The sequence below is a fragment of the Anoplopoma fimbria genome, chromosome 3, assembly GCF_027596085.1.
Source record: "Anoplopoma fimbria isolate UVic2021 breed Golden Eagle Sablefish chromosome 3, Afim_UVic_2022, whole genome shotgun sequence".
In the NCBI taxonomy this organism is placed as follows: domain Eukaryota; kingdom Metazoa; phylum Chordata; class Actinopteri; order Perciformes; family Anoplopomatidae; genus Anoplopoma; species Anoplopoma fimbria.
Window position 1 is genome coordinate 25,322,421 of NC_072451.1, and position 288,358 is coordinate 25,610,778.

The 288,358-nt window shown below is 40.4% G+C and overlaps 13 protein-coding genes and 1 long non-coding RNA gene across 20 annotated transcripts; 9 read left to right on the top strand and 5 right to left on the bottom strand.

The window, feature by feature from the left end:
- The first annotated feature begins 20,744 nt into the window (after nt 1-20,744).
- On the top strand, nt 20,745-142,709 carry LOC129089019 (receptor-type tyrosine-protein phosphatase F-like). The gene is made up of 34 exons (XM_054596334.1): nt 20,745-21,004; nt 37,307-37,481; nt 48,403-48,548; nt 49,502-49,643; nt 68,883-69,071; nt 73,430-73,540; nt 80,486-80,755; nt 81,653-82,234; nt 83,747-83,880; nt 84,296-84,440; nt 87,861-88,170; nt 88,930-89,113; nt 94,345-94,371; nt 97,561-97,678; nt 98,221-98,793; nt 99,561-99,661; nt 100,309-100,556; nt 102,236-102,314; nt 103,472-103,696; nt 110,238-110,392; nt 114,440-114,552; nt 116,922-116,954; nt 118,373-118,470; nt 121,982-122,105; nt 122,432-122,607; nt 127,404-127,523; nt 128,652-128,806; nt 130,269-130,554; nt 131,781-131,959; nt 135,502-135,628; nt 137,272-137,397; nt 138,541-138,695; nt 139,513-139,648; nt 140,766-142,709. Exons 2-34 carry the CDS (start codon nt 37,382-37,384, stop codon nt 140,832-140,834), a joined length of 5,736 nt encoding a protein of 1,911 aa, XP_054452309.1. The 5' UTR covers nt 20,745-21,004; nt 37,307-37,381; the 3' UTR covers nt 140,835-142,709.
- Nucleotides 142,710-144,347: 1,638 nt separating this feature from the next.
- Nucleotides 144,348-145,711, top strand: larp6b (La ribonucleoprotein 6, translational regulator b). The gene is made up of 3 exons (XM_054596867.1): nt 144,348-144,364; nt 144,443-144,629; nt 144,773-145,711. Exons 1-3 carry the CDS (start codon nt 144,348-144,350, stop codon nt 145,709-145,711), a joined length of 1,143 nt encoding a protein of 380 aa, XP_054452842.1.
- An 8,998-nt stretch (nt 145,712-154,709) lies between these two features.
- Nucleotides 154,710-155,904, top strand: LOC129089367 (neurturin). Its single transcript, XM_054596782.1, has 2 exons — nt 154,710-154,992; nt 155,474-155,904. Exons 1-2 carry the CDS (start codon nt 154,710-154,712, stop codon nt 155,902-155,904), a joined length of 714 nt encoding a protein of 237 aa, XP_054452757.1.
- An 8,959-nt stretch (nt 155,905-164,863) lies between these two features.
- Nucleotides 164,864-165,539, top strand: LOC129110703 (uncharacterized). The gene is made up of 3 exons (XR_008532285.1): nt 164,864-164,931; nt 165,192-165,246; nt 165,460-165,539. It is a non-coding gene; the product is annotated as an uncharacterized LOC129110703 (long non-coding RNA).
- A 4,324-nt stretch (nt 165,540-169,863) lies between these two features.
- Nucleotides 169,864-182,433, bottom strand: ranbp3b (RAN binding protein 3b). 4 transcript variants are annotated; one of them, XM_054596352.1, is made up of 17 exons: nt 182,333-182,433; nt 180,346-180,401; nt 180,151-180,187; nt 179,961-180,038; nt 179,781-179,852; nt 176,568-176,633; nt 176,259-176,351; nt 175,933-176,042; nt 175,463-175,576; nt 174,559-174,659; nt 174,374-174,449; nt 174,174-174,270; nt 172,880-173,004; nt 172,673-172,793; nt 171,689-171,831; nt 170,840-171,035; nt 169,864-170,644 (listed from the first exon to the last, which is right to left on the bottom strand). In XM_054596352.1, the coding sequence occupies exons 1-17, from the start codon at nt 182,352-182,354 to the stop codon at nt 170,601-170,603; spliced, it is 1,551 nt and encodes a 516-aa protein (XP_054452327.1). In that variant the 5' UTR covers nt 182,355-182,433; the 3' UTR covers nt 169,864-170,600. The 4 variants fall into 4 exon arrangements, with proteins under 4 accessions (XP_054452327.1, XP_054452328.1, XP_054452329.1 ...); XM_054596353.1 differs by lacking the exon at nt 179,781-179,852; XM_054596354.1 differs by lacking the exon at nt 176,259-176,351.
- A 9,198-nt stretch (nt 182,434-191,631) lies between these two features.
- Nucleotides 191,632-194,077, top strand: ccl25a (chemokine (C-C motif) ligand 25a). The gene is made up of 5 exons (XM_054596351.1): nt 191,632-191,664; nt 192,336-192,421; nt 192,709-192,826; nt 193,168-193,285; nt 193,464-194,077. The coding sequence occupies exons 2-5, from the start codon at nt 192,358-192,360 to the stop codon at nt 193,485-193,487; spliced, it is 324 nt and encodes a 107-aa protein (XP_054452326.1). The 5' UTR covers nt 191,632-191,664; nt 192,336-192,357; the 3' UTR covers nt 193,488-194,077.
- A 2,576-nt stretch (nt 194,078-196,653) lies between these two features.
- Nucleotides 196,654-198,856, bottom strand: LOC129089354 (serine/threonine-protein kinase NIM1-like). Its single transcript, XM_054596767.1, has 3 exons — nt 198,691-198,856; nt 197,706-197,974; nt 196,654-197,409 (listed from the first exon to the last, which is right to left on the bottom strand). The coding sequence occupies exons 1-3, from the start codon at nt 198,854-198,856 to the stop codon at nt 196,654-196,656; spliced, it is 1,191 nt and encodes a 396-aa protein (XP_054452742.1).
- Nucleotides 198,857-202,151: 3,295 nt separating this feature from the next.
- pnhd (pinhead) lies at nt 202,152-206,948 on the top strand. The gene is made up of 7 exons (XM_054596768.1): nt 202,152-202,203; nt 202,738-202,833; nt 203,040-203,179; nt 203,507-203,783; nt 204,590-204,771; nt 205,568-205,626; nt 206,798-206,948. The coding sequence occupies exons 1-7, from the start codon at nt 202,152-202,154 to the stop codon at nt 206,946-206,948; spliced, it is 957 nt and encodes a 318-aa protein (XP_054452743.1).
- Nucleotides 206,949-208,679: 1,731 nt separating this feature from the next.
- admp (anti-dorsalizing morphogenic protein) lies at nt 208,680-210,525 on the top strand. Its single transcript, XM_054596704.1, has 5 exons — nt 208,680-208,956; nt 209,060-209,196; nt 209,312-209,434; nt 209,548-209,737; nt 210,101-210,525. The coding sequence occupies exons 1-5, from the start codon at nt 208,680-208,682 to the stop codon at nt 210,523-210,525; spliced, it is 1,152 nt and encodes a 383-aa protein (XP_054452679.1).
- Nucleotides 210,526-211,750: 1,225 nt separating this feature from the next.
- On the bottom strand, nt 211,751-214,960 carry LOC129089356 (excitatory amino acid transporter 4-like). Its single transcript, XM_054596769.1, is given in 10 exon segments — nt 211,751-211,828; nt 211,830-211,890; nt 212,049-212,243; nt 212,435-212,668; nt 212,827-213,001; nt 213,118-213,178; nt 213,266-213,308; nt 213,392-213,599; nt 213,908-214,045; nt 214,855-214,960. Coding segments are annotated over 10 exon segments (1,299 nt in total).
- Nucleotides 214,961-216,303: 1,343 nt separating this feature from the next.
- cib3 (calcium and integrin binding family member 3) lies at nt 216,304-220,600 on the top strand. The gene is made up of 6 exons (XM_054596619.1): nt 216,304-216,354; nt 217,221-217,255; nt 217,639-217,750; nt 218,238-218,385; nt 220,185-220,380; nt 220,579-220,600. The coding sequence occupies exons 1-6, from the start codon at nt 216,304-216,306 to the stop codon at nt 220,598-220,600; spliced, it is 564 nt and encodes a 187-aa protein (XP_054452594.1).
- A 617-nt stretch (nt 220,601-221,217) lies between these two features.
- LOC129113101 (ras-related protein Rab-8A) lies at nt 221,218-226,616 on the bottom strand. The gene is made up of 8 exons (XM_054625247.1): nt 226,427-226,616; nt 225,683-225,743; nt 225,138-225,198; nt 224,947-225,024; nt 224,755-224,844; nt 224,535-224,600; nt 224,395-224,445; nt 221,218-224,140 (listed from the first exon to the last, which is right to left on the bottom strand). Exons 1-8 carry the CDS (start codon nt 226,548-226,550, stop codon nt 224,051-224,053), a joined length of 621 nt encoding a protein of 206 aa, XP_054481222.1. The 5' UTR covers nt 226,551-226,616; the 3' UTR covers nt 221,218-224,050.
- A 3,668-nt stretch (nt 226,617-230,284) lies between these two features.
- Nucleotides 230,285-239,626, bottom strand: LOC129089258 (tropomyosin alpha-1 chain-like). Of its 3 annotated transcripts, none has more exons than XM_054596655.1 (9): nt 239,297-239,622; nt 236,910-237,035; nt 233,015-233,148; nt 232,285-232,402; nt 232,121-232,191; nt 231,927-232,002; nt 231,472-231,534; nt 231,322-231,391; nt 230,285-230,632 (listed from the first exon to the last, which is right to left on the bottom strand). In XM_054596655.1, the coding sequence occupies exons 1-9, from the start codon at nt 239,408-239,410 to the stop codon at nt 230,550-230,552; spliced, it is 855 nt and encodes a 284-aa protein (XP_054452630.1). In that variant the 5' UTR covers nt 239,411-239,622; the 3' UTR covers nt 230,285-230,549. The 3 variants fall into 3 exon arrangements, with proteins under 3 accessions (XP_054452630.1, XP_054452631.1, XP_054452632.1); XM_054596657.1 differs by lacking the exon at nt 230,285-230,632 and adding an exon at nt 230,679-231,118 and having other exon boundaries at nt 239,297-239,626; XM_054596656.1 differs by lacking the exons at nt 236,910-237,035; nt 239,297-239,622 and adding an exon at nt 234,345-234,760.
- A 5,485-nt stretch (nt 239,627-245,111) lies between these two features.
- On the top strand, nt 245,112-256,804 carry ap1m1 (adaptor related protein complex 1 subunit mu 1). 2 transcript variants are annotated; one of them, XM_054625527.1, is made up of 12 exons: nt 245,112-245,328; nt 246,631-246,787; nt 246,914-246,981; nt 247,107-247,237; nt 247,761-247,908; nt 248,112-248,238; nt 248,539-248,681; nt 250,510-250,581; nt 250,833-250,991; nt 251,232-251,357; nt 255,485-255,560; nt 255,970-256,804. In XM_054625527.1, exons 1-12 carry the CDS (start codon nt 245,287-245,289, stop codon nt 255,990-255,992), a joined length of 1,272 nt encoding a protein of 423 aa, XP_054481502.1. In that variant the 5' UTR covers nt 245,112-245,286; the 3' UTR covers nt 255,993-256,804. The 2 variants fall into 2 exon arrangements, with proteins under 2 accessions (XP_054481502.1, XP_054481510.1); XM_054625535.1 differs by having other exon boundaries at nt 248,542-248,681.
- The last annotated feature ends 31,554 nt before the right edge of the window (nt 256,805-288,358 follow it).

Below are 288,358 nucleotides of genomic sequence, written 5' to 3' on the forward strand. Positions count from 1 at the left end.
TTTTGAAAAATATATATTTAAAAAGTGCTATACTTTGCTGTGGATGCAGATGTCAGTTTGACCCTACGCCTTTCTCACATATATGAAGTGATGCTAGCTGAGAATGATCCCATCTTTCTCTGGTCACTCACTGAAATAATGTTGTATTCACTTTGGTTTCAATATGCATATTAATTATTAACTACATCTTTTTAATTAAACTTCTGTAATCAAAGCTTTTTCCACACCGACCTACTTTTTAAGAAAAATTAAAAAATTAAAAATCTATTGAAACTGAATTATTCCTTAAGTTTAATAAATAATTACTCTTATGAATGGTAGGATATGCAATTCCATATGAAGCGCAATGCTGATTGCATAATCAAAAAGGTTTGCAGGCTTACTGGCTTATTTATCAATTAAATGATAATATAACAAGGCACAGACTGTCTTGATGTAATGAAATTAAAGATGTTTTTCATTTTGTGGATGAACTCATGCAAGCTGCTTTGTACTGTGTGCCCCTTAACTAGTGGTGCATGAAAGCAAGACACAATGAAACATGCTACAAACAGGGTGGGATTTCGTGCACTCTGCCTTTCAGTCTTCATTTTCTTGAAAGTTTTGAGTTGATATTCTGAAAGACTTTTGCCTTTCTAATAGGGGGCCGGAAAATATCTTATTACATGTAGGAACAGGCTGTGAGATTGAGAAAGAATAAGGGGCAGAGTGCAAATGAAACAGAAAACTAGAGTTCTAATGTATTTTGTAAGGTGGTTCAATTTGTTCTTAGATTTCTTTTCATATTAGGCTCAAATATGAATATTAGAATTTGTTGTGACAGGCATTCTGGAGGCCACCTCATAGTGAGTCAGAGCAGCACTTGGAACAAATATGTCTTTATGCCATTAAGCAACTTTGACAAACAAAGAAATACAGCTTGTTGTTTGTTTCATTGTGTAACCACCAGCAAGGTTGAAAATGATGAACACCATACCATGTGTAGGCGATGACTGTGTGTGGCAGATGCATCTAGCTGACTTTTGAGGGAAAATTGCTGCAAACACAGACTTAATGGCCGCCCTGTAAATGAAAGCCAGCAGCATCCAGTCTGTATGTTGGCATTGCATCGATCTCACACTCCCACATCAGGTCCCGTTAATGTAGTGGCGAAACGGATGCAGAGACTAAGTCGCCTCATGAATAACCATCCTCTGTGAATTTTCATGTTTGTGCTGATTACATTTATAGAAAAGCTTCTATCTGTTAGGTAAGAGGCCTAAGTCATGAATACTAAATGTGCAGCAAAGGCCAATTAATATTATGGAGTTGTTAAAAATAATATATTTTAAATTATTCAGAGTCAGTTAAAGGGACACAAAGGGATTTTCCCAAATCTGACTTGATATGTAAAACAGTAAGTATAACACAGCATAATAATTCATGAAAAGATTAATCCTGTTAGTCAAAAATGATTAACTCAGTTGGTTGCCTGTCCAACAAGAGACAAAAAAAACTCAAGCTTCAATTTAAAGTCCTTTGTGCATTTTTAGAGCCGTCCATCTTGAAAATACCACCAATAACTTTTAGTTTTTTTGCTGGTTTCAAGGTTGCTTTCTTTTGCCTTTTGTTCTCCTTTTAGTTCTTACTTAATCAGACTCACCTCTTCGGTCAACTCAGGGCCTGCCGTTAAGATTTTTCAAGCTCGCAAGTAGCTGAGATCATTAATTTGCCGATAGCAAAACTTATTTGTCCGAAATGTCACATGTTGGCCTACTAAAAAAATAAATCAAATCAACAGATGTATGGACAACTGGACCAAACAATACAGTCAAAAATTCTAAATGTTATCCTTTTACATTGATATAGTCACAACACACAGTTAAAGTGATCAGGAAATAAATGATTTCATTTTGGCATTAGTTTTTTTTAATTATGTTATTATGTATTGTAAGCTGCTAAGAGCTAGCGTCAGGAAGTTAAACATGTCATAATTCCTTCTCTAATATCTATTTTATATAGCTTTGAAAACATTACCTTCACAAAACGTATTTATTCACGTTTCTCGCAAATACTCTTTGCAGAATACTCATTTTTACTGAATAGAGCTTGAACACATCATAATGTTACTCAATGCAACCTCTGTACGTTACCCGTTTGCTCTGTTTTTTAGCCCAGAAGGACTGTACTGCCCACCGGCTGCTAACGGCTAACGTTAACCAGCTCCCATCAAGCCAAATTCAACAGATTTCTTGTTCACGATGCAGCTTTGTCAGTCATCGGCGACTAGAATGCATTAATGCACATCTCCTGATGCCATATTTTGACTGAATACAGATAACAGTTGGCAGCATCCCTAATAAAGATCACATTTAGTTTTCACTTTCCCAATCAGAGAACTGCAAGAGGCATTCCTCTTGCAGTGGAAAAATAGAAGAACGATCTTTAATAACTGCTAAAAACACTGAAAACACAACATTTAATCCCCCACTTGACGATAAAAACGTTCCCCTTTTTCTTTGGGAGCTTCAAGTCTTCCTAAAGCTTCTTTTTCTTGTCTGTTGCTCTTTTTTTGCACTCATCTCAAACCGTTTCTGTGTTGCTATTAGAGAATGAGAATGTTTTGCAGCATTAAACACAAGAAAATGAGTGTTATCCGCTGGGGACAAATAAAACTGAAACTCATGACACATCCCTAATGGGCTTCTTATGGTTGAATGGCAAAAAAAACCTTCTTAGCAAATCATGTATTTTTTGGCAACAAAATAGCGGAGCAACAAATACGCTCTGTACACAGAGTACCGTCGAAGGCATGTTTTCAAGTGCTGTATGACATCATAGATTTTTTTATACGGTATGTTCGTCCCGATATGGGATGCCTCGTGAACCGCCACAAGATTTGTCTCATCAATTTACTATGAGAGATCGGTCTGATTCACGGGCTGTCTGCCATTCTTTCATTCTGGCCCTGTTGGGAATGGTGATTGGATCCCAGTCAACCAGCTATTGATGGATTGGCCCTCGACCAGAATGATTGAGTGGCGCCGCCGTCTATGCACGGCATATAGCTTTGTGTGTAGTGGTGTGCGGTTGCGCTTGCTTTATCCCTGTATGCATGCTGCTTTCTCCGAACAACAGCACATCTGTGTCCCTCCATCTCCGCTCTCTCATTTGAATTTTGAGTTCTCTTAATCATCTTCAGCGCCGCCGTGCTCTGTCCCCGGCTTGTGGGCCAGTGAGTGGGACGGTATTCCTGTGAACAAGTATTCTTGACTTAGCCATCAAATTATTCTATCAAGGCACAGCTGATTGTAATCCCAGGGGAAATTAGCATTCAGTATGACACTAAGAGAGCACCTGCAGTGTAAGATGAGGAAGCATACGAGATGTGAAATAGCATGCAAACTTTGTTTCATATTCATGAAACTAAGAGCAATTTCATTGCAAATATTTGTGTGTAGAAATAATCATATTATATCTAATCTTAACCCATGACATATTATTCAACATGTTAAAGAGTTTCACACAGTCTGTACACATAATATAATATTTTCATTTTTATAAGATCCAAACAGGCTGATGTAAAGGCATGTCACTCATAATCGTGTGCACCAGGTTGTATTAGTCTATTCCTTTTTCTAATGACTTGGTAATTGCTTTGTTCCAGGTTATTGAGACGACTGCCATGCACTATTACACCAGTTTAATGGCGCGTAACTATTCCTCTTAACAAAGCCATCAATCACAGGTGCTACTATGGTTAAAGCATTCGCCATTATGCCGACGTTGCAATCAAATGTATGTCACACCCAGCGAGGTAACACAAGAACCACATTCAACTTCCAGTACATGAAGAAGTCAGGCTTTATGAGTTTTCTGAAGAAAAAAAAAAGAGAACTATAGAAATTATATGAATCCTCTCCTTTCTATAGAGGCTATTTATAGTTTAATTGAAATGAGGCCTCAAACTTGTCGTCTGTTTTTTTCCATGCTTGAGCTGAGCTTTATGAAAATGTGCACGACCTGCGGAACAATAGGCAGAAATTCAATCATCTGTTTTTGTGTAGAAGGGCCAAGTAATTATAATCAGAGCTGCTTAAACCCTCTGCTCCTTCCTTCTGATCCACTCAAGTTGTTTGATAGTTCCATACTTTTTTACATTTTCACATTCTAACCTTTGTTGCATATTTTGACCTTGAAGCTGCAACACATAAAATGTAACATGGCAATACAGGTGACAAAGTTTATCTTTCTTCTGGGCAGTTCTGATGGGTGTCGAGATGATTTGGATCTTTAGCTAGCAGAGCAAAGAAAACTATTATTTTTTCAGGATTTCAAAACCAAATTGTGTTAAATATGTAGCAATTTTTTTAATCATTAAAATTTGGCTGGGTGGTTTATAACACATTATGTGACAAACTTGGATCACATATTTATTATTGCTCAACCCAGACTTAAAGTACTGTGTGGTATTGACCCTCTATTGATAACGAAGAAGACAAACGTGTGTTTGAGTGTTTCTGCTCCAAAAGAGCTTGTTCAAGGTGTTTTCATTAAGAGTTTGAGGAGGTAAGAGTGCCAGTCCAACATGCTGTTTACAGCTACTACCCTGGCTCTACACCTTGTTAGCAGAGAGCCTGTGTGACATGTTGTTGTCAAGCAACCATCCTAGCTTAAGAATATGGTTATGATGGATATACGAGTTCAGAGGGCCATCAGGTCTGAAACTGGATGCCAACTTTCTAATGAGGTTGGGAACTTGAACAATCTAAATTCCTTCACATTTTATTATTGTGCCTGCCCTGTGTTAAATGATTAATCTGGCTCTCGGCTCTCCCTGTCAAATTGATGAACCTTCAGGGCTACTAAACCACGTAAAACATGAAAATAAAGTGAGTCTTTACTGAGTATGAGCATGAACAGTTGAACTGAATGTGAAAATCTTAAATTGTTCTGCTGGCTTGAGTTTACATTAACTATAAACACACTACAAAACAGCATCAAATCATTTTATCCACTCATTTATTACAGCATGTAATGCCATGAGCGATCTGGCACCTTTGGAACGAGTTCTTTGGGTGTGGCATTGTGACAGTCTTGCCTATGCCCTACTTGCATATCTGCCCCCACGCCTCTTCATAAGAAAAATAGGGCAACCAATTCTCTGGCCTTCACTTGTGATGCACAGCATCTGGCTGTTTCCGATACCCACCGTGAGAAACGAGGGGACAAAAGCCTCCCTCTCCTTCCCTTTTTCACAGTTTCCTCTTTTTTTCTTTCCCCCCCTTGTTTACGTATCCCAAAAAACTGAGCATTGCAGGATATCATGTGTCCGTGAATGGTCAGTAGATATACCAGGGGTTGGGACATAACAGATGCTGATTTTCCCCCACTCGCCGTGATGTTTTTCAGGAGGAGTTGAAATTGATCGGTCACACTTTGCACAAGGACTGTGGTAATACGTCCCTCTATGGCAACAATGCAGTACTGGATGCCATTTTCCTCACACACATCTTCATGCATTCCTGTTAGGATTTAGATTAGATTAGATCAATTATTTGGTGTGTCAAGTTAATGCACCAATATCAGCTCCTCAGCTGACATTCTCACCGCATCCTGTAAACGTCTATGCTGCATGCTCTCTTTTTTAATTTTGTTTCAAGTATTACTGAAAGTGCAACTGCTTACTGTCAGGATGACTAATTCTTAGACTGGGAAAGAAAAAAAAGGAACAAGTTGTAGGCAGCATCATCCACCATGTTGGGAAGCTAAGTTGTTTATATTTTTTCCGAATGGCTGCACTTAAAGGTGGAGTTAGAAGCTGTCTGTAACAGTCAGTCGGGTGGACATAAGTGATGGCTTCTCACGAATCATCAAAGTCATTGTTTATTGATTTTCTGCTTGCCAATAATTTCAGCAGTAATCCATTATGGTTTTTACTCTTGAAACTCTTTCACAAAATCTTCCTGATACATAACTGGGATGACCTTTAAGGCACCACTGGTGACAGTTTCACTATTAACCCTTGCACTACATTCCGCCTTGTGTCTTTTCACACATGGCATGCTAATACAATAATAGATGTGGCAAGGGACAGTCCAGCAGATCCAGAATAAAACACTTCTGGATGCTAACCGGCAGAAAGATCCACAGAAAAATATGCAACAAGGCCAGATGTAGGCGTACACGGTGGCAGACGTGTCGTATTATTTCTAGGAACATGGCGGGCGAAAGAGCTGATATGTGCGGTGCTAATGTACTTGTACTGTATTTTATATTTAACGTGTTTGCGAGACAAGCCAAATCTACCATGAAAGCATTGCCGTAAATCCTGAATTGTAAACAAGTCGCAGATTCACATATGCCATCGTCCTGTGGTTGGTTGTTCCGCTCCACATGAAAGCGTCTCTTGTCAGACCGATGTAATTCCTTACGTGCTCGTGAGGTGGCAAATTGGCGGTACATATTTCCTTGAACATCAATCCGTGCTCCCATTTACACATGACCCCGTGCTGTAAATGTTCTTGTACATTTCAGGGATGGGCTGTTTGTGCAAGAGGGACTTTAGAGAGCACTTTAGTAGAAAAGAGCTTTCCACAGCTTTCAGACTGTCAGGCCGAAGCTTCATTTTCAGAATATTCCTGCCTTTAACAGACAGGAAGAAGAAATAAACCACAACCGGACCTAATTCATTTCGAAAGTTCACAGAAGAAATTCAAAATTGATACTGTTGAGTTGCTGAAATGTCATGGAAACCGATAACCTAGGCCTGTCGGTTATGATGTGCCTGAAAGCTAAGCAAAAAAACATTTAATCAGCACTTCTGTCTCCTTACGGTTGGCGCACTAGTTCAGGCAGACAGGCAATCCATCAGCAAGCAAATATAGTATGTGTCACTGAGGAAAAGCACTTCAACAGCAGAGTCGGAGCCACACACATCCATACTTTTAAAGTCCATATGTGATGTCTGGTCTGCTTGGCTTGAAATTCAAAACCCTTGGTCTTCTCCCAAGCATAACATGTCATTTGGTGAAAGCTTTTTACGCTACAAAGCATTTTGCTGTTACTGCATGCATTTTTTATTTATTTTTAAATGTTTTATGGAAACAAAACCAAAGCATACCTATTATGATACACGAGGCCATAATTGCTAATTGCTTCCTGGATTCTATTTTCTCCCGAATGTGTCACATATTTCACAGGAGGATGAGAATTTACTGGGGGTGGCATCTAAAAAAAAAAAAAAAAAAAAAAAAAAAAAACATGAATTGATTTTTGCCGTATTCAACCGGCTTCACTAAAATGGCACATTACCAAATGAGCCTTATGCGTATTGTTAGATTAGAAGTGCTTTCAGAAAGAATGTCTCTGCCCTCCTCCTTTGCAGCTCATTTGGTGCAGGGCAGGCTGACAGTTCTGAAAGAACAGGCCTCGGGAATGCAGTGCACACGTCTGATGTCGTCGTATCTCCTTGGTCCAGCACTTGTTCTTTTGGAGCTCTGCTGAACCAATCCGGCGCCTCGTACTTACCAGACCCTCAGGCCCCACTTTGATCTCCCTTAACAACCAGGACAGCAGTTCAAGCATCTTGTTATATTTGACTGTTTAATCCATCAAATGTGTTTGTCTCAGCAATAGGCTAATGAACATCTCTATCTAGGCCCTGCCGCTGTTGAATAACTCGTGTGATAACAAGTTTGTGGAGGATAGACTCGTGTGAAATTTCAAAAAGGGTAATTGCTTGTTTCTGCAGATTGCTAGTGTCCTTGTATTGTTAAGTGCGATGCTTATTTTCCACACCTTCACGAAATTACCATGACTTTGCATGAACAATAGATAATTACACCCATCACGTTAAGCATGGGATTCTTATACTGTGGTCTCTGCTTCTGGTTGTTTGGCAATGTTTTACACAGTTCTAGTAGAGCCCAGGATCTAGACTCCTGAATCAGCCTTTTACATTGTGTCCTTCTACCGGCATGTCCAATACAATCTACTGTATCAGCCCCCCTGTGGCTAGAATGCCAAGCCACTAAGCAAAATGTCTCAACTAATTAGGAGCTTTAGAGCAAAGCTGTAGGAATGCATCATATGACTAACTTCTTCTTTTCCTTATCTTTTGTTCAGACCTACTGCATTGGTCTGATATTTTGGCTCTTCATTGATTTCTACATGTTTTTTTTTCTGTCCACATAAAAACCTAGCTAATTAACAGTCAGACTGACTGACAGATGATCCAAGTTAAGCCTTTAATTCCTGAATTCTTGCATCCTAATTGAACTTCATCCCTAAAGCCTTCCATAGGACTTTTATGCTATATAGGAAACTACCTTAATTGGATGATCCATGTTGATCCATACTGTGTGTGGATCAAACATAATTTCCAAATGAGTGTTGCTGTTTGCGCCTTTGTTGAGTGATTGACAGCAATTTAGAACAAGGCTTACATCTGAAATGCTGCTGGGTTTAGTGAGGAGAAATGTTTGAATATCTGCAGGAGACGACACATCTTGAATTAATGTGTGTGAACTCAGGGGAGCCCATGTTCCACGTGTTTGCCCAGATTTTTGCCATTATTTAATTTGATATACCTTCGAGTGATCTGATATTTTAACTGAACAAATGTATACTTTAAAATATTTCACCTTGGTTTTTCTCAACACGAACCTGGTATTAATAACAAAACATCTTAGATTATTAAAGAAAATGTAAACACACATAATATAGATGCCTTGCTCAGCTAACTTAATAAGCTGTTGGGTGTAAAAACATCATCAGTGTCTTCATGTATTTCAGATTTATTCATGGTATTTTTCAACACTTTTAAACTTTGTTGTAAAAAATGTGATCATTGGTACAGTTAGATGCATTCGTAGCACATCCTCGTTCTTTCCCACACTTCTGTTATAATATCCCAACGGGATCCATGTTGTCGCTGGAAACTAATACAATTTCTATGCTCTTTTAGCTCTGTTTCAACTCCTGACAGACATTTTACTGGTTCACGTTCTCAGTGCTGCTGCTCCCAGATGCTCAGTACATCTGATTTGTATTTCATAGCCGTTTACACCGCACACTCACTGTCACTTGATGTTCTTTTTTTTTTTTCACGTTTTGCAAAGAACCTTCAATTAACTCCAAACTATTTTTATATCTTCGGGGGTGATGCTCCTTTCGTCTCGGTAATGTCTTCTGCAGTGGAAAACAAAGCCACATGGATTCTGTGTAAAATCCATAGGGGGGTGGACAGAGTTGACGAGGCTGGATCCTCTTCATGAGGATGTATGGACTATCACAGGGATTGTCAGTTCTCATTTGTTTATTTCACAGCGAGCACTCCGGCGACGTGAACTGACTGGCTCTCCTTGGGAGTATCTTGTGCATGTCAGTCTGTATTATTGATATGGAGAACCATGTAGAAAGGATAGGCCTCAAGGAAGTCTCTTTTTGACCCTGTTTTCTAACCTTTCTGAACCCATCAAAGATTCCCCGGGCGTGTGTACACTTGTTCAGTAGTAAAGTCCCGTTTGTATTAAGTGTTACACACATTACATCACCCAGTTTATAACTGGCTGGTAACAACTCATTATCAGTGAAGACTATTGTACACCAAAATAGTTTTTAGGCCTGTGCAAATTCCAGGGCAACAACGTACGATTATTTTCACGTCTGATTTATCCGTCTTTCTTATTTGTCCAAAACCCGAAGTGATCCAATCCAGGCATGATATTAAAGAGAGAAGGGTCACAGTGTTTGCCTTTAAAAAAGCTTGAACCAGCAATAATTGGTATTTTTCCTTGTTAAATAATTGAAATGCTTACTTCAACATTGTTGATAAAGTTTACATTTTATAACCATACTGACGAGAAAAAAGTATTTAAACGTGATTGGCCTCGTATTACTGCTGCCAGATTCCCTACTTAGGTTGTCTCAACCTATGTAGGGGGACCTCAGGATCAGGACCTGGAATCAAATGTTTTCACTGCCGACCTGTGATCAGTTCAGCCTATACGAAACCATTGGAGGCTGAAGGTCTTTTTCCTTTTACCGCAGACTTTCCCAGCCGGGGTTCAAGCCAGGCTTGGCTAATGCTGCCCTCCTAATATTCAGCATACATTACCTCCGTTAGCAGCTTTCGCTGTGTGTCAAGTGCCTATTAAATTTAGGGGCTGACATTAAGCTTGCTGAGGCTGGTCTGCATGCATATAATGCTGCTACTTATAATTTTAATGTGGAGGCTTGTCTCCTACGCTTCACACTGTCCTAAAGTTATGTTAACATAAGGAAACAAGATGAGAGCTAGGTGAGCCTGCATACTTTGATGCACCGGATTTCCCACACCTTAAGTGAAGACATCTCTATCCTCCGTAGGCTCCTTGAAAGACTCTGATCATTTCCACCACTGCGGTTTTTGCATAGAAGTTTGATAAACCTGACACCAGGAGATGGATTTCCCAGCCAACCTAGCTCTAAAGTAATGGGAATCCAGGGCGTAACAAATGGTGGTGCCAGTACAGAGCTGGCTCTCTGGGTGTGCAGGTGGTCCCCCAATCCCCTTGTCAAACCCCCCACTGCTCCCCCAAAGTGGCCATGGAGACTTGGGCAAGATTATTTTTGGAGTTCAGGTTACAGACCCGCTCTTTCACTACCCATTAGTCACACTCCAATTTCCGTGATGGGAATTTTTTTTTCTACTGTCCCCTCACATTTTGTAAACTTATACACAGCCTTTCCCCCCTCCGACTTGAAAGGTCACAGCATGTTTCTGTAGTTTCTTGTCTGCTCTGATTATTTTCATCTTAACTGCGGTGCTGTGCCTGCTGAAAGCCGATGTCATTTAGGCTTTGTATTTGGAAAATGATGGTGTGGTCTCCTTTTTTTTTGCCATAAATGATGAAGAAAAGGTTTTTGCAGCTGAGTTAACAGGAAATGTTCGTTCAGATTTCAAGTTAAGGAGTTCAAAGGATTTCCCTTTAGACTGGATCTCTGTTTTCTTGCAAATCCTTGCCCTTGCTGAGCCAATAATGTGTATTGATTGGATTTTACTGGTTTGTTTGCCTTTGCAAATGGAAGTCTTTTTTTATCTAGAAAAGCTGGGATTTTTTTGTCTGTCAGCATATTAAGAAAGGAGACTGTGGGTTTTTAAAGTCACTAAGCTATATTAGAGTAAAACATATATGTACAAGAAGGAAAATTGACAAGTCTAAGCTTAATTAATGAACAATTAATAATATACTATAGTACTGTACGCTATCAAATGGTAGACTGAATGGGATGAAATAAGCTTACTCTTTAAATAAGTGTATTTAGCTAATGTGACTCCCCAGGCACTTTTAATTGTTAAGAGTTGATGTGGCTGACCGACTTGCTACTTAAAATTTTAGTCATATTTATCCCCAGAGACTTTTCTCATTCCCCCACTTGTATTATTTAGCTACTGTTTAGCAACTTGATTTAAATTGCCAATTTAGTTTAGGGCATGTGACATGTAGACTAATTTGCATAGTCACTTAAGGGACACAGGGTTACTTTAATTCAGCAGTGAACATATTTTGCTGCCATGGTGGCTTGTCCGCCCACAAGTATTGGCCATCTGGTGATAACAATTTCTAAACCTCTCCTCAGGAAAATTGGGCATGTGGTTTCCAGAAGAGTTATTTTCCCCAGGAATACATTGTCATCGCCAAATGAATGTACAGTACAGTGTAATGGAATCTAATACTGCAGCCTTACAATAAATACTATCGATGTGAATATTTTAATGTTATATTTTACTTGTGGTTAGCAAGGATGAATGTCTGTGGTGGTTTTTTTTTTGTTTGTTTGTTTTTTACTATATACTGAAGGATATTTATGTCATTTTATCCTTATGTGTATTTATGGGGGTAGGACAAAGCAGCGCTTTTAGTGCAGGGATATTGTTTTTGATTGAGTTACGCTTATATACTTTGGAAGGACATTTAGAAACATTTCAAATGTTCAGCGCCCCCTTTATCATAATATGTTTTTAACTATTGAGCCCTCAAGCATAAAGCTAGCCTAGATGTACATATTATTAAATTATTTAAAGCATAAATCATGCCATTTGACAGATGAGAGCAAAATAAAAATACTTGTTTATTTATAGTCTTCCTGTTGTTGTAACCTTGTTAGCCAATTGCCCTTTTGTACTAAAATCTTCATAGCTGGGTCTTTCAATAGGGTTTGTTAAAAAAAATAACAAATACAAATACAAATCATTTTATATCAATGTGCAAAGGAAATCATTTTTCTACATGAGTCTACATTTAAGTGTCAAATATGGAGGAATCGGTGTGTTCAGACATTTTTTCACCTTTGCCACATTCAACCACAAAGGTCACATCGAAAAGACAAGCCCAACCCTGGACGGACAGTGACGGGGAGGTGGCATTTGTCCACTCCGGTGCTATTGTTAATAATGTCAGAGATACAACCGGAGTGGCAAAACTCATTACAGAGATCAGAAGTGATCTGAACATTTTCCTAGCGGGAAGCCTCTTCATAGGCGAACACCAGGCGAAACGCATTAGGAGATGCTGGAGGAAATGACATCACGGTTCACCTCCCATTTCAGTTTGGGGCAGTCCGATGGGATCAGCTGCATGGTGAGCAGAGAGATCGACTTGTGGAACGAGTATGGGGGCCGTACCTTTTTTTTGGTCTAACTTTAAACCACGCAGCACCTCTCAAAGTCCAATCTGTGATCATGACGGCACACTGTGTTTACTGGGTAGCGATACCCACAGTGTGACCTTCAGTATGGCTTTGACCTCAGCCTGAAATATTTGATTACTGCAGAAACTTGGAGATTGTTCCAGAGTGCTCCAGTGTTACCCACATGGTGGCCCTGTTAACGCCATGCTGGCGTGTCAGACAGTAGGGAGCCTAATGGAATTTGGTAACTCTAGGAATGCTTATCCCATTGCCGCACCCAGTGCAAACACACACCCATGACAAAAGCAAATCTATCGAATTTCATTTTAGAATAAGTGTTTTAACTTGAGCCGAATAAAATGTGGTCTTTTGTGTTGAACTTGAATGGCATTTTAGTCCTCAGGAGTCCATTCTTTGTGATTGATTAATTCAAATGGCTTTTTTTTCTTCTATTATACAAACTACATTAAACTCAGAGTTAAAAGGTGCCTGTGTAACTAACGGCTTGGTTTTTACCTCACACAAGAGAGCGACCTGACAGTTGGCCTGACTTGACTGTCAAAGTGCCAGAGGTTTTAAGATCAGACTTTGTGTTCTAGGCAAGAGAAGGCAAAAAGGAAGGTATTCTGGGCATTTTTTTCAGCTCTTTGATAACTATACAATTTCCAACACAATTATATGAAAGCAATGACATATTAGTGAATGGAAACCCCCATGATGGATGGTTAGAATTTGTATTGGTGTCTTAAGTAAGGCTGAGATGTGTAGATATTTTCCCCAGACTAGGTTTTAAAAGCCAAATCTTTTCGTGAGGGTTTTCTTTTTTTGTTAACGTCTCAAAGAGCACTGCACTTTGGTGCAAAAACCTTCCCATCAAGAGGAAAGAACAGCACAGAGGACAGTGAAGTGTTTAAAAAATGGTACTTTCCCCCCTGGCGCACTTAAACTTAGACCTTTGTCATTATTAGCTTGCTCCCTTAGCCTCAGATTCCTCTTTTATTACAATGGAGACCAATGCCCTGGACCGTGTTTGGCTCATCTGCCATGCACCAGAAATCCCAGAGATAAGTAATAGAAAGTGTAAATCTTAAAAGACTAAATGAAGTTGAATGGGAGGGAAGGGAAAGGACTGTCTTTCTTCCCCATTAGCACTCCAATTAATCCACTCGTTTTCTTCTCTAAAAATTTATGAGGCACGGATGCTATAATAAGAAGTTTTATGTTAAATTTTTAATTTCCTTCATTATTTTTGGGCTAGCTTTCTCGCTTGAAGTCCATTTGTTACTCCCCACTATAAATGGTTAATGAGGAGAACATCACCGTGATTTCCTGTAAAACGGTAGTAAATTCAGATTACTGTTGAGCTTTGGTCAGTCATTTAGTTATCTATTATGTGTATTCATAAACACGGTGTGTTCTATTGCAGCACATTTATCACGTAACACCTGATCTGATTACACCAGTAAGTGTAGTCTACGTTTTGATTTGGGATTCAAGAATATAAGACAGCAATTAGAAGCACTTTTAAAATCACAAATCTTTGTTTGAATCAGTCATTTTTGTAATTCTTATAACCTTGAATACTAAATGCTTATTTCCACAAAAAAAACAACAATACCGTTTCAGTTTCTTTTTGCTTTTGTGTGTTCACTGTTTTGGTCAACAGAGGGCCCTTATCTTTCCCTGTCAGTCAAGCCATTGTTGAAGAGAGAGGGACCCTGAGAATGCAAAATGGCACAAGTGATGGATTACTCTTTTATTTGGCAGGCTTTTCATCTGTTGAAAAGTGTGTGTGTGTGTGTGTGTGTGTGTGTGTGTGTGTGTGTGTGTGTGTGTGTGTGTGTGTGTGTGTGTGTGTGTGTGTGTGTGTGTGTGTGTGTGTGTGTGTGTGTGTGTGTGTGTGTGCGCACATGGCCCCTTCTATGTTTGGGACACATTTTGATTTGCAGTGTGTTTTTAGTCTTGTTCTACATAATTGGAAGAACATAACTTAAGCTGATTCTGCAAAAATTATCCCAATTTTTGAATATAAAGCGTTAAAAAACAACTGGACTGCAATTCAACTCAGATATTCAAAAATGTTTGTCTATTGGTGTGATTTAAACTTTTAAACATGTAGTTATATGGGGGAAGCAAAAGATGTGATATGGCCTACACTTTAAAGTTAGCCGCATGTGGTTATGAAAAAGATGAGTTTTATATTGGATTTATAGTTTTGAATTCCAACTTGTTAGTATAATCATGTAGCTATGTTTTTAGATATGTTTACAAGCTATTAAACTATGTCTTCACAAAGTACTTGGACCATTATCAGTTCCTCATGCAAGAAGATGACTCCTAATTTGTGGTTTATTTCCTTTTAGCAGTGGAAGCAGCCTCTTGCAACAGAGGGAATAATTTCATAACCCCTTCTTTATGATTCCAGCAAAGTGATGCACTCTGATGCAAGCTCGGGGAGATTTCCTAATGAGAGCTATTAACAATACTGAAGTTGATTTGTGTTTTTGAATGCACCCTTCGTGTTCGAGTTGTTTTTTCCTGCATGCCAATGGGAAATTATTAGACAAATAAAATGCATATTAGGACACCACCGGTTTGTTTTCTGGAAAGTGATTCCAGAGAAACATGATAGGCACTATGTACAATCATACGTGGTTGTTTTTGTGTGGTTGAACACATTGACTTTGAACATTTTTGCACCACAGAGTGTATGTGAAAGCAGCTGACACTTATTTTTGAACTGTAGCCAGCCCGGCTACTTGTCTTCTTGAGCGCTAGCACCTTATCCTCTGTGAGGCAGACATTTATTGTGGGAAAGCATCTGGAAGGCTGACTTGTCAGAGACAGAGTGTAGCCTCCTCAGGTTCAGAGCGACTGCTCTGTGGGGCTTTTATGAGGAACCTCTCGCTGAAAGTTCCTCAGATTCATCAAAGTCTCCTTACACAGCACGCTTACTCCATCCCAGGTACTGCAGAATGGGGCCCCTGTTTGGACCGTATCCTCGCCTTATTCTTTCATACACTGCAGGCTTGTGTGCAAGTTTTGTTCCTCCCTTTTGTTCCTCCCCTTGATTCTTTAAAAGGGAATATCTGGTAAAAACACAATTTTCATATTGTGATATTGTGTGATTCGCTGTTTGGTAGTGGTTAACCTCATTATCTTAAGATGACTCAAGAGAATGAACATGATAGACTTCATTTTGCCGGGAAACAATGACAGTTATTTGTTGCAGCCAATTTTAATAATGAGATCAAGATGAGGTTTTGGAAACATTCAGGGAAAAAAAAAAAGCACCACAAAAAGAAGCAGAGATATCAGTTCCTCACAAAACAGGAGGCATTGTGGAAACAGCTTGCAACTTTGCTGGTCTGTTGACGGTAGCTTGTGAAATGTAACACTGCTGAACAGCTGGCCACAGCACACCACAGCGTTTCTCTTCCTCCACGCTGACTTCTCCTTGATTGGGGAACTAACTAGGCTGCTTCTGCTGTCCCTGCTCTCCACCTACATTAAAAGGTGAGACATCCTATGATATCCTAGCCTGGTAACCTTTTAATAAACTTGAAGGAAACCGCAGTGCTGATGTGGCTATGTGTTCCAAAAAATGCGCCTGTAATCTCAGCGGAATGATCATTGATCAAAAAGACAAATTAGACCGGGGGGGGGAGACATATTCAGGTGAGAAAAGAAGTGAATTGAACCATGCAGGCTTTAGAGTCGGCAGTGGAGGACATTGAAGGTCAGCCGCTCAGATACGTTTGGACGAATGGAGCCAACATCCATATCATTGATTGGCCAACTTACCCTTTGAAGTCGCACAGAGTTGTCTTGCACACTGTTCTTGACCCCTCTATATGCCCTGCTGCTCATTGGGTATCTGAACGACAATAAAAAAACAAAAAAAACAATGCTACGTCAATTGGGCTTGTCCTCGCCTCCCAAAAACGCACCACACCACCTCCCGCGGTGCAGTTTTCACCTCAAAGCGACTTTTCTTTCTGAGCCACCAGCTTCTTTGCTGTCATTGCCACCCCTGTACCCCTCACTGAGAGCACTGTGGAAGAAGTCGGTCTCTGGAGAGGTTCGGGGAGCGCGGGGGGTGGGGGGTGGGGCAGAGGGCGGAGATGGGCCACAGCGCCGTAAAGTGCCTCAATGCCGCTTCATTTCCACATTTTAATTGGGCTATCTAAATGCACCCCCAGTTTGTCAATACCCGCCAGGGTCCCAGATAAAGATGATTTGTCTCACGCATTCGCCGGCATGCTCTGCTGTTCCCCTCAGAGAGCGGGGCCTCGCCAGTTGTCGGTAGCAGAGTGTAACGGGAGAAGGCTGGTTATTTTTTTTGAATTTTCCAAGAGCCTTCCTTCTTAGTTCAACCCCTCTTGTCTTTGTCTCATTTCTTTTGTTTCCGTGTTCTTATTCTGTCGGTAGCGAACAAGTCAATACAGGCATGCAGCCACATGCACCCGCCTCTATGGACACATATACAGACACAGAGACACATGCACATTTTCACATGCTCTACACACACAGTACACATCTGCAGTAGCACGCACACACTCACACAGGGGCTCACTGAAGGTCAACGGTGAGAAGCCAATCTTATCTTTGTTTTTATGCGCTCTGTTTCCCACTGTCCTTGTCTTTTTCACACCTCCCGTCGCCATGTGCCACCACCTTCCCCTCTCAGCGCTGGAGCCAGTGTTATCTGCAGACAGTCCTGAGAAAAACTCGGGGTTGTTTGGACTGTTGAGCAGAAGTACGATGCTCACACGAGGTTTGACTTTCCATGCCTTTCTGTGGGGCTCAGAGATAGATTACTTTTGTATCGTAAAGATAACCACTTTGTGCTTAACTATCTGCTCTGTGCAAACGCTGCTCTTTTATTCTCTTAACTGATGGGAGATAAACATAATGTGGTGGCTCGCATAAAGAAAATGACGTGTAGTTTGATTAGATGAATAGCTTTCACATGCTTCCCGTGTCCCTGTGACTTGACTTGACTAGATTAAAGGTTGAGGAAATCTTACAGTGATAATTTGCAAGTACCCTTCACCAATCTTTGTAAATTAAGATATGATCCATGTATGTGACAGAGATACACAATCATGAGGTAAATTAGCAAACAAACCGACAACGCCAGGAGCCAAGCCTGGGTAAATTGTGAATTGGGCTGGGAATTCTGAGCTAACAGGTGTTGCCCAGCTGTGCGTTTGGACATAATAACACAGTGCTAGTCTTAAGAGCCCATCAGCAGCAGCACACTGACTTTCACAGCTCAGTGTTTACAACACAGGTCAGCATTTCTTCACTGGCATGCGGCCAGAATTGTTTTCATCAGTGACCCTGCTAAATGGGGACATAAAGAACATTTATTTGGAGGCAATTAAAAGGATGGTTTTTTTGGAAAGTTATTTATTTAGATAATAAATAATAATATGTTGAGATGAGGTGTTGCAGTGTTTCAAAATGCAGTCGGTGAAGTATAAACTTGTAAAGATTCTTATCATTTATTCAGTCAATGACCAGACCAGGAAACTTATTTCCTTACCTTGAAGCTGAACCTTGTTAAAATGTTTTGGCAGACTTGTTAGATGGTGCAGACAGCTATATTGATAGAGCCCAGGGCCAATGTGATTCATTCTATGCTACAGCAGCCAGCACTACAGCAGAGGAGCTGAGGTGTCTGGCTTGATCCAGGTGCTCTTCACCTGCAGATAACCCTGGAGCTGCAACACAGATTTTGTACATACAATAACTCACAAAATAAAGCCTGAACAGCCCAAAATATTGATCTTAAAAAAAGCAATTTTTCACTGAAATCCATTGAAAAGGCTACTTTTAGCAGACTGGCTTAAATCAGTGACAGACTGGCGCCTTCAGATCGGAGAGGTTGTCAACCCTTTTTTTTCTCGGTCTAATAAATGAGTGGGGGATGGGTGGTTGTCACAATGTTATAAATTCTCTGACTTGGTAGGGGGTGTTTCCAATTCTATTCAAGCTCTGGGGGGGGGGGGGGGGGGGGGGGGGGCAAAAAGATAAGTCCTAAAACTGCCTGAGCTACAGAGACTCACTCGAGACAACAGTTCTCATCATGCATAGACGGCTACAGCTGGAGTCCACCTGTGTTTTGAGTTTTTCCCTGCGCTACAATGTAATAAGCCTACACTGGAGATGAAATGGCTCATGTTGTGCAACTGACACGCCACACTACATTAGCTCACAATTCATTCTCTTCCCCCACTCTGCTCTTAAGACCACCAACCAATAATCTTTACATCTACCTTCTACCACTGTGTGATTTGTTCAGAGATTTGATCTCGGGTGAATGTGACATTTGAGTTGGCGCAGACTCTTTACACCCACAAAAATACTTTTCTCTTCTCTCCTCAGGGGGTGTGTGGGTGTAGTAATTATTCTCCAGAAGGAATAAGAGGCCTCCAACATATCCAGATTGGTCGTTCTCATTTTTGCAGATAGTTGTAAATTTAAGTTTCAGGAAGATTTTGTAAATGGTGCATGCCTGAGATCCCATTTATTTTTAATTTGTGAGATGGAATATATCTTTAGTGTATGATTGAATTGAATTACTTTCAAATCACACGGCCCATATCCCATTTGTCTTCAAGTAGAAGAAAGTTAAAGATAAAACAGTTCTTTCTCTTGCTGAAGTCAGTTGTATGCACAGATCTGCAGCCTCCAGTAAAATAAGACTGTCTCCCATTGTTAACAACAAAGAGAAATGTAGAGCACATTGCTATCCGCCATTTCCTTCATCAGAGTTTAAGAATAAAAAACATTCAACATTGCTGCTTTTTGTGGAAACCCTCACAAATGCCTTTTAGAATCCCACTTTGGATATCTGTTGTTATATTTCTTTGAGGTTCTGTACTGTAGCAGAACTGCCCTGTTTATATGAATAGGAATTATCCTAGCTAGCAGTATTCATTTCTTCAAGTTCATTTAGCCTCTTAGAAAGTATTGACATATTATGATAGAGCTGTTATGTATAATTGAATCATTAATGCAACACGATATTGTATATGACTTCATCCGACAACATTCGTCTCAGACTAGGTCACGGAATGCAGCGTCAGCAATGCCACTGATGTATAGAAAGACCTATCATTACGTCGAGGGCGAAACGTTGTTGAAGCATTGCTGGATGAGTCGAGTTACAGTCCACGCAGTATTATTGGGATAAATGAGCAAACCTCTCCCCAAGGTCCCACGGCCCTGTGATCTATTAAGGCGCTGTCGTCTCGGATGGTGAATCTCAGAGAGCGAGGGGAATTATTTTTTTTGGGGGGGAGAGAATGGTTGTGCTGACATCCTCTCTCAGCGCAATCCCCCTTGTCCTTGTAGGACGGAGGAGAAAAACAGCACCAGAGGCTGACTTGGCTGTTCCTCTGAGCTGTCATAAATCCAACTGAACATTTCTGAACATCTGTTGTGGATGATTAGCTCCACGGCTAGCAGAGTTTGACCGAAGGGAGTGAGAACCAGCGTGTTTGGGGGTTGTGTGTAGTTCTGTGTGTGTGTATCATCAACGCCTTGCTGATTTAAGAATGGGGATTTTACATATTTATTGCATTCCAAAAGACCGAGAGAGTGAGGGGGACAAATTATCATTTTTCAAACAAGTTCATTATCCATAAATCATGTTTCTGGACAGATTGGCACAGTCCTGTGGGAATGCTTGTATGTTTCAAGGTCACATTTGTTAACCCCTTAGTTTCAGGGTTAATGACATGGCAAATTGATTTTGAAATGTATGCAGGAGCTCCATTCAAACGTAGAATTAGGGATGTTGGATGTCCTGGAGAACTACATAGAGTCTCTAAGCTGCAGGAATACATAACATCACGTGTACTAGTACATCAAACCCTTTTTTTTTCTAAATGCAGGTGAGCTACAAAACAGTTTCTCATTGGTCAAGGTTCAGAAAGGTAAGGCCCTGCAGCCTCCTCCTCTTCACTGAAATCTGACACCAATGACATCACATGGTGGGTTTGGCTTCTCCCGGGCAGTCCCTTCACACCAGCGCTCAGTGTGTGAACAAGCTCTGCCTCAGAAGGATCTCTCCCCCCGCTAGCCACACTGCTCTATAGCCACAGCTGGAAACGTATTGCTGGAGAGCCAAAAGACTGGTTTACTGAAAACGCTGTGAAAGGAATAACTGAGCAGGAAACCGGAGACTACTTTTTTTCTCACACACACTTTTTTTCACAAAACATCGTTGAGGGATAATCTCTCGTGGATACTGCTGGATTTTCTTTTCTAGGATTTGGATACTCATTGGATAAGGAATAACATTTATTTATACGTGGACCTTTATTGAGATGCATTGGTAAGTGTGGATTTTGTACCAAAGAATTGTTTTAACTTGTCAGTGAAGGAACAAAAAAGGAAAAACAGATGAGGCACAGGTGCATTTTTTGAAACTAGCTGGGCTGTCCAAGACTCCGAACTTTGTTTGTCTATTAATCCCCGTTCCAGTGTGTGCTTTTTCTTCCTCTCAGGCTATACCTTTTACAAGTTGCCTCTTACAATAAAGTAACAAAATAAGTTGATGTGTTACACTTCAATGGTAAGGTATTTCCTTACTATTCTTTTGTCCCCTTTTCTTTTGTCCTTGCTCACTCTTGCTTGTTAAGCCAAAACAATAGTTTAACCTCGTCTTGGCTTAGCTCTATTGGCCGGCTCTCTGGCAAATTGCCCTGTCTGGTGCGAGCCCTCCCCTACGTATTCAGTAGACTTTGAATAGAAGGGCCATAGAATGTCCCCTAGCTACCGCTGCTAAGGTGAGGCACCCTGACGTTCTACCGCATTAGGGCCTACGCTGAGGCCAAACAACCTGTTTTTCCAGTTGTCTTTATCTCCCTTGGCAATCTGGAGGGTAAAGTTTCAGAGACAAGAACTCTAGTTAGAAGGAGACACCGAAACGCTTCAAAATCCAAGATAATTGTAGAGGAGAACTTTTGGAAGTTACACATTGCAATATTTGGAAAGTATTTGGCCTCGTTTTCAACAAAGTCGAGCCTGTAACACATAATAATAATGAGTGTTTTAAAGGTTTAAAGTTTGTTCTTCTCTAAGATAAACAGCTGTACTTCTTCTTTCATACAAATGCTTTGTTGAAAGCTAGTCTGGAAAACACTCAAATGAAGACAGAAATCTTTTTGTACCTTCATTTCAACAAAGAAAATACAGTTCTGCCTCCTTTGTCTCTACTTATGTCTTACATATTTAGTTTATTTTTTTTTAGGTACAACATAAAACTTTTATACACTTGGAAAAAAACATTTGGACTGAGTTCATCTAATTCTTGGTCACAATAAATGCAGTAAAGGCAATTGTTGCACAATAAATGTGTTGCTCAATAAGGAGCCTGGTGTCAGTGGGAAATATTTCCTTTTTGCAACTTGCTCTTTTCAGTCAACACTGTCCTGAGCTTTTGATGAAATAATTCCCTGTGGATCAGTCTCACTGCAATGGGAACTTGTCAATGTGTTTTCTTTCTTACTTGTACCAAAGCTGAGCTTGATTTCATTATTTCATTATTTGTTTCTTTATATTTCTCCTTTTTAGTTAATGACTCGGGACTTCAACCCAAACTCAGCCCTGTTAGTCTCTAATCACACAGACTTAAAAAAATTACCTTGAGGCGAAACCCAAGACGGACACTTAGTTGAAAAGTCTGTTCAGCTGCTCGGTAACATAAACAGACAAGACAAAAAACTGTCAGCCATGGTGATTTGTTCAAACAAAGCCAATCCCTGTCCACACCGGATGACCTGTAGGTCGTCCTCCTTCACCTCCTCCATGCAGGCCACTGACCCTTCATTCCACTTTTACGACTTTGCTTCAGTCACTTTGTCACCAGTAATGTTCCGGAGAAACATTATGGGATGTCTCGCAAGTGACCTTAGGAAACAACTGAGGCCATTTGTATACCTCTGCTCCTGATTCCCTGACTAAACACCCAAAATATCCTTCATCTAAATGCCTACCTCAGCTGAAGTCTTTCCTTGTGAATAAATTACTCGATGTGTAACAGTCAATCATTCAACCTTTCTCCCCATCGCATTTCCTCAAAAGTAATTATGGGCTGAGCATATGGATTTTTCCATAGAACTTGATTTCTAATCATTGTTGAATTGGGAAATGTGTAATGGCCTGTTGACGCATGATGGATCTGCTTAATCACCCCAGTCCCAGTTGGGGCATAAAAGAGGTTGCTTACAATCACAGATCAATGCCTCTGAAGACGATTGTGTCAGTGGAGCCAGACATTTGTCCATGACGCATCCTGTAGATGGACAGAAAAACAACAAGCTTTTGTTGGGTAATTGAAGTGCATAGCTTTGATGTTGTACCTGAAGTGTAGACTTGTTTATTATAAGATTTCAGACTTTTAAATGACAGAAGAGGGGAGTTTTTTTCATTTCTTTTTGGGTCAAAAATTGTTGACTGATGTTGACAAGGTGGTGAGTAGTTGTTCTAAGATGACAAGGCCTAATTGCCAATCTTCTGTTCTGTGCTAAATAACATGTATATGTAGCTAAGGGTGAGTCTTCCAGATATGTGGCGGTGGACTCTAATGTGCAATGTCAATTAGAGGCCTAACCCATCACGCAGGCGATGTTCTGATAGCCACTTTTTTTTTTAGCCGTCTCAGTTGTGACACTTTGTTTTTTGAAGACAGTCGCTCATTCATTGTGACAGGTGCTGAGGAGAAGGTTTAGAAAGAAGGGCTTCTTTACCACTAAAATCTGCAGTGTTTTGACTAGAAAGCCTTTCCTCAGTTGCCCCAAGCTGAGAACTCATTTGATTGAAGTTAGGTTTGTGTCTACGCTTTGACATCTACGCAAGCGCACTAAACACATGTTAAGGTTTTGACATGAGATCATACCCTCAATAGGCAGACAGGTTTATTTTGGAGAAGCTGATGTTATTTTCGTTGCCAATTAGTGACAAATAGAAATAGTCCTGTTTAAAAACCCAGTGCATCTGTGGCAGTGTAGCTTTAGCTCATTGTCTCTTGAAGGTAGATTTAAAGGGGATCATAATGCTCAGCTGAGATGATTCTGCTCTTTTCCTACCTTCTGTGCTTTTCTGTGCTCCACTTTACATCATATATTTTATTCAGCAATGTTAATGTATCTCTGCCCACTTATAGCACGCTACCAGAGGTCTGTTTTGTGCTAATAGCCTTGAACCTTTCATTTAAACCATAGCTCTATACATTGCAGCCACGGGTTTCTCAATGGGAAACATACATTTGGGGCGGCTGTGGCGTAGTGGAGAGCAAGGTAGTTCTCCAATCAGAGGGTCGGTGGTTCGATACCCGGCTTCGGCAGTCGATGTGTCCTTGGGCAAGACACTTAACCCCAAGTTGCTCCTGAAGGCTTGCCATCGGTGTGGACTGGATGATGAATGTTAGTTAGAGTCTGTCAGTGTGTGAATGGGTGAATGATATGTAATATACTACTGATTGTAAGTCGCTTTGGATAAAAGCGTCTGCTAAATGACTGTAATGTAATGTAATGTAATAAATTGGCTTTGTCATAGAGGACATTTCACTCCCTGCACAAAACTCTTTTCAATTCCACGTCATCGCATTATGAATCCATATTGATTGAAGTGGCCTCCATTTTTGGAGTCAGCTACAGTTTTTGTACTCGATACGTATGACAAGGCCAAAGCTTATGCTTTTGTATGTTAAATTATAATGTATGTAATTGTATGTTGGAGACATTTCTTGACTGTACAGCGTTAAGAGTTAATGCCTTGTATTAAACTATTTCTAAAAAATAGGAGAAGACTAGGGATCAGTTTTGTTGCTCTGTTTCATGATACCTTGATGTTATATCATGGAATCACTGCATGCTATGTAGCAAATATCTTATTAGTTGTTGTTGTTTTTACAGAGATCAGATCGATTGCTTTTGGACTTCAGTTAAAGGGAATTTAAGGTCGCAGCTTACCCTTGCTCCTGAGTACGTGGGGATAACTGATGCTAAACTGCAGTAAAGCTAATAAAACTGAATTTAGGTTTGATTTATTTGGTGCTTGCTTCTGGGACTGTAGTCATGTGGCTGATTTATCCCTCTGCCTCCACCACCGCTTGTGTCTGCTCAGCTTCCCAATTTCTACAAAAGCCTGGCCTGGACTAGACATTCTACTTGATTACTTTATCAGCCCCCCTGTCGCTTCCCCAAAAGATATGACCTCCCTTTCAACAATCCTCGGCTGCTGATCTCAAATAGCCGCAACTAGGACTGGCCTCTCACTATCAATCCGATATCATATAATGGAATAATACGTCTTCTCAGTCTTGGCTACCCATACTCATCCTACTAGCAACTGATAATATGGCACATGTGTTGCATGTTTTACAGCGGGATGTACTCAGCATCAGTGTAACGTTTGGCTTTTGTTCATCTTGTGACTCATCCTAAAACACAGGCAATGACTTCTTCTTCCTATAGAACTCTGAGGTCCCTGGCTTGTTTTGGGAAGATGGATGGAGATTCATTTGGTTTCATTATAATGCCCGACTTATTTATAGCCTGCCTGTGCAGCGCCTGTTGGCCCACTGTGGCCCTGTAAGGATGATGGGGGCTGAGGCGTTGATGAAACATTCCTGTGTCCAGGGGGTATTCTCTGAGGAGAGCACTGCTTGTTTAAGGGAGGGCAGAGGGGGTGACAATGCAAGAACCATGGGCAAGGCCACTGAAATCTAATTCCACAAGCCCTGCCTAGCTACAGCATTCCTCTTCCGAGAGCTTTTCACCTATCAAAAGTCTTGCACTGTGAGGGTGTTGGGCTATGACACCACATAGCCCAACACCCTGGAAGAAATACACTTTATAATACTATATCATGGGGTCTGGCCCTATAAAAGTGCTTACCACAAGAAAAGGAAAAGGGGGGGACTTTCTTAGGAAGAAAAACTCACCTGAAACACACTTTAATATTTCACTCAAGCACAGTTTGTAGTTAGGAGTTCCACAGCACCAAGCCCAAAACTTTTATCTGGATCTCCCCCCTTCAGCCTCAGAGATTACCGCTTCACAACCCTGGAGCAGGGACGCTGTCTGCCTGGTAATTTGATGGCTAATCCCCTGCCTCTTCCCTACAAATCTCTTTCCTGATAAAGGGGTTGCTTCTACATTAGTAAACATGGGAGACTTGGCTTCCTAGGCTGACATGCAGACCAGAGGACTGGTTGAGGAAAGGGGAAGTAGAGGTAAACCAGTTTCCATTACAGTTCATTGGAAAGCCCCTTTTGCATTTCATGGCTGGAAAGTCACCTTAATATTAACAGTTAAAGCATGGAAATCCCTTGAAATTCACTGGTTCAGGGAATTAAATAATACAACGTACATTTTTGCACATGTTGGTCAATGCTTGAAAAGAAACCCCCCTTGGCTAGTATCTTATAAGGATAATGGATGTAATGGCTTGATGGTGAGATGCAAATGTATTGCACTATATATAGCTACCATACAGTCCATTGTTAATGCACATTCATTACCCTTTTCACCCGAATATGTTATCCTAATGATCACTGCGCTGCTGCCGCGGCTAGACACGATGGCTCACTTAAAAGGAATTCCCTTCCTCAGATCTTTCTTCACAGGCTCGGACTGGGCTGCGTGGACTGACTACGTGACCGAGCATTGCTAGATGGCAGGCTGTGATCCTCATAAGAGTTTGTATTAGGACATGTTAGCCTATGCCCCCGACAGGATTTCAGTTCTTCTCCGCGCATCAACAAAGCACTAAGCCCGGGAATCGAAACTGACGCCTCGAGCGCAAACATGCTCAACAAAGTTAAACAGGACCTGGCAACATAGCATTTAGCCGGTCCATGGGGTGACTTCAGCTTGATGACGGCAACATTGGCTGGATGGCTTTTCATTTGCTGACCTGACAGAGGCACTTTAGGTGTCAGGGTGGATGTGGCGGGGTGAGTGACAGGTCCTGTCCCTGCATGTCTTTATGTACGTGTAACGGCCCGGTGTTCACTCCAATCCTTCTCTGAGAGTGAGGTGATATGTCAGGAAGAGTTTGGTGAGATTTCTGTTTTCAGCACATCGCGGACCAGTCAAACATCACAGCTACACAGAGTTTTGTGTGTTTTTTCTTTTTTTTGACTTTGTAATCATTTGCAAAGGCAAGCACAACGCTTTGACCCTGACATCTTTGAACAGCACACAGTATATGTAGTTCATATTATAAAGGTGTAAGAAAATATTGAAAGTATCACCACATTATGTTTTGTGATACTGTATTGATTCCCAACAACACTGTTTCCGTTTAAATTAAACCTTCCTTTAAATGCAAATATTTGTGACAGTGGTTTAGATTGCCCAAGTAGTGCTGTGATGTCGGATGTTACAAAGACTTCCATAAAATGCGAACCCAGATCCCACTGTTCTGATTGCATAAAAAAGTTTATTCAGATTTTATGCCCATGGCATATACTTCAACCGTACTCCTTAAATTTGATTTAATATACTTCAATTGTTTAATCCTAACCCCTGTGTCATGATGCAAATCTTATCGCCTAATTCTAACTAATACACAGCCCTAATATATTATTTAGTCCTAGCACTAGCTCGGCTGTTATTTAGGGCTCTAAATTCCCTTTTTAAAGATGTGATAGTAATTCGTTAAGTGACCTAATTCTTAAGTTTTACAGATATTTTCATAAATGGGGAAGTAAATTATCTAAGGATAGCATCTCTGGCATCTTAAAATATTATTTCTTCTTTTCTTTCATAGAACACTTGATCTAAATACCAGTTGGCTTGTTGTATCTTTTGTCTAGAATGTTTTATTAAGTGGATTTTCACCAAACTATTTGATTATTCACTAAAATCCTGTGACTGCCAGTCAATTTATGATTTCTCTAACTGGATTTCTCACATCTGTGTGTGTGTGTGTGTGTGTGTGCGCACACTGTGTGCATGTGTTGTGTGTGTGTTTGCCTTGTTAGCCAAGCTGCAGAAGAGTGAGTCTACACTGGTGGTAATTGATAGGCTGGAGGCTGCCTCAGCTGCAGGTAAATCCTATCTGCAGCTATACTGTGAGGACGAGGGTTGGGGTGAGGGAGAAGCGTATACATAAGTCTCGCAGGGACTAAGGATTTCAGAATAACTAGAGGGAATGTTGGTGTGAAAGACGAGGCTGAAAGACAGGGTGATAGTGGGAGAAATGTTTAATATGGCAGAGGTTCACCCTCGGAGACAGTGGAAAATTTCTTCAAGATTGCACAGGCTTAAATGTACATTTAGGCAGCATTTTTCTCGAGAACATTGCTCTGAAGAACAGTGTATTACCCCATGTCATCTTTGTTCTGTATCCACTGCTTGCCTAGTACACCAAGCTAAGTGCAGTGGCTTAAGTGTGGCTTTTGCCTCTTTTAAAAGGTTCCCATTAGATTGACAGGGTGAAATTCCGGCCTATGCTTTGCTCAGGGAGACGTTCTGTAGAAAGTAAGCGAGGCAGAGCAAGAAGGGATAGAGGGCAAGAGAGGGAGATTGGTCCCAGTGAGAGATTCATAGGTAGTAATGAGGGCGTTGGTGGACTGCGAGTCGTCGTGTTGTGGCTCTGACCTGTCAGTATAATGGACCTTGCTAGTCAGCTGGCAATCGATTGTACTACTCGCGCCCTCTTCTGCCTGTTGTTCTTCACTCTTCCTGTCTGTCAACCTGACGCCCAGAGATGGAGGACGGAGCAGAATCTTCTTCCAGACGACAGATACAGTGTCCAGATACTTCCTCATTACCTGAAAAGGTAGCATGGGGTGAGGAGAGGGAAGTCAGGTCTGACTACACGTTTTCGGCCAATGTAACTGAAAGAGAAAGCCTCAGGAGGAACTTCAAAATGAATTCCCGTTTGCTTTCCGCTGATAATCAGCCATCAGTTGGTTTATTAAACTGTGATCTTGACTTGTTTTTTTTAGAGCTGCAACTATTTATTCATTTTTATTATTGAGGAATCCATATCAGTATTAGTCTGAAAAACTAGAAAAAAATGCCCATAAACATTTACTAAAGCAAATTGGGTCGCTTTTAATGTTCTTGTTCTGTTTGATCAAAAGTCCAAAAACCCAAATATATTCAACTTGTGTTTTTTATAGAACAAAGTAAAGCAATTTCACAGATTTGGAGGCTGAAAACAGAGACTGTATGACACACTTTATTTATAATTTACTGAACTCATAGTTGATTATCAAAATCTTTGAAGATACATTTTCTGTCCACTAATATATCAATTGAATAATTCTTTCAGCTCTATTTGTTTGTTTTGTTTGTCGGTAGATGACTTGCAGACACATTTTCTATCGAAACAAGAACATTTTGGGGAAGTCTATCCCGATACCAATTGAATATCCCCTTCTCTGCTCACATCATGTTGGATTAAACACTCAGTAGGGACAGACATGACAGATTTATGGTGAGTTTGGAGTATTTTACTGTACAGTTTTTGGTGTAGAGCAATAAACTACAAAGATGTAGCCTCTGACGAGAAAGGGATACGCTGAAAGTCCCTACTTCTCTTGCCCTTTATCGACCCGGCCCCTGCATATTCCGCACTCATCTCTTTTACATTTTAAATCCCCATGCCTCCAGAGAGCAATGGGGATATATGGTTCCATCTGCTCCAACAGACTGGCTCGTGGCTCAGACAGTGAGAAAGAGACATGGCCAGAGAGAGAGAGAGAGAGAGAGAGAGGGGGGGGGGAGTAGTAAACAGGGATGGAGAGAAACACAGTTGGACAGAAAGACAGAATGGCTTATTAGAATGTGCCTCTTTTCACTAGTTAGACGGGCTAAGACTTTAGCTGTCTGGAATGAAAAGCAGGAAAGAAGTTGGATTAGGACTTGGGGATTGGGGATACTCTTTTTTTTTTTTTTTTTTTTTTTTTTTTTTCCTCATTTGCAATGGCAACTAACCCATGTTAAATCAGTTGGGTCTTAACAGTTTCAGGTAGACCAGGAGTCTTGAGTTTCCTCTTTTTGTTTTCTTTCCTAGAATAGCATATGTTATGTCTGCCTTTTAGATTCCTCCAAACCCATTTCTCATTTCTTCTACTCATTCCTTTTTTTAAATACAACCTTGTGCTTCGCCCCTGACACCATCGGGTCCAATGTTTCTCTTCCCGGTGAAAAATGTTTAGTTATATAGGAAGTGCTTTACCCAGCCTTCCCTGAGTTAGTTCAAGCCTTCCCTGTGTAAACACTGGGTTTGTTACTCTGTACCTTGGACCACAGAGGCTTGTTTTCTCCTGTGTCTTTTTACATGCTCTGTTGTAGGTTGAAATAATAAAACCATTGTGTCAATATAAACTTTCATCTGAGCGTTTTAGCTCTGAAGCCAAACAAGCCCCAAACCATCCTGTATAGTATAAAAAGACATTATGTGGCTACGATTGCGTGTCCTCACCTCTTAGATTTGCATAAAAGCATGTATAGAGATAAGTGACTGCTCACACGCACATTTGGACAAGAATAGACAAACCACCCAGGACCTGGGAGCCAGTGAATGGAGACTACCAGCCAATGCATTGCCTAATTTGAATGTTCCTGAGTAGGCAAATCTGCATCAGTGTGAAACTGTAAACGTGTGTACAAAGTTGGGACGTGCAATATGGGTAAACTCCCGAGATAAAACAACCACTACGAATCTTTGTTTTTGCTAATCTGGTGAATGAAATATCTGACAAATCAACCTTTTATTTAAAAAGAAAAAAACAGAAAATCCAATATTGCCTTAAAGCTTTTTCAACCTATTGGTTTGCATCATTTTCTCTATTTACCAGACATTATGATACAGATGGAAAGGGTACAGCCGATCCTCTGCCAGTCTCACAGTATACATCTTCCCGTAGCCCAACCTGAGTACAAAGTATCGTTGCAAACAATCACCAGAGTTGCTGCTCTGTCACTGAGCAGTGAGGTCACGGCTTGGTTCTCATGAAGGCCTCTGGAGGTTCCCTGTTGGCCAAAGGGCTTCGCTCCCAGCCCGTTACAGTCACTAATCTGGCCTGACACCAAGCTGATTTACAATACCCCCCTACCCTAAGCACTGACTCACTAGAGGTAATTGATTTAGAACAGTGTAGACACCTGCTGAATAGTATGAAGCCCTCAAAAGCCCCCTTCTACCCTCTTATACAAGTTGGGCCCAATATCCTCACCTTAGTGCGACCTGTTGAAAAAGAATACACTTGTACACAAAGAGAAAGTGACGGTTTGTTGAACCATAGTGAGAAACCCTGCTTATACTGTGTGTTTTCAGTTTGTTTTGTATTCCCTATCAACCCGTGTACTGCTGTAGTTCTGCAATGCTTAGTTTTCTAATACGCCTGCTCTTCCCAGCCATGATGGATCCCTGGTTGGAGCCGAGCTGTAACAACTGCATCCGTTTTGGTCATCTATTGATCTATGGAGCTCCGCGTTTGCTTGTCTTTTCAGCTCACAAGCCTTCACCCTGCTTTTTACTGGTGGAGACGAGGCTTTCTGCCCAGGGGGTGGTGGGGGTGGAGGAGTTGAAGTTGTGGTGTTAGGAGGGGGGGGAGTGCGTGCGCTCCGTGCCTTCTGTGCTGCCTGCCTAGTCATTTTATGGCACCATCTGTCTGCAAGCAAACCGTCAAGTGGTGACGTCTTTCCCATCTTTCTTGCCTGACAGTGTGAATTTCCGTTTGATATATTTGCACATCTGCCATTGCGAATGTGTCTCAGTTTCTATTGCTAATTTAATGTTTGGCCATAGCACAAAAATCATTCTTAATTATGCAGTAATTCATTTGTAGAACTCTCTACATTGTAAACACTAACATGTTTTAATTTTGTTCAGTCTTTGATTACGGCAAGGCTATTGGCTGTGAACATTTTTAGAGAACCTGAATTAAATACAAAGCTTTGTCATTTTATCATTGTCCATCAGTTGTATTTAGGTCCTACAATAGAGCTTTTCTTTCTTTTTTCTTTATATACCACTTTTTAATAAAGCAATGCCCCACAATCCACAGAGATAAAAACACAAAGGATAGTTCATTAACAGAAAGGTAAGCAGTAGTGCTTTATAAGCAATATTATAATGTTAGTCTCAATGATATAAAATAAAAATGTCAAATATTAAGATACACACATTGAAAATGCCAACAAAGGGGATAAAATGAATAAACAATGAAGACAAGTTTTCCATAAATAGGTCCTAAGCATAAAAGCATGGTTTAGGAAATGATGCTCCTCAGACTGGTACTACTTTACAGAGAGCTGTTTCATCCACTCTATTGCTCCAGGTATGCAGAGCATTGCTGTTATTTGATGAATGTCTGTTTTACATTGAGCATGCTTTTTTTGATTTATTGCAGGCCCTTTGCCCAGCACTTTGTAGTGCAAGCCATTTTCCCCTTGCTCTGCAACGCCAATAATCACTCTCCAATAAATTCAAATGGAAGTGGCACTCTGGTATGTCTCTTCTACTCCGTGTAATACAGATCAGTGTAATACATATCACCTTTCATTCCAAGATTGATTTGCAGCTGAAAAGATTGGTAGCCCCCCAGAGGTGATTGTAAATTCCCGCTTCATTGGCAATTTATGGGGGTGCTTGAGTTTTGTTAAATGTTCAGTCAACCAGACTAAATGCCAATCGACATTGTATCATATGGGTGAAGCCAACGTGCTTTTGTCTTTGCCTTCTGTGCAGGAGCCAGTCAGTGCATCGGGTGCCTGGCGCATTAAGTTCAACACTCATGCGTCACAGATTACGTCACAATACGTCATGGAGACTCTGTGTCGTGTGTTGCAAATGTCTGCATACATTTATCATGGATGTGGATGTTGTATTATTCTAGGTAATTATTGAAATGTCTGGAATTAACTACCTGATGGATTTCTTTGAGTCATCCACACAAGCAGACACTTAACTGTGCGATTTATTACATGAGTGCTTTTCATTGCAGGTCAGCATAATCAGCAATCCTTACTTTCTACTGCTCAACTTAAGGAAGTGCATTTATCCGTTCTGCCAGTTTTTCAATCGTCTTCTCGGCAGTAAGGCTTTAACAATTAACTCTGTGGAATCAGCTTGTAAACAAAAGTGCTGTAAAACTTGATGGGTCACAGGACATTACTCTTTGTTAGGTGAATTTCAATGCAGGGCCTTGTCGCAGCCCTGTAAAAAAAAATAAAAAATAAAAAAGACATGCACCATCAAGTCTGTGTATACAGAAAGGCTTTCAGAGTTGGAGGGAGAAACCTCATTTGGTAACTTTACACTTTCATTTTACATTACTGGGCTCGTAGGCTTGCAGTAACTCTCCTGGGGTCTTGCGGTGCGTGTTCACTGCTGAGGTAAAAAAAATAAAAAAGGAGCACAGAATAGTGCGGGTTAGCCTTCTAGGGCATGGAAAACTAATCAGGGGGCCAAAACACTGCTGTCCAAATTCACCTTGTAACTGTGTTTATGGAGCCGTTGCAAGCTGGGCCAACACAAACCCCTCTGGTCTGGGTTTATCACCTCCAGAGACGGCCGTGATTAGCTCCCCACACTGCTAGCCATATATCATCCCCCCCCCCCCACCCCAACCCCACCCCACCCCCAGCCCCCCACAGAACAGAGAGAACATGAGTAGCAGGGATGGAAAAGGATGGAGTGCAGAGATGCTACCTGTAGTTACTTTAATAGTAGTGTTTACTCAGCCTCTGCGCTCTCTCTGCGCAGCTGTGTCTCGTTTCATCTCGTCATTGTCTGCTTGTAGACTACCAATTCTGTATGGGTGGCCACTCCCTTGCCACACACACACACACACTCGGGGGTAATGACTTGAATGACAGCCAGCTTGATGTGGGTGGCAAGCAAGCAAACAGGATAGGTGATTCTTTTTTTCGACACGTTCCCCTCACTCAAAAGCGCCTTTTGTGCTACAAAATGTCCAGTTTAAGATGTTCAGAACCCATTGTTCTTATGTTAATTACTTCACTAAACCTCTTAGTCATCTGCCTTCAGTACGGCGTACATATATACAGTATATGTTATGCAGTGCATTCATGAGAACTCCCCAGATACTTGAGACTCCAAAGCTTTTTAACCTAATTCGGCAATAGTTATTTCAACTTTAATGTCAATGTAATAACCTTCTGTTCTCCTTCATGGTTTCTGTGTTAAGATACAATGGTGCCACTGTAAAATTCTCTTTCTGTATATAGAATACATGATCCTAATGCTAATGCTGCGTCATCAATTTTATTGAGCCGGAATCACCATCTACATCTTAAATTGTCTTAAGTGTTTCAAAACAGCTGTTCCTAAACATTAGCTTATAATGAGAGTAGGAAGCTTTAAGCTTCATTTTTTTTTTTTTATGTTTCTTCAATAAGTAAAGAGTGATAATGAGCTGGAGGGAACTAAACCATTTTGACTTTGTCTTGTCTATTATTTTCTTCATCTGAGGAAACCAAATTCTGTTCCTCATAAATCCGCCTAATTGTGCTAACTGATTGGTCAGGACAATATCAAATCCCATAAAATTGCAACAAAAGACCCTCCTCAGTGCACCTTGAAAGAAGGTGACGTTGTGCCAGAAACCTCTAATTTGCTAGTGATAAATAAATTCAGTAAATTTTCTTAGCTAGAATGTCATACTTTTCCCATTTGCAATCTAAGAAATATGTAGAACTTCAGTACATTGTGGCATACTAGTTTATGAAACATTAATTGAGTATGTGCACTGAAGTTTCCAACTGTATTCATTTTGAAACCCTCTCTCGCTGCAAAACAATTAAGCTCCTGAATTCATCGTGACTAATTATTGTGATTATTAATTAGGTTCTCAATTTCTGTTGAAATAATCTGGATGATCATTTTATCCTCAATTATGCAGGGCTAACTATTTCTCTGTCATAGACACTTTGCTCTCTTCCTCATACACTAGCCAGACTTCAGAACTAAATCATTAACAAGACAGAAGGATTCACAAACAATCTCACAAGGGCAGCCATCCAACCCTACATGGTCTTATTGTTTTTTCCTCTCGCTCTCCCACATAGTTGCAAACAGCGTTTCCTGTGTACCATTCCCATGTTGGTGCCCTGTCCCTCCCTCAGTAGCACTATCGCCACAGCACAAATGCACATAGTGGTTTAAGTGTTTTTCCCATAGTATTTGTGTGCAGCTGGGAGGCACCAAGCTGCACCGGGATAAATAAGCGGCTATATAAATAAAGAATAAACCTCGCTCTAGGAATTTGTCTCATTGAAGATGAAAAGCATCTGCCTCTCTCTGGCATCTGCTGTAAAAGATATCCCTCCACCGCCAAGGGTTTGGAGCACGGCGAGTAGCCAACTCCATCAGCCTCGCTCGCTCTCTCTACCCGCCGTCATGAACCAACGCAACGCTGGCGTTCATAAAAAATGAGCGTCAAAACAAATTTGTCAGCCAACAAACTTGATGTGAGTTACATTCGTTTTGCGAAGCTAACTTTGGGTATTAAGTCGAAATAAAAAATTAGGCCTAACTGTCTTAAATCCTGGATTCAGAGTGGGTGGGGGGGGATCCAGCTCTTTGGCACCCTGAGCAGTTGTATTTGTGTATCTCTTTTCTTCTCCAGACTGTCACAGCTTAACACACCAACAACGAGCTGCTTTCTCATTAGCAGTGAAGGTGAAGACGCAAGGGAATCTGTTTTTTCCAGAGGTGTTAAATCATTTTTTTATTACTTGTTGGTATTTTCAAAAATCCACATGCAGGGAGGAGTATAATACAGCTCGATACGATCACAGCTTGAACTACCACTGACAATATGTGCACACATCGTTGGTAAATTCCTCAGATGCAAGGTGTGTTGCATCGGAAATAAGTTAAACAGACGTGAATGCCCCGAGGCTCATTCCTCTAAGTGACAAACAGAGATGAAGAGCTGGCTGTCAATGATACCTGTCTGCAGCCGTGCCCAGGTGAGGCACCGGCACCGTGACTCACAAATTCCGCCACATCGTTTTACTCAACCATGCCTGTCTTTTTTCTTTTCGCCAAGTGACATCTGAAGAGGTTAAAGCAGAGCTCCGGTGAATAAAAAGGAACCACTTGAAATTTAGCTTTCCTAAGATCTCTGCCTGGCAGTGTTTTTCTTGGTTTTGTTTCACAAAGAGGGTGGTCAAAGAGTTGCCCGATGTGTGCGTTTTTTCCTGTGTTTCCTCCCGCATTGAAATAGCCACATGAGTAATGGGCTGCTCAACACCTCCACAGGCTTAAGGAGGGAAAGGTTTTTCTACCACAAGATACTGGAGGCATTGTGTACCTGACACTAACTTATTTAGCTGAACTGAATAGAACTAAAGCTGACTGGCCACCCAGCAAGCCTCAAGATATTCCGCATTGTGAGCGCCTCTCTTTCTCTTATCACAAATATCAGTAATCAGTATTGTTTGGTTGCCACCATAAACTCGACAGTGAGACTGAACAGACGAGCTGAGAACTTTTTCAATTCAATTCCGATAGGCCTCTTGTAAAAGCTTTATACAGAATCCTTGAAGCTTACTATAAAACTTTTAAAACTTTCCTAATTTTTAGTTCATTTTTCTGAAGTCCTCTGGAGATACTGCTTTAATTCCATCAAAAGAGAGATATTTATCCTTACCATATTGTGCTCTGCTTTACAGCATTATGATTACTCATCACAGATGGCCACGGGCAAGAGTGTAGGGAAATGAAATTTAGTTAGCTCAATTTATGGGGGTACACAGTCACTATGTTTATAATAGCATTAGACATCTAAACTGCAGGCTATAACAAACTTAAGGTCATGCATCTAATTCTTATCAGCTGGCTTAGTCATTTCCTACTCTGAATCTAATCCTAAAAAGGACAAAGAATCAATGCTGTGGCAGTTTAATTTGAGCAACAGCCCTTGTTTTTGTGTCTCCACCCACTACTTAAGGCAATGGAGCAATGCTTTCTGTTTTATTGCTCTGTTAATTATGGTTCATTTGTGGTACACCTGCTGCTGCTTTATTGACCAACCATGCCCCCCATGGGGTGTGTTGTATGTAAATGTTTATGCATGCATACATGTTGTCACATTGTGAGATCATGGCACTTAGTGTGATTTGAACCCATCTGGAAGACACAGTTTTCAATTTCTTGATGGGGCACATTAAGTGGGCGGCAGCCCTCAGGGAGTACTGTTCAGTGGGTCCTCTGGGGTTTTAACTGATCCCCATTGTGAGAGGAGAGCTGAGGAGCTTAATACTGAGCTCTGTCCTCCCCTTTGTTCTTGCTATTCCTTCCCATGATTTCTCTCTGTTGCACTGTTCTGCATTTGTTTCCTAACGCGATCTGGTTGTTACATTTCCTTCACTTGTTATTTTCATCTGCCCAGAGCAGGATTTTGTTGTAGGCATTGCGTGACTTGTTGATCGCGACCAAATATCTTGTTGTCTCACGAGAGTACGGCTTTTCTTACAAATACGCAATATTTCCAACTCCTTTGGTTCTGCTCTGTGACTTACTTTTGATATATCCGCTTTACTGTGTTATTATGCTCATTCAAATATATGCAAATACATAGTGGGTTTGAATACTAATGTTTCTGCACTCCTGTTCTGCATGTGTTTTTCTCTCCCAGGTGTTAGTCTTTGATCCTGTCAGAGTGGGATTCGTCTAGCAGGGGACTGAGGAGGGAGCAGTGCCATCTTGGAACATGGGGCCTAATAGTCACCTGGCAGTGCCCCTCCTGCCCAGAGAGGCGTTGCCGTTCCTGCTTCTGCTCAGCTGCATGGTGTTCTCCTCGCAGGCAGACAGTAAGTAACCTCACTCACCTGTGAATACCTGCCTCGCCTCCTGCACAATCTGATTATAGTTTAAGCTTGACAAGTATTTTGACAGTAAGAGCATTTTAGCCCCTCATTTGCTGAAAGAAATCGAACACAATGGGAGGGTAAAAAGCACTTTCTTTTAGACTACTTTCAGGTTTATTAAATTGCCTAGTGATCAGTTGAAAGAGTGCAGCCCTTTTGTAGATGTTCTCCTCGTTTAAAGAGAGACTCACAGTATTATGTTAAGTTGAATTTAACCCACATTAATTGAATGTAGGGCCAATCACAGAGAACACGATTTCATGCTGTGCAGTGCATTTAAAATAGAATACAGATTGAATTTACGTTTGGTGCCTTTAGTGGATTCCGACAAACAAAAATAGCAGTGCGTCTCATGCACGTCTTAATGTATAGAGAGCTTCAGAGAGCGTACAGTGCTCGAAGTGATGCTCCATCGGCCTCTCTGTCCGTCTGTCAATCTGAGTGACGTTGCTGGCTGAAGAAAAGGCGCTCAGAAAGATGTGTCACTGTTGCTGTGCCTTTGGGTCCTGGGAGCAGCCAAGAAGCGCTGCCCTTCCAAAGACGGGGTCAGGGACGGATTTAATTCAGCACATGACTTCACCTATAGGGCTGTCGCGGGGTCACTGTAATTCAATTATACCCCTACCCTTCCAATTCCCCCACCTGAACACGCCAACTGCCCTGTGCTCTGAAACATGGGTCCAGTAGGATTTGTTATTCTTTACCCTTTGTCTTGTCTCACTCAGCCCTGTGTTGTCATCTTTGTCTCTTGCGGTGTGGCCCGAGTTTTCCACTGTATCAGTGTGAACTTGACCTTGCAGAAAAGTTTTTTTACTCCTGTTTTATTTTTTTTCTTGTGTTCTTACAAGACTGTCTTTGTTCAGCTTGTAATGTGATCCGACCAAATCAAGTAAGACTTAATAGAGGGGCCCCACTGCACTGAATCCATTCCCGGACTTAAACACAATGAGATGTATATGATCCAAGTCTATTTGTGGTACATTTCCTATGCTATCCAAAACAATTGCAATATGTCTGGTGCCTCCATTGTATCCTGATGTAAAATAACAAATAGCAGTTGCTTAAGAATTCAAATAAAGTAGGAATTGCTGATAGTTAATTGTCTGGAGGAAATACATTAGACAACTCTAAGACCATATTTGGTCAGTGAATAATTGCCATGGCACTCTTCTTGACAAAGCAAGATTTGCAATGTCAGTATTTTATTTATTGCTTGTTCATCGTCATGTTATGTTGTGTACCAACATATTTTGTATTTTTCCACAATATTCTATGCCTATATTTATATTTACCATCTTCGGTAGCCAAACAATACAGAGGTATTTAAAGAATCGGACACAGCTAGAAACAGCTTTTATTTTACTGTGTTCAATTTTGTGAATGATGGGGTAATTTGGACAATGTTCTACAGTATCTTTACTTTGGAAATTACATAGTCTTTTTCACTCTCTGTCTCCCATGAGAACAAGATTGCCCTGGTATCAAATTCAGGCAATCATATCATTTGCGGATAAAAAGCCGGAGCCAAGCATTTTAATTAAGAGACAAAGATACTCTCCTGTGACAAGCAGGCACAAGCGTTTTCATTGACAATACACAGAAACGTGCATAGACAAATGAGGAACTTGAGAAAAGATGCCATTTCAGCGAAAAGGAAAGATAAACCAAACTTAAAGACTTATAGAGAAGTCTGGCTCTTGTCCGAGGTTAAGCTGTGGTTGTAGTTTAATCTGCGCACACATGGGAAAATGCCTAGACCTGCTATTACCCAGACTGTAAAGCAAACAGACATAGAATTAAAATAAGACAGTTGGGGGGCAAAAATAACACCTACCACTAATGGCAGGGTTGTGTGCATTTGATCCAGCCTGTAATTTGTATGCAACTTAGTTATGTGAACGTGATAGTTCTGGTTTGGATTTCCTGTATTACAGGGCAGACACCAGACAGATATTATGGCCGGGGTGCCTGGCAAGTTTCTGATTACATGGGTTCAGTCTGGTGTCCTTGTCTCCTCCTTGAAAAAGTTCAGCAGGCAATACAACCAAAAGCAGCAAACGTGTGAGCAGTGTTAAAAAACAAAAAGAAAAGTGAATCCATTCCAAGTGAAAAAAAAAAGTGAATCCAATCCAAGTGAATCCATTCACAGTGCATAGTTTGTTGGTTTAGGGTGACTACATTTCAAAGGTCATTGTTTGTTTATAATACTCAAGATGGTACAATTCATCATGATTTAGAAGCACAAATAAATGCAAGAAATCCTTCACCAGCATTATCAATGTAATAGCCCTGTTAGATCATTCATCTTATATCGTCATTGCGAAGGTATGCAATACAGTGATTAGTCTGAGTGCTGATCGCAGACGTCTCATCGATCCCCCGGGGAGCTCAGCCTAATCAACCAGCTCTCTATACCGCCTCCCGGTACACACTAGGCCACTGGCCCACAAGGTCAGCCTCAAAGTCATACATAGGCAGCACATAAATGTAATGGTTATCTTTTTGTAGTGCTGTCATTGTGAGTTATTTCACTGGCTTTAATAAGCTTTTGATGTATGTGTCTCTTGACGTGCCTCTCGTGTCATAATCTTGGGGCCGCTTTTAATGTGAGGTGCAGCAAGACCACCGAGGCCTTTGTGTCCGAGCCTGCTCTTTCCACTCCCAGTGGCAGAAGGGTAACAACGGGACCATAATTAACTTAATAAGTTTAAAGGACCTTTTTACATCAAACCAGATGCCACAGCCTTTTAGTGTCTGATTTATGTCCCCCCACGTACCACTAATCAATTAACTGCAGTTTGTTAGTTTTATTGACAGTTTTTTTTTGTTATTGTGTTTCCTTATTTTCCAATAGATAAACCGCTAAGAAGTTTAAACAGGGATTCTGGTTTTGACAGAAATATCCCAAAATTGAGGGACATATAACCAACAAGAAAAGCTCCATGAATTGATATGACAATTTCTAAACTTCCTACAATGGACTAATGTGATTGAAGTGCCAAAGTGGTTTGGAGAAGGGTGGACAGACGGGAGGAGGGGTGGGGGGTGCTGGTCGGCTGGAAATTGGATTGTATTTTTTAGTGTCCATATGGCCACCCAGTTCAAAAACTGACAGGGATAGAAATTGATTCTTTTTTAATTAAAAGTAACCATATCCACCTTGGAGAGCCACTTGGTGAGTAATGCAGTTAGCACACAGCTGCGGTCCACACACATCATACAGACAGGCACATTGGGAGCGGATAAGATGGAGGGAAACCTAAACAACAGAAAATGCTCTCCGAGAAAGCACCGCATGTGAGAAAAAAACACCTGCAAGATAGAGAACGCAATTTAGAGGTTGGGGAGATTTGATGGAAAGTTGTTTTCATAAGCCAGTGCAGCAATGTCAAAATGGACGGAGGAGAGGGTCATCGGGGGTTAATGATGTGAGATTAATAGTTTAATTAGGGAGCTCAATAGCAGAGCCAGATGCAGTCACCCAAACCCTCTGCCGTGTCCCGGACCCGGCAATGCCACAGGACAACAAGAACCGCCCGTGTCCTTCCGGAAAAGGACAGATGGGGAAATGCATTTAAAGTCTATGTTCATAACGATGGCTTTATTAACAAAAGACGTACAGTCCTCATTGTTTCCTATTACATTCTTACTTAATATTTTACTACTTTGAATTGAAAAGTCCAATATCACCAGAGATTGTGAAGGGTTGATGAGGATCTGATTTGTGCCCATACAGCTGTTTTATTCAAATCTTGATTGGACTGTGTTGAGATTGTGGAAATTCAAGATAGTTGGCATTAGATAGGACGTAATATAGTAATGTATAGGCACATTGCCATTCACAAGTATTGTTCACTGTTGGAGCGTCCTCCAAGATGTACGAAAAGGCAACTCAACCCAAACCGCCCATGTACATGTAGCAGCATAAAGCATGGTCGGATCTCAAGTGACAACCTTTCCATGGGTAAATGGCCATATTAGTTTACAAAGATGCTAAATCATAAGGGAAGCAACAAAGGGGCCTGCTGGAGTAAAGCCCACATTTTTTTTGTTGTTCTATGTCCCCACAGTAACATAATTTGATTTCTCCCTCAATTTTGCCTCTTGGAGAGTTGAATTACTTAAGACCTCTGGGCCGTGTTGGTGAGACGATGAGAACAATGGTAGGGGCTCTTTGTGGTCTCTGAGGGAGGGCTAATCTAGGGGAGGCAAATTAATGAGGTTAGTGGGGTCGCACCGGGGTGCATGGTGATGGATGATGAGCTAACCCCAAAATGGGAGAAGCCGGGCTCCATCTCAGCAGCCAATCCCCCCAACCCACCTCCTCCCGGGATCACTTAACACACTTAACATTTTCTCCACACTGGTCTATTAATTTCAGGGTCCGAGCCAAGGTGACCATTGGACTTTACCCAGCTACATTAACAAAGCCCCCCCCCATCATTTGCCTTGAATCTCCTTTTCCTATTCCCACAGCAACTTCACAGAGGAGTTTGGATTTCCATTACAAAGATGTCATGCTATATACTTTATTACATATTCATACTGCATTCAAAATGTGCTTTTTCTTCTCTGTATTTTGTTACCCACCCACACAAGCCTCCAAATGCAGCAGTCAGTCAGTCCGTCTCAGAATGGAAAAAGGCTTAGTTTCATGACAGGTGGAATGAGAATATTTCATCAGGTGAATAGAATGAACATTGCAGGTGATGTAGCCCCAGGGTTATGCAGATGAGCTGTGCAGTTCAGCCAAGACGTTAGCTGGCTTGTCTTGTAGGTTAAGGCCACATACTTCATTAAGATCCTGGTCACTGGAGACAAGGAGTGGTTTAGCATTTTTGCATTTGCATTGTCGACATTGTGTGGAAGACCATCCACTCAGATAATGATATGGTAGGTCTCCAACTAGCAAGAAATTATAGGTGTTAGCATTGAGAAAAGATACTGTAGAACAAAAAGTATAGTTTGCTCTCATTGTACAACTATCATTTTCATTAAAATAGAATATTTCTCCTTATGCAACTTACTGCCGCAAAATGAGTGTAATCTTAAGTAAGTATAACAAAGACTTTAGTGTCTGGCTTTATCGAATATCTGTTTAAACCCTTTTTTACTGAAAAAAATAAAAAATCTTAAGATGAACATAAATCATGAAGTCCCCCCGCATAAATACAGGATGCATAAAAAATAGCAACATTGTGAGTCTTACCCCAGAAAATATAAAACCTCAGATTCTCAATTGTGTGATAACAAATAACACCCATCTCGTCACCATCACCATCAAAAAGTGCACACTGAAGCATTTATCCTCTCATGTCCTTTAAACGGCTGTTTTTTTTCAATGCACACTCTAGGCATTGGTCACCAAGGCACATTGTGATTTTTTTTCTTTTGTTCTTAAAATGCCATATATTGACTGACAGATAAGAAGAGAGAGAGAGCAGACTTGAGAGTTGCCTCCCTCGTTCATAATCGGCTTGAGAAGATGAAAGCCATTACATTAATGTTGCTCACACTGGGAAGAGGGGAGTGAAGGGTAATTGCACTTAGAGTTCTTGTTCTTCTCCGCTGTCTTGAATAATTCACTGAAGGCTGGAAGGCCTGATAGAAAGCCTGTCTTCATGGTCCACGAGGGTATTGAAAGTTTCATGTTGTTCTTTTGCCCTTTCTCTTCTATAGGTTTAGATATTTTGTCTTGAGTACAGTATCTCAGCGATGATGAATGGCGTCGCTCCAGCGATTTCGCTGAAGTTCTGATAAAACTTTTAAAGCTCCATCAAACTTCCGCCACTATGCTATCATTCTTCTTCTTCTTCTAGTTGTTCTTCTTCTTCTTCAAAAAAAAAGGTTATTTGGTTTCTGTGTTATGATGAGTGCGTGCAGTGTGAACTGACTGGCAATGAGTGGGAGTGGATAGTGCAACAAAACCGGACTATCCAGCAAAGAACCTGTTCAAAATAACAAAGCTCCACCCATACAGGTCCTAGTTTGGATACTAACCAGGATGTTCTGGGTGTGAGGTGAAAACCTTGAACCTTGTTTCTCTAAAGATTTAGGCCTTATTACCCAAGCTAAAAAAATGTAAACATTGTTTCAGTCACGTTTCTCTGTATGTGTATCTAGTTCACAGTGAGGGAAACAATATGGTGTGATTCACACAGCTACAACAAGTGGAGGAGCTGGTGGACTGCTGAACTGTACATTGCACAATATCAGCTGCTTTCCTATCTCCTAATGCGAACTCAATTTGACAGATTTCAGATAACATTTATAAATGAGATAATAAAAAAGAAATCGAGTTGACCTTAGATACTTGGACCAAGGGGGAGGGTAAACCTGCTTCATATAATTCAGTCTGATGGGCCGTCAACGTAAATTCTTACACGTGGCATGTACATGTGTCATTTAGGGGGAAAAAATAACACAATGCTTGTTTTTCAGCTGTAAAACAGAAGTGCAGATAGCAAACATGATGTTTATTGGTTTAAACAAACAGCCTGGAGTGCAGTTGACTTTATTGGAGTAAATAACTTGCAGGGGAGGCAGCTTTATATGGAATTAATTGCAAACAAGTTGCCTGCTAATGGCCCGAAAAGGCCTTAACGGAAGTGTTCCATTAATACAACCAGCGCTGATGCCATCAGACAAATTTCCGCTAAGTGTTGCCTCATGAAAATGATAACTTGCTAATCCATTATTAATAAGAATTAATGGTTTTCCCTCTGCCGCGTGTGTATCGATCCCTGATACTCTACACCACAGAGTAGCTCTCATTGGGCACTCTGGCAGGCTTGGGAATACACTAATTGTTAGCCACACAAGTGCCATTTACGCGACTCTCCCTGCTGTCTCTACATTTATTACAAGACAAGAATAAAAGAGAAAGCCAAAAAAGCTGCTCAGGAAATGTACCATACAGCCACGCTGCTTTGAGTGGGTCAGAACAGCAAAACAATAAATATGAATAAATATTTTAGTAAACCACTTTCTATTTTATCCAGTCTCTTAAACGCTCACCTCTGTTCTTGCGCTGAAATATGACCCATATTAGTTTATTCATCCGACCCAATTTCTTGTGCTGTCCTTGAGAAAGTTGTCTGCTGCACATTTGCAGGTGTTCATTATTACCCTTCCCCAAAACCTTCAGATCTATCTAATGAAATTAAAACACCTGTAGCAATACTTGAGTTCGGGAACCCCCATACCTTTTCATCTCTCTAACGACCTCAGACCTCACAAATACTGCTGCAGGCAGTGGGTTTACTGAGGGAAGCTGTTTAATCCTCCCCTACACAGAGCCATCAGCAGCCTCAGTATTGTCTAAAGCAGATACCTATGCAGATAATGTCAATAGCTGCCCCTCACATTTACATTTAAAGTCAATCTGGCACCGATGTGCATGGGTGTTGTTATAAGTGAGAATACACCTGGTTTGTGTACACACTACAGCATGATTGCTTAATGTTACAATTTATTACTAATGACAAGTGCTAAATTAAGCTAGCAATGTGTATGAAGTTTTTGAACATTAGGCGTTGAAAGGTTTTGCATTCATTTCCCTAATAACCCTATGATTTGTTTGATAATCATGTCTGTATGTGTGAATGTGTGGTAGCACACAAGACACACATTGTTAGTCCCACAAAATAAGGTTTTCGCTTTTGTGTGCTTTTTTTTTCCTTTTCTCTGATTAACTTATTACGTTCATTAGTTGTAACATGAAAGCCTTTTTTTCTTTTTGCTGCCGCTGTGTACAGCTACACTGTTTTGCATGTGGATCACTTTCTGAATTTTACCCAGTTTAGGTGTTTACATGATAGCCTCAGTAATTAGAGCAGCCCATTAATCGTGTTAGCGCGAGAAGACTAAATGTGGTAAATATGAAGTATTTATGATTCCATAACCCCAACCCTGAAATTCTGGCACCTTGCAACCAACAATGACAGTTGTGACAGCACTTCCTACACATGGCAGCGTGAAGAGAGCATGCGTTAAAGCCTTGAATGTCGAGATAAGAGTTTTTCTTGAATGTGATGTATCAAAGCTTAGAAAAAGTGCAGCTCAAAGCTCGCAGTCACTGGCTGAGAGAAGGATTTGCATAGGTAGGTTTGTGTGTTTTCCACCTCGTCCCCGCCATTGTTCTCGTGTGACAACTGCCTGACAGCCAGGAAAATGGGACACAGGCAGAGGAAAAAAAGGGTCGAGTTTGGATTTTGCCTCTCTAAGAAAAGAACTGACAAAGCCAGCAGTTTGATATCCTCACCGTCCAGTAATGGCAGAGTGATGGAGGAAACTGTGCTCAGTCAAAAAATTAAAATGCTTCTGCCCCTTTGAAGGTATTGGGACCACTATTAACCGTGTCTGTAAGGCAGGGGGAAAGGGTCATCATAGACCTTTTTGAGATTTTGTGATTGAATGCTTTGGTGAGATCTGGATTAACGATGGACAGCTTCGAATGTACCATAGTTTCACCTTTGAGTAATAGGTCAGGGGAAGCGTTTTTAAGAAGCTTAATACAGGAAAAGCTCAGCCAGGGCCAGTTTACCCTTTTCTTCCACTTATCCCTAAAAATCCTTATGATTTCTAAGATCCAGTGGTCCCTCACTTAAATGTTTGTGGCAATACATGAGCTTAGGTCCTTTTTTAATTTTGAGGCATTTCCCTAGAACTGTTTAATGCGGCCTGATCCTCCCATCTCTTAACTTAAATGGAACAGCTATGGACAGATGTTAGCGGGAAGTCTTGGAAGTCAGAATGGTGATAATCAGGTCTTGAGGATTCCAACTCGCCACCCGAGCACACACAGATGCATGCTCAGGCATACACTCTTAAAGGCTTATCTGGTTTGAATCATTAGCACAAACTCTCCTGCTGCTGCCTGCTGCCTGCGTGTGTCACAGTCACATTCTGACGCTAGTGAAAACGATTTAGTACTGCGCCGTTGCAGTCCAAGTCTCGTCCCTGGGAGAACGAAAATACCATTCAAATGTCAGGTGGGTTTGGGTACTATGAAGGGGTCACAGGTCACAGATGGATGTATGCTTGTGATGGATTACGGTGGATCGCCTACTCACACACTACTCACACTTCACTACAGCACACTTCAGCCTATCAGTGTTATATAAAATGCTGAGGATTTGATTGTGTTTTTGTCTTAGTTGGCTTATCGTGATTGTTTTTTTTTTAAAGCAAAGGACCATGTTATCTTTAATCTCTTGTGTTATTGTGACAGTTATTTGACAGTGACTTGATCCCCCCCACACACACACACAAAAAACATGTCATAAATTGCATTATTTCAAGAGTAAATAACACAATAATATAGATTCCAGCAATATACTTTTTAAAGCGATTCGGTACCTCTCAGTGCGCTCCCATATGAAGTGTATAGAGCGGTTTTAAGGTATTGATTTCTGTTTGACTGATGTATGAATTTAATATATACATTTACTAAGGCCACCTTAAATCCTTTGTGACACCCAACCTTGTCAGATAGTACAAGTATTGAGACAGCTGCAAGTACCTCCAACCATTTGCATTTGAATTTGTAGAATCATCTCACATCAACGTGTTATATATGCATGCACACTTCTCTGCCTGCATGCTTTCGGTATATATTTGATTGTATACTGCTGTATAGCTTGAAGAGGGCTCTTCTGCAGAAATGTCCTTGAACAATGACAGACCCCACCACCTCTCTCTCTCTCTCTCTCTCTCTCTCTCTCTCTCTCTCTCTCTCTCTCTCTATCAAAGTGAGGTCAGAGGTTGCATTGCATCTGATAGACCTGGAGAATATGCTCCCCGAAGGCTCTATCCATATCAGAAAGATTGTAGATACAACGTTATGTCCCCCCCCATCTCTCCCTTCTCCCAACCAAAGTTATATTAGAACACATAAAACAGAAAGGAATTGTGGCAGCCACTGCTGGATGGTCCCCAGCGTGTGCTCAGAGGGAGAGGGCTGGCGTCTCCTCTGTGTATTCAGCGTAATGATTCACCCCATTGTGGGTGTCTCCGCGGGGCGGTCTGCTCGTCACCACTGCGGTTTAGGTGTTCCCCACCTCCCTATTTAATGACTCCTGAGATGAAACACGAGCTGACGGAGCTGATGATGAGGACATTGTGTCAGGCTCTGTGTTATGCACGTCTGAGGCCGTAAATAAAGCATGGCAGCAATAGCGCGGCGCTAAGGTGCGCTCATTGTAGCATCATGTCAACTTCGACAGGCTGCCGCTGATACACACACACTCCATTGTCCTGCGCACAATGATGTCGGGTGTGGTGCTTGGTAAAAAAACACCCTGAAGGCAAACAGGGGAAGTCAATAGGTGTTCACCAAGGTAGTGCACTGTGTTGTTGTAAACACAAATTATCCAGGAGGTCACAACGAGGTTTCACAATCACAACATAGTAGCATCCTTGTTTGGATTTTAGGACGTGCAAACCAGTTTTAGTGTCTAATTTACCCGCATCTTGCTCTTCTTCCTCTGTAATTTGTTGTGTGTGTGTGTGGAAGAGTAGGAGTTTCTCTGCTGATCTTGTTTATCCATTGGGTTTAATGCAATCCCTCATGTTTTAAGAGTTAGAACTGCAACTTCATTGTTCTTGCTTGACAAACTTTGCCTTTTCAAATGGCGTGTCAAAGCACAGGTGAGAAAATTGAACATGATACAGTGACAGGCAGGCACACAAAGACTGGAGGTTCCTCCCGTCACTGAGCTGCAGGTGTGCGCGGCAACAGTGTGGGTTCTGTCGTCTTAGCCTTTGTGTGGAGAAAATGATACCCATAGAGTTTCACATGGAAATGTGATTGGCAGTAAGCACTGACACCACCTTCATCTCTCCCTCTTCCCTCTTTGCTCAGGCATGCCAAGTTTCGTCAAATCCCCGGACGACCAGACGGGCATCTCGGGAGGAGTTGCGTCGTTTGTGTGCCAGGCCGCCGGCGAGCCAAAACCCAGAATCACCTGGATGAAGAAAGGAAAGAAAGTCAGCTCCCAGCGCTTTGAGGTGAGCACACATGCGTGACACTCAGATCTTTGGAACACTCACGTACACACACACCCACAATATCCGCACATAAAAAAATAAAGAAATAAAACACATCAGGCACGAACACAACACACGTGAGCTTTGGACTGCCTTTACAACCGTCTCTCATTAACACAGACACGCCCACACATGCGTGCACACTCGCAGCGTTTACACAAAGCACACACTCACTCAGCACACACAATTAATTGCCCCTGTTATTGAGCATCACACCAACTCTTCTCTTCCCCAAGTGAGAGCAGACAGGCCTTCCTTCTCTTTAATCTCCTTCCATCTTGATTTATATAGTCTTCTTCATCTCTTTCAGTCCTTTCACACCCTCATCCTTCCTCTCCTGTTCCTCAGCTTCACCGTGCTAGCCACACACCGCCTTGATGTATTACTTGATGTATTACTTGATGTATTACTTGATGTATTTCCCCTCCCTCTTTTGAACCCATGTGAACAGAGGGATAGGTGGGAACTAACACTGTGTTTCTGACCAGTCCGTCCTCTGTAGCATAATGTAGTTTTTGGTGCTGGGGGTGCTGTTATACTTCTGGTTGGTGTTCTTTGATATGGAACCTGTTGTGGTTCAGTGTTTTGGGAGGTCTATTAATAATATCATACTCTTTAAACATCATAGCAGATTCTCATTTGGATTAAAGAGGACATTTTGGCTTTTTTTAGTGAGAACAGACTTATATTCTTCTTCTGAAAAGTCAAAAATGTTTGCACCAAGACATGAAAATAGGCTTTTAAAAAACTAATAATGCTACAAAACTGGTAAATGCTAAATCTTTTACTCCTCTCACATCAGAAAAACAAAACCCGTCCAAAGAAATATCATTTATATGTTGCAATAAAGAGATATCCTTGGCCCCTAAAAAAAATAAAATTCCTGCCCTTTTGCTTTGCTCCGGCACTCCTAGGTGATTGAGTTTGATGACGGCTCGGGCTCCGTTCTGCGGATCCAGCCACTGCGCACACACAGAGACGAAGCCATTTACGAGTGCACAGCCACCAACAGTGCTGGAGAGATCAACACCAGTGCCAAGCTTACAGTGCTTGAAGGTAAGATAAGTTTTTTGCTCGGTTTCTTTCTCCATCTTACTTTTTCTCTCACCCCTCCTCCCTTTCTTGCTGCTTCTGCTGGGCTTTTAAAGCTTTTATTCCAATATATCCCAAAGCAAATATGAGTGTTTACCTTTATAATTCATACATAGAGGTTTGGAAATGCTGAGGATTCCTGATATTGGTGTCATGGAGGAGCAGCTCCATCTTAATGTAAACGCCACAAGGTCAGACAAAAAAATGCAAGGAATGCGTTTTTAAATTAGATGGCATACAGTTCTGCAATTCAGCAAATGTGTGACTTAGAATCTCGTTATAATGTAAGAAAAATTTGCCATTTATTGGCAAAAATACTATATTTAATTTGTCTCCTCATCTCAATAAGTCAATCAGTCTTGTCCTAAACAGCAAAGTAATCCCATAATCAATTAAAAAATAGTAAATTGCCTCACTAAAAGCCTTATAGTGAAATATTAAGCCTTATACGTGTATATTGTGATGTGTATTATCCAAAGGACTTTTAAAAAAAAAATGCTTCACATGAATATATCAAATTGTGTTGCTTGTTTACACATAAATAGCTACCCTCCATGCCTACAGGATACTATGACCTCTGTGGACCTCTTTCCTCTCCTCGCCCATACAGTTGTGTGTGTGATTTATGTGAACAGAGGTTTTTTTACCTCTCCCTGCTCAGCCTTCCATATCACTGAGCTGTGAGCAGGAATGTCCTCCTTAATTGATTGTAATTTTGTCATGTGGGTTCTAGTCGCAGCAGGAGTTGATTTCATTAGAAACTTTAAAAAAAAAAGAAGCTCCAGAGCTCGCCAGCAGGAAGATTAAGGCCGTCCATAGCCATTACACTGACTAAAGCAGACCCCCTCTCATTCAAATACATCCTTCCCATACCCCATTTAAATCCCATCTTCCTTACACCCACCCCTCCTTTTTCCCTCCGTCCTCGCTGATTTGATGATATCATTGGCTGTGCTTGCGTAATCTATCCGAAGGGACTTTTCTCCTGCGCAAAGAAAGCTTCTTTTTTTTTTCACCTCTCCTTTGCACTGTATCATGAGGGATGCTGCACAAACAAACTGCACCAACATGACATGTATTAGATGAGAATAAGTACAGTGTTAGTGTTTGGGGGGGCTAGAAAATACAGTCTTACTCAACATAGAGCAACTGTTCTCACCAGCAGACGTGCTTTGCATCAAGTCATCTTCTCTCTGTGATCCCGTCCTGAGTATTGTAGCTGCTCACCCCAGAGCCAAGTATGATACATACACATAGCTTATGATGGATGCTTTTATCTATCAGGCTTTACCAGTACACATTCACTGCATACATTAATAGCAGGGAAAACAGACCTTTAACCATGAAAGCATGACTAACAGTGTGTGTTTTAGCTTGAACCACATACAAAAGTCCAATTGTCCAAAATGATTTGACACGTTTTATTTTTATAATGCTTACTTTTTCTTTTTATATACACCTAATTAAAGCCGGGTTAATCATTATTCTTTCTGTTAATATTAAATCGAGTGACGACTTAAGAAAGGGTTGCCAGTGTTGACGAATCCACTAATTTGCAACTCTAAGCAGAGGGGAGCCACTGTGAGCTTATTGTTTTGCTCCAACAAAACGGAACAATGTAGGTTTCATAAAAACCTGTGGACAGCTGCTCTCAGCCTACAAGCACAAGCAAGCCGGTTTTACGCTACGTGTTCAGAGTGAAATGGCAGACAGCCAAAGTAAACGAATGGCTGATGAAATTACAGTCCTCGTTGAACATTTAGCAAGGTGACGACAGACAGATATTAATTTCCAAACTAAGACTTTATTTGAACTATCCCAAAACTGTTAATGATAAACATATGAGTTTTTCTTTTATTATAAAGGCTTGTTGCTGTGATATTGTTGTTGTGTTTCCACCTGTTCAAAAATATCTGCATACAGATGTTTCACTGTAAATAATTTGAATATAAACAGAGGAAAATGTTTGAATGTAATGAAGCAATATCCCCTTAAATAAGTGGTTCTGCTTTTGTAAAAAGTATCAAGTATCAGTCAAGGCTAGTAGAGAACAAACCACACATCATGTTTAATCAATATACAGTAACTCCTCTGCCCATCCAGAGCCCTGAGGATGTACTGGACAACTCGGAGCCTGCTCATACATGCACGTGAGCACAGAATCGTACATTCGTACACACAGAATCACGCATAGTCACTTACACTCTCAGTACGAAGACACACACTTACGTAGCAATGTTGTCAGCGCGACTCTATTTTTAGACTATTGTTTGTAGCCTAGCGATACATCAAGTTCATATCAGCAGCAGCTCACAAGAAAACACTCGGGCAGCACCAAACAGACGGAGACTAATGATCCTCCTCCTTAATGGGGCGGTGGTAGCCTGGAGGTTTTAGAAGTTGGTGTCACATAAGAATGTTGCTGTTTGGAATCAAATGATAGAAATCTGGAGAAAGCGACAAAGAAACCAGCTGAGCTTTTGTAAAACCTTTCATTGATTTCATTAAAGTCATTGTGGTGCCTTTGAGCAAGGCAGAGATGCAGTAAAGCTGCTCACTGACCAATAAGAGAGGAGTGTTGCTGTCCTGGATAGCTCTCAGAGAAAGGTTAAGTTAAGCGTTGCTTAAAAACAAGTCAACCTTCCCTAAATTAAGGTTGAAAAATATGACTTCATAAGCACAAACTTCCTGTTTTTTACATTCCAAAAGAAAAGCCTCACACTCCCCGCATGACTTAAAGTACATGTGACTTTGCATCCACATGAAGTTGTCATAATAAATTGAGCACCCTCATCCAGAGAGCCAGTGAGAATTGTGAAGTCATTAATGCACTAAGTCGATCTGGATTATAGGTTTTAGCAGAGCGAAGGGAAGGTCGAGCATTAATTATGATTCTCTCATATCCTGGCTCTTTATTTTGTTATGCCAATCCTGCAAAATATGGATTACGACAGTCATATCGGTGCAGCTTTACACGTGCTTTCACTTTGCTCAAAGGTAGGCTGTATTATTAAAATTCTGCAGTTCACAAGTGCATTATAGTGTCTGGATCACTTTCTTGGGATTTTTTTTAGCCTAATACAATATTGTGTCAGTGCTGCCAACCTCTTATTGAAGGTAACACCAGCAGTCTTCAAGAATTCCCTTTCGAGGGATTTCGTTTTTTTACTCAACATTTTAAGTTGACTTCACTCATTCACTTTCTGAGTTAGAGACTTGGTCAAAGGCTGTCAAATAATGACGAAGATGAATGTTACCAGTTATATGGAAATGAATATGCATGTCCAACTAGATCTGTTTTTGTAGTTCTGTACACAGAGCATCTCATGTCTGGAGTCTAACCAACGGTCCCTGTCTTTTATCTAACCTAAGCTGACGACTTGAGTCGGGGTTGTGGCTGTATATTTATATACACATAGTTGTAGCGTGCCACTCACCTGTAGGGAGTTGAAAAAGCATGTTTTCACACCAGAGTTCGAGTAAGGCTTTAGCACTTTTGCAGTCATGGGTCCCGAGTCACTTAGTAATTCTGTCACGCTGTAACAGCCCTGCTCTTTGTTCGTGGAGGTTCTCACGCCCCCGCCCAAGAGGTCACACCACTGAGACTTACATATGGGCCCAAAGTCGAGAGAGAGAGAGAGAGAGAGAGAGAGAGAGAGAGAGAGAGAGAGAGAGGAGAGAGAGAGAGAGAGAGAGAGAGAGAGAGAGAGAGAGAGAGAGAGAGAGAGAGATACACATACACATACAGCTGGAAGAAACTGAGTTGTTTTCTTTTGTTTGTCATAAGTCAGAGTCTGAGGATCCTGGGTTGTAATCATCTTTTTCTCACTGTGAAGTTTTGAATAATAGCCTAATAAATTACTTTACAAAAGTACAATCCTGCCTGCACTGTGTGCATAAAATAAATCGAGTCAGTCAGTTATGTGCCAGTCTTGTATGGATAAATAATAATGATGCAGACAATGCTGAGACAAGAGGGGGAGGTGCTTTGAGAAATGTTATCCCTGTCAGTCTCTCATTCCCAAATCTCATCCCCTCTTTCATTTCGGTTTCTGCCTCAATGTCTCTATAACTTTCATATTTTTTCTATCTACTCCTTTCCCTCTCTCTCTGTTAAATCTAGTAGACAGTGTGGCTTTGACGTTGTGGGCTAGCATAAAGAGATGACCAGAGGGAACAATGACTCATTACTTGGGTAATGATGCTGAATGTTTCTGACCTTGAGTGCCCATTTTGAATTGAACTGCCTCAGTAAATGTTCAGGTAAATGGTGCTTGTCTCTGTGATGTAAGGTGAACAAAAAAAAAAAAAAAACTACTGCCGGCCAGAAAAGACATCTCAGCTCCCAACATCAGTCTCAAATGCAGTGTGCTGCCACTTCTCCCTGTCAAGGCAATATTTCATATTTTCATCGCTGTTAACATTTGATGAGCATGTAAAATGTAAAATGCAATGACTCAGATCAAGAAATGACAAAGGTGGTGTCAAAGCCACGTCATGACAGTGATGGTGATGATAAAACTGATGAGGCTCTGTGGGGCAATGGATAGATTGACTGTTTTCACAAGTGGGAGCTGACAGATTTTTTCCAAAACCAGAGCCAAATTCTTGAGCAAGAGCCTTAACTGTTCATGTTTTTAATTGACTTTTATTAGCAACCAGGGAATTGCAACATTGACAAGTCCTGGGAAAGGCCTAGAGCGACCGACTTGTAACTTATAAATGATAATGCATATTTTACAAATGAAAACAAATCAGCAAGATACTTGGTAAGGCCGTTCAACACAAACACCCAACAGCAGGTCACATATCATAGAGAAAAAAACCTGTAAAAACATAAATAGTGCTCTTATTTCCGTCTATGGTGTGAGAATGAAATGGCTCGCAATGCTGTTTGCTCTGCATTAGTTCTGTGTTTCCAAAAACAAGCTTAAAGCTGGAAATCTTATCTCAAACCAAAGTGGTTGTATTCATTTGTATTAATCAAATGTCCTGTCAAGCCCTGGGAAAGTGGAAGTCTTAACCCTTATCTGCTCACCCTCCTCAAAAAATTCCTCTAAAATGAAAAAATAAAAATGTCAAGCGGGTATCTGCAGAGCTGCTGGCGAGACGAGAACATTCCTTAAGTGTGAGCAGAAGCTCCGGTATATTCTGTGACTTTTCTGCAGTGCTGGAGAACATTCTCTTGTCTATGGAAAAAAGGAACGTTATCTAACGGTACCAGATCAAAAGTCCCATCATTACCGGAAAACTCCGCTGTCAGAGCGAGAATTAGAAAGGTTCTCCTTCAGTCCAGCTTCGCACCTTTTTTTTTTTTTTTTTTGAAGTTCCCTGGCAGTTCGTTTCTGAACGCAAAATGTCGATGTTTTGGAAAGGTCAAATGAGAAATATGCAAGGATTCGAAGCTTCTCCAGTGGAGAAAAAAAACTAGCTGCTTGCTTGGTGAAAACATGTTGAACATCTTACCCTGGAGTGATACCGCTCCTTGTTATATTAGTAGAGCTCTGCCTGTGAGTCCATGTTATGCCACTTTAATTTTAAGATTGGGAAAGAGGCCATAATTACACAGCAGTGTTAAAAATCCATCAGTTTCTGCACACAGTTCAAAACGTTAGAGAAATGGGATTCAGTACAGTGTCCCAGCTTTACTGTGCTGAATGAATGTGTTTAGTGGCCCTGTGTTTGGTGACAGTAAACAAATTACTGCCTCACTGGTTAGAAAAGGCCTTTATTTGCTTGGCATGCATTATAGTCCCCGGTGCGGAGGCAAAAAAAAAAATGACTGCGACACAATGCCAGTAATAAATATCTCAGGAGCCAAGCAAGTGCGGACAACAAACCTGACTGGATGAACGGCATAGAAATCGCATTGCGCCTCTTCCCAGGAAAGATAAATACAGAAGCTATATCGGAATGATTTAATACCGAGCCCCGCTCCTCCGACAACTTAATCCTTTCCTTCGCGCTATTCAAATCATCCACAATGACCAAAATAAGGTCTGTTGTGTAACCGCTATTCCCATTACTTTTTCACTCTCACTGATTCTCTTTTTGAATGCTCGATGGTTTCTGTAATGTTCAAGCTGCAATTGTATAGCTGCTTCCTCATGCTGTTGAAGAAAGTAAGTGGTCAGCTCATGTTTACCGTTTCATACTGTAGGTTGGTAAAGAAAAACGATGCAGGGTGTAAAAGAGTTTACTTTCTAGCGGAACAGGTTTGACTTCTGTCTTAGAGGCAGGGCTGTTATTTGTCACAACATGCTGCATGAATACTGAAGCACAAACTTGCACGCACAAAAAACCAGTCAGGGACACACACATCCACACACAAGAACACACACATACTCACCGAACTACAGGTGTACCCCCCCTACTGTATTTCTGAGCTCCATTGTGTCGGTCTGTGTCACAGATTTAATTTCTCCCACCATCTGCTGGCTGGAGGCCCGGCGTCGTAGATCATATCCAGGCTGACAGATACAAACTGCATCTGTCTACGCATGCTTCACCCAAGGACTCACACAATATGGCCGAGTGGAATCACCCTCCTGGCCACCCAATCTGCATCCTCACTTCCTTACTTTCAAGGACTTGGGCAAATGAAAGGTGGACAGCTTCTAAAGTTAGTCAGCGCTGTGGCATCAGTCCCAATTAACCACAACAGAATGCACAGAGAACTAAAAAGACTACATACATAATCTGGATTTCAGCCGTAAAAACCCTAATGAATAATAATAATAATAATTTTAAAAAGTAATTCCGGTTTTGCTGCTTGGCTTTTTCGTATTATTTAGTAGCTGGCTATTGGCAATACTATTCACTTTTTAACCAACCAATCAAGCATTTGTTCTATGCAGAGGAATGCAGCAGATAAGCAGCTTGTTGAGATTTTGGGGTCGGTATAGGAGGCTTTAATTAGCAGCCGCCACCTTACTGGAGTGTCCTTGAACAGGACACTAACTCTCTAATCCCTGCTAGCTTTTTGTTTATCTGACCTTCTGAAAAAATTAAAAAAACAACCGGGAAGCAGATTTCCAAAAAGATGTATACCTTTATACTGGTTTATAATCATTATTAGACATAATCCTGTCTTTTAAGTCAAATTATTTAATGTGAATGGGTTATGATCAATGCATAACCTCAATATTGTTTTTACCAGCCAAACTCACGCCGGCGAATTGATCTGTCCCTTGAGATTTGTTTGACACCGGACTCAAATTTTCATTTTTTTTGTCGCCTCGACACCTAGATGGAGTCATTCTTGCTTTGAGGCATTTTTATCATCTGTACTTGTCCATCAATTGCTCCATGCTGTTGGCGAGCTGTATCTGTAAAGACTGCAGCGTCTGGTTTGTCTGCGCCGTCATTGCTGATCATGTCTATTGCCTAAGAGAGAGAGAGAGAGAGAGAGAGAGAGAGAGAGAGAGAGAGAGAGAGAGAGAGAGAGAGAGAGAGAGAGAGAGAGAGAGAGAGAGAGAGAGAGAGAGAGAGAGAGAGAGAGAGAGAGAGAGAGAGAGAGAGAGAGAGAGAGAGAGAGAGAGAGAGGTTAAAATAACATTTGAAAGGGGGTTAATACAACCAAGAGAAACAGACATTTAATTGTATACCAATAACCTAAAAATGTCTTATATATTTATAAAACATATATTCTGCACTGGTGGTGAATTAGACCGGCTCTTTAAAACTCACTTGATCATAACAGCTTTTTCTGCCTCCCACCACTTTCTGAATTGTTGAAAGCATGTAATTTGGTATTAAAACCTCAACACGCATCTGCAGCCTGTCCTAATTACTCGCCGAGCGGATTTACATTTCTCTAATTTATCCCGTAACTTCAGCCACTTTGGGCGAAACTCAACATCCTGAAAGGTGTTAAGGAAATGCTCATTCATCCTATTCTAAGTGGGCCAGTGGTGTTCAAAGAATGTTTTGAAGTGTTAGAGCTTTCCACTTTACTGCAAAGAGCACATATGCTTAAAATCTAAGAAAAGAAAATTACAAAAATGAATGAATATTAAATTATTCCCTTTTAATAACTTCTGTTGCATTGGTGATGATGTCAACTCCAGTCTTTTGGGGGTAGACATCAAAAAACATTCAATGATGAACTAGTTATGTGTAGTAAAAGTAATCTTTGTTGTCTCTTGTGTAAAGTCACATACACAGGTTGGATGGATAATATAATAGTAACACCTGTAAGGTAACAGTCCTGAAATAGATACCGTCTTTTTTACAAAGAATACAGTGGAAAAAAACAGGAAGAGCTCACATAGTATTGCATGGATGTTCCGGTTGATGTGTCCATTGTTGCTTCTGCTGTCATACATTTATTGAGAGCAGAGCTGCAACCTGTCACTGTTCAAAATGAGAAGTAATGGTCCCTGTTGATTGTCAGGACGTATTGAACTCCTTATCTGGATTTTGTCTCTGGGCTTCAGAAGATATTGGAGATGTGACAGGACATGCACATCCTTTGATATCTGCGCATCGTCTGGAACCGACAGGGATATCCGTGAATTGACATCTGCTATTAAATATGTGCCACAAACAGCTGCAACAGGCTTTCATTATTCAATTACAGATTTCACTGAAGACTTGTTTGTGAGAGCATGACCGATGTGATTATCAATAGTGTTTCACCATGCGTGTATTGTACACAGAGCGACACAATGCTTCGTCCATTAGACAGTTTCTTTTTGCCCGGGCTTGATTTATTTTGTGTTGGTCCCACCATTTGCATACACTGGCTCACGATTATCTGAGCCAAGTTGATTTCATTGGTTTCACTCTGAACCAGACAAGAAGCCAGCAGGGAGAGAGATAGTCATGCATTTAAATGTCAAGATCCAATATTGTTTTTCCAGAAATATACACAGCCTCACCGAAGGAACACATAGGGTGATGAAAACTGTCACTAACAAATGTGCTCCTGAATCAAATTAATATTTGATGGGTCCAATGCAAGTCAAACACTTACTTACACCTGAGCACTCTGAGCCCCGCGGACAGTTACAGTGTCATTTTGTATCCAATCAATTTCTGGATTAATCTAGCCGTTCTTCTTACTTTAGCTAAAAGTGTTTTATGCTCAGCCGTGGTCTAAACTCCTCCCACCCTGTAACTGCATTTTTTTTCTAATCCAACAGTTCTTAATAGGTCTATCACATTTAATTCCCTTGGTATTGCCAAAATGACCATGTTGACACATCACTGATACAATCTCAGCAAAAATGTGATATATAACTATTTTTTGTTAGACCTTTTTATTATATTTCATTTTTCTGCACCGTATTGTGCACATGTTTCTATTTCTGTAAGGTAAGTAAAAACAACACACAGGGCTCACAAGAAGAAAAAAACCCCGCCTGACATTCCTTTATTTGTTAACAATGAGGGTCTGGGCCTAAACCCCAGCAGGTAAAGAGCAAGGTCCACCTTAAAGCTCTGCAGGCCAGTGAGTCAACGGCTCCCCAGGCCCCGACCGGCTATGGATGGATGGGCCCACTGCATGTCAGGGGGGTTCTAATACCTACACTCAATGAGCTGGCTAATGGGAGTCCTTTCACCCTGACCCCTTTTCCTCACACATTTACACACCAGGCCCTCTTGGCTTACCCACTGGGCCATAGAAGGCTGTGGAGAACAGCTTGTCTCACTATCAGCCTTATAGCTTGGCCTTAAGCTTGACATTTTCCTCGTGTTTAAGAGGCATAGTCCCATTTTTCTCTAAGCGGCTAAGCTGTGTTTTTTTTTTTCTTTCAAGGTTGTAGTTGATCGGTCTGCTTACAGCTGTCAAAGGCACTTTTGATTTTGCATGCATTACATCAGCATCAATATTTTTTACTTTCTATTGCAAGGGGAGGTTGACTGAGCAGGCATTCTCAGATTCAGAATTGCCCTGTTTAACACTCACAGTGTAAGGGCGTGTTCACCAGGTAGTTGATGCATTTACTTGTTCCTTTCATATTTGTTGACAAAGATTTTACCTCTAGAAAAAAATATATTTGACTTAGATATTTGGTTTAACTGTGAACATGATAAAATGTAGATCTCCTTAAACATTCATAGCTGCAAGCTTATTCACTATAACCACAGAATAGTACCAGCCATCACAGTCCTGTTTCTCCTGCCTCTTTGCCACTGTTGGGCAGCACAGATGAAATTATTACATTTGCCTCTTTTGAGTCCAGCAGTTAATAGGTCATGCCACAGTGTGATATTTTTGATCACCCATCACTTCTGCAAACCACAACAAAGTTGAAGCTGTAGACATTGACTCCCAGACTCTGTGTATTATTCATTGCCTCAGACCGAGGGAATAAGTAAAGGCTGTCACAGGAGGCCAGTGAGTGAGGATTTAATTAACAGAACCTGCCACATTCCACTACATCCACTGCCTTTCTGAGAACTCATAAAAGCCATCCCTATCTGCTGTAATTACATTAAACATGTCACAATAAAGCTCTGCCGATGATTCATTTGAGTTGTGGAGAGGATCAATTAATTCATTTATTTGCAAACCGCCGCTCTGCTTCCTTTTGTAGACCGATTTCATTAACCGTCACACTTCCTGATTTTTGGTCCTGTCCTTGTTCTTTTTTTCCCCCGAGAAACCTGGAGGAATAACCTGTCTTATTAGCCACATCGTATTAGCAAAGAAATTTACCATGAATTCCTGTTTTTTTTCCATCTCGGAGGCAGTGTCATTAAAATGCGTACTAAACCACAAACCGTGTACTCCGCAATACTACAATCTCAGGGGTCTTCAATCAAACTCCTGTTGGTATGACCACAAGGCAAGAAGTAGAGCTGTAATCTCGAAAGGAAAGCCTACGGCCGCGCTGCTCATGTAGCGTAGTTAATGGAGGATGTGATTCTGTGCAGCAGCGCTTGTCCCACAAGGTGACTCGGTCAGCATAACCATGTGAATTCAGAAGACCACCCTTGGGTTGCAGTAATAGTCGGAGGCCACGGTTATGTACTAACTGGTGCGCCGCAGCATAAATAACAGGCGTAGGGCTTCTGGCAGGGCTGTAGATCATACTGACAACAGTGGAAGTATGATATCAGATAGGCGAAAAAAGGGAGAGGTGGAGATGAATAGGAAAGTGGAGAGAGGTAGATGATAAAAAGAGAGAGAGCGAGGGAAGGAAGGAAAGGAAGCAGTCGGGGGGAATTAGATGACTGTTATTGATTATCTGCCTGTAGGCGAGGAAGTAAGGCCAAATGTTCTGCTCTGCCAGACAAAAAAGAGTATTATTTCAAAGGTCATGTCATGCATTAGAGTCTTTTTACTCCAAGTAGACTCGGATAAACAGCAGAATAACAGCGTTGTGATGCAACCACCAGCATGCAGCGCCGAGAGTGCTAACAACGGCATTAACACTGCTTTTGTTATGACTGTGTTTCTTTCACGGTCCGTTGCGTGCAGGTGTGTCTGTGCATGCAGTCCATCTATCCTGAACACTGTTTGTTTGACTCGCTTCTATCTCCATAGCAACTGCCATAACACCTGGTCAAAGAGATAGCGTGCCAGAGACAACAGGCTTGACGTGATGTAAAGACGTTCTTCAATGCTCATTTCGGTGCACATTGTACATTTGCCTCCAGTTCCATGGAGATTTTCTTTTTTTTGTACCATTTTCATGTCATTACAACAGTATTACATCAATGGCCTCCTTGCCGGGTCTTTGATGTGAGGGGTGTGCCGTGTCATCCCTTCTGAGAAGACCTCTGCAGTGGGAGCTCTGCCAACTAGTATTTCTCTGAAGAGCACGAGGGTCCTGCTCACATGCCCGTCATGGCAGAACATGTGAGAAACTCCTTGCCCTCCGATGTTTTGCAAGTCAAAAGCGCAGAGGCAGTTACACGAATACCAGTCGAGTCTGTCTGCCTTCCTTTTGGGCCTTATTAGTCGCTGCCTGAATGTCACAGGATTTCAGAGAGAAACAAGTGCTACTATACCTATCAGACGTATACAAGGCGGGAGTTGACTGAACCACAGGAAACGTTAATTAGAAATAGCTCTAACGATGTATTATTGCTGTAAATGGAATTGCTGTTATATTATATATTTTTTTTTTCCCCCCATTATCACTGTCCAACAGAGTGTGATACCTCCACCACTAACACCTTGGTGTTCCTCATAAATCCATCCATCACCTTTTTCTCCAGGGTCGCTGGAAGCCTGGGCCGGTCTCAGCTGACACTGGGGCTAGAGGTGGGGTTCACTCTGGACAGGTTGCCAGTCAATCACAGGGCTGACACATAGAGTCAAACACACCTACAGCAACTTACAACCCATAGGCGCGTCATGTATTTTTTGGGGGAAAACCAGGAGAAGCCCACACAGGCACTTGCAGACATGCAGACTCCTCACAGAAAGCATGTAGGAAGGTCTGAACCCAGAAACTTGCTGTGAGGCGACAGCGCACCGCTGTGCAGCCGGTCATAAATCCTTTGCACTTTTCACATTTTCCAAGTGAACTCACTGAATGTTTTGAGCACCACCAGCAATCCAACTATTCATAGACCTCCTTCAGTTGAACACTTGGCGCTCTGTTTTTTCACCTCCTGCTGCCACCGACACGCCTCACACACTTCTGTGTCTCCGGCAGATGCAAATGTCTGTCTCGACGATGTTCCTGGCTAGAAACAGCCGCAGGCCATGTGCTTTGTTTCAGCAACCGGCACCGTCTGCTTTTCCCTGCCATGTTGACTCAAGACCAGCTGAGACATAGACGACACTTATTGTACTATATTTAGTTTTCCTCACAGGTTGAGCTAGCAGAAAGGTGGATAATAAATGCTTTATTGAGTAAACACAGGAAACACTGAGACTTTAATCTTTGTATTTTTCTAACAAGTATAACCTCATTCAAACATTTACAGTAGCCATCAGTTAAGAGCTTAACGCTTCACATTTCCGCACAGAGGCATTTGAAATACCCAAACGGCCTACATAGAGGTGCATAAGCCCCTCTTTTTTCTCCCTATAAAGACAGTGCACTGATGTATGTTTAAAAGGGTAGGTTTTAGAGCACTAATATTTCATGAGGCAAGTGGCTGTGCTGCTGTCACTGTGGTCCTTTGGTTCGCACTATCAAAGGAGACATCACCTTTAATTGTTGTCATCCATCACTTGGCAAAAGGCGCACGAGGAGATCATAAGGCCTTTTATTTCTTACTTGAATTGATATCAGCTCAGATGTATAAGATAAGGAATTTGAGAAAGGCTCACCGTATCGCATTCATTTTTGATGGCGCACGTTGATGCTGAATTAGATTAACTATTGATACAGAATGAAGCAAGATGGTATGGGCAGCTTGCAAGTATGCATACAACTCATGTTCATGTTGTAGCAATGTTTGGGCATAAATATTCCTCTCCATATGTTTTACATTGCATGTGAGTCTCTGAAGGGACTTTTGCCTGGTGTAACTCTCCCTTAATACATTCACAGCAGCACATGAGAGCATAAGTATGAAGGAGACACTAGGACATACTGAAAAGGAAATGAGGCAGGCATTTTTTTTTTATGCAGAACTGTGGTATCCTGTGCCACAGTGTCAGGGCTCCCCTGTTAAGAAGGAACTGGAGTGTTTTCCCCCATTGAGACGAGTATGTTTGGGTTGAAGGTAAAAACGCTAGCTGATGTTAGTGTGGGTTTGAGCTCCAGCAGCCTCCCAGTGGGACAGGAGGACAGGGACGGGTCTCTTTCAGCAGGGCTCTGATTAGACCCATCGCCCTAGCTGCCACGCTCCACTCACACTGGTAATTGGAGCTGGCAGGAGGTTGGCATGCACCCCCCCCCCCCCCTCGTTCTTCCCCTCTCCTCTTTTACTTATTTTCCTCCCTCCTCTCTCATCTGAATCTTTCCTCACCTGCCTGTGGCTGTTAAAGCAGCAGAGGCACACCTCCTTGACACAGTATTTCATGATTACTGTAACACGTTTTCTTAATTTCACTAATTAGCATATTTGTAATTTTTCTCTTTACTAATGATATTGCTAATGTTTCCCAATGCTTTTACTGCTATCCTAATTTAGTATACAACAGAAAACCACATAAAACCTTCCCCTCCTGCCCTCTTTTCCGCCATGCTGCTATAACCACTGTAGACAAGTTCATCTGCTAAACTGCTCGTTTTGCAGTATGACTCTGTGCGTGATAAACAGCTGTTGAGGAAACAATGTTCCTTTGTTTTTCACACCACGAATGAACCAGTTCATGCGTACCTGGATTTACATCTGACGCATATCAGCCTCTGGCCTTACTCATTTGCAAATCCAGGGCGTTTCTACTACTTTTTGTTCCAAAAACTGTGTCACAGAAGCACTTTACAAATAAGTCCCATTAAATAGTACTGCTGTAAAACAGATTGGATGGAGACTACAGTATATTATATCAGCAGCAGTACAACGGTTTGGATAACGGTGGGGGCTGGATGTTTTTTTTGTTTTTTGTATGGGAAAACACTGCATAATCTCCAACTGTTAAGTTTCTATGCCTCCATGAAGGCGTTATGTTTTGGTAGTCCGCCGTCTGTATGTACGTACAAACGTCCATCCGTACCCTTCTGGTTAACGCGATGTTTCACATGGAAGGAAATTTCTCCAAATTTGGCACAAACGTCCACTTGAGGTCAATGATGAACTGTTTTGACTTTGGTGGTCAAAGGTCACTGTGACCTCACAAAAAAAACACATTTTTGGCCATAACTTAAGAATCCATACGCTAATTAAGACGATTTCCCACAAATGTTTAACAGGAATAAATGATGACAGACATTGATGTTAACTGCAACATGACTGGTTGGCTGAGTAATTGTCTAGTGACGCAGATACAGCAGTACAAGGGTAAATGCGCATACGACTATAAATCAGACTTAGTGGATCGCCTGCGGGACATTATCTCAACATTTTTTCCTAACTTGTTTTTGACAAACATCAACCTGCATTGCCTGCACTAATTTATTGGATTCTCTCCACATTTCCCCTCCTTTCAAATGAAAAAGGACTGAACAAAGGTATGTCTTTGTCTTCCCTGGATGACAAGTTGGCAGACAAGGTCAGCCGCAGGAGTTGCAGTAAAAGGAAAAGACAGTCGGAGCTCAAATCTTCTCATCGGCTTGACAAAATCTTTTTTAAGCATATGTATTGATAAAACTTAAATTTATTCTTTTTTTTTTATTTTTTACCTAAAGTCAAAGACATAGACAACACTAGAAAGCTAAATTAGATGCGCGCTGCATGGTTTTACAACTATTAAAGAAATTAGACTACGGAGCACTACGGTAACATTCCAACCCAATTTAAACAATTTTACTGTTAAACCTCTTAAAAGAGATTTTAAAACCTTACAAAGTGATTTATGGGTATTTTTAAGGTTAATCAGCTTAACTAAGTCTTCTATGATATTTAAAAATAAAATCATATATTGTGACATTGTATAGTATGTCAAACAATGTGCTTCTTTAGAGTATAATCAAAGGCTCCTGAGGCAGGGTGTTAAAAATCTGAGGTGACTGCATGTCAAAGAGTCAATCAGCTTCATTCATTGCAGCCTGGCCCTTGAGAGCACAACAGCATAATGGCACACGTAGCTAGACATGCAGCAAATTAAGGGAACTAAGGACTTTTTAGTCCTGCTCAAATATTAATATTACAGACATTTATTATCTTTGCCTTTAACATGGTTTAAACATGCCATGTTTTAACAGTTTAAATTGGCTTGGGATTTATTTATTTATTTTTAATTTCTATACTAATGAAATAGGATTTGTGGTTTAAGAACTACTTCTCTGTATTCTATTTGGTTACTAACCTTGGATATCTCCTGCTCCCATAACAGTACACACTATGGAACCAACATGGAAGTTAAGTTGAGTTGTAGGGTCTAGATCCACATATAACTTTGCAGCAGCACTTATCCTTTTAAAGTATTTCCTATTTGTGCTTCCTGATAGGACAGAGCTGCTGATGCGAGAGTAATACCTCCTTTGGAGTCTTTCACCCTGTTTTACCAATAATATGCTTTATTCACACCCCAGGAACCTTTGCCAATAATCTTAATCATAAATATTCTACAGGACTCAATGCAAAAGCGTTTGTTGGAAAATATCCAATGCTGATATTCACATTTCTTCTGTGAAAAGCATAGCTCCACAAAGCACCATAGTATAAATAGCTTTACCCCTTGGTAAGACAAAACACTACTTTCTGTGGGAAATTTTACAAATCTTGAAGTTCCTGCAGGTATTTTTTGGATGAAATAAAACAAATCTTCACCTCAAAATATAGTATGACAGACTTCTCAATCCTCTCAGTACTATCCCTGGGGTAACTTCTAGATGTGATTGACAGGATCAGCGTCATGCCTCATTGAATCGATGGGTTTCCACCATATAGTTGCGTTGTACTAGACCTAGAGGGAAGCTCCATCGTTTTCTGGCTGAGAGGTGAAGTGATTTGGGGACCCAACCAAGTGTTACATGTACAATATGAACACATGAACGTTTGGAATCAGGGGATCAAAGTCTACCAGACAGACTTTTTTTTCTTCATCTCCACGCTTGATTAAAGATCAACCAACAACAGGAAATCTTTAGAGATTGAATATGCTAGCACACAACTTCTCTCAATCAATGGATTTACAAATGAATAGATGAGTATATTGACAAGGTTTTGTCCTTTTTCTTCATCAATTTAATAATATGAATGACAGATTTTGTGACTCCAACACTACCCCCTAAACACATTCTGTAGTTAACATGCAACCACTGTAAGGAGGCAAGGACAATAGCAAAGGAGATCTATTTTGTCCCTCATTGGCCACCAAACTGTCTATTTTAAGTGTTTGTTTCTTTTAAATAAACCCTCATTCAGAAAATGACTGCAGCTTCAACATTACGGTGTGTATCTACAAGTCTACATCCATCCCTACCTTTTCTCTTCTCTCTCTCTCTGAAGGTTAGAGAGTGCAAACCACAAAGGAACACAGGGTGCTACTGTTACCGTTATTCATACAATGACAAATTGTACAGTATTATTTCCATGTGCTGTAGTTGTCTGTTTTTGTAGACGTACCCTGATTTTGGTTGGGATGTCTGAAAACAAATCCTATTTTGTTAGACAGGAAGTTCAGCCTCACCACAAAGATAAGAGGCCGTGCAGAGTTCTGTCAACTACATCTGAATTTGAGACGATCCGGGCTACAGGCCAGACACAAGGGTGAAGGCAGGAACTACTGCTCTACTGGGGATCAGAACAAAGTACAACACCCATGCACCTATTCATGCTCCAGCAATATAAGTTTACATATGGATTTTTGACTCAGACGAGCCAAGTGAAGTGGAAAAATCCCATTCAGTGCCTCCCTGCGGCTCCATCTTAAGTTAGACAGCCTTCTTGCTGATGTAATCTCAGAGACAATCAAATTTAAAACATAGGTCCAAGTTATAAATGTCAGCTTAAGAGGGTAGATCAATTGCACCAATAATACTTTGAGTGGAGTAAATGTAGTTCAAAGGTGCATTTGGAGAATTGCTTCTTGGCAACACATGTGTATGGTTTGGGTATTGTCAAATACGTGTGTATAGATGTGTATAGATTGTACTGCGTATTGTTTCTGTCACAGCTGATGACTGATATGAGACAACCTTGTGTCTATTGTAACACAACTCACAGTGGACAGTGGAACAGAAGATATTTGTTTTGTCTAGAGTGAACAACAAAATGTCCATGTCTTAATTAATTAGGGAAGTTTGCAGAGAATGCCGACTCTCTCTCTCTGCCTCTCAATTGTACCAGCACAGTGTTGCATCACAGTCATGGTTGACCAGTCCAGGGCAGTAGTTTGATATTGATAACCGTGCGCCAAGACGCCTTGTTTTTGTTCTCCTCCCCTATCATGAAACAAAGTCTCTTGTATTCATTGTAATAGTTTTAGTAGACCATTCAGTTTTACCATTGGGACATTGTAATCCTGTTCTGGACACGATGTCCTCAACCACCCTTTAAAGCCAAATCTCTTGTCTAGTATTCATTTTAATCCCTGCAGACCAACTATCATTTGCCTAGTGTTAACCTGCAGTTAGGTATCTTCTCATGATGGGATCCCCAGGGCCCCATCTACATATGAGGGAAAAAAGATAAAAGTGATTACAAGTTTAAGAGCAAGCTGATAATAAGACCTCTCGAGGGCCACCGTGTTTCCTCTTTATTAAGGCTGTCCAGAGGTTAAATTAGGGTTTATTAGCAGGGCAGGTGGGAAGTCAGGATATGCAGCACAATTAGGCCATGTCAGTGACAGTTTTGTATTTCATCAAAGACATTAAATGTGGATCGCAAAACCTTAACAGAAAAGGAAAGTTATACATTCATCTTAAAGATAAGAATTCTGCTACTGTTTTGCCACCTACAAACATTCTCAAAACATTTATTACGTTTAATCTGAATAACAGAAAGAACTCTTTGCCCAAGTGTTCCTGGTTTGTTCAAGTTTACTCTCATTATTAGAGTGAAAGTCTGGCACAGTTGAAACACATGCATGTAAATGTTTCGATGGAAGACACTGTATGCTGGGATGTACCACTTACTGGTGACAATTCAAATCCAGTATGTCAAGGCTGAGCCCAAAAAAAAGCCCAGGACTATATTACTGTTCTTATTTTGTGAATCTTATGATGTGATGTCAGTATATACTTTAGAGCAGCCTTTCGCCTTAGAATACCAAAGGATTATACTTTAGGTGTTGTCATGGATATCCTGTAACATTCATCATGATGAGTTGGATTATTCAAATAGGTTTGTTTAGCTTGCTAAGCCTAAGGCGGCTCATTTATGCATGGGTGCCCAGAGACAGATTGCAATCCTTCCTCTGTCTAAACCTGAGACTCCCCGTGCCGGATAATAAGCCTGCCATGATAATCAATCAGAGCTATTTCTATTCATCCAAATTTGAAAGTCCAAATCATACCAGATTTTCAATTCCCCTGTGTTTTATATTCTGTTCTTGAACAAATGTTTTGTTCATGTGTGTGGGGATTCTGCTAAATGTTCGGACTGTAACACCTGAAATGTGTTCGCTCTCTTTCATCCTCTTCTCTGCACTCAATGCCTGTCACAGCAATTGGGAGCCTTTACTCTGTCCTCTTGTTGTTGTTTGTGATATACTAAAAAATTACCGTTGCAAATTTTCAGAGACCCAGATCCCCCATGGCTTCCCCACCATCGATATGGGTCCCCAGCTGAAGGTGGTTGAAAGGACCAGAACTGCCACCATGCTGTGTGCTGCCAGCGGAAACCCGGACCCGGAGATAACATGGTTCAAGGACATGCTTCCTGTGGACATCAGCAGCAGCAACGGGCGCATTAAACAGCTTCGTTCAGGTACAATTCGATTTGATCTGTTTTCATTTCCTCAAGGTGCTACATGACATACTGATAATGTAAATATAACAAAGGCATTCTGCAAAGTACATCAAATACCAACAGACATGACACATGCTAGACATGAGGATGATGTGAAAACACAACAAGCCTTTGGTGTCATGTATGGCTTCATGAATTCTCTTTTATCACAAAGCACATGAAAGGTTTATTTAAAGTTTGTCACCTTGATTGGCTAGCTGAGTTCTTACTGAACGTTACTGCTCACAGCTGCAGACACTTATAAAGTTACACAGAAGTCGGAATGAAGTCCCTGCGAGTTCTGACAGTGATGCATGAGCTAGTAACCGTCCAAAGTTCAGAAAGAGAATTTTCACCACATTAAAGAATCCCTAATCCCCTTTTAAACATGCAGCTGGAGGGACAACGAGGCCAGCCGAAGATGCATTAGCTTGGATTCAAACTTGCAAAAAAAACAAAATATGTATGATGTGCTCTGTGTTCACACTAGCAGTCCACTTGATAAATAATCAGTGCTCGCCTGACCTGGATCAGATGGAAAAGGTGCAAGGTGGAAAGATTAGTGGCCCTGACCAGATTTGCGACTCCTTACTAAATCTGCCTCACTTACAGTGTCAGGCCAGGCTGCAGGTCTGAGGCCCCAAAGATTAAAGATGAGAGCTCCTCCAGAAAGAGCCTGGCACTAGAGCTGCCCAGTGGAAGCCGAATAGAGGTCACTGGAGCACGTTCACTCGGACTGTCTATGTTGTTTCAATCCTAGAACGTACAAGCACATCCTAAATTAGATACGTATTTCTCACAAATGAGATAGAAATAACACAACTCCTTAATTGTTTGATAATGGTTTTATAACGGGGATAAAACTGTGCCTAAAAACATGATTTTTAAATCAACAAACTAGCAACAAACTTTTAATTGGTTTTCTTTCTCACATAGAAATAGTGCCTGAAAATGTGCTGACATGTAATGCCCTCTGACTAACAATTCTTTTTATCCACAACCCTTTTCTTGACATCTGCTGCCGTATCGGGATTTACATTTACTGCACATGACCTGAAATGAGGCCAATTATGCAATAGTGGGAAAAAGCACATTAATTTGCCGCCACAGTTTAACAGAACTGGCAAAGACCCAGTTCCTCCAATTGCATTACACTTGCTCATTTTTTTGTGAGCACACAGACACATTTGGTCTATATATACGCACCATCCAAATCATTCACTGTGTAGAGATACTAACTTCTTTTTAATTTAACACCTCTGAACTGAATACTTTTAGCTGTGCATCATTCTATCTTTTGTGACTGACTTTCATTCATTTTCTCTTGCCCATTTTACTAACTGCTTTCTGCACAAATGCAGTCTGTTCAAAGAGTAATGCCATCTTAAATAAGAATGCTTAATAAAAAAAAAAATCTGCTTAAATTGAATACTAATGCTGCAAAAATGTGGCTGTAGCTGTTGTCTACAGAGATTCTATTTCAAAATGTTTGCATCTCAAAGGCTGTGGTCATTTACAGACAACAAGTACAGTCCACAATGTATACTTGCTTCATAGCAGTGATTAAGTACATTGAACTTCGTCACATTGCATTTAAGTGGCTTTTACTCTGAATCTGTATTTTTTTTTTGTTTATTATCTGTGGCCTGTCAGAAGCCATGTTTTTCTCTCCCACTGTAAGTGGATTACTAACTGATCTCTCAACCCTTTTTGCATCAAAATTACTCCCACCTAGGTGGTACACCAATTAGAGGTAAGGATGATAAAGTGTGTTGGAATATGTCACGTCCACACCATTCCCTCACGTTCACATCAGACCCCAGCATTTCCCCCCCAAAACGCCACATCACCAGGTTCATCCGTGGTGTTAGGGACAACTCACCCTCTTCCACTCCCCCCCTCGTCTCTTCCCAACATATCCTGTCTGCTGTCGTCTCCCTAACAAACAAATGATCACCAACCCACATGTCAGGAGAATGGAAATGCAAAAGCAAGTCCAAGGTGTTATCTTGTAAATTGGCTTTTTTCAAGGGTCCTCCTTTACTGTTAGAAATGAGCCACATTTATGAACACTCAACACACACTCCCGCACACACTTACACAGGAACATCTTTTGGCTTCATCCTCCATCCTTCTCCCCTGGCTTTTCAGCGAAAAGGGGTGAGGAGTTGCATTTTAAACTAAAGGCCAATGTGGCCACCAGAGGATCTACCTGCCTCCTCTACGCAAAGCCTCAATGTAAACTGAAATGGCTGCATTTGCATACAGCCTATGCAGCATTGCCCCCCAGCATGGGAACAGGAGGCCTGCTTTAGATTGTTAAGGTGGAAGCTTCAAACCCCTTTTTATGGTAATCATGTGATTTTTCCCCTGAGTGAAAGCATGATTTCCGTTCAACAACAGTGAGGTAAATGTTGGACTTCTGGGGCAAGCTGAATACATTTGCATTCACCAGCTGTCTGTCTCACTGTCTGTGCGTCCTTGGCTCCTAATACAACCCATATTCAATTAGACGTTTAACTCTTTAGGAGTCAAGGTGGCCTCACGCCAGCCTCCGAGGCCCCTCATGTAATTTCTGCACTTGTAAACAGTGAAATGAGCTTGCAGAAGATCCGCCAGTGTTTGAGCAGTTGGAAGTAGTTGAAGGGATTTATTGCTGCAGTCTGACAACTGCCATAGCAGTAACCTTCTACATTCCAGTAGTAGTCACACTGTTTTCTCCCATGGGAGAAACGGGCAGATTGACAGATTGGTGACACCAGCATTAGTATGCAGGTGCATGTCAGTGCTGAATCAGACAGCGATGAGCTCAGCGTGCAGAGCAAACACCTTGGAGAGATATGTTGTCATGAGATCTGAGGCGATATCGTCACGTTACTGCCCCGCCCTGATTCGAGTCCCCTTAGGTTGGTGGTGAACCTGTTTGTTGCATTCATCTCATACTGCATGATGTGGAAAAAAAAATGTATCCTGAAATCATCTTATGCTGAGTATTTTTGTCAGTTTCAAACTGCATGGTTGCTGGCTGCCTTTCATGCTAGTACCATGCTGTGTTCGAGACATGATAAATGTTATCATTTGCTTGTGACACACACATGTACTGCTGAGAGAGAAAGCTGCTGAGAGAGAAAGTTTTGTATTTTTAAAATTGTGGGATGCAGGTAAGTTCTTGCTGTTCCAATTACAACTTTTCTCATCAGTCAGCCATTTGCAAGGACATGCGTTGTCAAAATGACCACACAAAGACAGGTCTCCTGGGCTTTCATGCTTTGTTAGATCAACATGTTACCTCTATCTGATGAATACAGCTTCTTGGGATTGTGAATACTAATCTAAGCCATCTGGCAGATGAGTGTTTCCCTTGAGGGCTGCGGTGAGACATGGTGAAATAGTTGGTAATGAAAGAACACAATTATGACCAGCTAAAGCTACATCTAAATGGATACTCTATAAAAAGACTGAAGAAAAGATACTGGCAGTCGCTTTTCAGCAAAATCTTAAGCCATCAAGAAAATAATGGCTAACACAAACAGTTAGGTCATCAGTTTACCTTCTACTCACTCATTTTGGTTAAATCTGGTTGCATTTAAAAGAAAACATTTAAGCTTCTCTCAGCTCAAAATCAGCTGATTTTGATCAGCCAAGCATTCCTCTTGATGCCCCTAACTGTATTTTAAACAAATCCTTTGGTTAAAACTGTGTAAAACACAGATTATTAGGCAGGTTTTGAAGTTAAGCAGCAGGTTGATTAGTTTTTCAGATATTGCCATTAGACGTTGTCCATTCTTCTGCTTTTGTTGTGGTTATTCTGTAGATATCTCACTTAGGCTTGTCAATTATTTCCATAACCAAAAGGCCTAATCCGACTTTGATGGTTGTGACATGTTGTTGCATGAATGTTAGTTAGAGTCTGATGGTGGCACCTTGATGGTAGCCTGTCATCAGTGTGTGAATGGGTGAATGATATGTAATATACTACTGACTGTAAGTCGCTTTGGATAAAAGTGTCTGCTAAATGACTGTAATGTAATATTCAGACTTTAATTGACCCTCAGTCATGGTCTTTTTTTTTTCTCCTTAACACGACGAGGCAAATATTCTGTTAGCAGTTTTATTAAAACTGCCAAAACAGCTCAATGCTTATATGGTTGTAAGCATTTTCTTGACAAAACTGCGTCCATGTCTGAGGCACTTAATTACGCATGAACTGGGTTAGACTGGTTGACTACAGGCTCTCTAGCGAGTCACAGTACAGATATCTGCTGTGGTTTCATGCCAAATTACATCTCATATTCCACAACTGTCAAGACGGATAAATTTGTTAATCCTCTACGCAGGAGCTCTGCAAATTGAGAACAGCGAGGAGTCGGACCAAGGGAAATATGAATGCGTTGCCATGAACAGTGCTGGGACCCGTTACTCCTCTCCTGCCAATCTCTACGTACGAGGTAAAGTCAAATGTCTCTCTCAATTCTTGTATTATTCTGTCTTTTCTGTTGTCTCAAACATTTGCAAACCAAAGAAAGCCATGAACCCCTTTAAACACTGGTCTGTTTCATTCTAAATGTTCTCTCACTAGTGACCATGAATCTTTATATCTCTTTCTACATCCAATGGTACAGCCACACAGGGGATTTCTGTTATTGTGGATGATTAGAACTCTTCTAAGGAATGTGTAGGAGTGTGGGAACGATTGACATCTTTTTCAATCTCCGATCAGTTTAGTTGACAAATTACACCTATTCTGTAAATCTTACTGGTGCATGGAGTAATTCTCAGCATATTCTGTCCAACGTCAACCTGAGCAGAGTTCTAATTAGCCAATAGAAGGGAAAACACCTGTGGAAAACACCTTTGATTTTCTCATTTGATGAACAGCTTTATACCACTATTTCTCTATTTTTCTTTTCTTCAACCACTTCTCTAACTATTATCCTTGCCCTGCCATGCCTCCCATACCAATGAACTAACCTCAACCTCCTGTTTGGCTGCGAATCCGACCAGGTGCAGCTTCTGTGAAAACAGCTGCATTGAAACCATTTCCTCTGCTGGCATTGAAAGCCGCGCCAGACCTCCTTTCTTTTTTTTTTATTTTGACTGTATCGAAAGGCTCCATTATTCCTCCCGCACAACCCAGAGCTCCTAAAGGCATGGAGGGGTCTGGAGTTTCAGGGATTGTTTTTGCTGTGGTGTCTCCGTGAGCCGACTAATGCAGGGTGAGGGCAGCGTCGTACCCATCCTGGAAAGAGCTGGTATAGGAGAGAGAGTAGTCCAGGTCAGCTCCTGCGGATAGCACCACCATGTCTGATGTACATGAAACAGAATAGCTGCTCCAGTTGTTAGTGCGGGTGGAGAACGGAGGGAGGGAATGAAAGTGTCAGGTTAAGAAAGAGACACTCTCAGCTAAAACTTGATAATTGTGTTAAAACCATATAAAGAGGTGTATCATAAAGGCTATTTATGAGTGAGTGATTCCATTGTCTCATCTCATCAATCAAGATAGAACTTGTAAATTAGTGTTTCCTTTCTACTCAAGGCAAAAAATTTAGAGTACTATATTCTAAACAAAACAAATCTCTCACTAAGATGTTCTCTAATAATGGTGAGAATCAGTTTGTTTTTGTTTAGGACGGTATCCAAGAAAAAAGTTTTTTCCCATCAGACAGAACCTCCTCCTGGATTAGAGGAATCAGAGGTAAAATCATCCTCAAGGACCACAGCGGCATCAGATTTACAGATTAGATCAACACTGTGGGCTCCAAAAGGTTTAGATCTTGTGGTAAATCTTGACAGGGGGAGGGAGTCAGCCAAACAGCCAAGGTGAAGAAGGGACCCAAGTCTCGTCTATTAATCAGGGCATGTCTGTCACAGGTGCAAACGCAGCTTTTTCCCCCCCTCACAGAGGTAATTACAGTGGTTGTGTGGCTTGGCGCCAGCAGGGGCCCCAGGCCCAGCTTGTCTGTAACACCACCCAGGAAGCTGTCAACCCGTTGGCCTCGACACTAACTTTTTCCGCCAGCCTCACAACACTTGTGGAGAGATAGAAATCAAACCAACCGTAACCTTTTAAAAGTGTTCTTGTCTGGAATGGAGAACAAAGGCTCTAGCCATGTTTTCACTCAGTCTTTGTTACTGCTAAAAGAATGAGGAGACGAGACCCGGGGCGGTGCTATCACAGGGCTGCTTGATTGGGTTTAAAAGTTGAGGGACCCGAGACAAGTGGCCTTTGACATGCCTCTCTTCCTTTACTGTTGTTGTATGTTTTTTTACAGGCATCAGAGGGGAGATTTAGGGGCTTTAAACACACTTCCAAACATGGAAACATAAAAATCTTGGGGAGCAAGAATCCCTGTCCGTCATTTGACAACTGTTACATGTTACCAAATGATTACAATGTTACAATTCTTAATAGGTTGTGATGTTCAAGATTTTGCAATTTTATTACAAGGATTAACAGCGTTTTAAGTTTAATTTTATTTGAACTTTTGAGTAAATAATAAAAATATATCACTTGATTAAATTCAGCGCCTGCTAAGAATTCCATCGTCCCTGGTTAGAAGAGTCATTTGTAGCCTTGAAATGTCAACATAATAACCACTATTTGAAGGTGACATGAAAAGATTACCAACAGAGAACGATTTGTGGTATTATTCTCGACCAACCCCCTTTTAACACCCTCTCACACACACACATAAGCACACACACACACACACACACGCACACACCTGTCAGACTGGCATTAAATGGCTGGTTATGGGTAGGTGTTTTGTGTCTGCGAATGTGTTTCTGTTTTTTCCCACGCACCGTAGCTACCTGATCCAATTCCTGTTTGCAGGTACACAAACATACTGCCAGCACCACCGTCAACACCCTTTTCTTGACATTTTAGAGCCACTAGAGAATGGTGTCCTCATATTTCTGTGGGTGTGTGTGTTAGCGGGGGTTACGGAAGAAAGAGCAGGGGGGGGGGGGTCTGCTCATGGTTGTTTTTTGGCCTTCCTGTCTCTGCATCTATTTATGTCCTTCCACTTATCATCCATTAAGAGTGTGTGTGTGTGTGTGTGTGTGTGTGTGTGTGTGTGTGTGTGTGTGTGTGTGTGTGTGTGTGTGTGTGTGTGTGTGTGTGTGTGTGTGTGTGTGTGTGTGTGTGTGTGTGTGTGTGTGTGTGTTCAGGTACACCTTGTTTGCTGTGGGTCACTTTTTGGTGGCCCTCCTCTAAAGGTGGACTCCATCATCGTGGGCAGAATCACAAGCATCCTGTGATTGTGCTCATTTGTCAAGTGTTTATCCCACAACGGAGGAGGCATGTCAGCTTCTGTCTGCCGGCACTGCTTCATATATCCATGTGAAACGTCAATATATCACAGAGGATAAAGGGCTGCAGTCTGGCTTTTCTCTAACCAAAATATCTTCATACTGTTCAATGTGTGTGTGTGTGTGTGTGTGTGTGTGTGTGTCTGTGTCTGTTTGTCATGGAGGCTAATTTACAAAAGGATCAATTCAGGTCTTTTTTTTCTTTTTCTTTCATTAAAGAAAAAGAGTGGGGACAAGAGTACATCTAGTACTGTTGATATCAGAAATGTCCTCTCAGTCTATCCTTAGTGATAAGAAATCAAATAGATTACCACAATAATGTAACAGTAATTGTGTCTAACCAGAGTCCTATTCCCATTTAATGATGTTTCACACCTAATCTGTTTAAGCTTCATTTAAAATTATAGATGTAGACAATGTCATTTGTTAATTGCAATACTAAATCATTAAGATACTTCATCATTCGTGAGAGTGAGTTTCCCTCCATGTTACTGTACGTTGCATTACATCTGTACCATGTCAATAACCTCCACTGTGTCTGCGGAAACACTGTTCTGTTTCACGGTGTTGTCTTCCTCTCCACTTTGTATCTTTTCATTCCATCGCCCGCCTCCATCAAATCACTTCATCCGCAAACAGGTCAACGTGAAGGTTGGTCGCATTCACTTTTAATTCCCTTCCCTTTAATTTGATGCAGATTTTAGGTGAGGTAAACCATCCTTTCCAGACCCTCTGGTGAAGACATTGATATCCCTTCCCTGAAAACCTCAATTATTAATTATAGCTCTCCCGAACCCATCCGATGTAAATGTGTCCTTTTGTCTACCTCACTGCATGAATCCCTGAATAGTTCTTGCATGACTTCCAGCTCCACTCCCCCGAACTGTGTTTCGATTAGCCTTGCCAAGACACACAAGTGGTTTGCTTAAGTCATTATGAGATCTCTGTTGTGTATTGTAGCGGGCATTATTCCAGACTGCACCCATTTTGTAGGTGTAAACCTAATCCAGCAAAAACTATAGCTCCTTTCACCTTCAGACTTTCCATCCGCCTCTGTAGGCCCATCAGAGGTGTGTGATGGATTACACTGGTATTCAGGTGGCAACCGGATTTGTCAGGTATTTAGGCAGCAACACCCCTGCTCTCCAACTGAGGGACACGGGTATCAGAACTGACAAAGCCATTCTCGGGGGATTATGTCTATTTTATAGCCATGGGCATCCTCTACCCAGAGACTGAAGGATGTTGGCCTAATAAGAAGACAGACATCCAGCTCGTCCTCGTGTGATGCTGCAGCAGGAGGCCCTGCAGCAAACAAGTTATTAATAAGTTTATAATGTTGTGCCCAGGTTTATAGACTGAACCCCTGTTTTACAGTAAATGGATGATGACAACGACATCATCCGAGAGAGGAGTTAATGTTTCGGAAATTATCTCTTCACTTGTACCATCTGCGAAAAAATAAAGGGCTCAAAGAGCTGACCTATAGAATATTTAAGAATGAGCTGGCAGCGTGCTGACAGGGGGGATGATCAGCCATTATGGCAGCAGCGTAGCCCAGTGCTGCTGCCAGGAAGCCTGGGAGCCTGCTGACTCTGTGCCAGTTTGAGCTCAGATATTGATTGACTGGACAGGTTCTTCTATCCTTGGGCACTTTGTCAAGGCAGTTAAATTTATAGGTATCCAGCAAGCAGGCATGCAGAGTGGAGACGGGGGCTTATTTTGTGGTTTTGATAGAGTCCCGGAGCCGTCTCTCCACGCCGCTCTCAACAGGAGAGAGGCTTCAGGGGAATCGATAACAATTACCTGCCCTCTAGTCATTTTGTTCCACAGCACCTCTCCAAACTTAACCGCACGCCATGAATTATTCACAACATTAAGTGTTCAATATACGCAGGCCCCATTGACTGACTGCTCTTAGCACTGTTTAGTCTATGGAATCATGAAAGAATAACAGACACTTTGAGCGTAATGGTCTTACATTAGGACTGCTCCTCTCAGGTTCCTCTTTTTATATGAAAATTAGCAGCACTCGGAGAATGTTACAGTTGTGTGAGAAGACACAGGTGATTACCAACATAAGTGGGATACTAACACTACTCTTTTTTTTCTCTAAATACTCAAAGTTTAGTCTGCTGTGCATTAGTCATACTGTAAATCAGATGTTCAGTCAAAATATATGAGAAAAGTGTCCCTCCTTTATCTTCCTCTCTCAGCGCACTCAGGCTTGTGATACCGTCCCGTATCTTTGCTCAGCCTCCGTGCATGCTTTGCTTGAGAATGTCGTCCCTGTCCTGTTCCCAGGCTGGTAACACTGCCAAGCCTGTCCAGTTTTTTTTTTTATTTAAAAATCAGCCATGTGCTCGTGAACCTCAGAAAGCAGATGTCAGGACTGATGTCAATCTTTCTGGGCTGTTATATGTGTTACTTTTTTTTTTTCCTGCATGAAACCTTCCTTTATAATGTACAAACTCACTAAGGCTGTGCCGTCTTGTGCATTGAGTCATTTTTTGTAAACTTTACATTATTATTAATATTAAAAAGGCATCGTTATTCTGTCCTAGACCTTTGCTGACCTCTTAACTGTTCCCAGTGTTTAAATTATTTTTTCGTTTGCCAAACACCCTCTGAAAAGGTTATTTTTTTATAAAAATCAACTGCAATGTTTTGATTGATCTGGGTATTGGTATGAAAATAAAAAAGAGTCAGACTTGGGATATTATTGTTTTTCTGAGATATCGAGCCAAGTACTTTAAACCCACATGACTGTATTGATAAAAAAAATAACAGATCCTCAATTATTTTGGGGAAAATACAAATCCGTGCGAACCAGGTCCCCCTTATTATGGTGCAGTCCAGAGAACCAGCCTTCTCCTGACTGGAATCTCAAAAAGTGCTTTTGTGTTTTTTTCCATTTCACCATATAATGAGGGGAATAACAAGCACCGCTCTAACAACGTTCTGGTACAAATTAGATTGGGTGGGGGGGGTTTGAAGGATTTGGGGAAAAGAAAAGTGGAGGGAGACTCACATTTTGAAAATCCATTTTCATGGAGACCTGTGCAAAAGAGCAATTACAATCAAGTTTTTTGTTTTTTCCCAGTGAGACAGAGATGTTGTAGTCCATTAGGGGAACACGCAGTATATATTCAGCAGGGACAGTTCCGTGCTGTAGTGTTTTGAATACATGCAACCAGCAGTTCTGGGATAGCAATAATGGCTGCTCACTAGGGAGCTAAATGTTTGGCTTGGCTTCACTTTCTCCATAATGAAGGTTAAAGAAGTCAGAGCTCCTCCTTCTTACATTCAGCATTTACTATGAAAATGTTCAGTATCTCATAACTTTCCCATGTCTAACACTGATGGATGTTTATTTAACACTGACACGTTTTTTTGTCATTTCAAGAGGATAAGTTTGTTACGGTTGCCAAAAGTTACCAGAAAAAAGATCTGAAGAGTGTAAATATGGCAGGCATTCCTTGTGTATCTTTATTTAGACAGAAAGCAAGTCATATGTAAATGCTGGCTGGCTGTTTATTCTGGGCCAGCTTTTCAGTTTGCATGGAGCTGCTGCATCGGTGTTTGCCTTGTCCCTGGCGACGTCAACGGGCCCTTCTAGTCTCCATGGGAACCCTTTTTAATGTCAGCCTATCTGCATATCAGAACTGCACAAAGAGAGGGAGAAAGACAGGCTGAGCAGAAGGAGCCAGAGAGAGGGAGCGGGAGGAGAAATCAAACAATGCCATCTCCACGGGGTCTCTCAATGATGCAACCCTCGCTACCATTTGACACTCTGACAAAAGAGGGGCAGACATAGTCTCTGGGCTATTTTCTGATTATATCCCCTTTTGTAGGCTCGAGGATAAAACACCCCCTCAAAGTTTTATTGTGAATTTCCAGAGCCATTTTTTGTAACAGACTTATTATTCCCATTGTGCTTGCCTGCACATGAGGACAAAAGCGATCTGTCCTCCATTGGATTAGCTTTCCTGAGTTAGCTTTTAGCCATAAAACCGTCATATTCATCTGACATGACCCTACCTATTCACCATTTTCTTGCCTCTCTTCATCCCCTTTAGTGCGAAGAGTGCCACCCAGATTCTCAATTCCACCCACCAACCAAGAGGTGATGCCAGGCGGCAGCGTCAACCTGACATGTGTGGCGGTGGGCTCGCCGATGCCCTACGTTAAGTGGACGACGGGCGAGGTGGAGCTGACGAGGGAGGAGGATATGCCTCTGGGGCGCAACGTGCTGGAGGTCACCAACATCCTTGTGTCGGCCAACTACACCTGTGTGGCCATCTCCTCTCTGGGCATGATAGAAGCCACTGCTCAGGTCACCGTCAAAGGTAAGGGCCGTTGATCGGACCAGTCCAGACTTGTTGTCCTATCTGCTGTTGTATCCATGTGGGAGGTTGTTGCTGTGACAAAATGTGTTACTTTCACCCACTGATCTGATAATGAAATGTTATAAAACAGAATAAACCACTTTCAAAGGGCCTTTGAAACTTTTTGCACATATCATCGCTGCCTTTGTTCTGTAGCCGGTATTTTGTTGATACTGTGAGGTAAAAATTAAAGTCTGTTGCTGTTTGCAGTCTCTTTGTCAATGATCGTTGATGATAGGGCTGGTATGCGTTCTGTCCTTTGTGTTTGTAGAATCCTTTTTTTTCTCTAAGTGTTTGTGTGAAGTTGGCTTTGCCCACCTGTGTGTGTGTAACTATGCGGGTGTGTTGTCTACCCACAGCAGCCTCTCTTATCAGTTGTCCTCTGTATTGATGCCAATTTCCACTCAACTGATCGATACACAGTCATTTAGAGGGTCCACATCAATACAAGGAAGCCATTACGAAAACTCTCTGTTTTGTTTGTATTTGTTATATAGTCACAACGGGAACCACTCTTGCAATTTTCTTGAATTGTCAGTCATGACCAGGCCGGTTATAAAACACAAAATTGGGATTTCAGTCTAGCTTTTCTATGCATTTGGGGATAATGGCTGCTGACAGCACTATACGGATTAGCTTATGAAACAATCATTTCAGTGCTATGAGTTACAGAACAGAGAATTACATGACCAGCCATGCCTTTTTTTCCAGAGTAGAGCTGATTTTAGCTGTATTGTGCGTACATTTTAAGAATCATGGTATCAAATGTGTCAGACATCCAATTTCCCTCAAATTACCCACACGTCCTAAAAGTCCATTTTTGATATCAAAGCTAATACCCCGCTTCTCTCTCCTCAGCCCTGCCAAAGCCCCCCACCTCCCTCATTGTGACTGAGACCACAGCTACCAGTGTGACTCTCACTTGGGACTCCGGAAACCCGGAACCCGTCTCCTACTACATGATCCAGTACAGAGCCAAGTCCTCCGACAATGGCTACCAGGAAGTGGAAGGTGTGGCCACTACCCGATACAGCATAGGTGGACTTAGCCCCTACTCTGAGTATGAGTTTCGTGTCATGGCTGTCAACAACATAGGCCGCGGGCCGCACAGCGACCCTGTGGAGACGCGCACCGGTGAACAGGCCCCCTCCTCGCCACCTCTGCACGTCCAAGCGCGCATGCTGAGTGCCAGCACAATGCTGGTACAGTGGGAACCGCCCGAGGAGCCCAACGGGCAAATCAGGGGCTACCGGGTGTACTACAGCTCAGACCTTACGCCTCCGCTCAGCGCTTGGCAGAAACACAACACCGATGACAGCAGTCTGACTACCATCTCAGGCCTGACTCCCGACATCACCTACAGCCTCAGGGTGCTGGGCTTCACCTCTGTGGGTGACGGGCCGCCTTCTGACATCCTGCAAGTCAAAACCCAGCAGGGAGGTGAGCAGCCAACCACCACGATTGTCTCTGTTTAAATGAATGTGTATTTGTTGTTTTCGTAGTAATCTGCCTCTGCACTATACTTTTGCTCTGGCTTATGCTTTGAGATGCTTGTTTAAGAAAGGAGATGCACTTATGACTTCTGGTGACTAGTAGTTCTCTTGAATACCTATGTTGAATACGCTTCCTGTAAGTCGCTTTGGATAAAAGCGTCTGCTAAATGACTGTAATGTAATGTAATGTAATGTAATGTAATGTTCATATGCAGAGGTATCATTTTTCGTTTTGCATGTTTCGGTTGTGTAAAAACCACCAATTATGCTTACATGTAATAGCAGACAAGGTAGAAGTTTAAGTTAGGGATTAATAGTTTGCTTACGCATTTTATTTCACCAATGTTTGTGACTCTAACTTCTGACAGAGAACTCTGATCTCAAGACAGACAAGCAGAAACTCAAGGACTGTAGGACCCCATCCCCCTTTTTATTACGGCCACTATCATCTATCTAAATTCTGTATAAGAAAAGAATGATGATGGTTTTATCGATGGGAGGCTTTAGCGTTACGTACCAGTGACATTGGACCCCTGGGCAGAAGTCTATAAAAGCACAAAGACCATGCAGGCTTCTAGCAACTATTGGAAGAAAAGAGACTCTGAATTGACCAAGGTCTGTTAAAAGCTTCCACAACAACTACAACCCAGCTGAGAGGTGGTTAAGAACATGATAAGCGTTAGACTAAAGGTCAGATTTACCCTAGAATTAGAATTAAAATTGAATTTCTTCACAATCATCCCTGGTGCTTCTTAAACTCTCAGCTGTAACGGTTCATTAAATAATTTCATTGGTCAATATCAAGGCTATCATATACTCATTCTGCCTGGTCTTGACAGCAGTCTGCATTCATTCATTTTCCTTCATCGTTGTATTCAGTGTCCCCATTTATTCATTACTTATTCATTTATTTGTAATTTTTACTAATTTAGCTGTGTAGTAAGTAGTTCAATACACATTTCATTTATAAAGAACGTGATCATGGTCTGTGTGTGTATGAAATAATACCATCAACATCCACCATGTTAAGAACTCCGTTGTTATAATTGAGACTAAATTGAATTACATTTGCTTTGCCTTTTATATCCAAAATTGTAAAATTGATTAAGTTGTTCATTAAACATTTCATTTATAAAGAATGTGATCATGTGGTCCGTGTGTGTCTGAAATATGGCAGCCAACATCCACAGGGTTCAAAACTCATTAACAACCACCATAATAATAATAATAATAATAATAATATTGATTAATTACAATTTAAAAAGTTACTCCATGGATGTACCTTTAGCTCGTGTGAAATGGCTCATAAGGCTATTGCCCTGCAAACGCCTTCCCATTGAGTCATTTCTTTGGAGGTGGTTATCGTTGCTGACACCGCGAAGAACATGAAGCTTTACTAATGTGCCTTTTTTATTATTTCATTCTCTAACCTCTGTCCTCTAACCCCCGTGTACCACAGTTCCTGCCCAGCCGTCTAGCTTTGAGGCTGAAGCCGAGCTGGACAGCCGCATAATGCTAACATGGCTGTGGCCCGTACAGGACCCCATCACTAAGTATGAGCTGCAGTACTGGGAGTCCGGCTCCGAGAACAAGGTTAGAATAACAACGTGAAGTTATTACTACTGTATGACCTAGTTTATCTTTATGATGCAATTTCTCTGAATGGGAGAAATGGCTGAAGCGATGTTATTGTAGTAATGCAACTCCCCAGCGATGAGAAAGATTTACGATAGCAACAGACAGCGAAGTTGTTCTGTTTCGGCCCTTCGTTCACCTCTGCTGGACTACTGCACCAGTTGTGAAGAGGACAATTTGTTTTTATAACAAGTAGCTCTCACATTTGGCTGCATTCTCTACTTTGTATGCACAAAGGAAGGAGAGACAGCAGTCGAGTCTTTAACGATATACAACAAATACTACCTCAGTGGCTGGACACATGGAAAGCCTTATGTAACTGTCTTTGACTTCAATTGAGTGGCATCTGTCTGTTTAACATGAAACCCTCCAGATACATGTGACCTTCAACCCAGCTGGTTCCTACGCTGTGGATGGTCTAAAGCCTGACACCTTGTACCGCTTCTCGCTGGCAGCCCGTTCTGAGATGGGTTTAGGCGTCTATACTCAGCCCATCGAGGCCCGCACCGCCCAGTCCAGTAAGTCTATGATTTCTCTCTGTTGTCTTACCTCCTTGTTGTCCACTAACCAGCGATTTTATAAAGCAAAGGTCACCGACAGGCGGCTGAAGCAGGTTTAGGTTCAGGCAGGAGAAAGTTGAGTTTCATAAAGCTAAAATCAGGCTGCATTGGCAACTTGAATGTCAAGTCAATTTCAGCATAACATAAATTGCTGACAGTGCAGCCAACCCGGTCAGCCTCACGCTTCCACCACCTCCCCTCTGTCACCAACACTAACCCTCCTGTCCATCTATCTGAGGACAGGCTCTGAGTTCAGTGTCAAAGGTACGTTAAATGTGTCTTGTTCCCACATTTGTGAGCTGTGCTGTGATTATTTTTTCATTGTGTGCTTTTACAGTGCCAGCACTCAAAATGTCACTCTCTGCCAGCTGATTTTTTGCTGAGGTGGCACCATGCTGGTACCACCTCACCCAGGGGGCTTATATTGAGAACATTTGTGCCTTGCATTTGGCCTGCACAGAACTACATTATATTAAAAAAACAAAAGGTTCATATGGTTGTACCTTTAATGTTTAAGCTGTGTCTATAAAATAAATGAAGTTCAACTGGAAGAATGTGAATCAGGAAACAGATATGCTCTGATCTGCTAGAGAGAAGACGTATCCCTCTGTCGGAGATGTTGGAACTTGCAGTTGTTCAAAGGTGTTACAGATTGGAGCTTCTGTCCTCACAAAAGATCTTTGATATTTTAGGAGTTTATGGTACAGACACTAGCTTGTAGAGAGAACAGAAATCCTACAACAGAAATGTTTAGCTTTAGTCTGCCATCATGTTACTCATTGAGAACAGTAAAGGAAGTTCAGATTTTGACTTAATTTAACCAACACGGATGTAGCCATAGTCTAGAAAAGAAAAGACGACAACAGACTGGTCGGAAGGTATTGTTATCTCTTTGTGAAATCTTTCCCTATTAGGACAGACACAATCATTAAATAGCTCACACCTCTAACAGCCACAGAGTTATGTAACTGTCAATTGAGATCACGAGTGGTGATGAGTCTGTCCTTGGGCCTCTTGACAGCAAGAGTCGCAAGGACATGTAATTTGGAGAACAGAATTTGGATTTCATGCAGCAGGAGGCTGGTGTGCATGAAATGAGCAGCAGCCTTGAGAGAAGGTTCTGGGGCAAATGGCAGAGGGAAAGTGTGACATTTTCTAGGGCTGCATTGAAATGGTATGTGTCATTTTTTTAAAGATTCAGAGCAATGAACATAACTCAGCTGTTTATATATGATGAAACACTTCAACCCTACTACTCAGCTAAGAGCTTGACAGTCTGTAAAAGATGAATGATGCTTTACCTATACAACGGAACGGGAAATTATCTAATTTCGGTGGTTAAGATAATTGAAAGTCAATAGTTCGAGATGCAATTCAAAATCAGATTTTTAGACAAAAGGTTATCTCCAACGCCAAAAATCTGAATTTGTATTATTTACTGAGCTCCATCATTTGGAGGAAAGAGAGGTAGAGGTATTTTATTGTGTTCATCTATTATTCAGTCTCTATTTAAAGCCCAACTCTTTGTCCTGCTTTGAGGCGCATGTAATTCCTGTGGTGTTGTCCTCCCCTCGTCCAATTTGTATTTAATCTAGCATATTTTCCATCACGACCTCAGTATCACAATTTATTCTGAATATTCTCAGCATTACTTTGATTCAGTCTTTCACCTTTTTTCGTAATACACATGGTGTTGTTAGTTCTCTGTAGTTTCCTGTCCACTCCTTGTTGATCAGGGAACACCTGAGGAGACTCAGTTCTCTTCTGTTAAGCTTCAATGTTTTGGAAAAGGTGGAGTTTCTTGTTCTGGCATTAGTTTATTGGATTCATATTTGAGGGAACTGTTCATTGCTCTGCTTATTTAAAAAATACATTTCATGGGCATGCTTTGTTAGAACACCTTGGTTTTTAATTTTCTTTTTCTTGGTTCATTTTATTCTCTTTTGAAGAGTTTTTTTTTTGTAGAGTTAAACAAGTCTGTGATCGAGTTAGATGCACGAAATGTATGAATGCTTTTGTGTTTGATTTCATTGTTTTTGTTCCGTATTTTAAAGTAGATTATAAGTTTTCTGTTTTTACCTCTGGACTTGAGAGCTTACATAAATGTTATACTGTTGTAAATAATCTTATTTATTGCAGTAATCTTATTATTTCAGACCAACTCTTAACTCTTACTCAGTTATTTCTGCTTTTTCACATACTGGGACATGCCAGAGGAGTTAGTGATTATAAAACATAGCGGGGTGAGGTGGAACGAATATAATTGAATCTGGCATGTGGATATTTTGCCTGACATTGAAAAAAATACGTTGATGTCCTTTTGGAAAGTAGTTTTAATACCAAAACCATATTGCTACAACATCCCCATATCAATTGCAGTCATTCAAATTTTAACCTTAAAAGGTTAATGACAGCAGAAATGATATTAATATTGGTTTCCATTGTGGTGGCTACCAACCACATGTTGACAATAGCATGGATGTTCATGAGAATAATTTGACAGCCCACTGTATCTCAGCTGCAGCACTGAGCAGTGTCTGACAAACACTTTAGAAGCCGAGAGCTTCCGCATCAATGTGTGAACACCAGTCAACACTGTCAAGCACTTGTTCACACACTCGCACATCCATGGCCAGTTTACTGCTCCCTCTGCATGCTGCGAGAGGCAGCAGAGAGGGCAGTTTGGGACAAATTACGTCTTTATAAAAACATAACCTTGCACAAATTTGGCACATTTTATATTCTGTTCATCCCACCCTGTAGTTTCATGGCCTCTCGCATAAATGGAGTTCCAAACACAGCTTCGGCAGTAGCCTGGTAATGTGTTTTTGCAGCCAATCTCAGTCCGGAGGCAGCATCCTGTTTAGTCTGGAAGCTTTTGTGTAGTCAGTATAATAAGAAATAAAAATGTAATATTCAAACTTGTATCACCTACAGTATGAGTGCAAATTATTTGTGATTTCATTACAAGGTATATGACTTAGGTTGGCTGGTATATATATCAGGAGATACCTGATATCAGGTATCTCAAAAAGATCACGAAAAAAGAAAAAGAAAAACACACTTTCTTTATAGGGAGATTTAAATAAGCTGTTTAGGCTTTTTATTTTACGCATATGCAGTGCAATTCAATAATACATAAATCTGCTCAATAGGGTCAGACTTTTCATATGTAGCCTTATTTTTATGCACACTGTAGGTGGTAAAATCTCAAATATATTTATCTTGGAATATTACATTCTTTATTTTCATATTCTCTCCTGCACATAAAAGCTTCCATAGTTTTTCCTTGTGTTTGCTTGTGTTTTGGTTTATTTTTTGTTTTGTTTGCTTGATCCGTGCCCCCGTCCATGTGGTTGTGCTCCCCTCCCCTTACAGCCCCATCCGCCCCCCCTCAGGATGTACATCTGGTCAGCCTGACCTCCACCAGCCTCAAGGTGAGTTGGGTGGCGCCGCCCGCCGCTAGCCGCCACGGCGCCATCGTGCGCTACACAGTCAGCTACCAGGCCCTGGCTGGGGAGGACACGGAGCGGCATGAGGTGGTGGACATCGGAGCAGACGCCTCCAGCTATTTGCTGGAGGGCCTGGAGAAGTGGACTGAGTATCAGGTGTGGGTGAGGGCACACACTGACGTGGGCCCGGGCCCTGAGAGTGCCCCAGTGAGGATGAAAACTAAAGAGGATGGTAGGTTGACTCCTCCCCTTTAACAGAGTGCTCTCTGACTCTTCTGCTTGGGGCTGCCTGTCACTATTTTCCTTCAACCTCTTCTGCACTTTTTCTCTTTGTCTTGTTGATCAATTTGGATTCAATGAGACAATAGTAGTTGGAGAAATGGGTCACCTTCTCTTTTAAGACTTCTTCATCTATAGCAGGTGGAGGCTCATCACCTGCGGACCCAAGCGCCGCACCACTTTCCTGTGTTTTCCCTATTTAAATGCTTTTTCTGTCGCTTTTGCCTCTTTTTCTCACTCTTTCCTCGTTTTGTTTGCAGTGGGATACAGAGTGGCTGCTCCTAAGAGGGCCCTCTATAATTAATGTGTTTGAAGTTTGCTGCAACACAGCTAATTTCATACTGAAATTAAGGGCTTTACAGACATCGCTAGACCTCATGCCGTCCGGCGTTGGGTGATTTGGGGACGTGGTAGTCATAGACGATATAAACTGAGTGGAGACGCTTTAGATTAACGGCCAAATCTAGTATATCACTTCCTTCAACAGAGCATTCACGTCTGTAAAAAAAAAAAAGCTCAGGAGTCATTATTTTTGATGACTCCTGAGCTTTTTGGCTCCTCATCACAAAACAGTCAAGTAAAGAAAATCACCGACTCAGCATATTTGACTCATTCCTCCCTCCCTCCTTTACCCCTTCTGTCTCTCTCTTTCTGTCTTTCTCTTGAACCCCCCCCCCCCCCCTTCCTTTTTTATCTCCTGGTTCCAGTGCCAGGAGCCCCCCCAGGAAGCTCGAGGTTGAGGCCGTAAACTCCACAGCAATCCGGGTAACCTGGAAGCCGCCCCTGCAGGGGAAGCAGCACGGCCAAATCCGAGGCTACCAAGTCATTTTCTCCCGGCTTGAAAACGGTGAACCGCGAGGCCAGCCTAACATCATGGACGTTGCCTTGCCAGAGGCGCAGGTACTGGAAGATGTCTTACTCCTGTTCAGTCTCTCTCTGTCTCCCTTTCACTGTCGATAGCTGTCATATGTTCATTTCCCATTATTTTCACTCTCCACCGCTCCCGTATTCCCCTCCATTCTCCGAGTTCACACTTAATTTCCCCCATACCGGGTGACACACATGGAATTTTTCTTCTCTCCCCCCCCCTCCCCGCCCTTTTTTTTTTTCCCATCTTTTTCCACGTGACATTTGACTCTAAATTGGTACCCCGCTCCCAGAGCTTTGGATTAGCTGTCGTAACAAGATCCATTCTAATTCTACAGTAATGGCTATTAAATATTTTATATGTGTTACATCAGGATGGGGCTTAGTGGAATCAATGCACCTCTCTTTGCGGGTTTTAGCAGTAAAACATATGCACTGCCTTGTTACCATGTTTATAAATTAGAGTTATTTTCCTGACACCGCCCTTAACACGTTAATGTAGGCTGCTCCCAATCGCCCAAAGCTATGTGACACCATGAGATGAATGAGAGATTGTAATCCTTAAGAGGGATTCAGGGATTCATAAATATTTTAAAACCAAAAAGCCCCAGCTCTTACTTCCATCCACTCTTCGGGAGAGGAGAGACCAGCTTAAGAGCCCCCCTTCTGATTGTTTGCCGGGAGTAACATTTGCGCGAACACGCATCCACTCGCAGCCCCGATGGCCTAACACATGAACATCTCATTTGAACAAGAAAGCGCTCCCTGGCCGCAGGAATACAACGACAAAAATCGGGACAGTCTTGCATGAGTCTCTGAGCAGCGTTTGCCAATAAATGCTTCTGCAGCCGTATTTAGGGAGACCAACAGGTTGCTGGTTCAGTTCCCAGGCAGGGCACACTACGACGCCCTTGCGTGGAGTATTAACCATCATTTGCTTTGGCAAACACTCCGCTGTTTACAGTCTTATCATCAGAGAAGAGGAAGCACTGTCAAAGTCACCTTGAAATTACGTGTCATGTGCTACATACCAAGTGAGGCTAAGTAGGATGCTAAGTAAGTTGTGTAATCGGGCATTCAGTGATAAATACATAATGAGTATTTTTTTGTGTGGTTGTGACATATCTCTCATGCAACTTTATAGTAAAGAATTATCATTAAGGTCAATTTGGCCGGATAGAGCTGAGAATGACTGCTCTGGCTGATATCCTCTGTCCATGTCTCTACACCTTGGCTAAATGGCCCACCATCAACTCCCAAACTCAGCCCAACACCTTTGTTTCCCCATCAGTACTTCCCTGAAGCTTCCGCCGACAGTTCATTGTTATGTGACTGTGAACTAGAGTGCTTAACAGCCGGGACCGCATCGTTTGATCTGAAACAAGACAAAAACATGGTGGCTTCCTGTCTTCCAGGAAGTGTTTTGGACATGTGTAGCGTGACTTTGTTTTCCCCTTATGAAAGCTGAACTGAACACGACCCTACTTGTCGTGCAAACAATACTCCCCGCCATGTCTCATTTGTGCCAGGTTCACACAATAAACACAACGAGACACACGGCAATTTGGCGCTCAGGAAGGCTCTCGTGTTCCAGTTTGATCTCCAGGACACCTCTTAAACGCACCTTTCCCTCCCTGGCAGCAACCTGAATTTCTCCACCCTCCTCCTATTGTTTTCTTTCCTCCTTCTGTCCAACTCCCCCTCCCTTTCTCTCGTGTCCTCCCTTTGCACCCTTCCTGCCTGAGAAGCCGGTTGAGTAATTACCAGAGGCTTGCGTGCAGGTTGGTTACCCTTGATTGAGTCACCTCAACGGATGGTTTTCTATGAGACAGCGCCGAGTAGCCAACCTGCAAGGACCTGCCCAGACGTCATTAAAGACCACACAGTCAGCCGATGCGCCCCTGTCCACGTTCGCTCAACTGGTTTTAGAACAATCCCTCCTTTTTCTCACACATCTTTTCATTCCAGTAACCCAACAACAAGTGGAAAAAACAGATAACATGAGCAGACATGCTCACTGTTAGATCAACCTTGCGGTAGGCGTTCCAGCTGGCAGAGAAGAGTTCATGACTCATTCTAGACTCATGCAAATCCCACAAATGCGCACCTGTAATTGATGATGAATAACAAGGAAAAAAACAATTTTCTTCCGTCTTGGCACATCCCATAGTGTTTCTCTCAAGAATTTACCTAATTTGTTGTGAAATCAGTTCCATATCCACCCTTTCACCTGCATTGAATGCACGGTAAGCCTGCCAGAAGGGAAAAAGAAAACATTTGCCATGGCTCTCACAACAACCTCACCTTAGGCTCACCTTAGGCTTCAATCACAAATCCGAGCAGATTTATTTGGATTGCAGATTCTGTCAAAATCCCTGTGACCTCTCACCTCACCTTTGCCTCTCTGTTTCTTGCTCCTTCTTTCCTCTTCACCCTCTCTCAGGGTTAGCTGAAGCGCTGGGAGGAGAGCTAGGAGAGCCTGCCTGTGCGTGGGCAGTTAAAGCGCCTCTTTTCTTTTCAAGCAGGAGCCCACACAGCGCCCTCATTTCCCTGCTAAAATTAAACCAGAGGCCATGTTAACAGTGTGATGTTATCAACCCCATTTCTAACCATGTTTCTATGGCGAAAGTGGCCTGAACCTGAGTGGGCAACTCCACATAGCCTGCTCCATCACTGTGCACTGACAGCAACCTGTCGGTCCATGTGTTTTATGAAGCCATCTATAAAAAAAAAGATATATATATATATTGATTGAGTTGGAAGCCATTAGCCACTGCCTGTGATTCTATACATTTTCTGCACAAGTTCGCTTTCCTGCACAAGTTTGCCTTTATTCAGCACTACTTTTCCAGGTTCATTTTGTTTGACCACTCATGCGTTTATGTGGTGTGTGTGTTTGTGTGTGGGAGTGAGCGAGCGAGGCAATGCCTCACTGCCTCTACGGCCTTCACTGCCTCAGATTGGAGTTGAATGTGAATTGAAAAAAAAAAGAGAAAAGAAGCACCTCAACCCGTTTCACTCCATCAATCATGACAGCTCCTTCTCTTCCACATCACTCGTTCCCCCCTCGTTCCCATTTTTTATAGCCACACATCTCAGCTCATGTCATCACATTTGCATTCACTCGCCTGCAAATTATACCGCTCCGTTTCCACAAACGACGCTTATCAGCAATGATGTGTTTTCAGCTTGCGTTGGCATTCGAAATAAAAATGGGGGGATCATTTATAATTCTCCCATAGATTTAAGCAGAAAGCAAAAGCAGTTGTGATGGAAAGGGATTAGGCCCAAGATGAGATAGGAACTCTTGCGAACCTTAATGTGTTCGCTGCTCTGTTGACATACTGAGTGGAGTCGACGGTAAACAAATTAAGCAATTAGGCACGCCGCAAACCGTTGTTCATGGAGTTAAGTAGCAGCTGTTCTTAAATGGTCCTCTTTAATGCCCCGCTACATCAGGGGAGCATGAGGCAGCATTTTTTGATGCAAGTGTCTCGAGCAGTCGCGACTCGGACCATACAAAGGTTTAGCTTATGCTTCAGTTAGCAGGTTGTTGATAAAGACCCATTTGCAGGGAGGAGGGTGGAGAAGTTTGGTCTTTTGTCCTTTCATATGCCAGCAGTCAATGGAGGATGATGAACACGTCTATCCGGTGCACAATGAATCAGCGGCGTGTGAGGCTCGCTCCCTTTGTTTTGAGAGAGTCTGGAGAGGCAAGAAGGGAAAGATGGGCAAGCGGGAAGGCAGGCACCACTGCCGACTTTTGTCTTGAAGGCATTATTCTACTGTATAAACTTCCAGTTCACCTAAATTACAAAAAAAAGGTTTTGAGAAACATATCTGCCTCAAGGGCTGATGAATTTGATGAAAATATCCAAATGCAATTTGGCTGACCAATATTGCGAGTGTGATTTCATTTTCCAGGCCTGTATTGGCGGTCTACACTAAACCAAACATAAGCATAAACATTTCTACAATAAAACATTTTGTTTAAGGCTTCCCAGGGTCATCTACTTTTAAAACTTTCAGCTGCAGAAAAGTAAACTTAGCTAACATCTTGTTAGTCTTTTAATGTTTAGAAATTGGACTGATGGCTCTTAATGTTTGACAGATTGAAGGGATACATAGCTGTTGATTCTTTTCAATGATATGTTTAAACCAATGAACCGTAACACTCCAATCCATTCATCTCCATTGTATTGTATGGGGGAGACCTGTAGAAATGTCGACAATGGATTTCTCAAATCTGGACAAATACATCCAAACGCTTCATGGATTGGTAACGATAATTTAGGTTAACCAAGCCTTAAACTTCAACCCTCGATGTTTCCGTTGCCTTCTAATCCCCTCATGTCCCATCACTCCTTACCAGTCTGCTCCATCTCCCCGCTCAACCAGCAGCAGTTCTTGTAGCTACGCATCCTAATGTTTCAATGTAATTGCTTGCCGACACCCCCCCCCCCCAACCACCTTTCTTCCTCAGCCCTCCCTTCCTCTCCATTTTGTCCCAAATCTGTGTTACCAGTGTCATCTTTCCTGCCCCTTGTCAGCCAAACCACCCATCAGTGAACTCATCTGCAGGAGCTGAACTGTGGCGTGAGTTGCTGGTAAACACCAGCGGTTGCGTTCTGCATCGATGGGGTTTGATGTCACAGGGCTAGCATAGCAGCACTGGTAATAGGATTTCACGCTCGGCACCGACGGAGCCCCGCGGCACAAAATGGGCTTTCACTTCCCTCGGGAATCACTTGGCCAAGCACAGCGAGCAAGGAAAAACATTTTGAAAACATATTGAAATATAATGAATAAAAGGCCCTCCCTCTATTTCTGAAAAGAGTAAAGAGGAAATGCTTCAGAGACTCTGCATATATTTTGCTTTATGTCCACCGTGAGATAGTTATCATACTGAATAGATGTTTTCTGTGATTAAGGAAGAGAGCGGTTTTATATTGGATTTAAAGGCAAATGAGAAACAAGGCAGTGCATCACAAACAATAATGAATTTCACAACCATTGCTCAACTTGGCTTCACAATGTGTTCAATGCCACTCAACTTGTCATCATGTCTTTTTTTTTTTCACCCCTTCACTTCCATCACAATCTCTCCCTCTGTGTTTCTTTTCTTTTTTCTACTGCATGACTCTGTTAACTCCCACAATCATCCGTCTTTAAGCGAAAAAAAGACAAGTGCTTTTTTTCCTGTTGTGTTGTCCCTGACTCATTTCTCTCCCCCATCCTGTGTCCCGTGTTTTCTCTCCCATCAGTGGAATATTGAGGAGTCCACCGAGCATGTGAGTAACCCTCATGTGTGCTGCCGGGTTGTCTTGCAGGGCAGGCTCTTCTCCCCTCTGCAATTTGGGGTTGCTGTGTGTGCTTAGTGTGTTTGGATTATGAGTTGCGTGTGTGTGTGTGTGTGTGTGTGTGTGTGTGTGTGTGTGTGTGTGTGTCTTTATTTTGTGTGTAATGCTTGTAATCCACTCAGTGTGAATCATCAAGAAAGATCATAACCCCATCATGACCACAGCAAGAGATGTGTGTCCTAATAGCTCCTGATTTTTATATGTATGTGTGTGTGAGCGATGTTCTCCCAGAGCTACAACAACCACAAAGCATGAGGATTATTTCCACTGATGATCGCTTCTTATATTTCTACATTTAACATAAGACAAACTCATCGTAACAGCTGGCCATTCATTTGGGTCTAAGGCACTTACTGCAGTGAGCATGCAGCACTTTCCCCCACCCCACCCGTCACTGGTGGTACAGTGCAGTCAAAGGCTGTGTGTCACCGCCCCAGTGCGATGCTGACATTAATCAGGCTCGCCTAACCTGCTGTCTCCCCTACTGTTCCAGATGACATGTCTATCTGAGGAGAGGAGCTGTGTGTGTTTTATCAGCTCCACACATCTCCAAGATTGCCACCAGCCTTTCATGTTCTTTTCATTTGCCTGGATGGCAGCTCACTGTTCCACGGCTGTCACGCAGCCCTTTGTTATGGCTTATTACCTCCTAGACGTCATATCGCACTAGCGGGAAAAATGCACAACCTCTTACTGCTCCTAGTCACAAATTCAAAAGAAACCTGCCAGAATAACAAATAATGTTGTCAGCATTCAAACAAGGGCAAAGAAGTTGTTTAAAATTGGTTTTATTGTGTTTAAGCAATTCATTTGAGCAAGTTGGGGTTCTAATTCCCTCTCTCACAGAAAACTGGTTAATCAATCCAGTGACCACCTGCAAATGTTGAGAGGATGCTGAGTTTTTTGAGTCACCTGTTTATATATCAACACTGGATGTTTTCTGTCTTTACAAAAGCGGGATGTGCGCTGTTCATTTTATTTATTTTGAAACAGCCTGTTAGACAGAAATCTCTTTGCACTGCACACACGGCCAAATTCCTTCAGCTACACCCACACGGCATGAGTCAGGCTTGCCTCCTCTCCCTCTCCTTCTTAATGTGTTGATTAGCACCTGACAGACACAGAGCTAGACGCTGTCAGAGGAAGACATCTGCTCACACATCTTTATTATTTCTTTAGCAGCCATGTTTTGGCGCTAGCAGACTGTCTGCCAGGTAGCTGCTGTAGTGTGAATAGCAACAGAGAGATGTCAACAGCAAAAAACATTAGCATATCTTGTTGATGCGAGGCAAGTTCACGGGGAGGAGGATTTTAGATAATTAAGCCATTTTAAATGTGAATCACCACAAATAGAACACTACTTAAATGTTGTGCTTTAACATAATAAAAAAAAAAAAACACATCTGAAGCGTATGTATTTTCTTAAACAATGCTTCCCATTTCCCTCCTGACATTTTCTACCCAACTGAGGATAGTAGTGTAGGGAGGCTTGTAGAGAAGAATCCATTTCTATTACTAGTAGACTTGATAATCTCTGTAATGCCCTTTGGTGCTGCTCTAAGCATTTGCTCTGAAGGAAACTTTGAAGCCTTGCTTTTTCTATTTCTGCTGAGTTTCAAAAGTGTTACTAGACCCGATTTGACCTTGCCAGAATAGGGGAAAAAAGATCTTTTCGGCTTCCGCTGCTGAGACTGTTAAAGCCATTTTGAATGATTAAAGTAATGAGACTTCTTCCATAAAGTTAAAATGTTTTTATGATGCAGTAATTTAGCATTCTCTCCCCCTGTCTCCCTTAGTGGCTAGTATGGGAGCACACCAAATGTCCCTTAAAGAAAGGGGCAGTAAAAAGCATTGTCAAACAGAGCTGGCTATGTAGACTATTGAATGTTCTTCTATGGTAAGGAAATTAAAACTTCATTAGTAAGAGAAGCAGCATCAGGGCAAAGCCGTATAATATTTCTAAGTATTAGAAGTTTGCACGGAGTTCAGGAGTGCAGGAAGGCTGCTAGGCATCGCCGTGTTCGTCCTCTCAGTGGCCCCAGTCACAGACAGACAACTCCAGCATGAGTGCTCAAGCCACAGGCATTAATTTGTTCTCTGTATTGAGTGTGTGTGCATGTCTGCGTTTATCATTGTCTGTGTGAACAACACGTTTGTTTTTTGTACGTGCATGCCGACTTGTGTGTGTGTGTGTGTGTGTTTTATATACAGTATATATCCATCGGTCAGTATGTGAATCCACATGTCTGTTTACATATGGGCTTTGTTCAAGCTCAGTTTTTATTTTCAGCGTGTGTGGGTATGTTTTATTTACTCAGACGGATGCAGTCTGGTGAAGTGAGTGCCAGCACTGCAGCAGGTTACCAATTACTGTGTGTTACTCAGTTGCTTGTTGTTGTTTCTTTTTTTTTTTTTTTTTTTTTACTGCTGTCTGTTTGTTCCTTGCTGTTGAGTTACTCATTTGTTCAACCACCTTAGTGTGTCTGTGTTCTTGAGACTGTTCAACCCAACTTGCATGGGAATCCAGAGGACAATAAATACCCAGAATCTAACTTAATTAATAAAAAAAGTAAATATGTCTGTTTATCTTTAAAATTGAATTAGAGTTTTTACAATCATTTCCACAATTCAGAAGAGTACAATTTGTGGGTTTTTATAGACTGCACTGTAGTGATGATCCAAAGCTCCTCTGGGTATAATGTCATGCTTATCAATGCAGCAGACATGAACACTGATACACTGGTGACGTTCCTGTTCATTTGGTTGGTTGGTTGGTTGGTTAATGGGTTCAGAGTGTGCCTTACGATCGGGCCCAGGAGTTTTTCTTGACTAAGAAAAGTTCCTGGTCCTGTTTGTGTGCCTTCAAAACCTTTCTCTGTTAGACGCTCACATTTACTTTCACATTATAGGCAAATTGATCAAGAAACTACAAGTGTATAGAGCAGAGGGTTAAATCTCATATTGGTTTGTTTTGGTGCTGTGTGTTTCTTGAGGGGATACGGGCTTGTGTGAGAGGGTTTTGGTTTTGGGTTTGTTTGGTTTTTTTTGCCGTTGAGGCGGTCCCACTCAGACTCACTGATTCCTTTTAAACTCTGACCTTGTGATTTTTCCATTTTGCAGGAGGCCATTATTGGTGGACTGCACTCTGAGACAACCTACTCTGTCACTGTAGCAGCGTACACCACCAAGGGAGACGGAGCGCGTAGCAAAGCTAAAGTCATCACCACTACTGGTGCAGGTCAGAGTTGGTTTTATCAAGGTTATCGTGTAAAACATAGGATGTGTGTTTACAGTGAATACTGTGGTATTATCTTTCAGGCTTAAAACCGATCACCTCTGTACTCTTGTAGTATGATCAGAAGATGTGAAGGGGATTTCTTGTTAGTGTTAGTGGGATGCTACATGTATGTTAGCTTCAACACCCAGACTAGTTACCAGAACTAACTGCTATTGAAGGGTCTATGAGCAAGGCATGTTACCATCATATCTTCATATCCAGTTAATGGTGGATCTTAAGAGGTGCTGGTTGGCAGATTTAGTTTTTTGATAGAGCCAGACTAGCTGTTTCCACTTTTAGTGCCAAGCTAAGTTGACCTGCTGCTGGCTTTATTTTCAACAGACAGATAGGAGGATTATATAAAGAAATGTATCCAACTCTTCGCAAGAACATAAGCATGTTTCCAAAAATGATTAAACTATTCAAATTTAATGAGTGAGTGTTGTATGAAAAAGTTTCTTCTTACTTATTGTTTTTGTTTCTCCTTCAATCTTTTTTTTCAGTGCCAGGCAAGCCCACTATGATGATCAGCACCACCAGTGGCAACACAGCGCTGATCCAGTGGCAGCCGCCTAAGGAAATGGTGGGTGAGCTGATGGGCTACCAGCTGCAGTGGAAGCGCACTGACGAGGAAAACTACGCCTCACGCGAGCTCAGAAAGACCGACGACCATTTCACTGTCACCGGGCTGCACAAAGGCGCCACCTACATCTTCCGTCTCAGCGCCCGTAACCGCGCGGGCATCGGCGAGGCCTATATGAAGGAGATCGGCACCACTGAAGACGTGCCCTCAGGCTTCCCGTTCAACCTTCAGGTCACAGGGCTGACCCAGTCCAGCACCCAGCTGACATGGGAGCCCCCGCTGGTAGCTGAGAGGAACGGGAAGATCGTGTACTACATGGTTGTGTACAGGGACATCAACAGCCAGCAGAACAGCACAAACCGCACGGCCGACACGCACATGACTATCCAGGGCCTCAATCCTGACACCACCTACGACATCCGGGTACAGGCGTTCACCAGTAAGGGCGGGGGACCCCTCAGCCCCAGCATCCAGAGCAGGACCATGTCCAATGGTAGGACACATGGCTGAAATGTATACATAAACATGCCAGAGATGTTTGATTTGAAAACATAGAAGCAGGGTTTTCATATACAGGCACACAAAATCGTTACACACTCGCAACCTTGCACACAACACAAGCGAGCATATACATGAACATTAAATCACCTGCTTCTATTTTGGACACTCTATCTGGCTCTTTTTATAACTTTATCAGTGCCGTGTCTTTCTCATATACCACTCAGTGCAGTACAGCACGGTGTTTATTGATTTACAGAGTACTAATCTCATTACACGCTACAGCCACATTACCATGCCTCCTCATCCTTCCTCCCATTAGACACAAATCTGCAGCATTCCCAGCATTCACCTCCTTATGCATTCTAATAGTCTTATAAATGTAAGATTTTTTTATTTATAACCTGAGTTGTGCAAGATGTCTAATTCAAGACACACGTTGCCACTCCCACTGCAATATACATTTGTTGGTGATCACAAAGATCTCTGCTTGTTGCGTACGTCTCGTTGTGAACAGGGTGTAATAAAGGAAATAGGCTTAGGGAGATGAAGGCTATTTCTGTGTGATCTATAACCAAGCGTGAATGAGATTGTTGATGTTCCTTTCTACCCCCTGTGGCTTGTCAAGTTTAGTCATAAGTCATAAGGTATCGTGCAATATGCCGTACAGTAGTGTGAAATTATGTTAAGCACAGAGATTACAATGTGTTGTGTACAAGATGTCTTACTTGAGATTTTAATCGAAGAATTTTCCCATTCTAGATTTTCCCACCCTGAATTTTGGTGTCAAAGCAGTCATGAAAACGTCTGTCCTCCTCACCTGGGATCTACCACCAAACTACAAATCCCAAATGCCTTTCAAGGTCAGTACTCAGATTTCAAAAATCCTAATTTCCATCTACTCAAGGATGGATACAAATCATTTCACCATCTACACAATTTGCATAGACGATTTCACTAACTATGATACTTTTATTTATATCACTGTAAAATCGCTAACTTTCAAACACTGAAATGCAAAACATCAATGGTATCAGGATTATTTTTCATTGGTACCTATAACTGTCATTTTTACACAATCTATAACATGCACTTTATATATATTTGTAACATAATTGTTCTGCAGCAACACGCTATCAGCTGTTAACACTTAACACCAGGGTGTGATGCATTGACTTCTGAAAAGCCAGATTCAGGCTAATTTATGAAGTTTAATAATCTGTCAGAATTACATTAAATCAATTCGTACCCAACGGTAATGGAGCAAAGACAATTTTGAAGTGTAAAAAACTATTGGGTATGCACCAATGGGCATGTGTGACCCTGGAGCACATGAGATGAGGTGTCAGATGAGATGGATGCCTCCCTTAGGACCATACTGCTTTTGTCCATGTGTGCATCTGTGTGTGATGGAGGGAGTTAGAATAGAATACTGCATTTGTTTGGAGGATATACATTTGGAATTTAATGCTTAAACCATAACTCCGAGTTTTCCCTTGTGTGCTCACAGATCTTGTACAACCAGCAAAGCGTGGAAGTGCAGGGAAACCTGAAGAGGAAGCTGATCGCACAGCTGCAGCCGGACACAGACTACTCTTTTGTGCTGACAAGCAGAGGCAACATTGCTGGAGGTCTGCAGCAGCAGGTGTCCATCCGCACCGCCCCAGACCTGATCAAGACTAAGCCCAGCACACATCAGGCTCAGGGTGGCAAGATGACTGTCAACCTGCCCAAGGTCCAGACCACCACACGTGTCAGGTCGGTACACTTGGAACTGTCCGCACAGGCTAGCTCCGACTCTGGGAATAAATCCACCAGTAGATGATGATTATTGTAAACCAGTAGGCTCAGGTTTCCCGAATTAGCATTAATGATAAGTAGCATCATTTTAGTTTGATTCTTGCCTCTACAGTTACCAAGATTTCCATCAGGGATCAGTAAAGTGTCTTGTAAAGCCCTTTTAGGGACCTATATATTATTACCAGTTAATAGTAATGGAACATAGTGTGATTTAAACTGTTTTGACATATATTTGAGCAAATGTGCCAAACAAAAATCATGCAGCAGTTGAATCATGAATCATTTAGTTGTTGACCATTGATAAAAAAGTGTATTTATAATTTAATTTTATAAAAAGTTATCTAAAAAATATATAAACAAAACTCAAAACGAGATAAGAAATGAACACACACACTTATAGTTGAAATGTGAATATTTTGGGGCTTGTTTGTTACCCCTAAACGGACACTCAGCTGTTGTCAGAAATGTTATCATTCAGGCCATAATTCAATTGCAACTCTGAACAACCTTACTTGCGGCAACAGCAGCACAAGTAGCACAATTGTATCTGATCAATACTAAACCTATTTTGAAACTTAAAACTTCAACTTTTAATCCGAGCCAACTTCATGACACAGCGGTTGATGATAATCGAGGCTTTTTTAACGTCGGGTGAAGCTGTATTATCTTTTGACTCAAATTGTTGCGAGCAGAATTGTGCCTGACCCCGACGAGTAAAGCCTTTCCTTCAGACACACACTTACAGACGCATCTGAGTAGGCGAGTGCACAGGGTTGATTGGTAAAAAGATTACAGGGCTGTCAGGGCTGGCCAAGCTCCAGCTCAGATTGACAGGCAGAGAGCACCCCCGATTGGGGATGGGAGAGTGGAGGTCTGTGTGTGTGTAGGACAGAGAGAGAAGGGGAGTTGAGGAGTCTTGTTGTACATGTCTTCTCCGACTTCCAGACTTGACTGACTGTTGAATCACAGAGTCCACGCCTGGAGAGAAGGGGAGAGAAGCAGCTGCTTACCCTGACAGCCGCAGCTGATTTTACATGTGGTTGAATGCTGCAGAGTGGGGGAAAAACTTGGAGCTGAGAGAAAAGAGACTGGGGGAGAACACGAGAGCAACAACAAGAGAGAGCCAACACATAAATAAACACAGACACAGATGCTTGTTTATTTGTGTACCCACAAGCACGTTCCTTCATTAGTTACCTTACTCCTTAGTTTGACCCTCACCTCCTTAATGTCTTAGTGGTGTCTTTCTTCTCCTATTTTTAGTCTTGATGGTAGCCGCAAAAGAACACACAGGAGTTGTCACATAGTTGGTCTTATTAACCTAAGGAGTCCTATGGGGATCTATATAAGCCCAAGGCTAGTCTCACTGGAATAATGTTTGTTCCAGGCTACATGGCAGATGCTCTTAGTGATTAGCCATTAATTGGAGAATGCAGTGCCAATCTGCTGATGTTCGACCTTGGTAGGACCCGCTTGTGTACCACTCAAGTTTTGAATTCAGCCCAGCAAGCCTCACAGTGAAAGTATGTCTTACTAAATGTTTTGACTGTGTTATTAATGCGCTTGGCCCACTTTGATCTCAGCGTGTATGTGCTTCAGTCAGCCTGTCTTTACACAAGCTATATTTTTCTTGGCAGGTGGTACTACATAGTGGTGGTGCCGGTGTCTCAGTCAACCCGGCTGTGGAAGAATCCAGACGAGATGGACCTGGACGAGGTGAGTGCCAGCTGGTGGCTGATATGCTAATGCGCCGGGTCACGGGTCACCAATAGCATCTCCCGTTCCAACTGGGTAGGAAGTCACTGGTTGTTGCTAATTAGCTCTACCCTCCTGGGCTCAGGGAGGGGAGGGGTGGCGGGGCAGAGAGATTTTAAACAATGAGTCACTCGGGCGGGTGGGGAATGTCCTGATTGGACGCCAGGTCTGCAACCAGTAACCATCTGCTGAATCCAAGTGCAAAAAATAAATAAATAGAATATTCTTAATCTTATTCAGCTAACAATGTAAATGTTAAGCAAGAAGCATATTTCAAAACAGTAATTACAAATAACTGCTCTGCCTCCACATTTGTCTCCATAGTCCTAATAGTCAGGGTTTGGCAACTCCAAACAAAGTTTTACATAAGGTATTCAAATGAGGATAAAGATTTATGACTGCTTTATTATTCTATTGAATAAAGGTCTTCCTTGTCCCCAAGACAATCGATGCTTAATGACATGCCTAAGTATTAATAGCATCATTTTTAAGTAAACTGCGAGGCTCGTTGGTTTGGATCGCTATTGTTCAAGCTCCCTGAAGAAATAGCAGGAGAGACCAAGAGAGGGAGAGAGATGGGACTCCCTCAGCCATTAAACATTAAGCAGGCCATTGTCTCCTCCCTCCGACATAATGATTTAATAAAGCTACATCTGGAGTAGCACATGAGACATCACTGACAGAAAACGAAATGCTGCCGAAAACACAATGTCGCAGTGCCGTGTGCTCCTGCTCATTTATTAAGCAGCCTGGCAGTCATGCTGGGATTGTGTGCTGGAGCAAGCGCTAATTGCTCACTTGGTAACTTTGCTGTATTGTTTGCAAAGTTATATCACTGAGCAAAGGGCATCTCAGCTTTGTGGATTCATTATCTCTTATTTGGAAGCACACTAAGAACCAGATCTGGATATATAGTGTGAATGTTTTTCAGTTTTAAGAGTTGATGGCAGTTGTTTAATGCACAAAAGTTAGTTCATTAATAAGTTTGATGCTCAAATAACTAGTCCCTTACTAAGTATTTTTTTTCTCATAAAGGACATCAGAGTTCAGGGTCTTACTCACTTTGACTCTTTGTTTCCAAACGTGACCTTAACCCTTTGCTCTCTATGTTCTCACAGCTGCTCAAGTCGAGTGAAGGCCCTGTCCTGAGGCGCCGACGTCACCTGGATTCCTCCAAGCCGTACATCGCTGCCAAGTTGGCCTCACTGCCGACCACCTTCACCGTGGGTGATGAGAAGAGGTACAACGGCTTCTACAACAAGCCGCTCACCGGCGCGCAGGAGTACCAATGCTTTGTCCTGGCCGTGCTCAGAAACGAAGGAACAGACAGCACTGCTAATTATGTAAGAGACACAGACACGCATTCAATAATATTTCCATTCACCTGTTAAGGACTGACCGCATAACCCGTTCTAGCTTTTTGATTTAAAGATTTCAAATGTATTTTACCCGAGCGGGTCCTGTATCACCTTTTCTTAATTTAGAAAAATTATATATTTCCGTTATCACCCTCCTGTAACTCTAACCAGGCTGGCCCTCATTATTTTTCAAAATGCAAGCCAAATAGTTTTTTTGTTCTTTTATCACTTACCCTTTTATACGGCCGCCTCTAAAAGTCATTACAGGATGTCCTGACAACTCCCTTATCAGTTCGACAATGACATCAGAGATCCAGCTTTGCCATTTGGGCAGCCAGCAGGGCCTCACGCAGATCTCTTAACAATGCTTATACACGACTCAGGGCTTTTTAAGTGGAGGCCCCATGCAGTCGTCAAACAGCACTAACGCGGAGGCCCCGCTCTCCATGGGATGGTCTGGGGTAAACTTCACTGCAGGAAGGATGAGACTCAGCGATTGCTCTGGGCTCCTCCACTTCCCGGGACATGCATATTCAGCAGCTGGGCCATGGGCAACCACAGAGGGAGAGAGAGCGGACGCTCCATTTCTAAAACCAAATTCAGGACTTTTCACCTATTTCTTTCTCTTCTCTCTCTCCTCTCAGCTCCTTTTTTTTTTCTCGTGCACTCTCTGCTTCTCTGTGTCTCTCTCTCCTTCTCTCTATCTTTCTCGACCGTGAAGAGAGCAGAGGAGATTGATTAGTGTGGCTGGACTTAAGAGGGAGACGAAGGCCTAGTCACATGGCCTAGGGAGTCTCTAAAGTAGACCTGATTCCCTTGAAATGCTGCTTTAAATGTCCCTAAAGCCCCCCCCTACCCCCAGTAATCCCCCCACTCCTTCGCTCTGAGAAGGGGAGGGAGTTGGGAAAGAGGCTAAAGTGGGCAGCCATGATACACTTGACTTCAAAGGAACTGTATAAACCCCATTGCTGCACAACACTCTCACCGCACCTGTCAGTGTCGCTCAAGATTTGTCTTTTTCTGTGTACTCCCCCTCCTTAAACTGTGTAGCACCCTCCCACCGTTAAACAAAAATCTCTCGGATTAATCAGGCTTCACTCATACTGCGAGTCAACCATTGTGCTTACCTCCACTTCAGTAACCTGGTTATTGGCACCTTTTCTGCAATTATCTCATTTTTTAAACTTCATGAATCCCCTTCCTTCCCTTACCTGGGAAATAAAGGTTTACAGGAACTCCAGGTCTACAATGCTTTTGAGAAACGTTTAATCGACCATGTATAAGCTCCCACAGGGTTCTAATGTGCACATGTGCATGACAAAGACTTAGTTTATTCAGAGATGGTGTCACTCTGAAAGGGATTTAAGAAAAGATCGTTACTCGCTGCAGTGCTTCCTTGTACCCAAAATAATTAGATAAAGTCAGACTTAGAGACTGAAAAAAGGAAGTCTGAATAGGTTAACATCCACTGCTGAACAGAAGACTCTGTTTTGTAAAGAATCAGACAAGTGCGCACATAGAAAGACTCTGCAGCGTCATATTGTGTCACAAAATCCATTCAACTGATGCCATCCTTTATTCTAAAATACAGTCGGGGATAGAAATGAAATCCAAAAACTCACCTGCTGCATATAGTTAACACAAGTAACAAAATTACTGCAGTCTATGAGAACACGGTGATTTCCTCATTTCTCCCTGTAACCTGGTTTTCTTGTGCGAATGAAAAATGAGGTGGTGACTAAAGGCAGGTTGTCATTGATCACCGCGCAAATCCCCTAACCGCACTCTTTGGGGAAACTCACATACCACAGCAGTGTTTGTTTTTGTCACCCCCAACACGGCACTTGCACACGTTTATTACCAAACACAAACGGCTACAGAAGGTAAAGCGCGCAGTGAGATGGAGCAGTTGGCAAAAGCTGCCTCCAGCAGGATCTTCACCAGACCCAGGAGAATAAGACAACAAGTACTGGAGTAAATGACTTGTGTCTTTACTACACTTCCTCACCGCCACCAAAACTCCCTCAGTGTAGATCAAACAGGACCGCCAGGGCTTAATAAGACCTTGTATATCAATGGCCACGAGCAGCCAGCAGTGGTTGGAGGGAAGACGAGAAGGAAGGAAGGCAAAAGGGGGGAGGGGAGAGAGAGAGAGAGAAGAAGAGAGTGTGCCTTCATGTCTCCCCAGCACCCAAGGCAGATAAACAAGCCGGGGGAAGTGTGAAATGGGATGATAGATGCTGGGTGTGTATAAACAGTATCATTTAATGCAAGGAGAGAGTGCGGGAGGGAGGTAGCATGAAATATTGTGTGATGGGAGACAGAGAGGAGGGGGTGGCGTTTGAGAGAGGAAAAGAGGAAAGCAACATTTTTTGTCTTATGTCCCGTCCAGCCTGTGAATCTGGAATGAAGGAGAGTGAACTGGTGGAAGAGAAGGAGGAGGAGATTGTTCTAATATGTGCTTTTTTTTAATTTTATATATATAAGCAAGAGCTTGTAGCGTAGGGAAAAAAGTGCTCAAATGTGTTTACCACAGTTTGCCATCTTATTCAACTATTTATATTCTACTCGCTCAACAAGAATTGGCTTTGTAGCACTAATTCTGTTGGTGCTCTGGGCTCAAAACACCCTTCACATGGAAAACTGGCTTCTTTCAAAATGTAAATAAGCTTTGACAAACAATATCAAGGAAGAATTATGAAAACAAGTTGGGGGTTTTTTCCCAGCAGAAAGTGCCCAAGTTTTCTCTAAGTCTAGTAGGAATGCAGAAAACATTGATGGGATTCTCTGGTGAGCTGCGCTATGTCACTTATACTCCTAGAGGCGTCTCCCTCCAGCGATCCCTCCAGATATCTGGATGTTTGGTATTCAGCTAGAGAGGGAAAAGAGTGATTTCTGGTGCTGGATGGGGTAAGAGGGCATGTGAGGGAAGAGGTGGAGTATGAAGGGGGAACTGCATTACAAAGGAAGAGGGGTCATCGTATAGGGTAGGCTTGGCCCTGCAGCCACATCTCTGTTCCTTAAAGAGAAAGGCAAACTCACAACTTCTCCTTCCCTCTCACTTTCTGTGCCTCCATTTATTTTGTTTCCTTCTCTTGCCCTCTTTCTGCCCCGTCTCGCTGTCTTTCCCTGTGTCGTGCAGCAATGAGTAGAGTGTGGGCTCCTCGGCCTCCCCGGGGACTCAGAGAGAGAGCGGCAGATACATAATGGCGTCTTTGCATGTTTGTTTGTTTGTTTGTCTGCTGCTCAACCCTGCGGCTTATTTAAGCCACTTTTGGAGAGACATGGAGCTTGGGGGGGTCAACGAAGAGTCGAAATAAATGTGCCTGTGCAGTGAGTAGGGGATTCTCTGCTCAGGGGACGGTGGAGCAGAGGCTGACTGGGGAAGCTGTGCAGCCCACGGGCCAGATAGATGACTCCATATACTGCTACTACATAACACCTCTGCCTCTCTCTCTCTCTCTCGTTCTCCTACTCTGTCTGAGACAAACACTTACAATCATACATGCACTCTCTCAGCGGTTGCTACTTTAACAAACACACACGCTGGTGGAGGCTCAGAGGATCTTGAGAAAAAAAAAAAAAGCTCAGACACACACACACACACACACACACACACTCTCACACACATTTGTCGACAGTCTTTGCACGGCATCAAAAAACGTTCTCTTTCTCTCACTGGTGGATGCACCTGTGTACCGTCACAATCAAATACATTCAGTCACTCATAATGCTTACAGTTGTACACTTCATACTGTACCTGTAATACAGTAATAATACTCGTCTGCAGTGTTCAAAATCACAGTGGTCGTCTCTCATGTGACTCTTCTCAGTAGGGACGGGGTTCAATACAATTTTGTAAAATCTGAAAATCAATATCTTATCCAGTAATTTCAGAATTTGATCAATAAATCTATTTAGGTGTAGATCTCAACATTTTAAAGCAACTTAAGGTATAAATTACTAAAAAATAACAATTGGGATCTGACATTGCTTGAGTTTTGAGTGGCAGCTTGATTACTGTTCAAAACCTGAAATTGAGATCTGAGAACCATGTCAGAGGGGCGTTTCTGTGAGCTGGGTACAGACACCAGCTCAAGCAGACAAAAGCCAAAAAAAAAATGTGCCCGTAATGTAAATGTCTTATGTAATTGGGGTTAATTAGCTACAGCTGTGACTTTCAATCCAACAAAGTGTTTGACGGCGGCGGTTAAAAAGGCAAAGCCTGCCACCTGAATATTCTATACGTTGGTATGTTATCAACATGGAGCAGACCCTACCTCCCATATACACAAACCCACCCGTTAGTTACTCTGTACACATACATATTCCCTGACTCGGAGTGCTAAGACACATGCACATTCAGTTGCTTTTATGTCTCTCACTGTCTCTGACTCACTCGCTCTCAGGCTCACACATTCCTCCACTGCACCATCGCTCCATTGTGATACCACTCTGCGAGGCATTAGGAGCTGCGTGACTGAGCTTTTATCAGATATTAGGGCCGTTCAAATGGATGATCCCAGTACTTCGCCGTGACCAACAGACAAAAAGCCCTGTCTTTTTGTTCATCCCTCTCCTCTCGCTCTTCCTCCCTTATCCTTCACTGAAAGCACAGCTGCAATCATTTGTTACACTACGGAGGGGAAAAAAAAAAAAGTTTTTTCCCAGGATTCCCTGCAGGGCCACATCCTACAGCCTTTATTTTTGGGCCCTCCCGAAGGAACAGGAAGCCTTGTGGCGTCGTCACATCAACAGTGTCCCACTGCTGTGCCGTTTCTCTTTGTTGATAGATAATAGGTTACTCCCAAAGACACACAGAACCGGTCTCATGTGCCTGGTGTGTGTATCTGTGTGAATGAAGACGAAGACAAATGAAAAACATTGCTACTGTTATATAATATATATATATAATATATACTTTTCTACTAAAGTTATCTTGAGCCTGTGCCTAATATCAGAGCACGCTGGTTTGCAGGCACACGACTGAGACATGCTGTATCACTAACACACTCATACTGTACATTTTTCCGGCAGTTACCCAAGAGTATGAGAGATAACAGAACTATATGACAGAAAGCAGGACTCTTTGAGCTCATCTCAGCTTATCTTTCCAATTAATATCAGCCTGGGCGCCGAAGAGCAGGCTGCTGTGCGGCTAATGATCCGGATTACTGCTGCCTGCTGCCCCGCCACTCCCGCTGCATGCTGGGAGCCCAATTCCTTTCAAGGGCTGCGATCTGTCACCCATGCCCCTCCGCGCACCCCTCCCAAAGACCTGCATCTCCCTTTTCGCCGTTCAATAGAAGGCACGCTGAGCGCTAATGGCAGATGCCTCGCTCCTCCCTCTTTCTCTTTCTCATCCGTCACCTTGCTCTCGTGCAGTCGGACTCCCTCCCATTTTAGGCAGGTTTTTAAACACCATACTGCATCGCCATGCACCCACTCCTCAGAGGCAGATTCTCTCACACACACACACACACCTCCACCCATCCCTACCCTCTTCCCCTCCTTCATTTGAAGACGAAGGAGCATAGAGATGTCTCATTTACAACCAAGGTGGAAACGCACCCTCACCGTCACCTCCTCCTCCTCCTCCTCCTCCTCTTCCGTCACGGTGTGAACACTAATGAAGAAGAGATGAGTCCTCTCCTGTGCCCCCATTTATCTCAGCGGCCAGGGGACATGTACACTCATCCCCGCCTTTCTGTCTCTGCCTCTCTCACTCTCCCGTCTCACACTTGCTCTGTCATCATCCTTGACGTTATGCAATGTTTTCATAGAAACAACACTTCATTAGCCGAGATGGTCTATTGCTTTATGTTTTTTTCTGCTGCATCCTTGAACTGTGACCTATTACGAGCGTGATATAACTTGGTTCTCAGGGTGCCAGAAACAAAACAATCTGCAGTCAGATATTTTGATTCCCTTTCCTTATCAAAGTAAACTTAGTGCTATATATTTTTTTATATGTTTCGTAGTTTCCAACATTGTTACATTAGTTACAGAAAATACTGTATAATAAATGTCTGTTATTTCCATATTTTATATATTTTTTCTTTATTTAAGAATATAAGAGGCTGTCTGTTAGCTTGTCTGCCAATTGTTTACCACTTCTCAAATGTATGAAAGGGAAATTAAAATCCTCTATCCTTTTGTAATGCAAGAAGAAGAAGTATGTGTGTTCAAGGTTTTTATGTAATAATAAACACCCTCAGTTCTTCACCTAGCTATTATACTTTTTGAAAGCCAATTAAAAGTTTGACACCAACTACGTACATATCATCCTGGACTTCTTGGGGTTCCTCTATATTTAAAAACTTTAAAATAGCAATTACCTTGACATCATGCTAACATGGTTATTTCAATTTCATCTCTCATTTCCCTGTGATGTGTGGACTGTTTGGGGCTTTTAAAGAAGTCTTAATCCTTTTACATTTAGATAAGAAGTGAAAACCTTTCATGCATCTTATAGCTCTGAAGTGACCTGGCTCTCATACACCTGCACTTTTTTATTCCCTTACAGATGACATTTTCAGCCAGTCCCTACTCGGACCCAATCCAAGTCAAAGAAAGCTCGTCTCAGGGGATGGATCAACCTGAAATGTTGTGGGTTATGGGCCCAGTGCTGGCTGTGGTCCTCATCATCATCATCGTCATCGCCATCCTGCTCTTTAAGAAGTAAGAGGCTGTTCTCAGTCACTCTGTTTGTGTCAGGTTGGACTTCAGTGACACTTGTGGTTGTAGGTTTCTTTTGGTTGCATCAGGAATGGTAATGAGACATGCTCCCCTCTGACACTTGCACCATGCTACTCAAACACCAAACTGTAACATTCAATTTCTTCACCATAATATTACAGTGTGAAGGGATAGGAACCAAAGGCGGATTGATTTGTCTTTCAGAAAATCCTCATTTCTCCCCAAAAGGTTTTGGCCCAGTTGGTCGTTTTTAACAGCACTATGTGAAGTGTCAGTTGAAATGGCAGCTGACATTGCCTCCCTAATGAAAAGCACAGCTTGGCTGTCAAAAACCCTTAGTTAGGACTGAGAAATGTGTTTTGGCCAACATCATTGGTCATTTCAAATAAGAAACAGAAGGCGACAGAGGGCTTAACTAAAAGCTCAGTCAATATCTCTTAAAAGCCCTTCAGCTGCCACTGTGCAGTTCTCCGTGGATACACGCAGGGCAAAAAGGTGCCGGAGAGGTACGGATGAATGGATAATGATAGAGCTACAGCCAAAGCGATTTGTTGATTAGTTTTATTTATCAAATAAAAACATGCAGCCACACTTCGACTACTACTAAACTGGGGGCATTGGCTACTTTTCTGTTTTTTATATCTCTGCAAATTGAATATGTTTGGTTTTGGACTGTCGGTTTTATTTAAAACAGTAGAAAACAGTTAAAATGTCTGTCGCAGTATCCTAGAGCTCAAGGGGATACAACCAAATGTTTTGTTTTGTCAAAAAGCAAGCTTTTTACTCATATGAAATGACCAAGAAAACCACACTTTTGAGAACCTGGAACTATACAATTTTTGGCATTTTTCCTTTAAAAATTATGAATTGATAGAATTAATTTCTAATTAATTTTCTGTTTATTTAATAAATCTAAATATATTGTTGCAGCATTATAAAATAGTCATTAGCTGCAGCCCTTAGCCCGTCTGTCATTACATGTCATGCTTATCTGATAGCGACACACACATGTACAAAGAAATTGCACAACCATTTTCCAATAATGTATCACAGCAATTTAAGCTGCTGCTAATTTCCAATGCCCGTTCATAGTCTTTGAGTGATTCAGTAATAGACAACAGAGGAGACAATAGGAACAACAATGGGGTTTGGAAATCCTAAAAATACCGTCCAAATGGGAAATAATTGATTGACTGATTGGGTCCAACCTCCCTATCTTCTTGTGATGGCTCCATTACAAATTCTCCATTTCACATCATACAGTACCTATTCTCCAACCTGCCAGCCACTATCTTGTGGATTGCTGTGTGGCCGCCATCTCTGCCACACTTACAAAGGGACTGGTTAATAATAGGCCTTGAGACAGCTCACTGCTGAGGAGCACATCCTCTGTCTGGAAGCTCTTTCTCCATGTAGACACAGATTGACAGGAGGGACTGTTGGGAAGTGGCTGCGTGCCCTTTTCACTGTGGACTTGCAGTAAATGCAAAGGAATAATCACACCCTAGCTCAGGGTTGTTATTGCTACCTGCATATTCGCCAAGACCAAAACGAGCAGTGAACAATGATGAGGTCATTCTGAAAAGTCTCCTGCGAGTGTTAAGATTACTTTTTACGCTGTGCTCTCAAGATGTCCTGTGCATTTTTGGAAGAACTGGTTTTAACTCTCAGAAAATAGTAGAGAGATTTATAAGAAGTAAGGTCCATCTTGATAACAGTTACCTAATTATCCCACCCTCTCTCTTTTTGTTCTCTGGGAAAGCAGCAAACAGGAAAGGTGGGTACTGTCACTGTTATAGCAGACTGAACCTCATCTTTCACCACCCAAGTCCCTTCCATTTGTGTTGTGAAATCGGTGGTATTCATCAGCTAATAAAGGTAACAGAGTCAGCTTCCTCTCACCTCTGGCATTACACCAAAAAAAAATCCACTCAGTTAGAAATTAGAAGAAACATATTCAATCTGATTTGATCCGTTTAACAAGACATGAGGAGCAGCTGACTCTGCAGCCCTTTATAACCGGGGTCAAAGGAACCCCCAGGTCACGTCCGTGTACCGGTGCATGCTCCACGTCTGGTGCCAATGTTCCTCCTCAGATCATCCTGTCTGCCCTGGTTTGTCTCCGTGCTGTGTTTCATTATCCAGCCAGTGTCAGCGCGCCCCTTCAAGAGTGGCCTCATCTGAATATGCCAAGGCATCACCTGCTGCTGAATGGGCCATTGTGAAGGAAATGCCAGATGGGGAAACTGCTAAAAAAGAAATGTTCCCATCTTCTAAGCTGACATTTTCCACCGAGACCCATTCCTCCACTTTTAGCCCTTTTCCTCCCTCTCCCTGCTTCCTCAACAAAGGGCCCTGTTCTACCCTCATTAAGCACACCCTGTACTGCACTCACACTCAAACTGTGTGTGTGTGTGTGTGTGTGTGTGTGTGTGTGTGTGTGTGTGTGTGTGTAGGTGTGTGTAGGTGTGCATGTACTTACATTCTCACACGTCTTAACTCTCACTTTTAGTCTGAGATGAATAACCCCATTGAGATTGCTGCCATGTTTACTTTAGCCCAGCACTAAAGTGTGATGTGGATTGGCATCTGATTTGGCCAGAGGGAGAGATGAGGGGTGTGGAGAGAAGAGTTTTTGCAGATGCCCAACTCTCCCATCCCTCCCCCCCCACCCCACCCCAGTTCAGCCCAGTACCAGCAGTGATGTCTGGGGGTAACCGGATACGGTCTGGCTCAGCTCGCGGCTGGAGAGGAAAAGATGCTTGTCATAGATTAGCCGTCACGCTGCTAGCATTAGCTTAAGCCCCTGCCGCATAAGATAACAGGTGGCGGTGAGGCCCCAGCCCCGGCGGCTGAGGTGGACCGGGTTAAGACTGTGTGTGCACCACCAGCTTTATGTATTCCTCCACGCCTGGCTTCAACAGAAGGCCCTGCTCCCGCCTAAAACCCGCGCTCGCCACTTACAAATGGAGTGCAATGAGATGTGAAATTTCCACAAGGCGCCCTGATGCTTCCTTCCGCCCATTTCCATTTGCAGTCAGAGGGCTTGTGACTCTACAGCTGTATCAGTGTGAGTGTGTGTGTAGTTGTGAAAAGAGAGAGAGGTGGGAAAGCATACATCTGTGTGTGTGTGTGTGTGTGTGTGTGTGTGTGTGTGTGTGTGTGTGTGTGTGTGTGTGTGTGTGTGTGTGTGTGTGTGTGTGTGTGTGTGTGTGTGTGTGTGTGTGTGTGTGTGTGTGTGTGTGTGTCAACAGATGCTGCCTGTCTGAACGTTAACATACAGGCAGGCTGCGTTTTCTGTTCCTCTCTCTCCGCCTGATGGACAAAGCCACGGTCGACTGAGCTGAGCCAGTACGAGCTGTGCCGTTCTGTTCTGTTCCCCGCCTTGCTAGACTCAGCTAGGCTGGGCCTGGCAGTGCAGGTGCTGCAGAACTGGTCTAATTACCCAGTGTTGTGCCACCCAGCTGATGAGCTAATTACAGCATCCGCCTGTTTTTTCTCCCAATCTGGAAAGCCAGTAAACACAATGTGTTGTTAGCACACACACACACACACAGCAGCAAAAAAATCACACATTTAAATATTTGCTTCACTCAAACACAAGCTCATGCACACATACCCACACAGCAGCTGTCACCTATCCAGCAGCAAACAGACCCAACCTAGCCCACTCCAGGAAAATAATGGCGTTTCTTCAAACACATTAAACTCCAGTTGGCAAACTAATGGGGGTAATGCCCTGGTACCTTTAGTCTCTTGAATTACTGGTCCTCAGAACTAGTTTGGAGAACCATTATCTATGCCATTAACCTCATCAAGTGGGCAACACAGTGAAAATATGCGTGTTTCCCTCAGTCTTTTGTTTTTAAACCTATAGAGGAAACATGAATTACGTTCTTAATCATCTTGTAATTTCTACTTGCAGTTAGCTTTAACAAATGTTGGCTAAGTTAGATCTCCTGTATTAAGCATGAAAGTGGTGTTGGTATGAAGTGTCTGACACCATACTGTCTGTTTCCACCACCTCAGGAAGCGGGCATCACCCCTACCCAAAGATGACCACTCTGGTGGGGTGAAAGACTCCCTGCTGGCCAACTCGTCTGACCCCGTGGAGATGAGAAGACTCAACTACCAGACCCCAGGTAATAAACAGCTGTCTTTGTTCTGCTTTCCCTCAGCAATTGCCCTAAAAGGAACATCTGGGTTCATGTTATTTGGGATTGGTGGTAGAGATTGAAGGATTCCTTTGTTGACAACTTAGTTGTGTGAGGAATTGAATACTGTGAAATGACAATTATATTGTATTCATCGTAATTACAACTTGGACCTTGACATGATCGCTATTTATTAGTCAGAAACTTTGGTAAGTTTGAAAAGTTTGCTGTATTAATATATTTGTTAAATACTGTGTGAATCTCTGTTCAGTTCTAGGTGTGTGCATCTTAATCAGGTGTGCAGGTTCAGCCAATGTTTCCTTCACAAAAAATTGGTAATAAATGTATTCTGCCTTTGTGAATGAGATGATCCAATCTTCTACCCTGAAAGAACATTTGTTAAGGGGACTCCTCTAATAGTGTTTCTTAATATCATGTATTTTCAAAAAAAAAAGAAATTCTCTCAAATGGTAGATATTGCATTTTGGAATGATTTTTCTTCTTTTCGACTAAACTCAGCCTTTCCAAAAGCAATCTACTTCTGCAATGAACGCCTGTCTTGCTGTTCTTTTGATGGATCTCTTGTTTATTAGGGCTTTGTGGCAGATGTTGCCATATGAAATTCATGTGTCTTGCTTATTTTGTTATTTATCCTCAGGCTTTAAATCAGACCAGTTTTCCCCCAAAAAAGAAAAAAAAATGGTCAGTAAGAGAAAATAAACAAATCATGCTCACCATCGTTCCCAGCTCCGGACGGAGAGTCAGGGTTAGCAAATTCACATTCCATCCACGCGCAGTGGGGTGGGGGTGGTGTTGGCTGGGGGTGGGGAGGGGGTGTCAGGGTGCCAGCCTTCTTCCTTTTTTCTTCCTGATCTCCTCCTTCCTCCCCGGTTGTCGCTCCTCCTCCCTCCATGAGCTCCTTCTTTCATTCCCCCTAGCTGGTAATGAGTCCTGCTGCCTCTGATGTCAAGGTGAGCCAGGCGGAGGGAACAATGGAGCTGAGAGAAAATGTCAACCCCGGCGTGCACGCGCGCTTGTGCTCGTTTCTGTGTGTGTGTGTGTGTGTGTGTGTGTGTGTGTGTGTGTGTGTGTGTGTGTGTGTGTGTGTGTGTGAGTGTGTGAGTGTGTGTGAGTGTGTGAGTGTGTGTGTGTGTGTGTGTGTGAGTGTGTGAGTGTGTGAGTGTACCCCTTCTCGAGGGTTATTAAAGATCCCATTCGCCGTACACACACATGCAGCCCCTTTGAACCCCTGCAGAGGAATTAAGCAGCGCTGCCGCTCTGAATGAGCCCTGTTCTCCCGTCCTCCCACTCCACCTCTTTCCTCTTTTGTCTTCCATTTCCCCCGTAGGGTAATCTCTCTCTCTCTCGCTCTTTCTCTCGCTCTCTCTCATTCTGTACGTCAAAAAATGTTCTCCCTTTCCACCTCGCTGTTTTGCTTCAAGACTGATGATTATCAAAAATCACCATGGCTGCGTCTAGCTTGTGAAAACGTGTGAGACTTCAAGGTTGTACTGAGCGAATATTGAACCGTCCTTTCCTCTGTCCTCTGGCTCTTTCTCGCTTTGATTCACCAACAGAAGGTGAACATTCCTGCTCTGATTCTGATTGTTGTAAAGTGGTCGAGCCGACTGCTGCTTATGTCTCCGGCATGTTAGTTTTATAAACTGACCTCAGCTGCACCTTTTGGCAGCAGGTGTGCCATTTTTATGAGAAACCGACCTGGTTCAGCCTCAGCAGACCTGGTTCAGATAGTATTTGCAACTACCAAACAGAGATTCCTTGTGTTTGTCACCTCAGATTAGGCATGTAGGGCCATTTACGGAGTAATGCAATTCACAGTAGATATTCACAGAGCAGTATTTTAATGTGCAATGAGGGGGATATTGCCAACAGTTCGGGGTGCCCTCGCTTTTCTTTTACCTCCAAATAATGTGGTTAAGCTCATCTGTCAAAACGTACAACCTGTCGTATGACTCACATTGGATCCCAGTTATCAGTAATACCTTTTATGATTAAATGCGGTCACAGTCGATTCCCATCTACATGACGGCCAAAACAATGAAAGTTCTGATAAAGAGGACATTTCCTGAACATGTAGTGCCTTGTACTCAGTGGTGCGGTTCAACCTGAGCAGTCAGAGAGGAGTGTTTTAAAATTAGGCTTTGTATGCACTTCTGTTTAACAGCCTTAACTACACTACTTGTATTGTCCTGAGAGAGCAAACACCACCTGCTGCACACTCCAACCAGCTTGAAAGCTTATTTGCAGATACTGTTTGGCCCTGGACTGATCCTGAGCATTCCCCCCATTGATTGAGTGTTCTTCTTCCTCCCTCCTTCACTCTCCTCTCTCCACAGGTCCCAGCTCTCATCGCTGCCCCAACACTCCAAGTTAGTCTGCTCTCTCACCTACTGTGTATTTCCCACACATGCAGTCTCTCTCCCTCTCTCACTTGCTCCTGATCCCATTCCCCCCGTTGCAATCCTGACAGACATCACAAGCCCACAAGCTTGTAGCCTCTGGCGCTCCAAGGATGCGGCGATGTCCTCTCTTTGGCTGTGAAACCCCCCCACAACACCATTTTGGTGCAGAAGCAGAGGACTAGATGGATTCATGGATAGTTGAGCAGTGCGGACAGTTACTCTTGTTTTGCGTCAGCCTCGTTAACTATGGCTTCACCCTCCATTTAGCCAACAACGTGGCTGTAAAAGAGCTGGGTGAACACGCACAAACACATGCACAACGGTGTTAATGTGCTCATAGCTCTCTGGGTGCTGTAGTATTAAATTAGTGTAATTGGTCAGGTCTCATCTCGTGCAGTGGACACAGTTACCAGACATTAGCATTACAGCAAAAAATGAGCATGCAGTAGTCATTCGTCTGAAAGCATGACCCGTGACCTTACAGGTGCACTCAGCCAAAGGCACTAATGTTGAAATGTATACCTTTTTTTAGTGTTTGACTACAAAGGATATATGTAATGTTAACGACGCTCCGTGTATAACCTTAGAGCCTCGTCATGCGTCTCGTACAGTTAACTTTTAACACACAAGGCAAGTTCCCAGCAATCCGTTTAAGCACAGAGCCTTGCCAAGTTCAGAGGCACAGGGGGAATTTGTGTCGGTAGATTAGCAATAAATCATCCAATAACTCTACGATGAGAAATCTAGAGAGCGGCTGGGGGGGGGTTGGTTGAAATTAATCCCAGCCCAAAGCGCTCCAGGCTGGGCCGAAAGATAGTCCATTGCAAGGAAAGAGATTTTCAAAGAAATGACTTTTGGATGGTGACCAATCAGTGTTTTTTCTTTCCTTCTCTGGGAAGTGACAGTGTGACTGATTTGTAGAGACTTGTGGGTTCTTGCTCTGATCCGACCTCTGCCACCAAATGAGTGTTGTGGAGTCAGAGCGATGTCTGCCTCCTGCTTCCCTCCAGGAGCATGCTCACCCAGTCACTCATGTGCATCACCGTGCCAGCCCCACCTCTGTCCTCCTCACTTAGCATGACGATATCACCAAATGTCACCAAATGCCACCAGCCTGTTTTAACTTGTGCTCTCTCTCTCTCTCTCTCTCTCTCTCTCTCTCCTCTCCTCTCTTCCTCTCTATTCATGCATTGTTGAACAAAGTGCACTCTACTCACCGTTACACAGCCACCTCATGGTCCCACCGGCAGCCTCACTCACCCTGTGGTCCAACCAGTGTTTGTCTAAGTCCATGTGTATGTTTGATGTATGAACAGCTAGATCTCACTCTTTTCTTTGTTTTTGCTTTCTCCCCCTCTTCCTCTTCCTCCTTCTCTCTCTCCCAGGAATGAGAGAGCACCCACCCATTCCAGTCATTGACCTTGCTGACCACATAGAGCGACTGAAGGCCAACGACGGCCTCCGCTTCTCCCAGGAGTATGAGGTAAGAGCCGAGCACTAATGCTGTATCAGTGTTTCCCTCTCTTTGAAGCTCGTAAATGTGCTTCTTTGTTATCGTGTCTGTGAGGAAGTTTTGTGTTTATGCCTCTTTGATCCCATATGCATGTATTCTAAAAGGATTATGGACGACTTCTTTCACAGACATTCTTCAGTCATTTTTACAACTCTATTACCAATCCCACCAGGAAACCAACACTTACACTGAATGTCGCGAGATGCTTTTTCACAAAACTAGCAGGTGGCGAGTTGCTTAAGCAATCTGTGTGCATCTTGATGTTTTCCCCGAAGAATGTATTTTGCTGGCGGTCTCCTCAATGGAACTTGGTGAAGGATTATCTCTTGTCAGTGTTCTTTCTCAACAAAAAAAAAAAAAGGGAGCGAATTTGCATTTAAAGAGGCACATAGTTGGTTTGGGGATGAAGCAAGGCCAGATGAAGAGCAGAGGCATCCTTGAATACAGAGAAAACAAGAGCTGTCTTTTATTTATTTGTTCTGATTGTTCGATCTGTTTTGTCTAATCAGCTCTATTCCTCACATTGATGAATCCATTTGGCTTCTTCTTTTTTTTTTTTTTTTTACCTTCACCTAAAAAGTTACGTGATTGCCTATCCCCAAGAAAAGTGATTTTGTTGAACTCGTGGCCTTTTCCCCGAGCATCAACAAAAGGCCAAACTTGTTTAACTGTCCTGTTATCAGCCCTGTGCAGTGTTTACCTAGAAATAACATCGATTTGATAAGCCTACATTACCGCTCCACCGTTCACCCAGTGGCACTGCCTGCATGACAAATAAAAACATTTAGAACATTTATATGATGCTTACATTAACACCCAATGTTGGTGTATTTTTTCCTGCATGAGTAAGTTGAATCATTAAATTCAATCACATTTCAAACATGAGTCCAATTCTATTTTAGTGCTCACAGCAACCATGTAATATATCCTACCCTCACGAGTGTTATAGTGCCATGTTTTTGTTGCAACGGTTTTAGAGTGCTGTTGATTCAACATGGATTCAGTATAGTCTGGTATGAAATCTGTAAGCAGGAACCATGCCTGACAAAAAACATACATTATAAGATATAAATATATAAAAACAATTATGTTACTCACCATGAAATTCACAGCTAACTGGGGAGATAATTAGGCTTTGGTAAAAATCTGCACTAAATGAAGTGCTTTGCTATGTTGCTCAGTGCCTCTTCAGCACATCACCCTCCCGGCCTGTTGGGTTAGTGTAAACGAATCAAGCCAGGGAAGTGGCTTGTATGACTGCAGGCAACCGGCCCGGCCTCATTGCCTCCCCGCACCAGTCATTCCAAGCCAGGGAAGACCCCCTCCATGGCCCGGCAGATGGCCGACCATCTCTGTGCCAGCCAAGACGCTGTGGCAGAGCTCACGGCGCTTTGTCACAGCCACGTTGGCCGGCTGCTCCCTTTGCTCCTTACCCCGAGGCACAGAATTTTGTAGAAGCCTCACCACTTTCTCTCCCTGATGTTTTAGGCAGCCTGGCTCTTCCCTAACCACCAACGCCAGTCCACATCACACTTAGCCATGAGCACACTGGATAATGAGCAGAATTTGACAATCAGGCATGCTGGAGCTCCCTCTGACAGTCTTGTTTTTTATAGCAGGAAGCATTTTTACGCTGCTGTCGTCATGGCATCATTATGTTCATTTGTAAGCATTTCCAGTGTGTCAGCGAGAAAAACCTTGGCCGTTTGCTTCTCACCTCTTTCTACCATCTCTACCTTACTTGTTTGCTAGTTGTCATCAGTCTTGTGTGCCTGCTGTTTTCACTGAGCTCTCAAATGGATGTGACATGTTTTGACTGCAAATTAAATCTTTCTCTTCGTAATGGTGGGCATGGACAGAGAAATTGGCAGTGCTGAGCTCATCAGCAGCAATAGGCCCATACCCACACGACTCTTAGTGCTGAGCAATTTGGAGCTGTAGTGGAAGGCTTCTTGCATATGAGCACTTCACATTTTTTATATCTTTTTCAGAAACAAATAACACATATATGGCTTTCTCTGGAAAATAAACATTGAATTTAAAATGGGTTGTATATAACTTTTATGCCATATTTTTACCTATTTAGGTGCCACTTTACTCCATAGGACAACAAAGTGAGAGCTAGAACCTTACTAGCACTTTGCTGTACATCATTTACATATTAACTGGCATGTATCTTTATTATTAAAGTAAGGAAATCACAACTGCCTCATGTGTAGCTTAGGACTCTATACACCAGGAAAACACTTTAAAAAAAAAGGTTTTTTGCTCATCACTTTATGGCCCAGGATCCTTATCTCCACACTCTCTCCAGACCTCACCTTATGCCCTTTATTTTATCCATTTATCCAATAATAATTATTATAAGGTTCCTGATGTCATGTTTTGACACTAGATAACCCCTTATAATTAAATTAGTGCTACAGCCATGTTAAGTAAGTGCAGGAATTTCGAAGGTGTCGAGTCCTGCTGGATTTGCGAGGCGAAAGGTCTGGGGAATTAGTGGACATGGTTCCGGTGTGAGCTGAGGGGGGATCGATTCAGAATAACAAGAGACTCTGTGACATTATCGAGCCAAGGGGATGGGAGGCCGTCACATATCTCCCCAGATCAATATGTATGCAGTCTACTGTCGTCTTAGCCCGGGAGACAAATGACGTAAGAAAGGGAAGGGTTAGAAACAGAGGGGGGATGAAAGGGAGAGGGTGAAACAAAAAGACGAGATAGGAAAGGGCAGCAGAAATAGAAGATGAGAAAAGACAGATAGAGGGAGGATGGGAAGAATCGTGGTAACCGTCTTCTCAGAATTAGGTAATTCAATAGGACATTACATTACATTACATTACAGTCATTTAGGACCATCCTAACGGGAGAGCTGGAGTGTTTGTGGTTGTGGTTGCCAGCAAGCTTCAGCATAACTTTAACTCATTCCCCAACTAAAATTACCATCTTCATCATGTTGGGTTTAGAAACAGGAGGTTTTCTCTGTTGGCTCAATTCATGCACGGTTGGCTTTTTGTTGTTGTTGTTGATTTAACTCACCACAACAGTTGCCTTTATCTCTCTGCTTCATTACCATTTAAGGCACCACATGTCGTGCAAATTGTCAACCTATTAATGGAGCATCAGCAGTTGCAGTTGAGCTCGCAACATGGTTCTTTGTCAACTGATACCTTGAGTCTGCACAATCTCCTTCACAGTGTAAAACCACTCACCTGTAGCGCTCCACTACTGCTTTTCAAGGGACACGATGTTGGTATATGTTTCATTTAAAGGCTTTGTTGTCCACGCTGTACTGCGGTTGAATGGGGGACAGCAGAGAGTAATTGTGCACTATTCCCTTACCCTCATGTCTTGCTCCATTTTATCCATGTAACACTCAAGAGCCTCATTTTGTGCTTCTATTTTCTTTCCTTTCCTTCTCCCTGTGTATCTCTGTCCACTCTCTCTCTCTCTCTGTCTTTCCTGCCCTCTCTCACAGTCCATTGATCCAGGCCAGCAGTTTACCTGGGAGAACTCCAACATGGAGGTCAACAAGCCAAAGAACCGCTATGCAAACGTCATTGCCTATGACCACTCCAGAGTGGTGCTCACCTCTGTTGACGGTAAGAATCTCATGTAGCCTCTCAACCCCCTCAGACAGCCATTGACAGAGGCTGCCATCGATCGAGACCTCCTTTACAAGTACCAAGGACATTTTGTATGCCTGCAGCTGCTGCTTTAGAAATCCCCCGTTCAACCACAAAACACATGTACCCTTTGTACTTCAATAAAGAACATCGGCTATAATATGTAGATTGGAAAATATCATGCATCTTAAGCGATTTATTATGTGTTTATTGTGTGTTTTGATGAGCAACCTCATTAGATAATAAATCAACCAAACTGTGTAATGTGTCATTTACATCCTTACTTCTTGTCGTTGTTAAAGCGGTTCCAGGCAGTGACTACATCAATTCCAACTACATCGACGGCTATAGGAAGCAGAATGCCTACATTGCCACACAGGGGCCACTGCCAGAGACCCTGAGCGACTTCTGGAGGATGGTGTGGGAGCAAAGATCCAACACCATCGTCATGATGACCAGACTGGAAGAAAAGTCACGGGTAAGGAGAGACGATGTAATGTAATATATAACGCTCACCATCACTGACTTCATTCCATAAAATGAATTATGATCTATTAATTGACTGACATCTGCATACTTAAAGTTTTAATACCACTAATTATATCATTTTTGATAATAAATAACACATGAACTCAATCCCTATGAATAATTTATTATGAATAATAAGTCGTAAATAATGACTACCTCTTAATATATTGGCGATAAACTAGCAAATAAAGAAGCCAGAAAAACATTTAACTCCAAATGCATTTTCATGCAGCAGATTATGAATTGATGTCACTTTTTTATGTGCGCCCCCCACCCTGGACCACTACTTCGTTTACAAATCTACCAACAGGTGGCCTCTATGAATGGGGTTGTTATACTTGGAGGAAAACAGATGACTAAGACCATTTACAGTCAACAGTATCAGACGCCGACAGTCAGTGTTGGAAAATTGAACTGTGGCCATAAATGGAGTTTCCTGACATATATATATGTATATATTTATGTAGCTCAACTCTGGGGACGTAACGTTACACCCAACAAAGCGTGAAGGCACCCGGTCTTTCTTTAAAGCAGGATTTGTCAGCCTGATCAAAGTCACAAGCACTTCAAAGGATATTTTGGTTGTCTTTGGACTGTATCGCTTCGTGATGCTTCTCCTTCAGCAATCTCTAAAAACTTCTCCATCAATTCAGTCCAAAACTGTTTGTGAAGTAAAAATGCACAGCTGCTTACAATTTAACTTTTCCCCGCTGTTTGTTTGCCACTTATGGAGGAGTTACCATGGCAACTTTGCATATGATGACAACATGTGCACACTTTCACAAAAATCTACTAAAATATGAACATGAACAGTCTAGTTATATTTTTTTCATAATCATGCAAATACTTTTTTCATTTGTTATTTGGAAACCCGCTCTGAGAGTTCAATACTTGATTGCTCCATATTTATTTTTGCACCATGCCACGGTTTCATAGACATCGAGTGCCTCATTTGTGTTTGCGCTTTCTGAATTTGGCTCTTGAAAGCCTCGGCACAATAATAAAAACTCTGAAGTTGGAGTTAAGAGGATTGTCACCCAACAACACCTGTGTGCTCCTAAAAATATCCAAGCTAATAAAATCAGAAAATAGGAGCACATGGGCAACTTGAGATTAAAAATTGGGATGGGTTTATTTAATTACCATCACAAAATCATGCTCATGAATTCCATGGAGGAATTAAATCAGTGTGGAGCCCTGCCAGTATGTGGTTTCCTTTATTAGAGTGTTTGCACTTGGTGCCCTAATGAAAGACAGTCCCCAGAGTAAGAACTGGAAGTAACAGAGATTGTAAATGAAAGAGTTCATTTCCAAAATCCTAGAATTGATTTTTTTGAGGGGGTGGGTGGAAAAATCATTACAGCAAGCTCTGTTCATTTTTCTGTATCTACAGTTAGTCTGTAAAAAAAAAAGCTAGCGTTTTGTCAAGAAAAGACCATCAACTGTTTTAATTTTGAGCTATCGATGCAATCAATCATTTAGGCAAATTGTGGGCACACTATGTCTTTTTGAAACAGAACTCATTTATTTGTACCTTGGAGAATATTTGCTGATACGGTATGCGGATATGCTTGATAAGATGATTTTTATTACACTTTCAGGCAATCTCAGCGAGGATATACACATCCTCACATATACCTTTCCATATGTTAAGTGCATCTGATTGGCAATTTCAGAGCTCTGTGATGGATGAACATGCTTATCCTGCTTTGCTCTTAGGCTCACAGCCACACATACATGCATTAGGACAAACACCACCACACCACAATATAAGGAACTTAAAGAGAAATATAACAGCCTCACACATCTAAGAATCAATTGGCTTTTCAACATTACATTACATTACAGTCATTTATCCAAAGCGACTTACAATCAGTAGCTCAAAGCTTATATTACATATCATTACCCCATTCACACACTGATGACAGGCTACCATGCAAGGTCAGACTCTAACTAACATTCATGCATCATCCAGTCCACACCGATGGCAAAGCCTTCGGGAGCAACTTGGGGTTAAGTGTCTTGCCCAAGGACATCGACTGCCGAAGCCGGGTATCGAACCGCCGATCCTCTGATTGGAGAATTACCCTGCTCTCCACTACGCCACAGTCGCCCCACTGTGGCGCACTATGAAAGGAGATGTAGAGAAACAAACCTGCCTTTTACCAAAATGGATGGAAACGTGTTTTGTCTGAATGCCTTTAAATCTTCAGTATAACATCATCAAACGGTTCGAAGCTGGAATTTACAAACCAGAAGAGGGGGATCTTGTTTTGTTTGGGATCTGCATTGCTGACATTTATACTATTACCATATACAGTATGTATTAATGTTTTAACAGCTCGAAAAACAAGCACTGTGGTTAATTACTCTTTGAACACTGGTGTATACAAATCACAATTACAACTTCTGATTATTTTTGTTAATGACATTATAAGTGAAATTAGAATTAGCAGTATGTCTCATACTAATGTCTGTCACGATTTTTTTATTACTTTTTACACTACAATATGAGACATCTAACTGTGAATTGAATTGACCAAATAGTTTCTGCATCAGTGCTGAAAATAATATTTATTTAATATGTGGATCTGTCCTGAAAAATCAAATGAGACTGCAGTGTGCGTCAGACAAACTAGCAAGTTGCTAATGAGTAGACATTTAATAAGACAAAGCTCAAAGACAACTATACTCCCGATTAGACACATGGTATGCTTCATTTTCAGGGACGACTGTTATATAATTTACATATATATATATATATACATCCTCTATTTGTCTATTTCTCTCTCACATACGTACATGGAAAACAATGAGTAAGTAACCTCCACCACCCTGCCTGACTGACGTCTTATGCCAAACAGAGCTGGAGCTTGATGTATATGATGAGATCCGGCAGCAGGAAAATTTCAGCTTCCTCTAGCACTATCATTACCAGTTAGCAAAACCCTAAAAGGTCAGGATTTGAAGTGAGACCAGAGGTATTACTCACTCTGTGTGTGTGTGTGTGTGTGTGTGTGTGTGTGTGTGTGTGTGTGTGTGTGTGTGTGTGTGTGTGTGTGTGTGTGTGTGTGTGTGTGTGTGTGTGTGTGTGTGTGTGTGTGTGTGTGTGTGTGTGTGTGTGTGTCTAGATAGAGGTCTGTATCCTCTGCAAAAGGCCAGGCGACGACATATGAGAAGCGAGGTTCAAAGCAGTAACAGATGATAGTGAAACCTGTGGTCTGTGTGTGTGTGTGTGTGTGTGTGTGTGTGTGTGTGTGTGTGTGTGTGAGAGTCTGTTTATGTGTGTGTTTGCGAGGGAGAATATGCCACCCAACCTCGAGCAGCACAGAGATATTCATTACGCCGGTGACTGCTAATCCATATGTTTGTACTGCAAGCAGTTCCCCATCACTCAATTGAGTTTCTCCTGCAAGGTCTACCTCTGCCTCTGAATGGGAGCTGTCACCAGGGGAGGTGAAATGTGAGGGGGTGAATTTGAACGCATTTTGTTTGTCGATTTGTTCGCCAAGACAGCCAAGGTGCTTCCAAATGTCAGCTCAGGACTGCAGTATCAATATGATTAGATTAGCAGTGCCACATCTCTCCCTCTGTTATCCAAATCAATAGCAGCAAGTCATTGTCCCTGCAGTTCTGACAGTTTGCTCGGTTTCTATATGTGAAAAGGGAGTTGAGCAGACGTGTAGAGATTCTGTGAAATTACAAACTTTACCCGCACACTTCTATAATGGTTCATTTTTTTAGCTTGTTCAGAACGCCTGTGACTGATTGAAAATGGGTTCAGCTTATCATTTTAGACGCGTAGTAGGTGGTGCACATTGTTATGGACTGTTTTTCCAGACAGGGTTTTTAGTCTTGAGAACTTCCACAGAGAATCGACTGAGCCCAGAAGCTAGAAGCAAGACCAGTCAGTGGGCAGAGTGTTCTGATAATGATGTGACTCATCGCCTCCAGATACCTCAAAATTATTCAGAAGTAGTTAAAGATTTATTTTCCCAACATTTAAAGAACAGATGCCTTATTATTGTTTTTTAAAAAACCAGAGCCAAACTCCCATGACAGCCAGTAGTCTTCAGCAATCTCACGAGGAAGAGTTCATGTAAAAGTTGAGTAAAGAAGTGGTCAACAATTTTAAGTATTTTTCTCTTCCAGTCTAATGCCAATTTATCGTTGCCAAAGTAAACGATAAAGTAAATACTGTAGCAAAGGACAGTTTGTCATTTTCATAGATCCACAGACCGAAGTAAAGCCACTCGGTGCCAGAGTTCAAAGGATCTTAAGCCTCATTCACAGTGAAGTTAGGTCGGTGCACACATGCATCGTATCCTTCATGACAGGCGAGATAGAGGCTTTTAGACACGTGTTCCTCCACAATGCAGTCCCCAATCATCACAAATGTGCCAGCAGCATACATGACAATGGGTTGAAAACCACCCGCCAATTAGCTAATTGAAAATGATCACAGGCCGGTAAAAGACAAAGTGGCCTTTTTAATGCCCTTTTGAAGCCCTCTTCAAACGCTGACACACATGGATGCACACGCACATGCTCGATTCACTTGACTTTTTAGCGGATACAGGAGCTGACTCTGAGTCTTCAGTTTTTAATTAGACAGTGGACAAAGCCTTTGATCTGACCTCGCTAATGTTCCCTCCGTGTTAATCAGTGTGATCCTACAAATCTCTCACAAGCCTCGTGGTGGATGTGAGCGGTGCTGACAGTGTGCCCTCTCTCTTGCTCTGCCAGGTGAAGTGTGACCAGTACTGGCCGGTGCGAGGCACAGAGACCTATGGGATGATCCAGGTCACCATGCTGGACACTGTGGAGTTGGCCACTTACAGCGTCCGTACTTTCGCCCTCTACAAGGTAAAGTACTGCCTTGTCATTTGCACTCAACCATATACCAAACCAGAAGACAGCTGATGGTGTATATCAGATTGTTACTTTAAAAAATAAGGTGATTAAATGTGTCTCAGCTAATGAATATCTTCATGTGTTGTCCTAGAAGACAATCTGTCTTTCAAACATCATATTGAACGCATTCAGAAAAAAATTTGAGTGAAGTTAGGGTTTAATTATAGAAACAAATGCTGTTTTTCTTTTTGTGCAATGAAAACATTAATTCAAGTGACGATTTTATCAGCAATTGATTATGGTGATATTTAAAAAATGCATGCAAGTTGATTTTGATTGATTTGAAAATGTGTACAATGCACTACAAAATGTTTTTGTACATCATGCTGTGTTACGATTTTGTCTCTGACTCCGGTACACATCTTTGCAGTTTGTTTTAGACAGTTGTTTTTTCTTCCTTATGCAACCGTAGAATATAACATTCACATCTTTATAAGGCCATATTACACAAACTGACTCCTTAGTTATGTTCTATCTCTACCAATGCCTAGAACTATCAGTAGTTTAAGTATAGTATTACTGGGGTCACATTTGAAAATGTATTTTTTTATTATTCTGAAGACAGATGAAGGCCATTACCACTGGAAAATTTTTTTGCACTGCTGTAATTGCTTTTTAACTTCCAAAATTTGGTCTCTTGTTCGCTAAAAGGCAATCAAATATTTAAGCTTTTCACTTTGATTCATACACTTCAGTGCTACAATGATGTGACTGATGTGTCCTTTACTTCTCCTCTTCCCGTTCTTTTTTGTCCATTATTAAGTTATAATTTCTAATGTTATTATAATTCCTAATCAAATACGTCCCCAGCGGGAGGGAATTGTGACAATTCCAAAATATCTTTCCTGAGAAACTGCTGAATTAGAGTAAATTATACACCTTACCTTACACTTACACACTTAAATCACTTATGCTTTCAAATTTCAACTGTAGAATTTCTGCTCCGGATCATCAAACAGTGTGACCTTAACTTGTTAAAAAAAAGTTTATCATTACCAAAAGCAGCCAACAACATATGAGGCAGGATATCTTTGAAACTTACACCTTTATACGTTACTGACTCCTCCGACTCCCCTGCAGAATGGATCCAGTGAGAAGAGAGAGGTGAGACAGTTCCAGTTCATGGCCTGGCCAGACCACGGGGTGCCAGAGTACCCCACCCCCATCCTGGCCTTCTTACGGAGGGTAAAGGCCTGCAATCCTTCAGATGCTGGGCCCATGGTGGTCCACTGCAGGTGGGTGTAGACTTGAACAAGCGCAGTATGTGTGCCTACAGTAAATTAACTGCTAATTGTCACCATCACATCAATTTATTTTGCATTGATTGTTTTCCTCATGGATGAAAATGATTGGCTAACACAGGGTTGTGTTCTTTAATCAAAGATTAGTGCCAATATACTGCAAAGTAGACAACATGCAACAAAGATGTTGAAATCCTGTTTTTGGGGTCAACACCTTCCCCAGGAATTTAGCTCAATAATTCTGTGTTGCATACGTTGCAGGCAGTCCAAAAGTCTCTCAGGATGCCTCTACAATCACAAACATTGTGCACAAACTGCAGCAACACTGTCATTATCCCGCTCTTGTGCTTGTGCTAATCAACTAATCTGGAAATCAAAATGTCTAGAGAGACCGTAAGAGGACTGGAAAACTAATCTTACATTTCACATTCTCAATGCATCTTGACTCATATTTTGATCACATTTGTCATGCATATAAGCTCTTATAATGTGAAGTAGCATTATGATACACAAACATTTAGTAAGGGTAGGTACAGGAAAAGTGTTCACATTGTCGTTCGAGAACTGACACCTTATAATAAAGAGCTCATTTGTATCTTGTACAATTCAATTCAATTCAATTCAGTTTATTTTGTATAGCCCAGAATCACAAATTACAAATTTGCCTCAGAGGGCTTTACAATCTGTGCACATGCGACATCCTCTGTCCTTAGACCCTCACATCCTCTGTCCTTACACCCTCACATCCTCTGTCCTTAGACCCTCACATCCTCTGTCCTTCCCTCACATCGGCACAGGAAAAACTCCCCTAAAAAACCCCTTTAACAGGGAGAAAAAAGGAAGAAACCTCTGGGAGAACGACAGAGGAGGGATCCTTCTCCCAGGATGGACAGAATGCAATAGATGTCATGTGTACAGAATGAACAGCATAACAGAGATACAACACATTCAATGTATATGACATAAATGATTCATATAATAAGACTACTTATAATAACAGCAGCAATTATTACAGTAGTATTATAGTTATGAAAATAGGGATAGTAATGTGATTAATAATAATAATGGAAGTAGCAGTGGGTGTCAGTCGGCTCACAGCAGGAGGCACGACTACGGTCCAGGTACCACAACGATTCATGGAAACCTGCAGAACGAGAAAGCAAAAGGGCTTCAGGGTGGAAGTAAAGCTAAAATGCTTAATGGTACAGGCATACAATAAATACTCCTTGGTGATATATGTATATAACTCAGCATGGTTGTGACTTAATAGTTTATGCTGGTGCTGTGGATTTCCATCTCAACACTGATAACCTTGAGCTTCAGTGCTAGTGTTGTCTCTGTAGATGTTTACCCGTGTGTTAGTACTATCAGTGGATCTAGTTCAGACAGACATAAGACAGTTATCTGCGAGTGAAATAAAGTTCTTCACCCGTCCTTACTTGTCTCTCTCCATCAGTGCGGGCGTGGGCAGGACTGGCTGCTTCGTCGTGATCGATGCCATGCTGGAGCGCATGAAGCACGAGAAGTCTGTAGACATCTACGGCCATGTGACGTGCATGCGTGCCCAGAGGAACTACATGGTCCAGACCGAGGACCAGTACATCTTCATCCACGAAGCACTGCTTGAGGCCGCCACCTGCGGCAACACTGAGGTTCCGGCACGCAACCTGTACGCCCACATCCAGAAGCTCACCCAGCCCCCGCCCGGCGAGACAGTTACTGCCATGGAGCTGGAGTTCAAGGTGATTGATAAGCACACACCTCAGAACAGTATTACTTAAGGCACTATTCAATGGCTTTTTTAGTGTGGCAAATCTATACCTGCAGGATGTAATGAAGCACTTAACTCAAGAAAAGACATTTCAGAACAGTTATTTTTTCGATTTATAAGGCACTGATTAGTTTGCAGGGGTGACATTGTGACCCTGTACAGGAAGTGAGTTTTGGTTAGTTATTAACAGAAATTAGATGTATTCACAATCCACTCTGATCTAGAAGCACCAGGCAGCGCTCGTGCACTTTTAATGTATGACGACATGAAAGGGGCATCTTGCTGCAGTTTTGAGTTCTGACCTTCTGTTCAGGGTGCAGCTATTGTCCCGGTGTGATCACATAGAGGTTTAAGCCTGTTTGAATTAATTCAATCACCAAATAAGCCAAGGCACAGGAATTTGTCTCCGTGACATGCTGGGACATTCTCATCAGCTACAGGAGCATCAGTACATACGAACACACATGTTTTGGGGACAAATGGAGCAGAACAAACATACATTAACACGCACACACACACACACACACACACAACAATACACCTACATGTGATGAATTACAAAAATGACTGACACTCGCACTAACACACACACACAGCTGGTGTTCAAGGTGACTCGCGGTCACACGGACACGCACACCTTCTGTCAATAGCCATCGACTCTGATGTTATTACACACTTTCCTCCCAGCGCGGCTCTGCCATTAGCCCTCTTATGACCATGATCCATTCTGTTTGAAGTGATAATAGCATCTACACTCCTGCCAACAACGGAGAATGAAAGAGTAAGAGAATGATTGCGGCGTATGTGGGGGACACAGCCTCCGATGCCCGCACAGCCGGCCACAACGCACACACACACACACACACAGATTCTCCTAGTAGAGTTCCGTGACTGTCCATACGCACTCCTGTGCTGTCCATCTGTGCTCTGTCTACTGCCAGCACTGAGCTCGTCACGCCCACAGTCCTCCAAGCTCTGGGACTTTATTGGAGACACGTCCACTGCACTTAGTTATACCTACCAGCAGCATTTCTCTTTGATCTTAACGGGAAGCTTGAAGTCTAAGTCTAAACAGAGACTTGACAGGGAAGCGTTTCAGACTTCCTTGTTTGTTTACTGCAGGTCACAGGTCACTAATATTTTTTCTCTCTCCATCTCTCTCCCTGTCTGATGTCTTCCAACCTTTTTATTAAACAGAGACTGGCCAACTCCAAAGCCCACACGTCACGCTTCATCAGCGCCAACTTGCCCTGCAACAAGTTCAAGAACCGCCTGGTCAACATCATGCCTTTTGAGTCAACCCGCGTCTGCCTGCAGCCAATCCGTGGCGTTGAGGGCTCTGACTACATCAACGCCAGCTGCATTGACGGCTACAGGTGAGCAAAGGACTTCAACCTCAACATTTGAACTGAATGCAGTGACAATGAGTCGGCTTAAAGTGCTGACTTTGACGTTTAAAGGACAAGTTGCTCTATATTTCTCGAATTAACAAACGCCATGAAAATATCAAAGCCAATAATGCATTAGTCCTCTCTCTCTCTCTCAATACTTTCAAACTTCAATACCATGCCACACTGCCTTAGGCTCTTATCTCCAAGTCTATTTGTTCTTACTCAATATGTAAATCTCAAAACACGCTTTACAGAAGTATAGTCTCTAAGGTTCGTTAATTTACCAAAACACCTGGGCACTGTCATTTTTAGCAAACGCAACTTACTTCTCTTTACTTAAACAGAAGAAAACAGAGCATTTGTTAGATCTAATTTCAGTGACGGATTCAAACACACACCAAGTGCCAAAGTGATCATTAAATGTATTCAAAGCAAACAACAGTCTTTGTTATGGCCCCACAGTGAAATAGTCACCTGTCAATCCAACCAAGCAGGTTGAACCAGACTGAAGGCAAAATGTAAAGATGGGTGCCGTACAGTCCTGGCTATTGTCTGCTGATGTAATGAGCCATAAACTTCATGGCATACATTATGTGAGCAGGACTTGCAACAAAATATTAAGGTCTATGTAAATTGTTCAATGACCTTCTTTCTCCTAGGATAAGGCTATAATCCCACATGGTGCCTCTGATGTGGATCTAAACGTCCTTTAATTGAATCTGAGACTTTACACTGTAGCCTTACAGTCATTTTGTCATTTCAAATCCAATGTCCCGGAGTACAGAGCCACCACAACAAAAAAAATGCATCACTGTCCTAATACCTTCCGGGGGTGCATCAGAGATTGTTAAAGGTGTGAAAAGCACAGCAGATATTCACAGTGGACTAGATGAAAAACGCATGGGAGGGGACTGAAGATGAGTCCACAGTGGGCAGTATCTAGTTGTAAGAATTACTCGAGGCTCCGTCAATGTGGCTCTTGTCCGCTGAGTCACTTCCTCTTTCATATTGAAGCTACTGCATGTTCTTGTCTGCTCTGTGAGTCCAAATTGCTTCCTAGAGGGAGGAAGATGAAAAGGCGGCTCTCTGTTTTATATCTATATAAGTACCAGAGAAGAGACGGAAAGAGCTGACTCTGTGTACAGCGAGGGGGATGGATCTAGCGAGCCTGAAATGCCATTCAGTCAATATGGGGTTGTGCTTCGTACCGAGCCATGACAGAGACAACACTTCCCCACCCTCACCCTCGCCCTCACCCCCAACCCCCTCTTTCTCCAGTATGTTGTTAATGAGACGGTGCTCCGCAGAGGCAGACCCTCTATTGTTGCTGTGTAAATAGCATAATTGCAGCAGGAGGGTAGTGTAATGAAGTGTGTTTCCAAACCCCTCCCTCCCTTTCATTTTTTCTCCTCCATGTTCTCTGCTTTTCTCTCTTTTTCCTCCCCTTTCCTTTTTTTTTTTAAATTATTACCCCTTTCTATCTCTGTCTCTCTCTATTCTCCTCCTTAATCTGTCTCCTTCCCACCTCTTCTTCGAAAAACTGTCTCCTCCCGCCCGCTTCTCTCACTCGCCATCTTAATTTTCCAATCCAAACATCATGGCAGACACAGACATATCCGGGTGGGGACCTGTTGTGTGCACCGGCGGCACTGTGTGATTAAGCCACTTTTAAAAGCCTTGGCCATAAATAAAAACTAAACAGGGGCCTCCAGTGCCCTTCACCCCAGCGTCTTCAAGAAAAGCCAATAATATGCTAAGCTAATGAGAGGCGAACCATTGATTCCAGCTATGAGCCCTGGATATGCTCCGATGCAGGCTGGAGTTTTAGCATTGTAATGAGGTTGAAATGAAACGCTATGTCCTCGAGCGCTGCAGTCATGTGGGATGATGCAGAGAGTGCTTTGTGCTGTTTGGCAGCGCGCTCATCAGGACACTGTGTGCAGAGAAGTCAGGTTTGTGTGGTACGTTAGGATTGTTTTGTTTTGGCTAGGGGCTGTATTATGGGGAGGTTAGAGGGGTCCACCCTATCAATTTGAAATTTAGCATTCATCCCCTGCTTAGCTTCCCTTTCATCCACCTCTGCTCTCACAGTCCCCTCTCCGACATTCTCATTTTCTTTCTTTTCTTCACCTCTCCTCTCCTCTCTCTCTCTCTCCTCTCTTCTCTCCTCTCCTCTTCTCCTCTCTCTTCTCTCCTCTCCTCTCTCTCCTCTCTCTCTCTTCTCTCTCTCCTCTCTTCTTCTCTCCTCCCCTCCCCTCTCCTCTCTTCTGCTCTGCTGTCCTCTACTCTCCTTTTCTCTCCTCTCCTCCTCAGCAGTCAGTTTTACTTTGCACTCTGATGACCAGCTGGAGAGAGCAGTGCTCACTCTTTTTCATCTCCTCTCTAAATTTTCCCCTCTACATCCTCTCCCTCTACTTTGTACACCTCCTTTCTCTGTTTTGCATTTCTCTTTTCCCCTCCGTTTTCATCTTTTTTTAATTTGATTCCTCACTCTGTTGCCTTCCCCTCCTCGTATGCCATCTCCTCTCCTCTCAACCAATCTGTTGTTTCCTTATTTGTGCGAGCGAGGCCCTGAGCATATTCTAATCTCCCGGTTCCACATTAGTGCCTTTGCCTGCAGCACCTTCATTAGTTGTTCAGCCGTGGCTCAGTGTGTGACTGAGTGTGTGTGTGTAGTAGCGTGTCTGACTATACATGCGAAACTTCTGCACAAGTATAAACGTGAACCTGAACGCAAACTTACATGTGCTGCAAACATGTGAGAGTGTGTGTGCACGATCATGCGTGTGTTTTCAGTGGGAGCTCCCTCTCACTTTGTTGATCGGTGCTCTACTGCCACCTGCTGTTTGACGGAAAGACTGCTCAGCTGAACCAAAGTCACGTAGGACACCAGCACTGCTGTGGCTCTGTGGATGAGCTCATCTCTAGTTTTGTGAGCGTCTCTCTCTCTCTCTCTCTCTCTCTCTCTCTCTCTCTCTCTCATTCTGTGGTGCTTTACAGAGAAAATGGGGGGAAGATGCAGAGGATCTTTACAGGCTTAAATAGGATTAATTGCTATGTTCATAAAATGTGTAGGAATTTGTCTCGTTGGCATTAGGACATAGAACATTTTTATCAAACAGTGCGAGGACAACAGGACATTAAATTTGCACAGATAAATTATTTTAGGTAGCATGGCCTTATGGGTTTATATTCCCAACCCTACAACTGGCATATAAATGTCCTCTAAATGGTGTGTGTTGCTTTCATAGAATTCTGTTTCCAATAAATGTGTCTTCATGTTTTTTAGCACTTTATAAGACACCCGTTTTGTTGCATGTCTTTTATCTTGTTTGTTATTAAATTTGTAGGTTGGTTTAACAATCTCTTCAACAACAGCACACTTTATCATTAAATCCATTTCTGGTTATTGCTTTGTGATGTGCTTTATAACTACCAGCTGTAAGAGCACCATGGCTTTCTTAATTATTATGGGTTTTTTGTTTTTTTTTAATCTTTGCCTCCTCTGTGTGGTGTTATGTCTTTAGACAGCAGAAGGCATACCTGGCAACACAGGGCCCCCTGGCAGAGACTACCGAGGACTTCTGGAGGATGCTGTGGGAGCACAACTCCACCATCGTCGTCATGCTCACCAAGCTACGAGAGATGGGACGGGTAATACGCAGACACAAACTGTACATAAATGTGTGCACCACTTGTAAAGTCAATGGACCAGTTCAGGGAATGAGTTCATTCGGTTCAGCTAGGCTATTGCGTCACACTACTCAAATATTAATTCATTCCAACACTGAACAATAACTCTGGTTGAAAGTTAACTTCCTTATCGCCATGACTGGAGTACATCTGGTTTTAAACTATTTTGCTACTGGGTCAGATTAGTCAATAATTGGGTGCATTCCAAGCATAATATTACTTCCCCTACCGCTTCACTACATCACACTTAGTGAAAAATGGGTTCTGTTTTTGCTAAAAAAAAAAGAGAGCCAAATGGTATAAGTTTTTTAAGCAGACCTTCTATAGATACACCCTTTTAATGTTGTGATAACTACTACCCCTACTACATGAGATCTCAAGGTAGAAAAGGAACTCAAGAAAGTTAAGAGTTGAGTTTCAGAATAGCAGTAGCCCTAAAGAAAATGTGGGGATTTGGGGAGAGGTCATAAGGCACCACAACAAAACCAAGAGGTGAATCTTAAATATCCATCTTTTGGGAAACACATGTATTAGTTATTAGTTGCTCAGAGTTAGATGTAAAAATCAATACCATTCTCACATCTGACCGTTACATATAAGGCTACAGCCAGGAGACACTCCCTGTTTGCTTTTGATTCCAGCCGGTCTCAGCAGGTAGTTTCTTCTATACAGCCTGAAGATTGTGGTCCCATTTAGATTAAAACAGAATATAAAGCAGGGTATGCTTTAGGGCGTGGCTACGTTGTGATTGACGGGTCGCTGCAACAGCGTTTTACATTTTTACCTCTTACAACTTTAACCCTTTTAAAGTGCAATTTAGTTCATTAAACTTAAATGTAAGATTCTGGTCGCCTCAAAATGTAGGGTTTGTGTCACTTCCTGTTAAAAAAAAAAAAAAAAAAAACAGATAGCTTAAGCCAAAAACCAAGATGGCCAAACTAGGGGCTTCAAAACTGTAGCCCAAAACCAGTGGTTGGCGTCACTGTGACTACGTCCATTTCCTATAAACAGTCTATGGTTTCCAGTCTTTATGGGAAGCTAAGCTAATCAGTTGCTGACACCAGCTTCATGATTAAGGGACGGATAAGAGAGCTGTATATATCATCTCATCTAATTCTCAGCAAAAGACAAGCAGGCTTATCTCTCAAAACTTCAAACTAATCCTTTAAGAAAAATAAATCAGTGCCTTCATTTTGGTCCCAGTTTGATTAAATCCATAATACCTTTGACTGAGCCATTTTTTGTCATTATGCGAGCAATTCCGACAGCACTTAACTGTGTTTCATCGCTTTTATCACCCTCTCATCTATAATCACAGTTTATGAACAAAAGCCCTCATGCACATCATCGCTGTGGTTAAGAACACAAACAAATGATGTAAATATTTTGCCACCGTAAATGAATCAGACAATTATTTCAAAACCACCGATTAATCTCTCCTTTTGTAAGCAGAGAACTTCTCATCACTCAAAATGACTAATAACTTATCCCACACTTGTACACCAGGCAGCCATTATGTAAGAGTCAATTTTTCCCATGAATATTTTAGGAAACATATTCTTCGAATACATTACCTCAATTTTTTCCTTCTCTTTCTTTTGTAGGAGAAATGTCATCAGTACTGGCCAGCAGAGCGTTCAGCCAGGTATCAGTACTTTGTGGTGGATCCAATGGCTGAATACAACATGCCCCAGTACATCCTCAGAGAGTTCAAAGTCACAGATGCCAGGGTATGTTGGTCTCACTCTGGGTGTGAATATCTGTGGCTTTGCCGTTGTGTGTGTGTATGACGTATGTGTCCATGTGTGTGGGTTAGGATTGATTGGCATTTCCCACAAATATAACCATCCGACCCAAATCCCTCTTAATTTTAGGTTTTCATACAAATGCTGACAGTCGTGCTAAGTGTTAAGAATTATACTGGCTGTGATTTCAAGGTAGAGATGATCAGAACACATGCGTGTTATTTCTCCCGACAGGCTGACATGAAGTGAATGCACCATCAAACATGTTTACCCGAATTTAGTAATAGTGTGCTTGCTCTATGGATTGTGTGTGTGTGTGTGTGTGTGTGTGTGTGTGTGTGTGTGTGTGTGTGTGTGTGTGTGTGTGTGTGTGTGTGTGTGTGTGTGTGTGTGTGTGTGTGTGTGTGTGTGTGTGTGTGTGTGTGTGTGTGTGTGTGTGTGTGTGTGTGTGTGTTCCAAGATCCCTGTGAAAATACATGAAAAGCATAGCCTTCAATCCCCAAGGGCCAGTACTGCAAGTCTCTGTGATGCAGTATTTTCAATGGGCTATAAATATACTTTACTGTCATGAGAGGGCCCACAGCACTGCACTGCACTCTAATCCCACATCCACCCCTTCTTCCACACATACATCTATATATACAGTATGTGCATAGAAGGAGAGACAGATTCAGATATACATTCCTTATATGCACAAAAGACATTTAATTCACACATGCTGACATCACAGTGCTGTTAAATATGGAACTCCAGCTCGCAGTAAGTGTCTGTCAGTCCTGGAGTGCCAAAGTCCTGCTGGGATTCTCTCCTGCCAGGTTGTCAGCTTTATTCATATTGCATCCAAGGTGTATATTAGATGATTTTATGACTGCAGTGAAAACTCGCAGGGTTAGGGTAGTCGAAAACATCACCCGGGTAGCTGTGCTGTGTTTTGTTGTTGAGTGCATATTAGAGCGAAGGCTGCAGAGAGAGATGTGTGAAGAACAAACTGCAAAGTACAGCAGAGTGTTATTTGCTCATCATGAAAAAATAAAGCATTTAGGAAAGCTCAGCTGAATTGTGCACGCCATAAACAACAACCTGCATTTTTGTATTGTCTCATAAATGTACTTATTTACTGACCCTCAGGACGGCCAGTCCAGAACAATCCGCCAATTCCAGTTCACCGACTGGCCCGAGCAAGGAGTGCCAAAAACTGGAGAAGGCTTCATTGATTTCATTGGACAAGTGCACAAAACCAAGGAACAGTTTGGACAGGACGGACCAATCACTGTACACTGCAGGTGAGCAAGATCATGAATTCATTTTAGAATCATAAAATGAAAAAGAAATCTGTTGTCATAAAGTGTGGCTTCTACTTCAGAGCTCTATACAAACTTGAATAACGATGTAGCAGCAGAGTTCTTCAAATGATATAACCTTTGTTCAACCGGCACAAAGTACAGGCAACTGAGATATTGACAGATATTTATACCAAATTTCAGATTTCCTGTGATTTTCTGCATTTTTATTCTTAAACATTTTTTAACATTATCCAGTGTGGAAAATCACATATAAATGCTGTTTCACATTTTTAAAACATCCCCAAGAATTTCACTCAGTTACCGGTTTATAAGGTACATCTGGCTAACATAATGCAGTCCAATGTTTTTAAATTTGCAGTAAGTCCTAAATTTATGAAAGTTATAATGTTTCTCTTTATTTTTTTTAATCTTTAAAGCAAATGCATTTATTTAACTCTATAGTCCTTTAGGAGACTGCTGTTTGTGGTGCTGTTTAACTGTATGATATTATACTGAGAGGTGTTTTAATATTTAGTCATTGTTGACAAAATATTTATATTCATGCCCAAATGCTTTTTGAGCCAGGAATGCTATGAAATAAGCAGACTGCACATATATAGTGTTTTATAATTCAGGTTTGCTCTTCTTACAGTTCAGGCCCTCCAAACAGTACTTTTTTTTTTTTTTTTTTTTTTTTTATAGAAAACCTTTCAGAAAACCTAAAATGAGTTACACTTTGAACATTAAAGTCATAAAGAGTTTAGGAGTCTCAGGCAGGAGATGTAATAAAATACTCTTGTGTGCGTGTGCCCTTCAGTGCCGGGGTTGGAAGGACCGGAGTCTTCATCACCCTCAGCATCGTGCTGGAGAGGATGAGGTACGAAGGAGTGGTCGACCTCTTCCAGACGGTGAAGACACTTCGCACCCAGCGGCCTGCCATGGTGCAGACCGAGGTAAGAACACAGATTGTTCATACTCAGTATCTCACAGTGACAGGAAGCTATTCCAAAGTCGGTATTGAATATTTTTAACCGGTGAACTTGATGTTATCTAATAAGTGTCCTTTCTTGACTCACTGACAATTTTTTTTCTTTAATAGAGGTTTTAGAGGTGCTTCAGAAATCGTAGAGTGCCAGTGGCAAACTTTCCTCAAATGAAGAATTGAGAAATACCCGCAAGCATCTTAAAAGGCATATTAAAGAGGACAGTCCTGGTCTGAATTTAAATGAGTTCATAAACATTTTATGATAAAGAGAAGAAGTTTGATTTTCTCAAATATAGTTTACCGTGACTCAGAAAACTGTCATTTCATTTCTGCCTCTAGTGCAAACATGCTAAAGTACTTCAGCTATAGTTAAAGAGAAGACTCACTTTATAACTTCTGAAGGTCACCACACGTTATTTAATAATTGATATTACATGCAAAATTCATCAGTGAGTTTCAGTCTCTTTACTGCTGAGATTGCAGTGACAAAAGAACACGACCTGCTTTTTGTTATGTTGTGCTGTGTCACCTGAAAACCTTGAAGCTCAATATGAAGATGCACAGTTATATTGGTTAGCTAGCCAAAATGTAGCCATAAACACAAGAAATCAAATCAAGTTGATTATATTTCTAAAGCCCAATATCAAAATTATAAATTTGCCTCGAGGGGCTTCTCAATCTGCACAGCAGACATCACCATCATACTCTTTTCTCAGAGAGAGGAGGAAAACCTCCCCCCAAAAAACTTCAAAAGGGTTAAAGTAGAGTCTATCCTACCATGTGATCACACTAGCAGCGACGGAAAATTGGAGCAGGGGCATAAAGTGGCTTCCTCACTTCCTATCCCCTACTTTCACAGCTATCTTCTAACTTCATTTTGATCTCAACTACACTTCTGTAAAGTTTCGTGAGTGCTTTGCAGCTGGTAAGAATGTAAGAAACCTCAGGAAGAGCAGCCGAGGAGGGAGTCCTCTCTCAGGAGAGACAGACATGCAATAGATGCTGTGTGTACAGAGCAGATCAGAATAGTATTATTACAGGTGATATTAAACACTCCTCTTCCTCCTCCTCCTCCTCTTCTCCAGGACCAGTACCAGTTGTGCTACAGGGCAGCATTGGAGTACCTGGGGAGCTTTGACCACTATGCAACATAACCACTCCCACCGAGCAGCCTCCCTGGTCAAACCTCTCAGGAGTGTGCCAAGTGTCCCATCTCAGCCACCATCCACTCACTTGAACCCCCCAAAAAAATCCCGACCCTTCGCAGCTACCAGAGGGGAGGAGAAAAGGGACGCGCTTGCAGACCTGGCGTCGGGGTTCAACCAATCACAGAGATCCACGCCGACTCAACCCACCACATGAGATTTTTGCTTTAAAAATAACAGAAACATTACAATGACTATGACAAATATGACAACTCTTGTACAGATGCGACAGCGCAGACTGGCAGCTCGCCTCTCTGCTCTGTCGAAGCCAAACCTCCCTGATTGTCAAAGGCTACTGGTAGCACTAAGAGAGCACTATCTCTCTGTTTTTTTTTTGTTAAATTTATTGTCAACATTATGATTCATTATGTCAAATGTTATGTTTAGTATATTTGTTGTTTTTAAGTAATCATTTTAACATCAGACATTTTTTTTGTCTTAAACTGCCCAGCCTGGGGCGTGCATTATTTTCATAATCGGTACTATTTTTTGTTTTTATTCTTATTTTAGGGTACTTTAGCACAAGGGACATGTATTTTTAACACGTTCCTAGATACTAATACAGGTGGACCGCTGGTCTCTGAGCTGCTGTCAGATTTCTGTTGTCACCTGACATCATTGTTTTATTCATTGTTTGTGTCATAAACATTGTGTTCGGTCTTACTCAGTTCAATAATTCAAAAAATTGCCTTTTCACTTGCCATTTTGGATAAAAAAAAAAATCAACTTTGAAAAAACTTGATTTAAGAGCACACACTTGCTAAAGTTTGGCCTGTAAACATGGTAGCTACTTATGAAACAAGAAGAGAATTCGCTTACAAGAGACTAAATCTGAGGTGTACAGAAATGGAAAGCACATGATTTCTACGTGTTTTTTTGTTTGTTTTGTTTTTCATCAGAAGCCTATGGCATTGAGGCCTTCATACTCCACAGCGGAGAACTTATCTGAGGAAAAACAGACTTTTGTACCCAAAGGGTAGTTGACAGAAAAATAATCTCCCTGATTTCCGAATAAAGTTGCTCTTCAAGTCCCTCCCATCTCCTCGCTGCCCATTAATCTGGTCAGTCTGCTGGAGTCGAGCCACACAGACCGAAAGGAGCGGAAGTGGTTCATATGGGCTGCGGAGTCGAGCCAACATCGCTGGCACCTGTACAGAATCAACCATTCCTACCAGAGGGAAAGAGACTCGGCCCTTTGGACTGAACGTGATACTATTTTATACAGAAATAGAACTATAAATATATATATATATATATATATAATTATGATTGATTATATATATGTACAATTACACATAGATATATACACAGCTTCAAAGGTATATTGTTAAAAAGGATTAATTCCGCTGATCTACCAACCCTAGAGACACTGCAGAGAGCCTGCTGTCCTAGAGTGTGTATTAATGGAAACACCATTGTATCTACTGTACTACCATAGTAATCTTCGACAGCTGGTTGTCCGTCTGAATGAGGAAAAGCAGCACAACCCCCCCAACCCCACCCATCAAAATGGACTACTCCTCACCCAGTCGCACCACTCAAGCACACATCTTCTCCCACACGAGCCGCAGGAAGGGGAGCGTCTAATCGCGAGAGGTCTAAACGTTGTGGTGGTGGAGGCGGTGGTGGGAGGGAAGGAGGGGGACTTGAAAATGCTGGCAATTAAAATCTAAAATGTTCATTTTTACCTTGTGAATGCTTAGTGCTGTAGGGGTTCGATCTGTTGTACACACAGTCTGTTTTCTATTTGTTGATAAAGAACTGGAATTTAAAAAGAAACTGTTGATGAAAAAGAAAAAACATTGATGTTAATAAAGTTAAATAATTGGGTTTTTGTACAAATCTTGGTTTGTGACGCGTTTGTTGATCCTGTCCTGTTAACAAAACGTTAACAGGTCAATTCTTAACTGATAAAGCCTTCATTGTTTGCTCTTTTGCCCTTCGCCCTTAGGGAAACCAGGAAACTGTCTGCTTTAGCCTTCGTTTCCAGTAATGTTGACCTTTATTCTGCCCACAAAGTTTTCCTGATGTATGACCACTGTGTCCTTTGTTTCAAGGCACCTCTAAAAGCTTTTGAATCAGAGGTCTTCTTGGACTGATTAGATTTTGGTGGTCAAAAGTAACTGTGACCTCACAAAACACATTTATGGCCATCAAGAATGTCTAACAGGATCAAATAATGAAGTGATGACATTTTAGACGGATATGAATGTAAACTGCAACTTGACTAATTAGCAGAGTCATAAAACTGACAGGAATTAAGTATAGCGAGCAACAAACTGCTAACTATTAATTTCTCCTAAAAAGGATCATTTGTATTTCAATAACTATTTAACCTTGAATTCTCACACCAGTCTCACACTTTCACAGACGTGTTTTGAATAGTGAGGTTTAGGCGAAGATGCATGCGTTTGGGAAGTAATGAGCGTATAAATGGATACATTCGGACTTGGATTATGCTGCACGATTTGTGTGAGAGTTTGTTAACAGATGTTTGGATATATATCTATATATATAGAGATAAATATCCAATATCTATATATATGTTGCCGTTGAGACTTCACTGTCACATGGAGCAGAATTGTTGGGTTTTTGATTCTTAAGCTGTTATCATATAATATTTAAATATAATTTAGCTATGTATCCATGCAGGTGTGTTACTCAAAGCATGGCTTCAGTCCCCTCAATAACTTGCTCAGTCACCAGCAGACCTCTCAGCCTCTTAAATCACTGCCTGGAAAGAAAAGTTGGAATTACTCTTTTTGTGTTTATATATATATTTATAATAAATGTAATGATTGTAATATATTCATAAGATGTTATTTAAAGCATGGAAACAAACAGGTAACAGATGCTTTGCAGTAACAACAGGGTGACAAAAGCACACAGACAGAGTATAAAGCTGGATTTATGGGATAATTACTGAAGATGTTTATTCTTTAGTGCTTCTGTATATTGTGTACCTGGAAAATCAGCAAAATCATAATTTTATTTTTATTCAATTGTGCACTTAGTTCCGAACCTCGTTGCAGAAATTCGCTCCCTTAATGATATGTTTTGCTCTTTTGTGTTCTGATAATAATACTGATGCATTGTGGTTCTTTCTGTTGTTCTGAGTAGGCAGTGATTATAGTCTTATATTTATGATAGTTTATAGTTGGAGACAGAGTTTCCTTTTTTAACATGTTCTGAACTTTGTTTTGAGTGCAAGTTATTATTAGTGGTGGAGGTGGTATTGTGTATCGTGGAATTTTGCTTATAGCATTTTACAAAATTTTGTTTTGGATCCCACGGAACCAACTGACATTGTTGTGGTCATATGAACTGTGTCCAGGGTCATTTTTTTCACATTTGGTAGAATTATCTGTATCAAGCCTGCTGCCTCTCCTTAATACCCGTCTTAACTCTACTCAGAAAACAGCACCGCTAATTGACCTGTTATCACTATCCTTTGTAGATACCATGGCTAATCCGATTGGGTAAGGAAATTAGAAAACATATGGTTGGCTTATGTACATCACAGTACATTATGATGCTAAGTTGTGTGTTTCTTGTAGAGATGGTGCACAATCTGCCCAAGATGAAGAAGACCGTGAAGGTGAGTTGCTCTGCCTGAAGATTAAAGCCCAGTTGGAGGATTTGCTGTCTGTCAGCCACCTGGCAGAGGACGGCTTCCTGTTGAAGCATGTGCAGAAGAACAGGCATGGCTACGTCAGCCTCAAGCTCCTCACTTGTTTGAAAAAGGTAAAAAATATATATATATCACATTTTGGTTTTAACAATAGCAAGATTTAGTGTGCTTTCTGTGGTGTTTACATTCCACCCGTTTGAATAAAAACAATCCAGTAACATGTAAACAAAGCTGAGGGTGCTGCTGTTTGTCACAGATAAAGGTCCTGACCACAAACTGGTACATGACTCTGGCAGCAGCAGACTACTCAGAACTTCTGGAGGTGAACGATGAATGCACCAAAGTGAGGCGGATAGAGCCGCTTCCCCAATGGCTACTGCGTTCCCCCACCAGCAAGCTCCTCCTAGCCTGGAACATTTCTGTGAAGAAAACAACTGGAGAAGACGTAGCGCCTGGAGGCCCGGAGCAACCTCACCTCTCAGAGAGTATCCTCCAAAAGTTTAGCCCTCATGGCAGCATTACTTCACTCTGGATCTTGTATCCTGGTAAAGAGCTCCCCAAGGAGCTGCAGTGCTATGCAAAGCGTCACAAAGAGCTCGGCCAACATTTGTGTGCAGTTGTGAAGTTTGATCATTTGGACGAAATCCGTAAGGCCTACAACGCCCTGAAAGCAGAGGAGAAAAAGTCTAACGGTGAGGGCATGCGTGTCGTACCTTTGGGATTCCAGTCAATGCACCACGACACCAAGGACGAACCATCAGAGGACAACGAGGACCAACCTGAGGACACACCTTCCCAGGGAAATACACTTGAAACTTCAGAGGATTCAGTCCAGGAGGAACCCTCCGCGCCAGTTAAAGTTTCTGACACATGTCAGCCCCAAAAGTCCTTGGATAAATCAATGCGAGGAACCTTTGAGCTGACTTCCACCATCCAGTCCTTCTCCGGTTTGAGTCAGAGGTACAGTAAGAGGAGCTGGTGCTCTGGAGATTGTGATAAAGAGAATTCTCAGAGCCCCTGGGTGCTGAGTCGCAAGTTTGCAGCCAGTGCATTAAACCCCAAGGTGGCTCGGCCGGGGAATGCTCCTTACTTGACGCAGAGAGTGCTTCGTCAGCCCTACGGCCCTGACGGCACCAAGGGCTTTCACAGCAGAGGGAAGCCGCCGCACAAAGCTCACACTCTCCCCTGGAAGTAGTAACACCACCGGAGCTGAATAACATTGGCAGCTTTCTGGAGCAACAACACGCCAAAATATCTAATAATATTAAGAAGGAAATAAAATAATGATTTAATTAAACCAAAAAAGTTGTTGCTATCTCTATTGGTGATAGATTGCTTACTCTGGGTTACATGCAGTTGTAAACAACTGACAGAAGGGGGCAGCATTTAGCTGTGTCCACAGCTGTGTTATTTTAAACACTCACTTTGTCCTTGTCAAGCTGTAGTTGTGTAGGAGGTAAATACACTGCAAAGCATGTAAATAGAGTACAACACATATTAGCTGGAGGTACAAATTGTTACACAAACTGAGGTGTTAAAGTGCTGAAATACTAGTGGCTTTAGAATCCACACAGACCCTTTTCTGAAACACCAGTGGCCTCTGCACTCCTGACTCAGCTCAGCTGGTCCCAACTGCAAATTGCAATGTATATTTGTTCTTGGGCCAAGATGAATTTACCTTGTAACCACTTTCTCCAACAAGGAGGTGTTGTCTTTCAACATTACACGTTCAGAAAAAAGCCCTCATTGTTCCACTGCATCTTTCTCACAAATGCCTGTTTAGATTTTGGTTCTCTAAAAAGTAGTTTTCCATTCTCTGAGATGACATTTGGCTAAAGGCTACTTGTCCAATCATCAAACCACATCTTGTGCAAGACTATTGTAGCAGCAACATGTATGCCTTATTTCCAGACTTTCTAATGACACCTCGACTGGAATGGTGTGTTTAGAGTTTAACTGATTGAGGGCTTCCTTTAAATCTTGCCCAAACCTAAACAAAATGTGTTTCTTCACTCATCCACACCCAGTGGAAAAGATTCAATCAGATGTGTGTATGGGATTCTATCATATTGAAATTGGAAGCATACTCTGCTGTTTTTATTTCTCTTGTATATGCTAAATGTCAGACGGCCCTCATGACTAATGTAATCTTAGCTGTTGAGTGAGACTTTGCCTTGTATACAGATTGGATGAAATGTTTCACACTTAATGTCTCTGACTTGGTTTAGCAATTAACAGCTGTTGGGCTTTTATTGCAGCGGATGCTGGTCTATGAAAACTTCTGTGAAACACATCTGTGAACAATATGTATAGAGTAGAACTGTTCCCGCCCCGTGTCAGGAAATGTTTCTGTGCTGATAGTTCCTTTTCAAGGCTAAAAAAACACGATATCCCCCGCTAACTGGAAGTCATTATGTGTTTACATCGTGTCCCGTAGCCAGTAATTGAGGGGTATGTCAAACAAGTTATTGTAATAATTCTCATGTTTTCTTAGTTTTTCAGGGAGGGGATCTGGATGAATTTGCACCTGCTGACTAACATAGTCTCATTGTAAAGATAAGCACAAATGTTCTGGTGATTTGTGGCACAGAGTAACCCTTCAGGTCAGCGCTGATTGGTCTAAGTGAAGAGGAGAGTTTATGTTGGCTTCGCTTCAAACTTTAACAAAATCTACCTTTTAGGTCAGTCACTGAGATTACAACCTTAGAATATCCATCAAGACACATTTTTTGCGGTATGAGGCAAAGCTTCATTTTGACTTTCCCTTTTTCCTCTCAGTCAACAATGAAGGAGATTGATGTCCTAGAAAGTTCGACCTTGGCCACATCTCCCCCTCGCTAGTGGAACTTTGCAAAGCGTTTGTGTATAATTTGGCCCGAGGATATAAGAATGACTCATGGCGTTAGAATGAAATGTTTGTTAGAAAATAATTTACTTCCTGTTGTGATGCTGATGTCCAGCTTTATTTCTACATATTTGGCTGCCCACACAATTCTGAAACCATCAATTTCTGTTTAAATCAACATTGTACTTGTAGACATATTTGACTGTTGTACGCTCCCAAATAGCACACGTTCCACTTTTTGTATCTCCCTCGACTCTCCCTCCTTCGTGCATCGCTTCCCTTGTCTCCCCACTGGTTGGCCTTTGTTTATATATGACTAACCCTACACACCTGACGCATTTCCCCCATGGATGGGGTATTTATTTAGATTGCAGTCTGGAGTGCTTGATACCTTCCAAAAGTACAACCATCTGCTCCTCATTTACGGCTCGAGGCTCAAGATCTAAAATACTGGTTTGTATTGGAGGGGACGTGAACGTGAGATTCTCAACAACAACATCCCCGGTTTTATCTCAAGCCAGCTGTACTATACAACTCTGCTGTGATAATTCCATTTAACTGGCTTTAGTGTTGTCTTAGCACCATTTAAACCAATTGTGAACTTTTTTAATTCCCGCTAAAAGATTGGAAAACACTTGCTTCAGCAGACCCTTCTGATCTTACCAATCGAGGCTATTACGATTCGACCACTTAAGATGGCAGACTCTTGCGGCAGAAGGTGAATGTAAGCCCTTGCTCAGGCCAAAGCATCCTTTAGTGCTCTTGGAGCTAGAGCCAGGGAGATTATCATGGGGTAATCCGACTCGGCCCACAAGCACAACTATGGAGGAGGAGGAGCAACAGTTGAGGAAGGGAGGCAGGAGGCAGAGGCATCAGAGAAGCTCTCTTCTTCACTTACCATTACCACGCTCTCCCTCCTCACCCTAACCCATCTTCTCAACCCACAGAGTTCCCCTCCCCAGAGCGCAAGAGAAGAGACCTGCTGCTGGAAATGGGGTAAGGAGATGTGCATTATCTTTTCCAACAGCGCTGTGGTATGGAGAGAAAATGATCCAAAGTGGAAGGAGTTTCACAACAGATGGATTAAGAGATAAGGCTTCAGTAAAATCAGTACATCACACTGCTTTGATCTGTTTCAGGTTCAGGTTTGTGCAAAAAGGAGGACAAGAAGTTTTGTTTGGAGAAGAATGATGACAGAAGTTTTATGAATTGAACCAGATGCCAAGTCCGGGACTTCTCTAAACACTCAACTCTCCTCTTTTTGAATGGATCAACTGAGTGCCATGAAGCTCACGCTTACATCCAGAGGAATTTTGATCTTGATCTTTGTAACCTGAAAGCGTTCTGTGGAAATGCAAATATGATAAAAGAATAATACAGTCTGGACCTGATTCAAGCCAGGACAGCTCCCTTACTTGCAGGCACAGGGAGTTGTGATGATTTTCTGGGGAACAAGCAGGAGTCCTGCCCTCACTTCTAGCCTGTGATGATGATGGACTTACCCAGCCAGCACTTGCCTGTGGAGGTCAGCTGAAGACGACGCCACGCAGCTAAGTCTGGATTAGCCGGCCGAACGGTAAGGACACCACATCTTCTTTTGTTAGTTTAAGCCTGCAGCTTATGGGGAAGGCGTTAGGCGCCGCTGACAGGGATGCCGCACCAAGTGCTTGAGTGGCAGAAAACACACGTTGGATTATCTGTATCAACAAGCGGCCCTTGCTGGAGCCGCATGTCAATAGTGCAGGGCTGCCTGTCACCAAATGTGTGCAGAGCGGTCACCATTGATTTACAAGGGCATGTCACTATGTTGAAAAAGCAACAAGAAGAAATTATTATCATAATTTTTGTCAAGAATTTGAAAAAGCTCTCACCACACAGACAAATTTGTTTTGTCAGTGAGGAATATTTTATTTTTCTCTCACTTATCCAACATGGTGGTTTACCTCATTACCATGCCTAATTGCTCCTTTAATAATCTCTGGTTTTCCTTCCCAACAAGTTGGAGCACCGCTTTGACCGATTATGAAATAGTGATTTTAAATAGTCGCTATTTTCTGCATTCATCATTTTAGAGATCAACACATTTTGCAGAGCTGCCCCTTTAATAGTTTAAATAATTAAGAGCAGCTGGATCAAATTGCTGAACTTGTCATCTGAAAATATAATGAAGGTACTCTGAGAGAAGCAAACTTGATGATACTCACTATAGGCACTTTACTGAAGTGATGATCCCCTTCTCACTAAACCCATATCATACTTACAGATTATACTGTATCCAGCGGAGCCCCCAGAGGCCGGTTAGGGGTTAAGCCTGAAGTCAATTGAGCGGTTCAACTGTCATAACCTGTCAAAGGTGATTATAACTGGAGAAGACTAAAGGGGAAGCTGAACTCCTGCACCACTCCTCATCGTCTCTCCAGCATTCATTTGTCAGATCCTTGCCAAAATATGAATCGTGCATGCAAATAATTAGTATGTTAGTAGTTTGAGGAGAGCATAGGCTTATAAACACGTAAAATGTCATCATATCTCAGATGTTTGTACTTGCTTGTGCTTGCTCATGTTAGTTATATTTGAGAGTGGTATTCAGCATGTGCCAGATGGCAGCCAACCTTTTGTAACAGCAACATTGGTGTGTTTAACATGGGTTTAGAGGCGATGCAGTTGTGTTAATAGAGGATCTGGCATAGACAGATTAGCAGCAAGAACAGCACCTTACGGACTCTTCTTTAGAAAGTAGCCAGGATAACAATCATCAAGCAAACAGCTTGCACAGAAATGATGAGGGAGGCTGACGTGTTCCTGCCAAGCCTCACGTAACTTCTTTGTCTGTTTAAAGGGCTATGTTAATGCATGTCAGAACTATACCTTGACTCAACTCTTCCAGGAATAGCAAAGGGCAGACAAATTGGGACTGGTGTCAAATGTTCATCTGTAAGTGTATCTTCCCCTCGCACCTCATTAACGCCACGCCAGCAGCAACAGGTTTGAGTTGGGAGGTTTCATGCTAGGCTGTTGGGTCACTGGTGTAATCCATATAAATCCGTGGGGTGTGATAGTAGAGCTTCCACAATGAAATATTTTTAACAACTCATCTGGTAGATTAAAAGGATGCAGGAATCTTGTTGGGAATTTATAGAATGGGTGTCAAAATTCTCACATTTTTTCTGGCTTTACCCACAAATGTACCCCTTTTTTTCTCTTCTCAATAATGAACAGCAGCTTATTCGCTAACAAGCAACAGGCTTGTTTTAATTATCCTTTGGTTACTGAGTGACAGAACGCGAGCCAACCCATGCGGTTGCCCAGAAAATTATCAGCGCAGTCTAACCTAAGCCATTTTCAGTTGCATTAGAACCCAGGCTGGATTTAGAACAGCCAATCCTGGCTCAGAACATCCACTTTATTTTACAGCCTTTTTGGCCCACCCTGGTGCCAACACAACAGATCTAACTAACCGAACTCGTCACATTTCCACCTTATCATTCTGACTGAAAGCAGGACATATTTTAGAGGTAAAAGTAGAAGTAGAAGAAGAAGAAGCGCCTGCCGGTGCTGGGCCATGCATGCTGTCCTAACCCCTGAGTTAGAGGCGTCTGATGGATTAACACAGACGCACACACACACACAGACAGCAAAGGCCCATGCTCCGCCACCAACACTGCAGCCAGGTGTTAACCCACGTGACTGCAGATAAAGCCGGCAGGCATTAGTGCTAATCCCGCCCTGATCTTTGGAATATGTCCCTATTACCTCCCCAAGCACTCTCTAGCTGTCCCCAGGCCTCCTGATGCTCACTTAAGAGGGAAAAGACAAGACAAGGCCTCTCTTGGACTCCCTAATGCACATTGTTTTCTTGGAACAACACAGTAGGTGATTTTCCCACTGTTTGTTGTGCTCCTCTGTTATCTATTCAGTACAGGTATTTATGGGGTGTGTTCAGAGTAGCAAAGAGACAGCCGGTCACATAGGTGGAGCTGATCTAGAACACAGCGTGATAATAATGTTCTGTAGCTAGAGGCCCCGGGTTGTGCAGAGGCAAATACACATGGTTAGACCTGCGGACATTTCTAGATATCAGAAAGCAGGAGTATTATGTAAACTGGATTATCTAGTGTTATGTGAGGGTGCTACTGGGAGAGTTAGTGCGTCCTGGAAGTGAAGTGGGTGTCTGGACAACAAGGGAAGGTTAGACTTTGTATGGATATGTACACAGGCCTGTGTCATATGATTTGGGCAAAGTGAAACCACGCAAGTGTTCCTGGTGTGTGTTTATGGTATGTGTGAGTCACAGCGAGGGAGAGTGAGTAAGTGAGTGAGACAGAACAGGCTGTATTTAGGGAATGTATAGTCGCAAATTCTACAGAGTGGTGAGACATAAAAGTTGGTATCTGCTTTTTTCCAGTACAAAGACGCTCTTCATTCATTCTTTTTCTGTGATCTTCTCTCGCTGTAATCTTGTCACGCTGGTCAAGATCCAAGCAAGCTGACAAGAAGGCCCCCCCTGTCTGCCGGCTCCATTCAAAAGTGTTAACCACAGACGCCCCTTATCCCCATTTTGACAGATCTATAGTTCATCTTTCTTAGGCTGTGGCATTCTGTTGAGTGTCTCCTTCTGGCATGGGAGGGAGGGGAGGACACGAGTGCCATGCTGCTGTAATTACATTACTGCCAGCTTAGCAATGCCATCGCAGACAACCCAATTATTCCTCAGAAACATCAGTTTTCTTGTGTCATTTGAAATAATGAGATCTTTGAGCTTGGTTGAGGATCGGGGCTCCAACTGTACGATGCATGCGTTGGAGGATACATAATGTCTCAGGAATGGCTTTGACAGACGGAGGAACTTTTTGCAGAGCAGCTCACTTTAATGGTTTGCCTCAAAAATCTTAATGATCCTCTGGGACTGTTTTCACTCTGCTGGTAGCTCTTCAGGTGACACAAGGCTGACGGTTAACATCAGATGTAGACCTACTATTTCTTAAATAGCTCACATTCACTCTCACTAGAAACACAAAATCCGAATGAAAACTTTCATGCATGCGAGCTTTGTTTGTCTTTTCTTCCTGTGAATAAACTATATTTTCTTGTAGACGTATACAATTGGAGCGGCCTTCACATCTCCACAGTCAGTGAGGGCCAGACATGTTTTGCCTGTGTAGGAGCTGTTTTAGTTGTCTTTGCGACTCATCTGCACTTTTATGTCTCAGTTTGAGGATGGCTTTTCCTTCTGCTGGAGGGTCCTCTGGGGGTCCATAATATCCTCTTCGTTGTTGCTCTGTTTGCTGGAAAACAGCAGCATTTGTCCTCTCAGGAAGTGGACTGCTCATTCATGTCTTTCCGTTGCTCTCCTAAGAAAACACTGGTGCCCCTTCCCCCATCAATATACGTATATTTATGTCCATGACAGTGGGGGGGCCAGTGGAAGATATTAAATGTCTCTTCTTATTAATCATCGGCGACCATCTGACCAGGCTACAGAATGCTCCTTGGCACTTTTATTGGCGCCAATCGACTGCAGATGGGACTAATGTGTTTCTGAGTGGAGTAATTATGACAATCAAAGAGTCTTCAGGACATGAGATTGGTGTTTGATGACCAGGCTTTGTCCAGTGTTTGAGGGACTGAGACATCGGAGGACTTATCTGTTCTTTACAAGCTAATTATCTTATCTAGATGAGCAACAGAGCTAACAGGCCACAGACATTGATTTATCACATCCGTGTGAAACTGCTAACTCCGTAGCTGAGTAATTGTCCCAAACTGACCTATTAATAACATAAGAAAACAATGATCTCATTCTTGGTCATATATCACAACAAACTGGCTCATTTAAAATTTAAACTTTAACAAATTTAAGAGCAGGGGCAGCAGGTTTTCTGTTGTTAGGGGTTGGTTTTGAACCAACAGCAACGAAATGAGACTTTCCATAGAGACTTCTATCTGTCATGTCTGGTGCTTAAATACGAACGTGAGAAACGAACATCAGACATGCTGTATAGCCGTGCACCCAGTAACATTCTGCAGCAGCCGCGGCTCCACATTGACTGTGTCGAATGAGGTTGTTAGCTGAAATGTTTGACTTTCAAGTGAATAACATTCTACCCCTTCATTGTGTGGAGGCAGCTTACCACGTCAAACTCATATGGAATTATGAGTGATGAGTCAAGCTTTGACTGATATGACTGGTTATACCTGTTTATACGCTGTTTATACCACTGCAACTCATGTGTGCAACGTTTTTGAATGTTCCCCTCTGCGGTGTCCAAAACAGTTAGACACTCTCAATTTGCATATAGTTCTTCCTTTTTGTTTTACTTACTTTTTGCAAAAAGGTTAAGTTCAACCAGAAAACCAAATATTCCTAAACTTTTGTGATTTTTGGTTTCTATGCTAAACTCCACAAAGATATGTGACATTTTGTCCCATTGTAAACACAGCCTGTATATACACTAAAGAATCCAGTCTGGCAAAACACTTTGTGAGGCTGGTCTGGATTTGCTGTTAGTCACTGCCAGTATACCGTTTCCGGCTCTGGGGAAATGTTTTGCTCACTGGTGACATGATATGAAAAATACAAAGAAGTGAGGTTGTAAAACTCCTCAAATACCTGCGGCATGACACCAAGAAGGGAGCAAACATAAGATATAACTCCTGCAAATTGAGTTTTTGTGGCTGCTGTGGTGCAGTGTCTATTGAAAGGGATGGGCGGTATAAGATAAATGGATGTACAAACACATGTTCACTCAGGCCTCATCATACATAGCATTGTAAATAGGTGTGGTTCCTGTAAAGGAAGGAATGGATTTCCCTTCTCTAACAGGCTGGTTCAGGAACGTTTACTTCTGCAAAGAAAACATATTTTTCTTCAGAAATGAAGAGAAGATTAGGTATTTTTCAAAGCTATACACAAACTTTTAAAAGGTTTAGAGGCTTAAGGTGTTGCAGATCTAATACAGCTTGTCTTCAGTTCAAATAGGAAATTGGAGTTATTTTTTCTCCTTTTCAGGCAGCCGCGATTAAACAAACACTGCATTCTTATATGTCAGCAGGAGATGTCAACCTTGCGAATCATGAACCCACTTAGAGTGAAAATGAGCTGACAGCAGAATCAGAAAAAATAAACTGACTGTTAAATAAAAAGCCCTGGTGAGAGAAGTGGATCCAGGGGAAGGTCAAAGAAAAGTGATGGCATGGAAGATAACAATTTAAGCATTGTTCTCCATGCTTTAATGTGACATGTTGAGGAGATTGTTCACATGATTGAAGGTGTGACTGTTTGAACATGTCTGACGTTTGTCTATTTCACCTCTTCCAACAGAGTTTCAATGCTCCTCCACGTTCTAAGATGAAGTTATGGAAAGGTGCTACTTTTGCCTTCATGCTCTGTGGCGCAGCCCTGTCCATCCTCCTAGTTAAAAACATGGCCACTATCGGACAGTTCAAACCTAAGACGAAATACCAGTACACATCTTCATCCTCATCAAGACCGACGTCATCCTCGCAATCAACACCCAAGACCTCACAGCCATCAGCATCAACAGCCGAGTCGACAGTGTTGTCCCGGCAGATGGGTGGTCCTCATCGGAGAATCCGCTCAGCAGACGAGATGAACTCTCTCCTCTCAGAGTGTAAGATAAACTGTTATTGTCTTCCTTCATGTCTGGTGTGAGATAAGGTTTCGTCTGAAAGGGTGCCTAGTGTTCAGCCAGGACATTTAGTACCCGACTTTGTTGTTTATAGAGTGGGTTTTAATGTCTCACAGTAACCTTCAGTCAATTAGCACCCCGTAGATTACTGGCTCTGAACCATTCTAACCTTCAGGAGGATGATGTACCTGTTTGTTCGTTTTGGTTTCACACGGCCCATTGAGTGCCATTTGTCAACTTAAGGCTTGTGGGAATTCTAACCCTTGATCGCTGATAGTGATAAGACTGGTTTGTAACTGTCATGGTGTCAGATCAAATAAACGCATGTTCTGCTGTTTGCACAGGTTTCAACTTTTCCTTAACCTGCAGCTGGTGCTATCTCTGTGAATCACTTCTGTTTGTTGTCATAAAATTACACAGAAATCAGATAATCCTACCTGTCTATTTACTTCGTCTCTACCAGTTTCCATGATGTTCCAGAGCTTCACAGAGGGCGAGCTTCAGCATGTGGTCGAGACCTTGCTCGACAGGAAGAGAAGGAAGAGACTGGGTGAAAACCAGGCCCGAAGGACTAAAAGAGCCCGGAGGCCTAAGCCCTGCTCTTTGAGGGAGCTGGAGCTGACTGTGAGTGAACTGGGTCTCGGCTACGAGAGCGACGAGACAGTGATGCTGCGCTACTGCAGTGGCAAATGCTTGGCCCACCGGCACAACTACGACATCACCATGGAGCACATGATGCGGACTGGCTTCAAGAAGAAGGGTCGCAAGGACAAGGTAGCCAATGGGCCCTGCTGCCGACCCAACGCTTTCGAAAAGGACTTTTCCTTCCTGGACAACAACAGCCGCTATCACACGATACGAAATATCTCAGCGAAGAGCTGTGGGTGTGTATGACCCAGAGAAATGGACTTCTTCATGCTGCTCTCTGCCTCTGTTGGAAGAGTTGAACATGAATGCTGTTGAAAGACAAACTATGGAATATAAACTCCAGAAAGAGAGGAAAGTATGGGAATATGTTTAAGGCTGCTCCACGGCGGCCTTTTTGTGACAGGCAGACTTGACTTGTTTTGGGCGTCTGTCAATGCAAATTGGAGCTGGATCACATGGATCAGAAAATGACTGTTCATACGAAAAACGTTTTTGTTATCTTTTCTATCTGTCTAGTAACACTGTAAACTGTGGTGCAACAACAATGTAGCAACGTTATGTTTGTGATATTACATATAAGTAGTAGTAGGCTACTTGCAATAGATGAGCCGTGAGGGACTAGACTATTTCTGTTACTACACTTCGTATTTATGCAATTTCATTTCAGGAAGTCCAGTTGTTGTAGTTTACATGATATTAATAGTGACAGTATATCACCTTCCAGGCAAAAGAAAGTGCTTAAAAATCGATTTCAAAGCCGTAAATTAAACTAAATATATATAATTACTCAATGTTTACTTACTAAGTTATGCCAGACTATTGGACCATTGACCTAAATGGATGTCTAGTGATCAGCTGCCTCCAGAAAGTATGTTGACTTAAAGGTGTGTTAAATTGTTGTTATCAGGGGTCATGACCTGTTTCCGTGCATGTATTGCTGTTACTGATTGCAGTGTTATTACACAGGTAAAAGAGTAAGTGTCAATGATAAGAATTTGACGAGGAAAGAAAATCCTTTTCTATAGCTCCAACTTTAATTATTATGTATATTAATGTTGTGTTGATTAACAATGAGGGCCTGTTTCAAAACACATAAATACTCTCTCACTTAAGTAATAGAACATGGGAATTGATCCCATCTGCTCTGCAAAGAATAACTCATCACATGCAAAGAAATTTTCATTTTGAGTCTTTTTATACTTTTCCCAAATAACCCATTATTGTAATTACCCATAATCCTCTGGAATTATGTTCCTTAAAGATATGCCAAAACACACCGAGTCAATTCAACACATGACGAATTCTCAAACTTTTTATAAACATCTACTTTCTCAAGTTCCAGGTGATATAACCTATTTAATACCGTCTCTGGTTGTAATTTATGAGCGTTTACACTTTTAGCTAATCTCAGGCTCAAGTGTGAAAGAGAAAAATGGCTTTAGTGATGTGTAGTGCCATGTGTTTTTTCTCGTTGACAGAAAACTATGACATAGAGTCTAGATCTGGAAATGTGTTTGCACCCATCTATAACACCTACGATCAAAAGCCCACAGCATAGCCTTCTATTGGCCTGTCAAATGCCTCCCCGTTGTATTGCCTGGTAGAGTTTTATAGGAAAATAAGCTGTTTAAGTGAATTATGAAGCATCTTTTTCACCTTTGACAATCTTTAGTTGGTTGAACCCATTGAAACTGTTTGCCTGAAGTATAATAAATTATGTTTTTGTTTTGTTTTTCCTGAGGAGGTCCAGTGTGGGACGTGGATGCGGTGCATCTTTATTGTAGTTTATATTGTATTTATTTGGGAAGTAAATTATGGTCTTGCATATTTATTTAGATTATCACACAGAAACGGGACAGCTTATTATCATTAAGCAACTGTGCCAAAAAATGTTTTATCCAACATTCTATATTGACTGCTGAATAAACATAATTTCAGAGGTATGGATGTCTATCATTTCTCCTAAACTATCAATTTTTGAGTGTCAAATATTCTGTACTCAGATCGTTTTTAAAATGAATAAATACTTAAATAAAATGATAAAACACTTAAAATGTGATATGCCGTTAATAATGAGATAAACTAGTTTAATAAAGAGATCCCTGTGAGGGAAGTTAACAATCAAATTACAAATAAACCATGTAGCACCTTTTGTCATGCTAATAGCTAAAGAGTTTCTCGATAATGCGGGTCACTTAGGTGAGGTTCTGAAACCATCTATTATACAGCAGCTCAGCAGCCCATGTGCTGAACAGCAGTGATGACATAAGCTTATACAACAGGCCTTTTGACCAGACAGTTTGATCTCTCTGGCTGGCAGGAACAAACAGCAGGGAGGTGATTTATGTGACAGCTACTTGTCTCAAATGTGTGTTAATCTGCAGCTGAAAATAGTCCCCAACAAATGTACTATTTTTGTACTTTTATATGGTAGGCCCACCTAATTTCAGATTGATAATAATGATAATATTTTCTCACTTAACCCTGTGCATAGCCATGCATAAAGTTTTGATTTTCAGATATCTGCCACTTGGATTTCTGCCTGCATCCCAATAAAATGGAGGTACATTTGATTTGTTTGTGCCTGTTCAACATTGGAAATAACACTGAAAAAAAACCCAAAAAACATTATGTCCTTTGTATAAACACAGAGGTATCACTACCTGATAATCAAACTGAGTTGCATTTTCATTTCCACTTTATTAATCAATCTTATCTTGTTCACGTTAGCTGTTTCCACAAGAATCGACTTACAACTTTTCCCTTATTCCTGCCAATGTTATTTTCACTTGACTCAGCCCAGTGAGCATTTTTAATAGACGTCTAAAAATGGTTCAAAAGTGAAAGTTTGTTCAACGTCTATTAGACGTTTAGACACATTTAGACGTGATTTGCAATAGTGCATTTGTAATCCTCTACGTTGTGCTATTAATGTTATATCATCATTTTAGAGGCTTACTATGAAACCACATCCACGTTTCTCAGTTGAAAGCCAATATTGAAATTCACGTCTAAATATGGTCTAAACGTGAACGTCTAATAGACGTCTACAAATAGACGTTGATTAAACTTTCACTTTTGAACCACTTTTAGACGTCTTTTAGACATAAACATCTTTTAAACGTCTTTTCAACCTCAAAATGCTCACAGTAAAATATGTAGCAATTAAACACTTAGTCATAGTAACACATTAACAGTTTACAGGACAAATAAGACCATCTGACACAGGCAACAATTCATTTGTTTTTATTCATACAACTACAATGAAATTGAAAAAAGCACACAACAGAATCTCGGTTTTTTCTTTAAATGTGGTTGTCAAAGCCTCCAGGAGCCGGTTTCAGGTGATCTGACATATTTCAGATGTCTGTAAATTAAACAAGAATTATAAAAACATATTAACTATTGAACCAGTCTGTTCACCGGTGACCATAGCCGTTTTTTTAAACGGAAACATGCTCACTGGCAAAAAATACTTTATATTGTTTATAAGTTGTTCTGACCGTCTTCATGTTTTACATTCATTTGTTTTACTCAATTACTCCCCATTTAAACTGTGTACAGCCCCACTAGCTCTCTGTAATGTATTTAAATGTAAAATGGCCTAAAACTCACTTTATATCAATGAGCTACAGCGACAGCCCATAAACACATTAATACTTTCTTATTTCAGAGTAATGTATAAAAATGAGCGGATCACGACGTCCTAGAAGCTTCTTTTAGCAACAAACAGTCCATAAAGTCCGATATTTCCGACTTTTTATGTGAAACATTAAATGCGTTGAATACTTTACATAAATACTATAATATATATAATATGTAAATATCGTCTCTCTTACAGCCTTACGTTACAACAGAACACATTATCAACCAAATGGTGTTTTGTGACATGTTGAAGTTGTAACCATGTTTTAGCCGGTTGAAAAGACGTCTAAAAGAGGTCTATAGATGTTTAGACCCGATTTCAACCAGTTTTAGACCAGATTTAGACGTCTAAATCTGGTCTGGTGCTCACTGGGAGAAGTTATGGTGGTAGTTTCTTGCAGTAATGTTATGATTGTGCGACAATCAAAGAAATATGCAGATTTATACGTTTGGGATTGTTTTGCACCAATTTCTGTCACCTTTTTTTCAGGCTGTGGCACCTTTGTCCCACCTACTAAACTCTGATTGTCTTGGTGGGTTTTCTAACCAGTGAAAAGTATTTAAGCGTCGTCTTTGAGTACAACAACAGATTGTTTTGAATATCTGAAATAATCAGTTCAATGGGAAGATATTTAGAGGTCTGAAACACTTGGATTAGGGTAGGAAATTATGAATCAAGACCAAAAAACAAAGAAGTTAAGTGTTGACATTCAAACGTCATACAGATGAATTGTAGAAAATGCTTATTTCTCCACTAAGGGACAAATTAGCAGAGCAGGAGCTAACAGCCACAACACATCTTGAATTTGGACATGAGGGCATAACTTTTGATTTTTTTCCAAGGATAAACTCATTTGGCATGTCATAGCAGGTAAAGCACTTGTGTAATTGATAGCATTCATTGCAGCTGCATTCCTCTCGCTTGTCTGATCCAGGGCCCAGATATTTTTCATACTGACTCAGTGACATGGCTCACTGGGATACCTAAGGGAACAAAGGCATAATGAATCTAATTATTATATTAGTTAAACCTGTGATTTCCCTGTCAAAAGTCAAAATGTCTTCTGTGAAAAACCTCTGTTATTGCTGTTGCTATTGAAATGTGCTCGCTGATATCATTAACCGGGAGGCAGCAGAGGAGGCGTGTTTAGGGGATGTGGTTTAATCAGAAACTCTAACAACAATTCATGACAACTCCTTAGATACACTGGTAATCATATTTCATAATATACAACAGTGTTTAAGTATCTGAGCAGGAACTTTGCAAGTCAGAACATTAAACACATTGAAAGTGGAGTGAGAGGGTTCTCACGTGATTGCAGCAATATATACAGTATAGTATTTGGAAATAGGCTTTTCATGTAGAGGTAATTCAAGAACAGTATTTGTTTGAAGTAGATGCTGGTCCTACAGATGCCTGCTCTGACATGGAGCAGGCATTCTGAAGCAGAATGTATACTGAATGTCTAGTGAAAAGTAGTGGTGCTAAAGCGCAGTATTTCTGGAGGAGGGTTTGCTCTCTCTGGCCCACCCATGCTAAACATCTGGACACTGGATTGAACTTTAGATGTAAGTTACCTTCAATTATTTTTTTCTCCTGAGTAGCAGTTATATCAAGAGGGAAATGTTAAGCTCTTCCTGGTTTATGTTTGCATGAAGACTAAGTGCTTGTTAACAAAATCCGAGAACAGGACAGTCAACACAACTTTCGCAACTTCCTGCACAGTTCCAATGAGGCAACACCACCTCTTGGAGTTTATACTATGGCTGCAGGCATTTGGAGGCAACACAGAAGTCAGCTTGGGTTATACTAGTTTAGAGTCGATTAGAGGCAGTTCACACAGAATGATGTGGCTGATGGATGGCCGGGGGTGACTGTTGTATTTTTGTGAGTGAAAAAATAGTCTTTTTCCCTTTGGGCTTTATTTTTTTGCCAAGTGGAGCACATGTTTTATGTTTTCATGGACTGTGATTTACTGTATTTACTACAGCTGTGGAGAGAAATTACTTCAACAGTTTGTATTTTGAGCAATTCCTATTCTAAACCCAACTACAGGAATAACAGCGGTACATGACCCTCACATCAAAGAGTAAGGCCCTTTAACATTTGGATGCAATGAAATCCAATATATGCAAGAATTTCCAAAAAAGGGACGACTTTTGCTCCAGTTACAAGAGCAAAGAGAAAGATTTCCCAACAGATTGTATTTACATCATTTCTTGGTATTTTTTTATACTTGGAGCACACAAAATATGCTTAAAATGTTTACAACAGCAATAAAAGGGGAACCACTTTATCTCTAATATAAACAGATATTTCCGCTAGTTGCCACTGCAGTAAATGGTCTTCGACCGAAACGTCTACACACCCACAGCAAAGAACTGCGGGACCTAAGGGAAGGAAAAATAGTTAATGAAAGCAACACTTGCGAGAAAATAAAAGTGCATTATAACATGTGGCATCCATTTTGATCACAAAATGTGATTCATCAAGAGGAATTTGTACCACGCATGGACTGTGGTTTGACATTTTCAAATATAAAAATCATTACAGCTATTTGTTTTTTCCTGACATATTTTTCACAGGGTGATAATGACTGTATGGCTTTGGGCCAGCGGGAGTTAATGAACTCCAAATCGAAAGAAGTGAATCTCTTTGCCAGATAGGGATTTAAACTGACCAGAGGAGCTGTTTAGCAAGAATAAAGTAACTCACGTCACCTGTTATCATCTCCTTATCTAATCTGCTCAAACTTAAAAATGATATGTGTTTGCAGATTTAAAGGAAAACCCTCAATATTCATGTCAACATTGTAGCGTGTTGGAGGATAATAGTGTTGGTGTATACAAGACATCTGTTATTGATAACAGCACTGACAAGGTCTACAATAAACATGCCAAAGTATTACAACCTCCTCCCATGTCCAGCTGCAGCATGTTGGTGAGTTCAGACATCTTTAGCAGGACGGAGGATTCAGCGGTGGCTCTGGAGGACTCAACCACTGCTGCGAGCAGGTGTTTCTCCTCTTCCTGAACAACTCTGAACTCTCTTTTGGCGCAAATGCCTAATTGTTACATTAGGCATTTGCGCATTACATTTTTATACAAGATTGCTTTGAGGGAGAAAATGGGAGGTCATGAATGCATCACTTTATAATAGAGCTGGACTGTTGACTCCTCTTATTCATTCATAATTCATGTGCATTTCGCATCCATGAATATTTAAAACCTTCAAACCTAAATAACCATTAATAATTCACTGATATTATATAACTGGTGATTGAAAAAGATGACATTGCATGAATACAGTTTGTGTTTCAGAAAAGAACCATTCAATGGCCATTTCGACAAATGATGAATGACTCTCGACGTGTAAACGTGTTTAAACATAGTCTGGTGGTCCAGAGGGCTGCTGCTGGTGGTGCTGCTACAGTGCTGTAGCTTTCTGAATGGTGGTTTGAGTTTGAGGGGTTGGTTCTGCCGGAGCAAAGGCTGCTTACTTTTGCAGTGTTGTCTCCAAATAGATATTGAGTTGCACCATCTCTGCAGATGAAAAGAATGATGGCCATTCTGTGAGCAGGATGGCGTGCGTTTGGCTAAACAGAGACTCTTGTGTTTTGCTGTCCTGGCTCTTTGCAAACACTCTCACTTGACTCTTCTTGATGGTCCATGTGGTTGTAGAGATGCTGCTGATAGCTGTCATTGTGGAGAGCTGTTTGCGCATTTAGCAGATGGGTACATTGTTTAAAGAAACAGTAACAATGGCATTGATAGTACGCAGAGACATTTGTAGTGGGGTTGACACAGTTTTCCTGGCCTCAGGATATCCCTTTCTCTCTGTGTGGTCATGTTGTTGTTAAGTGTTTTTTCCTATTATGTCATTGGTTCCCATGTGAATCATTTCATGCTCCACACCTTGAAACTTTTGACCTACTCCCTTCTCTTTGCCTTTCTTTATATTAGGGCTCCACCGTTCAAACACTGCACAACCAGAAGGGTAAAAAGTAAAATGCTTTTGATTTGAGTCAGATATAAAAATGTCTGTGCATGCTAGGATGTTTATTTTTCTGTGTTGGTGGGTGTGTGAGTGTTTGTAGTATCCATGAGTGTTTTACAGGGGTTTTGGGGTGGGGTAATGATTGGGAGTGGCAGGATTTGATGGAATGGGGGGATTAGAGGGTGAGGAGGGCAAAGTGGGGCATGGTGTAGAGCTAGAAGGCCCAAGGAAGCAATGATCCTGCAGCTAAACTTACTCGCTCCAACATGCAGCTTCTACCCCCTGTTCCACCACATGCACTTTATTATTGAATGCTTACATTAGATCTGAGTGTACACATCCTTCCTGTGCTTATATTTAATGTTGTTGACCTGGATCCAGGATTCAAATAAACCCTGTTTATTCTGCTTGCATGCTGTGTCACAAATAACACTAATTAGCTAGCTGAGAATACACATTTGTTTTTAATTATGATTTCAAAACAAAATACTCCACAAAATGTGGTTTGTTTATTTAGCCTAGTAGTAATTTACATGTGCTGTGTGAATGGAATCAGATAGGAGAGTTAAAGGAGTGACAGGGTTGACTGATGATTTATTCCTCCCCTCCTTTCTTATTTGTCCCATCTGATGGTTGACAGTACAGCTAGAACACAGACCTATTAGGACGCTAAGGGTGTGATGTGGCTGAAATCATTTTAGTGTGAATTTTGATTCAACTGTCTTCATACAATAAAAGATTTACGGCACAATTATATCACCTACAGTTTTATACTGTCATTATAATTAAAATCATCATGAACCCTCTGAACAAGAGTTCCCTAACTGCCTGTATCTGCTCGGTTCCCCGTTTCCTCTCCAACATGTTCAAAGCACTCGGAGCGATGAAACGTCTGTCGAGCTGTGATTTATACACTTTAGTATTTTGAAATTGTTAAATCAATCATGCAGTATGAGGGCATATTATTAGGTATTTAGTGATTTATTTTCACATGACAGCTCCCCCTTGTGGAATAACAAAATAATGACAATAAAAAAACATTGCAACTTAATTGGGGTTACTGTAGGCCATATTCAAATGTGATGGATGAATATGGTGATCTATTAAAAGAACTGTCCATTTAAATGAAAATCCATTGAATAAAATAAAATAACAAATGATTTGTTGAAGAATAATACAATCAATAGTGTTTTTTGTTATCTATACTACATCGCAGGTGCTTTTTCTAGACTGACTGGGGGTTGTGAAGGAATCATATCGACGTCCTTTACTTGAACAAAAGTATTTGTATTACAATGTAATATGAATACTACAAAACAAATAAAAGACCTGCATTTGAAATATTGCTCAAGTAAAAGTACAGAAGTATGAACAGCAAATTGTGCTTGCACTGGCACAATGGCTGTGTCTTTGTTATATTAAATGTATTAGCATATTGGATTATTCTTACTGATGCATTAATCTGTAAGCATAATATTAATGTTGCAGCTGGTCTGGGTTTGGTGGTTTTGTGTCTTAGACTCATTAAAGGCATCCAGCTCACCTGTGGCAAACCTTTTTGAAAACAAAGAAGATGGCTGACCTCATGTCTATTCCTTATCTCTCCAGTAGTTTATCTGTGTATGTAATATGTAAGTTTCCTTTGGTTTAAATTCATTCATGCCAGCTTTAATAGTTTATGATTTATTTGCTGTACTGATTTATGTTTCGGTAGGGATACAGTTATTGTCCATTCTAAAGTTTACACAGTAATCATGTTTGAAGTGAAATTTCCTTTGTTGGATTAATAAATATTGACATTAGATATTATGACATATAGATTAATAGCACTTGTTATCCTTATACTATGAATAAAGACTCAACTCCTGTCTTTGCTTCTCTGTCCTAACAGACAAGCCTTTGAGTTGGTAATAATCCTGGAACCAGACTAATCGCAGATCATATCAGTATCCTTTAAAACAATATATTCAATACCGTCTGTAAGTAAATACCTTTATTTTATCTTCAAATAAATGTAGTTGAGGAAAATGAACAATATTTGCCATTGATATGTATTAAAGTGGATGCATAAAACTGAGGCTCTGATCATTATAGTTGAGACTCTGCTGTAGTGAAGCATATCCCCAAGTAAACTTGCCCTTAATCAAATAACAAACCAGCTGACTCACAATGAATATGTGCCCTTTGGGTCCCATGAACGTGTAGGATCCCTCTTCAATTGGAAGGAGAAATATCAAAGTATAAGAATGCACTGTGGTTATAGTTCAATCTGAAATGGATATAAATTGGAAAGAAAATACAAGAAGTCTTTTCAAAATATACATAAAGCTTTTTACAACAGAGAAAGCAGTTAATAATGTAATAATTCTTTGAAATACATGACATCTATTTTTTGTCTTTCTGTGCATTTTGCTTTATTTTGTTGTCGTCAGTCAAATCTTTTCAGGCCGTAAGTGTGGAAACATAATAATTTGTTCTTGCTGTCTCTGTTCAGTGTCCCCAGACTCCGGTGATGGTGTGGTACCATATCTGGCTGTTGAGTAATTTATTTATAAGATGAGGCTATACTGTAATCCACATCATGCTAACTCATTATAATAATACATAATTCATTCCTGTAAGTAATCTTTACTTTATTTGTAAAACATTCCCTTCCTGGAATAGGATGTTACTTTTAAATAGCGCATAGCAGAAATAGTCATGCTGCAACTATTCTTATTTCCCCAACTCTGTAAAGAGATAAATGGCACAAATAAAGAATCATATTAATGTGAGATCATATAGATGTTACTCTGGTTTTGATGATTTTCTTTGACACCTGTTGTTTATCCAAGTCACTCGGATATTGGATGGATATTTATCTCGGTTCACTGATATATAAACATTCCTCCCACTTCTCCATCAGAGCAGTCCACAAATGATTAACTTGAAAGTATTTGCATCGCTGTTTTATATCAACTTCCCCCTCTTAAATTATGCCACTCAAACATGACTCCTTAAAGTGTTGCCAAAACTTCCCACCTTGACTAGAACTACATGACTCATTTAGAGATCTGCCATTTGTAAACATGCTTCAGCTCACTGGGGATAACCGTTAATAACATAATGACGTCTGAGGCAGCAATTTTAATTTTTCACTCCCCTTTAAAGCCCAGAGTTAACAACATAGTTGACAGTGTGAAGAAGAGGAATGTGGTTAGTGTTAACAGGTGTTATATGTTCTCTGTAAGGAATTCTTAAAAGGAGCCATTTGAGTAATGACAAGAGGTTAATTCCTGAGCCACTGACATTTTTAACAATGCATATTAGGTGCTTCTTATTCTGACATCATGACATGTATAGGCTTGACAGTTGTCCAAGTCTACTGAAACTCAAGAGCTGCTGTAACTGAGGCCTATCGCTTTACAGCTTCCACCTGGCCTGAAGTTCAAGTTGAATCCAACATCAATGCAAATGAATTCTGTTCAGATACAGAAGAATTCATTATGGCAACTACAAGGAAGAACAATTTAACCCTACCCTCTTTAACAATAAAGATACCCTGTGGAGTTTTTAACCCCGAGCCGTGCTATAAAGCAGTTTTATATAAGTGGCTAACCATTTTTGCTCTATAAATGTTAAATGAGGAAGGAAATGCATTAAACACATTGTGATGATGTCAGCTATACTTTTAATACCTCCTGATCATAGTTTCTAAAAGTGCAGCCGACGGACCAAAGAAACGTTTTGTGTTGCCCCTGAACGCGACGTGAATTGCATGCATTATAGTATAATAATTCACCTTCCACTGCAATGTTTTCACTTTCAAAAACTCACTTTTGAAACACTACTTTGCTGCGTCAAATTGTATCCCCCCATACAAAGGGTCTCTCAGGTTAGGACTTGTCATGAAAAGTGTCTTTAAGTATTTAATAGGATGTCATGGAAATGTCATAAAATACACAGTATGTCATAAAAGGGTCATGGTATAGTATGCCAAAACAATATATTATTTTGTAAAAATGTGGTATGAAAAATGTCAAATGTCACAAATATGTCATGAAAAAGTAATAATGTAGTATAGCAAGAGAAAGGTCATAAAAGCCATAACATAGTATGTCAGGAAAAAAACTCCTCAAAGTTATGATAGTTTGTAATCAAAATGTCATAGTGTAGTATGTCATAAAAATCTCATTTGCAAGTCATGGTATAGTAAGTCAAACAATTTAATTAAAAAGAGGATAGTGTGTCATAAAAGTCATAGTATGGTATGTTTTAAAAAAGTCATCAAGGTCATAGCATTGTATGTAATCTAAAATAAAGTAATAGTATAGTAGATCAGTAGAATGTGATAAACAATGTCAAATAAAAAGTGAAAGTATAGTATTTTGAAGCAGTCAAACAAAAGTCAGACTACAGTATGTTGAAAATGTCATAAGATAGCATGTCGGAAAAAGTAATAGTATAGTATGTTGAAAATGTCCATGAAAAAAAAGTCATAGTATAGTATGTGGAGAAAAAGTCATACAAAAGTCACTGTATTGTTTTTCCAGAAAAGTCACGGCATAGAATGTCAAAAAAAGTCAGTAATTATTAATGTATTTAAAAGTCATAGTATATTATTTTGAAAAAAGTTATAAAAAGACAAAGTATGGTATGTTGAAAAATTATTAAAAAGTCATAGTATAGGAGGCTGAAATAAGTAATTAAACAGTCATAATATAGAATGTGGAAAATAGTCATGAAAAATTCATAGTATGGTATGTTAAAAATAAGAGTATAGTGTCTGGAAAAAAGTAAAGTAGGTCAAAGGAAGCCATTAGAAATAAATGATAGTCTGTCAAATAAAGTCATGGTATGCTGTTGAAAAGAGTCATAGTAAAAAAAAATAGTAGGGTATATCCAAAAAGTCATAGTATAGTAAGTCGAAACAAGTTATAAAACGTCATTAAAGAATCATAGTATGTCAAAAAAGTAGTAGTATTTTGAAAAAAGTTGTAAAAAAATCATAGTATGGTATGTTGAAAAAAAAGTATAGTGTCTGGAAAAAAGTTATCGTAAATTTGGTCGAAGGAAGCCATGAACAATTCATGGCGTCATAGTATATAGTATGTATGTATAGTATGTTAAAAATAAATTTAGATTACATAAGAAAATATCATATGTGTAGTAAAAAGAAAATTGGGAATAGTATGCCCTCAAGATTAAATACAATTCATGGTATTGTATATCACAAAAAGAGTAAATAATAGTAATTAAAATATAATTTAAAAAGTCCTAGTATCTCATTTTCGAATATACCATGTATAGTATTTAATAAAAATGTGATTAAAAAGACAAAGTATAGTAGATCATTGAATTGGCATATAAAGTTATAGTATAGTGTGTAAAAAATGCCATTGTGTATTATGCCATAAAATGTCAATGTGAAAAGTCATAGTAAAGGCTTTCATAAAAAGGTCATTTAGTATTTAACAAAAAAGTCAGAGCAATGTATTCCACAAAAAAGCAATTGTAAAGTATGTCATTTAAATGTCCAAAAAATCGGATTGTCATAAAAAATAGTATAAAAATAGTACATCCTAAATAGACATTAAAATGTCAAAAACATGCAAATTAAGTGGACGTTTCTGTTAGTCTGTCAAATCACACAGTAGTGTAAAAAAGAACTTAGGGAGGATTTATGAAGACAGATATGTTTTATACTGTCAACATTTAAGGTCAGAAATGTGCTTTGTGTGACTTTCTTTACACCGTTATTTATGGGAGCTATTTGTTATTTATGGGAACTATCAATAATACTTTGCTACAGAGTGAACACAAAGACAGATAAGGAGTTTGGGGGTTTTAGTAGTTATGTTCCTAGTTTGGGTATATAGGATTATGTTGGGCTGTTATGATAAATAAAGCTAAATGCATCATATATTCATGAGCTTGGACGTGATGCATACTTCATAAGCAAGTTTTGGTGTTATTCCTGCCCCATGGACCAGATCCAACAGATGCATACAAAACAGATGAACCACTCTTCCTTTCTCTGGCTGTTGTTTTGCTAGACTACATCTACAGGAGACAATGTCAAGTAAACCACTCTGCTGATGTTGTGCTCTGAAATTTGGAATCAAGTTTGGATCTTTCACAGTAAATCAGGTTTCAGAAGGAAAAATCCCAAAAGTCAGTCCAAAATGGTTTATTTTGTAAAGGGGTAGTTGGAGATGAGAAAACATGGTGCGCTACTAAATGATATATTAAAATGTACATGACATTCAAAGGGTATTAGAGTTATCACTCAGATTTTCCACACATGAACTTAAGTTTTCATTCCAAATGACAGTGGATAAAAAGTTGGTATATCTTCAAAATAAAAATATGATCAACACAGTTAACCCTTGGGATACTTAAAAGGAAAAAAATAAAAAAAATAACAGTTACATGCAGAATGTAGACTGATGTGTCAAATTTGGAGAAAAAAAATCATTTAAAAAAACAAGTTGAATGCCTAACACATTAATTTAGAGAAAAATTTGAGGTGAATCTTTCAGCTGTGTTGTCTTCACATCATTGACTCACATTAGCAGAAACCGTATTGTTTCAGTCTTTTATTATGTATAATATAGGTCAATAGGAAATATAAGAAACTGCTATTAATGACAACTTGAGTGGTCTTGGCTAGCCATTACAAACAGCACATATGTGTTGAGATGCCTGATGAAAATGACAATCCAAAATAAATTACATTTGCCAAAACCTAACGCACAGACTGGTTAGGATGGGATGGGATGGGCAGGGCTGGTGGATAGGAGGATGGCTGGACTCAATGTAGGAACAACTGACTGATGACTAGTCAAATACACTGTGAATGAAGCTCCTCTGGATGTGTGGCGTCCAGAGGCACGGCCGTAGAGTGAGTAAAAAGGTCCCAAAGTAGAAACTGCAGTCTTAACATGTGCCATACCTTAAAATGTAGAGGAAAACACCCTTACACTCATCAATATGATGAGCAGAAAAGTCCCAAACCAAAGCTTTGAAGTCTTTATTTTTGCTATCGGGGAGAGGAAAAAAATACTCGAAAACAAAAATAAAACACAAAACAGGAGAGGGAGGGAAGGAACGACTCCAGATATTACGTTGAATGCAGAGAAGATGAACTGCACGAGTTGGGTGAGACACTCCGGCACAAGGGGTTATTTCCTGGAGCTAGACTTCTAATATCCAAAAGTACTGGTCTGGAGGACCCATGTTGGTCAAGGGGTGTCCATGGAGATGCCTACAGCAAAAATGCCTCAATGGCAGCATGTTAGCAGGCTGTCCAAGAGTGACGCTATGTGCTTCCTGCTGCCTGGCTCTCTCCTCCCTCAGAATTACCTGCAGAAAGGAAAAAGGAAAGTGAGAGCAAGTTGACAAGGGGCGAGAGGTCTAAATATTAACGTCACAAAACAAACTGCTGCTTTGGAACCAACAAGCAAAAAGCAAGAGCCAAACCCCAAAACGCTCCAAATGATGACATTCATTTGGTTTAAGAGTAAGTAAACATGCACAGTAACAATAAAAATCACTCACTCGTAGCAGGAGTGGAGGCTGAAGCTGAGGCAGAGGCATTGTCCTCCTCGTCGCTGTCATCCTCGTTGGACTGTGGTACCTCGGCCTCGGGGATGGTTGTTGTTGGGGTTTCAGGCTCCTGGTCCGCCCTGCTCTTCAGGGCTAAGATACGGTGATGTAACGCTGCAGCCAGCTGACCTACGTCCTTAGAGCTACCCTAAAGAGCAGAGACACAGAGGGAGAGACTACTCAGCACAACTTAGAGGAATAAAAGAATATATATATAAATAATAAAAACAACATTTATACTCATTATGCTCGTTTGAGATGAGCCAGACCCGCACAATCAGTCACTGGAGATTGTTACACAATGCACGCCAGTTCGATTTGTATACTTGGGCACGGATCGTCGTTCCTTGCCCGAGTCTACCCGAAAGGGTGGTCACGGGCATGGATCATGTGTACTCTCAATATAAACTCTGTGATTATTTCCTTAAAAGCCCACCATCTCTCTGCAGGGACCTGGAACCATTTGAAACTGACAGCAAACAATAAAATAGCTATCTGTGGTGGTGATTACGTGGCAGTGTCTCTAGTGCGCTCTGCTCGCCCTTCAGAACAGTGTTTAAAAATCAGTCTTGGCATTATGCACAGTATTAGATGTTATTATTAAAACCGACAAACTTTATTACTCTAGTAGGGAACAAGAACTATAGTTTGAAAGCTGAAGGGAGAGGATTGGCAATTGTACCTAATATGAAAACACCGTTAGTCTTTTTGCATTTGGGTAGGAGAAGAAAAAATGTAAATCTTTCCCAAGCTTGGGAAAAACTATGGCACAACTCTAGTATATTGTTTGACGATACATACCGATATTAGGAAAACCTTGACGCCCTGGTCCTCTGTGTCCATGGCAGTGATTCGTACACTCTTCTCGCTAGCTTTGTCCACCTGCATCTGGGGCCAAAGTTTAGTGTTGAGGATCAACCGGAGGCTGCCCTGGGTCCTCATCACTGGAAGAATTAAAAAAAAAAAACACAGACAAAAGCAATGAAGTACAGAACACAGCAGCTGTTTTTTTTTTTTTTTTTGTCTATGATATTCCATCTGACTCTACGTAGTGTTGTGAGTTCTTGTTATATTACATTAGTCATTTAGCAGACGCTTTTATCCAAAGCGACTTACAATCAGTGGTATATTACATATCATTCACCCATTCACACACTGTTATGAAAGATAAAAGTTAGCATTCCAAGGTAGCTGAGGATGTTTGCCAAGATTTGATTGTGATAGTGTTGTGTTCAGCAGCATAAATACGGGATCGGAAAAAGACCATCAATTCAGAAATGTTGAACCGATGGTCTGAAATAGTGTTGTTTCTATCTTTTATTCATTTATTTTGTTATTGAAGCAATTTCAAAATTCTGAAATTATAAAATATACATAAATAAATGATTAAAAAGGTGTTTGTCTTCTATGATAGAGTTCTTTCTTTGATGACATAACACATCTTACTCCTTATGCCACCATCACACACATACAGTGCAGCATGCTGTGGTGCCTAGTCCATAGCAGTGTGTATAACAGGAATGGGCTCCCCCTTGTGTTCAATGTCAGGTATTGTTATACTTAAAGATGAAAACCATAACAAGAACCATTTGTATTTTACTGAGTGTTTTATCTCCAAGTCATTCCATATGTATCCGGAAAAAATAAATCAACAAAACATGAGCATTCAATATTGCAATTAAACCATGCCCTGATCATTGAACTATATAAACTGGAGCTGTGCACAAACAATCAGATGTTTATTTACTTTTTTAAGCCCCAAGAAATTTCCAAAGGTGTGTTTACCTAGACGAGACTGTAGCGTGCCGTCCTCCGTTGATGCCATGTCGTTGAGCCTCAGCAAACCTCGACCTCTCTCTATCCACGACTGAGCAGTCTTCTCAAAAACATATAACTTGCACTGCATCTGAAGTAAGAGAGTAACAAAGAAAAACAGAATTGTATAGCTTTCTGCCACATGTATTCACTGCGTGCGTTTAATCGATCTTCTACCTGTAAAACATTGCTTTCTGATTCCTCTCCAGTTTTGACGTCGACTTTCTCTAAGACGCACTTCTTGGCTGTGGCTTTGGTGTACGCTGCTGCAGACTCCTCCAAAGACTCTGACACGCTATTCACTGGTGAGATAAAATACAGGCGTGAGAAATCTGCACCTAGTTGGCGCTAACATTTGGTTACCGAGATGTTAATCAAGAACTGATGTGTCTGAGAGTGTCTCCTCTCACCCCCATATCATCTTGCAGTGACACAAAAACAACATTCTGCTGAATTTTGTACCATCTAGTGCTGACAGGTGATAATTGAGGACCCAGGATGCCTGGCACTCTTGACACTTAACACTGGAGCTGTACAGGCCACTTCAGATCATTGCAAAGAAGAGCCATTTCAGCTCCCTGCTCATAATAATGATTGCCTGCGCACGAGGCAGCTATGAAATGCAGAATGTCTTCTCCGTTGTCATTGGACAAAAAGAACAGTTACTGAAACATACTATCAAACCACGAAAAAAATATATATACAGCATTATGTCACTAGGTGATGTAGCCTTATATTTTTAAGCCACACAATAACTGACTACTGTCATTTTTTGTTAACACACTGACCTTGGTTATAAAGTAGAAGTCCATGATTGAAACCAAATACGAAAAATGCCTTTATCTAAAATTGCCATTGGCAATGGAGGCTATGGCAAGACAGGCTTGCTCAGGCTATAGCAAGACAGGCCTCCATTGGCATTAATATATTCATCAAACAAGGTTATGCAGTATTGAACTTGCATTTGTAATGTATTATTTTCCCCTAAAACAAGCAGATGATAATTTCTAGTGATCTGAACTCACAAGAAATTTCACACAAAAAGAATATTCTGCTGCGCCTTATTCCAGTATTTGCATTTGCTTTGAATAAACTACGTGCTGGAAAGTGTAACTAAAATGTATACGGCTAAAAACTGCTTTAACATTTCAGGAAATGGTTGGGATACATCACAGATGTAGTATTTATTACACTCAGAACTCTTTCTGGAGTGCTTATCAAAACACAAGCTCCCAACTAAATTTGATGTGGAAATAAAGAGACTTTACATAACATGTTGAATAGATAGACATATTTCTAGGATTATAAATTCAATGTCACATTTCTGTTGAACGGCTTATTTGATAGCCTCAGACCTGAGGCTATCAAATAAGCCGTTCAACAGAAATGTGCTTTTGTTATTTGTAGTTATCACTTTAGTGCAGCCAAGCGTCAAACATCTTCTGACAATGAGCGAGGTTTGTGTTTTTACCCTTCTCTGGGGTGGCTTCCTGTGATGAGGGCTCTGAAACAGGGGCAGCTGGAACTTCTTTATTTTCCTCATTTGAGGATTCACCCTTTGGGGGACTCTGAAAACACAACAAAAATAATCATTGGAACTTGTTCAACCCTCAATCCCCACGGGTTTTTCAATATGGCCAACTCACTATACAACAGGATGAACCAACTCACCAGAACTCGTTCAGACATGTTCTGCCCAAAAACAAATTTTGCCCCACTGTCTGTACTGTTTGTGGCATTTTTTGAACTGAAAGAAGAGGAAAGAAGAAGAAGAAAAAAAGAGCGAGGTGAGGGATGTTAAATATAGATGACGAGAAGTCGCTAAAAATACTCAAAGGAGGACACATTTTCATTACCTTGGGGTAGAGATGTACTGTAAGAAATAATTAGTGGCCTCTGATTGAGAGTCCAGTGGAACGCCATCCTTTGACTTGCCTTCTGTACTGTTCTCTTCCAACTAGAGAAAAAAAAGAAAAATAACATTTTGAGGATTCCGTGAGTCCTCACTAATGTGCATCATAGCAAGAGAATGGCAATTCTGAAATCTTGTCAAAACATGCCTGCCACAACGGTTCCAGACTGACCACAAAATGATACAGAATTATATTGGACATTGTTCAGAACGCCACAGGAAATGCACCCTTTTTCAGTAACTGGAACCACAAAACACCACAGGAAATTGTCGTAGCAAGGAAACGGATACCCTTGACGTAGTGTGAGTATAGAAAAGCACAATCATTATTGTAATATCAACTGATATTAAGAATTGCTGTTTTCGTTTGCTTAAAATGAGCCGTTCATATCAACAGCGAGCTTAAACACATTGCCTTTTCCGGCTTTTTGAGCTGAAGTGCAAACCAAATTTGAAATTATTCTGTAAACAAAAGAACATGTGGGCCAAACTCCAAGTATGTATTGCACAGTTTGCCACAAGTTTGGAAGCAAGGCCAATGAAACAGGTTCGTCAAGTTTCTGAAAATGTTGCAAGAGTAAAAATTGACTTGAATTGCTGAAACACAAGTAAAGAAAACCATAGAATTATACCCACACTGGTCCTTTAGAAGTCAAACAATATAAGTATAAAATGTGGACTGTAACAAGGCAACTCCTTCTTAGTATCTACTCAATTGTGTAGAAACCCTCCTTGGTCTGCCACATTTAAATGTGCATTTCTGTATTTTGTTCGTCACACATTCTCACCTCAAGTTTGCAGGCTCACTGTATGTTAAACAGGTGTAAGAAAAGTGGAAAATAACCTACCTTTGCTCTGTCTTTGATATTCTGACCAAACACAAAAGATATTGCTACATCCGTCTCCTTCTTCTCTCTTTCGTCTTTGTTACCACTTGCTCCATCTTCCTCATTTTCATGTTTCTGAAACAGGAACAAATAGAAGCACCAGAGTCAACTTCATATTTGTCTGAATTTTTTTTAAATACAATGCCAGCTGTAAATCAATGCAACATTGCTGAGTAGAATTAAAAACAACTTTTACTGACAATACAGTGAATCTTTTCATATCTAACATTTGCATAATTTATGAAGACTCAATACACTTCCTCATTACAGAGGAGGAAAAATAACCACAAATCTTCAGTAATTAACCTACAGTGTAATGCTTTCCCACACTTTCTTTCCGATGCTTTAAACAAAGCCTTCACTGATCTGACTGGCATTGTTCATCAATAACAACCCCTGGATTATAAAAGGGAGCTTTAGCCATTCCTTACCTGTGACCTGCCCAGGGAGGCTGAGTGCTCTGTGTTGTTCAAGAAGAGTGACTGTGTCACAGCTTCCCCATCTGACGACTTTTTCACACCGTTAGTTCCACAACTGGAATCTAGATGAACAGACAGAAAGGACAAAGATAATTTACTTTTTTTTTTTTTTTTTTTTTTTTACTTTCCCAAAATAACATTAAGCCTGTAAGGCACATGCCAAAACACAGTATGAACTTGCACTATGCAAGTTATCAAAAGTCAAAGTTTTTAATGATATTTGAGAATATTTTATAAGTATCAACTAATGAGTGCAGGTGACTCCAAGCTGCACTCACTGGACTCTATATGTGATTTAGAGGGCGGTGCCTGAAGAACTGCAGGGCGGAGGACACTGCGTTGCTGCTCCTTGGGTTTCTGACTTGGGACGCCTGCAACAGAGCCAACTTGTCTCATACTTTTTTTTGAAAACAATGAGAAGTTCTGGGTCTACATGTTCAAGTCTAGATCTACCATTTCCATTTCTAAGAGGGGTCATATAAAAAGGGTGCAAGTCGGGGTTCAAGTTCAAGTCTTTTTTTCCATTTCCATCAAGTCAGTGTGGGAAAATGCTGCAAGATAAAAGCTCAAAACCTCAAAACACCAACCTGAACTTGGTGCCTGTCCATGTATGAGAGTTGGTGGCTTTAAACGGAATCCCACAGGCTTCTCCTCTGTTTGGATGGAGAACAAGAGAAGGCAGACATTAAAAAAATATATCTTATACAACTTCACAAATTAACCGTACGTTCCTTCTGTTTTTGCAACTTTCTAACCTCAGGGCCCATCACCACAACACCCCTTGTAAAGCCTTGAGAGTTGTGTTGCAATCAACTCCTGTGCAGTAACATGGCTGGCTCTAGGATCCCTGATCTATGTCTCCCCATCTCAGTGGCTTTATTAGTCTGACAGGATTTGGCTCTCATCACTGTTAAAGCTGAAAGTATTCGTTAAAAACTGCATCCCCCTTTCTTCAAGATTTACAATATCATCTTGTGCCTAGTGAACATTAATTTAGTATTTTATTTTTTACAACCCGGGCCATTTTACTAACCAGAATCATTTTGGGACATGGGGGTGCACCAGACACATCTTTGCAATAGACAAAGGCAACATAAAAAGGAAAAAAGTCAAATTTAAATCAAATTAGCAAAACGACTATAGACCTGTAGTAGTTGAACCAATCACAGTTTGATTTGTGTTTATCTTTTCTTTCAGTTCAAAATAAGCGCTTTATGCTATATTCTGATAAAGGTCATTAAGTACGCCCTGTTTGTTTGCTTAAAAAGATAACCCGTCCCCTCTGCAAAGCTGTGTTATCTGGTGACATTGTTCCTGCCAACTTTAAACATTTGGTGGCTGGTGATAAGAATTACAACAATCAAACAAAGCAAAAATTGTATAAGGCATATTAACAGAAAAGGTACAACTTTCAAATAATTCACAAAAACACATTACAAGTCCCACTGCAGTCATAATTACAGAAATAGTCTGACTTATAGACATTGTATGTTGTTGTATTTCCGCTGCTGAAATGCAGCGGTGGACCTCGATTGATAGTCTGAACAAAGACAGGTATTTTATATATTCCTGGTATGTATACTCAAACCTGGCTAATGTAGCCGATTCTGATCATTTCAGCAACAGTGTGTTTGGCATTACTCCCTCCAATGAAATGCACATGGTGAACTAGAACAACTATTCTGTCAGAGATGTGAACAGCATCCTATCAACTGCAATCTGTATGTTTGACCCACATGGATCCCAAACCTCAGGAAACAGTCTGCACAAACAAGGAAAGGAGACCTGAACCAGTCCTCTAAATTAATATTTAAGCTGCCGACATGCACTGGCAAATTTGATAGCCAATCTTAATGTTATATTGTATTCCTTGTTTAAAGACAGTAAACAATTTCTCTCAAATACAGAATTACTCATCTGACAACAGCCATTAAATATTTAAGGTCTATACAGAATAAGGCACTTCAGCCCACCAGCACCAAACACAACTGTCTGGTAAACCCTCGTAAACTATTCCACCTACAAGTTCAGTGGCGCTACACAAACAAAAGCTCATTTCCAGCTCATGACACTATGACTATAATAATAAACCCTGTAGGGTTAGCAATATCAAGCTCATCTTTTCCAGTATTGTGGTCATAATTTTGGCTGGTAAATTCAGAATTTTTTTCCGAGGTGAATTTGGTATTTCAAAGTCATAATCTAGAAAATAACTAAATTATGTACCAGCCAAAGCTGACACAAATGCTTTGAAGCTTTGACAATTGCCATGGTTATAGACGTCCAAATCAGTATTCGACTGGAATGTTTTGTTTTTCCCCATCCCAAATAGCACATGAAATAAGGAATAGTAATTCCACATTATGCATCATTAATTATTTTGAGTCATCATCAGATGGATGGTGTCGTTTGTTGTGTATGTTTGCTGCTGAAACGCAGCAAAAGAGATCGATCGACAGTCTGAACAAAGACTGGTATTTTATGTTAGGCCAGTATGTTGGCAGGGGCTACAGTATATCCATTTTTCAATATGTTCATAGGCTTACATATGATAAAATTTGTTTTATGGGTTATCGCTGTAATTAGTTTGATATGTTTATTGCATATTTTGTAGCCGTCTTCCTTTCAATAAAAGACAATCCTTGAAGTCCTTTTGTCCTCATCTCACGTTAGACAATAATAGCAAAAAAGTAAATATGACCGCAAGTTTGAGGAAAGTTTGACAACTTGCTCGCTGCCTTTCCCTCTCCATCGTCGTTTTAATGCATAGGCTTACCGGGGCTCAAGCCCGTTGGCCACAACAGGATGCAGTTTGTGTAAAGACGCAACAGCAGCAGGGTTTTTTACTCCACAAACTGCCACAAGGGAAAAAAACGTTTTCTAGAAGTTGTACATCTGACTGAGATCTGACTTTCTTACAGACTGAGTGAAGCCCTAGTACCAGCATGGTCATAGGTCTTTCTAGGTCATAATGGTCCCACATCCTCTGAATTGTAAGAGATTATGAGAAGCTCCTCTCTTGATGAAAGTTCTATTTCATGTAATATTGACAAAAGGCTTACCAGACTGATGCAACAAATAGGCTTCACCTCTCCCTGCTAGCTACATTGCATGTTCTTTTTGCCACATGGGACACAAAAAGACAGTAAGACATAAAATAAGGAGGACCAAATTGTTCAAAAATAACCAAACCCCAACCATGAGCTAAAGGCAACAGCCTGAACTGATACAGAGAGATGGCAAACTTGACTGCACTGATCTGGCTCAGCAAATTTCTTCCATTTTAGTAATTCTATAAGATAAATACTACATGTAAATGAGGCACTTTAGAGCACATTTCTAGTGCTACATTAACTTATCTAAAATCATTCCTGAAAAGATCCACTAATGGAATTTGGCTGTCTATGAAAGATGTGCTTTGCATTCTGTGACCGCACGTTTTCCTCAAACCACGAATAACGTCAGACCTCCACAGCAGATATTTGAAGGGATAGCTCTAAAATACCACATCCAAGATAACTACAACTGCACAGAGTGAATGGATTGCATTTGCAGGCAGGGAATACACACAACTTAACTGACATCAAATTTAAAACCATTGATGTCACAATGTTAGAAAACATAAACACATGTTCAAAGAGTATTTCTGGCATAATTTTGGCAAAGTAAAAGTTATGGTTTAGCAATTCATTTATGGTGTTTGTTGCCTTAAACTGTTGGAAAAAATACATGTTTAAACTCTGAAACTAAGATTTCTAGGGTGGTGTGAAGAGAAACTAATGGTGGTCTAGATGCCTCACCTGGCTCAGAGTCAGAGTTCCCAGTTGGAGACTGGCAGAAACTTGAGGGCATGAATACATTGTTCTTGGGAACTGCAAAGTAGCGAACAAGCATTGCACTCAGCATACAAATCAATGTGTACACCACAAGCAAGAACCAAGAAAAAACAAATGCTGTGCTTAGTCACCACGTGCCCTTACCAGAATGTGGGGGTGGGAACGATGACGTCCGTTCCCTTTTCACAGGGGGGCAATAGCTCCCCTCGTCTTTATCTGAATCTGAAAAGGTAAGAAAATATTAATATAACTGCAGTTTGAATAAATGATATGAGAAAGATAATATAACATGCAATATAACAAACACAGAGGCAAGTTTGGACATCAGATTTACCTTCCCCATCCTCTGCACTTGAGCCTTCCGCAGATCGCTGCAAGAGAAGTGAAACGATTTTTAGCTCAACAACTCTTCTGCAATGTGTGCTTTACAAGAATGCTGTCCACTGAATGTCAGTATAAATAAAGTCCACAAATGTATTAAATATGGCTTGAGCCTCAATAGACACTTGAAAATGAAAGAGACACTTACCTTCTGTGCTTTATCTTTTTGGAAAACAAACACAGGTGGCGCTATGGCAGGCTTGTCTGTTAAGAGAAGATGAAGGCTAGTCATCCAAGTACTAACGTAAACAACCCTGTCAGTTGGATTCTTCTTCATGGTATAGAGAACCAAATAGCTAATGCTATTGCCTACTTGTTCCCTGGCATTGATTTAACTCTGAGAAGCAGTGAAAGCATGAGTATGGATGAAGCTAGAAGGTTGTGTTCATTGGTAATAATCAGCATAATCATCTAGAACTAAATCAAACACCAAATTTCAATGCACGGTAACACATAACAAATTATTAACACATGATACCAAAAGCCATCCAAAATATGTGGAGGTGCACTTAGACATCCTATTATTCACAGACTGTAAGGCAGTCAAAAGTTTTGTTTCACAAACTTACATCGCCTGCCTTGTACTTCTGGTGAAGCTTTAAGAGTGGTAAAACACAACTGTTCACAGTTTATTTAAATGTCAGGTTAAGCTGGGTAAAAGAGTGTGAAGAGGAAGTGACTAAGTTGACTTGAAAGATCACTATTCTATAACGCAGAAAGCAACTCTTAAATCATACTACAACTACAGTAAGTTATGCAATCCTTTGAGGATTAGGCCTAGCAGTAAGAACAAATCACATTATGCTGACCTAAACCTAAACAATCATCAAATACCAAACTATACCAACCAACGTATCAGACATTGATGTAAATACAAAGTCACCAGTCATTCCACAAGTCAGAACAGCAACTGTAGCTACTTCTGAAAACAAAAAAAGGGGATTTCATGCAGCTCACCACCAACGATTTTGTTTTCTGCTATAAGCCACCACCACCATCACCACCAACCAAGGAGAGCAATGGCCTCCATTGTATCCATTTGCCATCACCTCAGGACACTTAAAGAGTCCACCTTCCCCTGCTGTAACCTCTGTAAGACGTCTAATCCTATAACGTAGGCAGACAAAGGTTTTCTCAGTCTGGGTCGGGCCTGCAGCACTGAGCAGGTGGAGCATCGTTGTGAGCTTCCTCTTGGTGTAAATGCATGCGGTGTGAGCCTGGGATTGTCTCCAGGACCGACATTCACCACCTCAAAACGCAGACTACCTGTTTATGCATGAACACCTTCTTTAATGGCAGAAGCACAACATGCTGTGTGACCTATATATATATATATATAATATAAATATATATACAGCTTTGTGTGTTTCTGCAGCTTGCAGGCAGCTCACGTCACCCCATCTTTTTTAAAGAAGTCAAGCATGCAACCCTGATAATCACAGTGGAAATCCAAGCTTGCATTTACACTATCTGACCCGACCCAGCACATAGCCGGAGCCCACCGGTTGTGGTTCCCTAAAGCCCCGGACGTAGCATAGCTTCTTAGCCCTCCATGAGTCATCTCATCCGACATGCAGTGACATATCAGCACAGTGTGGAGCAGATCTGAACACATGTGAGAATATATATATAAAATAAAAACCCAGAAAAACGAAGTAATGATTCCACTAAAAGCTAAAGTCTCTGCGACGTTTTCCTCTCTCCGCGCCTAAAAGCATCCCGCGTTGCAGAGCTAACTGCATGGAAGCTGAGCTCATTATTACCAACACAAACACCTTTAATACAAGAATGCTTTGCATCCTCAGCGTGTCCAGCTTTCATGTAGTGTTTCAGCTTCACGACCGAGCAGACCGCCTATAGGTAGCCGGGTGCTAGCAGCTAGCAGCTAGCCACTCGCAGGCACCGATCGAGGGCGTTCCGAAGCGTTCCAGGCATTACCCGCAGCCGGTTAGCATCGCTAGCCTGCATGCTAACGTTGTGGTCTTGCTAAAACGCCCGCAGGAAGCGCGTAATCCGCCAGATCTCGCTATTAACGCGTGTTGTTTTCTGTTATTAAACGTGCAGAACGATGTAAAGGTGTCGGTCGCGGCGGTGCAGTGAGCTGTGTTGTTTTTCTCTCACTGCTACTTACTCACCTTCGTTTGCCAAGTCCGCCATTTTACTTCGACGCTCACACCCACAACCCACCGCGCAGATAACAAGCTGAGCAGGAGAGTGTTCGCTGCCTCCTGTCACTCAACACTGTCTGCTCACTGTGGCACATCTCTGACCCCATCCTTAAAGAACTACTTACAGTTTGCACAAACGCCCTATTAATATACAGTATCAGTGAAAAGTTAGGACACACCTTCTCATTCAGTGTTTTTTCTTTATTTTTCTTTATTTTTATTTTTTTCTACATTGTAGATTAATATTGAAGACATCCAAACTATGAAGGAACACATATGGGATTATGTGGTAAACAAACAAATGCTCAACAAACCAGAACATGTTTTTATTTATTTTGAATGAGAAGGTGTGTCCAAACTTTTGACTGGTACTATATATATATATATATATATATATATATATGTATATATGTGTGTCTATTTATCTCTCTCTCTCTTTATCTCTATATGTATCTTTATATATATATGTATATATATGTATATATATATATATATATGTGTATGTATATATGTATATACAGTATCAGTGAAAAGTTTGGACACACCTTCTCATTCATAATATTTTTTTATTTATTTTTATTTATTTTTATTTTTTTCTACATTGTAGATTAATATTGAAGACATCCAAACTATGAAGGAACAAACATATGGAATTATGTGGTAAACAAACCAGAATGTTTTATATTTTAGATTCTGCAAAGTAGTTGAATGAGAAGGTGTGTCCAAACTTTTGACTGGTACTATATATATATATATATATATATATATGTATATATGTGTGTCTATTTTCTCTCTCTCTCTCTTTTATATATATATGTATGCATATATGTATATTATATATATATATATATATGTGTATGTATATATGTATATACAGTACCAGTCAAAAGTTTGGACACACCTTCTCATTCAATGTTTTTTTTTTTTATTTTTTTCTACATTGTAGATTAATATTGAAGACATCTAAACTATGAAGGAACACATATGGAATTATGTGGTAAACAAACAAATGCTCAACAAACCAGAATATGTTTTTTTTTTTTTTTTTTGAGAAGGTGTGTCCAAACTTTTGACTGGTAATATATATATATATATATATAGTGTGTCTATTTCTATTTCTCTCTCTCTCTCTTTATATATATATGTATGCATATATGTATATTATATATATATGTGTATGTATATATGTATATACAGTACCAGTCAAAAGTTTGGACACACCTTCTCATTCAGGGTTTTTTCTTTATTTTTATTTATTTTTTTTTTATTTTTTTCTACATTGTAGATTAATATTGAAGACATCTAAACTATGAAGGAACACATATGGGATTATGTGGTAAACAAACAAATGCTCAACAAACCAGAATATGTACTGTATATACATATATACATACACATATATATATATATAATATACATATATGCATACATATATATAATAAGAGAGAAATAGACACACATATATACATACATATATATATATAGTATATATATATATATAGTACCAGTCAAAAGTTTGGACACACCTTCTCATTCAACTACTTTGAAGAATCTAAAATATAAAACATATTCTGTTTGTTGAGCATTTGTTTGTTTACCACATAATTCCATATGTGTTCCTTCATAGTTTGGATGTCTTCAATATGAATCTACAATGTAAAAAATAAAAATAAAGAAAACCATTGAATGAGAAGGTGTGTCCAAACTTTTGATGGTCTATACAAACCAGAATATGTTTTATATTATTATATTATATAAATAGTTATATAGATATATATATATATATATATATTATATATATAGTATGTATATATACATATATATATATATGTATATATGTGTGTCTATTTCTCTCTCTCTCTCTCTTTTTATATATATATATGTATGCATATATGTATATTATATATATATGTGTATGTATATATGTGTATGTATATATGTATATACAGTACCAGTCAAAAGTTTGGACACACCTCATTCAATGTTTTTTCTTTATTTTTATTTTCTACATTGTAGATTAATATTGAAGACATCTAAACTATGAAGGAACACATATGGAATTATGTGGTAAACAAACAAATGCTCAACAAACCAGAATATGTTTTTTTTTTTTTTTTTTTTTTTTTGAGAAGGTGTGTCCAAACTTTTGACTGGTAATATACATATATATATATATATATATATATATATATGTGTGTGTCTATTTTCTCTCTCTCTCTCTTTATATATATATATATATGTATGCATATATGTATATTATATATATATGTGTATGTATATATGTATATACAGTACCAGTCAAAAGTTTGGACACACCTTCTCATTCAATGTTTTTTCTTTATTTTTTATTTTTTTCTACATTGTAGATTAATATTGAAGACATCCAAACTATGAAGGAACACATGTGGAATTATGTGGTAAACAAACAAATGCTCAACAAACCAGAATATGTTTTTATATTTTTTTTGAGAAGGTGTGTCCAAACTTTTGACTGGTACTGTATAATTATTTAGTTATTTTGAATGATATTTATATTCCATATCCATATTATCCATCCATTTTATCATAACATGCTTAATCCAGACATTTTGACTGGTACTGGATTCTTATCTTATAGTGTATAATGTGTGAAGGACACAAGGACACTCTGGACAGGTCGCCAGTCTGTCGCAGGGCTGATATTTGTATTATTTATTGTTATTTTATATACTGCCATATGATCAGGTTGGGGGAAGGTTCATTTATGTATGTAAATTGTGTTAAATGTATAAAACCAATAAATACACTGTATCTCAAAGCTTATCATTTTGTGATAACACATTATTAAAAAAAAGTGTTGTCACTTATAATGAGGTTGCACTGAGTGGCCCAGTAACACTATATTAAAAACTTAGTAAACAGCAGGCCAGTTAGAAAGAAAAACCCAAAAAACTATGGGGGCATATCTCTTGATCTTCCCTGGCGGATGGAGTTTGTTGAATTGCCATGGAGATATTCGTCATCTTTTTTTTCCATCACAATGATTGAAGTAAAAAATAAATAAAAAGATAAAGCGCAAAGGCCTTGAGTGATAATCAAATTTCTAGGGGGAGGAAATGCTGCACAGGTCTGACACTCTTGCACATGGTGCACAACCAGAAGCAACCTCATAATATGATGAAAGATTTCCAGAGTGCAGAGAGAGAGGTTCCTGCAGAATAACACAAGAGAGCTGATAAAACCCCAAAACTTAAAGCTTCTGGGGGGATGAGTCAAAAACTAGGTGAGTCATAGATAAGTCATAAAGTAATACATTCAGTCATTGCGTAAAAAACGTTTTTGGAGGAATGTCTCTCACAATGGTTTCCTCTTAAACCTTTCCCAAATTGGGGGTTATTCTTCAATTTACTATTGTTACTTTTTTATCTCTCAACACAATTAACTTTTCAGTTTCAGTGTTGAACAGGTTTACACGTGGTGGTCGTATTTACGATGACAGCCAATAATGTAAAGGTAAACAAACAAGACATTGTTCACATTTCACAGATTTAGATTGCGTCTCATCATGTTAACATTGTCCACTAGGTGATGCAGTGCTGCTTCACAGTGAGAAGGTGAATGGGTTTGAATCAACTGTAGAGCTAGGCCTTTCTTTTACATTGACAACAATGATAAAAACAGACTGATAATTATATTTATTATGAAAATGAATGAAAGGAATTTGAATTAAACCTTAAATCCAAAGTTCTTGTATATGCTTTGGCAAATGGTCTGCAGTAATTTCAAGAATGAGTAATTTCCTTAAACAGACTTAATTTAAGGTAGCCTATTGAGGGGTTTTTTAAGTCATTGTTAACATCAAAACTCCTTGAAGTTTATAAAACATGTCGAATACATTAAACATTTGCAAAACCTTATATGTTTTAAAATGAGCATTGTTAATACCTGCTTGCACCCTCCCCTTACAACATAAATCAGACAGGAAAGCATCACGGACTGTTCCAAAATGCCGAAGGGTTTCCAACTTAAAACATAGAAAAGCTATTTATCAGTGTCACATTTTCAGACATTTGGGCGGGAAAGCCAGCGTTAATCTAAATTCTTGCCCCCTCTCAGCTCTTCTTTACTCAATAATATTGCCTGACCACCTTTGATGTTGCTATGCATGTGACATTTTTCAATTTAAAGCAAAAGTTCATGTCATCTGCCACCAGAGGGCAACAGCATTTAATGCTGTATGTAAACCTCCTTCATACACAGACAGTTAACACAACACTTTTATCACCCCAGTGAAACTATACAATGTTCACACTGTGTGAATTATCAAACCCGAGAACAGGAAGGAACAGATCATAACCAAACAAGACTGATCAGAAAATTGTATGTGCTTGCTATTCTTGAGCAGGTTTGAATAAATCGTTGAACCACATATTGTACTTTATCCAACGAGTGTCATAAATCAATGGCAATGAAAGTTCAGTCATAGAGAAACTATCATTTCCCGGCAGTAATCTAAGATTGATTTGTGTGAATGAGTTCACAGCTGACTCAATTGTTATATGCCATTTTTAAATCAAGAAATACTCTCACTTTCAAAGATGATTGGATTCAAACGATAATTAATCATAGTTGATCTCTGTTGAGGAAATAAACTCTCTTTCATTCATACTGTACTTCACAGCAGTTTATTTGCTGCATTAAAAGGTCTGAAGCAAAAGCTCCTACAACAAACATATATTAAATGTTTCCATTAGAAAGTGACCGGGTGGATAAAGAAGAGAAATGTTAGATAGAAAACACAGTCAAATACAGCACAGACCAAAATATTTATTTGCCTTGTTAGTGTCACTATGGTTTAAGGAACACTGAACAGATCTCATTTCATATCATTTTCATTGCACAATACTTACCAAGGATTTTCAGCAAGAATCATACTTCAAATGTCCCCTTCAGGCACAACTCAAACAAGCCACTGCATGTGTTTATGCTGTTTCACAAAAAGCCCTCATCTGTCAGGGGAGCTTGGCTTGCGCTTCGAGCCAGAACAGTTTCATTTATTTTCTTATCCATCAGCGTATATCCGTCGTCCAATGTCCACTGCAAATCAGCGAGTCAACACTTTTTATTGGTTGCAGGCCAGGGAGCTTAACTCTCAGTAAGCTCTAATTATACTCTAAAGGTTTGTGCTTGTTTGGGGTGACTGACAAAATTGTCTGCTTTCCCACCCAGTGTAGAAGATTTCCAAACAGGCTATGTAACATTGTTATAGTAGTAAAAGTGGCTCCATCAGAGACTGGAAAAGCTGATATCCAGTCCTTCTGATGAGGGTAATTTGTGTATAATGATATGTGATTCTCTGAAGTAGAGTAAGACCACCTCAGCCACACTGTTACATTATGGACTTCTTTCTCCATCCAGATGATTGTAACCAACACCTGGAGATAAAACCCGGGGGAATTTCACTGGGAAAAAAACAAGGGAAACATTCTTTCACAAAACTAAAAAACCATATCATTTGTTGAGTGGTGTAATATTTGATCTTATCTTCTGAGCAGTATCATCTGAGGAGCATATCTCCTGGGTAGAGACAAATACAGCTAAGCAATGAATAAATCAGAATAAAATAAGAATGCTAGCTTGAAAACCGCACTCACAATTGTGCAGCGGAGCAGCTTGAAAAATTGTCAGTCTTGTAAATATTTGTACACCTGTAGGACTTTTCTTGGTGAACAAAACCGAAGTGGGCTAATGCCAGAAAAGAAAATATGTTAAAATGAGATGTTTGTGCAAAACCCCAGATTGTGTTTGTGAAAGTCCAGTACTAGTGGTTTTAAAATAACATCTGTCTGCAATATCTTTGCATGGCAACTATGGTTGAGGTCCGGGAAAGTTCAGGGTTAAGGTTTTCGAAAAAAGACATTAGGTTCTATTCCTCCATGACAAATCACAAAAAGACTAAAATACTTTTTAGAAAAACTTTTGAAAAATGTATGTTTTCTAAGATAATAACCTTGCTATCCTATTAAATATCTAATGAAATGGGGACTGGGAAGACACAACATCTTTAATGGGGACCTTGTGCTGCATAGTGGATGTAACCAAACATTTCCTAAACTTAACATCCTGTCACAAAAGGATATACATCCTATTACAGATTGTAAATACACCATCTCATGGCATCTTTAACATTACAGTGAAAATACTTCCGACCTCTGCCGATAATGGGGTTGCCTTTGCAGGTCTTTTCTTTCTATGTCGTTTTGTTGGTGGTAGATATGAAGTCATGCCTGGATTGTGATAAATTGGCTGTCTACATTCATGCCCACAAGAGGGTGAAACACTTAGATGTTGGTACTAGTCCTCACCTAAAACATCAGGGTAAAGTAACACACATCAAATCTCCTGAACCTTTAAACATTAACATGGATGTTTTTATTTGCACGTTCATGCTCCCAGCAGGAGAAAAACAACTTATTTGGCAACTCCTGTTATATTTTTTTTCATCATCACGCCCCGACAATTATTTTTTGATTCCTTTTCTTTTTTGTTTGCTTTCGTTTCTCCATTTCTTGCACATGCAGTTTACAAATGGATGGTTGCAAAAGAAGGAAATGTTGTATCAGTATTGTTATTAAGTCTACAGCATGTGAGACAATTCTGTCTTCAATTCTAATGCAGTTTGTTTTTGTACTGTGTGCCAAAGTAAAGTTTCTCACACAATGATAAATGGCTTCTCGGATATGTTTTGTTTCATGTGAATGCAAAACAACAGCAACGGTGAAGGGATAAAACTCATATTGCCTGAAAGGAATGCTGAAGACAACACACTGTATCATCACAAGGCCATTTTGTTCTGTGAGCAGAGAGTAAGACCAGAATTGCACAAAAAGACTGAGGCAATTAGTGAATAAATCACATCAAACCTAATTTATTTAAGCTGTTTAATGATCGGGTCGCAGCTGGGGTAGAAATAGGAAATTCTCTGATTATTTCTATGTGACACAATGCACAGTGTCGTGTGTTCTGGAGTGAAAGTGTAGTAAACAACCAAATGGATCACCAGTATCCTGCAGGCCAAGGAAAAGAAAAAGGGCAAGTCCATGAAACGCCTCGTTGGGCTTAAGGAGTGTGTTTGGATGTGAGTGAGTATAAACAGAGAACAGAGCTATCCTATGTCCACTCAGGCACTCAAGGCTCATTAATATCTGTCACAAAGCGTTCAACAAAAATCTCTGTGAAACAAACACTACTGCGTGTTTTCAGTAGTTAACAGAAAAGGCTTATACTGGATACGCGATATGGCGATGCTGACAAGTGTTTTTAATGCAAGGCTTTTTACCTGTCAGATCACAAAATGACTTATGGACGGTTTCTCCATATCTGATTCAGGACAACTGATGTTTCCTACATCAGTGTCGAGATCTCCTGAGAATACTGACAAGCATGAGATTCAACAGGTTTTTACAGGTGTATTTCCACACTTATTAAGGTCTAAGTTCGGACAGCAACCTAAATTTGTAATGGCTACATTTGTCACACTTTACTTAATTCAATATAATTGTACATTGTTTTTAAGTTGTCAGGGAATATTAAAATCTTACTAATAAAGTTGATGCAAATAGGCCATTCATTTTAGATGCATTCCATATGCATTACTGACTTTAAAAAAGTGACTAATGATTCGTTACTTCTTCTTTTCGGTCTTTTTTTTTTATCGTCAGTTAAGGTGAACTTTTCTTTTTATTGATTCTGAGATACAACCTTTATGGTCTGATAAGACTTATTGTGTGCCATCTGTTGGGGACTTCCTCTCACAATTAAAAGTAAATGAGCAACAGCAACACTTATAGATAAGATATTTCTATTAAAAGCGTGCTCACATACAGTGCACGCTTGAACCCCGATGGCAGTAACCTACCCTGCTGTTTTGGGCTGACGTGACTAGATTTCTGTATCCAAATATATTTGAACTAATAGCAAATTCGGCATAAAAACCTCTGTAGAGGCATGTATTTAGTTGTTTCTGTTAGTTGTACATGCCTGATAATGGATGTCTGAAGACGGAGAAGAGGTTTACTGCAGTGGCATTGAACAGACAGTGCAGTTGCACTGGGGCCTCGGGGGGTGGGGGGGCCTGTAAGAGAGCAAGCCCTCTATCAACGTGTTTGGCGATGAACGAGTACTTGCAAGTTATTCAGAATGCCACCCTGGAATAACGCGAGTGTGGTTGTGTGCGTGTGTGTGTGGGACCGTGTGCATGCTTCAGAGTGAACTGTGGCCCGTTGTTATTCATGCTATTTGGCCTGATTTATATAGTAAGTACAGTAGTTGCACCTATATGTAATAATGTGTAACATGGGTATGTGGTGTATGTATGTCTTTGTACATTTAGATGCAGAGTGGAATGAATTGAAATGCCTGTGCTTGTGCATACGTTCCATGCTGAACATGCATATGTTGCATATGTTGCATTGTTTTAATTGTTATATTGATATTAAAAATGATTTGGTGTTCCTTCCTTTAACATCTGTCCCAGTTTGAGCAAAATCAATAAAAAAGCACTGATATGAGTGTGTGCTTGTATTCAAAGAGGAACATGTCATTACAGGAAGGAGATTCTAATATCTGATCTGTTAACACACGTGAAAATACATAAAGCCAAGGATTTGGGCAGGATTGGCTTACACAGTTGCATCTTAGCACACAACAGACAATTCAATTGTCTGTTATTCTTTGTGTTAAATGCTCTTCTTAAGTGCAATCATTTACTCAGGTAGAGGTATTTTTTGGATAGGGGTTGAGAACAAGGTATTAATAATGTCATAAACACTATTCAGGAGCCATTGAGGAAGGCTTAGTATTTCTCAATATGTAACTGTCAGTGTGAGGGGAGTTAGAACCTTTAAGAGTTTAACAGACCAGACTCATATTACAACAACCACAGGCAACATAAGAGATTAATCTATGGTTTCCTTTTTCTAAATCTCAAAGTATGATTTAAATGAACTTGTTTGACTTAAATAAAAAATATCATAGTTCTTTTTCTACAAAACCCCTACATTAGGTGGGGGCAAACATGGTAAGACTAGTATTTGGATTCAGCAACACATCATGAAGTATTTGGGGAAAAACCTAACAAAAAAAAAGAAAGCATATCAATATTGGTTCTGGGAAAAAAAAGAGAAAAAAAGAAAGCTGTGACGAAGTGCAAAGGTGAGTTGCGTTTATGGAAATATGATCCCTGGCACTGCCATATAAGAGTGCCTCACCTTGCCTGCAGAGACACAAGAAGAGAGCAACAAAGCAGCTGGAGCCTTAAGGTGAGTTCTTGTAATCTTTAAAGAGAAAGAGACACTGCACTGATTGTATTAGAAATGTCCTTAATCATAAATATTCTATCAGACAAGATTCAGTAAGATTTATATAATTTCTAGCAGTTTTGTTTGGATTATTCTTAATTTTACCTAACTTTACTTTTCTTAACTTTACAAGTAAAAGAACACTTCAAATCAAATCTATGTAGATGTGTCAGATTGAGCCAAAATGCAAATTTTAATTTCAATCTCTGGGCAGGTCTTTGTTAAGAATTAAAATGTTATACTTTAATTCAAAGAGGTATTTAAGGTAAGAGCACAGATTCAGTGAAGAGATGTGGATTCTTTTTTCATCAGCTTATCAAAACCAAAAACATTTAATTTGTTTTTTACCAAAAGATCAGAATTAGTCTTTTAACCAAAAAAAAGTACTTACTTTATTCAATGGGTGTCAAAATGACTGTGTTTAACGACCAAGAGTTGTAGAGTTAATAAGTGTAAATGTGTTAAATACATGTACATGCACATATACACAGAGAGCCACTATAAAAATATTTGTTCAAGGTTCAAAGTTTCAAATGTGAATAGGAAAGGTGTGGGAGGAACTCAGGTGCAATCATCAAAGAGTGATAAGGCTGATTGCAGGTAATTCATTGCATCCTTCTGGCTTCTTTTAGAGCTGCAACTACAGACCACACCATGCGGTTCAACACGATGTTCTTCCTGCTGATCCTATCCTCTCTCTGCCTCGCACTGGCGCAAAGTAAGAATCCGTAAAAGAGCAGCTGGTTTCTGTCGTTAGTGTCACATAGATGGCATTTAATACACAGCAAAGATAAAACGAAGGCCAATGAGGCATGTTTATTGCCTCTGTAACTGTGTGGGCAGATGTGGCCTAACTATGTACTTATTGCACTGTTCAGGATCTTTACCATTATATTACCTTTTGATTCATTTATTTGACCATGCTGCACAAATCATATTATACTGTGGTGGCACTGGATTGCACTGGATTTCTGACTTTACTGTACTGGATTTCTTTCACTTCAGTGACCTATGAAGACTGCTGCTTTAAGTATGTAAAACAAATGAACCCGCGCATTCAAAAACACGCAGTGGAGTACAGACGTCAGGTGTTAGATGGAGGCTGCAACATCCCTGCTGTAATGTAAGTAAACATGCACAGATGAAGAGAACATCCACTGTAAAACTGAACGGACTTTAACTGCCTAAACTCTCTTTTTAACAGATGTTTTCTCTCATTACTACTTAAAATAAACATCTTATAAACTATAGCATCTTTTTATATTGTTGGTCATTAGTGCATTTTATTTATATTAATAAATTGTTTATATTTATACCATTATATATACCACTACTTGTGTACATAACAGTCCTGTCTATTATTTACCTTTACCTGTCTGTTGAGAGAGATGCAGAGAAAAAAATTTTTAAATTCCTTGTAAGTGCACCCAGTAACGCTGATTCTGATTCTTACTTTTCCTCTAGCTTCACAATGAGGAAGGGGCGTGAGCTGTGCACGGACCCCAGAGAGAGATGGGTAAACGACCTGGTGAAGAAGATTGACAAAAGGGCACTCAGAAATGACCACAATAAATCAAAGAAGGTGGGTGATTACTCGTTTGCACTGAAAAAGTGTCCATCCAATCAAGTAATCAAGTCCATTTTTAATGCCTAGCAAAATATCCTGAAAAACCCTGATAGTGCAGTATGTATATTACCAGTGTGCTATGGATATCTGTTTGTTGCAGTAATATTCAAACGTATGTCTTTGCTCTTCCCAGCACCAACAGCCGAACAGAAACTGAGGGCAATCCGCCTGCTACGTTGGCCCCCCGGGTATATTTCATCCATCTGCCAGATATTATCATTAAGGCTTGGTTTTTATGGAGGTTTTATGGTGTCTTACTGTAAGTCAGTCAGGGTGGTTGGCCAATGAAATCTTGTAGCATTACTTTTGCTTTCACTCTGCACTAAGATAAAGGTCAAAGCTTGGGTAGAATCGAGCAGCACTATGTTGTTCAGGAATTAACTGCTGGTGCCGAGTTGCCACCATTTAAATACATAAATGCCTTCAATAGCATGGCTGCTTCAATGACAATATTTGTTTCCTTGCCTTTTAAGACACAAGGTATTCAATAAGCTGTTTAATTACTGGTGATAATATTAGATATATCTGTAATATTCTTTGCATGAATGTCTAAATGTCCATCAAATGCTTGTTATGCAAACACAAATTGTTAAAGGTAAATGTCTCTGAAATGTGTATCATAGAAAAGGAGAACTCTTGTCTTAATTTTTTCAAAATATTTTTAATGTCTATTTTTTCATACATGTATCATTATAGGTTTAAGTTTGTGTTCCCATAAAAACATTATTACAATAAACTTGCTTATCCTCTCCTAGTGTTTTCGCCTTTGCCCATTTTTGCATAATTACATTTTACTTATCTAAAACAGGGAATGTTATGTTCAAAAAATGATGTGTCCTTGCTCACACAAATTTATGAAGAGTTTGAATTATATGAGGAAAATATTCCTGAAAATTGAATGGTGTGAGCAAATTTTAAGAACATGTATATTGTACGAAGCATACAGCTTTAATAATGAAAGTTTACCTTAAGGCATGAGCTCCTTAAAATGAAACTATTAGGTTTATTTATGAGGCTGCTATAAAGCACAATTCTCCTCCTCACCTAATGTTATCATTATTAAATGCACTTTATGCTGACAATATTTTACTTCATAACAGTTTAAACACAATTTTAATAAGACACAGTTATATGTAACTAGTAGATATGTTATTGATCTCACCTCAAACAACGGAATTCATTACCAAAGTTTCTGCTATTGATCACTGCAATAAAAAAAGATCAGCACAATTCGGAAGATCAACTCATTCTTGATATGTAGGCAGTGAATCCCAAGATTTGAAGTGAATTATCCCCCATTATCAATATTGTAATGTTTCCACTTGCTGCATCTAAAGGGCTTCATAAACAGATAATCTACATGTGAGATGCTTTTAAAATTTTGTTAAGCTGCTACAGTAATTTCACACCCCGTTTGCTTATAAATGCACACAATCTTATATACCTTTAAGCTCCCCATTTTCATGTTTTTCTTATCCTATCTTGTCTTTAAATGTATAAATTTCAAAGCGACTAGGACTTTGATTGCAGTTAATTTGCTTTTCACAGAATGCCAAGGCAATTCGATGAAACATTTAACAAACTAAGCCATTAAATTCCTCAGATTAAAGTGCAAAAATATCTGCAGAATGAAATCAGACACACATGACGCTTTAATGAGAGTAAGTGTGAATGTTATGTGCTGATTTACAATCAGCAGTATCTGATCTGACATTGTGTTGAGATTCAGTCATAGATTTTTGTGTTTTACTCTCTGATCTCTATGGGCATCCACAAGCACTGCTGGGACATGCAGCAGATAAGATCTCACTATGAGTAACGCAGTGTGTTTGACTGCACCGTGGGGGGAGTTTTACACATCATCTCAATTTATGTACACATGACTGAGAGGTGAGAGCGATCAAAAGTTTTTAAAGTAGGGCAATCAACATAAAAGAAATCCTCCACACACGGAGGTGAAGTATTTGTTTGAATAGGCTGCCAACATTGCCTAAAGGGAAGATAGATAACCTGACAAATATATAGTAATTATATATATTAATTATCATGACATTAACAGCATATCAGATATTGATGGATATTCAAAATTGCATAGGTTATGACTAATAGATCTAGCACTTCCAGAGGTCAAATAATTGGGTTGCAGCATTAAAAGGATTTTGGTGCAGAGGCTAAAGTTTCTTCTTGTTTATAACACAACAATGCTGACAGTTGTTCTGCACTCTTTGCTTTTGCATGCTGAGGCAGAAAGAATTGGCTGGTTGGCGTTGTGATCAGACATTTTGGCCTTCTTTTATCAAGGGGAAAATACCAATGAACATAAAACACGAGACAGGGAAACAATATGTGGAGAAATCCCTTAACACTAAAACAAATTGTGATGAATTACAAGAAGTACGATTATGAAGCACATATAGGCCAGCAAGCAGAGACAAATGTGAAAAGTCATGGCACAGACTTGTTTCCAAAGGTTGTATCTCTGCCATCTTCATAACTTAGAAGACTATAAAGTTCATGTTAACAGAAGTCTATGCAAGTTTGGTGTAAAAGACTGTTGGAAATAAATCATGAGTTCTGAGTGTAAAAACAATTAAGAAAGACGAAGGCAGTTGAAAAGCATTACCTACAACAAAGTTATTTGAAAATGACATCATGTATAGCCATGCCTTATTAACCTTAACCCCAAAATTGTCATGGTAACTAATTTACTTTTACTGTGTTTGCAGGATCATAGATAACTATTATTATATCATGCTAACATTTGAGTTGTTTGTCGTTTTAAAGGTCAGAAAAATGACATGTTGAATTCAGTTCATAATTGCTTTCAAGAGATGAGATCAAATTAAGATATTACTATTTTTACACTTTTTTTTACTATTTTAATAAAACAAAAAATAATGTACATGTAAGATATAATGAGATATGACTGTAGAAAATTCACAATTTTGCAGAAATCTGACCTTTATTAATCACTTTCAGTTATAAACTCCACATCATCCTTTGTACAAAAGATCTCTAGGGACATTTATGTGAAGTTCTGCATTATTATGTCTAAAATATGAATCAGTTTCAATTTTATTGGTTTATAACAAACGTGGTATTTATTAAAAGGTCAAATCAATGAGTCAAAACTAAAATAAAAACTAATCGAAAGCAAAACCTCAGTCAGGAGGAAATTAGCTTAGCTTAGCATAAAGACTGGAAGAAGGGGGAAACAGCATGACTGGCTCTCTCCAAAGCTCCAAAAATACACCTGCCCGAACCAACGGCCAGTAAGGAAGATAAGCACATTTCCCAATAAGTTGAACGATTGATAAACTAAACTACATGATGATACAGACCACAGAGTCGCGTTTGTATAAGCGGCCATCGGAGCATGCACTCCATGTGAGTCCCATCTGGGACCCTTTGATGCAAGTCTGGCTGTAGCCCACAGCCTCCTCAGTCCTCCTCTTTTGGATACGGTGCAGCAAAATCCGGTAAGTCCCATTGATGGGGCATTTCAAGTCTAGGCTGCTGTCGAGGACATGGACCTTGGTGATGCCAAGATCCTCCAGGGCTGCCTTCACATTCAGTTCATCTGCAGTCAGGATGTGGGAAGGCTCCACTAGGTGGTAGGGTGTGGGGCTACAAGCTAGGTAGACCCCAGGGTATTCAATACCTCTCGTCCACTTGATGTCCATGATCTGTTCCACAGTGAGGCGATCCACAGGAACCGGCCTCAGGAGGCCCGCAATGATCTCCTTGCATGATTGGGGTACATAGGGTGGAATGGCATAGGAGCCCTGCAGGATACAACGCCTGAGCCGGCCTGTGTTTGCAGCTTTGAATGGCATAGTGGCAGTCACCATGAAGTAAAGCAAGATACCCAGCGCCCACATATCTGCATATTGACCGATGTAACCTTTCTCTTTGAACAGCTCAGGGGCTGTATAAGGTGGAGAGCCACAGAATGTGAGAAGGACATCGGTGGGAGGGCAGACCTTACTGAATCCAAAGTCACCCACTTTAATGCAGTAGGTGTTTGTGTAGAAGACGTTCTCTGCCTTCAGGTCCCTGTGGACGATGTTATTATCATGCTGGGGAAAAAGAAAAAAGAGAAATGTTTGAGGCATTACTTATTTAATCAGCTCTCCTGCACAGTTGGTTTAAGGTATGGGAACCTTTGAATGCAGGGTTACAAGCGAAAGCTATATTCTTTAGTGTTATCAATGCCTGTATGCATTGTTCTACAGCTCTAAGATATGAGGTATCTTCGAGAAACGTATCTTAAAATGAAGTCCTATCAAGCATTTTGTTGTTTAAATAGTCTGCATTGGGAATCTCTTCTCTCTATGCACTGCTCACAATGTCCACCTAAAGACTGGTGACTTACCATATGTTTGACTGCAGACAGGACCTGAGAAAACACAAGCTTGCTCTCCAGGTCTGAGAGGCGCCCCCTGGTGCTGATACGGGAGAACAGCTCTCCTCCGCTGGCATACTCCATCACCAGGTAGAGCCTCTTGGACGTCTCCACCACCTCATACAGGCGGACGATATTGGGGTGAGCCAACTTCTCCATGCAAGAGATTTCGGAGGCAAAAGGCGCTTGTGATCTCTTGCCCAGACGGACCTTATCCAGGATTTTTACTGCAACTCTTTCTATCAGAGGACGACATATATGGGCAATGAGGCCACAAGGAACACACACGCAAAAAAAATTCAATGCTTTTTCTATCAATCAATCTTCCTTGTGTTGTGAAGTGTTGCTTCTTCTTTTTGTTTTGATCCACGCCTGTTTATTAATTCCTACAGAGTGCCTGTTTTTCAGAATCATCGTCATGTTGCACACAAACTGCTAGTTGTGAAAGCTGACGATAGTAGTGGATGGCTGGTTGCTGAGATGTCATCTGACAGCTGGAATGACCCAAACTGGACTGACAGCGTAATATGTCGAGCTGAGCTGTACAAAAGTTTCTTCACGTTCATTTTTTCATTCAACAGAGAGTTCCAGCTTATATGTATATTGGGTAACAAGTAATTTCACATATACATACAAATACATTTTAATGATACTTAAATGGAAAATGTGATATAATACAAATACAAATCTCTCATAATATAACATGAAAACTCAACCAAAAAGTACTTAAACCCAGGCAGGGACAGATAAGATGAAACAGTAATATTCAGTTTAAGTAAACTAACATGACCCACTTTTTTGGCAGTATTTTCAGTGGTGCTTCGGGTGTTTTACCTGGGAGAGATATGAGAGCTGTGGCCTTTTCTGACCAAATTATAATTACTTTGACAGATTTAGGGCAATAACTCTGGGACACATGAACTTTATTGGCATTAAGAAGCACCCAGCATCTCACCTTTGGTCAGGTCGTGTATCCCCAATCTAACCTGGGAGAAGTTTCCAGAGCCGATCTCTCCTCTCAGCTTGTAAAGGCCCACCCGCCGTCCAGATGTCAGATCATCCATCACCCTCTCTGAATGGGTCAAATCATAAAGGGCCTTCCCAAACGCAGTGAGCTGCATCAATTCCTCCTCCACTGCCATGTTCTCCTTGGTCTCCAACTTTTTCCCTGCCTTTGGGGACGTCAGGGTGATATCTTCCTGACATGGAGTTGCCTTTAAGTGAGCCCCTGAGAAGGAGAACAGAATCAAAGGAATGCAACAGAAATGTTGAATAAGATTTACATTTTAAAATATTATTCACTGCATCGAATTGCCTTAAATATAAATAAATCTAGCTAAATAATAAAATATTACAATTTTAATTTAGCAGTGTGTTTGTACTCACTTGCTTTCCCTTTTATGTTCTTCTTATTCCTTTCTGTGTTGAGGGCATTATTTCTGCTGTTCAAATACATGATTTGTATCCCAGATGGCACTTTTCTTTTGTAATCTGATTTTAGTAAATTACAGAGAGAAAAAAAATCCACAAAACAAAAACTGATGGACAAAAAGTGATTTGAAATGATGTGAGCAGCATGATGTTAATGCCAAAACATCTGCATGCATCAGCAAAAATGCCCTATAAGTGTTTCTCAGATATCCATCTGCTTGTCCAGATGCTGTTGTAAAACAACGGCTCTTTTTCGCCTGCTGTCTCCCTTTGCTGCTGTATTGTCTCCTGCTGTATAATCCAGGACTACTGCATGACGTCCTGTAATCCCAGAGTGTTGGGCTCCTCCCTGACGGACAGACAGACAATAGACAGGCTTTACAGTGGCTTCTTTAAACCCCAGACATGAACATACCGCCTGATGCATTTGCTTAAACAGGACATTTATGGGATTATACAATACATACTATACAATTCGTATGACTATCAATACGGTTAGGGGTCACTTGACCGAGAAAAGGTTATAAAGTGCAGTTAAAGTGGTTCAGTTTCCTGTAGTCAGAACATTTAATGAAGACTCACTGTAAATTGCTTTTTACATTATAAATCAATGTTTAATAATCTATTTTTTTTCTTTGTCAGATGTGCTGTGTTTATTTATGGCTGAACAAATAATTATATTCAATTCAATTCAATTTATTTGTATAGCCCACAAATCACAAATTGCTTCAGAGGGCTTTACAATCCGTACAGCATACGACATCCTCTGTCCAAGGACTCTCGCATCGGAACAGGAAAAACTCCCCCATAAACCCCTTTTAACAGGGCTGAAGATAAGGAAGAAATCCTTCGGGAATACAACAGATGAGGGATCGTTCTCAAAGGATGGATAGAAGTGCAATAAATGTCATGTGTATAGAATGAATAACGTAATAGAATTAAAACACAGTCAATGCATATGTTATAAATAATTCATATAGTAAGAATAGTAAGCAGAATAATGATGGAAAAACAGCAGCAGTGGATATAATAGAATAATATTGATAATCAAAGAATAAATGGTAGCAGTGACTAATAATAACCCAAAAACATTTGAATACCTATAATTTTCCAGCAAATCAAAACAAAAAATGACTTTACCTTCACAACCTCAACGGAAAGCTGAAAGTAGTGAACCAAGAGTCTGCGATTGTGGCCTTCTGATCGGGCTACACTGTTACACAGTGACCCAGACTCTGACCATGACACCAGACGGACATCTGGTCACACCTTCTGCACAGGAATTCTGATGAACTGTTACTCGTCACTACCGTCAACCTCTGCTGCCAAGACTGGACATAGCACAGTCATCATGCATAAGCTTGCATGTCTGTGTCACAAACGACTCAGTATAATCCAATCACCACCTCAGTGATCGTCTCAGCACATGCAATGCTGGAGGATTGTTGGGAATGCATTAAGGAAAGGTTAACTGGAGATGGGTGAGAGGCTGCATTCAAACAGGTATGTTTGTAATAGAGGGGGCATTTTCCTTTTTTTTCAGGACAAAAAAAGCAACCTATATCACTGCTAGGTTATGAAAACCTTGACCCAATTTAACAGACATAGAAGAGGCCCCTAACTTCCAATATAAAGAATGAAGAGGAGAGAAGAGATTTTAAGAAATGAAAACGAAAAAACATTAGGAAAAAAAATAAAATATCATAGGTTATCCTAAGTAATGTAGCTAAAACAGTTGAATGTCTTGGAGATTTATCAGCTAAACCACTTTATACAATATATTAAATAACAGTTTACATTACAGTTTTTTGGACTGCCCTCTCCTCCTTAAGTACCCCTTAAATTTGGAAAAACAGTTGTGGCCACCTCTATAGAGTTTTATAGTTTTCTGACAATATGTCATATCATCTACATAATTAAATCAAGTAATGACTACGACTTAATCCGGGTTTTACCAGGATTATGATTAATTTCAATAAGATTTGTTGTAATTTAAAGAAAGGAATCAACAATTGAAACTGCTGAAGGTGTCACCTTAATCAAGGTGTCTGAGTGCTGATGGCTCTCTGAACGATGATCCGTTGATCCTGGTGAAAATGAGGGGAGCATATCAGCACTTCAAAGAAGGACTAACACCTTATTAAGATATGAATGGAGAATCAGGAAAAATACCAACATTATAACATGGCTAAATGTCTGCCTGTGATTAAAACAAGATTGTTTAGAATGTAATGGGTTATGTCTGGAAAAAGGAACAAAACAGAATATCTAGGTTGCCCTTTTTAGATTAATTTATTCAAGGTGTATTCTGGGCCTTTTTGCCAGTTAACTGTGTTCTTAGTTAAGTTTCCATTTTAACTCATGAATTATCTTAATAAACAGAGATTGACATTGCTTAAAAGTAAGTTATTCTAATGTGTAATCTTGGCTCTTTCCTCTGCAGAGTAAAAGAAGATTTTAAGGGCTAGCTCTGAAAGGTCTGGCCATTTGGTGTCATGTTGAATAAACACAAAGGTGCTGGAGATTTCTGAAGGGGAGGCTCAGGCCCCCACGCTGATCCTGTTTATGTGGTTGGGCCAGGTTTTGTTTTAAGTCGGAGGTGCTAAACACCTTCCCCCTGAGATAAAAGATGATTAATGCCTTTGAATGAGCGACGCTTTAATGGCTCAAGGCTACTTAAGCCCTTCATTAGTGTGAGCTCGGGCCGGTCGACACACTCGAGCCACTGGGTCCCCGGCGGCAGAATCAGAAAAGCTGCAGAGATTTCCTTTGAAGTGGGCCCTGCCTGTAAGAACTCCATCCCACAAAGCATTCAGCATGGAAATTTGAATTTGCTCTCACTTTTTTTGACCCCTCACCACATTGAGAGCTGGTTTTCAGGTGACATTTGGGGCTGAAGCTTGATCCCATATAAATATCAGAGGCATCAGTAAGCAGAGGGACACTCAGTATTTGGCAGCTGAGGAGCAGATTAGGACTAGAGCCATGGATGTATCACGGCCATTTCTTCTCCTCCTGTGTGCCCTCCACCTGACCTGTAAGTACTGTTTGCTCTATTCTCTGCTGCTGTTGTGACATGTAAAGAATGAGCTTTTCACTAACTGGACAGACACAAATATGCTCAAATATAATTTTCCCTTATGATATGACTGTAAACATTAGTGTAGCAGAGGGAGTGATGCTGCAACCATAGGGGGGTCCATTCACTTTCCATTTCACTAAATATTAACCTTTTTTTCCCATGCAAATCCAAAACGAATTTTCTTGATCATGAATAGTCATGCGTGATATTTAAAAAAAAATGAATAGTGTATTTCTTTGAAATCTAAACATGTATAGGTCTGTCTTAGCCTAAATAACTGCTAATTAATGCAATTCTTTGACAAATGACATTGACTAAAATGGATCATGCACTATTGCAACATGTGCAACATATTGTGATCTTTTGGATCTGAATTTGCTCATTTTGGAAAATATATTTACAATCATTATTAAGAAAAAATATGCTTACTCTAGAACAACTAAAATGTCAACAAAGTTAACTCCCTGATGTTTGTGTTATGTTTTCTAGTGACTGGAGTGTTGAGCAAACACATAGCTCACAGAAACCTGATCACACAGAGACTGTGCTGCAAAAGACAGAGCCACCTTGTTTACATCGGACAAGGTAAAGCTCCAACACATGTTCTACATCAGCCATTTGTTTTTATTTGCCAGAGACCTCTAACAGAAGTCAAAGAATGATTTGTCAAAACTAAATGGGAAATTTAAAAGCTAATGAGACTATATATTTTTGAAAGAATAATCTTTGACATAATCATTTATATCAAATTGTATAATATATAACATGTGTTTCTCTCACTCTCTCCACAGACATCTCTGGGAGTCCTGTCAGTGTGGATGTGGGGATCTGCAGGTCGCATTGTGGAGGAGCATCCAGGCCACCACATGAAACAGGAGCACAGGATTACTCCAAACACTCATCAATGCTGGAATTTCTCAGGAGCAAAAAAGTAAGTTTCCCCCAAACGGCCACAAGGGCGCGCTGTAACTTTGTTATTGTCTTCATTTTTCCTGCTCATATTCCAATAGAAAATAAACTTCATAATGTAAATAATTATAACTGAAGCACCAAGAATCACTTACTTAATTATTAAAAGCATGATTGTTTTTCTGAGATAAGTATAGGGGGCCCCTCTGCACAAACCAAACAATAAAACCATAAACATTATTCAATTATTATGTCAAAATGAAAAACAATGAGCAGCACTAAATTGATGCTCTCAGAAACTGTGGCATGTCTGAACCAAACAACTAATTACTCTCAACCCTCACATCAGGTGAGGACTGGCACACCTGCCTCTCAGGACGACCCGGAGCCGCTCGGCCAGCTGCCATCCTGCGGGATGAACCAGGTGTGCGGGCCGACCGGCATGCGTGTGGACCGGGTCCTTCTGTTGGAGGGGCCCCGGGAGGTGGAGGTCATCGAGGAGTGCCACTGTGAGGTCAAGCTGACTCAGTGCATCAGGGTCCCCGCACTGAGGACCTACCACTACGAGACGCCGTATGAGACGGTCATCGACGTGGGAGGATGCTCCCGGTCCAAGGGCTCACCAGGTGTGTGTGTGTGTGTGTGTGTGTGTGTGTGTGTGTGTGTGTGTGTGTGTGTGTACCTGTATAACAACAATCAAAACAGGAAGAGGGGCTCAACTACACAGTGAGCAGCTAATCAGATGAATGAACTCACAACAAATGGCAAGTTCTTACTACAGACAGAACAAGTGATCAGTTTAAAACAAATTGGGATATAGACTATAGACTATAGAAAACATTTCAAACCAGGCCAAAGGGGAAATGAAGGAACTCGTGGTTGTTTAATGCCTTCACTCAAATTACATTGACCAAATAAAATGAACCGTACTTTTTTTATTCTATTCCACATCAAAATATGATTTAGGTTCATGTATTAGTATGTTTATAGGTATGACATTATAACAGTGATAATGGTATCCTCTGCAGGCCCGTAGTCAAAGCAGCACTGCACTGCTAGTATTGGTTTCACCACTTCTCATTATGATGATGAAGTTAAAATCTTTCTTTTACTTTGTGGCCATTTCTAGATTGTAGCTAAATGTTGTGCATGAGTTGGATTCAGTGGTGAAATATCTGCATTCTTATCGGTCTCTTTTCTAAAACATACTGTATTACACTTCTCTCTAACAGCACCGGAACGAAACACAACCTATGAAGTTGATGTCTAGTGTATTAGAAGACACATTGGTCCGTTTGGGAGTGATCACAAAGCTAATCCTGTGTTATAAATGTTGCTATTCTGTTTATTTTCCTTTTGATCAAAGATTATAACTCAGCTATTTCTTCAGATCATTAACAACTCTAACTTTTTCTTTGTTAATCCTCCGCAGAGGGATTCTCCTGTCTCCCCACTAAGTTTGACTCAGTCTTGGTGGAAACCCCCAACAAAGCAGACCTTATCCAGACAGTGGTGATCTGTGAGCTGAAGGAGAGCTGCTACAGGGTCCCATACGTGGAGTATTACTATGAAACAGTCCACCATGCAGATGGAGTAAAAGAGGAGAGGCTCAAAGTAGGTTTTAACTCTGAAATATCAGTGAAACGTTTTATTTCTACACCTCATAAATCATCATTCTTGATCATCCACAACAACAAAAACTGTGTAATTCCAACTTTATGTTTGTATCCAGCCTTTCAAAATAAATTTCATCTCTTCTGCATACTTAACACTAGAAGAGTGATACATTTGGGAAGCCACTTTCACACTCTGACTTTTGTAGTAAAGTCGAGAGGAAACGAGGGTTTCGGTAGGTGCCAGACAGTAATGAAGTATCTTTATTCATCAGACACATGTGTGGAAGACAGTACTTAATTAGGCTAATCCCCTGGCCAGTGGCTGGACTGCAGAATGGGTGGCATGCGTAGTCATTACACAATACACATGCTAGACTGGCAGATTTTAGTTCAGGATCAACTTTATTCAGGAAAATACAATTAAACCTGATTGAAACAGCTATGTTGGTCATGTTGAAAATGAGGATTTATACTCATTACTCTCTCTAAATCTTTTACTATTCACAAAAGCCCCACTTTGATGCACTTACTACAAAGTTCATCCCCGACCCTCACAAAGATCTAAATAATTATTAAAAAAGAAAACAGACTTAAGATTTAAGTGGTTTTCCTGGTCATTTGTTGTTCCTCAGCTCCAAAGGTGCGAGCCCAGTGCAAACACAAATGGCTCCTGCAGGTGTCGAATCAGGGCAGTTAAATTGCTAAACAACAGCTGGGCTCCAACTCAACTGGGTCAATATTTGTGACCAGCTGTGAGCTTATTGCCCTCTCTCTGTGTTGCTAATTTTCCACAGGAAATAGATGTGGGCAGATGTTTGGGAGGCTGCACTATAGGAAACCGATGCCTTCTCAGGTAAGCATGAACACAGCTGCCACACACACACACACACACACACACACACACACACACACACACACACACACACACACACACACACACACACACACACACACACACACACACCTCCTCTGCCTCTCTCATAACAATTGCCTGTGAGCTCTGACACTTTCTGCACTCAGCATGTTGTCCACGATTAAATCCCTCACCAAATGTCCCTCTGTTAGAAATCCCAGACTTCTAGCAGTGTGCGATAGAAGGTGTTTCTTTGTACTATTTTCCCTCCTCTAGTCATGAAATAAAGTAAAATGATATGATGGAAGGAATAGATGTTAAATAAGGAATGTGAACCTCTCATTCTTTTCAAATAAGTGAGATAAACTGATATTTTACAGTTTAAGTAACTCCATCAAACATGTCAACATGTTGCAGCACTTTAATGAAGCTATATTGTGTTTACACTGAGTGAAATATTTAAAAGCAAGACCGAAGATGCTTTATGGTTGTACCATTATATCAAGTTGAAATATTCTTGATATAGAGTGACTTATTTTAGACACATTTTCCCTACATTCACCCTGACTTGTTCTTTATCTTTGAAAAACGTTGGTCTTGAAACTATAATTTAAAAACAAGCACATTTTTTGGGATGCAAAGCGTGAGTTTGTTATCAACGCCCCAAAAGCAGGTCAGTCCGGTTTAGAAGAGGTCGATGCATGGGATTCATTTTGTGTATTGTAAAGTTGTAAACCATTTATATCAGCAGTTTCTTGGCCAGACATAAAATAGCGTCATTAAAAGCTTAGGCGTGCTTTATTGTAGTTGAAATGGACAATAAAAGTTGCAAAATGTCACTGGACTGACGTCATGTCTCCAGATCATAACATGAAAGAACCTCACGTACTGAAGATAACTGTCACAGTCACTAGACACAACAACAGGAGGCCATATTTAGATAGATAACTTACGTATTTTAATGTTGTTTATTTGTAGAGATGTATAGATATATATATATATATAGATAGATAGATAGATAGATAGATAGATAGATAGATAGATAGATAGATAGATAGATAGATAGATAGATAGATAGATAGATAGATAGATAGATAGATAGATAGATAGATAGATAGATAGATTTCAGTGCACACAGTGATTTGAATGTTCTTTCGATTTTCTTTTGCAGGAGTCAATCTGATCCTGCAATCTGCCACTTATGGGCTGAAAGACAGTCCAGCTCCTGCTCTCCTCAGGGCTACGAGAGCCACAGCTTCCTCAACCAGCATGGTCAGATACGCACCATCCTCTCCATCACCTCCTGTCTTTGCCAGAGCTGAACACTGCGCCACCTACTGGGAAAGAAAACTTCCAATCTCTTCACATAAATTGAGGATTTATAATTCACAGCCTGTTGATGACACCACAACTACTGTAACATTTGTTTAAGAAATTGCTTGCCTAAAGTATAATTGTATTATATGTAATATATGTAAAAATGATAATTTTGTAAATAAATTTAATACAAAAATGTGTGAAGACTTGTGATGGGACCACTGCACAAAACATTTTTACTTAACTGCTTATAAAACTTTTTTGGGAAGTCACATTATGAAGAAAAACAAGTTGAAATGGCCCTTGAGACATTCTAACACAGAGTTAATTTAATGTGTAGCCCTGTTTCAAATTCAACTACATAAACTCTTTTGAGTTCCAGAAACAAGAGGAAGTATTGGGATGCCTGAGAGACAGTCTTTTAGACTTTAAAGAAGCACTGAAATCTGAAATAGACTTTGAAGAACCACTGGAAAGGAGCACAGGAAAAGCAAACCAAATTCCCAAATGTCCCTTTGAAGAAAAACACGTGCAGGTAGTTATCTTGATATGAACGTGTGAAACAACTCTTTTGTGTTTTATTCTGTCACACTAAAAGGGTTTTTTTATGACTTACTTGCAAGGTGTGATGTAGAAGGAAAACTTTGATCTGTTAAATGTGTATTACCTGTCAAGTTGTCCTTTACTCCTGCGTAATTGTGCGTAAAGATCAAAGTCACCAAATGGCACAGTGAGCCAGCTGAGTCTGCTTTGATGAACAAATCCAAAAATAATCACGTTTAAAGAACAATTTACATTTGTTTGTTTTTTAGTCCAGGGTTAGTTCTGTATCTAGAGTGGTGAAGGTTCAACTCCATCCAGTGTACAGACTAGTATCAGTATAACATGCTGGACCTACAACTTAAGGGAATTAACACTGAAAGTAATATTCATAACTTATGTCAAACTGCTCTAAATCTAAAGAAATTTGTCTTTTTTTATATGGAAAATGAAAGAAATGACCCAGAAGTTGCAGTTATATTTCCAGCACCACACCAGCTTAGCCAGTACAGGAGGTCATTCCAGCTGAAGCTCTTTTAAAATGACAAAACTGCAAATTTGGTGCTTATCCAGCTGTAGCTGTATAAGCAGTTATGTAAATCCAGCGACGTGTAGCCAGCGACACCCGTCTCTTTATGGAAGTAATTGGTTTCCACCTAAGACACTGCGTCCTTTATCCTAAATGAATGGGTTCGTTTAGGCCAGTGGACCTCCTGTGGTGAGTCCACTTCCTCAGGACATCAGCTCCAGCTTTCTCCAGTTCATATTCGTTACATTCCTCCTCTATAAAATCATACAGAGATCAAATATATCCCACAACAGCAACATCAGTGCTCAGTAAGTACCAAGCTTTTTTTTTTTTTCAAAGGCTGGATTAGTTTATTTGAGCCTTTATTGCCAGACGTGGGGTCAATGGGCTTGAATGAAATCTACAGTCCGGTTCACACCTTGTTAACGCTGCCATTAGTCTCCCTTTACATTCGCCGATTGGTGATTTACATTTGCGACTAAATAGCATCTTTACTGCTGTTTGCCAAGGCTCTGGGGGCCCTGGAGAGCCAAGGGGACAGTTTGATATAAAAAGTCCAGCTTCCAGGAGCCAGCAGTCACTCGCACTCCAAGTTGCTGACCGGTTGTGTGGTCCGAGGACACCGACGCAGAAAAACAAAAAGGATCTGAACTTTTTTTTTTTAGACATGATGCTTTTTGTGATCAGCTTGGCAGCTTTGGTGTGCACCATCCCTGCACGGCCTCCACTCAGCTACCTGGAGAATGAGTCAAAGGAGGTACACTCAGCTGCCATCAAGAGGCTTTTGGAGGTTTTTGGGATGGAGGACCCTCCTGCTGTCCATGGACACAAGCAGGCCCCTCAGTACATGCTTGACCTGTACAACACCGTTGCAGATGTGGACGGTGTGACCAGAGACCCCTATCTTCTGGAGGGGAATACTGTGCGCAGTTTCTTTGACAAATGTAAGTTTTTTTTTTTAATTGGTGCATTTTTACAGCAGCTATTGTAGAAAATGAAGTATGATCACGTTTGTTCTGGTCTCTAATGATATTATTTCCATTGCAGTGCACAGTGAACAGGTGGAGTTCAGGTTCAATTTGTCCACGGTTGCTAGAACTGAGAAGGTTCTCACTGCAGAGCTCCATCTTTTCAAGCTAAGACCTCAGGCAACCCTGACATTCAACAGACACCATTTCTGCCAGGTATGTACCATTACATAACATTATAGTTACAATTTAATGGAGTGAAGTGAATCCAGCCAGATGTATCTCTCTGTTGGACATTACTGTAACCCTTCATCTCTTCTGTCTCATCCAGGTGAGTGTTTATCAGCTGCTTGACACCAGCAGAAACAACAGCACACAGGACAGGAAGCTTCTGTCTTCTCGACTCATCCCAGTCCACTCTACTGGTTGGGAAGTGTTCACCATCACACAAGCAGTAAGTATCCACTTCTCTTTAGGGCCTGCACTAATTTATGTTGGTGCATTCTGAGCACAACTTTTTGAATGATGTGTTTTTGAACGGCTAATAATGTGAACTTCTTCATGAAGGTGCGCTCCTGGATGGTGGATGAAGGCAGTAACCTGGGGCTCCACGTGGTGGTTCGGACCCTGGGAGGAAGCATGATGGATCTGAAACTGATCCGCTTCGCATCAGGAAGCAACCACCACCAGAGTAAACAGCCCATGTTGGTCCTCTTCACAGACGATGGCCGCCGCTCTGCTACTCTTGAAAGCATAGGTGAGATTTAGGTGTTTTAAAAATGTCATTTGAGTGATAAGGTTATGCCCAGTAATAGTAAAAATACACAGTGTATTTTGAAGAATTTCTCTCAAACGAATCTTTGCACATTTCTTAGCAATCAGCTACCATATACAGTTATAAAAGATAATCTGATTTCCAATGCTATTTGGCTATCAAAACAATACTCAAATCAGTCGGCTGCTGACAATATATCTCTTTTTCGGAATAAGAGCAATGTGGGAAGGAAAAACAAAAAATTGAAAAAATAAAAGGACATGCTGTGCCCCAATTTATAAGAACCCATGTATAAAATACTGTGTCTTTCTTTTTCTAACAAAATACTCTTTTTTTGCTCACCAGACCCAAATGACACCACAGCCACTTCCAGCCTGCCCCATGCCCCAATGTTAGGTCCATCCACCCGCATCGCCCGCTCCCTGGACTACAGCGAGGAGGAAGGTGCGTCTTTGCCCTGCCAGCGCCAGCCCCTCTATGTCGACTTCGAGGAGATCGGCTGGTCAGGCTGGATCGTGTCTCCCCGCGGCTACAACGCTTACCACTGCAAAGGCTCCTGCCCCTTCCCTCTGGGGCAGAACATGAGGCCGACCAACCACGCCACCGTCCAGTCCATCATCAACGCTCTGAAGCTGATCAAAGGCATTGAGAAGCCGTGCTGCGTGCCCGACAAGCTCTTCTCCATCAACCTGCTCTACTTCGATGATGATGAGAATGTGGTGCTGAAACAGTATAATGACATGGTGGCTGGAAGCTGTGGCTGCCACTGACATCAACCGGTCACTGGGGTCGGGCTGCACAGATATTCATAAGAAATACAATGTAAATTTAGGTTTTTGTGTATAGATAGTCAGCTGCCCTTTAAAATGAGTAATGTGCAGAGTCCCATGTGTGGCATTGTAATATATGTAAATATCCATAAATTATAATATATGGCAGTGATGGAAGTGATATCCTGTGAAAGATGTGAATGTGTTTATTTTATTTTTTTCTGTTGTGAATTTTTACAGTCAGAATAAATGGTGTAAAAAAAAAAAGATTGTAGAATTAATTTATTTGCAACATATTTTTCTCTCAAAGGTGTGACATTATTTCAGGTAGGTTTAAACAGAAGTGTTATTGATTATAACAGAACCACTACACAGTAGAAGTGGTCAACATTCAGTCAAAGGAAAGGAAAGCTTCACAAATAAAATAAAAAATTCACCCAATCTCTGCAGTATTTACACAAAAAGATGGTCAGTTGGAAGAATGCTTGCAGTGTTCTCAAATGAGCATATTTTTGTAATTTGATTAAGAAGAAATGTCTGATATAAACAACGTGTGTATTCTGCAAAGAATACAACTAACTAATTAAAATAATTAAATTCATCTCAGAGGTCTTGCTATTTTTAAATATTATGGCAAGGTTGCAAAACGTGTTGCACAATTTTTTGAGAGCATTTTTCACTTAAAACAGACAGATCTATATGAACAAAAAAGAAAGTTGTATAACTGAAATTACCTGAAATTGATACTAATCAATTACTAATGACCTTTTACTGGAACATTTCCAATTAGGAGGGCAGGAAAATCATGTGAAGCACAGTAAATGTATTTCAAGAAACACTCTCTTAAGACTTTTAATAACACAGACTCTACAATCAATACAACTTAATGAAAGGTGAGGACTTGTTGCTGCAAGAATGCATTGAGGTATTGCCTCTCAATTAGAAGGTCTCACTTCGATTTTTTTCTCTTACGAAGCATTCTTCTGCAGGACAACACCCACACCGATACAGTCCCCCCCAGCACGATCTCTGTCGACAAACATACAGGAAGTTCTGTGGTTAGGAGTACGTGAGTGTGACTTGACCACAAACACACACAGTTGAGGAAGTCCATCGTTTTTTTCAGAATGTGTTACTTTGCATTATCCTCTTAACAACATATGAAAGCAGTCTAAATATATCTGCAATAAATAGCACAATAATCAACGTACAAACAAACAGACACTTACAGCATCCAGTCAATAGCAATGATAAATGAAAGGCCTTCAAGCGGCAGTCCAATTGATGTCAACACTATCGCCATGGGATACCATGCCGCCCTGGGGGATACCTGTGGCCCCAACAGCTGCAACTGTGGCAGTGATACTGAAATTACATGATTTTGAATGATGAATAAGTACTAATGATTAACATACACAGGAAATATCCAGGCAACTGAGTTGCGAGTAGTTAGAATATGCCAGGATTGTATTTACGTACACTATATAAAGTTGAAGAGATGTTTATAGTGCATAAAATCGTACCTGACGATGATGATTTTACCCAAATCAAGCTCCATATTGTGAACTTGAGCGATGAATATGGCAGCAACTGCCTCATAAAGTGCCGTGCCCTCCATGGTCACTGTGGCCGCCACAGGCAGCATGAAGCGTGTCACCCGTTTGTCCATGTTGAGATTCTTCTCCAAACAGCGGATACTGATTGGTAGAGTCACAGCACTGTAAAAATGAAAAAGAATCACATATTAAATACAGTACATTTACTAATAGTAATCATATAATTATTTAAGATTCAGTAGTTTGTTTTATTTGTGTTATGTGCCTTTCTTATTCTCAAGCCAAATCGATCTTTAGTTAAATGTATGAACTGTAGCCTGTAAATAAAAATGAAAACAGGAAATCCAACCCACCTTGACGACGTCCCAAAGGCAGTGGCGAGAGGCTCGAGCAGACCAAACATAAACCTGAAGGGATTCTTATGTGTGACCACGAAATAGATGAGGGGAAGGGTGAGGAGGCTGTGGATTACCAGGCCAGTGACCACAGTGAGAGTATACATGGTAAGCTGGAGACCTACAACTCTGATGTCTTTCAGATTCAAAATCTGTCCTCCAACCAGGAAGAGGATTCCCACTGGGGAATACCTGCGGGAGAAAGGTGACACAGCACATGTGCACTGTTGGGGGCAAAAGCCATCATATATTTCCAAAGATGATGATACTGTGTTTTAGCATTTTACAAACTATAGTGAAATATTACTTTTATTTCCTACATCTTCATGTTAACAGCTTCTCGTTCTTACCAGATGACGATGCTGATCAGATGCATAGTGGCTTTGTTCAGGCAGTCAAAAAAGTCCATCAGAGGTTTTCCCTCATTCCCCATACTGCCCAGGATGAGGCCAAAGGCGATGCAGAAGACCACTAATCCCAAAATATTGACTCCTTCTGAGGTGCCTGGCATCGGCACTGTGTCATCTATAGAGTTACCAGAAATGCTGTTACAAGGCATGCTGATAGTCATTTGTATTGAATAAAATAAATCTAAGAAATTGGTAACAATTACTAAGAAAATCAAAAGAAAAGAATCTTACTTAACCTACTTGTTTGGGTCAGATTGACGACACCAAGGCTTTTGGGATAAACAGTTTTGTACTGAACAAAAGAAGAAAACCATAGTTGTCAAGTACAATTATCTAAAAGGTCAAAAAAAAAAAGAAATGTGACGGCTGCAGATCTCACCTTGCTGAAAAAAGCAACCACCAAATTTGAGGGAAACATATTTCTGCAAAGAAACAGAGTATGGTTAGCTTAGACTGAATGCTTACATCTGATTGATTAGTTTGATACTTTTTGATGCACATTCACCTGATCAGATCCAGAAAGGCATCCACAGTATGCACAGCTTCCACTTTACCACCAGAGGACGCTGAGGCACTCACAGGTGATTTCCCTGGTTTGATGAGAGTAACAAGGACGATGCCAGTGAACACAGCCATAACGGTTGTTATTATGTAGTAGCAAATGGCCTGGAGACCCATTTTCATAGAAGTCTTCCCCTTCACAGATGACACACCTGAAATGAAAATAAGGTGCAGCATATGAAAGTAACTCCATGTTTTAGATGTTGTTTTGTTTTGGATTACATTATATTCAGAAGTTTCAAACATTCTGTACCTCTCAGCAAGTGAGATGGAAAAGGGAGAAAAAAACTGAGCATCTGCTAGTGACTAACATCCCTGGATTTAACATTTTCTTAACAAGGTTGGTTTGACTGGATGACATGGAGGGTGATATTCTTGTACATGAAACACTATAATACACACAAATAGCCACCCAGTGACAGGTGTTGGCCCATTTGACTGTAACATCCAGGGATCTTACCTGTAATCAGACTGGAGGTGATGAGAGGAAGCACCAGCATCTGTAACATCTGTAACAACAGCTCTCCGGGAAAGGTGAAGTATTTTATTTCTCTGGCTGTCAGGTGACAGGATTGCAGTGCAAAGCCCAGGCCAATTCCTCAGAGAAATGTAAACAAAGCAACATGTCAGTGTGTCTATCAAATGACAGAAAATACCAAATGCAGTGCAATCCATAAAGCACTGGTGGGAAAATAGCATTATGCTAACAAAAACAGGTGCAATATCCATTATCCAGCCCGTAATGTGATACAGTACTCATGTTAAGAGACCCAACAGACGGGGAGCTCCATCCAAGCTTAACATCCTATACAGTATATAGGAAAATAACATTTACTCTGTCATATTGGCTGCCATGGATGGGTTGCTAAACCACAGATCCAGGGTCAGGGCCACCAAATTATAATGGAAAGCCAGCGGGGACAATATGGCTTGCAATTATATATTATCATATCCCATCAATACACCACCATGTCAGTGAGATGTGATGGGTTGGTAAAGTAGCATATGATATCAAAACGTGGTGGATTTGAGAAATTACAAACAATTTATTGAAATATCTGCTTTATGATTATATTGTATTCCCTACGGTACATATGAATTATTCCTATTGATCTCATTAATTTAGTAAGTGTCCCAAAATGCCTCTGGATGAGCAGCAGGAAATGGAAACTGTATTTACCAGCGAAAAATAATGAATACATTTAAGTTTCATTTAAGGTTACTTCACAAAACGTCATGTTGGGCGGTCCCTGTGGACTAAAGTTGTAGTGTTTCTGAGCACCAGGGTCCCTTCAGAAAACCTCTCATTTTACTGCAGTAGGTTCTGACAGTCTGCTATGGGCAGTTTTGGTTCTGTTTCTCCCGTGCCTCCCTTCCCTCAAGCGGGCCAAACAAAACAGTCTGGGCCTCCAGCAGTGTGGTGTTGGTGTTGGCTCCCAGCGGGGAACTGCAGGGACCGGTGGAGCAGCAGGGTGAAGCTCTGCTCCTGGCCAGAGGCAAAGATGATAAGCATAGAGAAAAACCATATAGAAAGAGCCAAACGTCTCGCTGATGGTCTCTAGTGGTTTTCTTATGCTGGTCATATAGAGGGAAGAGTGTCATATATATATATATATACTATCTTATAAACAGTTAAAAAGTTCCTCACAATACCTGCCCATTATGTGACAGTAAGCTTCCTTTAGCTACTAGCTAGCAGGAGTTACACTCAGTCGTCTCTGCTACAGTTCTGATGACCTAAACGTTGGAAAAACAGGATTGACTGCATGAAAACTTGGACTCATTCATCCACAAACCAACTTCTCCGAGCACCCCACCATGACTCTCTGCCTCGCTACTTATAGAGTGCACTACTTTCTGCAATGGAACTGATAAATAATACATTAATTATAGAATGCCCTGACAAAACAACACCATGTGTGATTTTCCAGAGAAAAAAAATACAGCTGATTTTACATAAAACCTTTCTTTGTGTCACTTAAACCACTTGTTGTTCTACCCTAAGGTCTTCCTTATTGTGCATAGCTCATTCGTTTCAGACTAAATGTTTTAAAGCCAAATGTCTTATCATCACTGTTTTATTATCATAACTATTTTCAATCTTAACTCTCTTATCTTTTCTTTGATTGTATTGTTTTAACTCTGTAAATGTATTGTTCTAATATCTCTGTCCACCACCTTGAACCTACCTCAGAGTGTGAAACATGCTTTATTAATAGATCTGTCTTGCTTGCCTCAGCACAACACAGTGAGGTGAAGGTGGAATACATGCAATAGTCATGTAGTGTATCTTCTGCTATTTTAAAATATAATGGCAGGTTAAATAAGTTTGATTTCGGTGCCTCAAGTTATACTTGTTGTGCTAAATGTAATACTTTTTAAATTTTGTTTTAGGTCAGATATGTAACAACTGACCTTAAACTGAAAGGGAAAACGCATTAAATTATTGGATAAATATCCAATAAAGGAGTTCTCAGCTGAAATAAAACTTGTCTCCCATCAAAAACTCTATATTCCCACTACAAAACCCTGTCTCAAAAGAGTGTAACCTGAGCTGGGACCGAGGCGTTGGCCATAGAGTGGCACTAAAGAGGTTGATACTGCTTGGCATGATGCTGGACGACAGCCCTTGCTCATTGTCAGAGGGTCTGCTATTCACAAAGGAGAAAACGATGAAATGCTGCCATTATAATGGGGACCAAAGGGCCCGGTGGCAGTCCGACACCCGATCTCCTCTTTGGCTCTGGCTTGCTTTTGTCCCAGTATTTCATATCTGACATATCCACACACACTCTAAAACAGCACTTGTTGCTGGAGCAGCGATGGACCTGAGGCTTGGCGTTTGTGTGCTCAGACATGGGGAATAAACAGACCATCTTTACAGCACAGCAGCTAGATGCCTATCAGGTCGGTGTCAATCCTGTTTCTTTCTGAATGAGATGATTAGGCTCACTTTAAATGGTGCTTCTCTTATCAATACGAGCTACCGGCATCTGTTAACAAGGTAGATACACTTGTCAGACTTCACGTCACAACTTACAACCCTGCTGTTGAGAAAACTCTGTCTTCAGAAAGTTTACAATCATCACTTAGTTAGTGACAGGAGGCAAATAATTAATTGCATAATTCTAATCAAGTGTTCAAGTGTTATTTGTATAACAGATATGTTTGCATATAAAAACAGTGGTGGAATTGAATTAAGGACATTTACTTTACTTCATTACCCGACTGTATTCCTGTATTTAAGTATTATTTTGAGGCCCTTGTACTAGTTTTGTAAGTATTTTCATTTTGTGCTAATTTATACCTCTACATTTCATAGAGAAATTTGCTTTTTTTTTTACTCACTACATTAATTTCATGGCCATACAGTAGTTATTTGTACTACTACTATTAAGCTTGTACACAAAAAAACAGACAAATATCTCATGCATTGTTATAAATGAAACTACTCAAAAGTGAACTAGGTAGATATCTCAATGCGTACATGTTAATGCATCAATAACTATGAAACGTGGGCCATTCTGAATAATGAGTATGTTTGATACTTTAAGGCATTTTGTGGCCAATATTTCTTGAGTACCATTTTAAATGCATGACTTTTATTTGTACTGCGTATTTTTATAGTTTGGTATTGCTACTATTACTTATGTAAATATCTTGTTCCAGCTTGTATAAAACAAGTGATTTAGAACACTTGTTTTAAACAAGCTGCATCCTGCTGGTCTTTGCAATAACTTGACTTTCCTGCCATAATCTGATTGTATTTGCAGGACTGCACATACTTTACAAGAAAAGAAATTCTCAGGTGAGCAAATCATTACAAGGATATCAGACTGGTACAGAATCGTATTATATGAGTCGTTGCTGGAGTGTTACACACATGACACAGCTGAATTTTGTTGTGTTCTGCACAATACTACTCTGTAACTCTAAACTACAGTATCAGGGAGCCTGCCCTACTGTGGGCAGACTACCGAGATCACATGGTATTTAAAAATCTTGCTTTGAGAACTTTAAAGTACTGAAACTTTATTCAGTGTTGACCACAATAGAGAAATGGAAAGTGCAGATGAGTTTTATCTAAACTTTTCTTAATGATCATATGAACCTCTAAAATAAACAACTACATAACATAGAAGGTATTTTGTAATTTAATAATGAAAGTAAACCTTTTTTAACCTTCCCTAGACTGTTCGACCGCTATCGGGATTTGGCGCCGCAGCTCGTTCCCCTTGACTACACCTGCCAGCCAGATGTGAAGTTACCATATGAGCTGATTGGCAGCATGCCAGAGCTGAAGGTAGACCCACTGGTCCACGCACACCCTGCAGACCCGCTCTCTCCCTGTGTTCCCAATTCATAATTAATGGCAAACTAATCGACAGAATTCTTTGAAACGTTATATGTTACCCGACTCCTTTAAACTTGAAGGATGCTGGTGAGTCCCTCGGGGCACACTTGTTGGAAATGGGTCAATTATATGCCTCTTTACACAATGACAGCTAGGTAAACAGGTGTGTTAACATGCTGATCTCCAACATGTCCCGAGAAACTTTCCCCTCACAGTCATTCATTATTCCAAATTTTAGGAGCTTAATTGAATTCTCATTAGAAAGACAAACAAAAAAGTCAGACAAGAACATGGGGATTTAAAATGAAACAAAAACACACATGGAGCACAGGAAAGCCTTCAAATCCAACAAGCTCCAGTTCACAGTTCTGTAGGATTAACTGCACTGAATTGTTTTTATCAGACTGTTGGAAGGACTTGTGTCCCCTCTGTCCAGGACAACCCATTTCGTCAGAGGATCGCTGAGGTTTTCTCTGAGGACGGAGAAGGGAACATGACACTGGATGACTTCTTGGACATGTTTTCAGTTCTGAGTGAGATGGCGCCGCGTGACCTCAAGGCCTACTACGCTTTCAAAATTTATGGTAAACTATATGAGGAAGTGGTACAATTTCAACATAAAATGTGTTACAAGTTCCACTTCTCATATTCTTTGCTGGGATTGGCTTTCCTTGTGTTTGGGTCCCACAGATCCCAATGCTGTTAATGTAGAGATTATAATAATAATTGAAATTAACCAATTTGTTTCCTTTAAATTTCACCTTACTTTTCTTATGATCATTTAAGAACAAATATGTAGAAACGTATTGAAGTGGTAACTCTTCCCTTCACCACAAACTGAGCTTGTAAATCTGATGAAGCTGACAATATACAGAAATGAACATAAAGCATTGTTATAGGAACGCCTTCGTAGCCCATTGGTTATTGCATATGCCAAATAGCTGCAGCACCCCTGGTTCAACTCCATCCAAAATACCTTTTTTTGTGTGTAATACCTCTTTCTTATCTACAAACTGTAGAAGAGCTAATTTGTGCATAAATTAACTTTGTTTACCATCATTACTGGCCTTTCAACAACATCTGATTTATGCATGTTTTACTGAAAACATATTTACTTTTTAAATAATATATAAATGAGACCAAATAAATGCATTTAGTAGTTAACAGGCTTCTCATTCTTTTTATTAAAGCAAACATAATGTTGTTGGCCTTTCATCTTATATTTAATGTTATTATTAGGCTTCAACTATCAGAACATACAAACATTTAGGCTCCCTCATGTGGCTCAAAGGTGTACTGCAGATAAATCCTAAATAAAAGACTATGGAAGAAATTCTGCAAATTTATTTGGTTGCCCTAAGAAAATCTCCTGCGAGGGGATTCCAGCGTATTTTCATAATTTGTGTTTTATATGAATATGCATATGAAATTCTAAATTGTTAAAGAGGGCCAGGGGTCCCATAAAGGGTAACTTAAAGCACCCTGATACTGAAATAGGCCTCACCTTAGTGCAACAATATCGTTCAATCGCTTGTATAAATTTAAACTATGAGACAGGTTCAATAACAGTAGATAGAACATGGAAATCTTTTTAATTTTAATATGGTACAAGCATATGAATAGGGATCATGGTGAAAGGTTTTGGAGCTGTAAGCATGATGGATGGTGCATGGACTGTTATAAATGATTAACCAGCCCGTCATAGAGGCAGAGAGCTTGTCAAAGGACAGTTTGTACTCGGCACTAGTGTCCCCCCTAATTAACAAACGCTGAAAGATGAAGAAGTTACGTACACATCGTCGCCATGGACATGGGTCAAGGAAACTTTTCATATATTATTCAAATCAAAAGAGGGGGAGGAGGACAAAAAAGGACATAGTGTAAAAGCATCGTCACATTGGATCAGATACCTCAAATTGTCCCTAAAGGACTGTGTGTGCTGGGAGAATATGTAAGGCTAAACATATGCTGTATATATTCAGTCAAAGTATAGATCAAGATATTCATTTGACATGATACTAACATATTAGTTTCTACCTTGATAATAAAACTAGGGGAACAATAAAGAGTTTATACTTTTTCTTTTGGAGGGAAAAGTCCAATTTCAATACACTGAATTTTGTCACAAAACTGCATCTATATGTAACCCTAATTATCGATTAATCTGTTTATTAAATTGTTTGGTCTATATTTGGTCAGAAATTTGTGGAAAATGGCTACAATTTCCTAATGCATATTGACATATTGATTAAGTTTGTTTTGCCCAACCAAATAAGTCCAAAACCTAAGACATTTAGTTGAATATTATAGAATACCAAGAAAATTGCTCCACTAATTATCAATTTATCATTTTATATCTCCTTCTATTCCTTTTTTCGGGAAGATTTCAACAATGATGACTTTATCTGCAAGTCAGACCTGGAGAAGACACTGAACAAACTGACCCGCAACGAGCTGACGGAGGACGAGGTGAGGATGGTGTGTGAGAAGGTCATAGACGAGGCCGACCTGGACAACGACGGACGTCTGTCACTGGAGGACTTCCAGCACATGATTGTTCGAGCTCCAGACTTCCTCAGGTAGGCCAATGGTAACCATTAACCATAAGATATAATGAAGGGTGAACCCACCTTCAAACAGTACAGAAAAATACATTTTTTAATATTCTGTATTCTCTACCAATGATTGTCATCTAATGTGCATTTACCTACTTTGAAGATACTTACATCAGTTTTTTTCTAATGAGGAAATCACTCTATTCTTATTTCTGTTCACAGCACCTTCCACATAAGGATATAAAGAAATGAAGAAACCATGAGCATTTATTAAATTGAGTATCACCTGAGGACCGACTTTATAATATGGCAGAATGTCTGGAAAGTGGGGGAATCCTGACATCTCGCAATAACTAGATTTTTGCCTCTTTTTTCCTAAAAACAAACATTCTGATCTTCATCAGAGATAACCTGACTTTGACAATAAGTAACCAGAGTAAATACTTTGAGAATCTTTCTTGTCTTTAAAGGGGGCACTGCTGTAAAAAGATTGGATTTGTATGAACATACTGAGTCCATGTCTGATTTTTCCGTTTATTATCGCTGCTGCAAAAACAACACTGTTCATGGTGTGACTGCAGCAGGTCTGTCACCACGAGGACGCAGCAACCAACCCATGAAGACAAGGCTCATTAGTTATGACCATCAACAGTAGATTTGTGTTTTGTATTGACAGGGGTTCAGTTACATCAGACTATAAAAGACACACATGCCAGAATATTCCAGTGGGTCATAGTGGGCCAATAAAAGGAGAGCCATTTGTCTTTAAAGCAGTCGAGCTCCATTGTGGGAGCCTGGGCTCAACTGACAGTGTAGTTTCCTCTGACAGCCAGCCAATAAAGACAGCGAATAGAGGTAAAGTAAGTTTTATAATCTTGTTTTATTAAATCAAAAGTACACATATCTACAAATTGTAGATACATTTTCATATGGGTTTAGAAAGTACAGTACAATTTAAGTAGATCTTTTTTTTTTTTTCAATGTGATATTTACAATGTCTTTTTTCACTTCTTTTTTTTGTCAAAATGTATTTTATTATTCTCCCTGTGTACTTCACAATAGATGGAATGAAAATATGGCTGTAAAAAGAAATGAACAGTATATTATTAAAGGATATGATTTAAAAAACAAAACAAAGAGGGAGTATCATACCAGCTGGAATTGATGCCGTTTGAGTCCCACGAAAGGTCTGCTCTCTAGGTTTGTTTATGACTTAAAGCTACAGGATCACTCAAATGAGACAACGGCACGATCTCCACATTTCAACGTCCAGACTCTTCCTACTTAATCTTCCGTCGTGCTCAATTCCGTTGGCATTGTTGTAGCAATGCCATTTCTACAGAGTCCTGTGTTTGGCTCAGTGAATGACACAAACAAAACAAAACACCCATACATTCAACTGTTTGGGTCTACAAGTTATGTCTGAAAACTACATCACACAAATATGCACAGGTCCAAGATTCACAATGCATAGCTCACCTTTGACAGAACTGAGTATTAGCGGTTAAGACAAATGGCCATGGTAGTCATGAGGTCCCAAATGATTTGATATTTATAAAAAAAAATAATAATAAAAAAAAAAGTGCAGGCAAGCAAAAGCAAATCCTCCCTCAATATTGTGCATATAGGAGTTTGATTTTCAGACTAGTAACAAATGTAGGAAGGATTAATGAAGAACAGTGGTAACAGATTGAGACTCAACATCGATGTTAAATAGTGGGTACATGTTTGGATCACACAGGTCTAGTTCACTGTGGCTCGGGCTGTTAATAAAATACTGATTCAGATTCAGATGGTCACCTATAGTGCATACTGTGCCTCTGGCGCCACCTAGCTGTCAAACGAAAGGGCTACAACCAAACAACCCAGACACATGAGAGAGTGAACAATAATACTAACGGGCCTCTTCTTTCAGCGTCAGACAAGCCAGCGTTCATGTAATAAGTCAAGGAAACATCATTTTTGAACTATAATGTTGAAGGGCAGTAGCATAGAAACAGATGCTTGCTAATTCTTTTTCTTTTATAAATATATATTAGAACGTTAGGGCAATGTTTTTCAGTGAACTAATACCAGGACAGTGGATCACTAGCAGTGAAATAGCACAAGAGATCAAGTCATTTATAAGTAGGTGTATTAAAAAAAAAGGAATTAGGCCCATTATATAAGACTCAAAACGTTTTTTTTAAACTAAGTAATTGTATAGTTGTATTGAAAAACTATCACTTGGCACAGACTACATACAAAACACGGGTTACTGGTAAAGTGCAAGGAGAGCTGCATGGATAGCAGGAGGAGAAGGGGCTTACAGTGCGAAACTTCAAGAGTGATTTAAATTGCTGATGAAATAACCGGAGAAATCATTTAGCTTAACTGTGAATCAGAGCTGCAACAAAACCTTCAAGTCAAATTAAAGGCAACACGTTAAATTATTTTGATAAGCTATTCGAGTCAATATTCAAACAAAAACAACAAACATTCGCTAGTTCCAGCTTCTTAAATGTGAGGATTTGCTGCTTTTTTTATTTTAGGTGATAGTAAATTTAATTTATTGTAATTTTTTTAAGATTATGGAACAAAATGAGACATTTGAAGACATCACCTTGAGCTTTAGGAAAGTTTAACAGCTATTTTTTATGATTTTTTGATGGTGTATAAGAATATATGATAATAATTATCACTAAATGCTATCCAATTACAGTGTACTAAATTTAGGATGATTATTTATATTGTACTGTGTGTGCATCCTAATATTTACCAAAACAGAGTACTTACATATGGGTCACAATGCAATGTTAGCACATTTTTACTTTCACACCACAATGAACAATACTTTCTGGCAGGTTACTAAACCAGAGGAAGCCGAAGCAGAAGTGCGTCACCTCACCAAAGTTCTGCTGATAATTTGTCAGCTGAAATGTATCTACAGAAGCAGAAGGTTTTGTGTTGCCAAATTGCCTTCCAGCACCTGAAAGCTATAAATGGAGGCAATGTGTTATGATCAGGAAAAGATGAAACTGACATTTTACGTCACTTCGAATGATTGTAAAGGACTACTTGCAAACCAATGAGCAGAACTCAAATGGAAAACCTTTCAACCCAATTCCTCTCTGATCCTTGACTGCCTGATGCGTGATATGATTCACAACTCCCGAAATGAAAATGAAAGCATGTGCAACTCTGTTTCACTAGAGTTCAAGCCTATCAGTCTCTGGTTGACATTTATCACTTAAAAAATGGAAAGGGCACTAATAAAAATAGATCTTAATATCACATTTGTAGTCGCAATCCCAAAACCTTGACATTAATTTAATGATTTCTCATCCTCGGTTGTGCTACCGGCTGCGTGAATTATGAGTGTGTAGAACAAAGAGACTAACATCAGGAGTAAGAGCTTGTCTTTTGTGTGATGAAGAACACCTGGACAACGCTCCTGGTGGAGTCCTCTACCAGGAAAGCACTCTGACGCATGAAGACAACAGATCTCCTTAAAATGGAAGAGATGCACCACTGGAAGCTTTCAGAAGAGGAAGAGAGGAGGGGAAGTCCTTTGCTTATTGGGAATATAACGGCATGTGTGGACTGGGAGGACAGGCCATGGATGGGAAGAAAGAAGGAAGGGGAAGGAAGTGCTAAGAGCAAGCACAGTCCATTTATGTCCAGCCAGCTGGCAGCCAGTATGGTAGACCTGTCCTCAGAGAAGGCTACAGCGGAAGAAGCTGGTCTTTTTCTGAGGCTCTGAGATCTTGACTCCATGACTGCTCCCCTGCGGTGTGTTGCCCTCCTGCAAAATGACAAATAAACAGGTCAATGAAGTCATGTAGAACTGCTGACTCAGGAGCTGCTCTCATATAGTTCAGCAACTTCCTCTACAGGGATCCTCATGTGGTTTTCAACAGCCAGAGGCCCACAGCTATTGGTATTGAAAGTTTTGTTAAAACACAATAGAATATTTAAGGAAATGCTGAAAATAAATTCTTACATTTATCAATCTGTCACATTGTAAATAACTCAGTTGTATAATCAAAGAGTTCTTACCAATTTTGTGTCCATTTTTGATTTGATGTCTCTGGCGAGTGTCAAAAATGCCTGTAAACCAGAAGAAACGCACACGTTTTCACATTGATTACATATGTTCTCTTAAGAATATTATAACTCAAGGAAGAATGGCTACTTACATTTTCAACGTTGATGTTGGCCTTTGCACTGGTCTCCATGAACTTTATTCCATACTCCAATGCAAGCTGAAAGACAATGAAAGAAAAACCTTACATTTTACCAAGTCTGCGGACATGTTTTACTATATCATATCAATCCAATAGTGCACCAATGTTTTTATTTATTATCAAATATAACCCTGTGGCAATATATTATCTTAATTTAAAGCAAGCTTCTCACCTTCTCGCCCCGGTCTTTGGACACCTGTCGCTTGTCGTTGATGTCGCACTTGTTGCCAAGGACCATCTTCTCAACATCTGATGATGCATGCTGGAACGACAGAAGAACAATTTAATAAAGACAACACTCTACACAGTGCCATTTGAATATAGTAGCAAGCAAAAAATAGGGTCTATTAGATTCATTAAATACCTCCTCTATGTTCCTAATCCAGTTCTTGATATTTTCAAAAGACTTCTCGTTGGTGATGTCGTAGACCAGCATGATGCCCTGTAAAGAACAGTGAATCAAATGTGTTGACAACAATAGAGCTCAAGATCTGTGGTTTTCCTGGTAGAGTGTATTTGTATTCTATTTGTTTGACAACACGTGGAGACACTCACCATTGCTCCTCTGTAGTAGGCTGTTGTGATTGTTCGGAAGCGCTCCTGGCCTGCCGTATCCCTGAAAAACACCAGATGTGTGACATTCAAATATCATCAAGGGTATCATACATCCAGAAAGATCAGGAAAAATATGAAAAGCCTTTAAGACCATCATTGGATATATCATTTGGACAAGTGAGAAACAATACGTCTCTGCAGTTAAATGTGTAAGTTATGTATTAAGGAGGTTAGTAGTATAGTAGTATTGCAGAAAGGTATGAAGATCAATGTAGAGGTTGGCATTAGATTGAGGATTTTTGTTGGCTACAAAACCTGTGATTGTGTTACTGGAGAGAGAAACTGTTAATACAGTGTGAGTACATTCAATTGAACAATCTTTAAGGACAATAATTGGCATTTTAATGGTGACAAAGAGCTGTGTGCACCTTACTCTACATCTGTAAAGACACTTCTCTTAGTCTCTTTATTGGCCCAATAATGTCAAAACACTGCTAACATGTCACATGTCCTAAGGTAAAGGATTTAAATTAATATATACTCACCATATCTGCAACTTGATCTTCTTGCCGTCAAGCTCTATCGTCCTAATCTTGAAATCAATGCCTGCAGGGATGAAGAAGCACGTCAATCACAAGGTTGGTGTAGCTGCCTGTCAAACATGGGTCGACACTACTGTGGGGACACAAAATGGCCTTTTTGGACTATAAAAAACTGCAGCTCGGCTTCTTGTCATAGCACACGACAGTAATAAGAGCATTTAAGAACAACACAGCTTAAATTAAGCAGCTGCAGCGTGTTACAAATCGGGGTTTCCGGTTTGTTTTCAGGATGTAGACGGCACCGAATGGCTAACGCTGCAGGGTGGCTAACGCTGCGGCTAACAGCTAGCGGCTAACAGCTAGCTGACCGCAAATGAAGGGAGGCTAACGCTGCAGCTAGCTGACCGCAAATGAAGGGAGGCTAACGCTGCAGCTAACGGCTAACAGCTAACAGCTAACAGCTAACAGCTAGCTCCTCAGCTACCCGGCATGAACTAACACCACGACTCGTACGTTTCACTCCCTCAACACACACACATCACAGTGTCCCCCCGTCTCTTCTGTATTAAAACACTCATGTATATGTATATAAATATATAAATGACAGGCTCTGTGTCAATAACAAAGAGAAACTAACGCTGCGTCCAGGCTTTTGAACGCAGCACGACCAGGAAGTAGACGGCGCCCCCCCTATGAGACGCATTGTAAACAGAACTACATCTCCCCGCTACGTCATCAACACCGTACCTATAGTCGAGATGAAGGTGGAGTTGAAGGCGTCTTCTGAGAACCTGAAGAGGACACAGGTCTTCCCGACTCCAGAGTCCCCGATTAGCAGTAATTTAAACAAATAGTCGTATGTCTTCGCCATACTTGATATTATTGCGGAAATCCCGCCCGGCGGAGCAGACAGAGCTGTGAGTGTGAGAGAGGAAGGACGCCCCCTGCCGGCGAGGAACCGACCAGCAGCTTATATGTGACTGCAGCCAGTGGGCGGTCACTCACTTAACCCTTGTGTTGTGTTAGGGGTCACAGGTCACAGAATCAGTGACATTACATTGATTAAACATTACATTACATTACATTACTGAAGGAGGTACAGGAAGCATGGCAGAATCAGTAATCTCTTTTTAAATAAGCAAAAGTATTTTTTTTTGGCTTTTATGTGATGTCGTCAGTTTTATTGTTTCATTTTCATTTGGTCTTGGTATTTTATTTTATACTTTTTTGTTTACGTTTTATTGTTTATTTTCAACTTATTTATTTTATCTTATATTTGTTTTTATTTTAATATATTTATTTTTTATTTATTTTATTTATTTTATTTATTTGTTTTATTTGTTTGTTTGTTTATTTGATTGTCACTTGTTTTATTGTTTCATTTTCATTTGGTCTTGGTATTTTATCTTATATTTGTTTACTATATTTTAACAATATCACTTGATTTTATTTATTTTATTTATTTTATTTATTTTATTTATTTTATTTATTTTATTTTTTGTTATTTTATTTATTTTTTTATTTTTTTATTTGTTTGTTTGTTTATTTGATTGTCACTTGTTTTATTGTTTCATTTTCATTTGGTCTTGGTATTTTATCTTATATTTGTTTACTATATTTTAACAATATCACTTGATTTTATTTATTTTATTTATTTTATTTATTTGTTTTATTTGTTTTATTTGTTTTATTTGTTTATTTGATTGTCACTTGTTTTATTGTTTCATTTTCATTTGGTCTTGGTATTTTATCTTATATTTGTTTACTATATTTTAACAATATCACTTGATTTTATTTTTTTATTTTATTTTATTTATTTTATTTATTTTATTTATTTTATTTATTTTATTTATTTTATTTATTTTATTTATCTTATTTATTTTATTTATTTTTATTTGTTTGTTTGTTTATTTGATTGTCACTTGTTTTATTGTTTCATTTTCATTTGGTCTTGGTATTTTATCTTATATTTGTTTACTATATTTTACCAATATCACTTGATTTTATTTATTTTATTTTATTTATTTTATTTATTTTATTTATTTTATTTATTTTATTTATTTTATTTATTTATTTATTTATTTTATTTTTTATTTTATTTATTTGTTTGTTTGTTTATTTGATTGTCACTTGTTATTTCATTTTGTTTCTTATGCACTGTTTTGCTGGCTTGTCTGTCGAAGCACTTTGTAAACCTTGTTTTTAAAAGGTGCTATATAAATAAAGTTATTATTATTGTTGTTATCATTATTAATGATCTTTTTTCAACTTGAAATTCAATGACTTTTCCTATAATGACCCCAACATGAGAAAAAGTTAAACATTGCCTTTGTTCATATTTCCATAAAAGCTGTGCACCAACAGGGTACAAATCTTGTCTTAGGGGTCACAAGTGACTCTGAGGAAACCCCCTTAATGAGATAAGCATGGCAGAATCAGTAATCTCTTTTTACATTACATATTACAGTCATGTAGCAGACGCTTTTATCCAAAGAGACTTACAGGAAGTGTATTCAACATAGGTATTCAAGAGAACTACTAGTCACCAGAAGTCATAAGTGCATCTCCTTTCTTAAACAAGCATCTTAAAGCATAAACCAGTGCAAAAGTATAGTGCAGAGGCAGATTACTACGAAAACAATAATTGCAACAGACTAATATGAATATAATAAGTGCTACAAACTACTACGAATAGGATAAGTGCAGTAAACGAATACGAATTCAATAAGTGCAGCGAACTGATATGAATACAGTGAGTGCAACAACTAATACGAATGCAATAAGTGCTACGAGGAAGGCTCAGGGTAGTACTTCTTGAAAAGGTTTTAAATAACTTTTTTTGGGGGCTTTTATGTGATGTCGTCGTTTTATTGTTTCATTTTCATTTGGTCTTGGTATTTTATCTTATATTTGTTTACTATATTTTACCAATATCACTTGATTTTATTTATTTTATTTATTTTATTTATTTTATTTATTTTTTATTTATTTTATTTATTTTATTTATTTTATTTATTTTTTTATTTATTTATTTATTTTATTTATTTATTTTTTTATTTTTTTATTTGTTTGTTTGTTTATTTGATTGTCACTTGTTATTTCATTTTGTTTCTTATGCACTGTTTTGCTGGCTTGTCTGTCGAAGCACTTTGTAAACCTTGTTTTTAAAAGGTGCTATATAAATAAAGTTATTATTATTGTTGTTATCATTATTAATGATCTTTTTTCAACTTGAAATTCAATGACTTTTCCTATAATGACCCCAACATGAGAAAAAGTTAAACATTGCCTTTGTTCATATTTCCATAAAAGCTGTGCACCAACAGGGTACAAATCTTGTCTTAGGGGTCATTTTTGACCCGGCAGTTATAAAAAAATGTCATACTACAGAAACCATAAAAACACACACACACAATAAATTGTGTCATGTGGATATACTGTACATTTTCATTTTTATTTTTATCTTTATTCTATTTTATTTTTATTGTATAATATGTTGTATTTATTATCTGTTTCTGTAATTGAGCTGCTGCTACACCCGGATTTTCCCCATGGGGATCAATAAAGGAATATAATAATAATGATTATGTCTGCTACTGATTGAACTTTCTCACGAATGTGCAGCATCTCCCCTCCACGACCCCACACCTGACTGAGAGAATAAACATTTCTTGAAAGCATTGTTTACTAATGGGGAATGCAGTCAGAGGCTATGACGGTGCTGCAGATGACAGTACCCCAGTACTCTTTACTGTAGCCATCACTGCCCAGCAGGCCCTAGATCAGATTTATTCAGATGTCCAGGAGGAACAAGAGGACGGTGATTTACAACAGGAAGAGGTATCTGAAGAATATATCTTGCAAAAAAAAATATGTTTACACCTATGCAGTACCTTAAGCAATAATAATAATAATAATAATAATAAATATATATATATATATAACTGTAGTCTTTATTGCTCAAGTAGCACTGTCGACTTAAGTATAATTTCTAGGTACTTGTACTATAGTAATCTACTATGCAGTTTTTGCAAAACACATTTTCAATTTATTAAATATGATGCATTACAAGATAAGATTTACATGGTAATGCATGCATAACATTAATACAGTTGCATGCAATACACTGTGGTATTGCATTTTAGAAGGTGCTATTGCTGGCAGTTTTCTTTTTCCTTTTTTGACAAAAAGTCTTGATACAAGGTTCATTTTAGTTGTTGTCTTCTGAGCTTTCAATCACATCGAATGGCCTTCCTCAGCAGATTAAGTTGGTATTTTGTCATCAAGATAGTTAATTTATTATTGTTTTATCACCAATTACTCCTTTATACACTATTGTGTGTGGTGCTTGTTAAAAACAATGATGTCAGAATCAGTGACATTATTGTTTTGGGACCAAAAGGACCTGCAGCTAAGCCATATCTCCAGTTTTGTATTTGATGAACTTAGCAGAGCACAAAGAAAATACTGTGCATGTTAGCACATGTAAGCAGAAGGGAGAGGTATTTTATGGCTCTGTGTTGAAATTGCCAGAAGTACACACACACACAAACACATATGCAGAACTGTGCATACATAAAAATAGACCATCTAACACAGGAAACATACACTTCATCAGTTTTATTTGTGCTCAGAATTCGGTCTACAACACAATTTCCAGCGCCGAAACTGATTATCATATGGACCCAAAACCATTTTTAAAAAAGGGAAAGAGACAAAAGGAACCATAAATATATAAAAGGGGTACATGTGTTTTATCATCCCGGAATAAGAGTGAAAATTACAGAGAATGGATGGCTTGTAGAAAATATATTTTGCAAAATACATTTTTGCTGTTTTTAAAAATCGGTTTGATGTTCTTCTTGGCATTTTACAAGCTATTCAGCTCCTGCAGTGTTTGGTCCAGGACTTGATGCATCCCTACGTTTTGCTCTTTTTCTTTCGAAAGGCTCTCTGCAATAAAAAAGTTACAGCAGATATTAAATGCCATGGCTTTGTCAGTGAACAGATTAAATGATCATACGAGTATAGTAACATGGATGATCTTTTAATATATGGTTAGAGCAGAAATACCAAAAGAAACACACAATAAGTTAACCTAAACATTTGACCTTTCATGACGGCCAGTAAATGTAAAAGCTATTGCAGCTTCAGAGTGATGAAAAGCATGCAGAACTCAAATGATAGAAGACAGAGTAAAAGAGATATATATATATCTTTATTGAGCTTTAGTTTAATGCAAAAGGAGCAAGGAGCAGTGAGAGCGAAGGGAGAAAAGAAAAGAAAAGAGAAAGTGCTTCGAATCAGACAAGGGGAGACAAAATGAAAGTGGAAACATCATGAGCTAAAGCAAGGTTTACAAGGTGTTCATGTCATTGAGGGCAAGATCCAGCTCCTCGCTGATAGCCTTGTATTTCTGCTTCTGAGTGTACAGTTCGTCTTCAGGTCAAAGGGCAGAGAGAGAGAGCAGGAAGTGGAGGTTCAGAGGACAAGGTGGAATTGAGCAGACCGTGATGGGAAATCAGGAGGAAAAAGAGAAATGAAAAGATTAAGAATAAGAAAATTAAGAACGACAAAGTTTGGAACAAAGAAAGAGTGGATCACCGAAGGATTTAAAAGAAAAGGATTAAAAGGAAGTGTACCTTCTAAGTCATCTATGCTCTTTTCCAGCTTAGTCACTGTCCTCTCTGCAAATTCTGCACGGGTTTCAGCCTTTTAAAGAGACAACACACATGTTAAGCATTGCGATACCACGTTCCTCAGAGAATATTGTATTGTAGGCATGAATTTACCTCCTTAAGTCGGTCATTCAGGACCTTAATCTCCTCCTCGTATTTGTCTTCTTTCTCAGAGTACTATAGAGACAGAGATACATGAGTTGATTAAAATGATATCATTGCCAAAACAATAAATATTGCATTATCATCTTTTTGTGCATAATATCAATGTTGTAAACATTATCTATATACATGCTAGATAACATTTATGTCTTTTTTCAAAAGTTAGATCAGAGTTTTATAGTTTTGAGGCTCATTCTGGACGGAATATGGATATGTAGGCAGGTGAATTGATTGGGTAACATTTTGTCAGCTTTATAAAATGTGATAATACATCAAGATGCTCTGATGTTCCGAGAAAAGCTGAGTTGTCGTACTGGGCCACACTGTTGATTGTGAATGTGTGAAGTTGTTTTAAAAAAGGTCAAACAGCAGGCCGAGAACACCAAACTGCTGAGAGATGAACTCACCTTATCAGACTGAGCCTCTAGCGACTTGAGGTTGTTGGTGACGTTCTTCAGCTCTTCTTCCAGGTCAGCACACTTGCTGTATGAACAGAGGAAACATATTTGCATTTTATAAATATATCTGCTGTTGACTTGGTATCTGACGGAAATAAATCATGTCTGCAAGCATTCGTTTAACTTCTTCATTTTGTGCTTACAGTTCTGCAATTTCTGCCCTCTCTTCTGCTCTCTCCAGCTCACCCTCAAGGATGACCAGTTTACGGGCAACCTGATATTAAAACAGATGTTAAGTCACAGTTAAACAAAAACATATCTGAAAAAACGAAAGTGTCAGCTGAAATGTGTTCTCCTCGCCCCGTACCTCCTCGTATTTGCGGTCCGCCTCCTCAGCGATGTGTTTCGCTTCTTTGAGCTGCATCTCCTGGATCTCCATCTTCTCCTCATCTTTCATTGCCCTGTTCTCAATCACCTTCATGCCTCTGGAGATCAGAAAGAAAGACCGCCTTTAGTTAAACACCACCACAAAGACACCACTAATTGAATACTTCTGACTTTATGTTTGTGTGATTGTGGTTTAGAGTCTCAACATTATTCGGATGACTGGACTCTGTTCTGCACCTTTTGCTGGCTACAAATGAGCTCACTGGACATACTAAACTAACTGAAAGAGTCTTGACAGAAAAAAAAATAACTAACAGGCTCTTGTCCTGTACTATTATTTTTGAATCTGTGTATAGCTTTGATTTAATTTTGATTAAGAGTTTAGTTTCCTTATATTTTGCTCTAATTTGATATTTTTCACACCTTAATCTGGTCTGTTTTTTGTGCATCTAACACCCAATTTCACTCCTGGAGACCTTATTTTATTTTATTCTATATTTCCAGAAATAATAGCTCTTCCGCCTTGTCCACAACTAAAACGTAGCGCCTACTAATCCCGTGAGGCTTTACATCCCTGCTCCCAAACAAATTAAAAACGGGGGCAATTCTGGGACCCTAAAAGCTACGAGATGACCAATCTTGCAGCCGTTGGTGTGTCTAAAATACGTGTGGTTAAATACATTATGACTGAGGTCTGTGTTGATTCTCACCTCTCACTCTCATCCGCAGACTTTTCAGCCTCCTCCAGTTTCTGCAGGGCTGTGGCCAGTCGCTCCTGAGCGCGGTCCAACTCCTCCTCCACCAGCTGGATCCTGCGGTTCAAAGATGCCACATCGATCTCCGCCTATAGCAACAAACATACACAGAGAGGGAAAGAGAGAGGTCAGAGGTCAGCCAGGAAACAAGCTGCTGCCACAAGAGGAAGGATACTGTTGAGGATGGCCAAAGCTGCACATTGGAAAATAGCTATATGGGTTATATTGGTTTGGAGTGTATTGTCTCAATAATACTACAGTAAGTGTAGTCAGTGTATGTATACTCAATTTTTGTGGTTAAGTGGTCTGATTATTCTGAGCTGTATTTAATTATACATATTTATTCTTTGGAATCGATCTTTATTTATACTTTCCGGGTATGCACATAATCCTGTTTTCTTTTTTCCTATGAATCAGATTTCTTCCATGTAAATCAGTTTCCCTCACATCAACCATTGTGAGCTCTGGACTTTGCAGCTTGACCAGATACTTTCGAAAAACTGCTGATGCAGAGTAAAAGAGAGGCAGATTTAACCCCGTCACATCTGAAGTGGCACACAGCTGGTCTGACTGTTTGTAATGTTAACCCATTTATGTTTGGGGGGAAACAGATTTTTTTTTTCTCCCCCTTCTTGGCCTGTTTCCTGTGGGAATGATGTCATAGATAACCACCTCTGCTCTCTTCTTCCTGAGGCTGAGGAGGGATTACAGTCAGCTCCTGACTTCACATAATGTGTCAAATGTTATTCTGACAAAACTCTCATAGGCCGAGCAGAACAAAGATCACTGTAAACGTGTGAAATCAAATCATTTAAAAGAGTTTTTGACATGATTTTGGTGAACATTCTAGCTTTTCCCAATTGTTAGAAGACTGCCACACCTTAATATTAAAACAACCACGCAGGCGGTTGATGTAACAGGCCGCTGAGGGCTCTCTGCAATTGTAGGTGTTGGAGAAGATCTAGGGCGGGTTTGAGTTAGATAACACAGCAGAACAAAAGTCTCCAGAAGGGAATGTCGATACAATGACGCCCAACTTCCCCCAAAACGACCACATTGACACATTCAAACTTTAAATCAAGAAAATGACTATATGGATTATGCAGGAAAAGTTTGAAACTCCTCCAGGAGAGTTATTCTGATTATAACTACCTGCAGTCCAGCTTATGACAGTTTGAGTGTAAATCATTTACAATCCGCAATACACATGGTCACCTTGTATAAGAGCAGTACATATACAAGTATGGATGGCGACTACAGTTGGATAAATGATTCATTATCTCACTTTCTCGTTCAGTTCCCGTTCAGTGTCCAGCTCCCTTTGTACTGCCAGTGCTCGGTCTTCTGCTTCATCAACTTGTAGCTGCAGGGTTTGGATTTTCTTCCTAACCACCTCCATAATGTCGATTACTTTGTTTTCTCAACAAAAAGCAACAAAAAAGGAGACAAAGTAGCGACCGACCGACCGCCTGAGTCCTCAGAAGTTATTGATTTGAGTCTGGAGCTCCGAGGGAAAAACTTTTCTTTTCTTTTTTTTTTTTTTTTAATCTCAGGCAGGAAGTCAGGGACGTGTAGGGCTGGATGGGGAGTTTTCAGGAAATTTATGGCGAGATCCTCCAATCCTGTTTAGGAGCCTGTCTCAGATGACATCACAGGGTTTGGGAGGGGAAGGCTCTTTCTCCTCCACAAAAGAGGTGTGTAAAGGCAGTGTGTGGACTTATATGGCAGAGGAGGTGGAGGAGGAGGAGGAGGAGGAGGAGAGATCAGGAGAGGAAGGAGCACATGCTTCACACAGTGTGATTCATATATATATATTTATATGAATCATAATCAATGTGAATCATAACACCATTGTGTGAGGGAGAACAGATAAGGAAAGTTAAAGTTTGAAAAGCAGAGAGAGAGAGAGAGGGTTGTGAAATGTGTAGGAAGCATAAAGGTCCAAAGATTTCCTTCCAGAGGAGGGAGGGTGGAGGGTGGAGGGTGAAGGGTGGGGTTATAATGCTCTTCAGGGGGGTTGTTGACCTGCAGCAGCCTGGAATGTAAATTGATTTGGTTTGCAGCCATCGGGTGGAGACACATTCCTCCAGCGCCCCCTTCTGCTACCTCCTCTAACTTACTTTTTCAGGGCAGAAAACACGGATTTCTCTTTCTCTATCTGTCCTGATTAATGACATTTAAATGCATCTTAAGAAGTGTGAAATATAGTAGATGAAGTAGTGGTGGACAGACATGCAATAAGTAGACCTGAAGGCATCTGATAGGTCATCTGAGACTGAAATCATTTGCAATCTTGTAATCTGACCTTTAACCTTTTGGGGTTGCTTCCATTTGATGCTATTTATTCAATTCCATTTTTAGTAATATTGTTTCAACTGAAATATATATTGATTATCAACAATTCAGCAGCAACTATTTTGACAATGGATTCATCATTTTACTCATTTTACAACTGAAATTCCAAACATTAACTGGTTGCAGTTTGTTAGCTGTGAGAATTTGCTGCTTTTAAAATGAAATATACATCTTATGTATAAGTAAACAGAATATCTTTTTGAGTTTTGGTCTGCTGGTAAGACAAAAGACATCACATGGGGCTTTAATAAATGTTGATTGAGAGAAACTGTGAGAATTGTTTCTTATTTTCCGCCATTTTATGGATGGAACAATTAACTTAGATGATAATAATTAAGAAAATAATCAAGAGAGTGGATAGTGAAACTAATCTTTAATCCTATTGTTACTACCTATCTGGTATGCATGTTTCTAAAAATGTGAAAAACTAGACGGAAAAAGAGGTAATCATTATTTGTTAATGGTAAAACCACATTAGAAAACTATTTATGTTGTTATATCAATTATATTCAACACAATTGCCCTAAAAAGTCTGTTTGACGCTATATTGTTTTTTCTGAACTTTTTGCTTTAGATCAAATATAACATTTAATCAGATAACGTCTCTTTAAGGTAACTGAAAAATAGTTGTCAAAGAAAGATCATGTTGAATAGATGCTCTTTGAAGACGAATGATTATTCACCATTGTTTCTGATAAGGTATGTACTGTAAAAGCCAGACAGAGCAGAATGTAATAACTCCGCCCCAAAAAAAGGCCAGAGCATTGGTTTCCTTAGAACTGCAGTATGGGGTTCTCTGTTTGCTTAAGCGGCATTCCTGAGATTCCTGGTCGGCTACGGGCCGGCAAAGTTTTGTCTGTGCTTGAGAAATGGCTCAGTTACCTCACAAAGACACCAACAACTCAATGATTCTCTATGTTCTTTATGTAAACTATGTGGGGTAGAAGACACTTAGTTGGAGTTTTTATGTAATTTGTTTTCAACATACATAGTACATGGCAAACCTTTGGCATGAAGGTCATCTTAACTGCATTTTTCCCCCCTTTGTTTTGTTGAAATCATAGCCATCAATCAAGCCAAGGGACCCAAAGACTTTTACCTTAGTTACAACTAGACAAATAACTTTTAAAGCAGGTTTTGTTTATGCTATTTTCTCAGCGTCACTTGGCTGCTAGTTTCATCATTCAAGAAACACGAACAACCTATTAAGGCGAGTCCAGGCATGGCCTTTTTTGGGAGTGTAAGCAGTGGAGGCAACACTCTGCTGACTGAGTGTATAAGGCACTTAATTCAATATTCGTAGAAAATAATATCTGTCCGCACATTCTGAATCTGTCTCTTTCAGTGGTCTTTTTTCCAATTCTGGAGTGATATTTATTTTAGCCTGTCTGAAAGAGCGGTAATCAATATGTGTTCAAATTGAAACTCAGAAGTTGTGGTGTTCCACTGCAATGTGGATAATATGTTTCAGATGGCGTCGTTGTGGTTAACTCACATCTGTTGCCTTCTTCTCCGACAGTTCCAGTTTCTCCTGAGCATCCTTCAGGGCCTCCGAGTACTTGTCAAGCTCGTCCTCTGTTCCCTTCAGCTTCTTCTGCATAGCGAGCAGCTCATCCTCCAGCTGAAAGAAGGCAAACGTGACAGCAAGTCAAGAATGATACAGAAAAATCAAACCAAGTGAGTGTGAATGAAACACGGGATTCTAAAATCCAGCAGTGCTTTGATACAGTGACTGGGTGGGAATGCTTTTTTTTTTTAGATCAAAACCACTAAGGTAGACCGTTTCAATACCCACAAGCACGCCAATGTAGGGAACTAACTAGCACCAACCTCAGAAAGTTAGATGTCTCAGAACAAGATTAAAGGTCTAAAGCCATGCCAGTGGCTCTGTGGTGCAGCATTGTGTTTAGCTTAATGCTAATATCAGCATTCCAACATACCCTAAAGGATGACATTAACATGTTGATGTCTAGCAGGTTTAATGTTAACAATGTTAACCATCTTAGTTTAATGTGTTATCATGCTAACATTTGCTAATAAGCAGTTAACATCAAGTACAGTTTAGGCTGATGAGAATGTCAGTTATCCAGGTATTTGGTCATAAACCAAAGTATTGGATAAACCGACCTTTTAGCCTGATGATGGCACCAGATGAAAAGTCAGAGGACCACCAATGTCACGAATATTCATCTTGTGGGAACCATGGAAGTCTGAGCACTATTTAATAGCAATCCATCCTGATAATTGCTTAGATATTTCATACTGGACCAAAGTGTATCTATAACATACAGAAGCAGCTGCCAAACGGTTTCATCAGGACTAATTATTTGGTAGAAAGTAGTTCTAATGTCAAACCCTACGTGAAGTATGTGGATTATCAAGAGTACACAGTGCTTCTGAAAAGACACATTGCTGCTGAATTTTAAAATGCTGTTGTATTTTAGGCGAGCTGGTCCTTTAATTGCTGCTGTTATCTGTGATGTGGGCTTCTGTCAGCCTAATTGCACTCTGATGTTTGTACCATCGTGCCAAATATAGCAAAGAAACCATCTTTTAGCACTGCTTGAATCAATGCCATCCAAACAAACCCAAGGGAGAGCATTCTTTTCACTTGCTTTAATGTATATCCTGGTCTAGGCCTCTCCAACTCCCTGCTGTCCAGCACTCCTCTCAACTGGCCATGATGAAGACACCAAGTCTCAATGGGCAATAATGCCTCCATTAAGTAGCCTGCAAATGTCATATAACCTCTCCAGATTCTTGTATCAAGTGGTACAAGTAAACTATAATTAAGATAGCCCTCAAGATATCAAACCGTCTAAGGTTCTGGCACTGCAACACCAAATATGGATGTGCAGGAATTTGTGAGGTTTCTGTTGATAAATTTCAGACATAAATCCAGTTAAGAATGCTGACTAATGCGATACTCTTGTGCTTAAGAGTCAGAGCAACAGCTGCTGTAGATGGGTTGTTTAAACTCCTGCAGCTACCACTTCTGCTAGCTTCCAGTAATCCCTCTGGTTTACTTTGGATACTGATAGCAGTCGTCACTCTGCCGTTCTGTTTGTGCGTCCCTGTGGACATCATCCAACTTCGCCTGCCCACCAATAGACAAGAATCAGGGGCTCGGTATCAGCTGCTCTCTGTAATTCAGCATTTGGTGCTTTGGGGAATACTTGACATTTTATGTTGAGCCTCTCTGCAGTCTGCACAAGTGGTTTGGTATTTATTAATGAATGTATTTATTTAAGACCAGATTGTTATCGGAATAAAAAACTACAACATGTTAATCCTATATGAGAATAGCAAATTAATTATATTGGGCTGTTTTCACAAAATAAACAAAATAAAGCTGTTTTTTCAGTGAATGAAACAGATAAAAAAAATACCCACGGAAGGAAATAATTTCAACAGACATTAACTTCTTTCCAACTTTGTTACAATAAGATTAATACATTCTTACCCCTCTACACAAAGCTGAACAGTTAGCAATATAGTTCAAATCAATAGCGTAATATTATTATTAAAACTTTTTTAATACTGATATATATTATGATATGGAAAATGTACACACAATTGCATATAAAATGATCCAGTCGATGTTACACTGTTATGGAGTACACATCAAAAAAACTTCAATAACTTATTTTGTAACTTTTTAATTTATAACCATATTGTTGCAGTAGCTTTCTATACTTTGCATCTGTTCTTGTATTTATTTCTTTAAGTACCCTGTGTGGGAGCAGTAAAGTTTATTGTATCTTATGTATATGAAATTCAATATATTATGATATCTTATTATTGCCCAACTAACTATTATGAGTGTTAAAAAAGAGCACATATTGCTCCGTCAGTCCGTCACATCCATCAGCCTTGTCTCACCAGCTTGCATTTATCCTCCGCCGCCTTCTGGTCGGACTCGGCCTGTTCTGCCCTGTCGAGGGCGTTCTCCTTGTCCAACTTCAGCATTTGCATCTTCTTCTTGATGGCCTCCATGGTGACAGTTAGGTCTCAGTTGTCTCGCAGTCTTCGGAGGAATATAAAAAAGTTTGTATTGCTTTAGGTGAAAAGCTGTTGCAGATGTTTTTTCGCCTCACAAGGTTGACGGGAGAGAGCACCCAGCTGATGCAGAGAGGAGGAGAGAGACAGAGGGAGCTCAGAGCGAGAGAGCAGAGAGGAGGATGCAAACTGAGAGTCGGCGGAGCTCTATGTGATTTAAACTTGACCCGAGGTTTAGAGACAGCCCCAGTCTCTAGTAGTGACAGCCCTTTCCCACCGTTTACCCTTTCCGCCACTCCCCGGGTTGGCTCCTCTAGAGCTGTGCCCCCCTCCCTCATATTAACTTCACGTCTTGAAGTCTCTGTGGAGGAGCAACATGGTGTACATCTCCTTATTTGGATCATGGTCCTTTTGTTTTGAACTGAACAGGAGAGAAACAGCAGATAAGAGGAAGGAGAATGATCCAGAACTCAGGAATCAAAAGGACATTGTTCACATTAGTAACTGGAGGTTCATTTTTTTTTTCCCCTTTGGACTGCATTTCTATATATCTGGGCTCTTACTTAGGAATGTTCAAATTGATGTTAATACCAGAGTTGGTTAGAAAGGACATAGTTTTCATTCTACCGCTGCATGAAAAAAGTGCTTTTGGAAAATGATCCGGCCAAAGAAAACTTGGAGAAAGCTGTCTGCATGTGATCTACACCAGGCAGCTGGAGCGTTACAGCTGAGCTACACACATAAAACAGAAGTCTACTGCAATTAAGATCCTCTCAATTACTATTGGTCTGAAGGACCTTTATTTAGATCTGTCGTATGTTGTTTGTGAGGCACACAACGTAAAAAGCATTGTTGACTGGTGGATACATCTTGTGTAACTCTGATGGCTTCCGGCAATTTCATATTATGCACCTACGAGATGTTTGGAAAGTGGGTCATGCATGGTATTCTCCTTTTTTTATTTGCAGATTAAAGGGAAATCGAATGGCAAGAAAAGCAAATGTAAAAACATGAAAACAATTAAAAAAAAGATAAGGATATTTTTGCAATTTCTGATTCATCTATTCATGCATACAGTGGTACATTTAAAATTGCTGTAGTGCGTGGGAGCTGCATTTGTGTGTGTGTGTGTGTGTGTGTGTGTGTGTGTGTGTGTGTGTGTGTGTGTGTGTGTGTGTGTGTGTGTGTGTGTGTGTGTGTGTGTGTGTGTGTGTGTGTGTGTGTGTGTGTGTTTGTGTGCTGATGTCATCAGCGCTAATGGACCTGTCTTCTTGCTTTCAACTCTTCTGTGCCAGTTGCCCCGGCTAAAAATAAAGATTACAAGGAAACTCAAAGAAGAGTGAGGCCTACAGTGGCCATTTTAGTGACATCTGAAGATAAACTTGGATGCACAAGCATCTCATGTTTTTCATGTTGCATTGCCCCTATTGCAGTGTGTATCCCCTGATTGGATGTCATTCCTTATACAGAAGAGTGTTTTTTTAAGTTTTGAAGAGTATATTGTTGCTGCAGTGAAATCCATGTGAATACAATTCTCTAAATAAACCATTTAAAAACCCATCAATTATATTAAAAATGCTTTGTTGAAAAGCTGTTTTTCTTAGTTTATTAAAAGTTGTCATTTTGGAGATTTGTTACGGCTTTCACAGGATAGTCATGATATATCAGATTGGCTGGGATCCTTTGGTGGGTCAGAGCCAGTTCTGCCTCATATCACATCCATAGGAATATAAAGAACTGTGTGTTAAACAGTGTGTGACTGAAATCTGACAAATTGAATGCCAGCAGATACATTTATCCACAAATAGTTTCTCATTGATAGGGACTGATATCGCTGTAATTGGATTCTATCTTTTAGTGGAGGGAAACTGCAGCCTTTTTTAGCATAAGTGTATGAAAGTTGTGGTAGTTTGATAGCTTTACATTCTTGGGTTTAACACAAGCTTACATCATGACAATGTGACTGTGTGCCTTACTTGGTCTGTCAGGATGTTGGCTGCACACAATGTTATGATAAGAGATACAGTTCTGACAATTTAATGTAACAAATATTGATTTTGGAGGTGTTTTAGTGATGTTTTCTTTTAATAAAATTATTCTTGGGTTGTATAGTGAGCAGGAGGTCTGGAGTCGAACCAGGAGAGGAGAACAGAAAGAGGAGGTATAAAGGAGAGAGAAATAGAGACGAGTGCATCAGATGCAGAGTGAGAGAAATCAGAACCCTCCCACAGGAAACCGAGCTAAACTCCTCTTCTCCTTGTATGGTAAAAACTCCCCCAAAAGCCACAGGATCGCCTTGGGAGTAGAGTCAAAGTTCTGCTAAGTATAAATCACAAAGCAATGGGAATGGTGGAACAGATTAGAGTGTATATGAACGCTACCATGAAGAATTCAAACTAGTACAGTCTTTGGAGCCTTATGTGCTTGATGTCATACAAGGGATATGTGGTCACTGACACTACAGTTCTCGGTTAAGTGTCACCACTGATCCATTTTACTTTCAGAAAACATATTTATTACAGTAATCAGTCTACGGAGACAATAATGAACGACTAATACTCCTAAAGTTTGCTGTGGCAACACCTGCACATGTGACTTATCAAGTATGTCACACCTGCGTGATGCACTGACTCATAGTGTGCTGAGACAAGCCCATTCTGCAACATAAACACGTCAGCTCTGCTGCTTCTGTACAAACATGTCTTAATACGCAGTTTACATCCAGTGATCCCTACCTACAGCCCCAGACACAAACACTGTGTATAGTGTTTGGAAGTAGCTGAGGGAAGTGGCAATCTGTTATATTTGGCTCGGTAACTCAGTCCAGTTGTATCTTTGACTTCTGACAATGTCTACACTCCTTCTTACCAGCCAAGGGATCTGAGATCTGTCACTTTGATGAGGCACAGTTGTCTCGCTCAAGCTCAGCGCTGAAAGGCTTTTGACGCCAAGAGGGAGAAAAAATATTCAGATGGTAGTCATTATAAGTGTCCCTGCTTCAGTTGCCTCTGTTTTTAACTTATCAAATGTTTCATACTGTGCATTTCCCAAAACTACCAAGCTGCTTGTCATTCACACATCATATGTTCTGTTGTATCTCTGCCATAACTTCACATCTCCATCTCTATCATACACAGAGGTGAAAAGTACCAGCTGTTTGTTTTCGAGTACTTGAGCAGGTCTATAGCAGACCGAAGTTATTTTAATGTTAAGCCTGTACTACCTCAATAAAAACTCCAGTAGCTTTGTGTATTATCCCATAGTGACATATTCATAAGTGGTATATTTTTAGATATATTAAGCAGCAGTGCTTCTACTTGTGTTTCAAAAGTCTGTTTATCTCTGATGAAGCCAGACTGTGTTGCTTGGCTGCCATTTAAGACTTGCATTCTTTGAGATGATCAAGTTCATTATGTTTCGGTATTAAGTTATAGGACCGGGGTCACATCAGCACAGCCTTTCACAAACTCAGTGCAGTTGAATGAAAATCTAAGTTCAGCTTTAGTGACACATTTTTGGACCATTGCAATGGAAAATTCATAATGAGCGACTGATTATACAAGATTCAACATGCGACAACCCCAAAAAGTATATGAACATTCTTGGCAATGTACTTTTGTGTTGTTGTTGAATATATTTATTGGTTTTCATATTTTTCCACAATAAATAAGGACACAAAAAGCAAAACAACAACTGATTATAACCAAGTTACCAAACCCATCAGAAAATACAGAGTTGGTTGGGTAACTTGGTTTTTCAGGTAGTACATTAAGCGTTTTATCAAATATCTGTTTCTGGCCTTTAGTAGTATACGTCAGTATTTCCATGGACAGGCAGCCATTGATTATTAATTGATTGTACTTGTATAGCGCTTTTCTAGTCTTCCGACCACTCAAAGTGCTTTTTAGATTATTAGTTGGTGCTTCAGATTTTTTCCATTCAAAAGTCATAAAATATTTTGACAATAGCATCCAAAAGCTGAGCAGTTTTAGCTCTGATTGTGGTAGTTTCATATCATCAGAAAAGAGACCCTAGATGCAAAATTGTAGACAGAGACAGAGAGGTAATGTACAGAAACAATATCAGATATGGTCTGTCTTTACCCAGAGAAAATCCATAATGTCTACCATATTTCTCCTCCTCTGAGACACATTTGACAATTAATGGAAATCATAATACAACAGCATACAATGATATACAAGACAATAGTGAACTTTTAACTTACAAAAACATACATACAGTGTATATTATGTGACAAGAGCAGTTTTACCTAAAAAATGGTAACATTAAAAGGTGTCCACTGGAGATCAACAATTCATCCAGTAGAGGGAGCTACAGGATGATAACAAGGTTGATGACAGAAAGAAGCAGGTCTTTGTAAAATAACTCAGACACAATGGAAGAGCGTGTTTACATGGAATAAATGCAAACTCTGGATTTATAGTTGTCTTTGGTCAAATGTAATCTATTTCTGAATTGTGCACTGTGTTCTAAAAAAGTCACAATAAATGAACATTGCATTACACCATGCAGATCATCCAAACATTATCAAACCAAATTTTACGACACACGCTTTACTACAAAAGATGGTACAAGGACAATTTAATAATATTCTATATCCTTATCCATGTCCATTCCATGTCAATAGAAATGGTATGAGACTAAAACATGGGCACGAGCTTGTAGTTTCTGTCTATGCTGTTTTTTAAGGACAACCAGGACAACAGTGGACATGTTGCATCCATCAGTGACTTTGTTGCACAGGTTTATACACAAAAAAACACTTTAATTTATCACAAAAGGCCAAGATAATTTATCATTCACGTGATTAAACCTGATGCACGCTCAATAAAACGAAATGTTTTTATCTACAGTACCAGTCAAAAGTTAAAGTCTTTTCTTTCTCTATAATGTATAATGTGTGACAGACATTGTATTGAATATTTCTGGATGAAATAGGCTATATAACAAGTTATATTCATATTATAATGTTTCCAATCAAACCCTATGTTCTCATCTTAAGGTTGTGTTAACATACAGTACCAGTCAAAAGTTTGGACACACCTTCTCATTCAACTACTTTGAAGAATCTAAAATATAAAACATATTCTGGTTTGTTGAGCATTTGTTTGTTTACCACATAATTCCATATGTGTTCCTTCATAGTTTGGATGTCTTCAATATTAATCTACAATGTAGAAATAAAGAAAAATAAAGAAAAACCATTGAATGAGAAGTTGTGTCCAAACTTTTGACTGGTACTGTAGATAAAAACATTTCGTTTTATTGAGCGTACACCAGGTTTAATCACGTGAATGCTACATTATCTTGGCCTTTTGTGATAAATTAAAGTGTTTTTTTGTGTATAAACCTGTGTAACAAAGTCACTGATGGATGCAACATGTCACCTATTGTCCTGGTTGTCATGAACATCATAGACAGAAAGATCATGTCTCGGTCCCATCCCATATCTATCGACATGGAATGGACATGGATAAGGATATAGAATATTATTAAATTGTCCTTGTACCATCTTTTGTAGTAAAGCGTGTGTCGTAAAGCTTTTGACTGGTACTGTATGTGTCTGATTTTACCCCTATGTATCAAAAAATATGCCAATAACCCCAGTCATTCACAAAGGATTACATCTATTAAATCAAATCTGACGTTTCGTCCTCCGGGCCGACAGAGGGCGCTCGTCAGATACCCGGATGTTGTGACAAACCAAACAGGGAAGGGTGGCTTTCCTCCTTTTTCAGTATTATGAATGAAAGTCTGTTTTTTGATTTTAGCCCTGACGTCGTTATTATCAAACATTATCAATAGGTTTACTGACAAGGAGCTGAACTAAGCTTGTGTACAATTAGTTCAAGATGTCTGCCAGCGCAGTGTATGTCTTGGATTTAAAAGGAAAGGTAAGCTAACGCGGGCGACCGGCTACAAGCTAGGCTAGCGTTAGCCTAGCTTGTAGCCATGCTAACACATTCTTGGCTGGCAGATTATGATGCGGTTTAATCTGCAGCACAGCAGCTAATGCGCCGGCGTGGGTTGACGTGATGTGTCAAGGTTGTGGCCTTTGATTTAGGACAGTGAAGTGAAGCTAAAGAAGGAGGTCAGAGTCATGTGAGGGTTTAACTAGAATAAATATGAGGCCACGTAGCGACAGGAAAACAAACCAGCTGTTAGCAGCAGGGACTGTCAGACCTCCCTCCACTCATCTGTAGTGTGACGCCTCTTGGCTCAGATGCTAGGCTTCACCCTGACCCTGACCCTTATTAATACAGATGCATTTACACACAGAAAAGTCACGTTAAACATCTGTTTGTTGCTGCCACCCACAGCTCTGTCTCACAGGAGGAAAGAAAGCAGGTGCATCATAGACAGGGCAGCTACCTGGATGCCTTATTGCGATATTGATATTGTAGGTGTTTGGCTGTAGATTAAAATGTCAGATTTTTCCATTTAGTTTTGTTTCTACACAAAATAAAGCAGCTCATGATGAATGAATAGAATATACAAATGAATGAACTCATATGACAATATGTTTAATAGACTACAGTACCAGTCAAAAGTTTGGAAACACCTTCTCAACAAATGCTCAACAAACCAGAATATGTTTTATATTTTAGATTCTTCAAAGTAGTTGAATGAGAAGGTGTGTCCGGACTTTTGACTGGTACTGTATATTTATTGGTTTTATACATTTAACACAATTTACATACATAAATGAACCTTCCCCCAACCTGAACATATGGCAGTATATACAATAACAATAAATAATACAAATATCACTTGAAAATAAATAAATGGCTAAATTATACAGTACCAGTCAAAGGTTAGGACACACCTTCTCATTCAATGGTTTTCTTTATTTTTTCTTATTTTTTTCTACATTGTAGATTAATATTGAAGACATCCAAACTATGAAGGAACACATATGGAATTATGTGGTAAACAAACAAATGCTCAACAAACCAGAATATGTTTTATATTTTAGATTCTTCAAAGTAGTTGAATGAGAAGGTGTGTCCGAACTTTTGACTGGTACTGTATATTAGAAACTTTACCCATTGGTAACTGACAACTAACATTAAAATAACTGTTTTATTAAATATATCCTTGCTAAGCTCTCAACATTACCAACAGAACTGCAGATGTTGCTACCATTCAGTAACATCGATATTGAGAGCTAAACAAATACTATCTGTTCCTTTCAGGTCCTCGTGTGCCGAAATTACCGGGGAGATGTGGACATGTCAGAGATCGAGCACTTCATGACCCTTCTGATGGACAAAGAGGAGGAGGGGACCCTCTCTCCAATCCTGGCCCATGGAGGAGTTCGTTTCATGTGGATTAAACACAATAACCTCTACTGTATCCTTCATTTTATGCTATTGTACCCATCCAACTTGTCAACATTTGGTATTATGTATCTTGGGCCGCTGTGATGCTTGTATTTTCAACTCTTGTAGCTAAAATTCTTAACACACATCACATCAGTGGTTGCAACATCCAAGAAAAATGCTAGCGTCTCGCTGGTCTTCTCCTTCTTGTACAAAATTGTCCAGGTAGGACTGAACTCTTTTTACTGTCTACAGCAGAATTAGATTGTAAACCACACTAACAGAGCCATATACTTGATGTTCATAGTGATGGACAAATAGGAATCTTAAACAGCAGTTGTGTTTTTCAGGTCTTTTCAGAGTATTTCAAAGAATTGGAGGAAGAGAGCATCAGAGATAACTTTGTCATCATATACGAGCTGATGGATGAGCTGATGGATTTTGGCTATCCTCAGACTACCGACAGCAAAATTTTGCAGGAGTGAGTATCTTCTTTGCCATAGTCCCACTGCAATTAACTTAAAGTATGTTCTTTATAGATGCAACTAATAAATCAACTTTGGCAATTTTATCAGCTTGTCATTGTTGATTGTTCTTAAAGTGCTAATATTTGTAATGACATTTCCTCCTTGTTGTACCAATCATTTTAGCACACAAAATTATACCAGCTATTTGATGTAACGTTTTTTATGCATTGGTTTCTGTGTAAATCAGGTTTCACAGATTGTCATTTCTATATATCTGCAAGTTAAAGTGAGCTCAGTGTCCTCACAATAAAGTACTGTAAATGACCTCCATGACTACACTGAACTTGCTGCAGACATTAAGTAAGCTAACTCTGGCTTTCCCCCGAGTGTCTCGAGGAAGGACAGTCAGACAATCCTTCCTTAGTAACCAAAATATTCCTGCTCTTCTTTGACGCTTTTGGGAACTCACTTCCGCAGACAGTTTATTTCCCCTTTCCTCTATTTTGCCTCTATGTTGACATTTTCTTTGTCTCTCAGATACATCACCCAGGAGGGACACAAGCTAGACACTGGCGCCCCACGACCCCCCGCCACAGTCACCAACGCTGTCTCCTGGAGGTCAGAGGGCATCAAGTACAGGAAGAATGAGGTCTTCCTGGACGTCATCGAGTCTGTCAACCTCCTGGTAGGAACTCCTTGTTTTAGAAGCGCTGTGTTGCTTAAGGAATGCCAGTCACAGTGCTTATAAACTTCCTCTCTGTGTGCGCCACAACATTAGTGATCTGAACTTGCTTTATTTTCTCTGGGCTGCTGTGAGAGCTCTCTTTAAATGGCTAATGCTTTCTATGATGGGGTTCTCTGAAACACTTTTATCCTTCTATTTTTCAGGTTAGTGCCAATGGTAATGTTCTACGTAGTGAGATCGTTGGCTCCATTAAGATGCGTGTCTTCCTGTCTGGAATGCCTGAGTTGCGGCTCGGCCTTAACGATAAGGTTCTGTTTGAAAACACTGGAAGTGAGTCCCGTTTTATAACAAACTTTGGTTATTTTGTGTTAACACACGATTTGAACCCGGTGAGGCGCTACCTGACTGACGATATGATGATAATAAATTGTGGAAAGTGTGAAAAATTTGACTATTCTTCCTGGCACTTATTGTCATACATAATATCTGTCACCTCATACTTATCTGAAAAGCCCTAAAGGTATATACAAATGCAATTGCACCTAGACCTGATTTATATCAGTTAATGCAGTGCAGGTACGCCCGTGTCTTTCCTTTTCTTCTTTTCATTTTATCTCTTGTTTCATGGAGGAGGAAAGAGTAAATCCGTGGAGCTGGAAGATGTGAAGTTTCACCAGTGTGTCCGTCTGTCTCGCTTTGAGAACGACCGCACCATCTCCTTCATTCCTCCGGATGGGGAGTTTGAGCTCATGTCCTACCGCCTCAACACTCACGTGAGTACAGTACATTACATTACATTACAGTCATTTAGCAGACGCTTTTATCCAAAGCGACTTACAATCAGTAGTATATTACATATCATTCACCCATTCACACACTGATGACAGGCTACCATCAAAGTGCCACCATCAGACTCTAACTAACATTCATGCAACATCCAGTCCACACCGATGGCAAGCCTTCGGGAGCAACTTGGGGTTAAGTGTCTTGCCCAAGGACACATCGACTGCCGAAGCCGGGTATCGAACCACCGACGCTCTGATTGGAGAACTACCTTGCTCTCCACTACGCCACAGCCGGCAGTAGATCTACCAGCAGGGTCTGGAGGTCCGTTAGACTGACCCCTAACAAGGGGAAGGGTGTCAAATTTACGCCTGCCAAGCACCAAATCCTACCACACTTGCTGGTCATTTTGTGAGATTATATCGATTATTGGTTCCTTGCCTCTTTGACTTTGCATATCCGCATGCATGTTGTCCTTACAGCATGTCAACCAGTGAATCAGCTGGAGGAAATACCGGCAGACAATGTATTTGGAATCAAAATCAGGAGCACAAGGCATATTTCCCCGCTGGCTCAATTTATTTAGCAGCCCACCACAATAACTAATGGTACTCTTAACAGCCAGTACCCCCTAGTGACTGGAAAATATTTACAAAAATGTAAATCCTAGCGATATATCTTTTTAAGGCTTTTATTTAGCAAAGGTGTTTACAACAACTTTTTCGGGAGGCACAGTCAGTAAGTATACAAAACTCCTATCCTGGAGAAAAAACTAAAGCGACGGGATCTTGGCCAAACCAAACCAGCCTTTGCTCAAATGAGGCTAAATTGCTTCATCATCAACTAGACCACGAGCATTTCATATACCAAGGACAGGGGGAAGCTATAGGAAAGCATTTAAGGTTAAGACAATTTAAATGACCTCAAATTCTCAATAAGTGTTTCACAATAAGATTGCCAGTAAGCGTGTAGGAAAGGAAGTAGCGCAGTGGAGCAAAGGGCTCTCCAGTTGTAGCCACTAGAAACCACAACATTCTCTACCCAAGAAACGTCTTTTAATCAGTAAGTGCCTGGTTATGTACGGTACATGAAATACAAACATAAGAATTCTAGAGTTGCATATTACTTAATTATACCTGTCATACTTCCTTCTGCCCCAAATTCACCCTAATTTCATGAGTGAGTGGTGGTAAAATATAATGAACAAGTTAAAAGTTTTGTATTCCTCCATTAAAAGTTTCACTCCGTTTGAATCTTGGTCACAAATGTATAAAAGACACAAATTTAAGGGATCAAGGTTGTTTTAATGTCAAAACATTTTGTGGCTTATCTGATTGGCTTATCAGATTTTTAATAGGATTTTTAAAACCCTCTAATATCAATATCTGCCTCAAAAATCTAGTATCGGCCGGGCTATATACTGTATACGTTTTAGGTGGATACTCTAAGAAACATGTTACATAACGACACCGGGTGTCAAGTATCCCCCCCTTCCAAGTTTTGTGCAATCTGTGTCTTTCCCTTGATTTCTCTGCCACACTTACAGCACACAACTCTGATTTCACACAATGCAACGTTTTAGTACATGACTATTTGTTGTTTTTTGTTGGTAGTAAATATATGTATGGCTAAAAATTCATGTTCTTTTCTTAAACATTTAATGTTGGTTCTTGTTGCAGTAATATCTGCTATCCACCAGGTGGTGATTGTGTCATGTGTTGTTATTTAAACAGACATGTATGTTCAGTGTTACAGAGCCTGTTCAAAATGAGTTTGATAGTGAGTAATAATGTGTGTTTACTATTTTTTATTTCTCAGGTGAAGCCCTTGATCTGGATTGAATCTGTCATTGAGAAACATTCCCACAGTCGGATCGAGTACATGATCAAGGTAGGTCACTTTTGCACTCATGTCATTCATAGCAACATTCTTGTTGTAGTCAAATCTCTAAAATGAAAAGTAACAAAGAAACATTTGATTTGATGATAATGCAGTTCATCCTGACTCAAAGTATGTTAACCATCACATCAGGTGACTGAATTGATGTTCATGGACTTAGTTGTTGCTTATGTTGTGTATCTGGTCATCAAGCCCTGGTTTGATATCCTGTTAAACTTGACCTACTTGTTTTCTCCTCTCAGGCGAAGAGTCAGTTCAAAAGGCGCTCCACAGCCAACAACGTGGAGATCCACATTCCTGTGCCAACGGACGCTGACTCTCCCAAATTCAAGACCACAGTGGGCAGCGTGAAATGGGTGCCCGAGAACAGCGAGATTGTTTGGTCGATCAAGTCCTTCCCTGTGAGCATTAATCATGACTCATGAGTATCGTACTGATGTAAAAAGAAAAGTGATTGCGTGATCTTATGTTTTGTTTAAATAATGCTGTAAGATTCTTTTTCACATGTCTCTTGTTATGGTGGGTCAGTTTTGTCCTGTAGATAATGTTTAAAATAACTTAACAGTAGAATATCATGTCTATTAAGTAGAACATCAAGTTTAAGTTTTGTGTGATAGAATCGGTGTTGTGACTTCTAACAGGGTGGAAAGGAGTATTTGATGCGCGCCCACTTCGGTCTTCCGAGTGTAGAGGCTGAAGACAAGGAGGGGAAGCCACCAATTAGTGTCAAGTTTGAGATCCCATACTTCACCACCTCAGGCATCCAGGTACATGCTGCTCACGCACACACACACACACACACACACACACACACACACACACACACACACACACACACACAAACACACAGACATGACCTCTGTCAAACAGTATTTGCAAAAAAAATCCTCGAGTAATTTGTTAAGGTTAGAGGTAAAATAAGCTGAAACTCAATTTTCAGTGGACAGAAAATGAGAATTTTAGTATAAAAGCAGAAAAATAAAGGTCTTTATCACAGGAAAATGCACTAAATCTCTTTAAGGTTCAAACTGTGTTCAAACATCTTTTCTATATAATAAATCATCTGGGAGCAGGTTCAAGCAAATGCCACAGTTTATCTGCACCTGCCGTTTGCCTATTGCTCAGTGTACATGCATGCATAGTCCACATGTCTTGCGGTGCTCGGTTGTTTCTCTGTCATCCTGGATTTAGAATTTATGGTACGGAGCAGCGTCTCTCATATGAACTCTCTCTCTCTCTCTCTCAACAACAGGAATTCAAACAATTCATGTTTGACCTGTTTTTTGTCCAGAGGGGGCAGTAAGGGAGCACTGTAAAACACTTATTGTGGTAGAGGAAATTTCTACAGTTGAACAAACCAGAAAGCAACTGCTCATCATCTCGGACTGAGCCCTCTGGCTTCATGTTAAACACAGTGATAGAAAATGTCATTCTTAGTTACAGGTAAGCAGATTCATTGGAATTTGATTGTGATTCCCATGAAAATGAGAGAGGAGGTAATGTTTTTCCTCTATGTTTGAATGAAAACTTGCTGACCACAGACCTACACAGATGGGCTACACTTACTGTATAATCCCAGTTGTCCTGTGATTATATGTGTAGCACCACAGTAACACAAACTTATGTTTCTCCATGTCTGGATGTGAGGAAACGATGGCAACTTGACAAACTCCATTTGAAAATAGGAGTTTTCCACAAGTATTAACATTATTCCACCTCGGTGTTAAATTAACCTGTTCTCAACTGATATTGTGCTTCATCATCTTAAGCAACAACTTTTGAATTTTAATATTCTCAAGTGATGTTTAAACCAGAAAATTTAAAATACTGGAGGATTCATTTAAATGCCAATTTTGGAAAGACGTAGGACAACTTAGCAATGCCACTGCCGTTAGAAGCCTTAACGTGATGGATGCTGCAAAGTAACTTTGTTATTGAGCATTAATTCATTCTTAAAACAGTATTTATTTCAGACTGTATATAAACGTCCTATTCAAAAACCTACTTTTATAGCAATCTTATTTTTAAAATTAAGCTCTTTTGATAAACTAAATTCTTCTCAGCTGATGTTGGGGCCTGAATCTCTCCTTCTTACACTTTTATTTACTTCTTAACTTTTAACACTGCCTTCTGTTTGAAAGAAATCAAAAGAGCTAAGATGTCATATTTTCCAGCTTCTCCACATTTCCTATGATAGTCAATAAAACCTTTATTAAGTTTTATGGACATTATGCAGCCCACTCGGAAACAAGAAGCTTGAACCCACGATAATTGAAATATGTGATCTTTTTAATTGGGGTGGTTTTGGCAGTACAAGAATGCTTGTCATTTTCCAAGGTAATTTGGCAGCTGAAACAAGTAATCTTCTTTTCCCTTCCTTCCTTCCTTTTACATCTTTGCCAATCCATAAATGAACAGATGTTTGAATAAAAGCAAGTGCATCAAGTCATGGTGCTGCAACAAAGAGGCGTGGAGATGCTTTGCATATCCATGAAATAAAGATAGCGATAAGTCCTTTGGTGTCATTCATAAAAAAATATTATCCAAGGTATTTTTCAACTCTTTTATTATCACAACCAGAAAAAGTTTTATAATAAGCCTTTATCAAACGGTTGAGACATGCATTGATTGGTAAAAATGTGTTTAATTTATAGTGAAAGTGCATACTTAAACTGAGTGCTAGATGGTTTTTAAGGTCATTTTTAAGACGATATGACATGTCAACTACATAACCCAAATTCTAAAAGTTAAAGGTGATATTGGAAATAATGGGTTTTCCACTGACATTTAGGATCTACAGGTATCAATCTAGAATATCAGGGTTGGTGCTGTAGTTGTAGCAGTTAACTACTTCCCAAATTGTCTAACCAAAAGTTTAAAAACTCCTTGCTCAGTGTTTGCAATCCCACTGTGGTGCACCCACCATCTCAAAGGCAACCCATTAAGAGCCATATTCCCATCGAACTCTTGTGTCAGGCCAGTAACCTTTCCCTTATTACAGGCCAACAGCAGACTGGGTCTCAGGCTCTTAATGCGGCCTGGAACACCGCTCTCTACGTGTGAGAAGAGCCTATGAATCTTAATTAGACACATGTAAATATCAAAGCATGAGAAAGTTCCTCTTAACTCTACCACTAAGTGTAGGGGAGAGCACATGTGAAGTGTGTATGATGCACGTAACTGCACCTTATAAATTTAACTAGCTGTGGAGTAACCCCACACTTTGGCCCAATGGCAATAACAGCACAAGTGTCGTTACGTTTTCAAATCTCCCGTCTTAAAGGTGATGCTGAGGGAACCCAAACAAGTTGGCAGATGCATTTTGGGCCATAGCTTCGACCAAAAGCCTGATGGATCCAGACCACACATGCAGTCTGTACTTACCAAACGAGATACAACAAACATCCTCCTTTTCCCTTCTCATCTTACAAGCCATAATGATATTTTGCGGAGGACGGCTTTTGATGCCGTTTTGCTGACTGCGTACCCACGGTCAGACCGACTGCATGTTTGGCTGCTGGGGTTCAGGGAGAAGTGCTGCGACGGCAGACTCGGTGATCCCACGTCTATGTGTTCGTCGTCATGTGTCTGGTGTCCAAGGCGCTCCCTCTCTCTCTCTCTCTCTCTCTCTCTCTCTGTCTCTCTCTCTGACTATCTGACCTCACTGTGTAGTGGAAGGTAATAACAAGGCGGCCACTACCGAGGGCTTTACCAGAGGTCCGCCGCCACTCGACCCACAAAATTCTTGCTCTGTCTGTCCAGACTTTTGGCTAAGAACGGGCATGATGGAGACATGGCATGGAAACGTCTCCCAGAGAGAGCCTTTAAGTGGCCGCTCTCATCCCTGCTTATTGTGAGGGGACAGAACCATTTGGTGGTTGTTGTTTTTTTCATTTTCTGCAGAAATAAAAAAAATATGTATTACTGCAGAAGCACTCTGAGGCCTGAAAGAAATGTCTGTAATATCTATAATAGCAGTGACAGGTACTTATTGCTACCACAAGATTAACTGATATACCCCATCAAAGTAAATTCTCAATCTCATTGTGGTTGGATTATGATATAAATGATATCCATAATAAATGTAAAGTAATATTTCATCATTCATGAAGAAAAAAACAATGTGCAATCATGTTCAGTGATGTACGGGATGGCATGGTATTTTTAGAGTGTGTTTTCGAAAACTCAGCTCTGTTGTAACACCGATCTGGTGAAATATCAGTTAATGGCTTGTGAAAGTTCTATCTCGATAGTGCTGATGTGCATTTTTTATCTTTCACAGGACTCAAAAAAATACAGTTATGTAAATGTACTTCGTTTCCCTTGAAAGTTGTTCTGTGTCTTCTTCCCTTCTCGCCGTTTGACTCATACTACTACTTTCTCATCATCAGCACTACTCTTACTATAGTTTGCAGCTCGCTTAAGCTTAAAGGAGTACTCCACAATGTGTCTTTTGAGTATTGAACACTTAATGTAGGTTTGAAAGGAGGCTCTGAGAAGTTTGTAGCTTTGCTCCTTTGCAGGTGATGTAGGCACAACAGAGACTCAAAAGTCAAAATACTATATCATAATTTTCATAGAAACTTCTCAAAACATCATGCAACTCACCACTCTCTGTGCAATATGTTACAATCAATTCCAGTGCATGCTGGGAAGGGCTCCAACTTGCCCTGTGACCATGCACAGGATACATTCAGACTGTGAAAATATTTAAGAATAGGTCGTTTTAGCTTCTAGGACAATAACTGTATATTGTGTTTCTTGTGACACTATAACCCGGCAACTTGCATCGTCTGCAATGATGTGCAAACCCCAAAAACTGTTCATATCAAAGAATTCAGTGTTGGAAAAATTGTTGGCGAAAAAGTCAATCATCTTTGTTTTCCTTCAACAGGTGCGCTACCTGAAGATCATTGAGAAGAGCGGGTATCAGGCCCTGCCGTGGGTGCGCTACATCACCCAAAATGGAGGTAGGTTATGTTTTCACTAATACTTGTGCAGCGTGCCCATATGTGTAGCTCTTAGGCAACAGTTGGGCAATGCAGTGCAATGTGGTGGGAACCAGCCTTGAACCGAGGCAGTTCTATGAAAAGGGGATACACTGTAGAACATGAGGCAATGTGGCAACGTCCTGCGAAATGTGAGAAAGTGAACTTCTTTCTGTCGAGCTTCCCTGATCTTCGTACCGAAAATTTCGAAGGTTGCACATGTCGGCCTTTTTGCTAATGTTTGCCACTAATTGCCAAACATCCTTATCTCATTTCCTTTGTGTTCCATTCATTCTGGGTGGAAAGCATCAGCTGCCTCCACTTGATTTCTCTCCGATTCTCCCTTTTTTCTTTTGTCCATTTGATTACGTTTTGTCCATTTCCTCCTCAGATTACCAGCTCCGGACCCAGTAGGCAGCGCCTCAGCCGGCAGTCGGCAGGTGGAAATCAGAGGGGGCGGAGTGGAGCCGCTAATGTGCTATCAATGGCAGGTGTCAGTCACGAGACCAGAGGACTGTCTTTTTTTTTTTCTTTAGTTTTTGTATCTGTTGAAGTTATACTGATTTCTGATCAATGCAAATATTAGTTGGAGCCTTCAGTTAGGTAAGGTTATCAAATATAAAGTAATTTTGTTTTACAACCGTGTGGCTCCTAATGTGAGCGTGGCCAAGGATAGCAGGAGTGATGTTTACATCCAACACAGACAGAGCAGAGATGTACACAATCTTATCACAATGGGTCAAATGGTTTAAAAGAGTAATGTTACAATTCTCATCTAAAGTTACTGTAATCACATCCTCGCAGGTTAACAACACACTCTCCGGTCAGTCTGAGTAGGATATTTTTTATATGAAGCTGCTTTGTTCTGCCACAATTCTCATTTGTTGATTATGTGTATATATTTGTTACATGTTAATGAACTTCAGTGTTATTTGTTTGCTAATTGTAAATTAAAAAGCAAAGTTATATCTTTTTTTTTTGTAGTATTATCACCTGTGATGCCATTGCCACATGCCGGAGCATTGCCCTCCTGGCTCCATGGCTGTTGTGCTTTTCATCAATTTGACTCCTCTGACATTCAGCTTTGCAGAAAACATTAAGTTTAAGTCGCACGGTAAAAAGAATACCAGTTGAAAATCCATCTTTTCCCAACCCGACACCTGTTTCCCCTTTTCCCTGTCTGTAACCACACACCTTTTAAATCATTAAATGTCTATTTAGAGAAAACTGTTCCACCGGCTCCCTGCGTCATTTTGTTTGTGATGTCAGCGCAGTCATCGCAGTGAGCTTCATGGTGTCATCTGCAGTCACCTGTCCCACAGACCAATGAGGAATGCTGAATGTAGGGGGAAAACTCTGCACAGGAGGGGGTTTCCAGTGTCGGGCCTCGTGGTTGTAGATGGTTCTTTCCACCCCGTCCTGGAGGTCTTTTCAAACAGTGCCACTCTTAATACCCAGGGCCCGTGATATCATAGTCAATTGAGCGCCAACACTCCGTAAACATGCAGGAGAGCAGGGAAAGGATGTGACTCAAGCTGCGGTCAACAGTCACAGACGTGCTAGAGAGAAACGTAGGATGGACCAGCACAGACTAGCTATTGTTCCTGCCAAGCCAGGCTTCAGTGGTCCTGCATGAGGTCATTCCTTAAGTTTGTCCTGTAAGGGGACTGTGATATTTTTAATTCATGTGACTCAAAGCAGGTGCTGAAGGTCTGTGTCACCATGACCTGAAATTCTTATCTTGTCAGATTGTTTGATAGAATCTTGACTGGATTCTATCATTGCTGTTATTTTTCTTCTTTAAATTCTTCTTGCAAGCACCTGTTTTTTTTTGCAGGTGTGCCCAGTCTGTGAAAAAAACATGACTCACTTTCTAAAAGAGTGAACGCTGTGTTATTTGGCAGTCAATGTTCTCGATAGTCATCAAGATCAAGTGAAGTGTTAACCAGCCTGTAGCCAAAACATGAAAGCTGCTAGAGTTCTGTTTTTTATTCAGCTATCATTTATTTTTTTCAACCAGCAGCACATCTGAGATAACATCTCAAATATTACAATAATAGAAGATGATTTCAAGCAGCTTTTTCCTGTCATTCTCGAGACGGTGTGAGAAAGCAAGTCGTTGAATCTGCTGAATGTGGAGAAAAGTGAGTTCGTTGAGTTTTTTGCAGACTTGCAGATCTGATCTCTTGAGTGAGCACCCGCATTGGAGTGCAGTTAAGCATGTGAATACTTGTCCTATCCAGCAGTGATCTGAATGACAGGTATGTCTGACAATAACACCTACTCAGACCACGTTCAATTTTATCAACCTTGTTAATAGTCTGCCGTTTTTGGTTCTGAATCAAATACAGACATTTTTACAGGATTGTCTGTCCACATAGACACTTTAACAACTACATGATAATTTAAGATTCTCTAACTCAAAGTCATAAAAATCCAAGCAGCACAGCTGTTGGTAGAACAGACGTGTTCCTCTCCCTCGCTGGGGAATGGTCTCTGTGATACTTGGCAGAGCGTGTGAATACAGTATTTGGCACACGATGAGAACGCTGCATTCATGAAGCAAAATTCAACCTCTGGGGAGTCAGAGGGGGAGACCTGACATACACCTCATGTTGCAAGATTGCTTCCAGAAGTTACAGCAAAACACGAGTATCCTTCTTACGTTCACAAATATTGAACACAAACATTTACTGTCTTATCTCAAATTAACCGCAGGGTTATCATAACATGTTTCCCAGAGGCACAGGTTCCTCATTTATCTAAAAACTGGTGTGAAATTATGAAATTAAAAGCAGAAGAATTGAGATTCTGTACTCAATAAAAGTAGCAATGATGCCATAAAAATAGCATAACAAGTTAAAGTCCTGCATTCAGAATGTTATTTAAGTAGAAGTTTTATCAGCAAAATGTACTTAAAGTATCAAAAGTAAAATCACTCATTATGCAGCACAATAGCTTATGTCAGGGATGTATTATAATATATTAAATTATTAAATATTATTAAAAATAAATATTTTAACTACTTTATATATAGTATGTATTTAATCAACTCATATTTTTTCTATCTAAAATTGTAATGCAAAAAACAATCTTTCTCTTTAGCAGAAACAGAAGTTATGTTGAGCCTTTACTTGGAAGTACAGTATTTAAGTAAATACACTTAGTTATATTCCACCACTGTATATTTTAAAATTTTTGGTTCAAAACTTCAAGTACCGGGGTTGTAAACCAATAGAAAATATCCCGAAATGTGATTAAGAAATCAATATAAATGAATTGAAAAAAAAGCTTTCTATGGATCTTGACAATGAAATGCACCTGCCATTTTCAAATTTATAGAGACCTTCATTTAAAAAAATAGTCAAAAGCTTATATCAATGCACTGTATTTTCTCATTAAATGGTATTTAAAATGACAGCATTGGCGTTAACTTAACTTCATTAGATCTGGAATTCATAGTTTGGAAAATGGTATAATTATGCTTATATAATAATCAAAGCAACTTCTAGGACATAAAGCTGTTTTGCATTCAACTTCAGGGTTCAATAAGTCAAATTTAGCTTTTATGAGATGATTGAAATAAAAGCCTCACCTTTCCCCTTATGGAGTTATTTGGTTGCCGTGCCAACACTAACTGATTTTATAGGATAGGCCAAGCTGTAGTTATTGTCAATGGAAAATAACTATGGTTACTCAACAGTGTGATGAAGCAACAGGTAGAGAGGTCTGACAGCGTGGCAGTGTCGACTTCAAACACAGGTGTGTGAGGAGGAACCCCGTGTTTACCTACACACGGAACCCCGGCGCCTAGCAACCGAGGGAAATCCTCTCTCGTATCAGGACTATGATCCCGGCGTGACGTCAAGACAGGTCGTTCCTCTCTCAGGCACGCAAAGTGCCCCTATAATCACCAGTGTGTAGCCTCTCACCGTCGGTTGTGAAATACAAATAGTTGATGAGTCACTGAGAGACGATAACCGGAGAAAAGGTATTTCTCTCTGCAAGGGACTTCCTCCCACAGAAACCTGAGATAGTTGTTACACTGGTTGAAAAACACCAGGAGCTCAGTGTGTGGTCCGTGCCGGCTTTACAGGAGGGTATTCCTCGAGTGTGGGGAAATTTCCACCGTCCTGTGTAGACTGTAGAACAATATTGGTCTAACGAGCATATAGCTGAGTGTTCAACATAGCTGGCCTTGAAACACTATTGTTAACCCTCAGTGCCTCCGGCCCACACATCATGACAGACACAGCCCAGTGCAGTGCGTGACAGTAGGTCATACAGCCTCATCAGACACTTCACATTGGGTCAGTTACCTGTAGTGTCACAGGGTCAAAGTGCACATCCGGGTAAACATATGGCACCATTGACATATTTACTTAACCATTAAGATATCTCATATAACAAGTGTTTTGTTATATCTTTGCCTTGGAGACTGACTCATCAGCAGTGGGGTCCAAAGTCTGAAAGATCAGCAAGTACAGTAAAGCACGTACAACCTTATTATCAACCTCATTTCATAACACGCAGACCATATTATTACGGACTGCCAGAGCAGTGCAATCCCAAACCGTGGGTCGGACCCCCCAAGTGGTCCCAAGATGAATCACAGAGGTCAGAGGATAATAAAAAGAAATGTTAGACATTTTAGAGAATACACTTATTCGCTTTCTTACAGATTAAGATTACAAGATCAAGATCACCCTCTTGTCTTGTGGTTTTGAAACCAATTAGCATAGCTTTGCATAAAGTCTGGAAACCGGGGGAAACAGTGAGTCTGGCTCTGTCTAAAGATAACAAAATCCACTAAACAGAAGATCGGGAGTTTGATCCTCTCTTAAAGCCTCTAAAAATCTTTCAAACAGGATAAACCTGTGAAAAATATATTTGAACTGCTCACAGCTCACGGCAACGCTAAGGCAATAAACTGTGGTGAGGGGTCACAAGTAGACACTTCAAGGCTGCAACTTACTTATTTTCTTGATAAATTGCTTAGGCAATGAAATGTCAGAAAAATGTTTGAAAAGAAATGTCCATTAAAATAACCGAGAGCCCAATGTAACGGTATTCAAATCGCTTGTTGTGACAGATTAACAGTCAAAAACTGTGTTTACAATGACATAAAAAAGAAAATTCTTACAATTGAGAGGCTGAAACTATCAAATGTGTGGCATGTATAGGTAAATCTGACTCTAATTTGTATTCAGCCTAACTTTCAGAGTTCTGTTTATTATATTCCTGGAAAACTACCCTGGATACCATCATGGCATCCAAAACAAAAAAAAGGGCACTCACTGCTGTCTGTCAGCGGCGTGCTGTTTGTTTTGTCAGTCAGTAAATGTGTCCTCCTTTGACACTTATCCAAACTGAATGTCAATACAAGAGGCATAGCTTTCTAAATATGCCCCGGGTCATTCTTTCCCCCTTATATTTGCATGTTTGTCTTTCTTCAGTGCTGTGGAGTTTACGGTGCCACGGCATGCCCGACGCTGCTGGATTTTGTGAAAATGACATATCTGTAATGATGGTTCTGTACCACCTGAGGCAAAATCTACAGGCCAGTTTGAATCATGTTTTCCTTTGACAACCGTCTGTAATGGCAAGTAAACAATCCCCCACTAAACAAATATAGACGTGTCCGGCTTGTATGAGAAGGAAGTTGTCTTGTAGAAAAAAAGATGTAGTCCTTTATCAACTACATAAAAAGAGAAGAAGCACCTAGTGTGTTCACATGGCACTGGGCATCATTTATGTTTTGTTACAAAGGAGGAAGTCTTTCACTCTTCTCTGTCGCCGAACAAAAACCGTCAAACTTAATGTTGCTTGAGGCAGAATGCTGATTGAGAAGTCTTTTCTTGTAGCACAATAGAGGGTGAAATCCTTGTCTGTCCTTTTTTGAGAAAGCGCAGGACACCTGGCTGTTAGATGTAAGTTCAAAGGCCCGTAGGAGCTTTCAGTAGCCTTCTGTTCTTCTTTTATATTTGGATAAAGAAAGACAAGTGCACAGCGGGCACAAAGACACCTTGCTATCTGGATAATGACAATTGCAGACCTTCAGCAGTACCACAGAGGACAAACCTCTACTCCCTGTCCTTCAAATTGCTTTTTTAACCAGCTACAAATCTACATCTGGATATTATCTGGACAGTAACAGCTGTAATATACATTGACACACTCATCAGAAAACCCTTAATTCGCTTTGATTGTCCACCAGGGTGCCTTTTTGGTTTCGCTCCCTGCCACTGAGAATATTTGTGTTTTCCCGTCTCTCGCTCCTCTGGACATTTGATAGGCCTTGGACGGCGTCTGACATACTTTCTTCTGTCTGAATGCCGGTCCTGTTGCACCAAATGATATTTTAGCACAAGTGCATGGCAACAGCAAAACAAAGAGGCACAAGATGAATTCTTTGGCCGACCACTTTTTGAATTACTGATCATGTAAAAACCCACTGTGGCTCCCAGATTGCAAACATCAGTCCTTGGAGCCTGCATGCAAACCAGCCCTCTAAATAGGCTTGTCTATTTCTGTTGGGCTGCGGGGGGAAACATGTGTTTGACATCAGTGTCACTCACTATGGACGTTTTACAGCGGGGCTTCATTGTCCCCTTACGGCAACTCCACTTAAATGAACGGGTGACAATGGCTGATTTTAAAGAGTAATTACAGTCCAATCAATGAGCTCATGTTTGAGGACAGCCCTGCTTACTGAGGTTAAATGGTTTTTGGATCCAATTTTTCTGTCTCATTTTGAATCTGTTTGGGCTACTGTTTATACTACCTCTTTGAAATGGGCTCTGGATAGACAGCGGCAGAGTAAACACACGCACAAAGTACAGCGTGTCCCGCGCCACAAGAAAGTCTCCGACACTATCAAGCCGTGTACAACACGCTGAACATCAAAGAACAAAGTCATAAGCAACTTTAAAATCACTGGATTAGTCAGAAACCTGATGCAAAGGGACGGTTTGGGCAGGAGAAAGTGAATAAGCAGCTTCATCCTAACAACTACTGTTGAGCAGCTCATAATCAAAACACTAAACCGGCAAATTGCTCCAGCTGTGTTACTGATGACCCAGTGGAAAACAAAAAATGTTTAGTAGCTCCCAGGTGTGGATATTTAACAGGTACAATGTTTGTTTCAGCTAATAAATAATATGAGGTCACACAAAACTTAATCTTATGAAATGTTTTGAAATGAGAATCACATTAAAAATCAGTCCATGTAGGGAAAGTCTGAGAGATACTTTTCCCAACATAGAAGGATTACATGAAGGAGACATAAAGAAAACAGTGGACTTCAGGAGGATTTGCCTTCAAATCTGTCAGATTTTGACTTTTACTGCAAGGGAAGTTTTCATTCTCAGTTTCTCTTCAGTAATTCTAACCCTAAACTTCCTTCTAACCAAACCATATTATCATGTTTTCTTAGTTTTAGCTACTTATATGTGAATATATATACCCCTCACATCACATTGTTATTTAAACTTGTTGTCCTAGTTCAAATTTTAAAAGAAAGCTTTTTACACAACATGCACATGGACATTTGCGGTGCTGCCTGTCACATGATCCTTTTTGCGGTTTAAGGAGCAGAACATTCATGTTATTCATGTCCGTAACACAAAGTCTGCTTTTTGGAGTTTCATACAATTTTGTGTATCTGAGCTGAATGTCAATGTGAGGTAAACATCTAAAAAAAGAGCAGCCGCCTCGCAACTCTCTGAATGAAATGTTCAAATAAAAACTCTTCCGTTTAAAAGACAGGTGATGCCTTTGACCAGTATCCTCATGAACCCAACCAGTAATTGTTTCCCAGTCGTAGAGTGTATTTACCCAATCAGGTCGTGGAGAAGGGAAGGAATGAGAGGGCCTGTGTGACACCAGCTCTCTCCCTCTATAATTTCCGTCCCCATTTTCCACCAAGACCACTCAATCTTACAGCCATATGGCGGTTTGCTGCCATAACCATTCAAAGCTGAGTAAAAATAAACCTTTGGGACGCATCCTGGGACAGGGGTTTGAAAAACGCATTCGGTACAACTTGTGCTTGACTCTGAGCTGGTTACGATAACCTACTGTGATTCATCCACTATCTGCAGATGATTCCCCTCATATAATTTGCAATGGGAGTACGGTCACGGTATACAATATCATTCAGTTAGAATTCAAGGGTGAGGCTAAAATAGACGTTCAACCACATGAAGGAGTTGAGACCAGAAATAGCTTGTTTGATGGGTATATATTTCAGTGGTGCAATGATGGGGTCTCTCCAGAGGGCTTTAAAAGCTCCCCCTCATTTATGATTTTGGGGTAGGGTGGTTGCGCACATGGTTGGCTTACTGTGTGCTTCTGCATAAGACACAGACAGTTTAGAAATTCAAACATCCTGAAGCATTTAGCATACTTTAAAAAGTATTTAAATGTCAAGTACAAACACTCCCTAAATAAACTCACGTGTTGAGAATGCCACTTATTGTTAATCTTGGATAAAATTAATTAGATCAACCGATGCTCTTTCTTCAGTCTTTCGGTAAACAAAGCATGTCTTCATACCACAGTCTGATGTAGTAACTAACTGCATATTAGGAGGTGTGTCCGCCTCCCACGTTGATTAACCTGTAGATGTGGTATGAGGCAGGCAGACATAGTGGCACGATCTTCGCCCACCTCAGAGCAATTACAGAGATTACTGTCTCTGTAATTATTTATGGCCTAGTATTTTAACAGTTAGTATTTCACAATGGTGGAATAGCTGTCGAAACATATGTTCATTAACAGCTCAAATGCTTTTGTGCAGACAACCTGAGATTAACAGACAGAGCGTTTATTTAGGTATTAGGCTCTCTAAACTCTAGACTTTGCGGAAAATAAATAATATTTTTAAATGAACAAGAATCTTTTTTTTAAAGTGGCACACCAGTGTTTTTTGTGAGGTTGATAAATCCAACTGTTGGTTTTCAACCACACTAGTGCCATGGCTTTAAGTATGGCAATGTCGGTCAGACAGTTGTTCCACCACTTTGGCCTGGACTAAAATATCTGAACTGCTATTGGATGTATTGCCATGACATTTTTCACAAACATTCAGTGTGAGCAGGTGATGAATTCTACAGAATTTTCCTCTAGCACCATCATAGGATTCACATTTATAGTTCTGACAAAAGAATCTCAACCGTCACTAGATACATAGCAAAGTGAATGATATCAGCAAGTTAGCATTGCCATTGTTAGCATGTCAAATACAGCCTCACAGAGCTCTTACTCTTGTTTCATTTGTAATCCTTAATTTCAAAAGCAATAAAGAACTGGAAGTACAGGGTTTTTATTTGACAAAGGAATATTCAGAAAAGGTGGTTAAAAAAAAGAGAAACTGGTTATACTTTGTATCTGAGAGACATGAATACTTAACAGTGAAAATAACCTTTTAAATTGACCTCTTCACCCCAGATTAATTGACTTGTCGACTCTCAGCACTCACAAGTGTCTGAAAAGGCTTCAGATGCCATCTGTCAGCACACCAAAGCTGAGGTTGTAGTGTTGTGATCACTATCTCAACATCTACACAGCAGGGCAATTTACTTGCATGCCCACAGGAGATCATAAGGCACTCAAGCGATAAATTACAAGATTGAATCAAAGACTGCGGTTTTGAGTGTGCTAACTTGAAATATTTCAAAATAATGTGCCCCTGACAACATTTCAGAAGCGTGGACATTTCTTTTTCACAGCTATTCCTGTTGTATGTGTCAATGTCACAATAGGATGTGCTTCCTCGCAACCTCATGCTCAACTTCTTGTTATAACAATAATTCACCAGGGATCTTTCAACCGTATCAGCATTGACATCAGTATTGTTATCTTAAATAAATAGATGGGAAACAATTATTAAAAAAGTGACGCAAATCTCCTGGCTCCGCGTTGGCTCTACCCAACAGGACATGTCGTTGAGTCACAGGTGGGGCAGCATGCCTATGTCGTCTGTCAACTACACAGGAAATCCTTCTTCGGTTTCATAAGTCTACATGAGCTCTGACTTCAAATGTGTGTAGTAGTTCATAGTGGAGTGAAAAAAACTGTTCAAGTTCAATATAATAAACGACCATTACTGTGGTTTTTTCACCTATTAACAACAAATCAAAAACTTTACATTACTGCCAACCATTTTCCAAAGACTGCTGTAAGTGAGATTGACTTTCAGGCACTTGTTTCTGCTTATCACATTATGAAAATCAACTTGGGAATTATTTTTATTGTTAGATAAGATGTTTCATTATTGCATTGGAATATTGAACATTGTTTGCTGAACACACCAACAATATTTTCCACAATAGTTCATGCTCACAGCTGTGTCATGGAAAGATAAAATAACTTTATTAATTCATTTTTTCAAATATTTGAGGGCACTTTTGCCTTTGTTAGATAGTAACCAACGAGAGATGCGACGGGAAATAAGCGGAGAGAGAAGGGAGATGTTAAAGGGTTTCCAGCTGTGAGCACCAAGTTGATCTTTGATGCTGCCTTCAAGAAAGAAAAATAGGTCCTCTCTAACATTAAAGGATTTTTGTTTGGTTGCCAAGTGTCCTGAAATATTGCAGCATCTTTAAAAACCCATGGAGTTGTTTGAGCAAAGGCCTCTAAATTTAGGGCGATGGATCCGGATCTGCTGTTAAATGATGAAAGAAACAAAGGGAATCCTTCACCTGCTTCCTTCTTCCCTTCTCTAGTCATCTCTTACATAATAGCTTGGACATCCACACCTCTCTCTCTCTTTTTCCTTTTCTCCCCTGTCCTCCACAGACAGGTGAAGCGAGGTGAGGAGCAACAAGAGGCATCAGCGTGCCTCAGGGTTGAGACTTCTCTCCTTTGATCCTCCACAGCAGATATGATCATTTAAGGTAACTCACCCCCCCCCAAAATAACCTTCCGAGTCATCTCCCTGAATTCAAGCTGCACTAATCTCAGTGATCTTTATCTCCACACTTCAAAAAAAAAAAGGACCAAAGAACCAAAAGGGACTGTTTGTGTCTCAAAGTTCAACAGAATCTCTTGACCTTAATCCTAATGAGGAGATTCACTACCAAGGGATGAAAAAGTTCCGCTTTGCCACCTGTTTGTGTGCTATTTGGGCTCCACTCTCCCTAAAGGAGGCAGAGGGTGAGCCAGAGTTCTCCTGTTTGTGTCGAGCTCACATAGCTTTTAAACAGATGCTGGACCCGCTGTAGCCAAACCAGCCTCACTTTTAGTGTTGACCCATGTGGTGATTCTATTTAGCTTCTTACAGACCCCATTAAATTCACCCAAATGACTCGAGCCAAATGCAATTTCAGTTTATATGCAGTCGACTTTAGTGAGATACTTTTAGTTTTACCAGCGTGCACAGGTTGGTTTGAAGAAAATCCTCCAGGAGATATATTTTGAGGATGATTTAACTTGCTCTGCTCCCACAGGAGATGTGTTAAAGTGTTTGAGTTATATTGTTAGAAGCTTGTGTGGGAAAGTCCTCAAACATGTGTTCCCTCAGAAAGAAAACTGTGTGTGCCCTGCGTTGACTCAAACTACCATACAATGTGCAGCATCCACTCCCTCTGCATCCGACTGAAATTGAGTGACAGATACATTTTGGCCATGGTAGAGAATTAGCGGAGTAGTAGGCGGGTTACAGAGGAAGAAATTAGTCAAATGTGTTGATTGTCTAATTTCGCAGAACATCCCCATAAACTCATCTGCCCTCCCTCATAATCATCTATTACCCTCCTACATAGACAACAACAACAAGAAGGGTCCATTTCCCACTGCAATGGTTAGCTGCAATGGTTTTATAATGGCTTACACGTTGAAATGTCCTCCTCTATAAAGAAGGAAAAATAATAACAGCAACATTCCTGAGGGGCTGTAATTTTCTTCCGGCTGGTAAAAGTTGTCCATTATGGTCAGGGTCAAGGAACACATGCAACCCCGTCATCAGGGCCACGTGGTCGGCCACATCAGAACCGCCCGTCACGACCAGTGGAAAGGCCCTGTCTGTTAGCACAACACACAGCCAATCAGCAGCCAGAGGCCCCAGCGCCTCGGTACATTTGCCCCCTAACCACGCCACGCTCTAATTTAAGCACACATATTCCATTGAAATTACAGTATACATACCCACCCTTCCCTGCAATTTACGTGATTTGCACGCTGATGGGGTGAGCTTAGACAATGCTGATGCAGTGGATACCCAGGAAGTTTCTTTTTCTTTGTTTTGTTCAGGTCAGTGGAGCGACTGAAAACTCAGGGACAAGCTTGTGGAGTTCAGAGGAAACAACAAGACGAACCATTTGATTCATGCAGTGATGAAATAGCAGCACTGTCACAAAGGAATGGATCACTGAACGGCAGAAGTCACTCACTGAATTAATTTGCACTTATGAGATGCCAAACAATTTTATGAACGAGCAAAAAGAAGTGAAAGAAACTCAACTTTTGTGCTACAAAAACGTATGTCATCCAGATGTGCAACATAAGCAAAAGTAATGAGTTTGACACTTAACTGAAAAAACAGTTCTCTTTTCTTATCATCATTCAGTCTGTTACAGTTTGAATGTGACTGACAATGACAGTGTGAATATTGATACTCAAATATTAGATTTTCCTGGGTAGTTGGTGGATGTGAAATATGATAAGATACCTCATGAAGGATTCAAAAATACATGACATAATAATGAATAATAAAGATTGTATGAACCTTTTTACAAGGTATAACGTTTTTGTGTGTGAAAAAAATATCTACTTAACCTGAATAAAATCAAAACATTCTCATATGGCGAGAGATTTGCAAAATAAAAGCGATTGTGACCAACTGATTGTTCCTGTAAGATGTTTTGTCTATTCACATATAAACTGTTTGTCAAACTCCATGATTTTTTTTTTTACCAATGGGGCAGCTCTTGTATACAGCAACATGAGTAAAGTGAAACACAACAAACCCTGGCAAACATCTGAATATTTGCTGGTGGAACAAACTGCCAATAACCGGGTTCAAATCTTGAGGGTTTTGGTCACACAAGACTACACCTCTTTTATCTTAAGCATGAGCAGTGTTGGTTTGTGTGGGATGTCGCTTGGCTGCATCAACACTACAATCCGGAGTGGAATTTTACAGGTGTTGTGGGAATGTGAGGCTCCTCTCTACAAAAAACAACATATTTCCACCTACACAGTCTCAAACCCTCATAGTTGTTGTTGGACATGAAGTTATTTGGTGTATCTCCCTTTGAGATGTTGACAGAGTACACCATCAGGATCTCACAAGGGCTGCCTTTGTGTAATAGGTGCAATGAAAGACATGACAAACAAATTCGACACGCACACCTCACCTGGGAATGCCTCAAAAACCACAGCGCTGCCCAGCGTGGTGCATCCTGGTATGGACGGTGGCAATGATGAGTCATTGTGGTATCCTGGGAACCTGAAGGGTGAAATGTGTTGTGGTTTCTTGGTATTTTGACTACAGTATCAGATCAGACATGATAAATGGCTTTTTACTTTATTTTTAGAAAGCTTGTCTGTTGTCTGTGCTTTTTATTTGTTGTGCTTCAGTGCTTCCTGAAGCAGATTAACATAGCGTACTGAACGCAATGTTTTTGCTTTTGATGCCAATAAACATGAAAAGGGTTGTACGCACGCAGTTAGCAGTTGGGTGTCCAATGCAGTGGCATATTTAACTTCTGGTCACCAAGGACACAAAGATATCGATAATAATCCTTTCCAGTGGTTCCCAATTTACTTGTATCCAAGGGTGTACTTCTGCAGTTGAGATCTGTTGAAATTGTTAGCTGAATGTAAACTGTTGAATCTAGTTAGATAGTTGAAATTAAAAGTAGAGATAAACAAGGATAGTTAGCTAAAAGTAGATAGTAGACAGATAAACAGCTGAAATTGTATGCTAAAAGTAAGCAAACGGCTAAATATTAGAAATAGTTTTCGAAAATGAACAGATAATCATTTGAAATAGCTAGCTAAAAGAATATACAGTTGAAATAGGTGGCTAAAAGTAACGTTTAACACGATAAACAATAGAAAGGGTTTGAGAAAAGTAACAGATAAACAGTTGAACTAGTTAGCCTAAAATAACAGATAAACGGTTCAAATATTTTGCCAAAAGTAATAGATATATAGTTTAAATTGTTTGCTCAAAGTAGGCTAAAGATAAACTGTTGAAAAAGCAAGCTATAACTAAAAACACTTGAAATAGTTAGCTAAAAGTAGCAGATAGATAGTTTGCTGAAAGTAATGGATGCAAGCTCAGTCCAAGTGGTAACTGTTAGTAAGATGAATAGAAAGTTGACCAAAGCAACTTAATCATTGGCAGTTCAATTGTATGAAAAAACATTGTATCATCCTTTTTATTCTAATTATTATTGTTGTTTTTTAAAACTTATAGCATTTCCTTTAAGTACAGTAGCATCTAGTTACACATCTGGAATGATGGGTGGTGATGAACATATCAACAGACACGTCCTGACACATTTTTTTATTTAATCCCCATTGAAACGTTTTTATTTTGGCCTGGTGTCAATGTGTCAAACAGGTTTCTGAGAAATGAAACAAGGCATTTGTCCAAAAGCATCATACAAGTTCGTCATGTTTACAGTTCAATAACTTTAAACACGTTTTGTTCCAAGTATAGACGTGGTTCATTCATTTACTCAGGTGTGTTGAAGTCCCCACAATGCTACGCTATCGCACAGTAAGTGCTTTTGAATAGGAATTTGTTCATTGTCACATATGATGGAGAGCCGAGGGGGCCTTGGCATTTGAAAAGGCCATATTTGAGGGCCTCCTCTGTGAGTGTTTACTTTCAAGGACAAATGAAGCCATTGAGTCCCTGTGAGCTGTGAATGAGCTCCTTCTGCACACACAGGCTTTTTGAATTCACATCAAAACAACCTCAGCAAACCCAGGGACGAATTCCTCTGGCGTTTAATGTGAGGGCAAATAGGCAACCACTTCAATAAAATACCTCTCGGATGGAATTGCATAAGTCAGAAAAGCAAGCGCTGGCCAGACCGGGGTGAAACTTGGGGAGCACCAACGGTTGAAGGTTTACCTGAAGTTCTTAAGGACTATTTAAAGAGAAGGGATTTACTGTGTTGACAGGTTTATAGCGGACATACATGCAACTGGTATGTGCAGGTACAAAAACTTGATTGAGGAAATGCTATGGCTGTCATTTTCTCTAGATATGGAGATGTTGCTCAGAGTCACCACCTCAAAGCAGAATTCATTCACCGAATCTTTGTAAAAATATATAGAGGACGGAGTAGAAAAACCTCTGCCACAAGTCTATTTTTACATGCCGTCTTTATGAGGTTGAAAAGACAATAACAAGTTGAGCCCTGCGAAGGCCATCCTATTATAATTATATTGTACCAAAGCTCCCCCGCCCCATCTCCCTCCCCTTTCCGCAACCCCTTCCCTTCACAAACACACACAACTCGGCATCGCATTACACGCTAACATCCCCACGCCATGTAATTATACAATCGGCAGAAAACATTTATTTTTAGGGTCAGTAAATGTTTGACTTCAGCGTGTGCGTACAAGGCTGAGAGAACAGGCAGGGGTATTTCACTATAAAATATTTAACAACTCAGGCTTCATTGTCCGGTTTGGGGATTTTATGATCTTGTAGGCGTTTACTTGAGTTGAAAGCGTTTTCAGTTCCAGCATCATCTGAAAAAAAGACTTAAAGCACACAGTGTTCACAGTATAACAGGTGTAACTAGTTAAAGATACTTGGTTGCTGTGGGTGGATCATCTGTAGTGGAATTAATACAACACAGTATGTGCCAGATTGCCTTCATGAACATGAAAGTCAAATTTTCTTAAAAAGAAACAATAACTGAAGCATTCATTTATCAGAATGCCAAGTCAGGTTACTTCAACTTTTACTTTTTTTGACTCAGAAATAGATTTGTTGAAACATTGGTTGCTTAATGCCTGGAATGATTTCTCTTTAAGAAAGTGATGTTTAAAATCCAAACTCTCTGAGGCTGACAAAGTAATCTGTGAGTCATTGGGATTGGTTGAAAACTCTATCCAAGCCTTATTATTCATTTGGCCATTTTGTGCTTCAGGAGTTACTCAACAGAAGATACCTGAACTTTTATGACTTTTATCAGAAGGGTTCAAGAATAGTAACCATTTTTTTCCGGAGAGGTAATTTCTGGGTTTCTCCAGAAAAAATATCTGTGCTTGTTAACAGGTAAAACTTCTGCTTGGTGACTATGATTCAGAGAACTTAAATATACTGCTGGTTGCAAAACTTCTTCATGGAGACAGTCATGCTCATCAGTTTCGCTGGTAGCAAAACTAACAAGACTGCACATGGTTTGGGCTGTTATTTATTACTCATCATAAGTTCATCACATTAAAACGGGACAAAGAATAAGGAGAGATAATTGGTACTGCTGCTATGCTGTGACTTGTCTGTTTAACGTCTTGCTGTCCATAACACCTTCTGAGGGCTGACATCTATTTGTGGCTCTGCTCACTTAACAACTCACTGTTCATGTAAGATCAGGCATGATGACCCCAGTGCCAGTGTTGGGTAATTACTACTTGTTTCATCTGTGACGTGCATGTGACCTGCAGGGCTGCAGTCAGTCTACACCACGCTTTTGTTTTCCAAGCAGCACGATCACCCAAAACCAACTGTTTGCAAAAGTCGAGGCCTTATCTCGGGTTTAGAATAAATAAAACATTTGTTACAGAAGTTATTGAATCTGGTGATGTGCCAGTTTTTTATCTAATCTACAGCAGGAAGAGATTGAATCCATGCCAAGGTTTTTTATAACGCAGAGGAGAAATGACCTGCAAGGCTCCCCGTGTGGTTTATCTTATCTAACAGTTACCCCATTATCAGATAAATTAACTGGAACAGATTCAAGTTATGTTTTATACCACCAAATTAAATTAATATAATTGATTATATTGACTTTTGATAAAGGAAAAATCCAGGGGGTTGTTGCTTAATGTTTAATAATAAGAAGTAGAGTCAAAGTATTCTGTCATGCAAGGACGTTAGTGACCTATACAAAAATACTAAATGGAAAGGAAAAAGAAACAAACTTCTCTAGGACAAATATCTCTTTCAAATGAATTTAAATCCTGTCTTGGCCAGATTCTGTTATCTTTTTTTTTGTTTAATGGGGATTTCAAACAACACACCCATGATTGCGGTTTTGGTGACTCATACTCAAAAATCAAGCTGGCGGTACTACAGCACGGGTTATTTACACTAATATCCTCTCACACAATTATTTTTTTAAAGAATTAATGAGTTTTTAAATGATTTATTGCCTAACAGTTCCAGTGCTTTGTTCATGTCTCAGAAAGCATCTAATGCATTTGCATCATTTTTTAACATGTGCTGCGTCTAATTTAAAGAGTCGGTACAGTTTTATTATCAAAATATCCAGACAGTAGTACCCTATAAACTGGAAGTGAACTCAGTAGTGGTCCCAGTAGTTTCCAACCAAAAAGTGATTAGCAAATTCAGCAAAATATAAACGTAAAATCTACGTTGGCACCTGAAACCAAAACTAACCGAAAGGGCTACTTTTGAAAATATCTGTGAAAAAAAACATCCCAACATCTCTTCACTGGAAAGTACCTGTTTGAATTTGATTAGCTTTATTGGGCTTGTTGAGTCAATATTGCGTCTTTGCTGCTTCATTTGATGCCTGTTTTCTTCTTGGACTGTTGATTCCTTCGTGCACCCTGAGACTTGCCTTTTAGCTTTGGAAGACCCGCCTGAGGAGCTCCAGCTGGAGAACACAGATCTTACTCATACAGTATCACAAAGTATTTTTTATAAACTTGGGCTCTGACTTCTTTATTTTTTATCAATAGGAGTGTCTTTACATCCTCTCGAGCATTTCAATTTTAAGTAAACCATCTTGAATGTTGAGTTTAATCACAGCTAAACAAAAGACGCCGCTGCTGGATGATTCAAGTTAAAGTGAGTTCTTCATTTTCAGTTTAGCAGGATGTTAATCAGTCTCAGACAAGAAATTCTTAGCATGTGCCAAGAAATACCCCTCATTGAAAATCCCTCTGAAGAAGAAAGTCTCACATTGTGTTCCAGCAAAGTAGATTCTGATCGCTGGCATTTGCTAAATCAAAATTCCTACCTGAAAAACACCTCTGTTCCATATTGCCTGAATGTTTTTCTAACAATAGAAATTAGATTTACTTCTATTGTCATTCTTGATTAGTTTGGAGACAGAGGGACCTTAGGGCTACAGCTTCGTTACCTGCACTTAGTGTTTGGTGTTGATGGGAGAAGGGGGGGGGCACTTTACCCGAGATGCTATCAGGTGACGGAGTATTTACCTCCATTGGTGTTTTCTGTAATTAAAGAGTTTGCCTTTACTAAACGCTGTGACCACTAATCACTTCAACAACTGTTGACCTCCAGCGGCCTTTCATGGATCCACATCTCCAGCATCTTAACATACAAGACATACACAGTGACACATTTGAACACATTTGTCATTTGAATATGAAACTTTAATTTTCAGAAAATTCTCTATACTGCTAATTACGAGATGAATCACTTGTGTTACTCTAATGCTTTTTGAATAACGTCTTTGAAATATGACACCGCCGCACAAAATCTGCGGGAACGCCATGCCTAAAGGAAACCACTGAGAAGCCTTGACTGTGTTAAGCTGGACAGCTTATCTACAACACATCTCCGGGGGCTGCTTAAAAAGTCTGCAATTATAGGTTGTCACAAAGAAAAGAGATGATGAGTTAAGCTGAGCTGATGGAACAGCACGGGCTTATTTTAAAGGTTACAATTTACATCAAACATTGCTCTGGCGCTTCATCCTTTTCAATCCATAACTTAAGAATTGTGTTTGTATTTTCTCTGTTGGGTTTGATAAACATTGTAGTGAATGTTAGTGGTGCAGAACAATAGGGCTTTCAAATTTAGCCCTCCAGCTTCTAATGTTGTAAACAGAGAACAATGACTTTGACGGCAAACAAATAAGTGTCTGTGTCACCTTGTTTAGAGTCAGAAAAAAAACGAACACAGAATAAAACGTAGCCATCACTTAATGTTGAAAACAAAACAAATACCCTTTCCTTTGCAGTTTGGTAATAATTAGCTCTGAAACCTCATTCAAATGCCAGATGTCTTTATCAGTAAAAACATAATGTTTACAGATGTAACACCAACACCAGTTACAAAAAAAGTTGAACCTCATTGAGAATGTTGGCCAATATTTAATAGAAACATTATTGGATATTATTATTGGACTACTTTTTTTCCATTGTCAGCTTGGATTAGCAACATTATACCTCCAAGAAGCTGCTCGTTGAGAAGCTCACAATATCAAGAGACATGACCTCCGTCATGGCGGGGAACAATAATATCTGGGACAGCAATGGATTTTTTTTGTTGCAATGTGATATTGCTACAGCAAGTCATGTGATGTCCGTTCCTCCGGGTGTTCAATTTGGCAGGGTTGTGGGAGATTAAAGGTTCTTCCGATGTGCTTCCTCTCCCTCTGAAGAAGCACCCGTGCTCCCCTTCTAATTTACTTCCTCCTGCCATTTGCTTTGTGCACAGATTGAAGCCTTTGAAGTGGCGAAGCTCTCTTGCATATAATATAAATGTGTGTGTGTGTGTGTGTGTGTGTGTGTGTGTGTGTGTGTGTGTGTGTGTGTGTGTGTGTGTGTGTGTGTGTGTGTGTGTGTGTGTGTGTGTGTGTGTGTTTGTGCGTGTTTCAGCATGCGAAAGCACCAGCACTGGTGTGGTAATACAAAATATAAGAGTTCAACAAAAGCTAGGTTTCCAGCCGTCCTCATTCCCATGTAACACAATGCAGCTGAACAATGGAAGCGGGCTCAGTCACCGTCATTATCCGCCGAGATTCACTGAGAGCTTCAGTTACATGAACCCATCACACATCCCTCCAGTGACTCCACTGAAGAGGTAACCTGGGGTTTATCTGCGTGACCCTCAGTATAAGGTTGCATATGAAAGATTGTGTTTCCAAATGCTACAGTATATATGTTATTTTGTACATTTACACATAAGTAATAACTTCCAATACTGAAAAAAATCCAGATAAGTTTGAGGATTTTATTTCAAGATCATTACGCACTTCCTAAAATGGCACGCAAATTCATTGTCAAGCCGAGATAGTCAACTGCTTCTGAACTTGTACATATCGACATAACCCTGACACTGAGTAGCTCCAATAGCCTTGAATATTAGATCATGTAATGTAAAACGGCAAATATCATCCTCTGACTTTTCCATGAAATGAAACTAAATCCAAAATCAGCTTCACAGTTTATTCTGTCCCTCCTCAAAGTTGCTCCTTTAGCATCATCTTGCGTGCTCAGAGAGAGGCTGTTAGGGGGAGCTCGGCTGATTCAGTCTGCTGACAGACGTTAAAACGTTCCCTGATCTGATAGCAGCCGCGTCTGTGATTAGCTGAGCGAAACAATGGCTCTGCAACAAGACCAAGAGAGAAATCATAACACAGAGCCTCAGAGCCCCAGAGAGAAAGAGAGCAGATATAGATTCAAAGGTTTAATTACGGCATCCTGCAGGAACTACGTGGAGTCCAAACATAAATACAGTACATTCCTTTCTCCTGAATATGCGGCTGAGTGCATTTGAATATGGAATTATTGTTAGTATAGTGTGTTTGCATACGTCCATCTATGATTGCAAATATGTGTATTTTTTTAAAATATTGATAAAACTTTTGAGTATGTATGATGTACTAACACAGTTTGTCTTCATAGAAGTTTCTACAATACTTCAAAATAGATTATATTGAAATAGTTATAAACCATTTATTCAATGTATTATGAGCAAACGATTAAATAGGGGTATCTATTGTCAATAGTATTTATTGTGTATATACTTTTTGACATTTTGTGACATTTCAAGGTGAAATTATTGTACTAAAAAAACATCCACTGAAAGATTTTAAGATCACAGGCTAAATATTGATTTTGTGGTGACAATACCTTGCTTCATAAATACATTTCACATACAATATTGAACACTATTAGATGATGTTGCTGACCACAGCTTCAAATGCTTCTAAAGAGCAAGTAACCCTTTTTCATTCTTGAAACTAAAATCAACTTGGGATGAGATCACACCAGCATTGACGTCAAAACTGGGCCAAAGTTGACGGGCCAATGGCTCCTTGCCTGCTTCCTACCCCCCTACTATTGCCCTCCCTTGGTCAGACCATGCCCATCTTCGATTGAACTTCATTTTGATCTCATCTACACATCTGTTTAGTTTCGTGCCTGCATCTTGCACGGTTGCGACACTACCGCTGTCACAAAGTCTGTCCACAGACACACAAGCTAAAAAAAAACTACCAGTTTAAAGAATAGTAACATGCTGATTTCTGCTGGACATAAACTGGAATATCCTCAGTGACCTTGCATTTTTTCCACTTGTTTTAATGAATTGTTTTTTATTTAAGACTAATACACTGTGAGTCAAAGACTACCTGTTTCCCCCACAGTTTATGATAGATTTGATTTAATAACAATGCAACAAAACCAAGGTCACTTTTAGCACCAGTATGTTCAAGTTTGTTTTACAATTGATGCAGTGGGCGAACAATTTATAAGGCAGTTTTGACTTGTGTTTTTTTAAATATTATTATGATTATGTGTGTTGTTGAAGTTCCACTGACATATTCTTGTTGTATTTGGTCTCTATTTGAGCCTGTTATTAATCCAGATGGCGGCCGCTCGTCCACATTCTTCAGTCCTGTTGGGCTCCTTTGGTGCCCTGACAGACTCTCCGTCGGCTCCATTCATCAGGTCATCCAGACCTCACAGGAGTCGCTGGCAGTCCAGTGCCCACACAGCCAATACTCCAGCAATCTGCAAGACAATATTACAAGAGACCCCTCACAATACAAGTGGCCCCTCACAATGCAGGGTCCCCATTAACAATGAGGGGGGACAAAAGACTAAAGCAGCAATCAATGCAGGACTCCCAATGAGGCAGACTAGGGCTGAGCAGACGTCTGGGCTGCAGGTTTAACCGAAGGCCTCGGGCAATCCTACCTGACTGCAGGCAACCTGAGACACAGCCTGGAGGGAGGGGGAGGGATGTGGAGATGAATGAATTGAAAAAATATCTACCTCAAACCTTCTTAAGGTAGTTGTCATTTAACCTAGCAATTGTTTATGTTTTTAGTGGTGTTTTAAACTTTTCTGGTGAAACACACAAACGATCTCTTCACATCCAGATGTTTCCAGAAGCTATGATGGGCAGCAGAATATTTTTAGTCATGTTTATTGTCAGTTCTTGCAGTGAAATAATTTTTAACTGGACCATGGAGCATGCTCTATCCCACAAGCATTCTTGCCAAGAGCCTGTAGTGCAACTGAGGGCATGGATGGATTACTGGGCACAGACCAAGGGCCCCAAGGAGTCAGGGGGCCCCGCCTAAGCCGAAGCCTCTGTTCGAAATGACTGTTATTAACATTTCTCCTCAGAAAGTCAAAGCCTCCAATCAAAACTAGATTGAGTCCTTAAATTTTGACAATATGCTAGATTATATTTCAGATAGAGTACATATAATACAGTTCCACAGTTTATACTTGTCATTTGATGTCATCCACCAAAAAGTAAATGTTACGCACAGTAGTGCGTAACTAGTGGCTAAACTGAAGCAGACGTACATGAGGTTGGAAATGCACACAACAAGTAAACTTAGCACAAGATAACCAGGGAAAAGCAACAAACACTAGTAGCAGGTGATATCTTATCTAGTAGCAGTGTGAGAGTATATAAGGGTGGACCTTTGTTTTTGTGATACAAGTATTTCACTTAAAAATATTTAGATTCTGATTCTGACCATTATTGACCCAAGACCATAATTACACGGCATGGAGCAATAATAATAATAAAAATGAAAATAATAAATAAGTTAATTTAGTGTCTTTTGTTTTGTAAATCAATGATCAGTTTTAAAAGCCAAAGCACAAATATTCAACCCAGAGGAGCACGATTTAAGCATATACACCTTAATTAGTCAATTTTGAACCACAAAACAACACTAACATGAACCAAACTATTCTGATTCCAGACAAAAATGGTTCCAGCTCAATTTGAAAATAAAAAAGGAAATCTGAACAAATGGGAGGGTAAGAGTGTGCTTGCATGTGTGTCTGTTTGCAAGCTGTGTGTATGTGTGTGTGTATGTGTGTGTGTGTGTGTGTGTGTGTGTGTGTGTGTGTGTGTGTGTGTGTGTGTGTGTGTGTGTGTGTGTGTGTGTGTGTGTGTGTGTGTGTGTGTGTGTGTGTGTGTGTGTGTGTGTGTTTGAGACACAGCGCATAAATATTTACCAACTCAAACCAAATCAGTGTGCTGATGTGGATTTAAAAGCTAACATTACGAAGGATGAAATAATGAGCTTGTGGTTTCAGGGAGCTGGAGGGAAACACGCTTTGACAAATAATGATGGTGAGTAAATGGGGCCTTTGTTGAGCTCTGTGATACTTCTCGCTCTGCACAAACAGAAAGGAGGTGTCGGAGGTGATTAGGAAAACAAATGTCAAGTTCTTTCACTCTGCTATCAGCTCTTTTCAGTGCAATCATGCACAGGTGCATGGTGTCTGTGTGTGTATTTAAGTGAGTGTGTGTGAAGCATGCCCAACTGGAGCTGCTGATAGTCAGGATTTGACTTGATGTAGCCTTCATCCATCAAATATAACACTCCCCTTGCATCTAAAAATAAAAGTTTGGCAGAATAACTCAGCAACCCTTATTTTAGCTGCTGCAGCTTCAAACCATTCTCACTTCAAGAGTCCTTTATTAGAAAAAAGGTAGGAGATAAAGGGGGCTTTGCAAAGCCAACAAGCTAACAAACAACTTAAGAGTCCTATAAGCTTCCTAAACAAACATACAGAAATCAGGAGTTGCATTAAACTGAACATAAAAATCACATGCACTCTGAAAAGTGGACTGTAAGGGATTTTACGTGGTTGCCTGGGAGAAAAATCAAACCCTAAACTGGCCTTTCCTGCATGACTCAATGCTCCTTATGAATGGTAAATAATTACAAAGAAATAGAAAGATGCAGCACAGAAAGCACTTTGTGAGAGGACAGACAAAACACAGTCAGTGCTCTTTTATTTCTCTCTCTCTGTCAACAGAAGTGCATATTTAGTTTATGATGTGCTCATTAAAATACTTGCAGAGTTTCAGGTAACATTTTACAGGGAGGTCGCGTTCAAGGAGCTCCTCTGTAGATCGTTTCATTACCGTTTTATGGCTGCAGGATGTAAACAAAGCAGGAAAAAACACTCTCTAAAAAGGTTTGCAGAAGTTTTCTCACTTTGTTGGACCTTTTCTGTGTTGTCTGAATCTCCAGGAGGCAATGTTGTAATTCTGATACTGATTTTACATTACATTAAGTAAAAAAACGTATGTGGCATAAGATACTAAGAGTTAGATTGTGTAATATGAATAAAAACAAACAAAATTAGAGTAAAAATATGTAGCGGTACAGAGACTCCTCAAAACACTTTTATGCGATGAATAAGAATACATGAATTATAGCTGTTACTATAAAAAACTATAAAACATTAAGGGTGTGGTCAAGATGAGACCTGAGCAGACAGGTAAACACACACATGGAATGCAGTAATGGTTTTATAAGCCGGTTCAACACAAAACACACCTACACTGTTACATGGCTACAAAAACATGTCCAAGGTTGATTAATATGTATTACCCAAACAACAGGACTCAGATAGAAACCTCAGAGTAGGAAAAAATATGTACATAACATATCGCTGTAACATTAATCACTTTGAAAAATAAAAACTGAAGCCATCAAGTTCAACCCCTTGACACTGATGAATCAGCTGCACCTTATCAATGAAAATAAAGATTAGTCCAAAATGAAAAAAAAAGAACTTGCTGCTAATCTAATGTCAACGCCCAAAGCTCTGCAAACAGTTTTGACATCCTTTGAACTTTGCATTTACCTTGAACGATAGCAGGGGTTTTATCAGTTGCAAGAGAAGAGCGAAGAAAAGCTTGCTGATTGTCTTGAAAAAAACCAGAGGAGAAGAAAACACGGGGTTGATAAATAGAAGGCGGAATATATGTTTGATTTTCTTTCCATCTCTTTAACTTATTTTCTTCTTACTCTAATCATTGCTGCTTCTCTTTTTGTATCCATCAATCTATCTTTCTTCGTTTTTCTCCTTTTACGCCATTTCAATTTGGACCATTTGATTTGTGTCACCAAATCAGATCCATAGTTAGTAAGCAATTATATGGCAAAAATTAATCTTGGTCTTTTCATCTGAGAGTTTTGCATAATTTTCCTTGGCTGAGATAGCGATGGCATGAGGCAGCATGAGACTCGACAAATGGAAAAAATGCAAAACAGTCAAGTGGACTAATATTTGGAGTGATGGCACAGTTCAATCAAAAATCAAAGGAATAAACTGTAATGAGATGTGTTCGAAACTATAGAGTGAAATATTAATCATTGATGTCTCATTCATGCTGGCTGGCATACGGCATATCATACATTTTTTTGTATTTTACTGTCACTCTACATGTGTCTCTTTGAAACAGACAAGGTAACTCTAAGTATCCATCTACTTGCTGAAAAACATAGTAACAAGTCCATAACATTTTCAAAATGACAATGATAGCGGCCATAGTCTAATACTTTTGTGTAGAGAATGTAAGCCAATCTCAAGACACAAAAAAAAAAAACGGATCATTTAGAACATTTTAAAGCAACATTTGACACTAAAGAGAGAGTTTTGTAACCTTTTGTTTTATTTTTTTTATGTATGAAGGACAAGACCTGCTGCGTTCGACAGTCTTTTGCCTTGCACATTATATGTAATTTCCTGCATGCCTTGAATGCTAAATGCCACATGAGAATGGAGCTTTTTCCATGTTGAAAAGCCCAAAAAGTCTGTGCTTAACATAACAGATAAACAAACAAAGCAATTTCAGTTGGGATAATCTTTATTGCTTATTCTGCTTCCATTTGATTCCACCTCTCGCTCTCTCTCTCTCTCTCTCTCTGTCTCTCTCTCTCTCTCTCTCTCTCTCTCTGTCTCTCTCCCACAGTATAGTTGTCATGTCAAGTCTTTCGCCACCTGTGGGGTCAGGCCCGGGGCACTGCGTTGTCTCCAGGTGAGAGGAGAATCCTCCTCGTACTCATGTTTATCACTCCAGTGCTGAGGAGCTGCTGAGTGAGGTCAGTGTAAACCAGGATTAACCCTTCCTACTTTCTGGTTGACCAGAGGGTCAGAGGGAACCTCGCCTGCCTCTCACTCACCGCCCATGTTTTTACTTCTTTTGTCTGGAGGAGCATCTGAAATATTTCAATCATTTAAAGAGCTTTTCTTTGCCGAGAGGTTGGCATGTGTTGTCGCGGACGAGAGCTCATTGGTTCACTCGTGCAGCAGCAGGTGAAACAGGAGATGTTGGGGGGTATGAAGGCCGACACTGGAGGAATTCTTCAGGGATTTATTACCAAATCACCAAAATATAAGCAAAGTTATATCTCTCATCATTCCATCAGTGAAGGGTTTAGTAAACATACCTACAATAATTTGGTGTCATTTCAAGTCATCAAGTCAACAAGCCAATATCACTTTCTAAAATGTTACTTTTGTCATTTTTGAGAGCTGCAAAATGAGCCATTTAATAATAGTTCAAGGTATGCTTTAGGGCGTGGCCTTCTTTTTAGTGTTGTCCGTGTTCTTCTACAACTTAAACCCTTCCTTAGTGTGTTTTCAGCTCATGAAAGTTAATTGTAAAATGTTGGTGGCCGATTAAGGTTTTATTCAGCGTATGGTTGTACTTAGCTCCATCCTCTCGTTTCACATCAGTTGCAAAAAGCCAAGATGGCAGTAAAAAATAAGATGGGGACCCTGTTTTTGTGGTTTGTCCCACACGAGTTGTTGCTGCTGCTTGGTTAATTTTCATGTTGGATTGTTTATGATATATTATCCACATATCTGCCGGTTCTTTCCAAGAAACAGAAACGTAAGCTAACATTACAGGCATAAGATGCTGCCAACTACTGTATCAGGTCAAGCAGCTGAATCAATTCGTAATTAACCATGCAATTAGCAAACACGATGTGGTAACCAATGGTCCACCATGAGACTTCCTAAGTGCCCTGAACTTGGACTGAGGACACTCCAGAGCTCCCTGCGGGTAACATGACCTCCCAGGCCGTGTTTGCTCTCTGGAGCAGCACGAACATGTTTTCACTGTGGATCCTGGGCTCATAAAACGCACTAATTAGAGGGCATCCTTCAGCAGAGGGCAGCTATCAGTCAGTCATTTTATGTTTATGGCCATTTTTTTCCTGTTGCTATAAAATCCTGTTGCTGAAGTGGTATATAGCTGACTTAAGGAGCCAGAGGCAGAGATAAGACACCTATAACGTCTGTCGGGCTGTAACCCTTGGCCGTACTGGTACATGACTGGTACATGACTTTGACTGTCGCCCACGCATGTTTCAAAAACCAAGAAATGTATGTGGGCACTTGTAGTGTGTTATGTTGAAAATATCCTACGCTGGCATTCTTTAGAAGTAAAAAAAAAAAAAAAAGGCCAGCACACACCACAGAAGATTCCAGCGTAAAGAAACAAAGCAAACATGCAGAATGCCAAAAGGATCTGTTTTCTTTGAGTTAGCATGCAAAAAACCTCTCAGAAGCCCAAGTCAAACAGATACTCTACTTAAGGCCTGAGAAAAGATCGTCAGTCCAACTCACATCCAGCAAGCATGCAATGAGTAATGGCAGCTTGGGCAAACAATGTTGTCTGGCGTGACTCATAACCACTGACACATGGGTATCCAGAACACGTGGATAGGCACATAATGGGCAAGTCCGGGCAAAGGGCTGCATCCAGCCTGACAGCCGTGTATGTACACCTGGATAAATCCTTTGATCCATCTCACACCAAACCATCCTCTATACACCCAACTGCTGTGAGACTGTTCATGCACGTGCATTCATACGTTTTGCTTTCATTGCTCGTTTATTTCTGGTTTACTTCTCGCTCAACCGTGTGTCCGGATTGGTCCATTACCTGCAGCAAGATCCTGTTCCTCCACTTGCTCACATGGCCGTATACTCTTGTGATTAACAGCCCAGTGCAAACAGCAACAACCATGCTGTGAGTCATTGAGTCAACATGCAAGTTGACTTCTTGTCTTCGGTGCTAAACAGTTCCCATCACAGACTGTCCAAGTGTCACCAGCTTCTGCATATAATATGACAAGTATGTGAAACACGTGTACAACATGTTAACATATTACTTTTTGTTTTGTTTTTTACGGTTTTGTGTCAAAGGGCAACACATACACACACACACACACACACACACACACACACACACACACACACACACACACACACACACACACACACACACACACACACACACCTGTCACCCTGGCAGTTGCAGTTGCAGTCTTTGCATATCCTGTCTTACCTTTTCAAAAAGGATTTAAAGATTATTATGTCACAGTGAACAAAGCAGCCAACATCTTCTCCAAGTTGATGTAAACCAATCTGATGCAATACACAATGGTGTACATTTTGCGTTGTGACATGGGACTCCTGCCATTTAAGGGTACTTGTAAAGGAACTGCATGACTGGGTTGGTTGGTTTGGTTGAGGGTGCTTCAACTAAGTATAAAGGGACATAACCTGACATACGAAAGGACTCCGTGCGAAATGATGAATGAATCTGGAACATTCAGTACTCCTGGTTAAGCTCTTTGTTGTATTGCTTTATGCATGCCCATACAGCTGGTAATTAATTTGGTGGAATGTGACAATTCCTGCTGATGCCGTCAAGGAAATAAAAAGAAAACACCTGACCGACTTTCTTTGTGGCTTCTGAGTTTTCAACAAGAACCAAAATCTGTTAGTGATGGGACATGATTTAATTTGTCTTGAGTGTAAATTCTCCTCTTGTTTCTAGAATGTTCCTGACTTAAAGCAATAAAGTAATGTGTCACCGTGATCTTGTATATCATCTGAATTTAAATATTAAGAAATATTCATCACAGGCAACTGTTTTCAAGTAAAGGAAAAACTCTTTCTGTGCAGATTAGGAGCAATGACAACTGAAAGTCGAACTTGCATGTCAAACTCTGGATATTTTGAAGTGTAAAGTTTATCCAGGTTACAGTGAAGGCATACAGATGCAGCAACTTACAAAGAGCCCTTGAGTCTTCATGCTCTCAGCACAGCTGCTCCGTATCAAAGCCATACTGGAAGAAAAGTATCCAGAGCCAAGAAGCTGTTGTAGTTAAGTTATGAAATGTATGATACTGATAAAGGGAAATGCTAATCAAAAACACATGTCATATTACAAATGAACCTAAATAAACCAGCTGCCAGTGACATCTGAGATGAGAACTTGTAAACCAAAGGAATCTGACAGGTTGACTGGAAATGTTTCACAATCAGTTTCACCTTTGACCTTTATTACCCTCTTCTAGTGTACATTTGTCATGTGCTGTTGTATTTCCATAGAAAATTCCCCCCACTGTGACTGGAAAGTGTGGCCACGAGTCATGACCTCTCTCTGTGGTCACTCGGGGTCTGAGGATGAAGACGAGGGCCCCGGGGTCCTGATGTGGTCCCGATGCGGCCATTCGCTACACTGGACACCACAGCTCAGAGGTCTCTAGCAGAGAATAGGATACGTTTTTCTTTCCTTTTCTTTCCTCTTTTTTTTCTCCAGGGTCGCGTAAACATCAGCTCCAGACCTGAGTGGGATCAAAGTGCTCATTAAAGAAGCCCACAACCCTGAGAAATGGCAGACCAAATAGCAGCCCATGGTGGCGGGCAAAAACTAAATTTGGAACAAGGGCACGCATTCATTTCCCAGCAACGGGGTGTCTTAGGCAATTGCCATTGAGCAACGACAGTGTTTTAAACAGTAGATTTTTTTAAAGCTAAAGTAACAAATGGTGGAGTTTTGATGCAGAAAACTGAGGAAGTTAGATAAGATAAGAAAAGATAAATTAGAACTTTATTAATCCCAAAATAAATTCCTGTGATAGTTTCATTTAAGAAGAATATAAACATATATGAACAATAGAATAACAATTATTAAGTGTAAAAGTAATAACACTGACACCATTGCAGAATATAAGACAATAACAATGAGAGTAAGGTCAATTAATGAAGAAAAAGTTTAACTCAAATAGAAAAAGTAAAATACAACATCAAAGATTAAATACAAGAATAAAAATACAAAGTGCACAAGAAGTGATGCTAACAGCGGTGCCTAATGGAAACTTAAATAGAAAAGTAATATTGAACATGATATTGACAGAGATATTGTCAATAATACTGAAAAAGAAGTAAACAGTTATATTGATTAATGAAAATAATATTGCACATGAAATTAAAATGTAAAACTGCAAGATGTTGAAAAGAGCACTATTGCAAACGAAGTGGTTATTATTGTTGTAAGGGTGAAGAAGGGGGGGAAGTTATATAGTTTAATAACCACAGGTAGAAAAGACTTCCTGTGGCGTTCTGTGGTGACCTCGGTTGTCTCAGTCTACAGTTAAAGGTGCTCTGAAGGGACTTCAGTGTGGTGTGCAGGGGATGAGAGGCGTTGTCCATAATACCTAGTACTTTCCTCAACATCCTCCTCTCTGAAACCTCCACCACAGATTCCAGTTCGACTCCCAGGACAGAACCAGCCTTCCTGATGAGCTAATTGAGTCTATTGGCATCAGCTGCCTTCGCTGCCCCAGCGCACTACAGTGTAGGAGATGACACCGGCCACCACCGAGTGTTAAAGCAGCATGCTTCTGCAGACGTTGAAAGATCCGAGTCTCCCCTGAGGCTTCGGAGGGGTCCTTGTCTCCTAAAATCAACCACAAGCTCATTTGTGTTTGTGATGTTGACTTGCGTGTGACTTAATTCAAACCACTCAACAAAACTGTCCACCACTCATGTACTCAGCCTCCTGTCCCTTACTGATACAGCCCACAATGACAGAGTCATCAGGACTGTGAGCACTATCTGAAGTCTGAGGTGTAGCGTGTGAACAGGAAGTGTGACAGGAAAGTTCCCTGAGGTGCCCCTGTGCTAATCACTAACTTGCTGGACAAAAATGCTTTGCAACCTCACATAAGGTGGTCGACCTGTGAAGTATTGGTGATCCAGGCCAATAAAGCCCTGAAAAAGTGAAAAAACACGACTCTGACAGTGCTGCCTGCCTCTTACAGATGATTATAATCTCTGTGTAGCAGAAATATGATGCCATCTTCCACTCCAATGCGGGGCTGGTAGGCAAACTGCACAGGATCCAGAGATGACTCAAGTATTGAACGGAGGTGCTTCAGAACCAGCCTCTCAAATTACTTCATGACATTTGAAGTCAAAGACACTGGTCTGTTGTGACTGAGGGTGTTTGGTTGCTATTTCTCAGGTACAAGATCCAAGTATGATGTCTCCCACAGGGGAGGGACGGCCATAAGGCTCAGGTTGAGGATGTACTGAAAGACCAGGCAGAGCTGAGCAGTACCACCTTTGAGCACTCTGGGGCTAGGCAGTCAAGTCCTACAGACCTGCTTGGTCTACTGAACTCTAGATAGATAGATGCATAGATAGAAACACTCACCGGTGACGCATGATTTGAATGTTGCATTACAAGTGAAATCAGTAGATGACTGACCTTTCTGAACTTTGATTGAACCCGAAATGCTTCAAACTACTGTAGATTTGCAAACACATCACAAATATCTTTTTTTTCAAATGTCACTAAGCCAGCTGAATTACAAAAAGGAAATGAAAGTTATATTTAAGAATGCGTCACTAAAAAGGAAAAGGGTGCAAATATCCTGCCAGCTATTCATTACACAGGTCAGCTCATGCGTGATCAACAAGTCTATAAAAAGGTGACCATACCTCCTGTTAAAATAACATGCACTTATAATGAAAGAAAATGTGCATTACATCTCATTTTCATTCCACGGAGGTGTCATAGTTTCTGCTCATTTAACAGTTTCCCGCCAGCTGGGCTGAAATAGTGGAAATGCAGTGTTTGTGTGTGTAACAGAAACACACTGAGGTGTCTGTTGTAAGCGGGTGAACACAGGAGCACGATTCACAGTTGGCCACGAATTCAAATCAATGTTGTTTTTTTTCTTTTAGAGGTTGAGCACATAATCAAACAGCCTTTTCTATAGGCTGGCAAGATCGAGAAAAACACCTTTCATGTGGCTTCTGAGTGAAAGCAAAAACACAAATAGCACATTATATATCACCGCTTACAGGTTTCTTAAAGGCTCAATTAGAGAATTGTTAACATTTGTCAAGGGACAATAGGTTTTTCCAGTTCTGAACGTAAATCAAAACGGCCTTGTGTAAACAGAGGGGAACGAAACAATCTGGAATCATCTGTTGATTTAGATTTCTATTTGAGTCTTTGTGATTATGGCTTTCCCACCATTGCTCTGTAATTATAGGCCTGCTCTCCTCAGCAGTAAGGTTCACATTACAAGTGCGGTTATCAACATGTGTGCGAGAGCAAGTGAGAATGTGTGAGAGTGAGTGTACGTGACGGGCAGTGGATGACTTGTGCCTGTGGTTGACCTGTTACCCTTAACGTCCACTGTGGAGGCTCAATTATCAGAAATAAGGCCTCTGGTGAGACAATGTGCTACATGAGTGTATTGATGACAGGCGTGCAC

Excerpts from the sequence above, each read along its gene's own strand:
- ap1m1 (XM_054625527.1), top strand. The coding sequence starts at position 245,287 with ATGTCTGCCAGCGCAGTGTATGTCTTGGATTTAAAAGGAAAG. Across the intron at positions 245,329-246,630 it reads TCTTGGATTTAAAAGGAAAG|GTCCTCGTGTGCCGAAATTA; the intron begins GTAAGCTAACGC and ends TGTTCCTTTCAG. Across the intron at positions 247,909-248,111 it reads TCGAGTCTGTCAACCTCCTG|GTTAGTGCCAATGGTAATGT; the intron begins GTAGGAACTCCT and ends TCTATTTTTCAG.
- LOC129089354 (XM_054596767.1), bottom strand. The coding sequence starts at position 198,856 with ATGCAGCTCACTGCGTTTGGGAAGGCCCTTTATGATTTGACCCATTCA. Across the intron at positions 197,975-198,690 it reads GATACACGACCTGACCAAAG|AAAGAGTTGCAGTAAAAATC; the intron begins GTGAGATGCTGG and ends GTCCTCTGATAG. Across the intron at positions 197,410-197,705 it reads TGTCTGCAGTCAAACATATG|CATGATAATAACATCGTCCA; the intron begins GTAAGTCACCAG and ends CTTTTTCCCCAG.
- LOC129089258 (XM_054596655.1), bottom strand. The coding sequence starts at position 239,410 with ATGGAGGCCATCAAGAAGAAGATGCAAATGCTGAAGTTGGACAAGGAG. Across the intron at positions 233,149-236,909 it reads CGGAGAAGAAGGCAACAGAT|GCGGAGATCGATGTGGCATC; the intron begins GTGAGTTAACCA and ends TTGTTGCTATAG. Across the intron at positions 232,403-233,014 it reads TCTGCGGATGAGAGTGAGAG|AGGCATGAAGGTGATTGAGA; the intron begins GTGAGAATCAAC and ends TCTGATCTCCAG.
- pnhd (XM_054596768.1), top strand. The coding sequence starts at position 202,152 with ATGGATGTATCACGGCCATTTCTTCTCCTCCTGTGTGCCCTCCACCTG. Across the intron at positions 203,180-203,506 it reads AATTTCTCAGGAGCAAAAAA|GTGAGGACTGGCACACCTGC; the intron begins GTAAGTTTCCCC and ends CCCTCACATCAG. Across the intron at positions 205,627-206,797 it reads GGAAACCGATGCCTTCTCAG|GAGTCAATCTGATCCTGCAA; the intron begins GTAAGCATGAAC and ends TTTCTTTTGCAG.
- ccl25a (XM_054596351.1), top strand. The coding sequence starts at position 192,358 with ATGCGGTTCAACACGATGTTCTTCCTGCTGATCCTATCCTCTCTCTGC. Across the intron at positions 192,422-192,708 it reads CTGCCTCGCACTGGCGCAAA|TGACCTATGAAGACTGCTGC; the intron begins GTAAGAATCCGT and ends CTTTCACTTCAG. Across the intron at positions 193,286-193,463 it reads ACCACAATAAATCAAAGAAG|CACCAACAGCCGAACAGAAA; the intron begins GTGGGTGATTAC and ends TGCTCTTCCCAG.
- LOC129089019 (XM_054596334.1), top strand. The coding sequence starts at position 37,382 with ATGGGGCCTAATAGTCACCTGGCAGTGCCCCTCCTGCCCAGAGAGGCG. Across the intron at positions 98,794-99,560 it reads GAGCAGGACCATGTCCAATG|ATTTTCCCACCCTGAATTTT; the intron begins GTAGGACACATG and ends TTCCCATTCTAG. Across the intron at positions 137,398-138,540 it reads TCAAAGTCACAGATGCCAGG|GACGGCCAGTCCAGAACAAT; the intron begins GTATGTTGGTCT and ends ACTGACCCTCAG.
- cib3 (XM_054596619.1), top strand. The coding sequence starts at position 216,304 with ATGGGGAATAAACAGACCATCTTTACAGCACAGCAGCTAGATGCCTAT. Across the intron at positions 217,751-218,237 it reads GCAGCATGCCAGAGCTGAAG|GACAACCCATTTCGTCAGAG; the intron begins GTAGACCCACTG and ends CCCTCTGTCCAG. Across the intron at positions 220,381-220,578 it reads CGAGCTCCAGACTTCCTCAG|CACCTTCCACATAAGGATAT; the intron begins GTAGGCCAATGG and ends TTCTGTTCACAG.
- admp (XM_054596704.1), top strand. The coding sequence starts at position 208,680 with ATGATGCTTTTTGTGATCAGCTTGGCAGCTTTGGTGTGCACCATCCCT. Across the intron at positions 209,435-209,547 it reads TGTTCACCATCACACAAGCA|GTGCGCTCCTGGATGGTGGA; the intron begins GTAAGTATCCAC and ends TTCTTCATGAAG. Across the intron at positions 209,738-210,100 it reads TGCTACTCTTGAAAGCATAG|ACCCAAATGACACCACAGCC; the intron begins GTGAGATTTAGG and ends TTTGCTCACCAG.
- LOC129089367 (XM_054596782.1), top strand. The coding sequence starts at position 154,710 with ATGAAGTTATGGAAAGGTGCTACTTTTGCCTTCATGCTCTGTGGCGCA. Across the intron at positions 154,993-155,473 it reads GAACTCTCTCCTCTCAGAGT|TTTCCATGATGTTCCAGAGC; the intron begins GTAAGATAAACT and ends CGTCTCTACCAG.
- ranbp3b (XM_054596352.1), bottom strand. The coding sequence starts at position 182,354 with ATGGCGGACTTGGCAAACGAAG. Across the intron at positions 179,853-179,960 it reads GTTCCCACCCCCACATTCTG|TTCCCAAGAACAATGTATTC; the intron begins GTAAGGGCACGT and ends GCTACTTTGCAG. Across the intron at positions 171,036-171,688 it reads TCAAGGTTTTCCTAATATCG|GGTAGCTCTAAGGACGTAGG; the intron begins GTATGTATCGTC and ends TCTGCTCTTTAG.
- larp6b (XM_054596867.1), top strand. Across the intron at positions 144,630-144,772 it reads TCCTCACTTGTTTGAAAAAG|ATAAAGGTCCTGACCACAAA; the intron begins GTAAAAAATATA and ends TGTTTGTCACAG.
- LOC129113101 (XM_054625247.1), bottom strand. The coding sequence starts at position 226,550 with ATGGCGAAGACATACGACTATTTGTTTAAATTACTGCTAATCGGGGAC. Across the intron at positions 224,845-224,946 it reads GGATTAGGAACATAGAGGAG|CATGCATCATCAGATGTTGA; the intron begins GTATTTAATGAA and ends CTGTCGTTCCAG. Across the intron at positions 224,601-224,754 it reads CCAAAGACCGGGGCGAGAAG|CTTGCATTGGAGTATGGAAT; the intron begins GTGAGAAGCTTG and ends ATTGTCTTTCAG.